The sequence below is a fragment of the Prionailurus bengalensis genome, chromosome A1 (genome assembly GCF_016509475.1).
Source record: "Prionailurus bengalensis isolate Pbe53 chromosome A1, Fcat_Pben_1.1_paternal_pri, whole genome shotgun sequence".
Classification (NCBI taxonomy): Eukaryota; Metazoa; Chordata; class Mammalia; order Carnivora; family Felidae; genus Prionailurus; species Prionailurus bengalensis.
Genome location: NC_057343.1, coordinates 173067289 through 173346396, shown reverse-complemented (window position 1 = coordinate 173346396; position 279108 = coordinate 173067289). Strand labels below are relative to the sequence as shown.

Sequence of the window (279108 nt, the reverse complement as noted above, 5' to 3'; positions counted from 1 at the left end):
GACTTCGGCTCAGGTCATGATCTCTGGGTTTGTAAGTTCAAGCCCTGTGTTGGGCTCTGTGCTGACAGCTCAGAGCCTGGAGCCTGCTTCAGATTCCTTGTCTCCCTCTCTCTCTGCCCCTCCCCATCGTGCTCTCTCAAAATAAATAAATAAATAATTTAAGAAAAGATGTAGGGGGGTTTAAGTGCTTACCATGGCGATGTGGGAAACAAGGGCAAATGAAAAATTAAATTCCCTTACTGCCTACAGCCCATTGACAAGTCCTTGAAACAGGCAGAGTGACCTTCCTCGAGGAGCTCAGCTGCCTCGATGATGACACTTTGCTAGGGCCGAAAGGGAATCTTGGCTTAACATTGTCCTAACCCCTTGAGGATCCTGTGAGTCTCCTTAAACACATAAAAACTCCTTTGGAAACTTCCTTTATCTCTACCCCCATTCCCCCAACCCCTCCACCCCCCGCAAGATATATGCTGGCAATCATGCTCCAGGCTTATGGCCCCCTGATATACATCTGAAGGGTCTCATGACTGATGTTTTACTAAACAGTAATAAATGATGTTTTTCTAACAAGAGCTAGCTCCTCAAAGTCCTGGAAACAAACCTTACTTCCAAAATTCCTTAGAAACTTATGCTGTCCCTAACCCCCTCCTAACCTGAAGAAATATTACCAGTCACTCTTCACAACCCAGGTGCAGCTCTTTCTGCCCATGGGTCCTGTCCCCATGCTTTAATGAAATCACCTTTTTGCACCAAGGACATCTTCAAGAATTCTTTCCTGACCATCAGCTCTGAACCACACCGTCACCCCAAAACCCCATCAGTTCTACCATTTAATCTCTTATCTTTTTCTTAATTTCTGTCCAAATGCCCACTCTTTATATCAGGTGCCCATTATTTCTCCTCACTAGTGCAAGAACTACCTAACCAGTACCTCTGCCTCCATTCTTGGCCTGCACAACTGCCCACGTTTAATTTTCTTTTGTTCCAACACTATTATCTTCTAATAGCTCTCCTACATCAGCTTCTGATGTATACTCAAGGTCAAACTTGACTTAAGAGCCCTGTTACCACCTATTTTACTCTGCTGTTTTCCATCTGTCTTTTTGCTCCTTATTGGAGAACTCAAATTTATCTTCCAGTGGCCTATACCATTTTCACTTTTCTATAGTTCTCTTTTGTTCTTCAACTGTCTCTTCATTATGGTGTCATAGCCTGATTTATCGATTTCTTATCCCTATGAGGATACTAACAATACATTTAAAACTTTTTTTTTAATGATTATTTTTGAGACAGAGTGCGAGTGGGGGAAGGGCAGAGAGAGAGGGAGACACAGAATCTAAATCAGGCCCCAGGCTCTGAGCTGGCAGAACAGAGGCAGACGCAGGGCTCAGACCCAGGAACCATGAGATCATGACCTGAGCCAAAATCAGACGCTTAACCAACTGAGCCACCCAAGTGCCCCTAACAGTACATTTTTAAAGTTTTCTTCTTCCTGAATAGCCTCTTATTCCTCTCAGCTGCTTTTTGCTATTAATTTGGTCTCCATCTATCATATTGGAAGTTTCCTGGTGGTCCTCAACTATTCACTCATACTTAAGCATACATAACTAAAAAACCAGAGTTAAGTGCTATAATGTAGATGGAACTTGTTTCCTGAGAGCTTCACCGTGGGGTGATCTGGCTGGGCTGTTAGCTGGGAGCACATGGCATCAGCATCTGTAGGTCATTCTTTCCAGCTGATCAAATTCTCTAAAGAGAAAATCCTTCCAGACCAAGCTGAAAGTGTTCTGGGAGTCAAATAGGGGAGCACAGACAGAACTATTCTATTTGCTTTATTCAATCCCCTTGGCACACTACATGTCTTAGTTTGGGTTTCCTAAGAAGCAGACCCTGGGACAAGGATTTGAGTGCAAGTAGTTTATGTGGGAGGTGATCCAGGAAAGAATGGTAGTAGAGTAGGAAAGTGAGTCAGGAAGCAAAGAAAGCCAAAAAAATGGATTATCAAGGAAGTTAGCCCTGTGTGTAACTGGAGCTGATCCCGCTGGAGAATTCTGGAGGCCAGGGTAAAACACATGCTGCGGAGTTATCCTACCCAAGGGATGAGGAAGATGGGATATTTATATACTAACTTTCGTCAGTCCTTGGTTAAGGCATGCTCCTGGAGCCTGTACGCCAGCCTGCCACATGCACAGCAAGGCAGCCTCTGGTGGCCAGAAAAAGCCCTCCGGCAAAAGAAATGCAGATGATAGCTGATGGAAGTCCAGGCAGCATGGTGTAATGGATTGCTAAGGGGAAGGGGGAGCTTTTTCAATAGTTCTATTTTGCTGGATATGCATTCTATATGTCCTAACTGAACTTCTTTTCTATGTAGGGGGTATCTTAGTGGCTGTTTTTCTTAGGTGTTATTTGAAGCTCAAGTCTGGTTTTTAGACTACACTAAATGATGGCAGTGAAGCAATAGTGGAAGACCAAGTGATGTTTTTTCCCCAGGGGTCAATGTTAAAGATCCAAAGAAGCAGGCTACTGGGCACTTGCTAAAGGACCTGGAGGAAGCCTTCCTGCTCCCTTATTTCTTTGAAGTCTCAGCTCAGGGGCAGATATGCAACTCTTTTTTTTTTTTTTAAGCTCTGAGGGGCTTGCAAGTCCCCAAACTTCCAAATAGTGCTAAGCCAATCTCCCCACTGAGAATTCCACAGATGTCTGGGGGCATCTTCCAAGCTACTTTCCTGTCCATTCACCATCCCACCACTGCTTCCTCACCCACACACACATCTAGGAGCCGGACAGGTGCACAGTAGAGCAGCCCTTATGGCAGTCCCCTGAGCTGTGACTCCCAAAGAATTCAAGGCCTCATTCAAACCCAACCATCCACAGGCCCAGCAGCCCGTCGCTTGAGAAAGGCAGATAAAGTGGAGTTTGGAATTAAGACAAAGGGAGATGCTGGGGTTCTTATGTTATAATACTGATACAATCTTAAAATAATTGAGCCAATCAAAACCTTTACTGTTTTAAAATATGCTATCTCATTTAGTCTTTCTAACTACATGGGATAGGCAAAGAGATTAATGAGGCTTATAGAGATTAAATGATTAAATGACAGTATGAAATGGAGCCAGGACTAGAATTCAGTTCTTCTGAACTCAGGAATTCTGCTTTAGGGAGAATGACACAATAATAATTACTATTAATGTCTCTGCAGCATGTTATAGTATAATATTTTTTTAAATGCAATAATCCTTACAACAAAACAAGTTGTCATCAAATTCTTTTAAAAAATATGTAAGGGGCGCCTGGGTGGCGCAGTCGGTTAAGCGTCCGACTTCAGCCAGGTCATGATCTCGCGGTCCGTGAGTTCGAGCCCCGCGTCGGGCTCTGGGCTGACAGCTCAGAGCCTGGAGCCTGTTTCCGATTCTGTGTCTCCCTCTCTCTCTGCCCCTCCCCCGTTCATGCTCTGTCTCTCTCTGTCCCAAAAATAAATAAACGTTGAAAAAAATTTAAAAAAAAAATAAAAAATATGTAATATGCTTACTGACCTTCTTTTAAATTAAATGAGATTAAGTTGGGAATGCACGCTGGTGCAGCCACTCTGGAAAACAGTATGGAGGTTCCTCAAAAAACTAAAAATAAAACTACCCTAATTACACTACTAGGCATTTATCCATGGGATACAAGTGTGCTGTTTTGAAGGGACATATGCACTCCCATGTTTATAGCAGCACTATCAACAATAGCCAAAGTATGGAAAGAGCCCCAATGTCCATCAATGGATGAATGGATAAAGAAGAATGGATAAACAATGGAGTACTACTCAGCAATCAAAAAGAATGAAATTTTGCCATTTGCAACTACGTGGATGGAACTGGAGGGTATTATGCTAAGTGAAATTAGTCAGTCAGAAAGACAAAAATCATATGACGTCACTCATATGAGGACTTTAAGAGACAAAACAGATGAACATAAGGGAAGGGAAACAAAAATAATATAAAAACAGGGAGGGGGACAAAACAGCAGAGACTCATGGAGAACAAACTGAGGGTTACTGGAGGGGTTGTGGAAGGGGAGATGGGCTAAATGGGTAAGGGGCACTAAGGAATCTACTCCTGAAATCATTGTTGCACTATATGCTAACTAATTTGGATGTAAATTTTAAAAATAAAAAATTAAATTAAAAATTAATTAATTAAATGAGATTAAATTAAGTCTGTCAAAGCCTTTTCACATCCCTTCAAAGTTTTTTTTTAATTTATTTTCCAGCTATATTGAGGTGTGATTGACAAATAAAAATTGTACATATTTAAGGTGTTGTCCTAGTCCATTCAGGCTACTATGACAAAAATGCCATCAATTGCGTGGCTGATAAACAACACACATTTATTTCTCATAATTCTGGAGGCTGGGAAGTTCGAGATCATGGCACTAGCAGATTTGGTGTCTGGTGAGAACCTATTTCCTAGTTTATAGACTGTGCTTTCTGGTTGTAACCTTGCATGGTGGGAAGGGGCAAGCTAGCCTTCTGGGCTCTCTTTAATAAGGGCACTAATTCCATTCACAAGGGCTCTACATTCATGACTTAAGCATTTCACAAAGCCCTCACCTCCTAATACTATCACACTGGGCACTAGGAGTTGAACTTATGGGTCAGGGGGAGGGGGACACAAACATTCAGACCATAGCAGATATAACATAATGTTTTGATATTATGTAATGATTACCACAATCAACCTAATGAACATCCATCCTCTCACATACTTACCTTTTCTGTGTGTGTGGTAAGAACACTTAGGATGTACTCTGAGCAAATTTCAAGTACACATTACAACATTATTAGCTCTAGTCAGCATGCTGTACAGTAGGTCTCTAGAATTTATGCATCTCATAACAAAGTGCGTACCCTTCGACCAACAAATATCTTATGATTCAAGTCAGCATTTACAGAATAACACATATTTGCCCTTTCTGTCAGCCCCACTAACGCTGGATCATTTCCCATAGCATATAAAATGCTTTAGTCACGTCTAATAAAAAAACAAAACCTTCATTGATCTCTATCGGAGTCTTACTAGATGCTGAGCAATCCCATTTCCTCTTCTGGGATTCACAGGCCCCCCTCGCATTTAGGTGGAAGCAGATAACTGAGTTCTAGCCAATGAAATGAAGATAAAAGTGATACATCCAACTTCTAAGCACAATTCCTGCAATGTCCCATGTAATTTTTACATTCTCTCTTTCCTTCTCTTCCCACCTGGAAGCACAAGACCCTTGAAACTGTGGGAGGAGTACAGGTTTCTAAATTTTTGACCTGGAGAGGAGCTACAGCAGAACATCTGCCCAAGCAAGAAATAAACGTTTGCTATGTATATAAAGGATCTTGATTTTTTACACACAAACTATTCTCCATAGTCAATCTTTCTCGTTTCAGTAAATGTGTCTTGTAGTGGACATTCTTGCTTGTTTGCCCAGCACTCATTCACCAAGGCCTGCTTCTTGGTGCGTGTGTGGCCTGTGCGTGTGTGACACACAAGGCCCTGTACTCAGAAAAGCCCCATGCTTGGTTTAATGCTCTCCCGTCACCATCTTTAATTTTTTTAATGTTTATTTATTTTTGAGAAAGAGAGTGAGTGGGGGGAGGGGCAGGGAGAAGGGGACAGAGGATCTGAAGTGGGCTCTGCACCGACAGCAGCAAGCTCCATGCAGGGCTGGATCTCTTGACCTGGGAGATCATGACCTGAGCCGAAGTCAGACACTCAACCGACTGAGCCTCCCAGGTGCCCACCATCTTAAAATTCTCACTGATCTCGTTTTTGAAGTTGTGTTCTGTGAATGAAATTGGTAAGACAAAGGAGTGTGCACTTAAGCAGAAGAGATACATGTAATAATGTGTGTGTACTCACTCTTTGCTGACCCAATTGCATATAGCATTTTAAATATCCCATGAGAACAGAATTTCCGTGAGGCCATGATTCATGGAAGTTCAACCAGATTGAAAGTGAGACAAGGTAACCATGTTAAACTGAGTAAGTGGGGTCACTGTGAGCCCTGACATCTTCCTATAAATCAGAACTTGCTTCAGATGCAAAAAGAAGACAGTGGCAGTCTCAGAAACACAAAGAACCAAGGAACCCTGTCATGTTACTTTCTTATTAATTCCCTATATTAACCAACCACTTATGCTAAAAATGGTGACACTGAAGGAAAGTGAAAGACACTTTTCTCTAGTTCCTTTCACCTCATTCATCATAAGCCAAATGTAGAGAGTATGGTAGAATGTGTGCACAGCAAGAAGTGACAGGAACACAGACGGGTTAATTTTGTGCAATGTTTCCACCGTTTTTGTAAGAATAAAATACATCATGCATGTACCAGCTATGAAATGTGAGTTGTATAATTTTGGTGATTCTATGTGAGTTAAATGTTCTTATATCTGCATTTAAAGTTGGCAATGCACAATATAAAGATGAATGGTGATATTGTAACAATTTACAATTTTAGTTGTCCTTTACTTAGGATGACAATGAATATCAAATAAAAACACCATGGCAAATTGAAAGACCATAGAGAAAAGGAAAAGGTTTTATAATTTAGTACTTTCAGTGACACTTTTTTTCCTGCCTTTTGAATAAGGAAGTCCATATTTTCATGAGGGGCACATGGCAAATTATGTATCAGTCTGTGTTTGAATTCACCTCTTAATCTTTCTGAACAGAATCATGATTCAGACATGCAGTCCTCAGTTTCACATGGAGCATGCGTGGCTGTGCAGAAAACCAGCGCACTCTTGGCTCCAGGATTTGGCTCTGGTTGGCCTCAGTGAATCATCAGATTACATCCCTGGTTAGCAACCATTCTGTGAATCTTAGGACTCCTGCTTGCATCCTTAAGATGTAAAAGTCTCTCTTTTTTAATGAAACGTCATCGAGTCAGGATATGATATGTGGAACTGTACCCAAACTCATGTGAGTTCACTTGTTGGTGAGTCATAGAAACTACACCAGGTGGAGTTGTCACACAGAGTAAACTATATTTGCGGCAAGTAAGGACATCATGGGAATAACTTCCAAAGCCATGACTTCTAGAGCAAGTCTGAATGGGCTCCTTTTATTTAAGGTTAGGATGAATAGTTAGGAAGGGGAGCCTTGTCACCATATGTAGAGGTGGGCGTCCTACACACACCCTAAGGAAACATGCCTATCTATACATACATTGCAGGTTATGACAATGAGGCTTGTGCTTCTCCTTGGGTGGAGATTTTAGTATAATAATGAGAGAAAGGTAACTGTCAGTGTCTCCAAGGTCCATCTGCGCACCTGTGAGTGGGGGGTTACATTCCAGTTGGTCTGGGTGGCCTGGGCCAGCGGCACTCTTCTTGCAGGCAGTCATTGTTTGAAGGGTGGCTTTAGTTTCTTTCAGGGATGCTATGCCCTCAGGTCTTTTGCCTGTGTTAAGAGATAAGCTGGAAAGAAGAACTTAAGGAAAAATGTGGAATGAAGGTTGGTGGGTACAAGCGGGTGAGCGTTACAGGTCAGGTCTTGGGTCTAGCTGGTGACCGTCATCCTGAGGATAAAGCTGACACAAGGAGGAGGGCCAAGCTGAAAGACCTGAAGAGAAAAGGAGGCAGAGCGGTCAAGAGCTCAGTTGACCTGGCCTGGGGGTAGGTGTGGGGGAGGAATGAGAGAGACAGAGAGAGAGAAAGAGAGAGAGAGAGAGTGAGAGAAAGAGAGAGAGAGAGCGCTTGTTCAAGCACCTGGCTCCAGGTGGGGGCCAGAGTTGTCAGGTGTCAGAGTAGCCAATTAAATCAACAAGCCAAAAATGAAAGAGTTAAGCCTTTAATCACTTACCTGGATGGCTAAAACCAGAGAAAGCAGTGACTCCTTCGGCTTCACTCTCCCATGGAACAGAGTCAAGGGTCAGGTGGAGGTCAAGGGTCAGGGGGGTGGTCTCACTGAACAAAAGGCTCTGGCAGTTTTGTGGACCCTGGGCAGAGAGGGAGGGGAAGGGCTAGGAGTGGGAAAGTACTCCTCCTTCCCCCAGAAGGTGGCGTCAGCAGAGGAGACCAAAGAAGACCTCTGCCAAGGCCTCAGCTAAAGAGATAGGAGTGGAGGCCCCAGAGCTAGGAATGCAGATGTTCATGGCACGGGAGTCAGAGGGGCCCGAGTCCCTGACTGCAGCGCCCCCTAGAGACTGCAGTGCACTGGCTGCCCACCAAGTCTGCGTGGGGAGGGCAGCCATTCCCTGGGAGACTTGTCAAGTAGAGCTTTTGTGTTTGCCTACAGTTAGGCCTGAAAAGTCACACCTACATCTCTAACCGGGAGCCAGACAATGAACCCTGAAGCCTGTCCTACCTCTGAACTTACATGAACCCTTATGAGTCTTTTTGTTTCAGCCAAAGCTTTCTTTTACTTTGGTCCAAATCATGTCTTTCCTTTTTTTAAAAAACAATTTTTATTTATTTATTTATTCATTCATTTATTTATTTATTTATTTTTAAGTGTTTATTTTTGAGAGAGAGAGAGAGAGGGAGGGGCAGACAGAGAGGGAGACAGAGGATCTGTGCTGTCAGCAGAGAGCCTGATGTAGGGCTCAAACTCATGAACCGAGAGATCATGACCTGAGCCAAAGTTGGACACTTAACAGACTGAGCCACCTAGGTGCCCTACTGTTTATTTATTTTGCGAGAGAGAATCCCAAGGAGGCTCCACACTGTCAGTGCAAAGCCTAATGCAGGGCTCCATCCCATGGTTCATGAAATTATGACCTGAGCTGAAATCAAGAGTAGACGCTTAACCGACTGAGCCACCCAGGTGCCCCTGGCCCAAATCATTTCAATTGACATGTTCCACTAGGCATCCAGCGGCTCCGACCAGAAACCTAAGAGTGAACTTTAATTCCTATCTTTCTCACACAGGCGCACATGCAAACCACTGATGAGTCCTGGCCAGTCTACCTCCAAGACCCATTCCCTCTTCTCCATCTCAGCTTTCCCCACCTTAATCCAAGCCATCTCAAGCTCAGCTGGACTACTTCCACAGGCTCCTAAATGTCTCCTGTCCCTGTGGCGATCCATCCTCCACCAAGCAGCAAGAGTGATCATCTCAAAACATTAACTTGAAAATCTTCATGACCCTCAGTGTAGAATCCAATTTGTGTGCCATGGCTTGAGAGACTTTACATGATGGGGCACCTGCCCGTCACTCACTCTACCTTCCTTTCACATCCCATCTTCATCTCTCACTACATTCGAGCCACAGTAGTCTCCCTGCAATCCATTACATACTCCAAGCTCTTTCTACAGACCATTCCTTCTGCCTGGAATGCTGCCCACCCCCTCTGTAATACCCTCCTTTTTGTGCTGTCTCTACAGCTTAAACATCACCTCTTCAGAAATTCTTCTCAGACCACTCATCTAAATAGCTTCCTCAATCTGAAATTTTCTCAATCCATTTTTTCTCTCTCCCTTACTATAGTGTAAGTTACAAGAAAGCAGGGATCTTTTCTCTAAGTTATGCATTGAATCCCCAGTGCCTAGAGTGTGTCCTTGTGTGATGGCCACTCTATAAAGATTTGCTAACTGATGTCTAGGCCAACGAGTAAGTTATCACCACATATATGCCAAGGTTACCGAGGAGGAGGAGGTGATGGGATGCAAAATCCTATTATGAGTGTGAATCTCTTTTTAAACAAAGTAAATCTGCTGTTGGAAAAGATGAACTCATTCTAGCTTAGATGGGTTTTTGTTACTCTCATTATAGAGTCCTGATTAATACAGAGCTTACTTGCTCTATTTGTCTATGTAAAATATAGTATATAACCATATATAATGTTTATAATACAATGTATAATAATGTAATAAATATAAATAATGTAAATACATGGCATATGTAACTATGTATGTTAAGTATAAACATATTGCGTGCAAATGTATATATAAAAGACTTCTACACTCTAGAACTTTAGAACCTCTTCCTTTTCTTTCGCCCTCCCCTTCCTGCTCCTCTGTCATGTCTAACCTCCATGCTTTGACAGGTTTGCCCAGAATGGAAGAAGGTAGCTGAAAGGGCAGGGACAGGGAATGAAGTTCTCAGACCCAAATGAGAAAACTTAATCCACTGGTAAATAACCTTCTTTTGCATGAGGAACAAATCAGGAAAAAGAAAATTGTTTCAGGATATTTCTTTTTTTCAAATAAATAATTTCTTAATGTTTAAAAATCAGAAATGTAATCTCTATAACAGTTCTTAAAAACTATTTTATATTAATTCCTTGTCATGGATGAAGGGATTATTTTTTACTATGATTTCAGAAACTAAGTAACTAACACACTAATTACTATGTTGAGTCTTTGAATAAATGTTATGGTTGAGAAAGCATGCTGGAGGCTGGGTTTTTTTTGTTGTTGTTGTTTAAATGACCTTGTAAGCATCTTAACTGGGAAAACATGTTTGTCTCATAGCATCTCTTATACTGAATTCTTTAAAAGAAGTTTCTGTTGAGGACCCCTGAGTGGCTCAGTTGGTTAAGCGTCCGACTCTGACTTAGGTCATGATCTCATAGTTCGTGGGTTCAAGTCCCACAACAAGCTCTGTGCTGATAGCCTGAAGCCTGCTTCGAATTCTGTGTCTCCCTCCCTCTCTCTCTCTCTGCCCCTCCTCTGCTGCTTGCTCGCTCGCTCTCTCTCTCTCTCCCCCTCAAAAATAAATAAACATTAAAAAAAAAAGTTTTAAAAAGTTTCTGTTGAAGCAACAAACAGATCCAGAGAAATAACTTCTCCAAACACTCACTCTGAAAATAATCAGCTCAGGTTGGCCCCATAGGGTGTTCTACAGTCTACATGGGGTTCATAGTGCAGTGAGTCCAGACAGGCCCCCCTCCCCAGATAGGCCTGGGTAGTCTTCACTCTTCCCAGAATATACAGGAAACCAAATCCAAAACATGAAAAGTCTGCTTTATATCCACCAGCAGAGGGTGTACATTCCTTTTTTGCATTTTAAAATTTTATAGCGCACTGCTGACTCATGTTTTTAGTCCAAGGGCAGGACTTAAAAAGTGAGGCTTTTGCTATACACAGGATCATATTTCTAAGGTATTGGCGTAATTACATTATTTACTGGTTAAATGACTCAGATCTCTGAAGAAACCCTTTCCCGCATAACAAAACCTCCCCCATTAAAGGTGGCATTCTCTAATTGAATAGTCATGGTAGCTCTGTCAAATGGTGACACCCTTTCACTCTGGACCTCACTTTGATATTGCAGCTCTAGCAAATTACCACAGATTTGGTGGCTTAAACAATACAAATGTACTATCTTAAAGTTCTCTAGGTGAAAAGCCCCACACAGATTGCACTGGACTAAAATCAAGACGTCGACAGGGTTGTCTTCTCTACTGGGGCCTTTAGGGCATTGCTTTTTCTAGATCCCAGAGGCCATCTACATTCTTTGGCTCCTGCTCTCTTTCCTTCATCTTCCAAGCCAGGAGTGGCAAGTCGATTCCTCTTACATCACACCACTCTGACCTTTCTTCATAGTCCCATCTCCCTGTGACTCACCTCTGCTTCCTCTTCCATTTTTGTTAAATGTTTATTTATTTTGAGAGGGAAAGAGAGAGAGAGAGAGTAGGGGAGGGGCAGAGAAAGAGAGCAAGAGAGAATCCCAAGCAGGTTTCGTGCTATCAGTGTGGAGCCCAACTCGGGGCTCAACCCCATGAGCCATGAGATCATGACCTGACCGGAAATCAAGAGTCCAATGCTTAACCAGCTGAGTTGCCCAAGCACCCCTCTTCTTTCATTTTTAAGGAACCCTGTGATTACTTTGGGCCCATCCAGATAACCCAGGACAATCTCCCTATCTTAAAGTCAGCCAATTAGGAACCTTAATTTCAACTGCAACTTTCTTTCTCCTTTTCCGTTAAGGTAACGTATTTATAGATTCCAGGGATTAGGATGGACATTTTGGGGGCATTATTTTGCTTGTCATGCTCTGTATCCCTGCTCTGTAGCTTTCTCTGTGTCTATCTACATTCTTACTTCCGTTTCCAGAAATCAGTAACTACACATTTTTTTTTCAGTGTGTGAAAATTGCTGGCTTTAGAAATGTGAAATTGTGGAGTTTTATTTCCTTTGTTCATCGTGCTTAGGATCACTGGATTTAAAAATAGACTTAGTTAAGGGTAAAATAATATAATGTCTGGGATTTGCTTTAAAATAATCGACCAGGGAAAAATTGCAAGGCAAATAGATAAAGTAAGACTAACAACAGGGTGGTAATTGTTGAATTGGATGATGAGTAGATGGAGTTTAATTATATTCTTTTGTATGTATTTTCAAATGTTCATAATAAAAAGTTTTAAAAAATTGAGACCTTCTTACTGAGAATTCAACTGACTTTTCCTCCTTGTTTCTTTAATATTTGAAAAAGAATTTGATAAGAATAGTCAAAACTGCATACTAAACATGTCATTTTAAATGTACCAGTTTGACGGGAACCCTCTTGCACTGTTGGTGGGAATGCAAACTGGTACAGCCACTCTGGAAAACAGTGTGAAGGTTCCTCAAAAAATTAAAAATAGACCTACCCTATGACCCAGCAATAGCACTGCTAGGAATTTACCCAAGGGATACAGGAGTACTGATGCATAGGGGCACTTGTACCCCAATGTTTACACCAGCACTCTCAACAATAGCCAAATTGTGGAAAGAGCCTAAATGTCCATCAACTGATGAATGGATAAAGAAATTGTGGTTTATATACACAATGGAGTACTACGTGGCAATGAGAAAGAATGAAATATGGCCCTTTGTAGCAATGTGGATGGAACTGGAGAGTGTGATGCTAAGTGAAATAAACCACACAGAGAAAGACAGATACCACATGTTTTTACTCTTATGTGGATCCTGAGAAACTTAACAAAAACCCATGGGGGAGGGGAAGAAAAAAAAAAAAAAAGAGGTTAGAGTGGGAGAGAGCCAAAGCATAAGAGACTCTTAAAAACTGAGAACAAACTGAGGGTTGATGGGGGGTGGGAGGGAGGGGAGGGTGGGTGATGGGTATTGAGGAGGGTACCTGTTGGGATGAGCACTGGGTGTTGTATGGAAACCAATATGACAATAAATTTCATATATTGAAAAAAAATAAATGTACCAGTTTGAAATGCAGTTGACTCTAAAAAAATTATTGAGATATAGTTTACAATGAAATGATGTTGATTTTTGTAAAATTAAACTTTTATTTTGAAGAAACTGTAGCGTCACATCTAATTGTAAGAAGAGAGATCTGATTTACCCTTTACCTAGTTTCCCACAATGGTAACATCTTAACAAAACTATAGCATTTTATCACAACCAGGATACTGACATGACACGGTCAGGACACACCACATTTTCATCACCACGAAGATCCTTCACGTTGCCCTTTTGTAACCAGCATGTTCTGCTTGGGTGTCAAATATTTACGATATCTTCCAAATGAAGACCTTTCTGTGACTTCTACACCCCTTCCTTTCAGCTTTGCTTAGAAACTTTACCGCAATATCTTAAAGTAACCCAAACCTATTTTTCAGAGCTGTCAAACATACCACGTGACATAATCCTAAAATTGTACTTGACTAAACGTTAGGTACCGTAGATGATCTAGCAGAATATAACCTCATAGAAGGGATTGTGAGCAATGCACAGGATAGCAAAGAGAGTTGCTTGGAATTACAGAGTCCAAGCCGCATGATGGGGAGGCAAGGCGGTCGGTGTCAGCCACTTTGATGGCCAGAAGATACTACCATTGACAGCTTCTCCTCCTTCCTGGAGGTTGAAGGGCTCATTGAAAAGCCTATATTTTCTAGCCCTCTCACAGCTACATGTGAGAGATGTGGCAACTATTCTTTTTTAAATTTTTTTAAATTTAATTTTAATTCCAGTATAGCTAACATACAGTGCTGTATGAGTTTCAGGTGTACAATATGGTGTCTCAACAATTCCATATATTAGTCAGTGCTCCTCATGACAAGTGCTCTCTTTAATCCTCTTCACTTATCTCACCCATCCCCCAAACTCCCCTCCCCTCTGGTAATTATCTGTTTGTTCTCTATGGTTAAGAGTCTGGTTTTTTGGCTTCTCTCTTTTTCTTCCCTTTGTTCGCTGTTTTGTTTCTTAAATTCCACATATGAGTGAGATCATATGGTATTTGTCTTTCTCTGACTGGCTTATTTCACTTAGCTTAATATTCTCTAGATCCTAAAATTATGTTCGCCTTTCTAGCTATTATGTCTCTCTTGCTATTTGAATGTAAACTTCTTAAAATGATGCCCACTCATTTCCGAGTCTTCATGAATGCACCCCTCAACCCCAATGCACTTCATTCTTTTCCTACTACTCAATGGAAACTGCTCTAACCAAAGCCATCATTAACTTTCCAATCACCAAATAATGCGCACCTTCTTCTCTGCCTATATTACATGATCACTCCATGATATCTGACCCTATGGACCATTTTCTCCTTTGAGTTTTCCCCTCTCCTGACTTCCTTACTTCTCTTATCCTCTAGTATCTCATTCTCAGTCTCCCTTTGTGACTTATCTTTTTCTTTTCTTTTTTTTAAATTTAAATCCAAGTTAGTTAACATATAGTATAATATTGCTTTCAAGAATAGAATTTAGTGACTCATTACTTACATATAACACCCAGGGCACATCCCAACAGGTGCCCTGCTTAATGCCCATCACCCATTTAGCCCATCCCCCCACCCAACACCCCTTCCAGCAACCCTCAGTTTGTTCTCTATATTTAAGAGTCTCTTATGGTTTGTGGCAACTATCTTTGGGCAAGGAGATGTAAGCACAGGGTAGCCTAGGACCTCTGGGAAGTTCTCAAAAAAAAAAAAAAGTGGCAGGCATTTCTTCATGCCTTCCTGTTTGTTCCTTCCTGTGGCCAGCAATTGATCATTTGGGCAGAGAAGCAAAATAGAAGATGCCCTGGTCTCTGAAGGCCTTGGAGCTGCCAAACCAACACTGGCGGGCCTATTTCTAGGCTTCTTTTACTGACAGAGTGATAAACCTCGATCTTGTTTAAGCCACAATATTGGGCTTTTTTTCTCTCTTATGCAGACAGGAGTCCAAACTGACATAGGCAGTCTTCTTATCTAGAGGCTGAGGAAGTCCTCAGTTAAGGCTTGAGACTGCTCTTTTGATCTGGAAAAAAAATGTTTTTCAATAGGCCTTTGATCATACAAAATCAAAGGCCTTCCCATTAGAGGATTAGAAGAATTAGAAACCACTGAAAGGTAAACAGCTCTGCAGAACGATGCAGAATTGTATCTTCCCTTGAGCAGAGTTGAGGCTCTGCAGAAAGAGGGCTATGATGGTAGAGAAAGGAAGAGGAGCAGGCAGGAAGGTTACCCTCTTTTTAGAAGGAAAAAAAAGGGGGGGTATAGTAGAAGGCCTGCACCCTGGGTAGAGTTTAAGGTCAGGGATTCCCACATGTATCATCTATTCTCTCTAAGAAGGGTGACAGCCAATGTAGCAGCCTTCTGCAGAGATGGACCTAGATGCATACTGATGCATTAATTTTAAAGTTGATTTTTTTTTCTTTTCTCTTCTGTAATGTCCTTGCTAATGTCCAAGCAAGTGAACATCTGTTTTGTTTTGTTTCGTTTTCACTTCTCAGCATCCATTTCCCTCTGGTGGCATGAAGGTATTTTCCTTCAGAAGCTACTCCTCCCCTACTCTCATCCCTGTGTTTGGGTGGGTTTGATTCCTCACCCCCACCCCCTTCATTCTGGCCCCTAGTCTCTGAGAGCATTTGTCACAGTGATTATTTAAGGGATACTCTAGGAACCCAAGCCAAGTCCCAAGACCCAATGCTGGGATGTTGGCTGGGCTTAATGGGGAAGAAATACCTTCTTTCTGCTCAACTTGCTCGAGTGCCGGCACATAAGCACGGACATTCTGTGTCCTACATAATGCATGGAGAGAAAAGCAGCTTGAAAAAAAATTATAAGAGACCAAGAGATGATTGGCAGGAATTGAGCAATTGTCCAAAGCAAGAGGGCTACCTTGAAGGTGGAAATGGGACTTTAGACCGTGCTACTTTGGCCCTGAACAAAACGATCTCCGAAATCTGATGAACTTGAGAATACTCCAGTTACAATAATTAAATCAATATACCATGAATGAAATATGATATCTTCAGAAAACTGCTGACAGGTCCAAGTGGGAAGAGCTGAATCAGACAGTTGGCTAATATTATTCACATCTCTAAAAAACAAAACAAAACAAAACAATGAGTCAACAAGGCATAGAGGGGAAAGCCTGAGAGAGATCTGAAATGCTGAATCTAGCACTGCCATTTCCAAATCCCAGAGACTACAGACACACCGAGTAACTAACTTGACTACCTGCTTGTTAGCACTTCCATACATCGGCTCTGATAGGACCTTTAACCTTTAAATATCACTCAACTTAAGCTTCGTGTCAACTCAACTCTTTAAGCAACATTAAGATGACAATTTAACATCTGATGTAGCTTCCCATCAGTATAATTAAGGCTGATGTAGGGCCCTGCAAAGGAGATGGGCAGAGTCCAGATCAAAACCATTTGAGAGAGGAGAAAGCCAAATTGTAGCTGGGAGGCCAAGTCCAAATATCAGGCCTGGACGGTCCTAAACAGAATCAGAATTTGGGGAAAGGGTGTGGAATTGGAAGGGAGATTTGGGTGAGGGGGTTTCTCTAACTTTCTGGGTTACAGACAGTAAGAAAAAATCAAGTTGGAAAAGAACAAAGAGATTTTGGTAATTGTTCTAATCAGCCTGGGAGGGTCTACATCTAGCTTTTGTTGGCTAGGGCTCTGAGGAGTGCAGCAGGTTTAAGGGCATGAGCCAGGTGGACAGGAACAGGGCCCTATTCTTGGTTCTAGTCCTCTGCATGATAGAAGGCTCCCTGCCCACTAGGGGCCAAACCTATATTTTCATTAATGTTAGAAATACTACTAGAGGACTATTAAAGGACTACTATTTTCTCACTAGGAGTTAGAAAAACTCCTTTGTTCTAAAGCTTTTCCTTTCTAAAATTGCAAATGTCCATGAAAAGAGTTAATACATCAAACTTCACCACTCATGTTGATATTCTTTTTTTTTTTTTTTTTTTAGCACTTATTTATTTTTGAGAGAAAGAGACAGAGTGTGAGTGGGAGAGGGGCAGAGAGAGAGGGAGACACAGAAGCAGGCTCCAGGCTCTGAGCTGTCAGCACAGAGCCTGATGCAGGGCTCAAACTCACAAGCAGTGAGATCATGACCCAAGCTGAAGTTGGATGCCCAACCTACTGATCCACCCAGGAGCCCCACTCATGTTGATATTCTTACTGAGAAATTTCTTTAAAAAAATTTTTTAAAACATTTATTTACTTTTGAGAGGCAGAGAGACAGACCATGAGTGAGGGAGGAGCAGAGAGAGAGGGAGACCCAGAATCTGAAGCAGGCTTCAGGCTCTGAACTGTTAGCACAAAGCTGATGCAGGGCTTGAACTCACGAACCATGAGATAATGACCTGGGCTGATGTTGGACATTTAACCGACTGAGCCACCCAGGCACCCAAAGAGAAATTTTTTTGTTTAAGCAAAAATTAAGTGCCCTCTGGGGCACCTGGGTGGCTCAGTCAGTTAAACACCCCACTCTTGATTTCAGCTCAGGTCATGACCTCATGGTTGGTGGGTTTGAGCCCGACATCACTGTCCCTCCCCTCTGCCTCTCTCTCTCTCTCTCTCTCTCTTTCTGTCTCTCTCTCTCTTTCTCTTAAATAAACTTGAAAAAAAAAATTAAGTGCCCTCTATTTTACTACTTAAAAAGCTTCATTGTTTTTACTAGTAAATGATTTTCTAAGAGTTAATTTTCCTAACTTTGAAAACGAAAAATTCATGCAGATCAATGAAGGACCCATGCTGGAAATACATAATGTATGTAATGTTTATGCTTAAAAAGCCTAAGCCATGATATTATTAATATGCAAAAATGGATTGTTAATTTCCATACATTTACCCATATACATATCATTGTTTTCATGACAACAGGGTATGTGAACCATGTATCTACAGTTCCCAAAATCATGTAAATCTTAAAGATTATCTACTGATCAAATAATGATCAACAGGCAGATTGCCAGGTTTCAAAAGCACTGCTGGTTTGGCTTTGATTCAGCACTTACATTAATGTCTGTTTATTTAATTTCCTACGGAAGAGAATTTGCATTGCTAAACTTGGAATATATAGTATGCATCCCTAATTTGGGTAAAACACCCATTCTGCCAGAGCTCCATAGTTAGAAGACAACCATAAAAGCTGTACAAAAACATATGTTAGTTTTCACAAATTGAAAGCTTTATTTGCAAAGCATCAGCCCACTCTACACAGGTGCTCTGCCTGTCATGAATTATTGCTTAAGCTTATGTCCTTGGTCCTGTTTACCTCCTCTCTCTTCCCTTCTTCCGGCTAACTCCATCGCCCTCCTCTGAGCAAGTTAACAACCTCTGCGTGCCCTTCCACACGTTCTACCTACTCTTTTAATTAGACAAACTCACATACGTGGGGATTTCCTCCTCACCATTTTACAAAATAAAAGGATTCTTATAAAAATTCTCTGGATTGCCTTTCTTAGTAAAATACATAGTGGAAATCTCTGCAAGTCATTTGATGGAGACCTCACTCATTCTTTTAGCTATATAATAGCGCTTAATATTCTATGCTGCAAATAGAATATTCTATGCTTAATATTCTATGATGTGAATATACCACCATTTAGCCAGTTATTTCCTTCGTGATGGTTATACACTTTGTTTCCAATTTTTTGTCCCTACAAAAAGTGCTGCAATAAAATAATATACTTAATATACATAATAATAATACTTACGTATTAGTGCTTTTATTTCTAAGGACCAGCAGGAAGGAGATTACTGAGGCAAAGGTATGCATATTTTTTATTTTAATAGGCACTGCCAGATTGTTTTGCCAATGGCCCGTATTGAATTCACAGTTCCAAATGTAGTGTATGAGGGAGCCCTCTCCTGCACTCACCGCTGTTGCTACTAGCCATAGGAATTATGTTCTTTTCAATTATTGCATCTTGGTAAAAAGCGACTGTTGTTTTTTAAATATTCATCGTTGTTAATTTTAGTTTGCATGCACACTCAAGAAGTTCTGGATCAGGGCCAGATTCCTAACACCTCACAGTAAATAGGTGTGCTGCCCCCTTGCCCCATTCTGGGTTCTAGCTGTCTCTCTCACTGATGGGAACTCCTGTGATGTCCTAGTCTCCCTAGATGCACACAGACCTTTCTTTCACTCTAACAAATGAACAGTATCTAAGCTGGGTAAAGATCCCTGGGTAGGGTTTTTTTGTTGTTTTGTTTGTTTGGTTTTCCCTTGGTAGTCTGTGGATTTCATTTCATTCTCTCGAGCTTCAGGTTTTTTGTTTTTTTTTTTAAGGTTTATTTATTTTTGAGAGAGAGAACGCAACCAGGGAGGGTCAGAAAGAAAGGGGACGTAGGATCTGAAGCAGGCTCCTCGCTGACAGCAGCAAGCCTAACGTGGGGCTTGAACTCCTGAACCATGAGTTCATGACCTGAACCAAAGTTGGATGCTTCAACTGCTAAACCCACTGAGCCACCCAGGTGCCCCTGACTTTGGTTTTTAATGCAAAATCTCATGCTAGGCTGATATTTTTCCTTTTTAAGTAAATTTTTCTTTCTATCCAACAGATTCTAAAATTAGTACTTTGAAAAAATACAATAAAATCAGTACTTTCACTTTTGGAGTTCAGGAATTTTCCCAGAACATACTTGTGTGTAAGTGGGTATATATGTTGTTGTTGTTGTTATTGTTGTTGTTAATCAGTCTGACTGGAATTCAGGAAAACCTTTCAATCTTTAAATTCAAATTGTTCTTTAGCGCTAAGAGATTTTCTTCCTTTTTTTTTTTAAATATGCAACGCTTCACGGATTTGCGTGTCATCCTTGCGCAGGGGCCATGCTAATCTTCTCTGTATCGTTCCAATTTTAGTATATGTGCTGCCGAAGTGAGCATGATTTTCTTCCTCTTTTAATTCAGTTATTGCCTCTCCTCCATTCATTCCTTTTTCTCCTTCTGGTAATCTTATTATTTACATGTTATATCTCCCATACCGGCCCTTCATGTCTTCATTTTTTCACCATTTCTATTGCTTTTTTTCCCCCCACTGTATTTTGAAATCTTTCTTCCATTTCCAGACCACTAACTCAGGTTTCATCATTACCATCTTTTCTTTTATTATTATTATTTTTTTTAATTATTATTATTACTTTAGATAGGCTTCACACCCAGCACAGAGCCCAATGTGGGCTTGAACTCATCACCCTGAGATCAAGACCTGAGCTGAGATCAAGAGTTAGACGTTTAACTGACCAAACCACCCAGGTCCCCTCTACCATCTCTTCCTTATTTTTTTTTTATGGGGTGCCTGGGTGGCTCAGTCGGTTAAATGTCCTACTTCAGCTCAGGTCATGATCTCACGGGTTCGTGAGTTTGAGCCCCGCATTGGGCTCTGTGCCAACAGCTCAGAGCCTGGAGCCTGCTTCAGATTCTGTGTCTCCCCCTCTTTGTGCCCCTCCCTGCTCATGCACTCTCTCGCTCTCGCTCTTTCTCTCTCTGAAAAATAAATTATTTAAATTTATCTATTAAACTGTAAAAGAAGAAAATTATGCTTAATGTTTTCAGACATTTTCTTTCACACTATAACTGAATGTTGTTAAAGTCTCTTTTCTGGTTGTGGCTCGGGCTGTCATCTTTCTCCTGCAGCAGTTTGCATTTTGCAAGAGGTCATCTGGTGCATTCGTTATCTACTGCTGAGAAACAAATCACCTCAAAACTTTGTGTCTGCAAATAATAACAAGCATGGATCATTTCTGGAGAATTCAAATGGAATGAAAGGGCACCCAAGAAAAGTAAAAGTCTCTTTTATGCCCAGAGATCCAGTTCCGTCTACCCATCCACCTGTGTGTGTATATATATATATATATATATATATACACACACACATGGACATACATATATAAAGAGAGATTTTTGCCTTTTTGTTTTGATAATTTCAGACTTACAGAAAAATTACAAAAATAGTACCAAAAACACATACCCTTCACCTGAATTTCTCAAGTATTAGCATTTTGCCACATTTGGTTTATTATTCCTTCTCTCTCATATATATATAATTTTCTCTCTATATACATATAGTCTCTCTCTCATACACACATACACACACGTATACACACACACATATATATACATATATACTCTTTTCCTGAACAATGTGAGATTGAATTGCAAATATGATTCCCCTTTACCACTAAATACATCAGTGTGTATTTCCTGAAAATAACATTTTCCTTTATAAATATAGTACAATTAGGGATGCCTGGGTGGTTCAGTCAGTTAAGTGTCCCACTTCAGCTCAGGTCATGATCTCTCAGCCCAGTCTGTGGGTTTGAGCCCCGCATCTGGCTCTGTGCTGACAACTCAGAGCCTGGAGTCTGCTTTGGATTCTGTGTCTCCCTCTCTCTCTGCCTCTCCCCTGCTCACGCTCTGTCTCTCTCTCTCTCTCAAAAATAAATAAACATTAATTTTTTAAAATATAAACATAGTATAATTATAAAAATCAAGAGATTAATATCAATTTAATATTATTACCTAATCTATAGACCTTATTTAAATTTTACTAATTACCCCACTAATGCCTTTTGTAGCAGAAGAAAAAGAATTTTTTTCTGTTCCAGAATCCAATCCAAGATCACACACTGCATTTAGTTGTCATGCCTCTTTAGTCTCCTGTAATTTGAAAGAGTTCCTCAGTCTTTCTTTTTCTATAGGTAACATTTTTATAAAATCATAAATAGAATTATTCTCTTTACATTCATGTCCCTTGTGTTTTCTCCTTAATAATCTAATTTTCCATTTCAGTACATACATAATAATCTCATTCATTTCACTGACTGCACAGTATACTGTATCAGTCAGGATGATCTAGATTATGTCATGATAACAAACAACATCAGAATCTCAAAGTGGCTTAATGCTGCAGACATTTATTTCTTGCATATGGCATCCGCTGTCCTCCCTGTGAAGGCTCCGTGCTCCGGCTGCTTCTGTCTCATGACAGAAGCCTCCCAGTGTGTGTCTCTGTAATTACTGCACCAGAAGAGCATGGAGAACCTCACATAGACTCTTAAAATCCTTTTCGAATTTCAGAGAACAAAGCAAAACACATCAGCATGCCCACCCTCGAAGGGCAGAAATGTATTCCTTCTATACTCACAAGGAAAAGGAATAGGGGCACCAGGGTGGCTCAGTCCATTAAGCGTCTTATTACAGCTCCCATATCACAGAGATAGTGATACTCTTGACACTTCAGTGCCTCCAAAATTACTTTCTGACTTTTGGGGAGGAAATTCAATTTTAAGATTTTAATGGGAAGGGCACCTTGGTGTCTCAGTTGGTTAAGCAACCAACTCTTGATTTTGACTCAGGTCATGATCTCACAGTTCATGAGTTCAAGCCCCACATAGGACTCCGTGCTGTCAGTGCACAGAGCCTGCTTTGGATTCTCTCTCTCCCTCTCTCTCTCTGCCCCTCCTTCACTCATACATGCTCTCATTCTCTCTCAAAATAAATAAAGAAAATAAAAAAAAATAGACATGTCTTAAAAAAAGGAGAAAGAATCAATGAATACTGGCATGAACTGGTTTACGAAAATGAAATTGTAGGTAATTAAGTGAGCTACAGTTACTATATTAACATGAGATAAATTACAAGTACATGTTGTGAAGAGGGAAAAATATATATATATATTTATATATACAATTTTTTTAAGGAAGCTCTCTGCCCAACATGGGGCTTGAAGTCACAATCTCAAGATCAAGAGTCACACACTGTACCAGTTGAGCCAGCCAGGCACCCCTAACAATGGTATTATTTATGGATACATAGTAGTATGATAAAAATATGAAAAGAGGCAGAGGAACGATACAAACCAACATTTATAGAATGATTGTCCAAGAAAGGGGGAATCAGTATGTATCAGTATCATTGAATGGACATACCATAATTTATTTAAGTAGTCCCTTATTTATGGACATGTAGATTGCTTCTGGGTTTTTTTTGTTTGTTTGTTTGTTTGTTTTCAAAAACCTTTATACATTTATTTTTGCACACTTGTATAAGTATATCCACAGTATACATTCTAAGAAATGGAATTGCAAAACCAAAGGGAATGTATATTTAAAGTTTAGGCTGCCATTTTGAGCTTTGTGCAAGATGAGTGAACAGAGGGAGCCAGGCAACAGAGACAGAGACAGAAAAACAAAAGAAAGAGAGGGGAGAGACAGAGAAAGTAGATTTCAAGACTGACTTTCAATTTACAAGCCCTTTGAATCCTGACTGTTCATGTCTATTAAACTTCAGTATGTGTTCAATAAGCTCTTGTTTTTACATTTGCTTTTGGGTTTCTGCTACTTGCCATATGTTGCACCACACTTGGAGGGGACAGAAAGAAGGATGGCATGATCATTCTTCTCATTTCAGTTTTCAACCCAGTAAAGAGTCAGAGCATGGAAAGAGCTGAGCACTCAGTTATCCAACCAAATGTTCCCCACTGGACCAATGTTTTCTAAGCTGAGCTGCTTCTAAATCTAGTGTCAATGGTTGATGGAAGTGAATCTTACTTAGATCTGGAAGAAGAGCACAGCTGAAGTATTGCCTTTAAATTCATATCAGGATAAGTTCTTCTCATTTTTGAGACCCCACTCCAAGTTCCACTTCATGAAGCATCACCAGTTACTACCAGAGCTCATCCTGATCCTCAGCTTTTCTAAATCCTTATAACACAAGACATACAATCAGCCCACCTTTGGTTTTATACTGTTCTCTATTTGTCTAATTGTTGGAATTAGTTTTTAAGTCCTTTGAGTGTGAGAAAATATTTTATATTTATTTTGAATTTCCCAAGAAACTTGCAGATAAAACACTCAATGAAGGTGCAACTTGGATTGCTTCTACCCAAGTTACACAAGACTGACTTAAGTTGGGTGTATTTATAAACCATAAAAAAATGAAGGACAACTCAGCTAAAACAAGCATGTGGTTCCTATCTGCCACACTTCCCAAGGAATTTAGATTATTGCCTTGGTGATACAACTGTAGCAATTCTGAAAATGGACAGCAGACACCTATGTGTACCATTCTAATGACAACAGACCTTTTTCTCAGACTTGTATAAACTTAAGTGAGCCTACCCATACTTTATATGCATATTTATAGACTATAATACTATCAGTAATCACTCTGTAGGTTTATTTATTTTAAAGTATTGCAAGCCTCTTTCCCCCTTTCTTGGACAATCATTCTATAAATGTTGGTGTGTATCGTTCCTCTGCCCCTTTTCATATTTTTATCATACTATGATGTATCCATAAATAATACCATTGTTAGGGGTGCCTGGCTGGCTCAGTTGGTACAGCATGTGACTCTTGATCTTGGGACTGTGACTTCAAGCCCCACGTTGGGCAGAGAGCTTACTTAAAAAAATTATATGTATATGTATATACATATATGTATATGTATATATATACACATATATATATTCCCTCTACACAACATGTACTTGTAATTTATCTCATGTTAATATAGTAACTGTAGCTCACTTAATTACCTACAATTTCATTTTCATAAACCATTTTCCTGTTGATGCACATTTAAGTTACTTCCAGTTTTTCCTAGTTTCAAAAAAAATACTGTAAGAAATGTTCTTGTACATATCTACTTAATCTACACACATTAGAGTTTCTCTGTGGTATACACCTAACAAGTAGAATTGCTGGATACGCAGATCATCAATTTTGATAATCCCTTCATTTGATAAATAGCTTATTTGATAAACAGCTCTCTAAAATGGTTGTTAACATTTCATCTCCCACCAGCAACACATGATAGTGCCATTTCCCCCACATCCTCCCTTGATTTGTATTATTTTGGTCTGTCACAATGCGCAGACTCCAATAAATCAAGCCCTGCCTTGACAACTGTATGGCTTTTGGGGATCAATACCTTATGATCCACCAGGGGGGAAGCTCTCATTCCTTTGTTCTATATCAATTCAAGCAAGCTTATGAATTTTATTTCTTTTGGCCAGCTTGACCTATTAGTTAAAGGGGTGTTAAGATCTTTCCTCTTGAATCTGTTTGGTTAAACATCCTTCCGTGGTTCTTGATTGCTCTATCTTCTGGCAAATTATTCTTTTTCATTAAAGAGTTTTACTTGTCACCCCAAATGATGCTTTTAATCTTAAATTTCATTTGTTTGCTATTAATTCCACTAAATACTATTATTCTTCTGCATGGTTTTCTTTTGCATTTTTATTTGATTGTTACATTTTTCCTTTATTTTCATATTTGTGGATGGTTTTAAGTGTGTTTCACATGTATGTATGTATGTATTTAGCAATCTCTACACCCAATGTGGGGCTCAAACTCACAGCCCCAAGATCAAGAGTCATATGTTACATGCTTTACCAGCTGAGCCAGTCAAGCACACTTTAAGTTTGTTTCTTGAACTAGATATAGTTTTGCTGTTTGTTTGCTTGCTTGCTTATTAATCACTTGGGATGATCTTTTAGTAAATGAGTTCTAGCCAATGAACTCATACAATGATCTTGGTGTATTTGGAATTATTCTACCATCTAATTTGGGTCTTCTCTTTACTGTCCTTTTTCTTTTTTTCTTTTTATTCCTTTTGTCTCTTCTTTGGGACTGGCAAAGTTTTCTATATTCTTTTTCCTCCTTTGTTGTCTTCAAAGTTATACATTGTATTTCTGTTTTTTAACATACGCGTTTAGCTCTACATTTTTCCTACAAAGTCTTAAGGTATTCAATGCTTTTTCTTTCTCCTACATAAGACACAAAGTTAAGTGTTTTAACAACCTGCTAAGCACTCCCATATTGCTTTTTAACCCTCAAATTATTTTTTTAGTAATCATATTTACCTACTTAAATTATCGATATCTGTGCTCACAATTTTTTCTTGCATTTAATTTCTTCCCTCTAAGTTAGCTATTCTTCCTATTGAAGTATATCTTTGAATAAGTCTATGGTTAGTAATGTCTTATTTTTGTATATTTATTTTGCATATTTTGTCTTTCTAAATGTGTATTTTCATCAAGCATTTATGCTACCTTTCCTATACAGTGTAAGCTAATAAGTTGAGGAGAAGTTTTCCCTTATGAAAGTATTTCACCAGCAAAATAAAAAAGTAAAAATTAGGGGAGCCTGGGTGGCTCAGTCGGCTAAGCGTCCAGCTTCGGCTTGCGTCATGATCTCACAGCTCACAAGCCTGAGCCCCGTTTTGGGCTCTGTGCTGACACCTCGGAGCCTGGAGCCTGCTTTGGATTCTGTGTCTCCCTCTCTCTCTGCCCCTCCCTGCTCACACTCTGTCTCTCTCTCACATATAAATACACATTTAAAAAAAAGTAGTCAATTTAAATTTGAATATCACCATTTTGCACTTTACAATGAATTAATGGATTACTGGCTGCCTGCATCACACAGAAAGATAATCACCTATTGCAGGTCTCCTACATGCCACCTACAAAGAGGTTGGACCCCAAATTATACCTGAATCTGATCAAGTCTATAATCCCATTACCAGTTTATAGAAAATACAGAAGAGCTGGGTAAATTACATGGGAATGTGATCGGCAAAATCCAGATGTGGGAAACTCTACAAGACAAATAAAACAACCCAGTTTCTTCCAGAATTAAGCTATAAAGGGAAAGGGGGGGCAGCAGGGGAATTGAGGGGCACTTGGAGTATTGGAAGAAACTTGAAAGATGTATACTTCTTAAAAAGCAAGTTAAACTATAGGACTTAGAGATGCACCTTGGGTGGACAGACTCTAAAGGAAAGAATAAAATGATGACCATAAGAGTGAAGATATGCTTACTTTTAGGTGAAAGGGAAAGGGTCGGGACTGGGACAGGGTAAATGAAGACCTCTGGGGCAGCTGGAGACCAACCCACTTGGGATATAGCACAGAACAAGACCAAGTCCCCAGCCCTTGGGGAGTTTGCATCATATTGGGAGAGATAAACAATAAACACATACTACAATGACAGTTAGTGATAAGTGCTACAAAATATATATGGTTGATCCTGAACCTTTAAATAAGTTACAATTGAGTTTTACTCCTAACATACAATATATAGAAAATGTATAGAAAATTTGATAAAGTCAACAAGTAACACATTTTTTTAAAATGTGGCCAATTAAGAGAACAAAATATAGAGAAAATGAAGGAAATGAGAGAATAAGGAAAGGAATCACAAAAAGCAAGGCCAAAGATGATACACAGGAAGATAGATACCCACAAAGGCGTAAAGGAACATGCATATCCCAGGGCCAGAATTTTATGGAGTAAAGCCCTTTATTACTGCTACAAATCCATGACTCTGTGTAGAGATAAGGGTATATTCTCTTGGGGGTTCCCTTTCAGGTGACAATAAGTCAAGATCTGGAGACCCCAGGTTTACCCTAAAGTTTGGTTCCTATTTGGACCCTGGGCTGAAGTGACTGTTTATGACATTTCTGAAAACAGATTTTGTAAGGAAAATAAAGGTGAAAAAAGAGTATCTGTCACACAAGAGTATCTACCATGGGAGAGCATCTGTCACAAAAGAGTATCTGCTGCAGAAGAGTGTCTGTGACAGAAGACTATCTGCTGCAGAGGTGCCTGAGCAAACCCCCAGGTCTGATACTACATGCCAGGCAGGCCCTCTTCCCTGCAACCAGGAAGGGTCACAAAACAGACACCAGAGAATGCAGAAGGCGTTCTCTTTTTGTTCACCTTGGAAGGTTCATTTATAGCTCACTTCTCTGGATGCAAAAAGGAAATCAATCTCACCACCTTTAACAGTAACAAAAATGGCAACAAAATGACTGTGGTTTTTAATTTCTTTCCCTTGTGGCAGCTTCAGTTTGTCCTCTTATTACTGGATTTATTAGAAATAACTATCCACGTCAATAAAACCACAAAAAGTTATAAGCCTCATCTTGTCTAGAGAGAATCCTAAATGCAGCCACAATTCACTTTAAATATATATACAGTTTATGTATATTACATTGTATAGTTTTATATTATATAATAATTGAATAATATTATAGCTATATTTTCACTTAGAAGGAGAATATTAACATTAATTCACAGACTAAGAGGACAAAAGCTCATCAGAGCAATAACCCACCAGTGAACAGTATGCCCTCAGCCAAATGCTGTCTCATAAGTTTTCCAGTAATACTGATTTTTTTTTCTTGTAACAAAACCAGATTTTATCCTGGTTATAAAAGTAATATTAAAAAGGAATACAATGAAGTAATGGGCCAATAAACATGTAAAATATGCTTTTAGAAAAAAAAAAGTAATACAAACTCCTTATTTTAAAAAGTTAAACAGTGGAGGGACACCTGGATGGCTCAGTCAGTTGAGTGTTGGACTCTTGATTTCAGCTCAGGTCATGATCCCTGGGGGTTGTTGGATCAAGCCCTGAGTCAGGTTCTGTGCTGAGTGTGGAGCCTGCTTGAGATTCTCTCCCTCTTTTTTTTTTTCTCTCCCTCTGCCCCTCTCCCCTTCTTACACTCTTTCTCTAAACAAACAAACAAACAAACAAACAAAAAACAACAACTTAAACAGTGGAAAAAGTCTGAAAGTCACCTGTACTCCCTCAACAAGAAATCCACATGCCCAGACTTTTCTCTTTGCCTATACATATGCATGCACACACAACCACTCACACACACACACACACACACACACACACACACACACTTTCCAAGTCAGGATCACTCTAAACATGTTGTTTTGTAACTTTATTTTTTTACTTAATATATCATAGATATTTATGATATGTCATAGAATGAAAAAGGAAGTTACTGAGTAATACATATATTCAAGTATGACTCATATTTTGTTTAAGAATTCTACATGTTTATATCTAGATATAAATATAAATCTAGATAGACTTATATATGATTTTATTTGCACAGGAAATGATCTGGCAGGGTACAAACCAAATTTTTAACAGCAGGAAATGGGATGGAAGGGAGTAAATTGAAGAAACATTAAATTTTATTTTATATATATCCGCATAATCTCTTCCAAAAATGCATGTACTACTTCAGAAATTAATAAAAGTACACATCACAAGCAGCTTTTCATATTAATTACAATTATTTATGTCACTGTTTTTAATTGTTCTACACTATTCTGTTGTATGATAATACTATATCATGTAACCAACTATCTACTTAGGGGCTTTTAGGCTGTTTCCCATCTTCTGGTATTAAAGCAATGTTGATATCCTTGTGTAGGTTTTCTGTAGTGTCTCATAAACCCTGAATGGTATCTATTTTAATGTTTTTTAACCCACCAGCCAAAAATAGTATCACATTGTTTTAATCAGTAGTTTTTGATTACAAATGGGATTGACGTTTCCCATGCTTGTTGTTTTACTTTTCTTTTCTTTTTTGTTAAAATTTTATTTTTAAATCATTTTCACACCGAACATAGGACTCAAACTCACAAACCTGAGGTCAAGAGTTGCACACTCCAGGGGCTCCTGGGTGGCTCAGTCAGTTAAGCCTTCTGACTTTGGCTCAGGTAAGGGTCTTGCAGTTTGTGAGTTCGGGCCCCGCGTCGGGCTCTGTGCTGACAGCTTGGAGCCTGGAGCCTGTTTCAGAATCTGTGTCTCCATCTCTCTCTTCCTCTCCCCCCATCACGCTCTCTCTCTCTCTCTCTCTCTCAAAAACAAACATTAAAAAAAAAAAAAGTTGCATGCTCCACCACATGAGCCAGTCAGGCACCCTTTGTTTTTCTTATTTTGTGAATTAGCCTATTCATTATTTTGTCCACTTTTCTCAAAATTTTTCTGTTTTTCTTAGATAACTGCTTATATATCGATTTATTAACCTTGTCTGTGATACACATATGAAATACTTTTCCAGAATTGTTTTTTGCCTTTTAGAGTTTTGTTTGTCTTGTTTTTTTTTTTTTTTGCCATTTTTCCTTGCTTTTTCTCACATGTTACTTTCATATATATATATATTTATATATATAAGTATGTATATAAATAATATATATAAAATATAAATTTATATATTTATTTTATACATATTATTTATATATAAATGTATATATTTATATATTATATGTAATATATAATGTATATATATTATTTATACATATACATATATATATAATATATATATATATATATATATATATATATAAGTGATCCTTGCACCAGGAGCCATGGTTTCAATTGATGTAGTTATATACCTGGTAAGGCAATCTCTCCTCATACCTTATTTTTTTTGAAAAAAAAATTTTTTTTAACGTTTATTTTTGAGACAGAGAGAGACAGAGCATGAACGGGGGAGGGTCAGAGAGAGAGGGAGACACAGAATCCGAAACAGGCTCCAGGCTCTGAGCTGTCAGCATGGAGCCTGATGCGGGGCTCGAACACACAGACTGTGAGATCATGACCTGAGCCGAAGTTGGAGGCTCAACCGACTGAGCCACCCAGGCGCCCCATACCTTCTTTTTTTTTCAATGTTACTGGTTATTTTTGCTTGTTATTCTTAGTTGCGAAATTTAGAATTCTTTTGTCAAAACATAAATGTTGGGATTGTGTTAAACTTATGGATACATTTGGGGGAGAACTAACTTATTCATAATATTGAATATGTCCCCAATCTTTTATGTTCTTCAGTCAAGTTATATAGTTTCCTTCTAATATGTCCATCACATATCTTACCAAATTCATGCTTATCTATTTTATGTTGTGTGTTATTAATGCCAATAGGAAGTTTTAGTTTTGCTTAACAGTATCACTGATATTTTATACCAGTCAATGCACATTTGTTGAACGAATAAGTGCATAGTAGAATAAACTTTTAAAAGCCACGGTAACTTGATAGACAAGGGAGAAATGTGCCTTAATATCTGAAATATTTGAGTTGAATTATACTAACACAAAATAAGTAGTCAACTTGATTTGCTAGGGCTCTTATCTAAAAGTGAACTAAGCATTAAGTCCTCAAAGTCAGGCCTGGCCTTGTCCACGCATGGTGGACCTTGGGAAGTTACATATGCTTGGGGAAAAAAGTCTTAGCTATTGCTTCATTAATGCCTAGAGTTCTACCATAATTTCACTACTTCAGATTAAGGGATTCTTTTCTCTGAAAATGCAAACAGCTCTGAGAAAGATAGTAGAACACTATGTACTAAGCCATTACAGTCTTTTATACCTTTGTATGAATTAACTATCAGTTTCTTCCCAACTTGTAGCTAATTAAGAAGAGTATTTGATGAGAGGAGAGAATCAAAAGAGCAAAGAACAAGGAGTAGTAGGATCCTGGACACATGGGGCATGTAGAGATAAAAAAAAAAAAAATCAGGAGAAGGAAGCTAAACTTTTTAAACTTTTTTGGGCAGGAAGTGCATCTTGTTCATCCTTAAGCATCATGCTTAGTGCATGACAGACACTATGTAGATATGTGTAAAATGGATGAGTCAGCAGGTAAACAGCTCTGCTCACCTCACAGTTTTGCCTATGAGTTCTTCTGCCCAGAGCTGCAGTCTCGGGGCTATTTTGGGGTGACCACTGCTCTGCTATTCTAACTTCCTTTCTTTAGAATTACTCATATGGGACACGATGCCAGAATCTCATTACTAACAGATGTCCACTGCTGTAACAAACAACTGCTAACTGTTAACACATTTTCCATTGAGGTAAAACAGTAAGATGTCTATTTATACAGTATAAGTGTCTCCCTATAGAATGAAGAAAGATTGTTATCATCAGATGTTTGGTCAGGTCAATGAGTAGTTCTCCTCACTCCTCATGGGTCAGATCATTTCAAAACCAACCCCACTGGGGAAGTATGGCGAGACTGGGAGACAAGGGATAAACAATGGATCTTTTCCCACTGTTTAGTTTTTTTCCACTGTTGGTGTTTATGAACTTATTATATAATGTAGCAAAACGATGACTCAACCATAGAGTCACCACTCCCCCAACTCCTGTTGGATCTGAGGAAAAGGGAGGAAAGCTAGTGGAGTAAGAGAGCATTTGCTGCTAGCAGAGAAAAGGGTGTCAGTGAAAAGAGAACAAGTGGTGACCTGTGATAACCAAATTGAGACTTTTTTTAATGTTTATTTATTTTGAGACACACACACACACACACACACAGAGGACGAGCACTCGAGCAGAAGGAGGGGCAGAGAGAGAGGGAAAAAGAGAATCCCAAGCAGGCTCCATGCTCAGGGTGGGGCTTGATCTCATGACCTTGAGATCATGACCTGAGCTGAATTCAAGAGTTGGATGCTTAATCGACTGAGCCACCCAGGTGCTCCAAATTAAAACTTACTAAATTGATAATAATTTTCTCTTTGGTGATGAAAAAAACATATTGTCTCAAGACGCTAAAGTTTATTTCACATTCTCAATGAGGGACACCAAATGTTGCTATGGTTATTATCTCCTGTGAGATCCATAAAGCTTGTGCCTCATCTATCTTGGTTCCAGGGGCACCTTCAGTGCCCAGAAGGTAGTGGGGGTTCAGTAAATAACTGTTGAATGGATAAATATTTAATACTGGTGATTCATTATCCTTCTGAAAATGAGTAGAAAACCTTTAACAAATTAGATCTAAATAATTGGGATCACACTTCAAGGGTAGAGGACTGTATTCTGGGATCTATTTTATGCCCAATAAAAACAGCACTGACCATTCCTTGGTCTCAAACTAAGTCACTCTGAAAAATATACCCATGTCCAATTGTTCTCTGTTGAAAGGTTAAGACCTGGGGCTGTCTACACCAAGTAATTATTCATACAATTTTTACTGGCAAAATCATAGGATAGGTGCTTAACTCTCCACTTTCTGTTGTCAGTGTAGATGTGATCTAAGGCAAATGAAAAGAAATCATGCTGTATAAACTGATGCAAATATTCAGTCTAAGCTGATATTTTTCCTTTATTCTCCTGTAAATTAATACAAATTAGAGAAAGTGACTTGAGGTAACTACAAAAAATAATTTTTATTTATTTATTTATTTATTTATTTATTTATTTATTTTTATTTTTTAGAGAGAGAGAGAGCACAAGCAGGGGAGATGGACAGAGCTTAACTGACTGAGCCACCCAGGCTCCCCCCAAATAATTTGTTTTTAAAAGATTACTCTGGGGGCGCCTGGATCAAGTGTTTGACTCTTGATCTCAGCTCAGGTCTTGATCTCAGGGTCATGAGTTCAAGCCCTGCAATGGGCTCCATGCTGGACATGAAGCCTACTTGTTAAAGACATAATTTCTAAGGAATCACACTCCCCCCCCCCCCCAGAGAATCCAGAAATGGAAATGCCTCTTTTAAGCCATTTCATATGCCACCGTGTGGAGCAATAAACACACCAAATATATACATAATACAGATTTTGGTATTGTGTTAAGCATAAATTCAGTTACTATGTACAAAATCAGAAGTTAAAGTTCTAATGATTTATGTTTCCAAGTTCAAACTGCATAAGAACGATCATTAAAAGTATCAACACTTCCAAAAAAAGAAAAGTATCAATAGTTTCAGAAAATTTGATTAAGCTGGTTATGATTATAGACACAACAGTTGGTGCTATTTGGAGATAGTACACATCATGATTTCTTAAACTAGTAAATCCTCACTTTGAGCAGTTTTTGTTATGGTGGTCGACAGATAAAGAGTCGTTGTAAACAAAGGTGTGAAAAAAAATCAAGCCTGTCCCCCTCAGCCATATTCCAAATCCCCCAATACTGCCCTGTTATTAATCTACATCCGCATTGATTTTAGACTGAGCATTCTGGATGATAAGCAAAAGCCTACACGGTGAAGTCATTCTCACCTATCTGCACTGCCATGCTTATAATAAAGCAAAAGTTATTTATGGATTCAAGGAAGAGGCACACACTTGAGTCAATCATTGTGGTCATAGCATGATCAATGTCCAAGAGCTGGAGGATCTTGAGCCAAAACTCATCCCCAAACAGCTGAAAGAGAGATATTAAGGAGAGGGAGGAAGCATTTGGAGACTACTAAGTGATGAAGGGCTGCATGAATCAGCTTGCTGCATGTCAGAGAACAGCTGGACTTGACCTGACACGCATGGTTAGGTCAGTTCCTGGCTGCCATCTGTGCAGGCCTGGAAGGTCCATTTCCATTGGCTGCTGATTAGCCAACGGGTCTTAGACAAAACTAGGAAATTAGCACTTTTGTTTTAATACTTTGTGTCTTAGGAAAGCCTGCTCCTTTAAGTCTCAAGCACTTGGTGCTTCCACCTCATTAAAATATGCTCTCAGGCCCCTTACGCACACAAATTGTTTAAGACAAAGTAGATGCTCAGTATAAAGTTTCGTTTGCCTCCTCTTTTGCCACAGTCAAATAACTGAGGAAAATGTGCTTTGTGTTCCTTCTAGAGTGTTTTTGTTTTCACAGATAACCAAATCCCGGAATCAATGGAATGAGACAAGAGAGAGGAATTTTAGGCATCAACTCTTGTGACTGTTTGCTTCATCTGTATATGAGTCTTCCGGATTAGCTAACACCTCAGCACACTCCATGAGGCTAGACTCTCTTCAGAGTGCTTTACATGTAGTATGTTATTTTCCAACCACCCTATGAGGTAATACATTAGCCCATTTGGGCTGTTATGACAAAAATAGACTAGGTGACTTAAACAGCATTTGTTTCTCACAGTTCTGGAGGCTGGGAAATCCAAGGTCAAAGTACCAGTAGATTCCACGCCTGGTGAGAGCTCACTTTATGGTTTATAGACACCCATCTTCTCTCTGTGTCTTCACAGGGTGGGAGGGGTGAGGGAGTTCTCTGAGTTCTCTTCTATAAGGGCACTAATTCCATCATGAAGGCTCCACCCTCATGACCTGGTAACCCCCTAAAGGCCCCACATCCCAATATGATCACATTTGGGGTTAGGTTCAACATAAGAATTTTGGGAGTATACAACCATTCACCCTATAGCAGGTGGACACTGACATTAACTTCATTTTATAGGCTGAGGAAAGTGGGACTTTGGGAGGTTGAGAACTTTCCTAAAATCACACAGCAAGTAAGAAATGGAGCCAGGGCATCTGCTCTAGGGGCCGGTGCCTTAAGCCTGTGCCATGTCCTGGGTGGGCTCTCAATGTGAGGGAAAGGACTACATGGGTCAATTAACCTCAACATGTTTACTTTTTTCATGACCTTGAGGCTAGTTATGGATCCCCCACCTCAGGCTGGTATAGTAGCCAAAGTAATGACCTCCCAAAGATGTCCATACCCTAGTTTCCAGAATTTGAAGTATGCCCCATTAGATGGCAAAAGGAACTTTGCAGATGGGATTAAGGTTGTGGACCTTAAAATTGGGAGATCATTTTGGATTATCTGGGTGGACTCATTCTAATCACGTGAGACCTTGAAAATGGAAGTGGAAAACAGATGGGACAGAGAGGCGAGACCAAAGAAAAAGGAAGAGAAATTTTAAGTCTGAGAGGGATTCAACCCACTGCTGCTGGCTTTGAAGATGAAGAAGGAAATGGGGACCTCAGTCCTGCAACCACAGAATTCAGATTCTGCCAACAACCCCAAATGAGAAGAAGAAGAAGAAGAAGAAGAAGAAGAAGAAGAAGAAGAAGAAGAAAAGAAGAAGAAGAAGAAAAAGAAGAAGAAGAAGAAGAAGAAGAAGAAGAAGAAAAGAAAGAGAAGAAGAAGAAGAAGAAGAAGAACAACAACAACAAAAAGCCTGATCTTCCCCTGAGCCTTGAAAAAGGAATGTAACCCTGCTGATGATAACTTGACTGAACCCAGTGAGACTGGTGTCAGATGTCTGATGTAGAGAGAACTATAATACATTTTTGCTGTTTTAAGCCACCAAGTTTGTAGTAATTTATTGCAGCCGCAATAGGTAATTAATAACTGGTTAGTTCCTTTATTCAATTAACTGAATTCCCCTAATGCCTAGTCATGAAGGGAAGTACACACAGTTGTCTGACTCTGGTCCTTCTCTTATGCGGAAAGAAAAGCAAAAATGCATACCACCCTGTAGGCCATGTGGCAAATCTGGATTGAACCATATCTCAGGGTCAGTGGACACAGTACTACCCCAGTATGTAGTCTAAAGGCCATGGTTTGTCCAGAACTGGATTGACTGGTCTTGAACCTCGAGAAACAATCCCTCAGTGACTTATTATCTATTTGTCTCCTGTGCAGGTGCCACCAGAGAAATGAAAGTGTGAATTAGAGGGCACTGTTATATCTGGTGAAAAGCTCCAGATTTATGTGCAATAGCAGTGACCTATGGAATTTTATTTCAGAAGAAAAATACTTTGCTGAGGGGCTCCTGGGTGGCTCAGTCAGTTGAGGACATGGTCTCGTGGCTTGTGAGTTCGGTCCCCACATTGTGCTCTGTGCTGACCGCTCGGAGCCTGGAGCCTGCTTCAGATTCTATGTCTCCCTCTCTCACACTCTCTCTCTCTCTCTCAAAAATAAACATTAAAAAAGTGTAAAAAAAATAATTTGCTGAATAAAAGGATACCCTCAGGTTGGTTGATTCCCAATTGTGAGCAGCAATTTTCTAAAATTCTACTTTCTGTTTGATCAGTGGAGACATATAATAAAATGCTTTGTCCATATTTTTAGTAGAAGAGGTTTAAGAATAAGACAAATGAGAAAAATAAAACATAACTCGAATGTATTCAGTGAAGCACCACAATGTTTGTATTTTATTTCTTTGAATACTATTTCTTAAGTTACATTCAGCCTATGCATTTTCCTCCTGTCTGTGTCTCAGGGTTTGTTAACTTTGTCTTTTCCCCTCCTTATTTCTGTGACATCACTGGCCATCAGCTTCCTCCGGCAGAGGGAGAGGTATGTGCCAACAGAGCTGTGTCTGCAGGGGCTGAAGGTCTCCTTACTGGGAAGGCTGGCTGCCTCATTGGTGCCAGGCTCCAATAAGAGCCAGGGTCCCCTCCAAAGGTGTCGGGATGGGGATTCCCCGGGGAGATTATGCACATCTTCTTCCTAACGTATATGATGGAACAAAAATGTGTTAATGACTTCAAGTAGTTAAGAAATTTTCTTAACCTGAAGAAACAGCTTATGGAGAGAACAAAGGGGCCTGATCATAGATCATAGATCTATGGCAGAGTTTTCTTCTGTAGCCTATGAGGGATATAGTAATGACATTTGCATCATCCCAAGTTGGTTTGACTTCCTTCTTAGCAATTGCCAAAGTCAGCCTGCTTCAGGCCAGCCTTTCCATGGCCTTCCAGATAGAGACCTGGTCTGTCTGGTTCCCAGGTCTGGCAGCATCTGGCACATAGGCTATGCTCCATAAATATGAGTGAGTGAATAGTCTGAGACCTAAGGCCAAGTTCTCACCTTCTGCACCTCTTTCTCATCTATGAAAGAGTCTAAGCTTTTTGTAGAGATGACTGGATGACCTAAGGGTCCCACAGTCCCCAAACTGACTGTACTTTCCTAAAGGTAAGAATTAGGTAATATTCTTCTACCTCAATTTTAACATCTAGCTGTATTCTTTTTCTTTCTTAAATTACTTAACACTTATTTTGCATGAGGCATCCTTCCAAAAACTTTGCAAATGATAGTTTATTTTATCATCATGACAACCCTGTGAAGTTGGCACTATTGTTATCCCTATTTTACAGATGAACCAACAGAGAGCTTATGTAACTTGTCCAAAGTCACAAAGCTAAATGGTGGGGCTGGGATGTCACCCATCCAAGCTGGATTCAGAGACAGTGTTCCACATACTATGCTTTACTGTGCTGCTTTGTCTTACTACTATTAGGTAGAATGATGGAGAAAGGAAAACATTTGGAACTTAAGTTAGGACCAAAGTGAGAAAGAAGTAATATTTATACAAAAAAAATCCAAATGAATAGTATGTTTCCAGGTACTTCATGCATAGTTGATATAGTACAAATGTTGACACTGTATGACACATACTGATAAAAATCTAGGCTGATTTGGGGGCCTGGGTGGCTCAATTGGTTGAGCGTCCAACTCTCGATCTTGGCTCAGGTCATGATCTTGTGGTTTGTGGAATCGAGCCCTCAGTCAGGTTCTGTGCTTTCAGCACAGAGCATGCTTGGGATTCTCTCTCTCTCTCTGTCTCTCTCTCTCTCTGCTCCTCCCCACACTCCCTCCCTTTCTCTTGCCCTCCCTCTCTTTCTCTCAACATAAATAAACTTAAAAAAAAAAAACTAGGCTGATTTGAATACATAACTTAAAAGGATTTTGCTCCTTGGCTAAAGAACCTTAACGATATCAAATTGTGAATCATTTGAAGTACTCAAAAACATGACCCCAACTTCCACTTAAGTAATAATTACTGCAATCATTTAGTAGGAAATTATACAAACTTGCAACTGGCTAAAAAGTTCCAAACTCGGTGCTTCTCGTAGGCAGTTATAATAGTTTGCTAGGGCTGCTATAACAAAGTACCACATAATGATTGGCTTAAATAGCATAAATTTATTGTCTCACAGTTCTGGATGCCAGAAGTTAAAGATCAAGATGTCTCTAAGGTTGCTTTCCTCTGAGGGCTGTGAGGGAAGGATCTGCTTTAGGCCTCTTTCCTTGGCATATAGACAGAGGGCTTCTCCCTGTGTGTCTCACATCTCTCCCTCTGTCTGTGTCTGTCTCTGTGTCCAAATTCTCCCTTTTTACGAGGACACTAGTCATATTCGATTAGAGCCCATCATAATCACCTCATTTTAACTTGATTGCCTTTGTAAACACCCTTTCTCCAAATAAGATCATATTCTGAGGTACGGAAGGTTATGATTCCAACATATCTTTTTTGGGGAGGATGCAATTCAACCCATATTGGAAGTATAATATAGGGGAAGAGTCTGGGTCTGAATTCTAGCTCTGACATTCATGAGACTTTGCTATACCTCATTTTCTTCCCTTAAATGAAGGTAAAACAGATAGTATCTGCCTCATGCTGTCATGAGGACTAAAGGAATTAGTACATGTAGCACTTAGACTATTGGGTAGTACAATGCATGTTAGATATCCATTCATTCAAAATATTGTTTCTGAACACCTATAAAGTGCCAGGCATTATTCCAGGTGTTTGAGATAAAGAAGTAAACAAAATAGGCAAAAACATCTATGTTGGTGGAGCCCATAATGTAATGGGAAAAGAAAAACCATTTATTTATTTATTTATTTATTTATTTATTTATTTGAGAGAGAGAGAGAGAGAGAGAGAGAGAGAGATTGAGAGAGCTTGCCCAAGCGGGGAAGAGGGGCAGAGGGAGACAGAAAAAGAATCTTAAGCAGGCTCCACATTTGGTGCAGAGTGTGACAGTGGGCTTGATCCCATGACCCTGGGATCACAATCTGAGCCAAAATCAACAGTTATACACTCAACAACTAAGCCACCCAGGCGTCCAAGAAAAACAGTTTAAAAAGTAGAACATACAAAGAACACAGGCCAATATCTCTAAAGCAAAAATCCTCAACATAAACTGAATCCAAACAATACATTAAAAATAATTATTCACCATGATCAAGTGGGATTTGTTCCCTGGATGTGAGTATAGTTCAATATTAGCTAATCAATCACCATGATATATCACATCAATAAGAAAAAATACAAAAACCATATTATCATTTTAATAGATGCAGAAAATTCTGTCAAATTCAGAAATTTGACAAAGTACAACATCTATTCTTGATAAAAACTCTCAACTATATAAGTTTAGAGGAAACATAACTCAACATAATAAATGCCACATATTAAAAACCAACAGCAAACTCAGTGATGAAAAACTGAGAGCTTCTTCCCTAGTATCAGGAACAAGGCAAGGATGTCCACTCTGATCACTTTTATTCAACATAGTACTGGAAGTCCTAGCCACAGCAGTCAGACAAGAAAATGGGATAAAAGGCATCCATATTGTTAAGGAAGAAGTATAACTTTTACTGTTTCAGATGACATGAGAACATATATAGAAAACCCTTAAGACTCCACCAAAAAACTACTAGAACTGATAAATGAGTTCAGTAATGTCACAGGATACAAAACAATGCATAGAGATTCATTACATTTCTTTTTTGAAATTCATTACATTTCTATATGCTAACATTGAAGCAGCAGAAAGTAAAATTAAGAAAACAATTCCATTTACAATTGTACCAAAAACAATACTATAACTAAGAATAAACTTAACCAAGGAGGTCAAAGAACTATACTCTGAAAACTATAAAACACTAATGAAAGAAATTGAAGATGGCACAAACAGAAAGACATTCCATGCTCATGGGTTGGAAGAACAAATATAGTTAAAATGTCCACACTACCCAAAGCAATCTACAGATTTAATGCAATCCCTACCAAAATACCAACAGCATTTTTCACAGAACTAGAACAAAGAATCCTAAAATTTGTATGGAACCACAAAAGACCCTGAGTAGCCAAAGCAATCTTGGAAAAGTGGTATCATAATTCCAGATTTCAAGTTATACTACAAAACTGCAGTAATTAAAACAACGTGATACTGGCACAAAAATAGACACATAGATCAACAGAACAGAATAGAAAGCCCAGAAATAAACACACGTTTAGATGGTCAAATAATCTTTAACAAAGGAGGCAAGAATATCTAATTGGGAAAAGACAGTCTCTCCAACAAATGGTGTTGGGAAAAGTCGACATCTACATGCAAAAAAATGAAACTGGACCACTTTCTTGCACCATACACAAAAATAAACTCAAAATGAATTAAATACCAAAATGTGAGACATGAAACCATAAAAATTCTAGAATAGAGCCAGGCAGTAATTTCTCTGACATTGGCTGTAACAACATTTTTCTAGATATGTATATATGTCTCTTGAATCAAGGGAAACAAAAGGAAAAATAAACTATTGAGGCTACATCAAAATAAAAAGTTTCTGCACAGCAAAGGAAACAATCAACAAAACTAAAAGACAACCTACAGAATGGGAGAAGATATTTGCAAATGACATACCCAATAAAGGGCTAATATCCAAAATATAAAAAAAGAATTTATACAACTCAACACCAAAAAACCAAGTAATCCAATGAAAAAATGGGCAGAACATAGGAAGAGACATTTCTCCAAAGAAGACATACAGAAATGCAAAAAGACACATGAAAAGATGGTCAACATCACTCATCAGGGAAATGCAAATCAAAACCACAATGAGATATCACCCACCTCACACCTGTCAGAATGGCAAAAATAACACAAGAAACAATAACCATTGGCAAGGATGAGGAGAAAAAGGAACTCTTGTGCCCTGTCAGTAGGAACGCAAACTGGTGCAGCCACTGTGGAAAACAGTATGGGGGTTCCTCAAAAAATTAAAAATAGAATTACCATATGATCCAATAATCATAATTCTGGGTATTTGCCCCCCAAATACAAAACACCACTTCAAAGGGATACATGCACTCCTGTATTTATTGCGACATTATTTACAATTGCCAAATTCTGGAAGTGGCCCAAGTGTCCGCTGATAAAGAAAATAAAGATATATAAAATACAAAGGAATATTAAATCAGCAATAAAAATGAAGGAAATCTTGCTGTGGGGCCTCCCCACTGGGTGGGGGCTGGTGGCTCAGGCAGTGAAAGAATTCACCCAAAGCACAATAAAGGTGATAGAAGTTGACTTAATATATTGCCAAAGAGCAGCGGGCAGGACAGCAAAGAAGAGGCTGTCTGTCATGAGAAGATGGTGAGGGGCTACAGTTATAGGATGGAGTAAGGGAGTGTGGCAATGTATGGAATTTCCCCTTTTTTGGTATCTTAGGAACTGTGCCTGGTTGTAAGCAGCCCATTGGTTGCTTAGGGCCTATGGCTTAATGGGCCTGTGTGGTTTGTCTCGTGATCACTGTGGGCCCTTTTGCCTTGCTTAATTAAGTTTCCACCGCTCAAGCCTGTTGCCTAAACGTGACCTCTACACTTGCCATTTGCAACAACGTGTATGGATCCACAGAGTAAAATGAAGTAAGCCAGACAAAGAAAGAAATACTGTATGATTTCACTCATATGTGGAATTTAAGAAACAAATGAACAAAAGGAAAAGAACAGACTCTTAATTATAGAGAACAAACTGATAGCAGAGGAGAGGGGGGCAGGGGGCTGGGTGAAATAGGTGAAAGGGATTAAGAGTACACTTATCCTGGGGCGCCTGGGTGGCTCAGTCGGTTAAGCAGCCGACTTCGGCTCAGGTCATGATCTCGAGGTCCGTGAGTTTGAGCCCCGCGTCGGGCTCTGTGCTGACAGCTCAGAGCCTGGAGCCTGTTTCACATTCTGTGTCTCCCTCTCTCTGACCCTCCCCTGTTCATGCTCTGTCTCTCTCTGTCTCAAAAATAAATAAACGTTAAAATAATAATAATAAAAAAAAAGAGTACACTTATCCTGATGAACACTGAGTAATGTATAGAATTGTTGAACCACTACATTGTACACCTGAAACAAATATAACACTGTCCATTAACTATATTGGAATTAAAAAAATAAAACTATATTGGAACTAAATAAATACAGTAACATTTAAAAATATGTTTTTTTAAAAAGTACAACATATGGAATGTCAGACAGTAATTGTTATGGAGAAAAGCAAGCCAGGGACTAGAGAGCATTGGGGGTTGCAATTTGGGATCAGAGAAGGCCCCACTGATGTGCCATTGGAGTAAAGACCCGAAAAGTGAGAAGAGACAGTTAAGTGGTTACCTGGAGCTTACCAGATAAGGGAGGGTTCCCCCATATCAGTACTACTGACATTGAGGCCTGGATAATCTTGTTGTGGGAAGGCTGTCCTGTACATGGTAGGATGTGTAAGCAGTATCCCTGGCTTCCCCAGCTGTGACCATCTGTTTGATAACCAAAGATGTCTTCAGACATTGCCACATGTCCTGTGTGGGGCAAAATCACCCCTAGTTCAGAACCATGGAGCTAGAAGAAGGGTGAAAGGCCTAAGGAAGGAATGCGTTCAGCCTGTTTGAGGCACAGCAAGGAGGCAGGCAGTAGATGAAATCAGAAGACAGCAGGATGAATTACATCACCTATGACAGATGGAAAGCTCCTGGAGGGTTCAGAGCAAAAAAGAACACACTTGACCCACATTTTATTTATTTTTTTAATTTTTTTTTCAACGTTTATTTATTTTTGGGACAGAGAGAGACAGAGCATGAACGGGCGAGGGGCAGAGAGAGAGGGAGACACAGAATCGGAAACAGGCTCCAGGCTCCGAGCCATCAGCCCAGAGCCCGATGCCGGGCTCGAACTCACGGACCGCGAGATCGTGACCTGGCTGAAGTCGGACGCTTAACCGACTGCGCCACCCAGGCGCCCCTTGACCCACATTTTAAAAAGATCCAATTGGCAGGGCATCTGGGTGGCTCAGTCGGTTAAGTGACTGACTCTTGGTTTCTGCTCAGGTAATGATCTCACAGTGGGATTGAGTCCTGGATCCAGCTCTGTGCTTGTGGCATGGAACCTGCTTGGGATTCTCTCTCCTCTCTCTCTCTCTCTCTCTGCCCCTGTCCCACTCATGCTTTCTCTCTCAAAATAATAAACTTAAAAAAAAAATTTTTTTTTAAAGGTCCAACTGGCTGACACATTGAGAATTGACTGCAGGTGGAAAGACAGAAATGGACAGTTCATTTGGGAGGCTATCACAATAATCCCATTAATTTTTTATTTGGTTTAATTTTGTTCACTGATGTGACTGGATGGTGGCGGGAGTACTGAGAGAATTGAGCTAAGAATTTCTAAGGAAGAAAAGAGTAAGTAGAATTAGAGTAAAAGCAAAGGAAAAACCCAGGAGTGGGCAAGATAGCTTTTTTTTTTTTCCCAGAAATGGAAGGCAGTGCTGTAGCTAAGTCAATCTGAAAGAGCAGAGGGGTTGTGTTGGACAAAGAGGAAACTCTGGGGGGCAGTTTGTGTGCAGAGTCAGTGAGTGCTAGGTACTCAGGAACCATAGGCTCTCGTCTGTAAGTAACTGGTAGTTTTGAAGCTTAATAAGCAATGATGAAAGCTCTACCCCAGTGTGCAGATCATAGGAGTCAGAAAGAATAACTTCAAAAGGAGTTTCCTGAAATAATATGGTGAGACATAACAAGAGCCAAAGTTCAGGTGGAGGAAGCGCAGGAGCTGGACATCCTGAAGGCCGCAAAGTGAGGCCCTGCCCTAAATCTTGGAACTACCTTCTCACAGTATTTTGCTTGTACGCAACTGCAGACTACTGTCTCCCCTGGGACAGGGGGTAGGGGAGTGGGGATGAAAACGTTTCCAGGATATCAGACATTAATCAAATTCAAGTCCACCACAAAAAGGTTTAAGTAGTGCAGTCCTTTCTTGGAAAGGGTGTCCCCCAGGGGAGGGTGTTTTAAGTCTCTTCAAGAGTCTTTCCAAAAAGGCTATTGAGAAAAACTATGCTGAGTTCTGGCATTGGGGGAAAAAGCATGTCTCCGACAGGAGTTCTTTCAGGGTGGTCGTACATTTCAATTTTTAGATTTCAAATGCCTTAGTAGGGTTAGCACAGTAGTACAGGCACATCAGACCAGTCCCACTACACTGAGGGTGGGGGCAACAAGGGCACCTGCCTCTCCCTTTCCACCTGCTTTTGCACTCATCGGATTTGCGAAGGGAGCTCGTAAGAGTCTCACCCGTCTCTACCCTCCGTGGATTAAGGCTGCTAGACGCGGGGTACGGTCGCCCCGCCGGGAGCCGCTGCAGCTCCGGCCCCTTGCCACTGCCAGGGAGGCGCAGGTCGGGCCGCTGGCCGGGTGTGGCTCTGGTGGCGGAGCGCGGGTGGGGCGGGCGGGGCGGGGCGAGGGGCCGCGCGGGGAGCGGGCCGCGTCAACTAGCGCCGGTCCCGCCCGCCTCCCGCCCCCGCCCCCGCCCCCGCCCCAGTCTTCGCGCTCAGCCCCGGCACTAGGAGCAGCCCGGGCGGCGGTGCGAAGGTCCTCGCCATGTCTGCGGCCGCGAGAGAGAGATTCGACCGGTTTCTGAAGGAGAAGAACTGCATGACCGACCTTTTGGCCAAGCTCGAGGCCAAGACCGGCGTGAACAGGAGATACATCGCGCTCGGTGGGTGCGGGGTCGCCGCCGCCTGCTGGGCCCCGGGAGCAGCTGCTGCACCAGCTGCAGGGGAAGCGAGCGGGAAGGGAGTTCGGAGGTCGGTGACAGACGGGGGCGAGAGGCATCCTAGGGGTCGTCTGGCCGCCCGGGAAGGCTTGGGGCCAGAGACCCCGCCGGGGCGCCCGAGCTGCGGCGGCGGGGGTGGGGTGGGGGGGCGCTGGCCTGTGTCCGCGGCCCGGTGGCGGAGCGCCCGGGGAGCGGGGAGGGCCGGCGCTGACGTGTCTGTCCCCGCGGCCGAGTGCCGTGTCCCAGTGGCCTTGCGCAGGCTAGGCTCGGGATGGCAGGGGCCTCCTGCGGGAGGGCGCGCGGGCACGCTCCTAACACTGTCCGTGGAGCTCAGTACAGAGAAGGGTGTCCCCAGGAGGGGAGGGGCCGCGGGCAGGCGAAGGAGTCGGGGCCTCTCCGGATCCTCTGTGGAGCCGGGTTCCCTGGGCTACTGCGCGGTACGGCGGGGGAGCCCTGCGGAGGGAGAGCACGAGGAACGGCTCGAAGGTAGGGGCTGCCTGGTTATCCCCAGACTCACTGCAAAGCCCGCAAAGGCGCGGGCCCCACCTTACGGCGGTTTGTTTTTCTAGATCGCCTATACCCGGCCAAGCCTTGCGGTGTGGGCGGGGGCTGTCCGGCTTAGCGCTTCTTGTCCCACAAGACCCACTTCTCTCATCCTCATGTCTCCAGGTGTCATTGGGCTGGTGGCTTTGTATCTGATGTTCGGTTATGGAGCTTCTCTCCTCTGCAACTTGATAGGATTTGGCTATCCGGCCTACGTCTCGTAAGTGGCTCCCCCCCCCCCCCCAACCCTCCTTTCCTCCTCTTCCCTCCCCATCCCCCATCCAGGGCTGCCCTAGTTACTAACACAACCGCATTTTCCTGGGAGAGCGGTCAGTGCACCAGAAGGTAGTAACTGCTTAAGGTTACACATTTTAGAGCCTTAACTTGATGCCTGATCTCTTGATGACTAGCCGAAATGCTTATTTCATCAGATTATGTTGGCAGGGTGGGTGCCTTCTAATGGATGCACAATTGGAAAGCGTTACAACAAAGTCGTCCTGCCTTAACTGGTGCGGAGATCTTAACTGGGTACAGAAAGCTGATTCCTTCTCCTTAACAATTATTTAAATGGATATTTCTCCTTATATGTATGTGCACAGACAGTAAAACCCCATCAAATGGGACTTCCCTAATTCAGAATTAATGTTAATGCAGAAACTGGGGAGACTTTTGCTTTCATGATTTTGAAAAGACTGGCTACTTCTTACAGGCAAATGGAAAACACCCTAGGATAAAAATAAAAACAAGCTTATAAAATGCATTCCTAATATAGATCCTTGGTTGTAGAAATGACTCATTTATATAATTAAGCTTTAAAATGTATCTGAATTTATTACTACTTGAGGTTTTCACCCTACAATGTTTATTTTGAAAATATTCTATCTACAATTTTATTTTTTCATTCATTCAAATAGGAATTCTTCCCCACAAATGAATTGTTTTACTCTACACCACTACCCGAGAAAGCTGGTGGGTTTTGCTTTCATTGAATTGGTCTCTGCAACTTTTCTCGCCTATAGAGATAAAGGAAAACATTTAGGCTGGGAGGCTAAGACACAGATAAACACATTTATTACATCTCGGGTCTATTACAGGGCAGGCTAGAATTTAATATATGACTAGAAAGAAGGAAACATGTTTTAGAAGTTAGTTCTGGTTTGAACAATTAAATTGAAGTGACATAAGTAGTTGCTGTATTAGTTGGGTGCATATCCTTAGTAGCACTCCGTGAAGTCTGGCCATATTAGGATACTGCTTGCTTATGAATTTGGAGGTCCTGTCGTCATGTTGAGAAAAGCGTTTACCCTTATCCGGTATTACCTGCTAAAGCACCATTGAGGTTGCATATGTATACCAAAAGATTGTGAAGGGCAGACCAGGAAAACTGGTTTGACTTTCAGATCAGTGAGAAAAAGTATAAGAATAAAAGTTTTCCAAAAATGTAATCTACTGAGAATATGGTGTAGGTGTATATAGAAAGTTTGTAGGCAACACTGATTATAAAAATGGCATGTGGGCACCTTGGTACCTCAGTCGGTTAAGCTTCTGTCTTGATTTTGGCTCAGGTCATGATCTCATGGCTTTATGAGATCCAGCCCAGCGTTGGGCTCTATACTGACCTTGCAAAGCCTGCTTAGGATTCCCTCTCTGCCCCTACCCTGCTTATGCACACTGTTTCTCTCTAAATAAATAGATAAACTTAAAAAAAAAAAGGCTTGCACCACATGTCTATGATAACAGACAAAATAACATAAATGCACGTTCCTTCTGATTGTGTATTCTACTTGCAAGAGTTTTTTAAAAATTTTTTTCAATATTTATTTTGAGAGAGAGAGAGAGAAACAAGTGGGGGAGGGGGAGAGAGAAGGAGAGACAGAATTCTAGGCAGGCTCCACACCATCAGTGCAGAACCTGATGTGGGGCTCGAACTCACAAACCCATGAGATTATGACCTAAGCCGAAATAAAGAGTCAGATGCTCAATGGACTAAGCCGCCCATGTGCCCCAAGAGTTTCTTTAATAAAAAAGAGTTTGAAGCATTTTTCAGGTTTGTAGTTCAGAGGTTATTGATTATATTTTGAACAAATCTTGGGTGGCATTTTAGTAACTGTCTAGCTACTTGAATTATTTTGAACTAGCAAGGAATACAGATTTTTGGAAATACTGAAGGATAAAAAACTTTTCCACATCAGTACCATTTGGTACATAATCCTGTGAGAAACATAACCTTCTCTGTTGATGTGATGAGATCACTGGTGTGGGCTTTAGTCAAGTAAAAATCTGTTTCTAGGTGGGCTATGTATATTCAGATATGTGCGGTACTCTACATGACTAAAGGTGCAGACAGAATTCAAGTATGTTTCTCCTTGACCTGAAGTGGATTAATTCCAGCAGTAACCTCATTTTCAGTCATATTTTAAAGCAAGTCAATTTCAGGTTTTTCTTTTTGTAATCATTTGTTTGTAGTCATTTATTCATTTTCTGCATAGTCAGCTGAACAGTATTGGCTCTTTTTACCTCCAAGAAGCCAAATGCTCTTGTCTATTGCTCATAATTCTGTGAAATGATAGAGACAGTCATATTTCTGAGTGGGCCAGGTGGGTGGGTTTTATATATTTTAGAATTAATTCTATTCACTGAGTATACTTTCCTTTCTATTTGAATATTCTGAGGTAAAGTGACATTTGTAGTATACCTTACTAGGGGTTGGAAAAGTGCTAAAAATCTAATAAAGGGAATTTCATGATTTAAGCAAAAATTTGGGAAATAATGAGCATCTCTAGAGTGGTATTTATTCATAGGTTGCTTCCTTTTTGTAGACGCAACTCTTTTGCCTGTAAAATAAAGATAAGATTCTCTGACCATAAGGAAATTAAGTGACGATTGCTCTCTGTGGGTATTTGGACTTTTCTCTAAAACAATGGTTCTCAGCCTTAGATGCCCATTGGAGTTATCTGAGGAGCCTTCAGAAGTGCTGAGGCCTAGTCCCAACCTCCAGAGATTCTGGTGTAATTGGCCTGGGATGCAGCCTGGGTTTGGGGGATTCAGGCTCGTTGGTCTTTTACAATTTGTAAAGGATTCTAATGTCAGCCAATGTTGAGAACGTGTGATGTACAGCAGCAGCAATCTGTGCTTGTTACACTTGAAAATGGGGTACAAGGGAGAGAAAAATGGCCTGCTGACCCTGGGCCCCACCTGGCCTCTGCTTTGTCAAGGTGATGTGGAACTGTGTGCATAGTACGAAGCACACAGACCCCCCTGTGAGTAAAATTCAGGCAGTCAATGTTAAACGTTAGTCTAATCAAGTTTGTTCATCGCTTAACCAGTGTAATTGTGTAATTGCCAGAAACCCCTTGAAAATGGTGTTATTGGTGGCACCCAAATCAGTGTTAGTTAAAATGTGGGGCACCTGGGTGGCTCAGTCGGTTAAGCTTCCTACTCTTGATTTTGGCTCAGGTCATGCTCTCATAGTTTCGTGAGTTCGAGCCCCATGTTGGGCTCTGTGCTGACCCTGAAGAGCCTGTTTGGGATTCTCTCTCTCTCCCTCTCTTTCTGCTCCTCCCCAGCTCATGCTCTGTCTCTCTCAAAATAAACTTAAAACAATTATTTAAAAAAAATGTGATCTGTGACCCCTTTCCCTTTAATAGTTCTCCTTGCCTCTTATAATTCTCCCTGTGCTCCCCAGCCAGAGTTATTCTAAACAATATGGGTTCATCTATTTAGCAAAAGTCAAATCCAGCCACATGCCAGGCACTGTGGCAACACTTGAGGTACACGATGGGCTGAGGTCAACATGCTCTCCATTCTCTTTGAATGAATGGTCTACCTACATGCACTACAATAAATAAAGTAGTGACACAGTGTGGTAAGTAAGCCCTGTGAAGAAAATTGACAGGGAGCTGGGGTAGGGGATTGCGGGAAGGACCCCCTTTCCGTATTTATGTGAGATACCATCTGGGTTAAGGCTTGAGGAATGAGAAAGTGCCAGGCCAGCCAAGAGCAGAGCCAGGCCAAGGGAGCAGCATGTGCCAGGAACGGCGCCTTGGAAGCTCTGAGCCGGAAGAAAGGTGAGATCGACCCAGAGAGGTGCAGGTGCCATCAGGCAAGGCTGGTGGCTGGTTAATAAGTGTAGTTTTTATTCCTGGTAGTTTGTAGGGAGTTGGCAGGTTTTCTGATTGCCTTGGATGGGTTTTAAATAGGGGGTGACATGAGGGACGCCTGGGTGGCTCAGTCAGTTAAGCTTCCAACTCTTGATCTCTGCTCAGGTAATGACCTCACAGTTTGTGAGTTTGAGCCCCGCATCCGGCTCTGTGCTAATGGTGTGGAGTCTGCTTGGGATTCTGTCACTCCTCTCTGCTTATCCCCTGCTTATGCTCGCTCTCAAAATAAAGAAAGAAACATAAAAAAATTTAGGGGGTGACATGATATGATTTACATTTTAAGGTCATTTTGGCTACTGTGATCTCTGGAAGGAATTAGCCATCCTGCAAAACTCTTGCCAGTCTCAGCCTTTCTCACCTTCAGCTTTTGCTTCCGCTATTTCCTCTCTTCTCCCTCCATCGTAGGGAGGCCCACAGATTGTATGTAATGGTCAGCACTGGGCTTAGAGGCTGCAGGGCACAGAAATAAAATTTGGAAAAGCTCATATGGCTTCATTGCTTATCCTGTGACTCACCACCTTGGGAAAGCTGTGGGTGGGACCCTGGCATTACCTGGCTTCAGGTGAGGTTGTGACATGTTGGAACACAGACAGCTGGAGGCCTGGCTCCTGGAGGGGCAGTTAGTGCCTTATGAGGTACCCCCTTCCTACTGGTTACTCTTTAAAAAAAAATTTTTTTTAACGTTTATTTTTGAGATACAGAGAGTGGCAGAGCATGAGCAGGGGAGGAGGAGAGAGAGAGAGAGAGATAAAGAATCCGAAGCAGGCCCCAGGCTCCGAGCTGTTTGTCAGCACAGAGCCTGACGTGGGGCTCAAACCCACGAACTGCGAGACCATGACCTGAGCCGAAGTTGGACACTCAACCGGCTGAGCCATCCAGGCGCCCCCCCACCTACTGGTTACTCTTATTTTCTGTGTACATCATTTCCGTATGTTTCCAGACTTTTTGGCCACACTGTACAGGCACTTTGAAATCTAATTCCAGCCTTCTCATTGGCAAGAGCTATTGACAGAATTGCTGTCATCTCTTTATTCACTCTATTCCTGAGAAGAGAAGGCAGACCACTGCATTGTAGGAACTCTGTTATTAAGGTAGACCCACCCCCATGCTGCCCATTTTTTTGCCAAGATATAATTCACATGCAACCTTTTTAAAGTGTACAATTCAGTGTTTAGTATACTCATAAAGTTGTGCAATCATCACTGCTATCTAATTCCAAGACATTTTCATCACCCTCAAAAAGAAACTGGATCCATTAGCATTCACACCCTATTTCTCCTATGCCCCAGTCTCCAGAAACCACTTACAATTTTCTGTCTCTATGGATCTGCTTGTTCTGGACTTTTCATATAAATGGAATCCTGTAATATATGGCCTTTTGTTTCTGGTGCAGCCTTGCTTTTGTTTGGCCAGAGGGCAGAGGGAGGGAGGGAGGGAGGGAGGGAGAAGGAGAGTAGGGGGGCAGGGGGAATCTTAAAGAAGCTCCATGCCTAGCACGGAGCCTGATGCAGAGCTTGATCTCATGACCAAGAGATCATGACCTGAGCCAAAATCAAGAGTTGGATGTTTAACAGACTGAGCCACCCGGGTGCCCCAGTACAGCCCTGCTTTTAGTGGCATTGCACAAATAAGAGTCTTTCTGAAAGATGCCCTGTGAGCGTGTGCTATGCTGCACCCTCACATGCAGAGTCTGTTGCCAGAGACCTAAGGTAGCCCTCACCAGGGGTCCTCGAGTGGGTGCTAGTCTTGTCCCTGCTTCTTTGTTCAAATGGAATTATGAGGGAAAGTCTAATGACTTTCTTTCCTCTTAAAAAAATTTTTTTTTTTAACGTTTATTTTTGAGATAGAGGGAGACAGAGCGTGAGTGGGGCAGGGGCAAAGAGAGAGGGAGACACAGAATCTGAAACAGGGTCCAGGCTCTGAGCTGTCAGCACAGAGCCCAATGTGGGGCTCGAACCCACAAACTGTGAGATCATGACCTGAGCCTAAGTCGGATGCTCAACCGACTGAGCAACCCAGGCGCCCCTAATGACTTTATTTTCTATTTTTGCTTTTGTCCTGCAGAGAAAGGAAAGGAGGAGAGTTTGCTTTCTATCCTACTCAGCAACTTAAAAAAAAATCCACAAAAATGTCTATTAACTTTTATTTTTATTTCATTTTTTCATAAAGATCAGGCTACCACCTTCCTGGGACTATCAGAGTTGGGCCTTAGAGATCAAGCATGTAATCTAATTCCTTTGGTTTTCTTTTCTTTCTTTCTTTCTTTTTTTTTTTTTAAACCCCAGCATAAGGCTTTGAACTCATGACTCTGAGATCAAGACCTGAGCTGAGATCAAGCGTCTGATGCCTAATGAACTGAGCTACCTAGGTGCCCCTAATTCCTTTAGTTTTCAAATGATCCAGGCACAGAGAGGTAGAGTATGTTTCTGAAGTTCACACAGGGGCCAGTCTTGGTCTGGAACCCTCAGCTACTACGCAGGAATGTGAAAGCACCTTCAGGCATATTTTAGTATCAGACTCGAAAAGATTAAATATGTTTAGAGTCCAGCATTTTGATGACTGTATACAGTCTAATGTTTGGCAACACTTTTGAAATCTCATGCCCACTTCAGTGATGTGTGATTCTATCTCCTGTGTCCTCACCAGCACATTAAAAAAATTTTTTTTAATGTTTATTTTTTGAGAGTGAGAGCGAGAGCACAGAGCAGGGGAGGGGGAGAGAGAGAGAGAGTGAGACACAGAATCCGAAGCAGGCTCAGGCTGTGAGCTGTCCGCACAGAGCCTGATGTGGGGCTCAAACCCACAAACTGTGAGATCATGACCTGACCTGAAGTCGGATGCTTAACTGACTGAGCCACCCAAGTACCCCATACCAGCCCATTTTAAACTGTGCCACCAATACAAACAATGTTACTGCTTTTAGCTCTTTGCATAGCTGAATACCTGTGTAGCACTTCATTTAATAGATACTTATATCCCTATTTAAGTGCCTTACAAATGTAGCTCATTTAATCCTTATGGCAACCCTCTGATTTAAATACTATGATTGTTCCCATTTTACAGATAAGGAAACAGAGAAAGAAGTAACTTGATCCGGGTCTCACAATTAGTAGATGGTAAAGTGTATTTAAACCCAGGGAACCTGGGTGGCTCAATCGGTAGAGCATAAGACTCTTAATCTTGTGGGTCATGAGTTTAAGCCCCAGATTGGGCATAGAGCTTGCTTACTTACTTACTAACTAACAACAAACCCAGAGCCCATGTTTTTAAGTTTTATGTTCCACTACTTTCCATGTGGCTGTTCGGCTGTCTCAGATACATGCCATGCCCTGTGCAGAGATGAAAATTGAACTGTTGATGTAAACTTTTTCTTTTCTCAGTTTGACATTGTCAATACACTGTCTTGATGCAGTGTATTTTTCCTCTCTCAAATAGGGGACTGCCCCCCCGCCCCCCCAACCAAGTCATGTATCTGCACACATAGGCATTTGCAGTGTTTTGGGAACATGAGTTAGAATGTATTAGAAATAACTAACAAGTTATTTCTCTTGTTATGTATCATTGATTTACAACAGCAGTGACATAACTAGTTATTTGCAGAGACTTGCTGTCTTTTACCAGGGCAAGCCCCTATGAGGATGGCACACTGAATTGCATTTCCTGAGAGAATGTGGCCTTGCTTTAGTTCTGTGTCAGGAGGCAGAGAATCTTTAGGAGGAGATGTTTGGGGGTGACTCCTATGCGGTAAGATTGAAAAGGGGATGGTGTGTGTGGGGGGGTGATATTTGGGAAAGACACTGTCAGAGTAACCACAAGAGTAGTAATACAGTTAACCAGAAGTAAAAGCTACTGCCTCTTCTTAGCTAATGATTCACAGCAGACAAAGTGCGGGAGCATAGTTTACAAAGGACTCAGATCAACTCATTCAAGATTTGCAGTGGCAGCCTCTTATAACAGAGGTGTTCTCCGAAGAGCGTTGGAGGAAGTTGTCTTGGTATGACTGGCAGTTGAGCACCACTTTCTGTTTCGGAAAACAAAGTCCACTGACGCAAAGTGAGGCTTCCCTAATGGTGCTGGAGGATGTGGACTTGTAGTTCTCTTCTGAGACTCATTAGTAAGGGGGGTGTTTGTTTTCTTGGGTGCTTCCCCCCCCCAAAAAAAACTTGTAATTATGGTTTGTTTCCTTTTTACTCTTGAGAACGTGGGGGCAGATACACTTTCTCCTAAGCTGCTTACGTTCCTATTACACTAGCTTTTCTCTCTACAACTGTAAGCTCTGTGCTGGAGTGCTGAAGAGCAGAGTGGCGAATGCCCACACTTTGACTCCTCTGGGTAAGTGTGAAGCTCAGGTGGTGTTCTGGCCGACGGTGCACTTGGCTCCATTACTGGCATTGTGTGAATTTTGCCTTCAGCGTCCTGAGATGTTAGATGTTTAAGTTTTATCAGCTTTTTATTGGTTGAGTTTTCACTTAGTATTACTGCTAATATTGCTGAGCTATTTTAAGATGGAATTGTAGAGAAACTAAAAAAAGTAATAAAATATCCTTATAATCGCATGTCACTATTTTTGTAGGCAATTACAGCCAGAATTTTAGATTAGGTTAGGTTAGGGTTCCCCCCATCTCCCTTGCCTGTACCATAGAGAAAGGAAGGTCTTAAGGAGCAAATAAGATGAATGATTTAAATTACTTACTCATGATCTACTTTCTGGGCTCTTAAGCAGTCTTGAGGAGAGATCTCATTCCTAATGTTCTGTTCTAGAATGCTCCCTGTGAATTAATGAAAATGTTTTCCTATTTTTGAGGGCCCTAGAGATGTGGTTTATTTGTCCTCTGCCTTCATCCAACTCATCTTGGAGTTCTCTTTTTCAAGACTGACTCTGAATGAGGAGTCCATTTCCAACTTCATTTCCTCTTATGGTATTTAAAACAACTAGAAATACATATGGGACATTCTAAGGTATTGGTGACTGTTGACAACATTACCAATTAGTTAATTTTGAGGAACAATGAATTAATTTAGAATTGGAAAGCAGTTTCAAAAATTGTTCATGAAATGGCTTTTTGTAGCAATTGAAATATAAGTGGGGCCTGTAGAAACCTCTTCTGACTTTGGTCTGTCGCTAGCACACTCTTCTGGTTCTTGGGAGTAGAGCTTATCAGTCCCTCTCAGTCACATGACCACTGTATTTATCCTGCAGCCTCCCAGAGTTATGCCAGGTGATCTGGTGAAGGGATCACTTACATGTCAGAGGTAACTTGAGGCTGCTATCTGCCTATCTTGATGTGGCCTTCTTTTGTCTAGGAAAGGTCAGTTTAGATCATTCTTGTCCAGGTTGTGAGGGTACTTGAGCCTAAGTTAAACTTGATGATACTATACTTGACATAGACATTACATTTATAGAACCATTCATTTTATTGACAAAGGGTTGTTCCAGTAGGATTTGCATCTGCTGTTTTATTGCTTTAGGCATACATTTTTTTTTTAACTATCAAATAGTTTAGCACATTAAGCTTTTTTTGTTTTTTGTTTTTTTTTTTTTCCTTCAAGCAGGGAAAGAATGATCTTTTATTATTATTTTTTTCAATATATGAAATTTATTGTCAAATTGGTTTCCATACAACACCCAGTAGCACATTAAGCTTTGAGTTATAAAATGTTAGCTAGTTTAGGTCCTCGAGATCAAGCTGCTGGGGCAAGAGCTACCTTTTACAGATTTGGAAACTAAGGCCACAAACAAGTTACTGGACTTGGGTCATGGGTTTGTTGGGGCAAAGCCAGGGGTAGTCGTAGGGATGCCTGAATTCTCTGGCCTGCACACTTTAACATTCCTCATGTTTTATATTTGACTGTAACTGAATATTTCATTTTGCATTAAAAAACAAAATGGTGGGAAGTTGGTAAATAAATAAGATCATTGTAATTAAACACCAAACTACTTGACGACTGAATGACTACTTTTGTTTTATTATTCAGTCTCCCCTGGAGATGTTTTATAGACTCATCTAAAATGTATTTGCCTGTGAATTTAGCCTATTTATGTATTTCATTAAGTTGGTCATTTTATATAGGAGAACAAACACCATATTAAAGAGTAAAGGAGTTTGATATATTTTCATTGTTCTTGTACAGTAACCTTAGAAGATAGTTTCTATATATTTAGGATGCATACCTAACTACCTATCATATCTTTTTTCTTTCTTTCTCTCTTTTTTTTTTTTTTCAAAGAGGGGAGGAGGGCTGGCTTGATATAAATCATAATAAGCAAATGGAGTTTTTCATATGTTCTGTTTTCTTCCATTAGTTTCTCTAGCTCTGTACAGGAGCCTCTTTCTTGCTTTGAGAGCACAACTACTCTGCAGTGGAAAACAAGTAACTCTGAGTGCCCATGGCTTCTTACCTTCTTTTCTTCCATGAAGAAGAAAAATGTTTTTATTTGCATGGAAACAAACTAGTGTTTATGTCTTAAAATACGTAATTTTTTCCTTCTAATTTGATGCACTGTATGTGTCAAATAAGATTTGCAGTGGCATTCTTCTCAACCAAGGTAATAAGAAATTAGTAAACCTTTTTGAGCTCTCAGGAGTTCCTAAATCACACTCTCTGATAAATTAACGCAGCAGAAGTAGTCTCATGCATAGTGGGTGCTGTGTATGGTCACATTATATGTTTGCCGTATCAAAAAGGATTATAAACATTATGGTCTGTATTCTTCATATTTAGGCTTCAAATAATCTACCTTGAACTCGGGAATATTTGCTATTAAATAAAATTTACCATGTTAGAGATAAAACAAACCAAGTTGGAATCGAGGCAGATTTCTTTCTGTTCTTTACCAACAGCATATCTCAAGGCTGTTTATTATTATAGGTTGTTTTAGTAACTGCTTTTTTTTTTTGATTCACTGTCAGTCTGGTGATATAATGGACTCATTAAAATTAAACTTCCATCGGGGCGCCTGGGTGGCTCAGTCGGTTGAGCGTCCGACTTCAGCCAGGTCACGATCTCGCGGTCTGTGAGTTCGAGTCCCGCGTCGGGCTCTGGGCTGATGGCTCAGAGCCTGGAGCCTGTTTCCGATTCTGTGTTTCCCTCTCTCTCTCTGCCCCTCCCCTGTTCATGCTCTGTCTCTCTCTGTCCCAAAAATAAATTTAAAACGTTGAAAAAAAAATTTAAAAAAAATTAAAAAAAAAAATTAAACTTCCATGGATGGATACAGTTGGTTTTAGTAGTAAAGCCAGTGCTTTGAAGAAATATATTATTTAATTTTATGTCATTTGGCTAATCTGAATTGTAGTGGCCAAGTTACATATGAACCATGTACCATTCAGGTGGTGTATACCTGAATTTCTTTGGTGTGAGTGATCAGAAGCATATGTATATAGACCTGATAATTACTAGCTGTATTAACTCTTGGGCAAATCAGATTAACTTTCATAAAGGTCAATTTTCTTGAGCAAAAGGGGTGGATATTATATGTCAAACACTTGGCACAGAATCTAGCATTCAGTAAGTGCTTAATTAAGGGTGGTTACTTTTACTAACCTACAAAGAGGAAAACTAATCATTGTTGTGATGAACTCTAGGTAATTGAGCTTTTAAATGATTAAGGAAAGACCTCCTTTCATTAATTTTCATTAATTTTTTCCACTTACTTTTTTGGGTCCTTAAGACATTATTATTCCAAGAGCAAAAAAGTACAATCAGAGTTTGTTCTTCCAGGTTTGTAAATATGTGGTATGGCTGATGGTTTTCTTCTGTTATGGTACAGTGGTGTGCATGTTGCTAAGCACTGGGTGTCATTTTAACAATTTTAAAATCTTAAATCCCATTTTTTACTTTTTGTTTCTGTTAAGATTTCCAGTTTCCCATAACTCTGCCTCCATAACCCTCCTTCATAAGACCCTTCCCCAATCACACATATGCTCCTTAATTAGCAGGGGAACTATTTTTTGACTGTTGGCTTTTGGTCCTTGAGTCTGTTTTGGTCCCATGGGCTTTAATTACAATGTCAGTTGCATTGTTCGTGCTCAGTATGTATACTTGCATCTGAATGAATCTGTCACTGATTTTCTGTGGCGGATTACCATATGGGGCAGGGAATATCTTAGGTTCTCTGAATAATGACTCAGATTTGGAGGGAGAGAATACTGGTAGCCCAAGATTACCTCTGTGCAAACTTTGTTTTCTTTACACATGTTTCTCTTTCTCTCTCTCCTTTTTTTTTTTTTTTTTTTTTTTGAGAGAGAGAAAGAGAGAGAGGGCACAAGTGAGCAAGAGGCAGAAAGAGAGAGACTCCCAGGAGGGGCAGAGAGAGAGAGGGAGAGAGAGAAGCAGGGCTCACCCAATGCGGGGCTTGTGCTCACCGTGATGTGAGACTCGAACTCATGAACCGTGAGATCATGACCTGAGCCGAAGTCAGATGCTTGACTGAGCCACCCAGGCACCCTCTTTACACATGTTTAATGCTATCCTTTCACTATCCTTCATTCCTGCCCTTGCTTTTAGAAAACAGCAATAAAGGGGTAAACAAACTGATGGGACGTGGAAGGGTGAAGGCAGCCGGTACCAGTCACTGGAGGAGCCCAGTGGTCTGGCCAGTGGGTTCTGTGCATATCAGTACCAATCCAATACCAATGTAAAGAATTTTGGCCCATGAACCTTCACACCATGGGCCTGAAAAATGTTTTCACCAGTGTCTGAGTTTGTTCCCATTGACCTGCCAATGGGATTTGGGGATTTCAGCTCTTTACTCTCTATAGCATTGGGATTTGGAGAGTGAAGTGTAATTAAAATCCATGGGTAATTCTCTAATCTCCTTTTAGCCTTATTAACAATGCTGTTAACCCTCTACCAGCTGTACTTAGCCAGAAGGACTAAGCTTTTTTTACTCTCTTGCCTCCCAATAATAATAATAATAATAATAATAATAATATTAAATTATTACCACATTATAAGTACTATCTATTAAGGTTATATTTAATGAGAGCTTACTTGGTTCAAGTCACTGATTCTAAGTGCTTTGCATGTAATCATTTAATCTTCATAACAGCATGATCAGGTTTATCATTCCTTCTTGACAAATGAGGAAACTAAGGCCCAGAATAACTTGCTCAAGGTCATGTGCCTAGTAAGTGCTGGAACAGGGATACAAGGTGCATGCCAAGGGTGGTGAAGTGATGCAAAGCCAGATGAGCATTGGGAAGGAATGGAGGGAAAAGCCAGTCTATTCCATCATCCAGAGTAATTAATAATTTTTCAAAATGTTGATATATTTTGAGAGACAGAAAGCACATGCACATGCGTGAGCAGAGGAGGAGCAGAGAAAGAGGGAGAGAGAATCCCAAACAGGCTCTGTGTTGTCAGTGGCAGAGCCTGACATGGGGCTCGAAATCATGACCTGAGCTGAAATCACAAGTCAGATGCTTAACCAACTGAGCCCCAGGCACCCTGTAATTAATAAATTTTTGATAGTTTGCTTTTTTGAAATAGAAAATTAGAATGAGTCGATTCCATGTGTTGGACTACAGGACTCTCTTCTCTCTGTGTCTTTATGTGTTTATATGTGTGTTATTGAAAACCTTTTAATGCTCTAAAACACGAGGGTGTGTCTGATCATTGTTAGAGAGGTTTGTAAGAAAACCATGAGCTGTTTCCTCAAGAGAGAAATTAAATGAATATGCCTGATGTTCACTTCAGTGTTTAACAAAGCCCTAAAGAGACAGTTAGTCGCATAGGAGGAAGTAGTTATAGAAAGCCTGGTGTTTATTTTTTTCTCCCACATAGAAATATTTTTCCTTTCTCTTGTTATAAAAATATTGTACAGGCTCATTACAAAGACCTTAAAAAAGTGAAATTCTGCAGTCCCAATGCCCAAGATTAACTTTACACAATTTGAAATATATGCTTCTGGATACCATTCTTGGTCTGTAAACACATAGAAATAGATGTCCACGTCTCTTTTTTTTTTTTTCAAAACACAAAGTTACCTACTTTTTACATTCAACATTGTAGCTTGGACATCTTTCTTTGTTAATATCCTTTTTAAAGACTTCAGAATATTTCATTGTATGGATATACCAAAATATATTTACACAGCCCATTGCTGCCCTTAAAAAACCTGTAGACACATACTTCATAATATTTTATTTTCATTGAAATTACTTTAATATCAGTCTTTTCTCTTTGAACTTCATATGTTGGTCTATACAATATAGAACATGAACAGTTTGTCTCTAAGACAGCTTCAAACTCAACATTCTACAATTTCTAATTCTGCTCTGTGAATTTTTAGAACTGCTAACCCCTCCCATGTATAGTATTTACAGCCATTTTCTGCACCTTAGCCATGTTTCTGCTGCTCACCCAGGCCTCATTTCTTTTTTGCCCCTTGCTTGAGGTAGACCAAGCTCTGCCCCTGGAACATGGTAGGTGGCTGAGGAGAGAGAGAACAAAGAAGCCATAGAACCAAGCCCAAGTGACCAGGCTTTGGATCAGTAGTGAGAATATGGCAGTGAGTCTGCAGAGAGCAATCTAAGACCATGGTGTCTGTCTTTTGTGAATGTGTAGTTCTAAACCCAGGTTTAGTGTCTGTGGTATGGCTAACAAAGCTCACTTAAGGGCAAGGGCACATTGAGAATAAATAAGACAATGGCCCAGGCCTGTGGGGAGAGTGGTTGGAATTGTTGCCAGCTGTCTTTGGGATAGTTCCAGAACTCCTCTGGGGTTTAGCTAGAGATCGAAAAGCCCCGGGGGAGGTTGATATTCGAGTCAACGTAATAGAGGACTTTTAGATTGGTTCTTAAAATTTTAGCAAAAGAGTTTTGTTTAGGAGATGTTTTTATCTTGAATTCTTTTACAAGTTTGAGAATGCTCAGGTGGGCGTTCTACATTATCTTAGAGTGACTCATCCTAATTGTAGCAGAGATATCATTCAGTTTGCCTTCTCTGTCTAACTTTTCTTCTCTCCTGGCCTCTTGTGTGTTGCGGGAAAGGGGTAACCTACCCTTTGGCTACAAATCCATCATTTGGGTTTTCTTTCCTGGAAAAGATATGCAGAGGTGGTGCTGAGACTGAAACTTTGACCAATAGTTCTGAAACTTGGCTCAGCCTTAGGATCACCTGCACAACTTTCTAAAGCTTAAAGCTCTACATGCCAGAGTCTGAATCACTAGGTCTGAAAAGAACCCAGGCGTGTATGTTTAACTAGTTCTGTAGGTGGTTATGGATCATCATCTAAGTTTGAGAAACAGTGGACTAGGGCACCAACTCAGAACATGTCCTGTTCACTTCTGATACCCTCCCTTCCCTCCCTACCTCTGCCTGTCCCCCCTCAGGTAAGCAGGTTGGAGGGTAGAAGGCTTCTCTAAGGATCTGGGCCTTGAGACTGACTTCTCTTATTTGTCCCTTTTTGGGTCTTGGTTTTCTTCAGCACAAGACTAGATCATTCTGGTCCCTTCCAAAAGAAATATTATGAACTCTTTTTGTATTTATAGTAATGCAGTAAATATTTATTAAATGCCTACTTGGTACCAGACATTTTGCTAAGTGTTATGCAGCCTGGTGGTGAGTTGTTCTAAATAGGGAAACAGCCTGGGATAGTGAAATAGGCACGAGCTTTGTTGGAGTTAATCTTGGGTGTAAATCCAACCTCTGCTACTTGTTCAAATTCTTTTTAAAGTAAGCTCTCCACCCAATATGGGGCTTGAACTCATGAACCCGAGATCAAGAGTCGCACACTCTACTGAGTGAGACAGCCAGGTGCCCCCAGTCTCTGCTGCTTGTAGCTAGGAGCCCTGCACATGTTGTTTTTCTTCCTTAAGCCCCAGTATTTCCTGAAAATAACAATCCTTACATCATAGGGCTATTATGAAATTAAAATAACTCTTAGGTAAAATTTAACCAAGGATGTGAAAGATGTATACTCTGAACACTATGAGGCATTGATGAAAGTAATTGAAGAGGACATGGATGGAAAGATATAACACACTTATGGAGTGAAAGCATTAATATTGTTAAAATGTCCATACTACTCAAGGCAATCTGCAGATTCCATGTAATCCCTATCAAAATAGCAGTAGCACTTTCCACAGAACTAGAACAAATAATCTTAACATTTGTACGGAATCGTAAAAGACCCTGAATGGCAAAAGCAATCTCGAGAAAGAACAAAGCTGCAGGTATCACAATGCCAGACTTCAAGATCGATTACAAAGCCACAGTAAAACAGTATGATACTGGCACATAAATAGACACACAGATCAATGGAACAGTATAGAGAGCCCAGAAATTAGCTCATGCTTTCATGGTCAATAATGCTTATATGGTTAATCTACAACAAAGGAGGCAAGAACATGAGGTGGGGAAAAGATATTCTTGTCAGTAAATGATGTTGGGGAGGAAAATTATTAGGTTCCTACCTCTTCCCATTCTTTAGCTGTGCCATTTTGGCTAGAATGGAAGGGTGTAGAGTGCTTAAGATTTTTGAATTCCTGTGTTGCCTGATAAGTTGCTACATCCTCATTCTGATATACTGTGTTGAAATATGATTCAGTAGAAGTACAAGGCTGTGGAGTGTATTGTTGAATAGTCACCTATGTCCATGCACTTGGACAAGGAAGTATATAAATAAATAGCACTCAGGAAATGCCAGTTTTGAGCTATTCTCTACTCTTCCCATAACTAGATTGGAGTGCTTCACCATTTTGATTCTAAGTTTCCACACCTATGGACTGTCACTTATGTTCTTTCTTACTGTGACTAGTTTATTATTTTACTTATTTTGAGAGAGAGAGAGAGAGAGGGAACACATGTGCCAGCAGGAAGGGGGAGCAGAGTGGGAGAGGGAGAGAGAGAAACCAAGCAGACTCCATGCTGTTAGCCCAGAGCCCGATGTAGGGCTCTATCCCACAAACCGTGAGAGCATGACCTGAGATGAAATCAAGAATTGGACACTTAACCGACTCAACCACCAAGGTGCCCTTATGGTATTTTAAATTAAAACAGTAATTAAATGCTTCAATTATCTGAGAAATTCTATTAAAAATCTCTTCAGCTTAATAAGAATCTGGTTTTGTCCTGACCTCTTTCATGTGCCTTGGTTTTCTACAAAGTTGTGATCAACCTGTGTGTTGTTTGGAGCTCTTTTCTTCCTGCTTTCGATGTTACTATGTAGTTTTCCAAGTGTATTAACATGGAAGCCTTTGAATGCCTAGTGTTTATAAGTTATGGAAATTAACTATTTAAAAATTTATTCCTTGAAGCACAGAACTTAACTGTTTGGAGTGGTTTTTTTTGTTTTTGAATCTGTGGATCTTGACTAACCTCTTAAAAACAATGACATAGAATGGAATTGAAAATACCAGAATGTTTCCATGAAATGTATATTTCAGTTTATATTTATGTGTGGATACATTTGTTTACTGGATGTTTGTTTACTACATAGTCATGAATTGCTTTGGTTTCCAAAATGAAGACCTTAAGTGAAATATAACTCCATATCCCCTCTGCCCAGGAGTGACATCTAAGAAACAAATCTTTATCAAACTAATAACTAATAACTTAAAAGATCCACTTAAATAGAAATGGATAGGAAAATGGCCTTATGTGTAAAGGGGATACCACTGTTAGTTCTTTGGTTAATGTGCTTGCCCACGCTTTTCCTTTGGCCTTTTACATTTGCCAGCTTCTATCTGAGGAAAGCTGGAACACAGACATAGTCCACAAGTTACAAGCCATTATTTTATAATCTGCTCTCATAAATTCATTTTATGATTCTTTTGTGTAAGTTGAAAAACTTTTGCGTTGTCTTGGCTTGCAGAGAGGTATTGATTTTATCTCTTCTTCCTCTTCTCTTCCTCATGTCATTAGCACTCATCTCAGTCAGCTAGAACTTTCCCATCTTTGGTTGTTTTCTTACAACACCCAGGCATACAAGCGGACCTCAAGCCCACAGCTGCTTCTCATCACTTCAGAGGCTTTCTTAGAGAATGACTCAGCATGATTCAGCAGTCTAACGGTCCCTTTGGGGAACCCATCTTACCAAGTATTTTCAGCAATTAGCCCATCTCATAAGCTAACAATATTATTCATAGACCTTCGAGTTTCCTGTGTTAGTCCAGCTCAGTTCTGATAAGTGTCCAGACATGTGTTAGGATAGGATTAAAAAATTAAGGAATTCAGCTTTAGAATGAAGAGATTCCCAGGCATAAAAGAAATTTCTGTGATTCAGAAGTGAAAGATTAATTAATTAAATGTTTATTTATTTTGAGAGAGAGAGTGAGAGCCTTAAGCAGGCTCCACTCATCCAGGTGCCCCAGAAGTAACAGATTATTTTAAACTTATTTCCATTCATTTGCAGAATGAAATTTGTTTAAGCAGTAGCTGGTACTGAGAAAGTCATGTTATTAACTGATGAGGGAAAGAGGCTACAGCCAAAAGATCACACAATGATAGAACCAAATGGACACCATGATACTTGTTTTCACCTGTTTGTTTTGAAGTTATGTTACAGACTTTGGGCAGTATCTGACCTATGTCCCAGAAGTTCCTTTGTGGAAGTTTCTACTTACTCATAATATAGCTCAGTTATTAAAAGTACACAAAAACTAAGTTACCATGAGAGAATTCTTTTTTTTTTTTTTAATGATTTTACTTTTAAATAATCTCTGTACCCAACATGGGACTCAGACTTACAACCTTGAGATCAAGAGTCACATACTCCACCGACCGACTGAGCCAGCCAGGCTCCCTGCCATAAGAGAATTCTTTTTCTTTTCTTTCTCTTTTTCTTTTTTTCTTTTTTTCTTTTTCTTTCTTTTTTTTTTTTTTTTTTTAAGAATCCTTGATAAAGCTCTGGAGGCAGGCCTGCACTTGGGAGTTCCCAGTCATTGGTGATATCTCCTGCTGCCTGGTTAAGACAGAGTGGAAATCCAGGGGACAGCTAGTGCTGGTTTCTCTGGTGACAAGAAGACTGGTAACAGGTAGTCACAATGGCTTGGTATTTCCAGATTGCTTCTTACGTTGTATTCTTTTTTTCAACGTTTATTTTTATTTTTGGGACAGAGAGACACAGAGCATGACGGGGGAGGGGCAGAGAGAGAGGGAGACACAGAATCGGAAACAGGCTCCAGGCTCTGAGCCATCAGCCCAGAGCCCGACGCGGGGCTCAAACTCACGGACCGCGAGATCGTGACCTGGCTGAAGTCGGATGCTTAACCGACTGCGCCACCCAGGCGCCCCTCTTACGTTGTATTCTTATCTCCATGACAAGGTGCATACATTTGCCTGAGTTTCCTACCTGGTATGGGAGGGCGGGCTGTCAAAGTCTGCTGTTCGAAAGTGTTTCATTGAGATCACACTACATGATGTACTTGCTTTTGTATTGCCTTTCAGGATTAAAGCCATAGAGAGTCCCAACAAAGAAGATGATACCCAGTGGCTGACCTATTGGGTAGTGTATGGTGTGTTCAGCATTGCTGAATTCTTCTCTGACCTCTTCCTGTCATGGGTCCCCTTCTACTACATGCTGAAGGTATGTTGAACTTCTCTGTTTCCTTCCATCTATGTATTTGCTTTGTGCCCTACCACTAAAATAAATTCCATCTTAGGACCTATGTAACAGGAACAGATGCTTGAGTGTTGGACATCTGTGGCTCTGCCTCAGATTATAAATAGGAAAACAGAATTCGACACACCTCCCTTATTTTGTATACTGCCTTGGAAACAGCCAAAGCAATTGTGTATTCAAGATGTGTTTGGTAATAAAAGATGGAAATACTGTGACCTAGCACAAGCATTGTTGTTAGTTTACCAAGATCCTTCCTTCAGGCAGTGTTACCTAGGTTTGATGCAGAAGCACTGCACATTTAGGCAGGCCATTGATTATTTACAGTGGTGTGTGGGAGTCATTCTTTCTTTCTTTCTTCCTTTCTTTCTTTCTTTCTTTCTTTCTTTCTTCCTTCCTTCCTTCCTTCCTTCCTTCCTTCCTTCCTTCCTTCCTTTCTTGCGTTTTTTAAGTTTATGTATCGATTTTGAGAGAGAGTGTGAGCAGGGGTGGGGCAGAGAGAGAGGGGGAGAGAGAATTCCAAGCAGGCTCTGTTCTGTCAGCAGACAACCCGACTCAGGGCTCGATCTCACTAACTGTGAGATCATGACCTGAGCTAAGATCAAGAGTCCGACGCTTAACTGACTGAGCCACCCAGGCACCCCAGGAGTCATTAGAAGAAAAAAAAACCCACCTTATTTCTTATATACGTTTGGAGAATGAAGATGTGAAGTGGGCTCTCTGAGGAAGTCATTTTGATAACTTTGACAGGTGCAATGGTCAGGGATCAGCCCTGCCACACCTCGTGTTTGGTAGAAATCTAGCCTTGGTCACCACCATGTGAGGACAAGGATTAGGAAGTTGAAACTCATTCCTAATGGGACCTGTATTGATTCTGACTGAGAATGAAGAAGTTAACATCTTTTAATAGATAGAGTGGTTCTTTCTTTCTAGATAGGACAAACTGTCTTCAGTTGGTTCCTTGAGTGTCTTCCGTGGAAGACACCTGCTTCCCATTAGTTGCATAGAATGTAGATGGTACCTCAGGCTCATGGGGCCAGACTTCCCAAGCTGTAGAGAGTGGGGATTCCAGCCCTTATGAATTCTGAGTTCTCTTCTTTCCCTTCATACTCTGAAGTATTCATTTTTTTAAAAGTCGTCCGTGAAATGAAGACTCAAATACTTCTGTAAGATTTTTAAAGAAAAACAGCAAACCCTGATGCCTATACTGCATTCCTTAAAAGCAACCATTATCCCTACATTTATGGCAGATTATTTTGTCATTTACCTCTGTGTTTCTAAATAACATTCTTGTTTAGCCACCTTTTAATTTTTCTATTTGACACATTAGCTCTTGATTCCTACTGGTAGGATTTGGTTCCCTTTCCTGGCTTTGTCCCTGACATACACATGCAGTCCTCCTGTGTCCCCATCTTCCTCAGGTGTTTGTATCATAATTTTGGTTAGATACACATTCACCACTTACATTATTGTGACTTTGTAAATACGATTTAGTTATACCATATAGTGTACATAGCATGTACATGTAGTGTTCTTGCTGTTTTTTATTTTCCCTGGAACTAATCATTGTTTTCTTATTTACATATTCAGACCTATTTTGAGGGTCCTTGTTAGTTCAATTTGTCTTACTGTTTCTACATTTCTATTTACTTTCTTTTAAATTTTTTGTCTAAAGAAATTTAGATAAAGGAAATTAGATGCAGGAAGCTCTCATTCTTTGGTCTCCCTCACCCCACCTACCAACATGTTGATGTTGTCTTCATTTTGAATTCTGGGCAGTTATGGATACATTTTTGCTTTATCTCTGGCCTTAGCTGTTTTTACAATCTATAGATGTTTTCTTGTGTAAATAATGTATTTATTCATTGATACATATTTTTCAATCTTCCCTTCCAGTTTTCAAGTTTACTCCATTCTGTTATATATGCCACACAGCGTATTCTTTATTTCAACTCTTTTTTGTATCTAATATTTTTGCTTGTCTCTTTCCTATATTTTCTCATTCTTGTTTCTTATTGCTCTGTTTCTTTTGACATAGTTAGCAATTTAGCTTAAGTCTGGGTTAGTTCTAATATTTCTATTGCTGATAGAATTTGGTAGTTGATCGTGTTGTCTTTCTTTTTGAAATGGTTGTGCTTTTCAAATCTCCTGTTATTTTGGCCTGTAAGCTCCTTTTCCTCTAACAGTATCAGCTGTTCTGTTAGGCACTGGGATGGAGGAAGACCACATGCCAGTCCATGCTGGTCCCAGGAAGCTGTGGGTAGGGGCGGATGAGTCCTAGGGTAGGGAGTCCCAGCCAGCAGAGGAACTGTGGTTCATAACCCTTCTCCTACTACATAGCCCCTCAGGCCAAAGGAGCACCCTTTGCTCCCCCAGCAGCATTAGGAGGAGATGCTCAGAAGCTGTTACACACAGCTCAAGGGGACAGAGCAGGAGGGGATGGGGAGGAGCTGCCCTGCTACTTAGTTCCACTCATTTTCCTCAGTGCCTCACAAGGACAGGACTTCTATGCCAAAACCTCTGTTTTAGGGGCGCCTGGGTGGCTTAGTTGGTTTAGCGTCAGACTTCAGCTCAGGTGATGATCTCACGGTTCTTGAGTTCATTCTTGAGTTCGAGCCCCATATCAGGCTCTGTGTGACAGCTCAGAGTCTGAAGCCTTCTTCGAATTCTGTGTCTCCCTCTCTCTCTGCCCCTGCCTTGCTCCCACTCTCTTTCTTCTCCCTCTAAATGTGGAAAAAAAAAATTTTTTTTAATGGGCAGGAAAGGGGCTCCCTGGGTGGCTCAGTTGGTTCAGCATCCAATTTCAGCCCCGGTCATTATCTTGCAGTTTAAAAGTTCTATCCCCCCATTGGGCTTGCTGCTGTCAGTGTGCAGCCCACTTCTGATCCTCTGTCCCTCTCTCTCTCTGCCCATCTCCACTCTCTCCCTCTCTTAAAAATAAATAAGTATATATACATATTAAAAAATGGGCAGGAGACCTGAATAGACATTTTTCCAAAGAAGACATACAGATGGCCAACAGACACATGAAAGCATGTGTCTTTTCAGCATTACTTATCATCAGGGAAATGCAAATCAAAACCACAGTGAGACGTCACCTCACACCAGTCAGAATGGCTAGTGTCAAAAAGGCAAGAAATAACAAGCATTGGCAAGGATATGGAGAAAAGGCAACCCTCATGTCCTGTTGGTGAGAATGTAAATTGGTGCAGCCACTGTGGAAAAGAGTATGGAAGTTCATCAAAAAATTAAAATTCTATACCATGTGATCCAGTAATTCTATTACTGGGTATTTACCCAAAGAAAATGAAAACACTAATTGAGAAAGCTATATACACCTCTGTGTTTTTTGCAGCATTATTTACAATAGCCAAGGTATGGAAACAATCTAAGTGTTGTCAATAAATGAACTAAGTGAAATAAAGATGTGATGTGTACACACACACAATGGAATATTACTCAGCCATAAAAAAGAATGAGATCTTGCCATTCACAGCAACATGGATGGACCTAGAGGGTCCATAGCTGTAACTATGCTAAGAATAGTAAGTAAGAGAAAGATACCATATGTGACTTTACTTATATGTAGAATTGAAAAAAATGAACAAACAAAAACCAGAAGCAGACTCATAAACACGGAGAACAAACTGGTGTTGCCAGGAAGGAGGAAGGTGAAGGGGCTTGACAGGTACAAACTTCCAGTTCTAAAATAAATAAGTCACGCGGATGAAAGATACAGCACAGGGAATATAGTCAATAATATTGTAATAACTCTGAATGGTGACGGATGTAACTCTACTTGTGACGAGCATTGCATAGTGTATATAACTGTCAGATCACTGTGTTGTACACCTGGAATTAATATAATATTATAGGTCAACTATACTTCTATAAAAAAAAAAAGACTTGGAAAAAACTAGTACACCCATACAGTTAAATGGAATGAAATGATTCACATCTATAGAAATGTTTGTATAATTCATTAATTATAAAAAATTGGTAAACATTACATATAGTGGGACACCATTTATGGTAAAAACAAAAAAAAAAAGAACTACATAGTTAAAAAATTTAAATGAAAACATGCTCATTATAATTTCTTAATTTTGAATAACGTTACCACAGAATGCCTTGTAAGATGACTGAAGAATTTTCAAGCAATTTTTTTTTAAAAAGCCTGTGGTAGCAATTAAGATTTCAAAGGTTGCTGGATTTTCTGTGTGTTTTTGTTATTCAAAGATGTTTAGCATTTATATTTTTATAATCTTATTTGGATGTCACATATTTTAAACTACAAACAACTTTGAAGTCCTTCATAAGATCCATTTAATAGTAGTGACATCACAGTGCAGTCTCTAAAGGAAAGAGACTTGGCTTTGCCTTGGGCCCACCTGCTTGCTGCAGAGAACAGTATCCTGACAGCAGAGCCACTCACACCAGTAGCTGACCTCACACTTCGAAAACATGAGCAAGCCTGACTCCAGCCCGCTCCTGATCTCTTCTGCTAATGGAGGTCACAGAAGGTAAAGAGAGGATCCGAAATACGAGATAATCACCAAATCATTTATAGTTGGTTTTGAAGTACATTACAAAAATTGCTTTGCAGCAAAATTTTCTTCCTTAATAGTAAAAGGAATGTGCATCCATTAGTAGTCTCAGGGCATCCATGAGAATTTACTGCATGTTCCAAATAGATAATATACTTGAGATCATTAAAAATGGATTATGCTGTCAATCAAAATACTTTCTTCTTGCTGTAGTGCATTTTCTGAGTGGCTTCAGAGAACACACTGAGAAGAAGCCTCTGAATTGCAGAGTGGGTAGGAGGATATCCTGTGTTAAGGACTAGCATAGACCATATGCCATGTTACAATCACATGGTGATTGTGTGGAGTATGACAAAGAGATCCAAGTAAGGACATGTTTAATATTTATCTTCTGCAAAAAAAAGATCTTTTGCAGAATTAGTATTATTGGCATTTCCCCCCATTTTTCTAAAGCAGCCTATGATTGGAGAAAATAAGAGGAACCAATGATTAGGCATCAAAGATTAGTAGAAAAGATAGTATGTAATCTGTCGCACTAGAAATAGTGGACCGTGCCTGCTCAGAGCTTTGCTCTGAGGTCTGCCTTTACCAGGAGGTTTTAAAAATAAATACAAAAGCCTTTTTTCTCCCTCTGATTATAAAAGTAGTGTATTTTCATTTCTTTATTCAGAAGACATTTATTTAGGACTTCTGTGTGCCAGAATCTGTTCTAGGTCAGAAGGATACTTTGGTGAATAAAACAAAGTCCCTGTTGTTGTATTGTTTATATTCATTTGTGTGTGTGTGTGTTGGGACATGTTTTATATAAGGAGGAAAATAGCATTTGTAATCGTATCCCCGGTCACATGTTAGTCTTCCTATTTTTTTAATGTGCAAGTATATTGGTCCAAGTACATAAAGACACACAGAACCATGTATATATTATTGTTTTAACTATATATATATATATATATATATATATATATATATATATATGGTTGAGACCACATTTTATACATAATTCTGTATCTAGCTTGTTTCAATTAACATAATACTAGGAGTATTTTCTCATGTTATTCAATATTCTTTGGTAAACTGTCTAATCCATTATCGATAGCAATGTACTAATTCCCCAAATGATAGACATTTAGGACATTTATCTCACTTTATCACATTTTAATGAGTGACACAATGAATAGCTTTGTATCTTCTCTTTACACTCATTTAGATCACTTTCTAGATTAGTTTTTTAAACAAAACTCTGGTGACTCTTAGTCCTGACTTAGACTGTCACCTGTACTACTGCACCTGTCTTGGAAAGCAGAACATTTCTTAACTTCATAAGAGGCAAAGACCACAGGGAAGACTTCCCCTTCACGTGTTCTTTTTTGAGCTCTTATTTGTGCATGCTGGGCAGTCTGTTTTAGCTTTCGCCTATCACTGTTCTTGTGGCTACATTGCAGAAGTTTCCCTATGGATTTTGTTTCTGATCAGGTGATTGTAGTGTATCAGCAGGTCGCTGATGTGTTGAAATGTGGGTGTTTTGTCTTTTTTGATATTAACTCAGTTCTGACCAGGCTGGTCCCAGAAACTGCATATAAAGTGTATCCCTACCTTGGAAATACCTCTTCTAGAAGAAAATTGGATGGTAACAGCCATTAGAACCACAGACAGAATTATCTGCCCTGCTGTAATCTGTAATTTAAGGATTTATCAAATGAGAGCTCATAGTGCCAGGAATTCAGCCAAAATAGCACAGACTCTGGACTGCAGGTAAGAGTGGGTTTGTGTTTGCTCGTGATTGTGCTGTCAGCGGGCACTGTGAGGATCTGTGTCGTTCAGGGTACTCCTGGGCTCTAGAATAGTTATGTAGGTTAAAGAAAGGGAGTTGTAAAAGCTGGTGACTGAATATAGCCATGAGAGTTGAACAGTAATTAACTTTATTTTTTAATACAAGAAAGCTATTTCATTTGAAAACTGGAAAACGCTAATGACATAGGTAGAGAGCAGTAATTATTTTACTGTCCCAAGGTGATAGCTACAGTGCCCTGGAAAGAAAGGAGCAGACCAGAGTGAAGCCTAATCACATTGGAGAGGTATAAAAATATAGACACTTGGCTCTGGTTCTGCCTGGTAGTCTTGCCTTAATTCATTCAGAAAAGATGAATGAGTCAGCTTTTCTGGATTGCTGAGGGGCTGAGGTATTACTTGGGCAGATAATATTCCAGAGATTTACAACAACAGTAAAAACTGTAGGATTTGTTAATACCACTACCGTCTTGTATACTTTCTTCAAGTACATTAATTTGTGACTTTCCTAAAATCTTACAGAAGAGAAAATGGACTCTCAGAGAGGTTGTTTATGACCTTCCCTAAAGTCATAAAATAAAGTAGATACCAACTCTTTGATTCCTAATCCAGTGAGTTCTTTCCATTTCACCTTGATGCCTATACTTATGCTGAGGGTTTCTAGGTCTGCATCAATAGTAATCCATTCCTGAAAATTAGATACTCTACCTGGAAATACCAGCCAGGAGACTATTTCCTACAATCTTCAATGGTAAAAATTAAGATATATACATCTAAAACTCCATACCAGTTTCCTAAATATTAGTAAAACACAGCAAAATACCTCTATATAAGTAACAAATGTGTTAGTGTGTTAGATGCTAACACCAACACTTCTTGTTTTCCAAATTGTTGACATAGTTAGTAAAAAATTATCACTTAGTATGTAGTAGTACATGGCACCTCTAGGATACTCCGCATACCGTTGTTGTTGTTTTAGCTATTTATTTTGAGAGAGAGCGCATGTGTGCGAGTAAGGGAGGAGCAGAAAGCGAGGGAGGGAGAGAATCCCAAGTAGGCTCCACACTCAGTGTGGAACTCGATGGGGGCCTCTGCATAGGGCATTCTAACTTACTGTCAAGAATGTAGTTTTTCCTTTTTCTCACACATCATTTTGTTTAAATTGTTGTGTTGTGTTTTGGGTATATATGTATTAACATTACCTATATAAGCAACCAGTGGAAAACACTGTATGATGTTTGGATGTTACAAACCAGAAGTCTTCCACAAGGAAATGTTAACTACAGAGATGGTCTATAGGGTCTGCCTGGCTCTAAGCAGAGGAAATGGAAGCTAAAGCCAGGGAAAAATGCAGTTACTTATTTCTGTATTTTGGGTTACTACAAATGGCAAATTATGAAATTTGCAATTAAGAAAATCAAGGTTTCTCTGGTAACATCTTCTTATAATTCATTAGGATAGCCAGCAAGCCCAGCAGGTGCTAGAGCAGAGTCTCTGAGAAAACTAGCAGGAAACATGAAACCACCCACACATACTGAGGTGCTGAGGGTATTTCAAGGATTGGCTTCATTGAGAGGCCTGGACCTGTAGCAGAAGGTCTTAACGATGCCATGTGTGTGTGAGGGCTTGGTGGAGTTTGGGTTGGTTGCACAGATGTGTGTGGTGAGACTAGGAGGTGGCTGGTCTGAATGTTTGCTCTTCCCCTTCCTTTTGCCATGCTTTTCCCCCACTGCTTCTCTCTTAACATTCCATCTTTCTGCTGTTATGTTCAGTAAATGAGCTGTGGAGTCTGTCACACATCAGGGGTAGGAGGTTTGAGGGAGGATTGGCTTAAAATCATAACTTGGAGATTATGACAGGGAATTGCATTTGGTTGAGTGCTTGGATATGGGAAGCAGCCTTTGTAGTCCCTCCAGTTCAGAAATTCTCAACCTTTTGGAAATATATGGAGGAAATTTTGTTTGTAGCTGTTAATAGTCACTGATTTTACTTAGTGTTTTATGGTGTTGTCTAGTATAGTTTGGCTTGAACATTTACATGTTCAAGCGTTTATTTTTTGAGAGAGAGAAAGCACAAGCGGGAGTTGGGGGCAGACAGAGAGGGAGACAGAATCTGAAGCAGGCTCTAGGCTTTGAAGCTGTTAGCACAGAGCCCGATTCGGGGCTTGAACCCACGAACCATGAGATCATGATCTGAGCCAATGTCAGACGCTAACTGACTGGGCCATCCAGGTGCCCTAAAATATATATATTGTTTATGATAAATTACTTTCACTTTATTTTTCCTTTATATTAAAGTTAGAGAACTTCTTGATTTTGTTTTTTTGGTAATTATATGCGTAGGTGTATCATTATTTTAAGTTTTATTTCAGGTACTAAAAGTGTTAGAAACGAATTGTTTAAAAAGGGTATCTATTGGTTCTGAGATTTGATTGTAATTACCCCATTTAAAGCTAATCAGTTAGCCTGTTACTGTTTCATGGCTGTTGGTGGAAGACAGAATTGTTGGAAGAAAGTCTCAGCACTCCTAGATGTTCCAGATATTTCTTATTTTCTCACAAAAATCTATGTGAGGTAGATTTTTTTTTTAATTTCAGCTAATATCTTTTTATATTAGAGAGTCTATACAGACTTAGGCAATTAAGTTACATACACAAGGTTTGCCTCACTAGTAAATGGCAGAACCAGGACTAGAGCTCAGTTTCTCTTGAGACCATTCTTTAACCTCTATCTACTATAATATATAACTCTTTTTTAAAATGTTTGTTTATTTTTGAGAGAAAGAGAGAGAGACAGAGCTCAAGCAGGGAAGAGCAGAGAGAGAGGGAGACACAGAATCAGAAAAGCAGGCTCCAGGCTCTGAGCTGTCAGCACAGAGCCCGACATGGGGCTCGAACTTACGAACCACAAGATCATGACCTGAGCCTAAGTCGGACACTCAACCCACTGAGCCACCCAGGTGCCCCTAACTTTCTTATTTTTTTTTTTAATTTATTTTTGAGAGACAGAGTGAGACAGAGCACAAGCAGGGGAAGGGCAGAGAGAGAAGGAGACATAGAATCTGAAGCAGGCTTCAGGCTCTGAGCAAGTGGGTAGCACAGAGCCCAATGCAGGAGTTCGAACCCACAAACCATGAGATCATGACCTGAGCCGAGGTCGATGACTTAACCAACTGAGCCACGCAGGTGCCCCAGCCCCTGACTCTCTTAAAATCAATTTGTTAGGTGGAGAGAGCTGCATATTTTTAGATCAAGATTTTTAATTTGGTATTCCTTGTTCTGTATTCTTACCAGCTTCTAGTTTGTTTGATATCTCAGTTTCTGGTGGAAGTGTTAAAAATCTATGAGCGTGGAATTTCTCCATTTATACAATTACGACTTTAATTTACATAATTCAAAGCTATATTTGGAAGCTATCTATAATTATATAATTATAAAATTATAAAAACAAATGGTATAATTATATAATTACATATATATATACATACAAAGTTATATATAATTACATCTTCAAAGATATGTAGGTTTTATGTGAATCTACTTGGCAAATTGTTTTCCTTCTTTATCATTGCCTTCAATAATGTTTGTGTATGGTTAATATTACTTTATAAGCTATTTTGAGAGTTGGTATTTGTCTGATACATCTCTTTCAATCTATTTTTTTTTTAAGTTTATTTATTTTGAGAGAGAGCAAGTGGGGGAGGGTCAGAGACAAATGATCCCAAACAAGCTCTGTGCTGTCAGCATGGAACCCAATACGGTGCTCAATCCCACAAACTGTGAGATCATGACCTGAACCAAAATCAAGAGTCTGGATGCTTAACCAGCTGAGCCACCCAGGCGCCCCTCTTTCAACTCCGTTATTTTCAGTGTTCCTAGTTGATTTTGCCTTAGGTGTGTTTTTTACAAGAAACATATAGCTTTACTGTATTTTTTTTTTAGTCTAGTCTGATAGCCTGTCTTTTGAAAGCTAGCCCCCTGCTCTCCTGTGTCCAACAAATTCTAGTTCATGAGTGTTACTTTTCCAGAGTTCTATAGTTCAGATAATCTAGAGAGGGTAATTTGTTGAGAACCTGTGTTTTGCTTTGTATTTTGAGTGTAATACAAATGCAATACAAATTTCTCAGAGCCAAAATGGTACTGATGGAGAGAGCTTTGGGGCACAAATATGTGCATTTTAAGCCCAAGGCTTTGTTACTGGTTTAGTCCTTTACCAAAAGCTTTTCATCTCTAGAGCAAACATAAACTTAGAAAAGCATTGTGGCTTCTCAGTTATTTGAATACATTGTTTGGTTTGGAATAATAAGGACTAAGGCTGTGGAGTTTAATGGACAGCAGAAGAGGTGCGAGGTTTTTTCTTTAAGGGGAAGTTGTAAAAGGTACAGATTTGGAATCTCAAGAAAGGACTTCATTTTTTATATCACCTGGCTATGTTAGAATCTTTCACCCTAAGAAAATCCAGTAGGCTGGTTATTGAACTTTCTAGAGAAATGAGCAGGTCGCTGTGCATATCCCCTTTTTTGCTCAGTGTCTTAGATGAGAATAAGAGGCTGGGACAACTAAAAGGGCTAAGCTGTTGGCATTTGAATAAACAGTAAGACTTTTGGGGGGGCATAAATATAAGGTGACAGTTCTTGTTAATAAAGTTTTTAGGGCATAATTCTGGTCTTTTTTATTTCAAAAAAAATTTTTAATGTTTATTTATTATTGAGAGACAGAAAGCATGAGCATGGGAGGGGCAGAGAGAGGGGGAGACACAGAATCCGAAACAGGCTCCAAGCTCTGAGCTGTCAGCACAGAGCCCGACGCGGGGCCCGAACTCACGGACTGTGAGATCATGACTTGAGCCGAAGTCGGACGCTCAACCGACTGAGCCACCCAGGTGCCCCTGGTCTCTTTTTTATTTCAATGGCAAAGTACAGCCATAAAAGAGTTGGGAAATGATATCTACATTTAAAGTGGAAGATGATGAACAGTTGATTGTAAAGATTCCTTGAAGGCAAAAACTGAGATTCTGCTGAGTTTGTCTATAACAGGATGGATACATGTGACAGACCTACTGGGGTAAGCCAACTAAGAACAAGCTTCACGGGTTTCTTTAGACAGTTTTTTTTTTTTTTAATCTATTTATTTTGAGAGAGAGAGAGAGAGAGAGAGAGAGAGAGAGCACAAGTGGGGGGATGGGCAAAGAGACAGAATCCCAAGTAGGCTCCACATATGGTCAGGATGCAGAGCATGATGTGGGGCTCAAACCCAAGAAACCATGAGATTGTGATCTGAGCTAAAAGGAGTCAGTCACTTAACTGAGCCACCTATGTGCCCCTAGACAGTTTTCTTTACACGTGCAGTTAAGTACTATGTTTCTTAAACTGATTTTTAAGAGTTTTGATTAATAGAAATTCTTGCAGCCATAAACTAAAAAGTGATCCAAATTAGGAAGGAAGTTAGGCCGTCAGATTTGGTGTGTTTTACCTTTCTGTTTTCAGTCTCAGCATTACTAGGTCATGATTTGTCAGGTGTTTTTTCCGTCCAAGAAAAGGGCACTTGTAGCCTGCAGAAAACACTGGAAATGCTATTGGAGAACATAGCCGAGGCAGCGGCATCCACAGAGCAGAGGCGGCAGTGTGTGTTGTCAGGTTGCCCACTGCTGTCCCGTAACCTGCTGACTCTCATTCTGTGCAGTGTGGCTTCCTGTTGTGGTGCATGGCCCCAAGCCCTTCTAACGGGGCGGAACTGCTGTATAAGCGCGTCATCCATCCTTTCTTCCTGAAGCATGAGTCCCAGGTGGACACTATGGTGAATGACTTGAAGGACAAAGCCAAAGAAACTGTAGATACCATCACTAAAGAAGGTAAGGCCCAGGAGCAGCTGGGTTCAGCAGGTGAGAGGACATGGGAAGTACTGGGCCTAAATAACAAGCTGCTTCTCCCCTTTCCTATCAGCTTTCCTCAGCCAAATGCTGAGGCCACCCTGGGATTTCTTTACTAATACTTTGCCTGTCGCCCTTTACTTTTTCCAAGATTCTCCCACCATGCCACATTTAATGCACTGTTTAGTCAGCACATTAGGAAAAATGACTTTCCTGTGGTGGGCAGAGATTTTAGAGAATCATCTGTGTTTATATACCAGTACAATCTCTTTAATTCATTTCAGGTTGAACTGTTTCAAATTGCTTTTGTTAGAGGTCAAGAGAATGCCCTTTCACGTATCCAGATTCATTCATTCATTCAACAAGTATTTATTTCTTGAGGTGCTTAATATGTGCCAAGCATGTTCATAGCACTGGGTATGAACCAAACAGGCCATACTACTTGAACTCATGAAGCTTATACTCTTGTTGAGAGATACACAGTAAAAATTTGAAATTACATGATATAGTTAGAGTATACAGAGAAAAATAAAGCAGATAGATAGGGAATACCAGGGCTGAAGGGAAAGGTACAATTTTAAATAGAGTGATTTAGGGTATCCTTACCAAGAAGACTGTTCTGAATCAGACTTGAAAGAAACCATGGGGAAGAATGCTCTTGATAGAACTGCATGTTTAAACTGGAGGCAGGAGCAGTATGGATGGAAGGGAATGATCTAGAGGAAGAGAAGAAGGAGATAAGGTCAGAGAGGTTGGGGAGTGGAGGCTGGAAGACCGATCAGGTAAGGCCTTATAGGCTTTTGTAGAGGCTTTGGCTTTAACTTTGTGAGGTGGGGTGCTGTTGGAGAGTTTTGAGCAGAGGAGCAACATATCCACCCTGTGTTTAACAGGCCACTGTATTAAGAATAGACTGAAGGGGGATGGGGAAGAAATCAGGAGACCAGTTATAAGGTGTTTGCAGTGATCCGGCTGGAGAGGACGATGGTGGCTTGGCTCATAGTAGTAGCAGTAGGGGGCGAGAAGTCATTGGATTCTTGATATGTATATTTTAAATGTTTATTTATTTATTTCTGAGAGTGTGGGGAAGGGGCAGAGAGAGAGGGAGAGAGAGAATCCCAGGCAGGCTCTGCACTGTCAGCATAGAGCCTGTTGTGGGGCACGACCCCACAAACCATGAAATCACAACCTGAGCCAAAATCAAGAGTCCGTTGCTTAACCGACTGAGTCACCAAGGAGCCCCAGGATCCTTGATATATTTTGAAGGTAGAACCAATAGGATTTGCTTATGGACCAGGCATGGAACATGAGAGAGGAGTCATGCATAAAGCCAAACTTTTCAGCCAGGACACATGGAAGGAAAGAATTGTTGTAGAGATGGGGAAGACTAGATAGAGCAGGTTTAGAGGGGAAAATAAGGAATTCAGTTCTGGACATAACTTTGAAGTGTCTATTAGGTACCTACATGGAGTAGTCAGGCAGCTAGTTGGATATATATGTTGAGAATTCAGAGACAGGTTTGGGCTAGAGATATACATTTGGGGGTCACCAGCAGGATAGTAATCATGGGACTAGGTGAGATTATTAAGTGAGTGAACGTAGTTAGAAAGATGAGGTCTGAGGCGGTGGCCCCCAATGTTTAGAGATTGGGGAGATGGGGAGCAACTGATAAAGTGGACTGATAAGGAGCAGTCAGTTGTGGTAGCAAGAAAACCATGTGACTGATGTCCTTGGGGCCAAGTAAAGAAAGTTTCAAAGTGGGGAGTAGTCCATTGTGTCACCTGCTGCAGACACAGGTCAAGTTAGGTAACGAGTGAAAACTGACCATTACACTTGGTGGTGAGGAAGGCACTAGTGATCTTGACAGAACAGTTTATGGAGTGGTGGGACCCAAATGCTGATTGGAATGGATTTGAGAGATGGGAAGCAAGGCTGAGAGAATGTAGGTCTTTTGGGAAATTTCCTGCAAAAAGGAGAAGACTGTGGCTGCACCTGGAAGAAGGAACTAGGGTCCTAAGGATGTGCTTTTTTTTCTTTTTCCTAAAGTAGAGGGAACAAAATATGTCTTAAAATTAGTGGGAATGATCCAGAAGAGAGCAAAAACGTGGGTATGAGTGAGGGAAGAGCTTCTGGAGCTCCATCCCCAATTAGACCAGAAGAGATGGGAACCAGAGTAGGAACAGGACTGGTCATGGGGCACAGAGGTTGAGAACACGAGTAGAGATGCTGGCAGGTGAGTGCCTGTGATGGTGGGTGCCTACAGAAGGGACTTTCCCACTGCTTCCCATTTCTCAGTGAAGTAGGAAGGTCAGCGGAGAGAGGATGGGGAAGATGGTGATAGAAAGAGATGGTATGAAATAGGTACCTAGGACTGGGGTCAGCAGACGTTTTCTGTGAAGGGTCAGATAATAAATGTTATTTTTTGTGGGCCATCAGCTCTTGCTTGGGACTCTCAGCTCTGCCACTCTAGTGTGAAAGCAGCCCAGATGAGTAACCAGTGAGTGTGACCGTCGGTTGCTGGCCACTCCAGGACCGTGGGAGAGTGGACGGACTGGGGCAGTGCCACGTGACTGTCAGGAGTATTACAGGCTCATTTGAAGTTGTGTCAGTGAACTTAAAGTGAGGCCAGTTGACACACTTAGCTCCGCAGCTGCAGAGCAGGTGGGGCTCTGTGCCAAGGCCAACTGAGTAAAGAACCATGAAGTGAGAGAGGGACCAGGGAGTGCTTAGTGTCTGATGGTGGAACTTCAACTGGCCGAGGAGGGAAGGGACGGTGGAAAAGGTGGTGGGGGAGGACTCTGAATCAGTAGAACAGAGGGCGTGTGCTGCACAGCTGGGCGTGGTGGGGGAGAGTGGGATGCTGGACACTGAGATTATAGAGGGACTGCGGTCACAGGTAGTGATGAGGATCGTGGAATGAGTGCCTGGGGTTGGGAGAGAGGTGGGGGTTGGTAGGATGGAGCGTAAAGGTTATTGGAGGGGACAGCCGAGAGGCCAGGATACTGGCAAAATACTGAAATCACCAATAACTAAAATAAGTTTGGAGTTAAAATCTTAAAGAAATGAGGCAGCATAACCCAAGAGTCTGAGATGACTGGAAAAAGAAAGGCTGGTAGCAGATATAATCTGATGCCATGAGATTCTGAACGTGGCGATGGAGAACAAAGACAGCTTACCAAACCCTCCAGACCCACTCGTACTAGGGTCAAGGAAGAAAGAAAAAATAGCCACTATCTGAGAAAGCAGTGTTCTCAAGAGACAGCCAGATTTCTGTAAAAGCAAGAAGGTGAAAGAAACTTTTGGAGAGATGGATGGGGATAGAAGAGGTTTTGCTGATGACTGGGTCTTGAGTTCCAGAGGGCACAGAAAGGGTTTTATAAATTGGACAAAAGTAGTGAGGGATGTAGACTTACCATTTTGTTTGGAGAGCTCTGTGGTAATTAGAAAGTGGGAGAGGAGAACTGACCTGACCACTGGGCCAGTAAGATCCCCAAGACAGCTCTCCAGCAGTGTGGATATGTTCTCCCTATTGCCCTTCACACACTCCTCTCTCCACTGGACTTCTCTCCCAGGCATACAGCTCCAGTCTACTTGGATTCCTTTTTCTACAGTTTTAAGTGTTTTCTGACTTGTAGCCTTCATGTCCTCCCACCTGGGGATTGCCAGTTTCCTTTTAAGAAGTTTCCTTCCTGTTCCTTGCCTCAGCCAAAGCAGCAACCTCTGGCGATGTCACTTCTGTCTAGTTCACTCACATTGCTTAGACCCTTGGTTCTTAGATGTCAGTACTCTAAAATCCAATTTTACTTTGATACATTGCTAAACAGGAGTGTAAGAATGAAAATAAATTAGGAGGAACTTGCATGCTGACTCATTTTAGACTTCAAAACTTCTGGATTCCTCAGGAAGTAAATTTTTACAATGGGCTAGTTAAGAGAGAGGCTGCAATTTCTGGTTAACTGTTCAGCGACTTTAAGTGAAGGGAGAACAGCACTCGGGCAGCTGGTGAACAAGGAAGGACTGGCAGTGCTTCACCCTGGGCCCCATCAAAAACAGGTGCACTTTGTGGATTCTCCCAGGAGGCCCTGGAGGCTTCCATAACACCCCCACCCCCCATCTCACACTCCACACTAGTTCTTACAGCATATTCCATGTCACTTGGTAATTAGGAAGAGGAAGGCTTAGTCTCCCACAGATACAAGAATATTTTCTTGATGAGTGTAGTATCTTGCCACCAACTCAAACACTTAGAGGGAAATGGTGGCACAATGAAGAGAATATAAAGGTGTATAAATATTCCATCATTTCTGAGGTGTAGGAAGGAGGAATTTCTGTGATTTTTTTTTTTTTTGTCACCATGGGATAGATGACCTAGTTGTCATCAGACTGAGACATAGTCAAATTAAACAGGTGAGCATCCAGACACAAACAAGAATTTCTTGCTTGTACAGAGGAACACTACATGCCCAGGGAATCCCTGCTTCTTGTGACACCTGAAGGAGGGTAGACGGCTTAGAGGAGATGGTTACTGTACAGGGTTAGGCTAGACGACCTTAAAGAAATATGCTAGGGTACTCAGGATCTGTGCTCTGAAGAGGTCTCTCTCTGGTCCACTTCCTGGAAACTCTCTCAGCCCTGCCACAAACCTCAGTGTGTTCTCATCTGGATATGAGTCATCCAAGTTGCTATCTAGTCACTACATTAGGAACAGAGCTGGCATTACAAATAGTCTTGACACAGTTTTCTTCCCTCCTAACAGCCAAGAAAGCAGCAGTGAATTTACTTGGTGAAGAAAAGAAGAGCACCTAACTGCTGACTGGATGAGACCTTTCTGCCCTCTCTGTACCTGCCTATTAGCGCTTGATGTTATATTAGGGACTGTGGTATAATCATTTTAATAATGTTGCCTTGGAAACATTTTTGATATATTAAAAAAAGGAATGTGTGTTTTTTTGGTTTCTTTTGCTTACTTTTACTGTCTATATACATAGGGGGCATTTAAATTTAATGCAATGGGCAGCGTCCAAATTTTTGGAAAATATATTTTGCCTCTGGGAAGGAAAAGACATGTGTTACCATCCTGTAGGAAATAGAAACTTGAAATTCTATATCCCACAGGCTTTGTACTTCAACAGGCTCTCTCTGCATGCATTTTCTCTGTACTTCTATTTTAGGATACTCTTTAAGGTTCTACTTCATGTAATGTACAATTTTGTATGAAATGTTTTTAATGTATTTGTGCATACATATGTGTAGGGAAATGTTACTGTCTGACTGTGACATGTATAATGCTCACAGGGAGCGCCTGCCAAAAAGCTGAAGGTTCCAGTGTGCTGGTGTGATCTGTTAAATAATATCTCAGAAAATTAAAAAAACAAATACTGAGGTTTCCAGTGAATAGTTAAGTGATAAATGAAGTTCGGTGGGGGTTGGCCTGGTTGTTTCGCTAACTTTGTAGCAGCTGAATACCAGAATAGATGTGTAAAGCAGTCACTTTGGTGATAGATGGGGAAATGTACACACACACACCAATAATATACGGCTCCCAACTTCCTGTAGAACTAGTAATGTCTTGTGGCCTTTAAAAAAAAGCTGATTATAAACTTTAGATTTGTCTGTTTTAAGATGCTATAACGGAAACCATTCCTGGTTTCTTCTTCAAAGCTTAGTAATATGTTGGTTTAGTCTTGTTTCTTTACTAGTCTTTTTTTTTTTTTTTGAAACTAGCCTAAGGAACCTCTAGACTTTCCCACCTCTGATTACAGGTATGTTCTTGTTTCTGTCATTAGCAGCTACATGCTAATGATGACACCAGGCTCTTAGACCAAGGCTGGGAGAATGAAAGGATGATCTAACCTATATAATCCAGTTGACAGTGAAGTCAAACTGCTTTCACCTTCTTTCTCTGGCCTTTAAAGTCAAACAAACAAGAGGCCTCCCTGGTTTAAATTTCAGTCATTTGTGGTCCATTTAAATGCCTTCATCTTTATACTCTGTTTTGATAAATTGCAGATAACCACATAGTTTAAGTACAGAACAAAAATTTAACATTAAGGTTTCTGGTTTGATCTGCCAACTTACAGGAACTTCAAAAACTGAGCATCCTTCTGAATTAGACTACACTGACCAAACAAAACCAATTATAACAAAACAAGTTTAATTATCCCGTCTGTAAAATACTTTTTAAGGCAAAAAGGAGATAATTAGCTCTCCTTTGGATAACAGGTAAGATCATAATGAAATCTCGTGATGTAAAAAATACCAAAGATATCAAAAATTAGGGACAATATCAGCTAAATATTATAATATGGATCACATTATTTATTTTTTTTCCTGTAAGACAGTGGTAATCACAAGGCATCTTATTAAACTTACCTTAAAGGAAAAAAAAAAACTTAGAAAATAAGCAATTAATTATCAGCAGAAAATCAAGCCTTAGATTAAAAAAAAAAAAAAGTTCCTCCAGGAGTACTTAAGTTCCTTTCCCCATAATAAAGTACACTTTTCTTGGTGGCAGAAGAATGAAAATTAGCAACTTCTAGCATACAGAATATATAATCAGGGTGTCAGCATGTAGAATGTATAACTTTCAGTATACAAAATACCAGGCAAGAGGGGGAAGCGTAAAAGTTACTATTGCTCATAACTACTTACAGGCTGATACCAGTTTAAAAACTGCTATAGTAAGAAAATATATTCTGAATGCGATTATTTTGTCCTTACAGCTTTTTCCTGCAGTGCATTCTGTAAGAAATTTAAGTTCCTGTTTTTGGCAAAGTGTACATACTAATGACAGAAGTTAATGAGTTGAGCAATTGTGTCTGTTTAAATTTCCCAGATAACATATTGCCATGGCTAGAGTATTTGAAAAACTAATTGAGCCTGTGTCTGGCTAGAAGACAAGCATTTATGTGTACATGAATGGTGTTTCAGGGGTAAAATCAAAGAATCTCCCCAACAGTTCTTCCCTTACTTGAAAGCTTTCAGATCAACAGTTACTGCTACTCTGGGGAAAGTTTTCTATCCATAGCCTGAAGAAAATGAGCATAGCCATTAAATAAGTTATCACCCATCCTGAAGATGTGATATATTAAATGGAAATGGATGTAAATAAACTTCTGTTATCTCACTGAACTGTTACGTTTCATTTTATTTTCTGGGGCTTAAGAGCATCTAGAATCATTTAAGCAATATCTGAAGTAAAATACAGGTAAATGAACCTTAAACACTGCTGTTCATTAACCCCATTGTTTACCTGGCCTGTAGTCATCCCCTGGTGGTTACTACCTGTCAGAGGAAAAACTCCCAAAGGAAAACAACCGTGAAAAGCTTTTAGCAATAATTAGCACTAGATTTAAAAGAAACCTAAGTTGCTTTCTACTGCATATTTCGTTACACCCAGTCTCCTAGAAGTTGGTTGCCTGTAAGTACATTTTGATGTAGCAAACACTTCCTGCATGTGCCTGCAAATTACTCTATACTTAAGAAGAGACCAAGGAAGGAGGAACTTGAGAATTTTATCAAAAATGTCTGCTTCTGGGGGGCGCCTGGGTGGCTCAGTCGGTTAAGCGTCCGACTTCAGCTCAAGTCACGATCTCACGGTCCGTGAGTTCGAGCCCCATGTAGGGCTCTGGGCTGATGGCTCAGAGCCTGGAGCCTGCTTCGGATTCTGTGTCTCCCTCTCTCTCTGCCCTTCCCCCGTTCATGCTCTCTCTCTGTCTTAAAAATAAATAAACGTTAACAAAAAAAAAAAATTAAAAAAAAAATGTCTGCTTCTGGAGGGCATGCTTTGGTCAGCTTTGTCTTCCACATCTGCTTTTACATGTCTGTATGTCTAGAATCATGGTGTCTAGAGTGAGAGTTCACATCCTGAGCCATCAGATGATATTAAGTTATATGTAGTACAGTAGGAAAGTAATTATGTTTGAGAATGACCTTCATTAAATCTTTTTCTGGCTCTTTATTACAATATTAGCTTATAAAATCTATAATATACATCTCATAGAGTATTAAGAACAATAAGAAGGTTCTTTGGTTAGATCAGTTGGTTTTCAAACTTCAGTGTGCAGTGGAATTTCTCTGCAGGGGAGGGGATTGTTCTAACAGATTGCTGGTCCCATCCAGAGTTTCTGATTCAGTAGGTCTGGGGTGGAACTGAAAAATTTGCATTTCCAATAAATCCCCAGGTAATGCCGATGGTCCAGAAACCACACTTTGAGATAAAACCATCGGGTTAGACAAACGCTACCTCTACACTTAGTATACAGTGGTTTTTAGATCTGGCTGCATATTACAATCACCTGAGCAGCTTTCCAAAAATGCTGGTATCTCCCTCCACTACCAGAAATTCTGGTATCTACTGTGATACCCAGGTGCCAGTATGCTTTTAAAACTCTAGGGTGATTCTAACATGTAGCCAGTGTTAAGAACTTGTAGAAACTACTACTGGGGTCAAGAATCCCAAGGTCTGCAGTTTACCTTCGCTCATATTGGTTCATATTGTGTTTCCTAATGTTGCTATAACACATTGCCACAAATTTAGTGGCTCAAAACAGTATAAATTTAGTAACTTACAGTTCTGGAGATCAGACATCCAAAAGGGTCTGCATTCCTTCTGGAGACTAGGGGAGAATCCATTTCCTTGCTTCTTTCAGTTAGAAGCTGCTTGCATTCATTGGCTTGGGACCCCTTAGCACTCTAGCTTCTACTTCCCTTTTATAAAGATCCTTCAGATTACAGTGGGCCCACCTGGATAACCACTACTTTCTTCAGCTGAAGATTCCTAATCACACCTGCAAGGCCTTTTGCCATATGAAGTAATATTCACAAGGGGTTTTTTTTGGTGGGAGAACAACACATTATTCTGCCTACCACACCTAATCTCTTTGGTATAGACATTTCATTATAGGGTGCCTGCATGGCTCAGCTGGTTGAGCATGATTCTTGATTTTGGCTCAGGTCATGATCTCACAGTTCGTGAGCTCAAGCCCTGCATCCTGCTCTGCTCTGGGAGCACGGAGCCTGCTTGGAATTCTCTCCCTGCCTCTCTCTCTGCCCCTCTCCCACTCGCACTTGGTCTCTCTCTCTCTCTCAAAATAAACAAACATTAAAAATTTTTTCATTATAGGGGCACCTGGGTGGCTCAGTTGGTTAAGCATCCGAATCTTGGGTTTCAGCTCAGGTCATGATCTTGCGGTTTGCAGGTCAGCCAGGCTCTGCGCTGACAGTGTAGATCCTGCTTGGGATTCTCTCTCTCCCTCCATCTCTCTCTGACCCTCCCTTGCTTTTACTCTCTCTCAAAATAAATAATAAACATTAAGAAAAAAATTTTTTCATTATAAAGTCACCTGCAAAATCAAAATAACCACAAAGAACAATCGTAATGTTGCGAGGGAACTAAAAATTTAAAAAAAGGAATAGTGAAAAAACACCTTATCTTCTTTCAGGTGAAAGAGATTGTCCTCCAGAGATAGTAAAAGGATTTCTGGAGTGGGGAGGACACAGGCAGAGTCAAGGGAGGGAAGTTGTAATAAAAACTGGATTGACTCAATGGTAAGACCCATTTCCCCCAGTCCAACTTCTCCCACTGGACACCCAGGTCTTTATCCTCCTGGGAGCTTGTTGGACTCTAGAGAACAGGTCAGTCTAAGAAAAACATTTCTGATCTTGGAAATTTCTCCTAAAAGAACATCTCACCCAGATATCCCTTGAGTAAAATTCAGTCTGCAAACCTTTCTTATGTGCTCAGAACTTCTAATCAGCTTTTTGGTTTGTCACTCAAAAAGCCATCAATCTACAACCAAAAAACCCTGGTCTAAGGAAAGCCACTTAATATGACAGGGATCAAAATAAAAACCACAACCACCACCAACGAAATGAAATCGAAAACAAAAGAATATAAAGCATACCCCCTGAGAACAAAATGCTAGAAAAAGGAAATATTCAGATAACAAGAAAGCTTGAAGAAGCTGAAAATATAAGAAAAATGAACAGTTCAATAGAGGGGTTGGAAGACAGAGCTGAGGAATTCTAGGAAATAGAATATAAAGACAAAGAAATGGAAATAAGAGGAAAAAAGATGAGAAAATTTGTGAGCTAGTCCAGCACATCTAATATCCAAATAAGGAGTTCCAAGATCAGAAAGAATTCCACTGATGAAATTTTCAAGAAAATTCCCAGAACTGAAAGACCCAAGTTTCCAGATTGAAAGGCCCATTAGGTAGGTACCCAGCACAAGAGACAAAAAAGTCCAAAGCCACACTATTGTGATATTTTAGAATATTGAGATGTTGTGAGTTTCTTTCTTTTTTAAAAAAAAATTTTTTTTTTTTTAACGTTTATTTTTGAGACAGAGAGAGACAGAGCATGAACGGGGGAGGGGCAGAGAGAGAGGGAGACACAGAATCGGAAGCAGGCTCCAGGCTCTGAGCCATCAGCCCAGAGCCCGACGCGGGGCTCGAACTCACGGACCGTGAGATCGTGACCTGAGCTGAAGTCGGACGCCCAACCGACTGAGCCACCCAGGTGCCCTGAGATGTTGTGAGTTTCAACAAGAAAAATGTGAGTCACAAAAGATCATTAACTAGAATGACTTGGACTTCCCTTCAGCTAAAACATCAGTCAGAAGACCACGATGCAATGTCCTTGAACTTCTGAAATAAAATGACTTTCGATTCTAATTCTATACTCAGCCAAACTGTGTGAGGGTACAATGACATGCAACGCCTAAGAACATTTACCTCCCTTGCATTTTTCCCAGAAGATCCTGAAGATGGGCTACAAAAAAGGACGTAACCCAAGACAGAATGCACAGGATTCCATAATACAGGATGCCCAAAACAGCAAAGCAGTGAAGCAGGTCACTCTGGATGCAGAGTGAAGCTGTGCACTAGGCCTAAAGGGTAACCAGTAGAGATTTAGAACCAGATAAAATGCTCCAGAAAAGACTTCTTTAAAAAGATGAATTAAACGGACATGTACACACTCTTTAAAAGGATATTTTTTGACAGCTGATACTGTGTGGTTGAGTTAGTGATAAATATTTAAAAAACTAATAAAATAATTAGATCTATGGAAAACACAAATCCAGAAAACAAAAATAACAATAGCATACTTCAGTGTTCCTCACTGTAATGTGCATAAGAATCCCTTGGGGACCTTTTAAATTCTGAGCTGGGGCCAAAGATTTTGCATTTTTCACAATTTCCCAGGAGAGACCAGTGCTGCTGGACCCCTGACCACACATTTGAGTAGCAAAGTATTGCATGGTTCAGCTATGAATGGAATACAGGATAGTAACGTGAACTCTGAATACTGATTAAAGTTATGAAATAGAGTGGTAGGAGGGAGGGATAGGAAGCATACATTGGGGGGTAAAACTAAATCGTTTTCTTCAACAGATAGAAGTTAATGCCTAAAAAACAAACAGGCGCCTGGGTGGCTCAGTCTGTTAAGCATCCGACTTTGGCTCAGGTCATGATCTCATGGCTCATAGGTTCGAGCCCCACATCAGGCTCCGTGCTGACAGCTCAGAGCCTGGAGCCTGTTTCAGATTCTGTCTCCCTCTCTCTCTGCTCCTCCCCTGCTCATGCTCTGTCTCTCTCAAAAAGAAACATTAAAAAAATAAAAATAAATAGAAAACACACAAAAACTAGCTGGCTCTTTACATTATCTATTATATTGATAACAATAAAGTCCTTAAAAAGTGGCCAAAGGATGTGAACATAACTCACTGAAATAAATACAAATGGCATTTCAACATAAAAATACCTGCTCAGTGTTGCTCATTAGAAAAGACTGTAGTTTTTACTTGATTGGTAAAGAAAAGTTCAATTATGCACTGACTGCAACAATGTGAAAAGTTCAATTATGCACTGATTGCCGCATTACAGAAAGAGTCCCGAAACCTTTCTGACAATCCCTATTGCCCCATAACCCAAATAATTTTAGACTCTGGTCATCTTTCTGTGACAAATCTTTTTTTTTTTTTTTTTTTTTAGTTTATTTTGAGAAAGACAGAGACAGTGTAAGCAGGGAGGGGCAGAGAGGGAGAGAGAGAGCATTGCCAGCTGCAGAACCCGACGTGGGGTTCAAACCCCAAACTGTGAGCTCATGACCTGCGCTGAAACCAAGAGTCAACACTTAAACCGACTGAGCCACCCAGGCACCCCTGTGACAAATCTTTTGACTGCCCCAATATCCAGTCTCCACTTTCTTCCTTGGCTGACTCCATTTTCATGACTCAAAAAGCTATATAGTCACTTTCCTAGCCTCTCTTGCAGTTCAAGATGGACATGAGCCACAGTTCTTGACAATGAGACTTAAATGAAAGTTGGCTGGGAGGGATTTTGAGAAATCTTTAGCTTTCCTAAAGCAGGAATAAAAGTGTCTGGCACAGCTAGGTTTTCATTCTGCCTTGAAATCTGATGTTCTATCAGCCCTTTTATAAACTTGAGACAACAAGCTGTTAGAAACATGCCATGGATAGTGGAATGGGAAGATATGAGGGCATCACTGAGCAGCTGAACCAACACCTGTAATACCTTTGGATTTTATGTTATTCCAAAAAAAGTAACTCCTGCTTACGTTTCTCATTGTTTTGTTACATAAACACATTCCTAAGTAATAGATCTTCCCAGAGGGCTACTCTGAATCTTGTTTTGCATAGACTGCCCCAATATTTATTTGTAAATCAAATATATAAACTGCTATACTATTATGTTCACTATAAAATGTATGAACAACAGAAATTATTAAAGAGAGAAAAGAGTAAAAATTTGAATACTTCTTCCTACACCCCCATGGATCACCTTCCTACAGCCTAGGTGTGTAAGTCCATTTAAAACTCTGAAACTCTGGATTCACTTATTTTGTCATCAAGTGGAATTTTTTATCTCAAGCAATAAAAACAATGAAAATGGGATTTACTGGAAGAATATAAAGTATAGTTTACAGAATTCACAGAAGAGCCAAAACAGGCCTCGAGAACAGGACTTAGGATAACTCAAATCTGTAGACCATCAAAATCTTAGCTTTCATCATCAACTATATGTCTGTGTTTCTACTCCAGATTTAAATTCCTGAAAAATAAACCATTGGTCTGGCTTGGGTCATACCCTGTGGTATGTCCTATAACTAATAGCCCTTCCAGAAGCATATGGAGTCAGAGAAGACAGCTCCCCAAATGATGCTCAGACAAAAACAAATGGCTGGATAGTGATTCTCTTAAATCTTTTTTTTTTTTTTTTTTTTTAAATTTTTTTTTTTTTCAACGTTTATTTATTTTTGGGACAGAGAGAGACAGAGCATGAACGGGGGAAGGGCAGAGAGAAAGGGAGACACAGAATCGGAAACAGGCTCCAGGCTCTGAGCCATCAGCCCAGAGCCCGACGCGGGGCTCGAACTCCCGGACCGCGAGATCGTGACCTGGCTGAAGTCGGACGCTTAACCGACTGCGCCACCCAGGCGCCCCTGATTCTCTTAAATCTTATACAAAATTACCACTTTCAGAAATAGTGCTTTGGAATAAAGTCAGAATCACTAATCCAATTTAGTGTTTTGAGAAAAAGTATATGTCAAGGTGTTAAAGCATAGGTAATAACATTAACTCCAATTAAAATAACGTTCTGGGGCACCTGGGTGGCTCAGTCGGTTAAGCGTCTGACTTCAGCTCAGGTCATAGTCTCGTGGTTCATGAGTTCAAGCCCCGCATTGGGCTCTGTGCTGACAGCTCAGAGCCTGGAGCCTGCTTCAGAGTCTGTGTCTCCCTCTCTCTCTATCCCTCCCCCACTCACACTGTTTCTGTCTCTCAAAAATGAATAAATGTTAAAAAAATATATTTTTAAATAAATAAATAATGTTCTGAAGCCTATAAAACAAGCAAATCTAAAGCTTAAACTCCAGGATTTTCCATGTCAAAAAACTAGTAACTGAACACTCGATGACAATTGATTAAAATGATCTGTAGACTAGCTGTTCATAAACGTCCAAGAGGATTTAGCCATTTTCTTCTAGTTTTAAGCTCACACTAAGACTCATTTTATTCTCTTTAATTACCTCTTCTACTAGCATTAGTTCAGAGGCAAAAGCTATTAAAAGTCAGTTTCAAATTTTATTTCACTAACTTAAAAGTTGAAGAAAATGTGTATTTCAAATCTTTAATTAAACTCATTATCTGAAACATGTTACACACAGGACAGATACAGAATTTCAAGTAACTGATGGTAGAATCCATTGTCCACTTAAAAATATGCTTCTTTCTTCCACAAAAACTCTCCATTGAAAGGCAAAGAAATTTTCTTTTATACTGTGTAAGAGCTAGATGCAAACTTCTGATGTAAATTTATTTCATTGTCAGCTCTGATGCTGAAGCTGGGAGGCACAAATGTCCATAGTTTGATTAAATGATGCAAACAAAAAGCTTCTGTTTCTCTTAGATATAAATTAGAAGCCTTCGTTCACGTCTCTCACAGTAGTACCACATACTTGATTCTCATCCCCGATCACTTCTTCTTCTTTCCTTTCCCTTTTTTACTTCCCTCTCCTTGCTGAAGACTTTGGTCACCACCTCCTGTTTTTTGTGTCCTTGTTTTTAGTTTAGGTATCATTTCCGCTGCATACAACATTACTGACTTACCTAGGAACCAGAAGTTAGGCTTAGTGTACAACTTAAGGAATAAGACATAAAAGCTCATTAACTTCAAATTAATCATAAAGGTCAACAAATTGTCACATCAGGAGAATGACAAGGATTAAAAAAAAAGAGTATGAAGACATGACTTGCTCAAGTGGGAGCCTTTCCTAGAGAAAAGGTTCTAAGAACTACAATGAAATATTTAAGTGAACAAAATAAAAATTTAAAACACAAATTTTGGTCTTGGCTCTAGTAACTGACTTCAAGATCAAAGGAGAATTAATTAAATACAAAAACTGGGAAACAGAATGAAGACATCATTGTTATCTTAAGCTACAGAAACACAGGGCTGCTTAATTTTGTCAATGTCATCAAGCTACAAAAGATGTCATTCATATGTCCAGATGATTTATGCCTATAGGTACCCTCTCTGTGCACCAAATAACTCTTCAGGCTCTAGTAGCTACTTTCAATACACTAAGCTCCTCATTTTTTCTCTCTTTTTACTTTCTAACTATTTTCTTGCTAGAAACAGGGAGAAAAATGTTTTCAATTTTTTACTTATATTTTACTTACTGGTGAAGTCAAAAGTTTTTTGTTTTTTTTTATCTTTTAAGAGACAGTAAAGGAAGATGTCAAACCGAAGAAGAAATACACTGGAATATACTACCTGTTACTCTGGAGTCACAATCTTGTTTCCAGAAATATCTACTAACCTGGACAGGTTTTAGCATAGAAAAACCAACCTATGTTAACTAAACTAAAAACAATTTAGTTGTCAGCTTGGGATTATTGTGACAAGAAGGGAATTAATAGCTCCATTTAAAAAATTATAGTTTTTAGAAATGAAGAATTCAGAAAAGAATCATGTGTAAAAAAAAAAAAATTCATCTTCCCCAAACTCAGAATTAATATTTTGGGATACTGATATCCAATTGTGTTTGATTACTGTTGTTGTCTAAGAAATAAAATAAGAGATAATGCTACAGTCTTCTCTGACCACCATCCCTGTGTCCCCACTCCCTGCTCACCATTAGGTTAATTACTATTTTAAGACTGGGGTTTTCTTACAGTCCACTTAAAATACATTTACATATATAATAATCAATAAGCAATAAGACATATATATGAATAAACAGTAATATTTTGTATTTAAATGTACCTAGGTGGTACCACACTATGCATTTCTCTTGCTTCTTTCACTTAGTATGGCTTTTTAGATTAGTTTTAGAAATTATTACCAGGCCCCAGAGCCTCTAGGATCTGAAATGGCATAAACATCTGACCATTCAATAATTCTACACTATTAACTTGGAAATAATGATGGACTTGCAGAGGTTCATAAGATGTTCACAAAACAAATTTTTTGGAGAAACAAACAGGCTTCATCACATTCTCAGAGGTCCTTAACTTAGGAGAAGTTAGAACCACTGTTTTCCTCTCTTTAGCAGTAGTCCTTTTCTAAATTAATCTGTAGAATGCCAATTATGATTTTTACCTTTCAAAAGGTCAGTTTTAGAACCTGTTTTGCAGAGTACAGGAATAAGCTGTCCCCAAACTTTGTTTATTCAGAAAAGCTTACGTGATGGAAACTGTACGAGACAGAGGCTGCCATCTTCCTGTTTGAGCTGGACCCGGACTCGGCCCCTGTACTGAACATCACGATTCCATTCTCTAGAGTACATTTTATTTTTCTAATGTGAAAAGGCAAAACAAAAACAAAAACAAAAACAAAACAAAAAACAAAAAAATAGGCTTTAAGAAAGTTATTACATCAATGAGATTGAGTAGGAAAAATAGTGAAGAAACACCTCTTACCTCAAGGAATACGTTAAGTCCAACTGCTGAGCACACATCTTGAATCTCAGTAGCTGTAGGATTTTCAACAGCCTGAACAGTTAAAACAAAAACACTAAACAGCTTACCGTAAGTGGCTACTGCTGTATTGTTGGGTGAATCATTTCAAATACTACGATCACAATACCTATCAAAACCTTAGGTTTCCTTTTCATTAGGTACAGTTTTTCGCACTGTAATTTTAAAAACTCCTGGGGATAACATTGATTCATACTTGTGTGTCCATCCCCTTCCAACAGAACATGAACTTCACAAAGGCAAGTACTGTTTTATCACTATATTCCCAAGTTATCTGGTATGAGGCTTGGAGCATAGTAAGTGCTAAATGAATACTGATTAAACAACTATTATAGGTAACAACCGTTTTAGAAAATGGTTTGGTACCGTCCACTAAAGCTAAACATATGCATTCTTCATGGATGGGCAATTCCACTTCTAGTATATATCCATGAAAAATGCAAAACATGTTCCCTAAAACACAAGCTAAAGAATGTTGACAGTAGTAGTATGTGTAATAGCCCCAAACTAGAAGCAACCCAATTATCCATCAACAGTAGAATAGACTGTGGTATATTTATACACTTCAACACTACAGAGCAGTGGTTTTCAGTAAGGTAATTTTTTCCCCTCTGATATTTACAATGCTAGGAGACATTTTTAATTGTCACAGGAGTCAGACAAGGCACTGGTATCTGGTGGGTAGAGGCCAAACATGCTGCTAAAAAACCTAAAGTGCACAGAACAGCCCCCACACAAGAATGATCTGGCTCAAAATGTCAGTGGTGCTGTTGTTGAGAAACCCTGCTACAGGGCAGTGAAAATTAACAAACTATAATAAAAAATGTGAATAAATTTCTTAAGCTTAAAGTTCAGTGAAAAAAGACAGACACAAAAGTACATAGTGTATGTAATGCCATTTAAATAAAATTTAAAGGGACGCCTGGATGGCTTGGTTGGAAGAGCATGCGACTCTTGATCTTGGGGTTGTGAGCTGAAGCCCCACGCTGGGTGCAGGGATTACTTTAAAATAAAATTTAAAGGGGCGCCTGGGTGGGTCAGTCGGTTAAGCTTCCGACTTCAGCTCAGGTCATGACCTTGCAGTTGTGGGTTCGAGCCCCACGTTGGGCTCTGTGCTGACAGCTCAGAGCCTGGAACCTGCTTCAGATTCTGTGTCTCCCTCTCTCTCTGCCCCTCCTCTGCTCATGCTCTGTCTCTGTCTCAAAAATAAATAAAAACATTTAAAAAATAATAATAAATAAAATAAAATTTAAAAAATAAAGTTTAAAAACAAAATTAATATATTGTGCTGGAAGTCAGGACAGTGGTTATCCTTGTGAGTATGAGGAGGGGGCAGTGACTGTGAGGAGACAAAAGAATCTTCCTAGGTGCTGAAAATGCTTTCTTTTTTTAATTTGGGTGCTTGGTTACCCATGTGTGTACTCAGTCTGTGAAAATTAATCAAGATATACACTTAAGACTTATCTATATTTCTGTATGTATCCTGTATGTCAATAAAGTTAAAAACCAGTTATTCTCCAAGTTATGTGAGACCCTGCTACCAGAGGCCTCTGTCACATTGGCTTGATGTCAGGCATTATCCTGAATCAGGGCTTTGGTATAGTCTCTTTTACTCTGGGGCAGCAAAGCAGACCTTCCTTTACACATATCTAAACAACAAAATGGGAAATATTAAATAACACAAAAATAATGCATCGCTTCAGGTCACTTCCTTGAATCTGTCATTAGATTACAAAACATAAACAGGGCTTTGGGGCGCCTGGCTCAGTTGATTAAGTGTCCCACACTTAATTTCGGCTCTGGTCATGATATCATGGTTTCATGAGATTGAGCCCATCCTCGGGCTCTGCACTGACAACATGGAGCCTGCTTGGGATTCTCCCTCTTCCTGCTTCTCCACCCCTACCCCGCTTACTCTGTCTCAAAAATAAACAAACATGAAAAAGTAAAACCTAAACAAGGGAAAAATCCTATTTTTAACAGCTGCAACACCCTACTTTTTAAAAGTATTACACTTTACCCCTAAAAAAAAAAAAAGATAATGGACATAAACTATAAAACTCAACACATCTAAATTCTCTACAAGTCTTTTTATTTATTTTTTTTTTAATTTAAAAATTTTTTTTAAATGTTTATTTATTTTTGAGACAGAGACAGAGCATGAACGGGGGAGGGTCAGAGAAACAGACACAGAATCTGAAACAGGCTCCAGGCTCTGAGCTATCAGCTCAGAGCCTGACGTGGAGCTCGATCTCACAGACCGCGAGATCATGACCTGAGCCGAAGTCAGATGCTTAACCGACTGAGCCACCCAGGCGCCCCTCTGCAAGTCTTTTTTAAGAACGCAGTTGCATTCTGGACATATTATACAATAATGTAAGCTTGGTTTCCTTTATTAAGGGCAAGGTTTTCACAATCTTGGTTTAAAAACCAGTAACAACATACAAACCCTACCCCCACCCATCCTCTTTCAAGCACAGGCTCATGAAGAACCATTTAAAAAATCCCCCCAGCTAGGAATTAGAGCCTTTCTGGTTTCACCACTGTTAAGCGCCTCAATTCTTGGCAGCTGTTCACTTCAGGTCCTACACAATACAGTCCAGTAAAAGAAGCCCTTGCAGCCCTAACAGTACAACCTCTCAGAGCCCCTCAAGTACCGAGGTGGCAGCCCATTTACCTTGCTTATGGGGATTCGCCTCCCCTCCGCGATGGTCTTCTTGTTATTTAAATAAGCGGGATAGATGCAAATGAATCTGTCACAGAAGGAAGCACAGCTAGTATCAGCAGAGCAGTATTTCCAAAAACTCATTCATTCTTTCATCACCAACAGGACTGCCAGCATACCTCTTATTTACTTAGTAGTTTTTCTTTAAATTGTCTCCCTTTTACTTAACTTACCTAAAAAGTAAACTTTCGTTTACTACTTAGAAAACACCACTTGCCAGAGAAGGTTTAAAACCAAACTAAACCAATGCCTTCACTGTTCAGTTAGCTACAGCTGCCTAGAGAACTTCCCGAGGGTGGGGCCTGCTGTCACACAGAAACCACGGCATCAGAGGTTTTAAAAGACTGTGAAGAACCTGAACGAACCTTCCTGAACGTAACAAGAGAACAGATTTGTCACTTGTGAGTCTGTTACTCAATGTCTGCCCACGTCGCACCCACGGTCCTTTGTCTCAGGTACAGGCAGACACTGAGCTACCCAGAGTCGGAATTTCGAGGACCTACGAAGAGCCTGGCGCTGCTGGCCTCCCAGAGGAACCGACACCCGGGGAGCGGCCCGGAGCCTGCGGCCGGAGCCCAGCTCCCAGCCGCTAGCCTTTCTCGGGGGTGGGGAGGGTGGCGCAGCACCCGCGGGCTCGCGGCAAGCCCGTCCCCTTCTCAGGACCCACCTGTCCTGGTCGGCCGGGGACCGTGCAGCAGCGCAAGCCATCTTCGCCCAGGCCCACACAGCACCCGCCTACGGCCTCCGGGCAGAAAGCCTGCCGGTATTCGGCTCTGAGATTTCCCAGGCGACTCCGTTTTCCGGCGGAAGTCCAGCCCACTTGTCCGCCTACGCTTCCGCGGTTGTTCAGCTATCATTTGTTCCGGCATCTGTCGCTCTGCACTAACGTATGTAGTTTCTGACGTGGCGTTAGCACCTCTCTTATCGCGAGAGGATCCACGAAAGCTTCGAATTCCTTCTCTTGTCTTGTCAAAACCCGAAGTTTTAGAACCTTACACTGTCACTAAAATGGGGTTAATATTTTACGCTCCTTCACATCCAGTTTCACACTGAGTTTGAATGGTGTTAGTTACCCTCACCCTTAGGTGAAGGCTGTATACCGCGAGTGATCTGTCTACACAGATCCGAGTAGGCGAGGAAATGCCTCTTATGTTTAATCTTGATCTGCTCCTGGACCCCACAGCTTGCTTGTTTCCAACTTGGCAAATACGTATGTTTATAGTGGTGAAACAAGATAAATTACTGTTTCAATAAGACGTCTAAATGTTAAGAATTTGACTATACACCTTTTTAAACTACTGAAAAACACCTTCTACCTTACAATTCATTATATTTTTTGCATACCTTAGGTTAATTGCAAAGCACTATTTCAGCATTTCCGTTCTTCAACTAAACACACCTTCATTCCTATTCTAGTAGCTGCTGTTTAGTCCACACCAACAAAGGCACTTTTCAAAGGTAAGTATTCTTTATTACAGATCAAACAAACAAACAAACAAAAATCCTCCCCAAAGCTTGAGTCTCACTGAAGTTAGTTAATGGCCATTCAGGCTAATGCTGGCTGAGCATAATGCCCATCTGGTCCTTCTGGAAGCCCCTGACTTTTCTCCACCCCCTCAATTCCTGCCTCTCAATCTTCCTTGTAGTTTCGCAGTACCGGATTAGTTTGATGCTGATGTAAATACATCAGTCTTACTTCTTTCTTGAAGTGTACATGATTCCTGTAAAAAGAGCTTCATGCAATGTGACCAACAAAACACAACAGGGATGAAATGAATCCAAGCTTTAAAATATCTACTTTGCCTGTTTTAAGATTTATTTTCATACTTTAGTTGCATCATGAAAACTCAAATACTTTTCAGAAAATCAATATTTTATATATCATATGGAAAAAATGGGACATGAATAAGGTAGCCTGAGGTTTAATACATACAGTAGCCTACTCACCATAGGGTTTTCTTAGACCTATGTAAATACTTGCAGACAAAAAGGCCCAATATTAAAATTGGTTATGTTTCCTGGTTCCTAAACACTAAGGGAGTTAATGATGGAGCTGATATTTTTGAGTGCCATTCTGTGCTAGATCCATAACTTCTATTTAACTCTACACTATAGTTGAAATATCTTACAAGCAGGTTGGTTTAAAGGAGGATGAAGTTGCATGTGGAAAATTGTGAAAATGACGAAAGGGCTTTAGAGATTGATGGCACTAGTTTTCAAATCTAATTTTTTAAATAAAGTTTATTTATTTCGAGAGGGAAAGGAAGCGTGAGTGGGAGAGGGAGAGAGAGAATCCCAAGCAGACTCTGCACTCCCAGTGGAGAGCCTGACATAGGGCTCAAACCTATGAACCCAGAGATCATGACCTGAGCCAAAGTCCAATGCTTAACCAACTGAACCATCCAGGCGCCTCTCAAATCTAATTCTTATCAAACGGTCTTCCTTTTCCTTATTTATATGTGCCACTAAATTCAACCTGTCAACCTTGGTTGAGGCTACTGGGTAAGGGATGGGGTTCACAAAGGTGGAAAGAGAAGACCAAGAGGGGCAAGAGAAATTTTCCTAAAATAGTTGGGAAGAATTGAAAGCAGGAGGAAGGGATTGAAGAAGAGATATGATATATATGTGTGCATGGGCAGGAGGGGACTGGTAGATATGTAAGATGATCTGTGAGCTTTGACAGAAATGTGATTAGGGGAAGAATTGGTGGATTACATGATATCTGTGCTACAAATCACTGGATGGCTTCTATTGCATTCAACAAGGACATTTTGAGAAGCTACTATGTGCCAGCTACTTTAAGAAGTGTTAGGGATACAGATAAAAATAATAAAATAGCTCTTGCTCGAATTTCTCACAGCTCTAAGGGGTGAGACTGTTATGCATACAGGTATACCAGGGCCATCCCAGCCTGCACTGAGTCAATGAGAAAACTCAGGCCAGCCTGGCTAACTAACAGATGGTCTGTTTCACTTGTCTATTACAATGTAACAAAACACTCCAAAAGTTAGTGCTTTAAGAGAACAGTGTATCCAGGGCACCTGGGTGGCTCAGTTGATTCAGCGGTCTGACCTGCTCAGGTCATGATCTTGCGGTTTGTGAGTTCGAGCCCCATGTTGGGCTCTGTGCTGACAGCTTGGAAACTGGAACCTGCTTCAGATTCTGTGTCTCCTTCTCTCTCTGCCCCTCCCCTGCTCACGCTCTGTCTCTCTCTGTCTCTCAATAATAAATAAATGTTAAAAAAAATTAAAAGAACAATGTATTTCCTCACAAAACTGTAGTTTGGGTAGAGCTTAGCTGGAACAGCTGATCTCTGTTCCACATGGCATCTGCTGGAGATAGAAAGTCCCAAATGACTTCTTTACTCCTATATCTCTGCCTCACTGGTATGGTTGAATCAGCTGAAGGGTTGCTGGTACCTTCCTTTTCCTGTGGTGTAGTATCTCCATATGGCTAGGCTGAAATTTGACAAAGCCTCTCTCCTTGACCAAACTTCTTTAGATAGGCTCCTCTGAGCTCTTGTCTTGACTGGCCTTGACCTTGGCCCGTGTTCCTTTTTTTTTTTTTTTTTTTTTTTTTGCCTGCCTATCCCAGTTTTAGCAAGAATGCTGCTAAGTTAAATGTATCAGTCAGGGTTCTCCCAAGAGACAGAACTGTAAGATATATAGAGATATATGAGATTATTATAGGAATTGGCCCACACCATGGAGGCTGAGATATGCCACAATATGCTATCTGCAAGCTTGGAGAACGAGGAAAGCTGATGGTATAAATCAGCCTGAATCCAAAAGCCTGAGAACCAGGATTGCTGATGGTGTAAGTCCCAGTTAGAATATCTGAGAAACGAGATCAGGTATGGGAGGACAGGAGATGGAAGTCCCAGTTCAAGAAAAGAGAGAGAAAATGTGCCATTTCTCCCCTTTTTTTGTTCTATTTGGACTCTCAACAGATTAGATGATGGCTGCCCATGTTGGTGGAGGCAGATATTTTTTACTCAGTCCTCTGATTTGAATGCTAATCTCTTCCGGAAACATATTCACAGACACACCCTGCAATGTTTTAACAGCTATGTGGGTATCCCTTAGCCCAGTTAATTTGTCACAGAAAATTAACCATCAAAGTAAGTATGTTGAGCACCCCCCTATTCTTGTTATCTGATCACCCTCAATATCTGATCAAATTCCTCATTCCCATCTCTGATAGTCCTTGGCCTGTCTTCAACAAGAATTTACCCTTAGAAATTTTCCATCTACTGAGGCCTTTACTCTGCCCTTTGGTTATAAATCTCCAACTGTCTTTGCTGCATTTGGAGTTGAACTGATCTCTCTCCTCTAGTCCAGTATCCCTATTGCAGTAGCCTTGAAGTCTTCCTTACCATTTTAACAAGTGTCAGAATAACTTTTTTCTTTAACAACTGCCTCATAGCATGGTAGTTTCAGGGCTTCTTACATAGTGGCTAGCTTCCTGCCGATGGCACAGTAGAAACTACCAGGCCTTTATAATGTCTGGTCTTGTAACTTCTTCCACATTTTATTGGTCAAAGCAGTCACAGGGCCAGCTCAGTAATAGATTCCCACATTGCAAAAAAGCATGTGGGATGGCAGATACTGTGCCATCTTTGAAAATATTATCTACCATAGTGTCAGAAGTTAATTTCTTTAAACAAATTTTTTTTTTAATATTTATTTTTGAGAGAGAGAAAGGGAGAGAGAGACACAGACAGAGTGCGAGCTGGGGAGGGGCAGCGAGAAAGAGGGAGACAGAATCTGAAGCAGGCTCCAGGTTGTGAGCTGTCAGCACAGAGCCCAATGCTGGGCTCAAACAGTGAGACCATGACTGAAGTCGGTTGCTTAACTGACTGAGCCACCCCAGAAATCAATTTCTAAAGAACACAGAATCTGCCCTAGGATAACTAAAAGTTAAGTTCACCAACCTGACCTAATGAAAGAGCTTTCAGTCAGGGGGAAAACACAGAGCACAACATGGTGTTTATGAGTAAGATTTGCTTACATGCCACATCCAGTCTCTGTTGGATTCATATCTATATCTTGAGATGGGAGGGTAGACTAGAGGCAAAATCTTTTTTATAATAAAACTGTTTCATTAAAAATCCTTTATGGCATTTGAACACAAGCACTCTTATGGGAAAATGTTGATACTGAGTGGTAGATAGGTGCTCTTTTCATTTCTAGAGGAACATAATGCAATGTCTGGGCACCAGGAACTCCTGACAGTACAGTCCCCATGTAGGCACCACTAAGAGTCTGACTGGTGTCTGATGGAGAGGGCCATTTTAGTAGATATGGTTGATCTGAAGTTGGTGTTCAAGCCATAGTATGGCTTCGTCTCTGCCCCTGCAAAGTGAGAGAAAGGAGATGACGGGAAAGCAGCATCTCATGACCGAGATGACATGAGAACATGTATTGAACTGAAGACTGGAGATCAGTAAGATTCAATATTAAAAGACAGAGTTGTGGGAAAAAGACATGAAACTGGACTTATGCCAGTATATTTCTTTATTTCAAGGATAAGAACAAAACCCTACAATCACTAAGTTAGGAAATAAGAGTTATGTATAATGTAAACAAAACTCAGACTGATATTTGAACTTCTTAGCCACAGTAAACATTAGAATTTTTTTTGTTTTGCTTTTAGTAAGTTTATTTATTTTGAGAGAAAGAGTGTGAGCAGGGGAGGGCCAGACAGAGAGGAGGAGAGAGAATCCCAAGCAGTCTCCACACTGTCAGCACAGAGCCTGACATGGGGCTTGAACTCATGAACTGTGAGATCATGACCTGAGCTGAAAAGAGTTGGACTCTTGACTGACTGAGCCACCCAGGCACCCCAAACATAAGTTTTTTGGGGAAAAAGAATTGTGACCCAAATTATCCTTTGTGTGACAGCAAAAGAAAACAACTTTAGATGAGCAAGGATTTAGAAAGTATATCCTTAACTTAGCTTTTCTGGAAAAAAGGAACTATTTAAGGACATAGTCCAGTTAAGGCAAATCATATTAACATGAAGAATTGAAGACAGTGAAAGGCATGTAATACAGAGGAAACAGTGGTGAAAACTTACATCTAATTTATACTTAAATTCAAATAAATATTGATAGTGTGATGGTGAAGCCAGTTGCAATTGTTATGAAAAGATTCTGAAAAATAAAAATCAATGAGTACATTAATACTGGAACAGAGATTTTGCAAAGAACTTAGGGTTCCAACTGAAATAACGTATCTCAGTTTCTAAAATCATTTTAACTGCTGCATCATCAAGGTTTTCATATGACCCTGACTTCTCATTTTGCTGCCTCCTCTTTCCTTTTGTCCTCTCCTATCTCTACTCCTCAGCCCCCCACCCCCCGCCATTGCCTGGGTACCCCGAGAATCCCAAGATCTTGCCTCTCATAAGCAAATCTGTTAAATTTTCTCTAACCCTCCCTCCAGGCTTGGCTTTATAGATCCCAAACCCATGAAGGTCCTCAGCTATAGAAAAGGACCGCTGAGAGCCTTCCTTTAACAAGGTCCACCCTGTCTGGAAGGAAGTTGTGGTTTTAAATAAAAACAGCTCCTTTTGTTTTGTATAGACCACGTCACCTGTCAAACACTGAGTCTCACTTGTTTTCATCGTTTTTTTATTTTCTATTTGTAATTTCATACATTTGATACTAAATCATTTGAAATTTAAAGAAAGTCATGAGTGATACTAATCTCCTTTTCATTATATTTGCTACCTTTTATCCAGAACTATACTGTCTGACATACATTTGCATTAACTACTTTCTTTACATTTGCCTGTGCAAGTGTGGTTGTACTTGTAGTTTTATCCATTCTGGATCATTTTAGTGTGTCTTTTATTAATGGCATATAGTTGGAGGACTTTTTTACTTGACTTCAATCTGAGAATAATTATTATATTTGTTTAATCCATTTATCATTTGGTACTGTTCTGTCATTTTATGCTTCTTTGTGGCTAATTCTCCCCTATGTCTCCCATTCTTTGATCTTGTTCAAGTGTTCTTAGTTGTTGTCTTTGGCTAGTGGTTTGGGCGGAAATTTTAATTTTTTAACATTGAGGTTACCATTAAACTAAAAAATTGACTTTGTATTTTTCTAAGTTAAAAGTAAAATAGGATCTATTGACACTGCCTACATAAAACTAGAAATTTAGCATGCTTTTATGTCTTCTCTACCTTGCAACTCGTTTCCCAATTTGGGTTAGAATAATCTGGAATTTAATGTTTAAATTATTAGACATTTCATCTTTTCAGTTTTATGTGGACATTAACACTGAGATTTATTATCACTGTGGATTAGCATTATCAGATTAACTACAATTATTAACACATTTATTCAGCTTGAAAAGTTTTATTGCTCAAATTTTGTTTCCTTAACACTTTTCCATTTGTTTTAATTGTTTGGGCAGCAGGAATACTATGGCAAAACATCTCATGGTTTCTAGTTGCCCAATGCTTTCAAAATGCCCCTCATGGATTTGGAGAGTTCATGTTTTATGAATCCAGCTTCCTCAATGGAGAAAACAAAACTTGAGCTCCCAGACTCTATACACATGTGACGTAGCCTCTGCCAATCATGTCCACTCCAGCAAGACTTCAGTCCGCAAATGAGCAGCGTGAGGAAGATGTACCACATGTAATCTTGTTTTACAGTGGGTATGGTGTCAGATGGTTCTGGCGTTTAGGGGAAGCAAGTGGATCTTTACTGAAGCAGTTTCACAGATGGTTGTGTATCTTTTCTGCTGTGGGGCTTCTGAGAATGATTTTCTGGCCCTCATACAGATCCCGTGAGCTACCTAGCATTCGTTAAATGAACGTCTTATCTTTTAGAGGTCTTGTTAACAGCTGTAAGGATCCTAAGTGATACAAGTATTTCAGATAAATTAAATGTTAATTCGGCTGGTTTCAAAATTCTTAGGTAATATTCCCATTCCCTTCCAAATACTGCACATATTATTCTATTGTTTTTTTCTTTTTTGGCATTTAGCATCGCAGAGAAATGTTACCAATCTAATTTTTTCTTTTTCTTTTTTGTAGGCAGCCTATTCCTCTCTCCTCACAAATGTTTTTTAGAGTTTTCTCTATCTTTGAAATTAAAAAAAACTAAGGTATGTCTAAATGTGGTTTTCTGTTATTTTCAAGTTAACTCAGCCTAATGCTACAAGATATTTCAGTTCTAGCACTCAATCACCAACCAGAAATTTCCTTTGTCTTATTTCAAATTGATTGGCTCAGTTCCCTGCCCCCCCCCCCCCCCCCCCCCGCCCCTTAAACCAGGCAAGTGTTTGGTCACTAGCTGGTTGATGATGAGTCTCTCCTGGGGCAAGTATCCACCTCTGGTACAAATAGCCATGGTCAGGGTACATGGGCTGTGTACATGATTCAGTGGTCAACAGTTGGGCTAAGTGCTTAGATTCCAAAAGGTGGTGTAGGTACCATTTAGCATCATTGTCAATAGTTACTTTTCACTAATGTTGCTTTATATTCAATGGTCACCTTCACTAGTATACACCATGATGAGTATTTTTAATTAAAAAAAGTAACAATCACATAACTTAAAATAAGTGAATAGTCACAAATGTAGAGAAAGAGTTATCCTGAATATCAGAGGAAAGAAAGTGTATTTAGCACCAAGAACAATACAATACATGTAGAACATACAGGTTGAAAGAAGCATCAATGGTCTAACAAAAACCAGAATATAATTTTATAGACCACAGGACAGAGTTAGGAGAATGGCAGGAAAATGATGTGGTCTGTACAGGAGTTAAAGTCCATACTTTTTTAACACTACAAAGTAGTATTTTAAAGTCAACATAGTATGAGGGAATTAGACGTTAAAAAATAATTTATATTCTCTATTTCAGATACTTTTGAAAAATTATTTGGTAAATTTTAATAATATGACTACTCAAATATTCTTCAGCTCTTGGCAACTTACCTTTTGCATTTCTGGCACTCTGTTCTTTTCGTATTTTAGATACAAAAACACTAAGTGATAACCTGAATTCAGATAATAGGGCAGCTGGCTCCCATCCTCAGCAAAAGCCTCATCCCTTGCCTTAACCTCGGGTAACACAACCCATATTTTATGGGAAAACTTTTTTTTACTTACATTGCTATTTGTTTCTTTTGGGCTTACCCTTCATTTCATTATTTCCCTCTCATTAACGCCCCATTTAGTACTCAGGTAATTTGGAAATTTTATTCTCCAATAGCAATTTGCCACAGTTAATTGGCTGTTAATCACTCCCACAGTATATTAGCAAGTCAGGCACATTATCTTTTCATCTAAAATAATTGTCCTTAACTTCAAAGTTCCCTTTTCATAGTCTGTCCCAATCTTACTGCAAATCCAAATTATGTACTTGCTGAAATTTGCCTTTTCAATAACTTTGTTCCAAAGGGAACATAAGCCAATTTCTCAGAAATAGTTATTGTGTTTAGAATTAATTCATGTCTGCTAAATTTGTCTATTATTGGGAGTGGAGATGGACGGGCTATATCAGATTTTATAGCTTAGCATTCATGCTTAAAGCAGGGGAAAGTTTATTTGTTGGAATACTTTGTCAGATTAAAAGGTCCGGTTGAGAGGAATAGCTAGAACTGAAGGCAATCACTCAAGGAGCTTTATCGTTACTTAGTCACTTGATCTCAAAGTATGGTTCCCAGACCAGCAGCATCAAGCAACACCTGACCCCTTCTTAGAATCGCAAATTCTTGGGCCCTGTTCAGAATGAGCCATTTCGGGGTGTGGCTCTGCTGAGTCTTAATAAGCACTTCTGGTGACTCAGATGCAGTCCAGTTTGAAACCCACCGCCTTGGGAGTTGTTTGCTGCAGTGGGAAGCTAGATGGGGCACTGCCCCCTGCTTCTCTCAACAGGTATCATAACTCTTATTCTCTACACTGCGCTGTTACCATTTTCAACAAGCATATACTGGGGCCATCTGGCCTGCTATCAGTTATGGCAGCACACTGCAAACTTCTAGAAGTAGAATTGAAGGTTGCCCCTTTCCTAATTCAGAGCTTTGGTTCAAACTGAAGAGCCTCATATAGCAACTTTTTCCTCCACAGGCAATGTCGATTGACAGGACCATCTGACAGTAGGTGTTCCTTACAGTACTTCCTGAGCTTTCTGGCAGGTGGAAGACATCTTTTTTTTTTTTTTTTTTTTTTTTTTTTTTGTTCCCAGCATTGATAGTTTTTTTTTTTAATTTTTCTTCCTTGAAAAAGGCAATTTTATTCTAATCGATCTACATCCCATCTCTTTCCATAAAAGTACTTGAAGTGCTCATAAAAACTGGCATGCAGTAGTTCAGAAAAATAGAAAATCAGGACTAAAAGAGCAAGGAAATATGACCTGTATGTGCGTATCCCTGTTGGAGAAGGCAGCCTTTGAAAAATACATCAACTATTATTATTATTCACAAACGATCGATTCATTTAGATAAAATGACAAAAATTTAAATGTAGATATATTCCAAAGATCAGTAAATTGAAGTGTTTGCAAAGTGGTACAGTGGAAAGAGTATGGGCTTTAGAGGATTTACTGGCATTGATAAACACATGTAAGGGGTACATAACCACATGTGATTTCAGGGGCATCAAGCAGATGTGCTTACTCCTTCTCAACCACTTTTCCCAGTATCCCCACTGTACCTAAATATCTTTTCTCTTCCCCCAAAGCAGAATGCATGAATTTTATCACTAAAAGTAAATTTTCATTTATTCAGTATGTGAGCATTTATCATTTTCACCCTCTGATCATTCAGGACAAATTCTGGGAAGATAAAATATGTTAATATGTGTATTAGTTATCTTCCTTCATGAAGGAGGCTCTCTCTGCTCTGTGGAGAAGGGGGCAATGGCACATGTACCCCATAACTCTACCCACCAGAAACAGTATTCCTTAACAGGCAGAGGTTTTTGAATTGTCTTTTGAATCTCATAGTGGTGTTAAACCTTTGAAGTTCCGTGTGATTTGCATTTTCTGAGCATGGCAAAATGCTGATTACAATCAGCTGCTGGAATTTTGCCCCAACATATAGGGTGATAAAAGGTGTTCATTCCAGACCCAGTAGCAACAGAGGGTAGATGAAGGGACAAGACAGTTACACTGCAAGACAGGCATGGAAGAGACTACTTATACCTAAGAATAATCAATAAAATTTTCAAGTAAAGAGACTATTAAAAAAGAAATACTCTATGTGGGCCTATTATGTTCAACGTCCAGTCCTGTGCTAGGTAGTGCACATTGCTATTCCATGAATCTGTTTTAAATCAACCCCAGTGGAGTAAGAAAAAATATTAAACACCAGGAGTGCTAAGCTAATCTCATATAAGAATAATAAGTTTCAGGAATGGTTAAGTGCCAATGCATGGAATGGTTAAATGTCAACAGTTAGCTTCAATTGTTTTTATTACAGTAAGAGGAATTTTACTCTTAATGCATAGAATTTGAAGAAAAAATTTATATAAGCTTTTAAAAGAGGCCTTTTTAACAATTATTAATACAAACATGAAATAAGACCCTTCAAACAAATACCAATTTCAGTAACAGTTTACATACAGCAATAATTTATTCTGAAATGTTCATTTAGTTTCTGTTGAGACACGATTCATGTCTCATTAATAAAAGAGCAGCCATCTCACCTCAAATACCAGAATATACAACAAGTTACAGCATAGCAAAATTCTACCTACTTTCAGATAAAATCTAGTTCAGGTAAAATAGTTTCATTCAATGTTTTACAGTTACACAGATTTTTTGATTTTTTTGTTTGTTTTGAGCACAAAATAGTGTAAATTGTTACACTGTAGCTATCTATATGCACATAATTTGACCACAGAACTGTTAATCATTACTTCTGAAATTGAACCATCAGTTTCACTCATGCAGTAAAGCAAAGCAGGCTGGGTAAACTTGTTCATCGGGAACCATATTACTGTGAATTTCACAGCCACATGATTAATTATAATGTTAGATGGATTCACAAGGACTAAAACAGAATGGTTTTTTGCATAAATACCAATTTCTCCCTGATGTAAGTTTAGTCAGTTTATAATCTAGAAATGATTGAGAACAGCAATATATCATATCCTCTATCTGTAGTGTTATTTTAAGACAAGCAATAATTAAAGTATGATGGGGTGGGATGCTACTTAAATACATGTAAAACATACTGTACAAATATACTTGGCTTTACCATTTTTTTCCTAACTATCAAGAGTGCCTCCCAAAATATGACCAGTGAAGACAAAGTATACTATCAAATATGGCTTCCAGAACAAAAACTCTCTAACAATCAAACCTATTTACAAAATTTTTCAGTCTTTTAAAGTTTCATCTGAAACAAGATTTCTACATAGCAGTTGTAATTAACACATAATTTTCTTAGTTTCATCATTCCAGCTCTTTTAAACAGATGTTACAAGGTAAGACCCAGAATGGCGCTTAGGACTTTGAGTTCCACTGGATTCTGTGCTGTCAGTTTTTGAATCTCGTTTCTTCGTGTTGTTGTTCACTGGTGTCGGGATCTGAGATGGCCGAGCTGAAGTGCTATCTGCGCTGCTTTTCCTAGGGCTTGGATTGTAGTTAAACGGAGTCACTCTGGCAGCAACAGTCCCGCTAGGTGAACTGTGCTTGCTTGAACTGCTAGAACTGAAAGGAGTACGCTCAGCTATGGAACTTTCATTAGTCTCTGACACAGGGACAGGGTTACTTTGTCCCGGTTTAGCCTCAGTTCCTTTCTGGTCTGGGACATCTACCTGAATAAAGGAGTTCAGGCGGTTTTCCAAACCCATGGTGCGTATGGGAGCACTGCCATTACCCACATTTTGTTTTCCCTGATTATCTTTTGAATCTTTAGCATTTGGATTTCCCTTTTCTGAAACAGTGTCAATCACGGGGGGAGTATTTCCTGTTGGGGATCTTCCGGATCTAGGGTTGTTGATGGGACAGTCCTCAATTCTCACCCAAACATCCTCTGTTTTAGAAACAGCAGGTGCCATTTGATAAATCAGAGTCTTTGATTCAGCACCATTTACAGCACCTGAGGAAGTGGTCTGAGAGGTACTATTTGTGGGAGAAATCTCATTTTCTTTTATTTTTCTCCATGTTCCTTTTGTGGATACTTGGTTTTCTTTAGTTTGTTTGGTTCCTGAAATAGAGTTCACATGTTTTTCATCTTCACTTTTTGCTTTTTCACTGGATTCTGATGAAGCAGAAAGAATTGAGGATGAACTTCCAGTTCTTCTCCAAGTGCTTACTCGTGGAAGGGATGATGAATGTTTGCTGTGCTCACGTTTCCAGGTTCCTGACCTATTAATTGGAAGTCTAGAAGGACTTTCAGAATGGGAGCGTGCTATATCATGGCGCTTTGCTGGTCTTCCATCATTATACTCTATGGTGGGACTGAGATTAGGTGGGAGTTTTCGCCATCCACCAGACTGAACAGATGAATGTGTGGACAGAGACATATCAGGAAGGGAAGGACTTAAAACTGGAGTCTGTGCCTGGGACCTAGTGGGAGAATCTGGTCTAGAAGATGGAGAAAGAGATTCAAATGAAGCAGATTCCTCCAATTTTCTCCTTAGGGTTGGGCTTGGAGCTTCTTTGATGAAAGTTGACTGGCGTACTAATACGGGTCTCTCTGACCTATCAGATTCACTTCCACTTGATTTAGTTGAGGACATTCTAGAAAGTTCTACCTTTTTATTGGATCCATTCCCATTATTCATCTGATTTAGTCCTTTGGAGGCAGACTCACTTCTTGGGATACTGCTGCCATTCTTGGATAAACCCGTTTGCTTGGTAAGGTTCTGCTGGCTCATCTGTCTGCCTGGAGATGTGTATGACATCTTCCCAGAACCTGAGGACTTAGTTGAAGCAGTACTAGGGGATGAAGTCCTTGGCAACTGGGATAATTTATTAGGAGGGCTTATTCCATTTCGACCAGGAGAAATTGAGTTCCGCCCCGGAGACTGCATAGGTCTACTTAATGGTTGTTGGGCAGGTCTTGAAGGAGTGGAATCTCTAGATCCTGATCTAGAAGACCCTTTATTTGCTCCAGCTGGTTGGGATGTCTGCCTGGTAACAGGGCTTAATTCTGACTTCACAGATGGCTTGGTTCCTCTAGGAGAAGTGGTGGCTGGCTGACCTTCACTAGGGCTTTTGGAGGCTGGAGTCTTAAGGGGTGGGCCTTTTTTAGAAACTGGACTTGTACTTGAAGAGCTATTTCGAACTCCTGGAATATGAATCATTGTCCTGCCCCGAGAGATTGAAGGCATGTTTGTTTGAAGAGGCTGTTTCATTTGGCTTGAAATTTCTGAATTAGAACGAACTTTTCCGGTAATTAAACTTCTATAAACTTTTTTTCCTCCTTTGATTCCTTTATTTTCAGATTCTATCTTTTTAGTTTCCAATGTACTCTTCTCCCCAGGTTTTAGAATTCGTGGGCCCTTATTACTTGTAAAGGGTTTTTCCTCTTGATCAGGTGTAAGATGAAATGGTGATCCTAGGGAGATCCCTGATTTCAGTGAAAGGATGGAGTCTGAGTCAGATGATGCCTGTCTAGATAAACATGCAGCAGCAGCAGCTTGATGTAAACTACTTACTATGGAATTTGCACCTTCCTGAATAGCTTTCCAATCAAAATTTTCTGAATCCGGGGATAAACCATGTTCTGAATCTGGTCTCTGTATATCTTTCAAATCAAGTGTCAAATCTTCTGCCAATATGCCACTCATATTTCTGGGACTATGCTTTTCATTATCACCCTTGAGTCTTGAAGGCTTTTTCTTTTTTGGCATTGCAGAACTTATACATTCCTGCAACAGGTCATCTTCAGAATCAATACTAAGAGAACTGAGAGAACTATTTCGTGAGAAACAAACAGGGGTATCTTCAACATGAAATGATTTAGGAGCATAACCTGATGCCTGAGGTTTACTGGGTTCTCCCTGTGAGTCAGGGGGCTCTGTCTCTTTGACAGGTTCACCTTCTTTGTTATTGTTGTTTTCTTGATCAATGTCACTAAGAGAACTTAAAGAGGAATTTCGAGAAAAGCACACCGGAGTATTTTCAATAGCAAAATTTTGTAATTTCTCATCAGTTGCTGCTCCCCTGTCTGGTATGTCTTTGGATGACTGTGGAAAAGTGGATTGCTTCTGCAGCATGGGTTTAGACTGACCTCGATTTATTGGATGTTTTGTAACAGCTTGTGTCTTATTAGCTGATTGTTGGCTAGAGGTTAGTTCTGTGTGGCTGGTAACTTTAGCTTCTGATTCTTTATTTTCTTTCCCCTTTCTTAATTCAGCCTTTTCTCTAGAAAGGTCAACATCATCATCATCAAAATCTAGAGAACTCAAAGAATCATTTCGTGAAAAACAGTATGGAGTTCCTTCAATGGGAGTGTAATGATGAGGTGAATCAAAAGTAAAACTTCCTCTGACTCGATCTTCATTATTTGGTAGCTTATCATTGAAGTCCTTGGAATTATTTTTCAAGTTCTGTTTCTTTGAATCTTTGTTGTCTGAGAAAGTTCTTTCAGCATTTAAATTATTTTTTGAGTCTGTGTTTTTTCTTACACGTGTCCTATATTCAGTATTTTGTGGTATAGGTTTTACTGGTGAAGTAGGTTTCTTTTTCTTACCATCTAACTGATTTTTGTTAGCTCCAGATGAAGACATAGATGCTTGTTGGACCTGGTCCATTATCTTCTTCACACGGAAAGGCTTGTGACTTTTTCCTTTGGGCATAGCAGAGTTAATGCATTCTGCAAGAATATCACCTTCTTCTGTTTTATTGTCATCCAGTTCAGATATAGTTGCAGATGAGGTTTTTACTCTTTGAGCCTCATCTGTACTTCTGCCTTCTGTAGGAATGGTATCTCGTTTTTCAAATTCACCGGACTGTGCTCCTGCTCTAACCCCTTCTCCAGCAGCTAACTCATTTGGAGGAGATTCTATTGTTAGATCACTTAAAGATGTAGCTGTGGAAAAGTTTATAGGTGTCCCTTCTACACAATACACCCGTGGCATATCATCTCCTGGTGTAAAACTAACATGTTTTTGTGCCTGTAACCTGTTTTGTGATGGAAGAAGTTTATACACAGGGAGTTGACTTGGTTTCCTTGCCACAGGTGGAGGTAATTTTGGAGCAGTCTGGGCTGGTTTTTTGGCTTTACGTGAAGATTTTGTTGGCATGGCAGAAATAATACATTCTTCTAATATTTCAATATCATCATCATCTGAGTCATCTAACAGATCTTTTTCAGAATCAGTAGGTTTTTCTGCTTCTTTTACCTGGCTTTCATTTGCTTCTTCAGGCTGCTCAGATTCGGTTTCATTCCCATTGTCATTTTCCTGAACTGGAGGCATTATTCTTAATTCCACATCTTTCTGTATAAATGGCTCATCGAGGCTCAGAGCACTCAGGCTAGATGAACAAGAAAATCCATCTGGAGTACTTTCTGTGGCAAAATGTAAGAGAGTATCAGCATCCGGAAGCACCTGGACTCTCTGTACTGCAGCATTTACAGCAGCTTGCTTCGGTCCACTCTCTCTCTTTTCCGCAGTAGGGGCTTTGTTTTTAGGTACCTCTCGCTTACTCTGAACTGTCTGAGGAGGAGGAGGAGGAGGGGTTTTACTTCTGCTTGGTGGCATGGTTTGTCCAGGGCTATCTGGAAGGTCACTGGGGCTTATAATGCCACTTACCATTCCACTGCAGGGTTCACTCTGAACGGAGCTGGCAATCGAACGACTCTCAAAACTATCAAGTGAACTGACAGAAGTGCATCTGCTAAACATGAGTGGAGTCTCCTGAACGTAGTGTTCTGGTGGACTTTTAGGTGTCTGAGCACCACTTTTTGATGGAGATTTAGCCCCTGAAGAAAATTCAACAGCTTTATGCCTGGTCGATTCTGCAGATAAACCAGAAGCCTGAAGTCTGCTGGATTTGGTTCTAATGTGCTGTGACACTGTTGGAACTTCACTCACAGACTCTTCTGTTGATCTAGTCCCACTGTTTTCTTTTATTTCTGCTATTTGTAGAGTATTAGCAGAATCTGTTTCCTGTGTTGTCTGATCACATCCTATTTCATCTTCGGCCGATGACAAAGATGATAGTGAACTGCAACGTGAGAAACATATTGGGGTATCCTCTACACAGTAAGTCTGTATTGTTTCTTGGTTGATAGAGGGAACTTTGCAGGAGGTGGCTTTTGGGGTCTGACCATTTCTGCTTTGTGTGGAACTTGGATGGTGCTGATTCTGCCTCTTGGCATTAGATGAAGGTGTGGATGTATTCTCACTGCTTGAAGAGATATGTTCAGTTTTAGTGCTTTGTCCAGATGAACTCTTTGAGAATGAAAATGGTGGTTTCTGTGAGGCAGGAATGTCTGTGGCATATTTTAAACTATAATCGATAGGTTGATCCACATGATGTTTCTCTTCATTATACTTTATGCTATAATTTGTTGGTCTCTCTTCTTCTTCATGCTGCTCTTCCTCGGAGTAACGTTCACTATAGTTGGTTGGCTTATCATCTTCATAGTCATCTTCCTGACACAAAGACTGGTTTACATTTTGATTAATTCCATGATTGGAACTTACTCGATTTGTTTCTGAACCATTGGCTCCTCTTGACCTATATGGGGAAACACATTCCTGCTGTCCAAAATGTGGCTGAAACTTGAGATGTTTATCATCAGTGCTCTCAGTATATACGGGGTAAGTTGTGCTTTGACTTCTTGATTGTCTTTGCTCACTCTGTTTTATTTCATCTTCTATTATATGTTTGGGTCTTGCCCATCTTTCATTCTGTGAAGGGCTTTGCCTTCCGGAGTTCAACTGCTCATCTGAATATTTAAGACTATAATTTATTGGTGTATCTAGTTCTCCATCATTATCATCCATATGATTTGCGCTGTGTATTTTATGGGCTAGGTCAGCTGGATACTGACCATAGCTGCAAAATTTACTTTCATCATCTTCAGAATAGGATTCAATGGAAGGCTTCATCTGACCTCTTTTACCATAACCATCACTACTACTGACACTATTTAAACTATCATTTGAAGATCTCTTATATTCCAATTTGGCATAAGGCATAGGACATGTCCTATTTGAATTTTCTGACTTAGTGAAGTTGTAAGTGTTTGCATGTGTGTGGGCAGTGGAGCTTCTTCTTAGTGCATTCCTCTCATCTGTCCCACAATGTAACTCGCCGGTAGACCCAGAACTTCTGTCTTCCTGGGAGGTGTGAATGGCTGATACTTCTTCCATGACTTTGGCAATCTGGGCTGCAGTGGTGGAAATCTGCAAACCTCGTTTTGAAGAAGTGCCTGGATTTTCTGTTGCTGGGTGGTAGTTGCCTAGGCTAATTCCTCGTTCTCTCTCCAAACTTCTATCTTTTTCAGAACGAGAACTGTCTAAACTTCCTCTTGATGAAGAGGAGCTGGGCAACACTGTAGTATTTAAATATGGTGAAAGGACAGTCATGTTTCCAGTATTAAAATTGTCTGATCTATTATCATCATGTCGATTGGTGTCAAAAACATAGTCACCATAAAGATTTGGCTTGTGTCGTTGCTTACTACGATGAGATGCCTTGGGACTTAAATTGTCAATATTGTCAAAAGTTTCTGATAAATGCTGAGCATCTAATTCTGCTTCTAGGGCTTTTTGTTTCCTGACATGAAGAGATGGCAAGCTTGAACCAGGAGACATTATATTGGCATCCTTATACTTTGCAGGTCTATTTGCCATGAGATTCCTTAAAGCTGCAGCGCTTCCCATAGCAATCATTTTGTGCTTTGAATGAATGAGGTTCTTGAGCATGCTGACTGCCCCCATGTCCCATAATGCTTCCTGGTCTTTAGGATTTCTTGCTGAGAGATTCCACAAGGTTCCACATGCATTACTGACTATTGTCAAACTGTGAGATTTCAAGTGTTGTAATAAGGTTTGCAGGCAGTTGTTCTCTCTTAGGATTTGCCTGAAATAAAAAGAAGAGATCCCAAAATTAAGGTAAAAATCTGCTTATTATAACAATAAATAAAAGGTTAGAAAACAAATTTAAATCTAAAGATAACTACTAAAACTGATTAATAGGCACAATAAAACTGCACCAAATTATACTACAAATTTCAAGCATTTCACATCTCCATTTGTTCCTAGTTCATTTAATGTTTATTGTTTAAAAATACTCATCTGTCAGACTAAAAGAAGTGTTAATTTTAACACATTCTGTATTTCCTATTCTTACCCAATAGCCTTTAAAATTTTTGCCTGAGCAGACACATCTGCCTTGTTTATATGGTCATAGAGTTCCACAATAAATGTATCATGAAATCTTATGCTAAACAGGGACTTTGTGGTAACTTAATCTATGGATGGGTGCCACAATGTCGACTAATAAGACGTGGTGGAAGACGTGGAAGAATCGATCGATGGATCTTTATATAGTCATAAAACTGTAAGCTTTATGTAAGCTCCTAGGCCGGCAAACTGACATTTTAGAATAACCTCTATGTTCCTGGATTGAGTCTGTGGTACTGCCATCCCCCTTACAAATGTGCTGTCAAACTGTGCACGTAGTTTGTTATTTCTAATGAAAGGTTTTGGAAATTTAAAGGTAACTTTAAAACAAAGGTTGAGAGTCCCAAAGGTTGAGAACTTTGGGACTTGAAAGAGCTATAGCTTGTTTAATGCACGGTAAACTGAAGTTTAATGACAGCATGTTCAACTTTAGAGGGCTTTAAAATTGATTGGCAAGGGTGTGCAGTGAGCCTTAACATGACAGTTCTCTCAGCAGTCCAGCAAACAGCTGAGTGCTTACTGAATTTAAGAGGTCTTCTTTGCATAGCAGAAAGGGCTATAAGGCTTGTTAGTCTGTGCATCAAAAACCTAAAGAGAAGATGTTCACATTCTTTACAAGTACTGTTACTAAAAGCACCTCCTGGACTTTCTGAAAATGGGAAGCAATACTGGATAATAAATAAATAAATATGCTGTGAAAGATACCCATATTTTTGTTGACAAAATACAGAGCCTAAGTTCTGAAAATGTGTGCCTTGTATCTCAGATACTTTCTTAGGTTTCACAGCCCTAGTTAGATAAGTGGTTGTTGGTTAAATGACATTATGATTATTAAGACACCGTTAGAAAGACATGAACTACTGTGTTCTCTGGATTATACACCTAAGTTTTGTTCTTTATAAACCTTATACTCCTTTATGCCATACTAACATATACAATGAGATTTTGTTCTTTGTAGTATTTGTAACTTTTTTTCCCCTACGTATGGGTTATACCTTTTAAGTGTCATTTATTTACTTGTACACATCTTTGTGATACTATAAACTTTTGTTAGAATAAATACAATTTGGCTTAGAACCTGCACAATTAAACAAAACACTACTTACAACTGGGTCTTTTTAAGGGTAAGAATTCTACACTAATTCATTTAAAAGTAATGTAAAACTTACCTGTGGTCCTCGTTTGTAGCTATCAAGCTGGACACGTTCCGTAATATTCCACCTCCACTTTCAATAATGGCTAAAGTATTTGTCTGGCTTCGGTAAGTGAGAGTGCCAACCAGAAATGCAAGCGCACCATCTACAGCACATATATCAGCTTTATTCTCAGTGCAATGTGCTGACAAATTCCATAAGGCACTCAATACGCTTTTGAGAGTTGATTCCTATTAAGAAATAGAACATGTGTCATCTAATTAGAGTTGGAATGTGCCTCTTCCAACTTCTGTGTTTACTTCTATTAAGTTGTTAATTTTTTAAATTTAATTTAAAAAAAAAATTTTTTTTTCAACGTTTATTTATTTTTGGGACAGAGAGAGACAGAGCATGAACGGGGGAGGGGCAGAGAGAGAGAGGGAGACATAGAATCGGAAGCAGGCTCCAGGCTCTGAGCCATCAGCCCAGAGCCCGACGCGGGGCTCGAACTCACGGACCGTGAGATCGTGACCTGGCTGAAGTCGGACGCTTAACCGACTGCGCCACCCAGGCGCCCCTAATTTAATTTTTTTAAAGAGAGAGAGAAAGTGTGAGCAGGGGACAGGGGCAGAGGAGAGAAAGAGAGAATCCCAAGCAGGCTCCACACTCACTGCAGAGCCTGACGTGGGGCTTGATCCCCTGACCCTGGGATCATGACCTGAGCAGAAATCAAGAGTTGGACACTCAACCGACTGGGCCACCCCAGCACACCTTGAGTAAGTTGTTATTATTATTGCACAACTCCCCTGCTCCTTGCCCCTCATGGGCAAAGTATTAGGAACTCTTCATTTAGGACAACTTTCATAAAATACCAAATGGAACTTAAGTGATGTCCCCATAGAACAAGCAGAACACAATACTAAACTAATGACCTTTGTGAACTTTATTCTATGTGTTTAGATGGTACACACATATCTTGCAAGAGCTCATGTTAAATTTTTTAACGCTTATTTACTTTTGAGAGAGAGAGACAGAGAAACAGAGTGTGAGCAGGTAAGAGGCAGAGAGAAGGGGACACAGAATCTGAAGCAGGCTCCAGGCTCTGAGTTGATAGCACAGAGCCTGACGCAGGGCTTGAACTCATGGACTGTGAGATCATGACCTGAGCTGAAGTCGGATGCTTTACCGACTAAGTCATCCAGGCAACCCTGATAAGAGCTCATATTAGACTATGAGACGGAATTGGTGTGCATTCTGAAAAGATGACATTTCATGATAACAAAACCCAGAAAAAACCCTCTATATACTGACATGGAAAGATGTTTAAGATTTAATATTAAATAAAAACAGCAAGTTGTATATAACAAACATATCAATGCTCTAAATTTCCTGGTATCTTATTGTAATCCACTGCCAGCCCCAAGCAACTACTGATCTGTTTCTGTCATTATAGATTATTGCATGTGTCAATGGTTTATTAAAAAACATTTTTTTAAATGTTTATTTTTGAGAGAGAGAGAGAGAGAGAGCACGAGCAGGGGAGGGACAGAGAGAGAAGGAGCCACAGAATCTGAAGCAGGCTCCAGGCTCTGAGCTGTCAGCACAGAGCCCAGCGCGGGGCCCGAGAGGTCATGACCTGAGCCAAAGTCGGATGCTTAACCAAATGAGCCACCCAGGCACCCTAGTAGTTCATTTTTTAAATAGCCAAATAGTATTCCATTGTGGACATTCCATAACTTCTTTACCCATTCACCTGTTGATATACTTTAGAGTTATGTCTAGTTTTTGGCTATCAAAATTGCTGACAACATCTGTGTTTAAGATTTTGTGTGAACAGAGGTTGTTTCTCTTTGGTAAACACTTAGAACTGGAATGGCTGGGTTGTATGGTTGGTATATGTTTAACTTTAAAACACTGCCAAATGTTCTTCAAAGTGGTATATACCATTTTACATTCCCACCAGCAGTGTATGAGAATTCCAGCTGCTTAACATCCTAGACAACACTTGGTTAATCTTTTACATTTTAACCAATATATGTAATGGTATCTCACTAGTTTTAATTTATATTTTCCTCAGGACTAATGATGTTGAGTATCTTTTTAAGTGCTTCTTGGCCATTTGTATATGTTCCTCCCTGTAAGAAATACAAGTGTTTTGCTATTTCAAGAGCGTTTTAATGGTATTTTTTATGCAGACCCTAAGTATATTTGAATATTATTGTTATAACCAGTTTTTTAATTGAATACTTTTCTTATTTCTAATTATATTTCAGTTGATTTTCTTGGGTTTTCCTGGTATAATTTCACAAAAATACATACACAAATAAATAAACAAAACCCCCAAATTCTTTATCTTCTCAGAAAAGGACATTTTGAAGAAAAATAATGTAGGCTGTGGGTCCAGGGGGAATGGTTGGGTGAAAGGAAGCCTGCTTAGTCCCAGATTTCAAGTTTAAGCTTTTCTTTTTAAATTAGCTTAGTTTATGAAGTAGATATGCCATCTGGTGATATTTCCTTTTGTAAACAAACTGTTATTTGAGGAATTCCTTGCCCTTGGGTCTTATCACCTCTTGATAGGGTGACTGTCAAAACTGAGGACTCTGGAGAGCACAGAGTAACACTAACACTACGTACACAGTGATTCTCCACTGGGGATGATTCTTTCCCTTTGACCCTCTGGGGCACATCTGGTAATATCTGGAGACATTTTTGACTGTCATGACTGAGGGGAAGTGTATTGGTATCTAATGGACAAAGGCCAAATATGCTGCAAAACACCATACAAGGCACAGGTCAGTCCCTTAAAACAAACAATTATCAGGTCCAAGATGCCAACAGTGTCAAATCTGAAAAACCCTGACTTACCCTAGGACACTTTGTACAATATTTTCCATCTTAATACTTTAGTAGGAGTTTAGAGCAGTCTAAGAATAAGAACTGATGAGATAAGCGGGTCACGAATTAAGGAATCTCAGGGATGGGAAAAAGTAACCAAAGATGAAAATCCGAATGAGAATATTAAATGTTTTCAAAGGTACCTTTTTAACTTCCAAAGCACATTCCATTAATGCTTTCACACTTCCAACTTCGCGCAATGTCTTTTTACTATTTACATCTGCTCGCCAAGACAAATTCCTCAAAACACTTGCAATAACCTGCAAATGAAATCAATTTTAGAATAATTTGAATATAAAATAATTTATAGTTTTGTTCTCTTTTAGAGTGAGAGAGCAGGAGTGCCAGTGGGGGAGAGGGGTGGGAAGGGGGAGGGGGGTTGAGAGAGAGAGAGAGAGAGAGAGAAAGAGAGAATCTTAAGCAGGCTCCATGCTCAGCTCAGAGCCCAACCTGGGGCTTGATCCATGACCCTCGAATCATGACCTGAGCTGAAATCAAGAGCCGGGATGTTCAACTAACTGAGCCACCCAGGTGCCTCTATAGTTGTTTTGTTTTTAATGCTTTTTTTTTGGTTTGTTTTTAAAGTATTTATTTATTTATTTATTTATTTATTTATTTATTATTTATTTATATTTTATTTATTTAATTTTTTTCAATATATGAAGTTTATTGTCAAATTGGTTTCCATACAACACCCAGTGCTCATCCCAGAAGGTGCCCTCAATACCCATCACCCACCCTCCCCTCCCTCCCACCCCCCATCAACCTTCAGTTTGTTCTCAGTTTTTAAGAGTCTCTTATGCTTTGGCTCTCTTCCACTCTAACCGCTTTTGTTTTTAAAGTTTTTAAAAATATTTATTTTTGAGAGAGAGACAGAATGCAAGTGGGAGAGGGGCAGAGAGAGAGGGAAGACACAGAATCTGAAGTAGGCTCCAGGCTCTGAGCTGTCAGCACAGGGTCCAATGCGGGGCTTGAACCCACAAATTACAAGATCATGACCTGAGCCGAAGTCGGGTGCTTAACCACCTGAGCCACCTAGGCGCCCCTTAATGCTACTGTTAAGAGTAGAAATCTACTAATAAAGAAATTCCTCCTAAATGCTAATATGGTGCCAAAAGGAATTCCTACAATATAATTATTTTCCTTTATTCTGGTATTAATGTAACCATAATTGAAACATGAGACACTGAATATTGAGCCAAAGCTTAAATTAATCTAAATCATGATATTAACCCACAAATATCCCCAAAAAACATTTGTGATTCTAACTAGTACCTGCTGTAAGTCTTCACTTTCAGATTTTAGTTGGGCCACAAGTGCTCTCATGCAGCCTTTCATAGAGCAGAGTGTAGCCTGTAAAATTAGAAATGGAACAGTAACAAGGCAAAATGAAGCTGTGCTTTATTTTTGTCTAATAAACTTCAAATCCAGTTTTAACGGTCTCATTTTAATCATCCTAATATTTTACCCATAAAAGATGTAAAACCAGATTACATAAGTCTTTTGCTATCAGTTCTTCTCTTAGTATATACTGGAGAAATAAAATGAATAAATGATAAGAAATAATAAGCAAAGGGTTTTAAAGTCAAGTCTCTTATTTGGACGGAACCAATATATGTGTACACTTGCATACGTCATCAGGATTTTCAGATTTTTGCTCTCATTCCTAGGAACAGTATTTTAAATGCAATTACATAAATCCACTACTGTGTTCCATGTTTTGCCTTTGTTTAGGTGTAAGACAACGTAATGAGTAAGAATATGCAGTGGTGTGTGAAGTTCAGGTTTTTTATTAGTGAATGTCTAATGAGGAAAGGAAAAAAAGAAAATTAGTGAAAGGTAGTTTGTATGAAACTAACTCATACCAGAGAGATCTTAAGAAACGATCTTCTAAAACATACCTTGTTGGCTACATCTCCAAAAGTCAAGTTTGTCAAAGCCATTCCAGCATATCGTCTTAATGTAATACTGTAGTGGTCATTAGTTAGCCCATACATTTCACAGTCCACCTGCAATAATTCTGCAATGGCCTGTAGTCCCCCTAATTTCAAAAGGGCAAGAGGAAAAAGACAATAATCTAAAATAAAACAAGTAATACCAAATTTAAAAACTAATTACTAGGAAAAAATCTCAAAGAATGAGAATATATGGTTTAAGTATGTCTTTAGAACTACAAGCTATAAAAACTGTTATAAAGAACTTTTGTGAAATACACTCATAAAGTACAAATGATAATTACTCCATTTTCTGCCAGTTTTCTCCACCCTTCAAACCCTTTCATTAGTGAAGTGAGCAATTATACTCTATTTACTACACACACACTGTATCTTCTCATTGATGAAGAAGGCTACTTTCTAACACTAGATCTTCCCGCATGAAGGCAGAAAAAGGTAACTTACTTTTATTATTAGAACTTTACAAACATTCTTCAATGTTATACACTATGGCCTAATTAATGTTTTTGGTTTGCCAAAGAATTATCCTTAGGAATCCTGAGATTTCTAAATAAAACGGCATGAAGCAAAGCTTTTTTTTTTTATGAAAAATAATTATCTGTTCAACTTAATAAGTTCTATAAAACTACATATATATTTATATATTTAAAAATTTTTCTTACTTTTCTTTGATACTTTCAAGTGTCAAATACCAACTACACTAGAATTGAGTATTTTTTTCTCTGTGATTCCCACCACTGGGTATGCTTGACCCACAATGGTCAACACTAGGAAGGCAAGGAGAAAAATGAAGGAAAAGGAAAGGGAAAGACATAAAGGAAGGGGTAGTAACAAAACAGAACAAAATAAAAAAGGTAAAGCAAAATGGTGAGCAGGTGAATAAAAATAAAAATGCATATGGAGGCTATTCAAAATATTATTCATCATCAATGTTAATCATCATGGGACTAGGGATGTTGTTTTGTCACAGAGAAGTGGCTTAGAAAAAAAGAGGATGAATATAAACAGGCAATTCTTGGAAATTCTAAGTCTTAACAGTCAGGTTATTAATCTGAAAGAGGACCTGTACATTTAGTATTTTTGTAAATGATTTAGAAGGGTCAGTATGTAGAGGAATCTGCAAGTTTGTAGAAGTTCTAACTGGAGTCAAGAATTCCAAGCCAGGGGAATTAACTGTAGGAAGGCTGGTGCAAATCTTTATGACTAGCAGTAATGACAGATGAGTTTGAACATAGATAAGTGAAAATTAATTTGGTTAAGGAAAATCCAAACCATATTTAGGAAGGTTTTCCTCCAACCACTCATGATGATGGAAAAATACATAGCCAGTGAACAAAATACCGTCACTATCTTTATGGAGCTTATAGATTAGAGGAAAGGCAGACACTGAACAATTAATTAAGGTAAAATGGACTGTGAAGAAGCACAGGTCAAGGTAATATGTGGATTTAACCTAGACTGGGAGGATCGAGAAAAAGGCTGAGGAAATAAAGTTTAAGACTTAAAGGATGAATGAGTATCTAAAATGGCTGGGACAGGAATAATACAAAAGCATTTTAGGCAGATGAAACAGTAAGTGCAAGAGCCCCTGAACCTTAAATTAGCAACAAGGAGACGGTCACAAGATGAGGCTATAAAAATGGGTGGAGACATCATGCAAGACTTTATATGTCACACCAAGGATTTCAGACAGGAGGAGTAATTAAATGTGTGCTCTAAACAGACTCCTATGGTTGCAAGGTGCATAATGGATTACAATTGGACGTGTGGAGACAAATAAGACAAAGAACTGCAGAACAGAAGAGACGACAGTGGCTTGAACTGGAGATGAAAAGGAGAGCAGTGATGAGACAGATTTAAGAAGCAGAATGAAAGTACTCAGTTACTAAATGTAGGGGATAAGGAGGAGACAGTCATGGATGTCTCCCGAGATTGTCTCCTGAGCAACTGGGTTGGCTGGCATGCCATTTTCTGGGAAAAAGAACCCTGGAAGAGACAGAGATTTGGGGATGAAGGAGATAACAAATTCAGTTGGGGCAGTTGAGTTAAAAATGTCTGAAAAACCATCTAAATGAAGATGTCAGATGAATGATTTGATAATGTGTCTCAAACTCAGATTAAGATGTAAATCTGAAAAACACTGTAAATGAAGCCATGGACTGGAAGATACTGCCTAGGGAGAGACGAAGAAAACCTACAACAGAACTCTGAGGAATTTCTACCATTTAATACTTGAGTAAAGTATTAAGGAGCTTACTATTAGAAGGAGCCAGTAGAAGAAGTGAGAGTTCTGACTCAGGAAATGGAAATGGGAGTGACTGATGAATTGAAGACTATGGCCCTATATACTGATAAGATCACCAAGATGTCCAGCATTACAGAGCAGGCTATCAATACCAAAACAAAACATACTATGCTTTGTGACTATATGAAATCCTGCCTGCTATATCAGTATCTGTGACACTTTCTTAAGAAAGTGAAATGATCTAATAAAGAAGGTCTCAAGAAGGCACTAAATGAACAAAGAATTTTTTTGAACGGAAGAATTAAAAAACTCAGGACTGGATTCTGAAAACAATGATTAAAGAAGGATATTGTCAATATCAGCAACACCATGAAGAAAAAGGAACATTCAATAAATTTTAGGATATCAGATAAAAGAGAGAATCTTTTACGATTTCAGGCAAATGAAAAAAAAATTTCTGTAAATTTTAAGGCAATGAATATATATATGAAAACTATAAATGGATTCACAAAAATATGATGTGAATTCATGACTGATAGAATAAAAAATAGATGCCCTAAGAAAACTTAGGCTTTTTCAAGGTAATGCAAAGATGATAAGCATAATTTTTTTCACATTCTGCTCAGTGTCTGTGTTTTAAAAAAGGGGTCCAGATGGACCAAATATAATCCAATGTGGTACCTCATAACCTTAAAGCTAATAGAGGACCAATGGTTTCAAAAGAAACCATTCAACAGAATCCTTAATTTAGACTTATATTAAAAAAAGATAATAGAAAGATGATTCTTAGTTTTAAAAGGTGTATTTTTTCCTTTTCCTTGGGTTTAGATATCAACACTAGCATGAAACGTCTCATTCTAAAGTAAACATTAGGGACTCAACATAAATATTCTATATATTGGTGTTTCACAAAATTTCCTTATCATGAGAATCACCTGGGTCACTTATTACATGATTCCTGGGTACCCCCTCTGGAGATACTGTTTTACTAAGCCTGCTACAGGGCCAGGGAATCTATATGGTTTGACAAATACCTCTGGTGATTATTATGATCTAGTTTTGGAAATACTAATACAAATAAGCCATGAGTTCCTTGAAAGTCAGAACCATATCTTCATCATTTTTACCTCCAGGGCCTGGCATGGTTTCTAGGACAGAGTGGGCATTTAATCAATGTATATATCACTGATACTATAGTCTAAAACCTGTGATACTAATTGATGCAAACCTAAATGACCTGGGTAAGTTGTAGAATCTTCTATGTACTAATGACAGTCCCAGCAGACTGGGCTTTAGAATGTCCCTTCATCTATTTGGGACTTCTTTCCTCCTTATCCCTCACTATCAGATTACCTTGTGCTTAATTACTCCATCTCCGCACAATCCACAAACCTTGATCTTTCTTTTGCTTCGTACAAATTTAGAGGCTAGGAATGAGAAGAAGGTAACCCCCTGTGGCTCTGTGCCAACAGTCACACCCCCAGAGGCCCCATCCTGCTCCTCACCTGCAAGCCCCTGCCCTAGCTCCTGTGATGAAATGCCCCGGGTAGCCTTCCTACCTGAAGAAGGAAGAGGAACAAATACTGAGTCTAGGTTTTACTTTGAAATTCAGATGATCAATGTGTCAGTCCTAATCTACAGTTCATTGGAACACAGGGACATTTACAGGAAAACCTTTGTAGTAGTTTAAAATTGGATTAGTTTTCTTGTTTATTCATGATTTTTATCCCCTTCCCATAATTACTAGCATTAAAAAAACACTCAAATGTAAAATTTTCACAAATGCTGAGATTGCAGTAAGGAGGGGCAAACTCATAAGACCACACTCAGTTCCATGGGAGGCTGGGGGTGGGGGAAGGAAAGAGAATCAGATGGGCCAACTGCAAGGGCCTGTGGGAAGAAAAGCATGGCTGGAGGACAGGCCTGAGCTCACAAAGTACACAGCCCCCCAAAGTGATGACTCTGAAGGAGACAACACTCATTTTTGGCCATTTAGGTTCTCTGTGTTTAAGAGTCTCATGACTTTGTGACTTTTAAGATAAATGATGAATGACAATGATGAGGGTGGTAGGAATACAAAGTGGGGGCTGGAGTGTAATGTAAAATAAACAGCATGAAAAGCAAGGGCACAGCTACACTAAGATGGGAACTCAGTGTACGGTTCTTGCTTGTGGCACGACTAGAGATCCAGTTCACATGAGATGGCTCAGCATGATGCAATTATAAATACCACATGTGCAAAATGAACCTAGAAATCAAAGAAAAACCGTTACATGAAAAATGGGGTGCACAAAAATGCAGGTTATAAAAGGTTTAGAGTGTGTGATAACACATACACAAAAGAGTAATCCTTCCAAAACTAGTGGAATATTTCTAACTTAAATTAGACCATAATGCTTTTCTTCATTAACCAGTTTCAGAGATATTATGCTGCTTATCATGAGAATCCAGCAAAGTGTTGGTAACCACGAAGATAAATGAGAATTTTAATAATAATTTCTTCTGGTGTCCATGAGAAGTGACTGAGTTCAAGAACAATCACCTAGCTCCACATTTCAAAATAATTTAAATTACCCTCCTCATCACATAGGGTCTACTATGGCAACAGGGGCAAGGAGTAGCCCAGTTAGTAGTTCTGCTAACTGCTGGCTAAGATTTTGAAAAGTCAAGTTAGTTTAAACAAGGTAGCAGTGCCTATCATTAAAAACCTTTTTTTTTCCCCCTCCGGAAACCAGAGTATAATCATTTCCTACAAGGAGGAAGCAGGTGGTAATAGAAACGTGTGGCATTATACTCCAACGATGATGAAAAATGTTGGTTTCTTCTACGGCATTAAGAAACATTTTTGTCTTACCAAGTTCATTCATTGCATGTCTATGTTCTTCATCAAATGAAAGTTTCATTAGAACACACACAGCAGGACAGATCTGATGTTCAACAGGAGCTGGCACTGAAAAATAAAATTGATACAAAACATAATGCTTTGTTTTCTCAAAAGCAATAATGTTTATTATACTTAATAAAAAAAAACAAGACTAATATCCCTAATGCATAGTAGTTTAGTAGATCAACAAATATTTGCTGAATAGATGAATAAATATGACAAACATGGAAAAGAAAATATGAGTAAAGGGTTTTTCTTGGTTCCAGAAAAATATTTACCACTTACCTGCCTTTAACCAAATCTGTTAGTATAAGTCTCTTGCAGGTGTATGCTATAACTCAAATAATAATTTAAAATTATGTTGAATATATAAAAGAATAAAAACACTTTGGTATAAAGTTGTTTTGTTATAATTTCTATTTAAACTATTGTCATGAGTGTGGGTTAAAAACACTTAGCTGTGTACAAATGTAATAAAGAAATCCAGTATAGGGCGCCTGGGTGGCTCAGTTGGTTAAGTGGCTGGCTCTTGGTTTTGGCCCAGGTCATGAACCCACAGTTCTTGAGTTTGAGCCCTCCATCAGGCTCTGCACTGACAGTGTGGAGCCTGCTTGGGATTCTTTCTCTCTCTCTCTTTCCCTCCTTCTTTTCTCTTTCAAAATAAGTAAGTAAAAACTTAAAAAAAAAAAAAAAAAAAAGAAGAAATACAGTATGAACCTAGTAGAGAAAGCTTACTATATAGAGTAAACAAAAATCTAAAGAGACGTCCAAGAAAATATGACTTCACATTTAATACCATGTACAAAGTTTCAAAACTCATTATGTGAAATCAAAATTTTAAAAGTCTATTTTTCAGAAGTAATAATATTTAATTTAACCATTTTGAGAACAATTCTTAAGATCACAAAATACAAGTTGTTACATGATTGTAGATGCCCAGAGAAAACAATTCCATAAAGACGATATTCTCTCAGTAAAGTATCTTACTAGTTTTCCTCATCCCTAGGACAAACAGATATAAAAGACCATTTCTGCTATTTTCTCATTCTTGAAAATTTGTAAATTTAAAATACATTCACCTTTATACGTAAGCTAAAAAAACCCTGCTAAATCTTCATTGATGGTGTTCTCATCATCACCCCTTATCCTTAAATCAACAGGTTACTACAACAGTCCCCACCCTGTGTGCCTCTGTGTGTGTGTGTGTGTGTGTGTGTGTGTGTGTGTGTTTTCTTACCAGGTGAAAAGAAGATCTTACCTTATATACTTACTGCTTTTGGTTCTTGCTACAGGAATGAAGTAACTTATGTCCCCAAGGGTCCCAACTCCCATGTTCCCTGCTGATGGAGAGGGGTTGGTTGCCCAGGGTTTCTCCCTCAGCAAAGAGCTGGGTGGCTGATCACTCCCAGTAAGTGGGGCCCATGGCCTGAAGTAGGATGGTACAGTGGGAAGAGCACTGGGTTGAGAGTCAGAAGATCTGGCCTCTGTTCCTGACTCTACCACTTAGTAGCTATGAGGCTTCAGGCAAGTCTTTTAGCCACTCCGAGCCTCAGTTTCTTTATCTGTAAAATGGAGATAATACTTTCCCTTCCTACCTCCTACAAGGTTGTTGTGAGGGCCAAATAACATAACAGATATAACATATCTCTGCATCCACTGAACAGAATGTTATGCAAATGTAAAGATTATGGTGTGGTCACTAACTGCTGAATAAACTTGTATAAAGTCACTTTCTTGAGCTTAATCTATAAAAGGAAAGGGATGGAAAAACATAATTGCTCAAGTTCTTTCTAAATATACGATGCTATGGCTATATATCTCTTGATTCCCTGTACTTTTTTGGTTGCCCTTTGCTCAATTTTTTCTAGAAAAATACAGACTTAAGCTTTAAACTATGTTAGCAGTGTAGATGGCTACTATGAACTTCCCATTCTTATATCCCACTCATATTCCACTCATAAAGACAACATACTAACTTAAAAAATTTTCATTTACAAAACTTTACATTTGCTTTGTAACATGCACTACAGGGAACATACTTGGATTTTTGTCCTGGTCCATGCCTTGTTCATGGGCTTCCTGCCACTCCCAACAGGTTTCACAGTAAGCTCGTATCTGTTCCAAAAGATGAAGGACTCGGATTTCACGCCTGCCTCTCTTGTCATCAGGCTGTGAGTGAATGATGTTGTGAAGTGCTGCACTGGCCCTGGCCCGAGCCTCTTTACTGCCCCGGGAATTTCCCAACAACACAGAGTCTTTGTCATTGCCATGTAAAAGCTGGATGAGGAGAGGAAGACATCCAGACTGTCGCATGGATATACAGCTGTCTTGGGAGCTAGACATAGCTAGCAAAGTTCGCGACATATCATCCTTATCATGAGTACCAAGCATTGATAACAATGAATACACCATTTCCACCTGTGGGCCAAATGAGTTTAGAAACAAAATTATGACTTTAATATCCAAATGCTAACACCAATGAAGTGATGAATGGGATATTTATTGTAACTCATTAAAAAGAAAAACAAAACTCAAAACCCCTTTCCAGGATGAAGTAATGAGCATTATTTCAAAATCCATATAATCATCACCGATTTGTTTATATGAATAAACAGAAGCAGTGGTGACATACAGTGTTGAAAGAGAGAGTAGCTTCTTACATACTTAAACTGCCCTTTTTCTGGAATAGCTGGTAATAATCCATTGACTATAATGAATGACAATCAAATGATTTCACACACACACACACACACACACACACACACAAATGAGGAATGTGGTTTATTTAAATGTACAATTTACAATTTTACTGTACTTCTTTTAATTTATAACTATAATCAATAAATAGAAAACTTTTCAACAATTATTATTTACTACATACTAGTTTTCAACAATCACTAACCTTTACCAGATTATAATATTGTTAAAAGTATATCATTTCTCCCTTATACATATAAAAATATTCTGCCATAAAAGGAAGAATGCCATGATCATATAGGGAGTAGAAGGCCAGGATTCTTTTTTTTTTTTTTTTAAGTTTATTTATTTTGAAAAAGAGAGTGAGGGTGTGTGAGAGTAGGGGGAGAGGCACATAGAGGGAGAGAGAAAGAGAGAGAGAGAGAGAAGGAGAAAGAGGGAGAGAGAGGGAGAATCTTAAGCAGGCTCCATGCTCAGGGGAGAGACTGACTCGGGGATTGATCTCACGAATCATGAGTTCATGACCTGAGCCGAAATCAAAAGCTGGACGCTCAACCAACTAAGCCACCTAGGTGCTCCAAGGCCAGGTTTCTTTCTTTTTTTTTTTTTTTTATGTTTGTTTATTTTTGAGAGAGAGGGAGAGACAGAGGCTGAGCGGGGGAGGGGCAGACAAAGAGGGAGACAGAATCCGAAGCAGGTTGCAGGCTCTGAGCTGTCAGCACAGAGCCGGATGCAGGGCTTGAACTCACGAACCGCGAGATCATGATCTGAGCCAAAGTTGGGACACTTAACCAACTGAGGCACCCAGGCGCCCCTTCCAAGGCCAGATTTCTTAACCAATTTTTTTCTTTTAAAGCAACCAGTAAACATCAATAACTCTCTGACAACAAATTTTAAGGGTTTGCTCAGAAGTAGATTAGACTAGAAACAGTACCCAGTTATCTTGCACCGTGGTTAGCCTCATTTCAATGTGAGAGCTATTACGTAAAAATCGAGGCTATTATATAAAGAATGTATCATCTCTACAAATCAGTGGTTCTTAATCAGGGGTGATTTTGGCCCTCTTAGGACATGCTTTGCTTTGGAAACATTTTTTGGTGTCACAACTGCAAAAGAAAGTGCTATGGGCATTTAAAAGATAAAAGACCAGAGATACTGCTTAACATCTTGTAATAAAGAATTATCCAGTCAACAATGCTGAGGCTAAGAAACTCTAAATACATGAACACACACTACTTTTAGATATTAAAGTTTTAGGAAGGGAGAACCGTGGAAAACTGGGCTTTCAAATTTTGGCCCCACTACTTAGGAATGAGCTGTGTGACACTACCAAGTTATTTGATTTCTGAGACCAGTTTTCTCAATTGCAAAATGGAGATATTAACCTAACGAGATTTCCTCTGTGAAGATTAAATCAAATAATACCTGTATAGGACAGTAGCTGGCATTAAAAAATGTAGTAAGGTCTTAATATGATCATTCACCAGTTACTTCAACAGGAAATGGTATTCTAGCTGCCGATTTTCATGCAGTAGTACTGCTGAATATTAGATTTTCTTTATAGTAAGAATTACATATTGATGTTGGACAGATCTGGGGATGAATTCCAATTTAAATATGCAACAGCTGCCTGAACTTTTTTTGCTTCAGTTTTCTTATTTAAAAAAGAGGGACAAGAATACCTCACAGTGTTTTTGAGATTAGAGAAAATGTACACATAACTTCTAGCACAGTTACTGGCACACCAGAGGTCTCAATTAGCAGCTCTGAGTTATTAAAAGTATTAAATCTCATATTAACAATTATCTCTGACTACTCTAAATTCATTTCTTAAATCAGCATTATTTCAGTAATGCTTTTCCTAAGAGCCATTATATTGTCAAAGTAAAGAAAGATTATACATAGAGTAGTCTGTGAAAACAGTTAATGAATTAGTGAGATTTAACTAAAAATATACTGTTTAGTTAAATTAGAATTTCATCTTTGTCAATATAATATTAAAGACTCTGGCCAACTTATAGAGATGACAACAATACAATAATTATTTTCTTTTTAAAACATACCATTCTAAAGTCCTAAAATACTTGCTAATATCTGAGAGACTCTAAAAAAACTAGCTTACCAACACTGGGTAACATTCCATTTTGATAATTTTTCTATTCACTGAATATTTATTAAACACCCTTATGTGCAGGTTCTGTGCTAGACGCTACAAAAGATTAAGGAAAAAAGTCCCTATTTCCAAGAGAACTTCATGCAGGGGGATGTAGGTGGCTCAGTCTGTGTCTGACTCTTGATTTTAGCTCAGATCATAATCTCATGGTTCATGAGATGGAGCCCCTTGTTGGGCTCTGTGGACGGCATGGAGCCAGCTTGGGATTCTCTCTCTCCCTTCCCCTGCTTGCACATGCTTTCTCTCTTTCTCTCTCAAAACAAACAAATAAACATTAAAAAAAAAAAGGAAAAAAAAAAAAAAAGGAAAAAAAAAAAAAGAAAGAGAGTACTTCATGCAAACTGCAGTGACCCCGAGGAGGTAGACAGACCACAAGGGGAGGTGAGAGGAACTTGGGAATCAGAAAATGTTCTGTAAAGAAGTAAAGCCCAAGAAGGGCTCTAAAGGCTGCCTCGGATTCTGACAGTCATTTTGTAGTGGTGTAGAAAGTGGATGTGTGTGCCATCATAGGCAAGTCATGGAGGCAGAAAAGTGACAGGTAGTGCGTGGGAAGCAGCAAGGAAGCCAGTGTGGCTGGAGCTTAGAGTACTTGCAGAGAAGTGCACGATACAGCTGAAAAAGAATAAAAAACTAGCTAATTTGGCAGTTTTTATAATCCTTTTTCCTTTGTGCTCTCTTGTATAAAAAGATGTTTCTTTAAGAAGAGATGGAACCAGAACTGTCCTCTAGCTGAATTTAAAAGATGAGTGAAGAATGTTTTAGAGCAAAGTACTCATAGTATTAGTGACCAGAGTTTGTAATCTTCTGTTACCTTGGTTCCCAGATGACTTGTCAGCCTTCGAGGAGCAGAGTGTGTGCTACTAGAACTCAAAACACTGGCTGTTTCATGATCCATTCGCGCAGCTGAACCCTAGAAATTAAGCAAATTATGAACAGAATGATCTAGATTATAAACAAACAGAGCTAACTTCATGTTAAGGTGCACCAAATGAACTGTCTTTAAGGTAAACAGTTAAATACACAATTAAAAGTGTGGACATTTTAACACTCAAGATGAGTATTTTTACCTGTGAACTTAAGTAGGTTTTAAGGCAAAAATGAAGAAAAGGAGATGTGCTGCAAAAGAAGTTAAACTACTGTGTGGAAGTAACCAAACACTGAAGAAATTCTAAGAGTGGTATTTTTTCACAGATCAAAACAGATGAAACCACATTTGGTCAAATAAACATTTATTGATAGAAAGCTTTATTGATTGATGAAATGCTCTAAATTACCACAAAACTAACTAGGAATTTGGTTCAGTCTAACTTCTCCAGGAGCTCATAGTATAGAGAGGACTGCTTAAAACCTCACTGGAGAAAGACATGAAAAAATAAATAACTGCACTGTGATATTATAAGCACCACAGCAGAAAAATGCATAAAATACTTAGGGAAAACAGGAAGAAACAACTACTTGCTAAGGAACTATTAAAGGCTGCATAAAGTAACATTTAAGGTAGGCCTAGAATCTTGGAGTAGGGAGACATATAGAACAGTCTGTGTAAAGGTAATAAATATGAGAGCATGGAGTATTTGTTTAATGTGGACAGAGCACAAGGTGTATGGTGGGAGATAAAGACTGGGTTAAATTATTAAGTGTTTCATGAGTCATTTTAAACATGTTGCTTTCAAACCGTGGACGTTGTGGAGCCACTAGACTTTAGGCAGGAGGATGGCACAACCAGAATTATACCTTTAAAAGAGTATGAGAAGACAGGATGCAGAGCTCAAAGATGGCAAATCAGGAAGAGGGTATTTTTAACAGCTGAGCAGTGAGCAGGACACAAAGTAAGGAAGTGAGAATACTCTATTAAAAAACCTTTTTTTTAAAATTTTTTTATTTTAATGTTTATTTATTTTTGAGACAGAGAGAGACAGAGCATGAGCAGGGGAGGGGCAGAGAGAGAGGGAGATACAGAATCTGAAACAGGTTCCAGGCTCTGAGCTGTCAGCACAGAGCCCGACGCGGGGCTCGAACTCATGGACCGCGAGATCATGACCTGAGCCGGAGTCAGATGCTTAACCGTCTGAGCCCCCCAGGCGCCCCTTAAAAAAAAAAATTTTTTTTTAAAAAATAATTAGAGCGTGCGTGAGAGAGACAGAGAGAGAGAATATCTTAAGCAGGCTCCATGCTCAGCATAGAACCTGATACAGGTTCTCAACTGACTGAGTGCCCTGGGGATATGCATGTGTAGCGGACAGAATCAATTGGTTTGCTAACTGACTGGATGTGAGTAAAGAGACACTGGGAGCCAAGGACAATGTGGAGGCACTGAGCTTGGATAAATGCATGGATAATGCTGGTATTAAAAAATACATAAAACTCAGAAGAGATAACAGGTTTCAGTGTGGGAAGTGAGATCACCATTCAATATACTGACACCCAGGAAAAATGGACATGTGAAAACCAGGATGCAACTCTGGACATATTTATCTGGGGCTGCAGATAAATATGTGGGACCTATTAAAATACAGGCCATAGCTAACACAATTCATTAATGATTAAAAATAATGATTATAAGAATAACATCCACCTAGATAGCAATATTGGCAAGTATTCTGTTGCAGTTCTTAATCTTTCAAAAGGAAAAGCTAGAATGTAAACTTTTTGAAGGCAGAAACAAATTGTATGTGGTAGTAATCAAAGAGTACATAAGAAGAAGTTTCTCTTTACAGAAGTATTCCAGCTAATTTTGCACCCCTAATGAATTAATGGAGCTGGGCATAAGGTACCAGTTACTGATAATATCACAAAGAGAGAGACAACCAGACATTATGTGCTTCCTGACTAAAGATGAGAAGACCATAATGCCACTCTGAAAAAGACTTGCAAAAACAAAACAAAACAAAACAAAACAACTGAAAATCCAAGGCGAATTCTATCTCTAGATCCAAATACCAATTTACTGGAAATACAGAAGATAAGAGAGAAATGTCAAACTACATACCATGGAGATGTTATCAGTAAAATCCAGACTGTGGAAAACTGTATAAAACAAATAGCTTTGGTTCTTTAACAAATAAACATCCAGAAAACAAGAGACAAAAAAGGAAACTATAGATTAAAAGACTTTGAAGACTATAACCAAACCCAATCACAAACCTTACCTGAAAAGAGTCAAATAAATTGTGAAAAATTATGACATTTATGAAACAACTGCAAATTTGAATACTGACTGGATAATCCGATATATTACTATTAGTTCCTTTGGGAATGTAATAATGGCAATATAGTTATATATATATTTTGCTTTTTTTTTTTTTTTTAAGTAAGCTCTATGCCCAATGTGAGAGCTTGAAGTTGAGACCCTGAGATCAAGAGTTACATGCTCTACTGGCTGAGCCAGCCAGGTGCCCAAATAGTTGTATATTTTTAAAAAGTGTTCTTATCTTTTGGAAATACAGAGTGAAATATTTATGGAAGAAACGATGATGCCAGATCGTCTTCAAAAATAAAATGGGAGGGCAAGGTAGACAGGGTACATGTGGGTTACTCTATTATTCTATCTGCCTCTGTATACGTTTGAAGTTTTGCATAGTAAAAAGTTTTAAAATGCTTATTAGCAGCAAAGTGTTCTCCTATCATTTCATTTCTTTCTCAGTCTTGGCTGATCTTCATCACTACTTACTGGCTCTCACTAGAGATCTGGTTCTAAACTTTAAATAGAAAAGCTAAGAACAAATTCATAAATGAATTACACATGCAGTTATATACTAAGCAAGCAGGGATCTGACCTGTATAATTTACTTCTAACTTCATCTTTCCATTTAACTTCCAGGGGAGATTAATCACAGATCAAGAAACACTATTTCTAGAAGGGATGCCAGATCTTCCTTCCAATTAACATATATTTACTGTTATCTACTATTTACCAGGGACTGTTAGGATAAGGATATGAAAAATGGACAAAACTAGATAAAATCTTTGCCCTTCTGGAGTTTAGTCTAGTGGGGGAAATCAATACTAATAAAATAATCACACAAATAAATGTAAACTGCAAATGTAGTCTTCTTCAAAGAAGAAGAACGTCCTAGGATGGCCTATAACAATGGGATTTGTATGTTCAAGCCTCTTGGGAAAGTTATGCTTAAACGCGAAGACACGTGGACTGATGTTAATGGAGTAAAATGGGATGAGAAGAGTACTATTTGGAAGGGGCATAGATTGTGCACAGGATGCCCAGGAAAAGGAAGCCCAATAAATATGAGCTACTAACAGGCCAGTGTGGCTGAAGTGGTAAGAGCAAAGTGTGACGTAAAGCTGACAAGTTTGGTAAGAGCTAGATTATACAGGTCCTAATAAAGGGTTATCTTATTCTAAGAACCAAGGAAGCCAATAAAGGGTTTTATAACGAGGTGATTAAATCTTTGTAAAGATCATTCTGGCAGAAAGGATGTGGGCCAGAAACCAGTGAGAGAGGGTGTACAATGTACTTCACACAGTGATAGGGATAAGTCCGCAAGGATAGGAGCTTTGCTGCATCATGCTACTTTGATCCTGAGAGAGTCAAAGATCTGATTTTCATATTCAATTATTGTCAATGGTTTTTATTTCTGGAGCAAAATAATAAAACAAAAAAAGAAATCCCAAGAGGTTGTCATGTATATAGATCCTATTAAGATAGTTAAAGGAATCTTGGTTAATTGAATCACAGTCACACAGATATAGATCACTCAGCTACATCAGGATTTGGAGTAGCTGTAGTATTGTTTTAAACAGTGACTAAAAGTAACCAAATAGATGACATTAGCAATATTAGTGCCACAGAAACACCGATTTGGTGGCAGAGTCTATGGCTAATATTGTCAAACAAATGTCTTATCATATTTACCACAGAATCTATGGCAATATCAAAATTCACCATTTGAAGAATGAATACTTGCCACCGATTCAATGTTTTTAACAGATCTCATGTTCATCACAAAAAATTCACACAATACATAAAAATGTAAATATGAAAGTAAAAACAACATAATCCCAACACTAGAGATATCATTGGTAACATTTTGAATATTCCTTCATTTTTCTATGCACGTACACACATATACATATGTACAGTATGGAAGATTACTTATTTTAAGAAAAAATATTAAAATTATTTTTCTAAATTAATAACATGTATTAATACTCGGTAAACATTAATTTTTTTAATGTTTATTTATTTTTGAGACACAGAGCACAAACAGGAGAGGGGCAGACAGAGAGACACACAGAATCTGAAGCAAGCTCCAAGCTGTCAGCACAGAGCCTGACGTGGGGCTCGAACCCATGAACCATGAGATCATGACCTGAGCCAAAGTTGGATGCTTAACCAACTGTGCCATCCAGGTGCCCCAAACTCAGTAAGCATTTAAACATTTACTGTCTATCAAGTACTATGTTAGTTTGTTCGGTTACAATGGTGAGCAATGGCAATATAGTTCAGCTTAAAGGATTTTAAAAAGGAAGACAATTAAACCTATAATAAATTGTGCTAAATTCAGTGAGAACAGAAATAGAGAGTACCTGATAGAGCACTTAATCAGTTCTAGGGAGGCAGGAGCAAGGAAAATGTCCTGGAAGAGTGCCTGCCATTTAAACTGAGGGGAAGGATGAGTAGAACACATATTGGTGAACTGAAACAGAGGAGAGTTCCAGGCAGAGAGTGGAAGGACTGGACATACTCAAGGACCCGAAGAAGCTGAAGTTGAGGGAGTGTAGAGAAATGGGGGCATATAGCGATAATGTTGAAAAAGCAGGCAACAAAGAATTTGGATTTTCTTCTTTGGGCAGTGGGTAGCCACTGAAAGGTTTAAATAAATAAGCAATATAAGCAGGTATTTTGGAAGGATCACTCTGATTATAATATGAAAAATATACTAGAAAAGGCAAGGCTGAAATAGAAAATCTCTATATAAGCAGAGATCTAATTTATCATTTCTAACATTTGTATGGATGTTTCATGTACCACATAGGTTCTATGAGGCCTGGGATTGTTTGTCCTCTTCAATTCGATCTCTCCACAGTCTACTATAACATCTGGCACATAATTTTACTTAAAAAATCATAATTATTAGTTATTAACAACAATAAGCTATTATGTTTAATGAGTGTCTATCCACCAAGAACTGTATTAAGTACATATCGCATTTAGTTCTCACAACGATATCATCTTATTTTGCTAGAGGAAACACTGAAGCTCAGAGTTTATACTTGTCCAAGATCAGTCTCTCAGCTAGTTAGCGGAGGAATGGGATTAATCCCGGGACTGCTGACTCCAGAGCCATTTAACCACTTATCTCAGTCAAATGATAATTTACTCAGTTACCTATTGATTAATATACATTTATTTCTAATTTTTGTTATTACAAATAATATGATGAATCTCTTCAAACATGTCTGAACACTCTTGAATGATTACCTCATAGCATAAAATGTTAGATATTGCAATGATGACCCACAAGGCAGGTACAGCTAGAAATTTAGATGCTTATTTACAAAACTGCTTTTCAGAAAGGTTGTTCCATTTCACACATGAGAATGCCTATAAACTTACCATTATCAATACTGAGTGTTAATGATCTTTGTCTACCCAATGGCATCCAAAAAAAAAAAAATCTTATTTTGGCTATAGTTGATATTTATATATCATTACTATGAAACTGATGACCTTTCCATATGTTTAAAAGTCATTTTATTTTTCTTTTTAGTTCCTGTTCATGTCATGTCATTTGTTCATGTTTTAATGATCTTTAATTAATTTATACTCTTTATGTATTTTGAAATGTAACTTTTTCTTGTTATAAATAATTGTAAATAATGAGATCTTAATTTTTGTCTTGTAACCTTGCCATAATTTTATGGTGTACTTGAGTTTTACATTTTTATGTGAAAGCTACTGATTTTTTCCGTTTTCCTACCTCATGATTTCCCTCATGATTATAATCATTCTACCCACATTTTTCTAATCTTTATATGTATTTTTTTCTAATCTTTTTATATTTTTAATTTTGATTTTTGACATGAAATCTAATCTACTTAGAATTAATTCTGATATAAAAAGTGTGGTAAGGATCCAATTATTATTATTATTTTTAAAGTTTATTTATGTTGAGAAAGAGCAAGAGAGTGCATGCTCATAAGCAGGGAAGGAGCAGAGAGGGAGAGAGAAAATCACAGGCAGGCTCCGAGCTGTCACCACAGAGCCCAAATCGGTTCTTGAACTCATGAACTGTGAGATCATGACCTGAGCTGAAATCAAGAGTCAGATGCTTAACCAACTGAGCCACCCAGGCACCCCTCAGTTATTAGATTTTAAATGGGACAGACAACTTATTGATAAATGAGACTTTAAAATACATAATAACTGGAACATGATCCAAAGCATTAATAGGTGGTCTAATCCGAGGCAAACAATTTTTTTCTGTCAAGAACATAAAAATTTTCTTCTTTCTAGATATGTGGAGGAAAATATAAACTTCCCGAATAATTCCCAAAATATAAAGAATATAAATATAATTTCTTTTGCCCCAGTTTACCATTTATAGCTGAAGTTTTCCCCCAGTATAATGGTAATTAGTAATACTAAAAATGAAGTATCTCTTTTTTAACTCAGTAAAATAAGTTTACATAATTATGAGACATTTTAAGCTTTAAATTTTAATACATTCCTTTTTTAAAAATATAGTATCCTCAAAAACAACCAGAGACACTAAAGGAGTATTTTACATCATGAGTAGGGAAATTATCTTTAAAAACTTAGTGAAATTCTATTTTAAAAAATCACTCATTTACAACAAAAAAAATATTCATTGAAAAAAATGTGGAGAATACGTAACACCCCAAGGAAAATTCTGTCTTATGAGGATGCATTCCAATAAAACTCTAATAGAAAACTAAAGGCAGGATAACAAGACAACCATTTGACATTAAACAAAAAAAATCAAGTTGACTTCCACAATTTTGCTAGCAATGATGTGATAATGGTTAAACATGACTAAGCTAGGTCTCTTTACTTTTTATGAGCATTAGTATCATTTTTTTCAATTATAAAATTTTGATTTCAGATTTATGTAATGTTAAGGTACAAAAGAAAAAAAGAATTATAACAAAGTCCTTATGATCATTTTTAAAAACATAAAAATGTCTTTGCAAATAATCCCTTTCAAAGAATGCCTTAGAGAAAGAGCAAATCTGTTCAATGCAAGCAATAACAACTAGGTCAAATCATATATATAAGCAAAATGCAGCTTAGCATTTATTTTTCAAAAAAACCCCTCTACTCATGCTAATCATTTCAGACTAAAACAGAAATACAGAATTTAGAGGTATAAAATATAGCTCTAAATTAGAAATTTTGAAACGTTATTGTTAGATGTAATAAAGAAAAATGATATAGCATTTTGGCACTGAATTCTTCTGGAGATATCCATTCAGGATTAAGGAAATCAATAAGATTTACAGATCATTCTGAGGACTATCTCACCCCATATTCCTTTAGAAATATTTAAATAGTTAATTAAAAAGAAAACCAATAAATTTCTTTACCTGACCACTACCAGGAGTTGCCATGTTGATTTCTGCCACTCCTTGACCTTCATTCTGCCGCTCAGCTTCATGTGAGCTGGCTTCATGCTTGCTCTGAGATGACCTCTGTTAATATGGAGTTAATATCATTACATGCAAAAATGGTGTTTGCTTTCTTAGCCCACAGCTTTTTTTCCTGTCCTGTATTAAAGCTCTGAATGTATCAATTATATAGGTTTACAAAAGCAAAGAACTGCACTTTATACTTCATAACCTCCAGCATGGTTGGCAGTCGACTATTTCAGCAGGAGGAAAGTGAAGTGTGTCCCTTGAGCATTAGAGCCGCACAAGACAAAGGATTTTCTGAGACTCACAGAAACACCATCCTCCACCAGCTGTGCTCACATCACTATCAGGGATATAACCCCACTAGAATAAATAAGTGTCTCTTCCACAAGGTCACATGGTTCTGGCATTCAATGTAGCTGTAAATATTAACAGTTAAACTATTACCTAAGCTTACAAATACCTTCCGTATAGGTATATTTATACACAGAATATATATACATCCTCTGCTAATAAAAGTCAGATGAAATCAATAAGCTCTTAAAATCTGATATGAATAAAACCAAAAACCTTTTTTAATGTAACCACCATCTGTTAGATGAAATGAAAATGACAGATTATATCCAGTAAAAGCAGTCATTTCAGGATAGATTATATCCAGTACACAGCAGTCACTCTGTAAAAATACCACTGCAGAATCAAATAAGTAAAATAATTTTTCCATTATTTTTCATAGCAACAATTACAAATGTGCTTGCTTGCTCTAGGAAAATGATACTCTAAAATAAAAATTACCCTTTAAGAAACTTGGCATATTTAATAGTGATAAATAAATTACAAAATGGCTTCCACTAAAATTTCTTTACATACCAAGCTTTCCTAAACCATTTAAAATGTGACTTAAAAGTTACTTTTCATGCAATATTTCCATCAATAAGCCAGCATGAGTTATATGTAGGCAAGAATGAGGAAGCCCCAATAATTCAGAAAAAGAATTGTATCATCTGAAAATCACACTAGAAAATTCAACAAATTCAACAAAAGTAGAGACATACACGAAGTCAATCGAGAGATAAAAATGAATCAAAAACCACTAAAAACACAAAGACTTTATATTAACATAATTAAAGATGTCAATGCAAAAGTAATTATTGAGCATCTGCTCTGTTACTTGTACTAGGTGCTGGAGACTACAGCGCTGGCAAAACCAGACATTGCTCTATGTGCTCAAGCTTATTGTCTCATCAGGGATACTATCAAATAATGAGAGAGCTAACAATAAAGTTAAAACTTTGACAAGCACACTGAAATAAAGAGTACAAAGTGCTGTGAGAATGTATAGCAGAGGGATATCACAAGGCCTGAGTTTGGGAAAGAGTCCTCTTAGGGAAGTACTGTCAGAACTGAGACCTAAAAAATAAACAGGAATTCTGGGAAAAGGGACAGGGTTAGAGGAAGGTTTTAGATAAAAAGATGACGGACCTAGAGTAGGAGGGGGCATGGTTTGTTCTAGTACATCAAAAAATCATGTGCAGAGAACAGAACAAAAAAAAGATAAAAACAATAAATCTTACTTTGTTGAATTTTAGTATAATTCTCATATGTCACTCCTGCCCTAACATAACCAATACTAGATTATTAATGGGAAAAGTTAATATAAACTGATCTTTTAAGGTAAAATTTTAATTTTAAATTTAAATGGCCTAAGTAGATAGGAAACATAGAGACCAGTTTGGAGGCTAATATATCAATGTGAGTGTGAGATGATGGTACCTGACACTAGGCAAGCAGTGTTAAAAAGAAGTAGAGACAGAGAGGTAAATCTGAAGAACTTGATATGATTGGATATGGACTAAAGGAAGAGATGTGGTGTCAAGAATAATTCCTTTGTTCCTTAGCTTACACAACTGAATAATAATGGTGTCATGTGCAGAGAAGGTAATAGTAAGGGCGTGAGGATTTTTTGGAGGAGGTAGAGGCATGGTAAGAAGGACTTAGGAGAAGATCATTAATTATGTTTTGGATATATTGGATTTTAGTATCTTTGAGACATCTTGGTGGAGATTCAGAGTAGGCAGACAGATTTAGGAGTCTGGAACTCAGGGCTAGAAAATGAATTTGAGAGCCAACAGTGTATAGAAGGTAAGTGAAGCTCTAAGCATTAATGAGATGGTCTAAGGGAGAGCTAATACAGACAAAAGAGAAGATTTAAGGAATGCCTATAATTAATGTCCAGATAAAAGAACATAGCCTATAAAAGCCAAAGAGGTGGGAAAACAGCAAAAAACAGTTGTCATAGATGCCAAGAGAAGAATATTTCAAGAAACAGGAAGTGTTAAATAATGTAGAAAATGTCAAGATTAAGATTGAAAATACCAATTTAATTAATAATACAGAATTCGCTGATGATCCATTTGGGAGTAGAGACTAGATTGGTGTATTTTAAGAGCGGATGGTGGGAAGAAAATACAGACTTGGAGTCTAGAAACACCTTTAGAGTGGGGAAGTGGGAAAAGACAATGAGGGAGAGAAGGGGACAGATGAAGGAAGACAGCTGCAGGGAGAGGCAGAATTGAGGAAGGTTCATTTTATATTATGAAGACCTGAGTCTTGACTTGAGGATGTTTAAATGTCAATGCAAAGGTACCACTGAAGAAGAAGATAAATGTGAGAAAAGAAGTAAGAGTAAGAAGTCCCTGAAAAGGCAGGGGTTGAAAATCCAAAGTACAAGAAGGAAGGTAGAATGCTTCCTGATAGGGAGGGCAGGCAGTTCTGATTTCTCTAGGAAGGAGGAGGTGGAATTATTAAAGGGAGGGAGATAAGTCATTTCCAAGAGAAGAATAGAGATGCACAGAAACACAGTAGTCCTGAAGGATTACCAGGCCCATTTGATGATGGTGAGGATGATGAATATGATAAAGTTAAAAAAAAGTCTAATGTTTACTATGCACTAATCACTTGGCATCTATTGATTCATTCATTTATTTTTTTTAAATTTTTTTTCAACGTTTATTTATTTTTGGGACAGAGAGAGACAGAGCATGAACGGGGGAGGGGTAGAGAGAGAGGGAGACACAGAATCGGAAACAGGCTCCAGGTTCTGAGCCATCAGCCCAGAGCCCGACGCGGGGCTCGAACTCACTGACCGTGAGATCGTGACCTGGCTGAAGTCGGACGCTTAACCGACTGCGCCACCCAGGCGCCCCTCTATTGATTCATTTAATCCTCATACCAGCTCTGTGACATAGGTATTATTATTATCCCCACTATACAGATAAAGAAACTGAGAAACAGATAATATAAGTATCTGGCTTTAGGTCACATACTCAGTAAATGGCAGAGCCAGAGTGGGGATCACAAGTCTGACTCCGGGGCCTAAACTAATATTTAACACTTACTATCTTTATTTTCTTTCCTTTTTCTTCTTTCCTTATTTGTTATTTACTTCCCTTTATTCTTTTACTGATCCTAGGCTACAGGCCTGCCTGCACTCTTTATCACTGTCCAAAGATACTGCTAACACTGAAGGTAAAGAAACTATTGCTGATTCTTATGAAAGAATAATCCTGGGGTGCCTGGATGGCTCGGGGGGTTAAGCATCCCCCTCTTAGTTTCGGCTTAGGTCATGGTCTCTCAGTTCGTGGGTTTGAGTCCCACATCAGGCACCATGATGACATTGTAGAGACTGCTTGGGATTCTCTCTCTCTCCCTCTTCCTCTGTCCTTGTCCCGCTTTTGCTCACTCTCTCTAAAAATAAACAAACTTAAAAAAAAAAAAAGAACAATCTAACTAGAGATCTCATTTCCAGCATTGCTGGACAACTTCCTCAAAGTTGTCTACCCTAGGGCTGAAAATATTAAAAAAAAAATTGTTGAGGTATTTATATACCACAACATACACCCATTTTAAACAATTTTTCTGTAAGCTTACCAAGCATCACCATAATCCAGTTTTAGAACACTCTCACCATTCTAATAAGATTCCTTGTGCTCACTTACAGTCAATCCTCATTCCCATTCATGTCTCTGGCTTATCCACTTTCTGTCTTTATAAATTTGCCTTTTCTAGACATTTTTTATAAATGAAATATATGGGCTTACATGTCTGGTTTCTTTTACTCAGCATGTTTTTTTTTTTTTTTAAAATTTTTTTTTTTCAACGTTTTTTATTTATTTTTGGGACAGAGCGAGACAGAGCATGAACGGGGGAGGGGCAGAGAGAGAGGGAGACACAGAATCGGAAACAGGCTCCAGGCTCTGAGCCATCAGCCCAGAGCCTGACGCGGGGCTCGAACTTCCGGACCGCGAGATCGTGACCTGGCTGAAGTCGGACGCTTAACCGACTGCGCCACCCAGGCGCCCCACTCAGCATGTTTTTGATGTTGATCCATGTTACAGTATGTATCACCAATTTACTCGTTTTTACAGCCAAACAGTACTCCATTGTAAGGATATACACATTGTGTTTATTTATTCACCAGTTGATAATACATTTGCACTGTTTCTACTCTGGGGCTATTATGAATAATACTGCTATATACATTCAAGTTAAAGTCTTTGTGTGGCCACATGTTTTCACTTTCTTGGACGGGTATACCTAGAAGTGGAATTGCTGGGTCACATGGTGACTTTATGTTTAATATTTTAAGTAACTGCCAAACTGTTTTCAAGTGGTTATACTATTTTACATTCTCAATAGCAATGTATGATGGCTTGTATTTATCCACATCCTTGCCAATGTTTATTACTGTCTTTATGATTATAGCCATACTAATGGGGTAAGGTGGGATATCACTCTAGTTTTGATCTGCACTTCCCTAATGACTAATGATGGTAAGCTTATTTTCATGTTTATCAGCCATTCCTGTATATTTTCTGGTGAAATGTCTATTCAAATCTTTTGCCCATTTTAAATTTGAGCTATCTCCCTATTAATGAGTTGTAAAAGTACTTTGCATAGGATTTTAATAAATATTTCTCACTGGCTATCTAGAGATTTTACAACCATGCTAAAATTCTCACAGCTCCTATCTTTTTGATCTCCCCAAACGTATTTGTTTGTCAGTAAATAACCCAACTGAAAAGATATACAAGAAAGTGGTAGCACTTGCTGTCTCACATATCTTTTTGTAACTTTTGAGATTTGAATCATGTGCAATAATTACATCACTTGAATTATGTACAGCATTTAAACCCTAAATCAGAGTTGTCAGCAGGTAGGACAAAGACAGTGCTGTAAGAAATATGCTTCATTGTAGAGAAATTATTTGACAGAAATCTTCTCTTTCCCTGTATACACTGAGTATGAACTAATTTATGAGTGTCCAAACCCTGGTTTTCTCCATTTTCCAGCTTCTCCCACTTATCTACATTAGCAAAACAACGACAATGGAATAAAAAAACTTCAAAAAGCAAAATTAAAAAAAAGATTTTGGTTCTTTCTTAAATGTGAGATGGCACCTTCCTTTAATGTACATTCACTGAACTAGTAGACTAAATGTAACCACTGTAGGCTATGACTGATATAATCATTTTCATAACAAAAGAAAGCAAGAGAGACTGGATCACAATGGTAGACAGTTGGACCCAAATCCAATGATATGAATAAAAAGTTTTGAACAAATCCAAACAACATGAACAAGTCCCCAACCTGTAATAAACTTATACTGATGCTGAAAAATAAGGATTGCAACTAACAAATGACAATTTTTTAGGGCTTTCCAGAAGCCAGAAAGTTGGAAATTTTGGAAATACAGGGAGGGAATATGTTATAGTGGGAAAATGATAACAAAAAGCTACTGTAGTAATATTAATAGCAAACAACGAAATTTAAGGTGAAGAGCATTAAATGTAATAAGGAGAGCTATTTCATACAAATAAAAAATTCAACCAACTAAAAAAACAAATGTGAATATTGATTTCAAAATATAAAAGAACTTGTTAGATGCAGACAAACAGTAATAATCAGAATATAAAAAGATGGAAGAAAAAAAATGTAACTAAAGAAGTGAGAAACTTGGCAGTGGAAACTCAAAGCAGAAAATGTCAGAAGAGAAAATATAAAATGCAGTGTTGCTCAATGAAAACAAAAGGCTGCCTCTTTAAAAATAATTTTAAAAATAGAGTGTAATAAGTTTAATCAAGGAAAAAAAAAAAAGATAAACTACACCATAAAGTCAAAGAGGTTATAACGACCAGAATACTACCATGTAACAATACTAGTGAAACTGAAAAAGGAGCAGAGACACCATTTTTTTTTCTAGTCTTTAAGAGCCAACACTGCAAAATGGACAACTTATTCCTTATACATATATTATTTGGTTTTCATTGGCTTAGGACAGCCAAGTTAAAACTGCTTTTAGGAGTAGGACTTAATTGTACTTGTACTTAAACTGCCTACTTAGCAAACACGTTTCTATATATTTCAAATTCGGATGTACTGAAGCCAAAGTTCCTATGATATTAAGAGTCAGGCATAAAGAAACAGGTCACTAGAAGATTGGAACTTTGGGTCAGACAAGTCTCCAGGGAGGAGGAAGAGGGGGACTGGAAATTGAGGTCAATCATATAGTCACCTATTTAATCAAGCATGTCTACATAATGAAACCCCAATAAAACTCTGGACACTGAAGCTCAGTGGAGCCTCCTGGCTGATGAACATACTGATGTGTGGGGGAATGATGTATCCAGACTCTATGGGAGCATGGAAGCTCTGCATTCTTTATCCCTCACTTGCCCCACATCTTGCCCTGTAAGTCTCCTCATTAGGCTGTTCCTGATCTGAATCCTCTAAAATAAAACTGTAATTGTATGTGTAGTATTTCCAATGAGTTCTGAGTCATTCCAGTGAATTACTGAACCTAGGCAGGTGTGGGAAGCCCCAATTTTGTAACCAGTTGGGCAGAAGTATGGGTAGCTTGGCATGTGAAGTGGGGTTATTTTTGTGAAGGACTCTACCATTAACCTGTATGTGTTATGTTAACTCTAGGTAGTAACTGTCAGAAGTGAATTGTACTGGAACATCCCCACTTAGGGTAGAATTTACAGGAAGGTGAGCAAAGTAAAGTGCAGTTTGCTTGGGGATGCCTGATACTTGCAGTTGGTGTCTGAAGTGATGGTAGTAGTCTTGGGAATGACTTTACCGTTAAATATGGGGTCTACACTCTGGGTAGTTTCAGAACTGAGTAGAATTATAGGACACCCAGTATGTCAGGGAACAGGTATTAGAACATAGCTGGAAATAATTTTCTTTCAGAAGTTTTAAGAAGTTGGTATTCTACGTCACAGCTTCTAGTGTTGCTGTTTATGTATCTAAAGACATTTATATTTTTGTTTGTATGTGTGAAGTTGTTTCCCTTTCTCCAGAATGTTTTAGGACTTTCTTTTTATTTCTAGTGAGATGAAATGGCACCATGATGTGCCTGCTGTGGGATTATTTTCATCTGTGGTGTTAGATATTGGAGAGACCATTTTATTTGGAAAACTATGCCCCCTAGTTCTGGGATATTTTAATTTACTTCTGTGATCATTTGCTCCCTCTAGCTCCTCCATTCTCTTTCTGGAACTCCTCTTTATTTGAATATTGAACCCTCCAGGAATGATTCTCTGATTTTCTCATCTTTTCTGTTTTTCATCTCATATCTTTCTGTTCTATTTTCCGGAAAATTTATCTTCTACTCTGAGTTTTCATTTCTGCTACCACAATTTTAATTCCTAAGAACTCTTTCCTGAATTCTTTGAATATTCCTTTTGTGTACCATGGTTTCTTTGCACTATGGATGCATTATCATTTATCTGAGAATATTAATGTTCGTTTTATGTTTTAAAGTGTTCTTCTTTCTGCATAGTCCATCCCTACTTCGGAATGGGCTACCTATGAAAAGGTTAAGTGAAGCTCTATACATGAGGGATAAAGACTGGCAACTACAGCTATTTTTTTGGGTGGTCCAACTGTGTCGTTTTATTGGGGAATCCTCCAATGTCAGTACATTTAGGTCTGTTTTCTTGGGTTAATCACATTTCTTAAAGAAGTTGCTTCTAGCACCTTGTCTGTATTATAAGCCTGGATTCAGTGAGGGTTTCAGCACTCAGTAGCTAAATTTTCACTCAATTCAGTTTTTAGCATGTAATTTCAGTTACACTGGGCTTACCCCTATCTGAAGATCTTTTCTTCTTTCTAGAATAAATCCTTCATCTTTTGCTGGGATTAGAAAGAACTCACCCGGCTACTGAGAGTTGAAGACAGGCTCTGGAGGTGCCACCTGCTTCTTAACCATTTTCAGTCATCCTCTCACTAAAATTTTAGTCACTTTTTTTAATCTTCACATCCAGAGGTAACTGTTTTGGAACTCCACAGTATAAAATGAGTTGCTTCATGACTTTCTATTGCTGACTTAGGGGTTAATTCACTGCCATATGCTAAAACAGTGCATTTATTTACCTGCTTTTCAGTTCCCCAAATTTTATGATGTTACCTCCCTTGTCTCTGCCTTTTTGATTTCATCCTTTTAGTGTCATTTTAATGAGGATTGTGGAGCAAGCATAAATAACTTTGTATGATGAATTTTAATCATGAGTTACATACAAGTTATAGCTTATTTACTAGTTGATAATAGCCAAATTAAGTCAGTTATCTGATTATATGTAATTTGATAACTGAAGTAAGGTATCTGTATTTATGGCTTGATAAATTTTAATTGCATAGGAGTTATTAAAAGATCAACATAGTCAAGGTTTTTGATAATTCATTTAATTTCATGAAAAAAACTTATGAAGTGTTCCATTCTCTAGAAGAACATCTATATTTCAATGTCACATTAATTATACATATTTTCTTTTCTTAGAATAATTACCTATTTTTATATCTGTAAATGAAAAAGAAACAATTTACCAACCTCTGCTTCTGTGGCTTGGGACTGTAAAAGCTGTCGTATACGAAGTATGTCCTTCTCTATTTGTTGAATTCTGGTTACTCTTCGCTAAAATAAAAAAGTGACCAAATTAGATCTAATTTTATTAAAAACATTAGTGTAAATAGTCATACCATGGCTATCATTTAGTAGCTCAGGGATATGCTACATCATTCTTCCATAAGCAGTTAGATAATGTGTACATAGTCACACACTGATGACATATGGGGCAGTTCAATTTTTTAATACATCTAACTTTACATGATAGATTTATTTAGGAAAATTGTACACATAAAGTCATGTATCAAATTACATGGCACATGTGGTATAAAAATTCATATTTAAGTTATTCTCAAAAAATAGTCCAAAGACAAAATTACACCTGAGTTTGATCTTTATATTTATCCAGATGCTAGTATAATGTAACAGATTTAAAGAAAGCATGGTATATGTGTTAAGGGAAAGAACATCTGATTTGTTTTTATAAATATTAGGGTTTAAACATTAGGACTAACCTTTCCCAGAGTTATTCCTATTATAAGTCAGATGTACCTTTCAGATATAGTTTTCCCAAATACCTTCTGCAGCTAAACATTATTTTTATTCCCAACACTAGGATCACAATGTTAGAAGCTTTGTGCTTTCCCACTATCCTAAGACCAGTAAATGAACACAAAGAATTTACTATAGATCAAACGACATGGAATTGAAACAATGTGGGAAAAGTGCTTTTTACAAAAAGCTAAATTTTGCTTTAATTTTTATGAACACAAGTGGAAGCGAGAAAAACCAAATCACTTGTATATGAAAACCTTGCAAAGTGAAATGATTTTTAATTACCTTCATGACAACAAACACATAGGTTTTAGAAAAAAGTACTGCCCAGCACCCGCTTGGCTGTGCTGAGCTGCAGCCTGACCCACTGAAGAAACTGCTGGCGTTGCCATCTCAAACCAGCCAGCCCCACCAAAGGCTGGCCAGCGAGCCCATCCCTTTTTTCCGACTTATAGCAAGTCTCCAGGATAGCTGCTTATGCCCACAGTGCACCTTCTCAGATCTGAGTGGACGCAAAAGAGTTGCCGATTGCACGGTCTGGGATCCCATGAAGAGAGGGATCCTTGGACAGCTCTTCGTCTCCTCTCTTCACCTGTCTCCACTCTGCCTCTCCTGGCCCCCAGCCTCACTGTGGCTCACACAGTATCCTAACCTGCTACTAATCACAGGGAAGAGTGTGGAGAAGAGTGAGGGTGGAAGTGAGGCTGGAGCAAGGGAGGGTAGAACCATTTGGGATTGGCATTCGAAACCCTGGCCAGGGCTGGGGTGAGGGTCAAAAGATTAGGGCCTAGTATGTCTTCACTGTCACTGGGAAGGTGGAGGTACCACTGTGAGGGTGATCCCTAGGGGCCTATAGGAGTCCCCTTCCCACCCTTTCTCTTGGCATCACTCCTGTCCCCCTCTCCCTGACTTGGTGCTCACATGTACCTCACTAGGGATTGCGACCAGGGTCTGGATGAGCTTGAGTTTGAATGAACTGAGTTTGTATTTCCAGCACCCTGGGTTTTTACATGTTCAGGCTTTTGTTTTGGTTTGTCACCCTTGATAAGGAAAGTGTATTAAAAAAAAAAAGAAAGAAACAAGTACTATCAATGTTGTATCATCTTCTGAAATAATTCTATAGTGACATCCTAATATTGAGGCATGAAAATTATGGGTAATTATTTTAATGGGCGAAAAACGTGTTAGAAGCTAGATGGAGTCATTTCTAAACTTTTTTTTTGTGTGTGTGCCCTATCAATAAACGATTCCTGAGCATGCATATCCCAACAGATAAATAATAAAAGTACTAAAATAGCTTTAGCTATCTATACTATAAAACTTACACTGATCTATTTAGTTTTATTTAAATACAGTATCCTTATGATTTTACTACACAGTAAAAACATTTATTGCCGCTATTATTTAATATTATGATAAATAACCACAGAAAAACTCAAAATTGTGCTCACCAAACAAAAAAACCCTCCCAAAACCAAATCCTTCCTTCCCTCCCTCTTCTCCTTTCCCTCATAACACTATAAGTATGCTGATACTCTATTGTAATTGTGAAAACAGTGAACTTAAGGTAAATAAATTTCTCTAACAAACCCTTCCTTATCTAAATATCATGAAAACATGGTGAAGGAAGGAAAAATGCCTATATTTTCAGTAGCTCTCTAAAGATACCACAGATATCAGTGGTTACCTCTACAACCATATGATAAACAATTTCTGGCTTTACATGAAACAACAAAACTATACACAATCAGCTTCAGAATACTGGTTTTCCTCTTTGTGCAACAAGCTCCCTGCCACCAATAAAATATTTTTTTAAATTTTTCATTAAGTTTTTAATTTTAGTCCCAGTAAACATACAGTGCTACATTAATTTCAGGTATAAAGTGATTCAACAATTCTACATACTGTTCAGTGCTCATCATGGTAAGTACAGTCCTTAATCCCAGTCATCTATTTCACCTGTCTCCCTGCCCACCTCCCCTCTGGTAACCATCAGTTTGTTCTCTATAGTTAAGAGTCTATTTCTTGGTTTGCTTCTCTATTTCTGCCCCCCACTTCATTAATTTGTTTTTCAAATTCCACATATGAGTGAAATCATATGGTATTTGTCTTTCCCTGATTTAGCATTATATTCTAGCTCCATCCATGTCATTACAAATGGCAAGATTTCATTCTTTTTTATGGCTAAATAATATTCCACTGCATATATACACCACTCTTCCTTACCCATTCATCAGTCAATGGACACTTGATCTGTCTCCATAATTTGACTATTATAAATAATGCTGCAACAAACACAGGGGTGCAGAGATCCTTTTGAATTAATGGTTTTGTATTCTTTGGGTAAATACTCAGTAGTGCAATTATTGGATTATATGGTAGTTCTATTTTTAACTTTTTGAGGAACCTTCATACTGTCTTTGACAGTGGCTGCACCAGTTTGCATTCCCAACAGCAGGGCATGAGTACTCCTTTTTCTCCACATCCTCACCAACAGTCCAGAGTCAGATGCTTAACTGATGGAGCCACTCAGGTGCCCCTTCTGCTCATTTTTTCATTGGATTTATTGTTTGGTTTTGGGTGTTGAGTTGTATAAGTTCTTTATATATTTGGATACTAACCCTTTATCATATGTCATTTGCAAATAATATTTTCCCATTTAGTCAGTTGTCTTCGTTTGTTGATTGTTTCCTTCACTATGAAGAAGCTTTTTATTTTGATGTGGTCCTAAGTTTACTTTTGCTTTTGGTTTCCTTGCCTCAGGGGACCTACCTAGAAAAAGTTGCTACGGTTGATGGCAGAGAAATTACTGCCTGCATTCCTTTCTAGGATTTTTATAGTTTCAGGTCTCACGTTTAGGTCTTTCATCCATTTTGATTTTAATTTTGTGGATGGTGTAAGAAAGTGGTCCGTTTCATTCTTCTGTATGTTGTCCAGTTTTCCCAACACTATTTGTTGAACAGACTGTCTTTTGTCTGTTGCATATTCTTTCCTGCTTTGTTGAAGATTAATTCACCATGTAACTGTGGATTCATTTCGGGCTTTTCTATTCTGTTCCACTGACCTATGTAGTTATTTTTGTGCCAGCACCATACTATTTTGATTACTACAGCTTTGTAATATAACTTGGAAGTCCAAATTGTGATGCCTCCAGCTTTGCTCTTTTTCAAGACTGTTTTGGCTATTTGTGTTCTTCTGTGGTTCCATACAAATTTTAGGATTATGTGTTCTAGTTCTGTAAACAATGCTATTGATATTTGGACAGGATTGCGTCAAATCTGTAGACTGCTTTGGTATGGATATTTTAACATTTGTTCTTCCAACCCATGAGCATGGAATGTCTTTCTATTTTTGTGACATCTTTCATTTCTTTCATCAGTGTTTTATAGTTTTCAGAGTATAGGTCTTTCACCTCCATGGTTAAGTTTATTCCTAGATATTTTATTATTTTTGGTGCAGTTATAAATGGGATTTTTTTCTTAATTTCTCTTTCTGTGGTTTATTATTAGTGTATAAAAATGCTATGGATTTCTATACAGTGATTTTGTATCCTGGGACATTACTGCATTCCTTTATCAATTCTAGTAGGTATTTTTGGTGGAGCCTTTAGGGTTTTCAATATAGTATCACGTCATATGCAAATAGTGAAAGTTTTACTTCTTTCTTACCAATACAGATGCCTTTTATTCCTTTTTCTTGTCTGAATGCTGTGGCTAGGACTTCCAGTATTATGTTGAATACAACTGAGAGTGGACATCCATGTCTTGTTCTTGACTTTAAGGGAAAATCTCTCAGTTTTTCTCCAATGAGGATGATGTTAGCTCTGGGTTTTTCATATATGGTCTTTGTTATGTTGAAGTATGTTCCCTCTAAATCTACTTTGTGGAGGGTTTTTATCATGAATGGATGTTTTATTATGTCAAATGCTTTTTCTGTGTCTACTGAAATGACCACATGTCTTTAATCCTCTTATTGATGCAATGTATCGTGTTGATTGACTTGTGAATATTGAGGAATCCTTGCATCCTGGAAATAAATCCCACTTGGTGGTGAATTTTTTTTTTTTAATGTATTGTTGGATCTGGTTTGCTAATATTATGTGAGGAATTCTGCATCTATGTTCATCAGAGATATTGGCCTGTAGTTTTTTTTCTAGTGTCTTTGTTTTTTTGGAGCAAGTAATGCATGTCTTGTAGAATGAATTTAGAAGTTTTCCTTCCTTTTCTATTTTTTGGAGTAGTTTGAGAAGAACAGGTATTAACTCTTCTTTAAATGCTTGGTAGAATTCTGCAGTGAAGCCATCTGGTCTGGGCTTTTGTTTGCTGGCAATCTTTTTGATTTTATTTCTGGTAATTGGTCTTTTCCAATTTTCCATTTTTTCCTATTCAATTTTGGAAAGTTACAGGTTTCTAGGAATTTATCCATTTCTTCTAAGTTGCCCAATTTGTTGGCATATGATTTTTCAAAATATTCCCATATAATCCTTTGTATTTTTGGTCAGTTATTTCTCCTCTTTCATTTCTGATTTTGAGACCTCTCTCTCTCTCTTTTTGATGAGTCTGGCTAACGGCTTATCAATTTTGTTGATCTTTTCAAAGAACCAGCTTCTGCTTTCGTTGACCTATTCTACTATTTTTTTTAAGCTTCTACTTCATTTATTTCTGCTCTAATCTTTATTATTTCTTTCTTCGGATTTTTTTTTTGTTGTTGTTGTTGTTCTTCTTTTTAGCTTCTTTAGGTGTAATGTTAGGTTGTTTACTTGAGATCTGTTGTCCTTCCTGAGGTAGGCGTGTATTGCTATAAAGTTTCCTTTTAGAATAGAATTCAAAAATTTTGGGGACCACCGTGTTTTCATTTTCATTTGTCTCCATGTATTTTCTGATTTCCTCTTTGACTTCTTGGTTGACTTCATTCATTACTTAGTAGCATGTTATTTAGCTTCCGGGTATTTGTTGTGTTTCCAGATTTTTTCTTGTGGTTCATTTCTAATTTCACAGTGTTGTGGTCACAAAAGATGCATGGATTGCCTTTGATCTTTCTGAATTTGTTGAGACTTGTTTTGTGGCCTAATATGTGATCTATTCTGGAAAATGTTCCATGTGCCCTCGAAAAGAATGTATATTTTGCTGTTTAAAAAAAATTTTTTTTCAACGTTTATTTATTTTTTTTGGGACAGAGAGAGACAGAGCATGAACGGGGGAGGGGCAGAGAGAGAGGGACACACAGAATCGGAAACAGGCTCCAGGCTCTGAGCCATCAGCCCAGAGCCTGACGCGGGGCTCGAACTCACGGACCACAAGATCGTGACCTGGCTGAAGTCGGACGCTTAACCGACTGCGCCACCCAGGCGCCCCTATTTTGCTGTTTTAAGATGCAATATTTTGCATGTATCTGTTAAATCCACCTGGTCCAAGTGTGTCATTCAAAGCCACTGTTTCATTTTGATTTTGTTTGGATGATCTGTGCATTGATGTTAAGTGGGGTGTTAAAGTCCTCTACCATTATTGTATTACTCTCTATTATTTCCTTATGTTTGTTACTAACTGCTTTAAATATTTGGGTGCTCTCATGTTGGATGCATAAATATTTACAACAGTTAGATCTCCTTGCATTGTCCCCTTAATGATCATATAGTATCCTTCTTTGGCTCTTGTTACAGTCTTTGTTTAAAAGTCTATTTGGTCAGATATAAATATTGCTACCTTGGCTTTCTTTTCACACCCATATGCATGATAAATGCTTTTCCATCCCTTCACTTTCAATCTGCATGTGCCTTCAGGTCTGAAATGAGTCTCTTGTAGGCAGCATATAGAGTCTTGTTTTATTTATTCATTCCATCACCTTATGTCTTTTGATTAGAGTGGTTAGTTCATTTACATTCAAAGTAATTATTGATAGTATATATTTATTGCCATTTTGTTACTTCTTTTATGGCTGTTTTTGTAGTTTTTCCCCATTTGTTTCTTCTCTTGCTCTTTTTTCTCAAGATTAGTTGGCTTTCTTTAGTGATATAGTTGGATTCCTCTATTTCTTGCATATTTATTACTTGTTTTTGATTTGTAGTTACCATTCAGCTTGTATGTAACATCTTCTGTATACAGCAGTCTATATTAGGATGATGGTCACTTAAGTTTGAACCCACTCCTTTCCTTTCTTCATTTTAGGTAGATGGTATCATACTTTACATGCTTTCATTTAGTGAGTCCCTTGACTGATTTTTATAGATATACTTATTTCTTTACTATTTCTGTGCTTCCTACTGTATTCCTTACTCTTGCTTATGGTCTTTCCTTTCCACTTGAAGAGTCTCCTTTAACTTTTCTTGTAGGGCTGGTTTAGTGGTCATGAATTCCTTTTTGTTTGGGAAACTCTTTACTTCTCCTATTCTGAATGATAGCCTTGCTGGATAGAGTATTCTTGGCTGCAGTTTGAATATATCATGCTTCTCCCTTCTGGCCAGCAAAGTTTGTGCTGAAAAATCAGCTAACAGCCTATAGAGTTTCCCTTATATGTAACTGCTTTCTTTTGCTGCTTTAAAAATTTTCTCTTTATCACTTTTTAAAACCATTTATATATTTGAGGTGGGGGGCAGAGAGAGAGAGGGAGAGAGAGAGAATCCCAAACAGGCTCCACACTCAATGCAAAGCCCAGTGTGGGGCTTGCTCTCAATACCGTGAGATCATGACCTGAGCTGAAATCCAGAGCTGGATGCTTAACCATGGAGCCACCCAGGCACCCCTCTTTATCACTACCTTTTGCCATCTTAATTACTATGTGTCTTGGTGTAGACCTTCTTGGACTGATTTTGTTGGGGGATCTCTATGCCTCCTGGATTTGGATTTCTGTTTCCTTCCCCAGATTCAGTAAGTTTTCAGTTATTATTTCTTCAAATAAATTTTTTTGCCTCCTTTTCTCCTTATGGGATCCCTATAATGAGAATATTATTATTCTTGATGATGTTGCTGAGTTCCCTAAGCTTATTCTCATTTTGCATAATATTTCTTTTCTCTCATGTGCTCAGCTTGGTCACTTCCCATTACTCTGTCCTCCAAGTTGCTTATTTGTTCTTGTGCTTCTACTACTTATTCCTCTAGTGTATTTTTAATTTCATTTATTGTGTTCATCTCTGATTGGGTCTTTCATATCTCATTAAGGGTCTCACTGATGTCCCCCACTCTTTTCTTAAGTCTAGTGAGTGTATTAATGATTGGTTCTTTGAATTCTCAGGCATATTGCATATCTCCGTTTTACTTAGGTCTCTTGTTGTGATTTTGTCCTTTTGTTTCATTTTGGACATAGTCCTCGGTCTCATTTTGTCTTACTCTCTATGTCTGTTTCTGTATGTTAGGAAAGACAGCTACATCTTCTGCATTTGAAAGTAATGGCCTTATGAAGAAGAGGTCCAGTAGTGCCCTGCTGTGCAGTGTCCCTAATTCACCAGAACCTGATGCTTCAGGAATGTCTCCTATGTGTGATGCATGTGCTCTGCTGCTGCAGCTGAGATGCTTTTTTCGTCTAGTGCACTAATCTGCAATGGCTGTCTTTGTCTTATTGTGGGCAGAATCTGGTTCCTGTGGTATTAGTGGACTAGTCCTCGTATGCCTTGGGCTTGGGTTGAGTCAGACCAGATGTGTGCTAGAGATACAGTAGCACCAAACTGCTGGGTGTTTTCCCTGTGTTGTCCTGAGAAGGTTCTGTTGGTGGGCAGGACCTGTAGTCAGAGCACTTGTCTGCCTCCGGTCCACTTCTGGGGCCTCCTTTGACTGGTATGTGTGGTTATCTTCCCCTTTTTCCAGGGTAGAAGTCACTTTGGAGTGGTGCTTGCCACCATAGGATCTGCCTGCACACTGCCAAGTCCATGGCACTGCCTTGCATGGGCTGTTGCCAAGACAGTATTGGAGAGGGCAGATCTCCTAAAGCACAGAGTTGGGGGGCAGTGCCCAGAGTGAAGCTGCCTGAGGAGCTCCATAGATGCAAAGCCCAGGGGTGGGGGATCCACCAGTAAAATCTTAAATTAAAAATTTTAATATTTAGAAGATGATAGGAGACTGTAACTAATATCTCTCTTGATTTCTGTATTGTCAATATGTCAGTAAATCTTGAAGTCAGTCTATGTCTTGATATCCACCGAGATAAAAGATTCCTTCCTTCCTTCCTTCCTTCCTTCCTTCCTTCCTTTCTTTCTTATTTTATTTATTTTGAGGGAGAAAGAGAGAGCAGGAACAGAGGACGGGCAGAATGAGAGAGGGAGAGCGAGATAATTCCAAGCAGGCTCTGTGTTATCAGTGCAGAGCCCAACAGGGGGTTCAAATTCACAAACTGTGAGATCATGACCTGAGCTGAGATCAAGCATCAGATGTTTAACTAAGCCACCCAGGTGCCCCAAGAAGTAGAGGATTTCTAGTAATACAACCCCTGTGTTTCTGTTTCTGAAAATGAAAATGGAAGAAGCCAGTAGTAGTTCTTTCTTTTTTTGTATGATATCCTCGAATATTTATGAAATTATGCTTACTAACAAGTACTTAACAATTCAAGGGTAGGTAGTTAGTATGACTTTCGAAAAACTGATTTTAAAAAATCATAACAGTAATAGAGTTCAAAACAGATTCAGGATAATTCTCAACAAATGAGTAATAGCAGGTAAATTCCTTAACTTGAGAAAGGGTAACTATCAAAAACTTTTGAGTACACAGTATCACTGCTTCTTATTCAAGGACGTATTAGAGTTCTTATGCAATATAAAGAGAAAAAAACTGAAAAGGACACACAAAATTATCATTATTTTGCAAACAATGTGACAGTTCATATGGAAAATGCAAGAAAAATGTAAGAAAGTCTTAAACTACTGAGACAATTTAATGAAAGAGTTCAAGAAGGTTGCTGGATAATTAAATTCCATTCATAACAGTAACAAAAACTACGTAATATCTAGGAATAAATTTTTAAAATGTATAAAATTTTTATAGAGAACACTACAAAACTTTATAACAAGAATAACACCTAAATGAATGGAGATATAAAATTAATAACACCTAATACATACTGCTCAGTGTTTAGCATGTTTAGCCAGACTTTAAGTGCTCTTACATGTATTAACTCAGTTAATTCTCACATTTCAGTTTTGCATTATACTTTATCAATGAGAAAACCGAGGCAGAGAATTTACCCAAAATCAGTGCAGGTAGGTAGCAGGTCTGGGATTAGAACCCAGGAGGTCTGGCTCCAGAGTCCATCCTTTTAACCAAGAACCAATCTTTGTATTGTAAAGATATGAATTCTCCTCAAATTAATTCATAAATTCAATGTGACTATAACAAAAAATGCACTAAGCATTTTTTCTTTGAATTAGACAGCAAGCTGATACGAAATTTCAGATGGAAGAGTAGTAAGATAGAATATAACTACATTTTTACAAAAATAGGACAACTCACTCTACCAGGTACCAAGATTTATAAAACAAATGTGGTATGAGTGCAGGCACAGAGAAATTAAAATAGATCAGTGGAACAGAATCTAGAAATATCCAGCAAATACAAACTTACCACATGCCAGAGATGGAATTCATTGGCAATCAATGGGGAACAGTGGAATATCAAATAAATAGGTAATTTTGTTAAAAACATAAATATGCATGTATGTATATGTATCTGCATATATGTTATATATAACTGACCATATAGTATTAATAAAAACCAACATATTATTTAATATGTAAGTTATATATTGAATAATTACACACATACATATAAAATCATATATACTTGTATTTATGTAAAATTAGATCCCTACCTCTAAAACACACATGATTATATTTTGGAGATGAATTAAAGACCTAATTGCAAAAATAAAACATTAGAACTATTAGAAATAATATGAAAGTAACTTTATGACTCCAGGATAGGAAAAGATGTACAAATAATTCACAGAAAGCACAAATATGGCAATATATAATTAATTAGCTCTATAACAAAAATTAAGTTTTGTTATCACAAATCTAAAACAGGTAATGGATTTTGCAGGGAGGAGATGTGGTGTATATTATCTGTAATAGATTGGTATCAAGAGGATATTAATACATCTCTCAAATATTTAAGAGTAAGACATTTAACATAATGGAAAATGGGAAAAAGATGAACAAGTAACAGAAAGAAAATCCACAGTCTAATAAATATATGAAAAGATATTCAACTTCAGTAGTATTCAAGAAAATATAAATTAAATAACAAGCTGATGTTTCATTGCCCACTTACTATTATAAAGCGTGACTCACAGAGACCTCTACTAGTAGAAATGTAAATCGATAAAATCATTTTGAGTGCAATTTGGCAAACACTAGTTCAAAACACTCATATGTTATGGCCGGCAATGCTGCTTTTAGGTATATATACTACAGAGCTGAAGTCAACAAATTAGGGCCTGTTAGCCATCTGTTTTTGGGAATTAAGTTTTACTGAAGCACAGCCATGCCTATTTGCTTACATACTAACATCTATGGTTGCTACAAAAGCAGAGTTGAGAAGCTGTGACAGAGATCATATGGCCCACAAAGAATGAGATATTTTTTAATTTTTTTTTTTCAATGTTTATTTATTTTTGGGACAGAGAGAGACAGAGCATGAACAAGGGAGGGGCAGAGATAGAGGGAGACACAGAATCGGAAACAGGCTCCAGGCTCCGAGCCATCAGCCCAGAGCCTGACCCGGGGCTCGAACTCACGGACCGCGAGATCATGACCTGGCTGAAGTCGGACGCTTAACCGACTGCGCCACCCAGGCGCCCCGAGATATTTTTTTTATGACCCTTTAAGAAAAAGTTTGCTGACTGTTAACTAAGAGAAACTCTTGCACAACTCTTACAAGATATGAATAAGTATGTTTATCAGAGCTGTTTAAACAGTGAAAAATTACAACCTAAATGGCCATCAACCAGGAAACATACAAACTATATTATCCACACAATTACAAAAAATTATGGTAAAATGGAAGTGTGAGGAACTTTCAGCCTACCAATCCCCAGTCCCTAGAAGTTAGCTCCATTAACAACTTGATGTACATTTCCCCAGCCTTTGTGTACATGTGTATAGGAGAGTAGGGACCACCACCAGTAGGTGGTAGGCACCATTAGCTGCCCAAATATGTAGTAAACAAATAAAAAGCAAAATAAATAACCAAACTGTTAACAGAGATAGTTGGACACTGACAGTCTCACAGTCATGAGCAAGAATGGATTTTATTTTGAATTTCCCTAAACTGCTCACCAGTCATTTGTATGTTTTTACTAATCACTTGCATTTTCTTTTCAATAAAATGATTATATCCTCTACCCATTAACAAAAAAAAAGATGTCTTTTTTTTTCTTAGTTTGTAGGAATTCTTGCATTATAGGGATAGTGACTTTTTTCCCCTTTATGTGTTAAAAATATTTTCCCTTAGTTTATCTTCTGCAGAATATTTTGAAATTTTATGAAAAATTACATTTGTTGTCCTGTATTTTCTTCCATTAGTTTTAGGTTTATTTTTCACACTAAGATATTCAATCCATTTGTAATTTTTCTTTTTCTTTTTTTTTAAATTTTATTTATTTTTGAGAGAGACAGAGAGAGAGAGAGAGAGCGAGCATAAGCAGGCAAGGGACAGAGAGAGAGGACAGAATCCAAAGCAGGCTCCAGACTCCCGAGCTGTCAGCACAGAGTCCGACATGGGGCTTAAACCCATGAGCCGTGAGGTCATGACCTCAGCCGAAGTCAGTTGCTTAACCGAATGAGCCACCCAGGCACTCCCATTTGTAATTTTTCGTATACAAGGTTTGAATTAGGGATCTAATTTAATTTCTCTTCTCCCAAATAAGTTGCTAGCTGTACCTATATATTTACTGAGCTATTTACCATTTCCCCCCAAATTTATGTATTTTTATATCTTATTTATTTTTTAATTTACATCCAAGTTAGTTAGCATACTGTGCAATGATGATTTTAGGAGTAGATTCCAGTGATTCATCCCCTATGTAGAATACCCAGTGCTCATCCCAACAAGTGTCTTCCTTAATGCCCCTTAGCAATTTAGCCCATCCCCCCACCCACAATCCTTCAAGCAACCCTCAGCTGTTCTCTGTATTTAAGAGTCTCTTATGTTTTGTCCCCCTCCTTGTTTTGTATTATTTTTGCTTCCCTTCCCCTATGTTCATCTGTTTTGTATCTTAAATTCCACATGAGTTAAGTGATATGATATTTGTCTTTCTCTGACTAATTTCATTTAGCATAATACCCTCTAGTTTCATCCATGTAACTGCAAACCCAAAATTTATGTATTTTTAAGGTACCCGATAAATTCTGAATTTTAATACAATGAAATGTATCAGTTTTTTCTTTCACAAATAGTATTCTATATCTTGCTTAAGAAATCCTTTTTTACTCCAATATTAGAAAGATATTCATATATATTTTCTACTGAAAGGCTTATTTTTAAAGTTTTACTTTTTATTTATTTATTTTTATTTATTTATTTTTTCAACGTTTATTTATTTTTGGGACAGAGAGAGACAGAGCATGAACGGGCGAGGGGCAGAGAGAGAGGGAGACACAGAATCGGAAACAGGCTCCAGGCTCTGAGCCATCAGCCCAGAGCCTGATGCGGGGCTCGAACTCACGGACCGCGAGATCGTGACCTGGCTGAAGTCGGACGCTTAACCGACTGCGCCACCCAGGTGCCCCAAAGTTTTACTTTAAAAAAAAAATTTTTTTTTTAAATGTTTATTTGTTTTTGAGAGAGAGAGAGAGAGGCAGAGCATGAACAGGGGAGGAATAGAGATAGGGAGACACAGAATCAGAAGCAAGCTCCAGGCTCTGGGCTGTCAGCACTGAGCCTGATGTAGGGCTCGAACTCACAAACCGTGAGATCATGACCTGAGTCGAAGTCGGACACTTAACTGACTGAGCCACCCAGGAGCCCCTTAAAGTTTACTTTTGGCATTTAAGATGTTAATTTGAACAGATGGGGGAGGTAGTGAGAGGAAATTAACAAAAGTTATTATATGCATGTATCATAACATAAGTAATATAGATATATTAGTTGAGCCTCTAGCCTCATTGTGAAAATAACAGGTATGGACTACAAAATATATCATGGTACTGGGGCTTAAGTATCTCCTTAGTCTACCACCATACTCTAGCATAAAGCAAATATACATTGTGTTTAGGAAACTACCATATAAAAGATAAAAACTACAGTTTGGGGATGTAAAATGTCTTGTATTAGTGATTTACTTCTTGGAATAAAAAATGTATTTATACCATACATACAAATGTAGGCCCTCCCTTTTATTGACTATTCCCTTAAATAAAATCTTTAAAATAATGTTTTCCTCCCAGTTTGTTATAAAAGTTTTCCTTTTTTTGTTTTTCTTTCTTAATGCCCATACTTGCTTTGAAACAGACAAGGCAAACGGTAAGGCCTTGTCAGGGCTTAAAACATTAGCGAGTAATACACTTGTGTAAATACAAAGTGCTAAATTCAATAATGTATGAAAATGCTTGACAAATAGCAAAGCTATTTAATATTCTTTTCTTGACATCAATTGAGGTAGAAATATGGGAATGTTCTCCATCCAACTCATTTCACCTCTCCCTGTGTCCTCTTTCTATATTTCCTTCCTACTTTCTTTAAGGGAGGTCTTCCCTTTTTTGTGTACAACTTAAAGAGCAGTGAAATATTCTGAATGTCATTACACATACTTAGATTACAAGAAGCAAAAATCTCAAAGGAGAAGTGAAGTTAACTATTAGCTACCAGATGACCAGCATCTAACACTTTTTCTCTCTTACTATTCCAAGGCACAGCAGAACAGAATCAGGGAAATGAAATACGGTAGAGGCAGAATCACGTGAACATTGGTTATGATGCGCAGCAGCCATAATAAATTATTATTCTGAAACAGTGCCTAAGTGAAGGTAGACTTATAAATATCTTTAATAATAAAATTTAATCAATGTTAACAGAGCTATAATTCATCACACTCTTAATAGCTCTCCTCTAGCCTGTGCTGTTTTACAATTTAATAATAAGTTACCTGTGCTCTTTTCTCCATATCCTGGCAAGTACCTAGTTGTTCTTCCATTGCAACTCTGATTTGCCTTGCTTCATATTCCAATTGTCTTCTGGTCATATCTGTTTGTAAGGAAAACTAAAACCACAAATTAAATTGAAATGCTAATATCTCATAAGTTTATCAGTAAAAACAAAAAGCATATTAATGCCTAAAAAGAAAATGAATACCAAATATGTAAGTTACTACATATAACAAGATTATTTTGTTCTTCCAGGAGTCCTAAAATTTGATTATAGGTGCTGGGCTCAGTCTGGGTCCCTGATGTGAAATACTGAGTTTAAAACTTTTACTGCCCTGTAGCCACAAATGGCTTTACTTAAATTGTACTGATTCATTTAAAATATATAACTGGTCCAGTTAGGGTAAACCTATCTTCAGTTCCCATATTATCCTCTGCACTGAGGGGGTACTACTTTAATTACTAAAAACTAGCATATTAATGTGGACAACATAGAAAAATCAAGAAACCATCCATCATCCTTAAGTTTGTATCTCAATTTAAGGATTGTTATAAACATGTAGATTAAACAAAGAAACTCTCCCCATTTGCAAAATGAAGAAAATGGGACAAGGAAAAGCTTTTACATAATATAGATAATCACATATTGCAAGACAACACAAACTTTTTGGTAATTCAAAAAAGCAAAGCTGAAATAAACAAAAAGAAGTTCTTCATACAGGAGGGTGTTAATTCATTAAAAAATCAATTAACCCTATAGTTAAAATCCCGGGCACTAAGATAACTGCTAGACATACAAAAGGATGAAAAGGACAAGGTAATGAAACTTATAAACACATGCCTGGGTGGCTCAGTCAGTTAAATGTCTGACTCCTGATTTCGGCTCACGTCTGATCTCATGGTTTGTGAGATCAAACGCCATGTCAGGCTATGCACTGACAGCTCAGAGCCTGCTTGAGATTCTCTCTCTGCCCCTCTCCTGCTCATGCTCTCTCTCTCTCTCAATCTCTAAGTAAATGAATGTAAAAAAAAAAACAAACACAACAAGTGGTAATAGCTAAAATATGATTAAATAAAATGATAATGGGCCATGAAGGAAATGAGGAAGAGCTATAGATTTTTTTATGCTCTATATGCCTAGCAAAGAGCTGTGTCAGACCTGTGTCTGACTCAGAACGACATTCTGTAGGTCCAAGGATTCCAAACTACTTTGTGAGTTAAGTTAGGGGAACTCTCACCCTTTTCCCTTTCAATAATGTGGATGACACTCTACGGAGAATGTATTTCTATAGGCATACCCAAGTTATGGGTTGCAACACAGATGAATTAGTCTGTATGTTATTTCTAATTCCCAATGAGCCAGTTCTAACTCCACTTACTTATCCTCCACTTTCCAAAGTTCCCGCAAAAAATAAAAAGGTAAACATGACAAAGTATGTTGCAATAATGTGGTTTAGATCTGATGTTTTAAAAGCAATGTCTAATATCTTGGTATTTGCAAATGAATGTGTTCTTAACTTGCTTCCCAATATAAATGCAAAAACTGTGAAATTAAAAAAAATATTTATGATATACATGCAGTTTACATTTGCTAATGTTGCCAAATGGTCTATAATGTCTTATATATGCCAATAAATAAATGGTTATTTAATAAATATGGGAATAATTTATTTGACAACTCATCTCTGTTTCAGATATTAACCAGTTATTCTCTTAAGTTGTCACATAGATCTAAGCACTTTCTTAAACCTGATTACATGTAGACAACTGGACTCTAAATTTTTTTGTTCTAATTACCAAAGTGAATGGAGAGCAATATGCTTAGGTATTTTTTATTTAAGAGTAAAAATCCCACCAAACCTTCCTGAGTTCCTAATCCCTGAATCCAAGAACTTTCCATTAACTGTTCTTTCACTATCTGAGTCTCCTTAACTCCCCAGAAGATGTCAAGGACACTATCAGGAAAAGAGATCCTTTCTCTTCCTCTCAAAATCTTGTATGATTGTTCTAGGAGACAGTGCATTTAAGCTTCTGGTTCCAGCTCCTGCCAGACAATGCCCATGAGGAAACCTGGCTAAGTACATGTTTTGAAAAAAGCATTCCTTCTTCCTTTTTAAAAAATGTTTATTTTTGACAAAGTGAGCGAGTGGGGGAGGGGCAAAAACAGAGGGGGACAGAGGATCCAAAGCAGGCTCTGTACTGACAGCAGAGAGCCTGATGTGGGGTTCAAACTCATGAACCATGAAATCAGGACCTAAGCTGGAGTCAGAGGCTTAACTGACTGAGACACCCAGGCACCCTGTGTTCCTTCTTTCTACTTTTGCTTTTTCATTTGTTATATTCTCTCAAAAATGTCATTAGAAAATGAAAAATCTAAGCTAAGAGAGAACAATATATTTTTTAAAAATATTTTCTAACGTTTATTTATTTTTGAGAGAGAGAGAGATAGTCAGAATGAGTGGGGAAGGAGCAGAGAGAGAGGGAGACACAGAATCCAAAGCAGGCTCCAGGCTCTGAGCTGTCAGCACAGAGCCTAACACGGGGCTTGAACTCACAAACTGTGAGATCATGACCTGAGCTGAAGTCCAAGGCTTAACCCTCTGAGCCATCCAGGTGCCCCAAGGACAATATAATTTTAATTAACCTATTTTTTTTTTAAACTGTAAAAAGTATTTATGGATAACAGTAAAATATAATTTTGTTTAAGATTAATGTATTCCAGAACATTCTGAAATACTCTTACATGTGTCATCCCATGAATAAATTAGTTGACATGGAGAGCTTGTGTGGGGAAAGAAAATCTGACAAGATTAAATTTTTTTCACATAGTTATATTTGCAAACCAAATTTTAGTACTTGTAAAAAGTCCTAAGATCCTTGCCAACAGCTTTTGTCATTTATAATAACTGGAATAGCAGTCAAATTCTTTTCAAAGACACTTTAATTGCAAAAACTATATGGCATGTACTATGGTTAAAAAAAATAGATGGTAATAAACAATTCTACAGAGTACGTTTGGTAATTAAACAGACAGAATAAAAAACCAGTTGCCTAGTTGAATCCTGAGTCCTTTAAAATTCAAACTTAATAGATTTTCTTAATTAGGGGCTGAAAACAAATTATTTGCTTGAGTATAATGAAGTTTTATCACCTTTACAAACAAAAATTCATTAACTATTATACATTTGAGTTTAAAGTTAGATAAAACATAGTACAGTTTACAGAAAACTAAAAACGCAGTTATCCTGAATTTTTAATGAGTAACAGGTATTTTAAAAGATCAAGTTACTAAAGTCTAAAATAAGCTAAGTTACTTACATTTTCAGTTAAAGGAAGACTATCTATTCTTTTAGTGAGATTCTGAAGTTGAGCATAATACCAGTCTTTTTCCTTTTCTTCTTTGTCAAGATCAGCAAGAAGTAATGATCTGTTTTTCAAAAAAAGGGGAAGTTTACAAAATGCTAACAGAATACATAACAGTAATTCTTATCAGCTGTAATTGTAATGTTCTCTATTTAAACTAAAGTACTATTAATGAGGAAGCAGAAAACTTAGTGATTTTAGATTTTTGAAGGTGGGACTTAAAATTTTATAATCATTAAAATTTGAGTATTAAAGTTTTTTACTTTTCCACCTAAATAAGATGTTAAACATCCTAACTAGAATGTTCACATTTCAACCAAAGGCTTTCTTCACATTTAGCATAGTCTAAGAATATGATAGTTTACAGAAAAAAGTACACATATAACAAAACTCAAAGTGAATATAAGAATAAAAAGCATAATAGAGGAGTGAAAAAAACCAATAATTATACAAAAAAACAAACCTAGAGTATAGGAAGCCACTGCACTGGACAGACATGGCTTTCAGCTTCTCAGCAGCCAAAATAACAAGAAATATTTTGTCACTGTGTATTTCTCCAAAGAAGACATACAGATGGCCAACAGACACATGAAACAATGCTCAACATCACTCATCATCAGAGAAATGCAAATCAAAACTACAATGAGATATCATCTCAAACCTATCAAAATGGCTAAAATAAAAAACAAGAAACAACAAGTGTTGGTGAGGAAAAGGAATGCTCATGCACTGTTGGTGGGAATGTAAACTGGTGCAGTCACCCTGGAAAACAGTATGGAGGTTCCTCAAAAAATTAAAAATAGAACTACCCTCCAATCCAGCAATTGCACTACTGGGTATTTACCCAAAGAATATGAAAACACTAATTTGAAAAGATACATGCACCCTGTGTTTAGTGTAGTATTATTTACAATAGCCAAATTATGGAAGCAACTCAAGTGTCCAACGATAAATGAACAGATTAAGAAGAATAGAGAGAAAAAAAAAAAACCAATGGAGTACTACGTGGCAATGAGAAAGAATGAAATATGGCCCTTTGTAGCAACATGGATGGAACTGGAGAGTGTGATGCTAAGTGAAATAAGCCATACAGAGAAAGACAGATACCATATGGTTTCACTCTTATGTGGATCTTGAGAAACTTAACAGAAACCCATGGGGGAGGGGAAGGAAAAAAAAAAAAGAGGTTAGAGGGGAAGAGAGCCAAAGCATAAGAGACTGTTAAAAACTGAGAACAAACTGAGGGTTGATGGGGGGTGGGAGGGAGGGGAGGGTGGGTGATGGGTATTGAGGAGGGCACCTTTTGGGATGAGCACTGGGTGTTGTATGGAAACCAATTTAATAATAAACTTTATATTGAAAAAAAAAGAAGAATGGAGATGTGTGTGTGTGTGTGTGTGTGTGTACACACATATATATACACACATACATACTATGGATTACTCAACCATAAAAAAGAATGAAATCTTGCCATTCACAATGACATGGATAGATCTAGAGAGTATAATGCTAAGTGAAATAAGTCAGTCAAAAAAGACAAACACATACCACATGATTTCACTCATGTGGAATTTATGGAACAAAAATGAACAAAGCAAAAAGAGGCAAACCAAAAAACAGACTCTTAATTAGAGAGAACAAACTGATGATTACCAGAGAGGAGGTGGGGGGGGGGGAATGGGTGAAATACATGAAGGGTGATTTAAGAGTACACCTATCATGATGAGCACTGAGTAATGTACAGAACTGTTGAATCACTATTGTACACCTGAAAATAACATAACACTATATGTTAACTGTATTAGAATTAAAAAAAATTAGTTGCAGAAACTTAATAACAAAAAAAGAAATATATTGTTACTGTACAACAATAACAACTTATTCTCAGAGAAACTTTTTCTTAGTTTGGAATTTGAAAATTTGTTAGGTAATTCCTGGGCAACCCAATCAATGTCTTCAATAACAATATCAAGATATTCTATATCTGATCATTATAAACATAAATGCAAAATAAGAGTGTTAATTTGGGATAAAACTCAGTAGGTACAAAAAGTCTGTGATTTCCTATCATGTGGCTCTTTCCCAAAGTGACCTCTATTATCATTTCCTGGTGTATACTTCCCAGAGATATTCTATAAAAATGTAAGAATCTATGTGTACACTTACATGTACATTTAAAATTTTTTTTAATGTTTTATTTTTATGTTTTGAGACAGAGAGAGACACAGCATGAACGGGGGAGGGTCAGAGAGAGGGAGACACAGAATCTGAAGCAGGTTCCAGGCTCTGAGCTGTCAGCACAGAGCCTGACGCGGGGCTTAATCGAGCTCACAGACCATGAGAAGCTGAGTCAAAGTCAGAAGCTCAACCAACTGAGCCACCCAGGCACCCCACATGTACATTTTTAAACATGAACAGTAGCATGTTATTCTATGTATTATCCTATTAACCTTTTTTTCACTTAAAAATCTATCTTGGGAGATCATTCTATGTCAGAACATAAAAAGGTCCTACATCTTTTTTGCTAGCTGCAGAGTACTGATGAATCTATAATGGGATACCCTGTAACTAGTTTTGTTTTAGAAGGAACACAGGGCCTTTCAAAATTTTTGCTGTTATAAACAATGCTGCACTGAATATCCTTATATATAACCCCATTTCACAAATGTGCAAGCATGTGTTTAAGATAAATTCCTAGGGTATGTAAAATTTTAACTTACCATTCTTATTACATTGTTATACCAACTTATACTCCTACCACTTTCACTTGATAATGTTTTATCAATCTTTATTTTTGCATATCCAGTTTTTTTAATGGTATATCAACTACAGTTTTAATTTGATTTCTCTTAGTAAGGTTAAGCACTTTTTCTTTATTTTTTTAATGTTTTTATTTTTATTTTTGAGAGAGAGAGACAGAGACAGAGACAGGGGCAGAGAGAAAGGGAGACACAAGTCCAAAGCAGGCTCTAGGCTCTGAGCAGTGAACTTGTGAATCGCCAAGATCATGACCTGAGGCAAAGTTGGATGCTTAGCTGACTGAGCCACGCAGTCACCCCAGGATAAGCAATTATTCAATTTGAAAACCATTTGTATTTCCTTGCCTGTAATTTTTTCTTACTTATTTATAGGACCTCATCCATATTAAGAATGATTGTACTTTGTCAGTTATATGGGTTGTAAATGTATTTTCTCTGTTTATCACTGGTCTTTAAACTTTGTTTATAATGCTTTTGCCATGTAGCAAATTTTGAATTTTTTTTGTAGTCAAATTTGTGGATATTTTCTATTATGGCTTCTGGGGTTTGCTCATTTACAGAGATGATCTCCACTTTAAAACTGTTACTTTAAAATTCCGTTTGATTATATTGTTTTGCAAAATATATATACATGTGAATGTGAAAGGTTCTATTCTTGCTAAAATCCCCTTTCCATTACTGAGAAACAATTTAAAAAATAAGAAATATGCCTTCATTTTTGATGTGGCAAGCTTAGTAGTGAGGGAATCCATGGAAAGACAGTAAGCCCCTGCTTACGATTGTAGCAATGTTGGGGGAGGTGCAGACTAATGAGAATCTACCTTATCCCTCCCATTTCTGACGACAGAAGCAGGAGAAAGCACAGGAGAAAACCTAAACTCCTTTCACAAGCTGGCATAAAGATGAGATCTGATTTTATTTTTCAGTGTTTCCTGGTGAGTACCCACAGGACCTACCAGGACTTAGAGGTCATGAAGAGAGAGAGATAGATGGTGATGCTGCTACTTCCTCTGATTACTCTCCAATAAATGGGCTCATCATTAAGTAACAGCTGGATGTTAAAAGTGCTTAAATTGATAGGCCAATGTTAGTGATGACGGTGGAGGGGAGGGACAAGCTGTTATTGTTAAGGTTAAGGTCAAACTGTGATAAAATGCTCTGAGGAAGCCAAGCTCACAATGTCTTGAGCCAAAATGTTAACAAGTGGTTAAATGATAGTGGTTGACAACACCGTTTAAGGCTCAGAACTAAAACTAGGTCTAGACCCAGAGACAGATAGCTCTTTAGGTTTGAGCTTAGTGATTATTAACAATTTTCTTTAAAAAGTAAATCTTGTGCCTTCTTAGTCTTCTAACTTAGGGTCATCTAAAAGAGCATGGCATGTATATATTAGGTATTTAATAAATATTTGTTAAATGAGTGAATAGCTAACATGATGATAGCCTACATTTATTGAATGTTCTAAGGACCAGACACAGTTCTAAATATTTTTTCTTTTTTTTAAGTTTATTTAGTGTGTGTGTGTGTGTGTGTGTGTGTGTGTGTGTGTGTGAGAGAGAGAGAGAGAGAGAGAGAGAGAGAGAGAGAGAGAGAGAGATGGGGTGGGGGAAGAGAATCCCAAGCAGGCTCCACACCGCCAACACAAAGCATGATATGGAGCTTGAACTCATGAACCACAAGATCATGACCTGAACTGAACGCAAGAGTCAGACGCTCAACTGAGCCACCCAGAAGCCCTATTTTTAATTTCTTTTTCTCAAAAGTTTATTTATTTTGAGAGAGAGAGAGCAATTATTTTTTAAATCTAGTTTAACCCTCACAATACCCTTTGAGGTAGTTATTCTTAGGCTCACTCCTCAGATTGGAAAACTGAGGTTCAAAAAGATTACAGAGCTGTGTAGCTGGGTTTGAGTCCTGGCTTGACTACTTTCTAGCACTTATCTTGGGCGATAAAGAAAACAAGAAAAAAAGAGACAAAGAGAGTGAATCTATGATTTAAGAGAGGGAAAGAAAGAATAAAAAAGAGAGAGGAGAAAGTCATCAAAGAAATCACGTAACAGAATTTTCAAAAGTTGAAGGAAATATATTTCTGGATCAAAAGGGCACAGTGATTATCCAGCATAATGAATGAAGAAAACATGTATACTGAGGCATTCTAAAAGCTTCAAAAGAGGGGAAAATGGCTACCTACAAAGGAATGAGAATCAGATTGGTATTAAATTTCTCATCAATGACATTGATAATGAAGAAGGAAAATGAGTTTGACCTTAGACCTATCTGAACTAGCAAATGAGTGTGACAGCAAAATAAAGATTCTGTCATACAATCAAGGACTCAATTTTTACCTCCCTCCAACACAGTGAGAACCAAGAGGGCACAAGATAAATCAGAACTACACACACACTCTCTTCTCTCTCTCTCTGCTAATAAACTCATGGCTTTATCTATGTGATGCAAAATTAGTTCCTAGGAAAGATGGTATGCTCACAAATCCTCTGTTTCTTAACAGAGTTCAAAGGGGACAGAGATGGAAGATGGTAGATGCTTGTTATTCACAACAGTGTTTCCTATAGGGTCAGACAGAAATATTCCTGGCTCGAGGTAAGAAGCAGAGACTCATGTAAACTCAAGATGAAAGAAAGCTTAACACTATTTCTGGTCCAGAAGATTAACCTATTTTTACAGATGGACACACCTAAAACCAGAGAGAGAGCAGCAAAAGGTCTTTTGCCTTTCAGTTAGATATGCTGGACATTTTTACACTAATAATCACTTTTTACAACTCTGCAAGGTAGAACCATGTTTCTCTTTTACAGGAGAAAGCAATACCAAATTTAATGACATGATCGAGATGGCAGAGCTAATATGTAATGTTTATACATTTTAATATTTCTTCAAGTTTAATAGAATTTTTAGGAATATAAAAATAAGATATTTATGCATTAAGGAATTCATAACCTTTTACAAAACATTTGAAAAAGTTCTTGGTGGGTGATAGATATTCTGGTATTTGGTGATAGATATTCTGGTATTTGTAGTGAGATGATTTTAACTTCAGTAAGAGAAGAAGTTAACACATTAGCTATGAGAAACCAGACTCATAATATATGTCAAGTAATGTTTTTTTATAAATTTTTTTTTCAACGTTTATTTATTTCTGGGACAGAGAGAGACAGAGCATGAACAGGGGAGGGGCAGAGAGAGAGGGAGACACAGAATCGGAAACAGGCTCCAGGCTCTGAGCCATCAGCCCAGAGCCCGACGCGGGGCTCGAACTCACAGACCGCGAGATCGTGACCTGGCTGAAGTCGGACGCTTAACCGACTGTGCCACCCAGACGCCCCAAGTAATCTTTTTTTAAGACACTGAAACCGATAAATTAAGAAGCGTTTCAGGGGCGCCTGGGTGGCTCAGGAGGTTAACGGTCTAACTCTTGATTTCGGCTCAGGTCATGATCTCGGAGTTCTTGCATTCGAGCTCTGTGTCCTGCTTGGAATTCTCTCTCTTTCTCCACCCCCACCCCCCAATCTCCTCCCCTCCTCTCTCTGTCCCTCCCCAACCTGTGTGCCCCCATGCAATCACTCTCTCCCTCAAAATAAATAAACAAACAAAAAAATAAAGGAATGTTTCATTTGTGGCCACTTGTAATAGGCCATCCCTAATGGAAAGTTACCTTATACTGGCTCTGGAGTTATTGAATTTATTTCAAAAGGTACCAAGAAATTCAATTAAAAATCAGTTACATATTTTAACTTGGTGTAACTATTATGATCATCTATACAGGGCACTTGAAGCTTTTAAGTAACAAAGTACAAAACTTAGAATCCCAGGAATTGCCTCTGTTACATTTTCAGATTTAATTTTGCCTCTTTACATTTTTAGATTTAATATAAGTATGATCAGTAACATACTATTTTTGAATTAATAAATGCAAATGCTCTCTTAAGTGTTAGTGATCATCTGCCATACATGCTTCGTAAATTCCTATCTTGTATTTACAAAATGACAAAATAATGGAAAAAACTGAACATTCAAGTTTACTATTTAATGAAGAAAAGTTACCTTTCTTTCTCAAGTTCTTCTAAATAACCAGTATTTTCTCTGCTTCCATTTACAAACCCTCTTTTTGGAAACGAACCCATAGGAACAGGACTGCACTCTCCTGAACGACTAGATACAGATCCTTCGCGGCTTCCATAAGAACGGAGGGACATTTTTGAGCGTAGTTTCACTCCAGGGAAATTACTGCTATCTAAATTAAGTTCTAAATAAAAGAGAGACAAGTTTTTATACAACAATTGCTTTAAAGTGGCTAAAATATTGCTAATGCAATTAAATAAAATATTAGGTTCATGTTTTAGTCCTCAAATTTTAACCCATAATATAATTGCATATACATTATATTACATAATGCCTGTAGGAGTAGCAAATTTATGCAGGGAACAGAGAAAATCCTTATCACAAATGCTGATGCTCCTAGATATTCGCTGACTGCTAGTTCCAGATATAAATGCAATATATACAAATATCAAGTCTTAAAAAAAAAAAAGTGTTCACTGCAACTCTAAATTTGTAACAGAGGAAGGCACAAACACACATGACTGAATAAACAATTATTAAGAAACTGAATGACTAAACTGTCCCTCCAAAGTCAGCTTGAATCAGGGGGAAAAGGAGTGTGTTAAAGGAAAATCAGACAAAGTATCTTTCCTCAGATTCCTGCTAAATAATAATATATTTTAGGACCCAAAGGTAATTTCTCAGCCAAGTTTCAATTATCATTAAGCACTTTACCTGTTTTGGTATTTGAATTTTTAAGCAACAAAATGAGAAAGATACTCTTTTAAAATTCTACTAAAAATGGCATATAATCAGCTTCTATATGTGACAAGACAAAGCATTTCTATCCTGGATGGAACAGAGAAGGGCATTTATTCCTTCAAGTAAAGAAATAAGCCCAGTCTGTCCCATACAGCTTACTAAAGGCCTATTTAGTGACTGGCATAATAGAAATGAGCTTTAAAAAGAGCTGAAAAATAATCAAATAAGAAATCTAAAATAATTTATTCAAAGCCAGTTAAATGTCTAACTGAAGGAATGACAAAGAGACATTTTATGTATTTATATTTTAACAACTAACCCTAATAGATAAGGCTGTTATACCAAGAAAACTGAAACCAACGCTCAAGGGAAGCTGTATTTGGATATATACACCTAAAGTTGACAACTGGAGCTTAAAAATTACTTTAAAATACTTAAAAAAATCTACCTTTGAGACGCTCTAATAAATCAATCTGTCCAGAAGAAGCCATAGCTTCATCTTCAATACTTCCTTGTAGCTGTTTAAGTACTTCCTGTAAAAAAGAACACAATATATTAACATGACAAAATTCTAAATAATTTCTTGAAGATATGCTTCTAAGTTTCCTGGCGTTTAGGTAGGCTAGGGAAAAAAGTTATTTCAGACCAATGTGAAAATGTATCTTAAGCTGTAAAGCACTCTACATATATTACCTATTATTAATTATGAATAATAAATTATATCTCAATAACAACAGTGATATTTGGAGTGATAACAGAGATTATGGGGAGTCTCTATGCAAGATACTATATGGAACAGTTAAGATACATTATCTCTAACTTTTAAAACAATACAAGGTGAATTATTTTCATTTTTCAGATGGGTCAAGCAAGACTCAAAAGTCCTGCCCAAGCTGCAAAAGCAAAAGCTGCAAAAGCAAAAAAAAAATATGTTTAGAATCCATGTCTCTGAAGCCTGCAACATGACCATGAAAAACACCAAATTAACAATTATAATATGCTGTCTTATTTAACACCCTAACAAATATTCAAGTTTCTATATACCATATTTAAATATATTCTAGCATACTAATTTACATTCACCCAATAATGAAATGACTATATTCTTGCTTACTGCCTCCTGACTTTTGAAGCAATTTCTTTCCCATCTAAGTTCTTCTCTTGATAAATTTTCCTCAAAGAATGCTGGAAATTGTCATTTTCTACCAATTTTTTCTGCATGTTCCTTAATTATAATTTATATTGTATTTTTCATATTCCGGGGCATTCCATTCAAGTTCCCAGCAAAGTCTTGTTGACCAATTAGGTTTCCAAACACAGGACAATGTTCTTGAACATGTATGACCTTGTAACTATGGGCAGTATTCCCCAAAATGAAAATGATCCATAAACAGATTGGAAAGGAAATCTGTCAAAAAGTGAATGCAGCAAAAACACTTTACTGGTTTACCTTGACAGTGACATTATCAACATTAAAAAAAGAGTCCCTATGTTAACAAGAAATAGCCTGGGGACTTACAATCTGACCTTCAAATAACCACATTGGTGGTTGAAAGGAACATGGAGGTGATAGATACTCACGTTCAAATTACTAAGGCCAAAATGTATCACATCTGTGGGACAGGAACAAATGTGTATAGTGATGTGATACTTGAATGAATACTCTAAAATGTCTGCTATAAACTTCAGGACACCATCCCTTCCATAAGGTTTGAGAACTATCATTCTAGGCTATCTGTGTTTCTCAGGATCCCGATTCTCCTTCCATCCAGGGCTACTACTTGTAGTGCTTCAAATGGCCCTTTAATGAGTATTTCTTATACTCCCCAGCCTCACAATTCAACAACTATCCTTCTGCAGGTAACTTCAAATCATATGTCTCTAATCAATTGCAAACTTCAGATTCACTTTCCCAATTTGACTGATAGACACCTTATATCTGGATGATATATGTGTCCAGAACTATCATTTTGTGCTACTACAACCTGTTCTCTACCTTGTATCCTCTTAATTAAATGTAAACGGCCTTTTCTTCCTTTTAGGCTTAGTCCTTAGCATCATCTCCTTCATATCACCAATCGGTTATCAAATTCTGTCTTCAACCTCTAGTATCTCTTAGAACCATCTCTTTTCTATTCTTACTGTCATTATCCTGGTTATTAACCCCCCCAAAGCTATTAAATAATCTCCTATGTAGTCCTACCATGCATAGAACTATCAGACTAAGCCTTTTAAAGCATAGTTCTGATCAGGCCTCCATACAAGATTCTTCTCCACAGTCTACAGGTGTGGGTCTGAAATTTCAGTATGGATCAGAATCACCTGATAAGCCTATTGCACCACAGACTGCTCATTCAGTAAGCCTGGGATACAGGCTGTAAATCCTCATTTTCAACAAGTTCCCAGGTGATGCTGATGCTGAAAACAATTATCAAGATGTTAACAGTGGTATTCTAAGAAGCTGGAATTACAAGCAATTTTTTCATTTTTTTGTTTTGTAATTTTTAAACAATGAGTATTAAAAAAATACTGTTTGGGGCGCCTGGGTGGCGCAGTCGGTTAAGCGTCCGACTTCAGCCAGGTCACGATCTCGCGGTCCGGGAGTTCGAGCCCCGCGTCAGGCTTTGGGCTGATGGCTCAGAGCCTGGAGCCTGTTTCCGATTCTGTGTCTCCCTCTCTCTCTGCCCCTCCCCTGTTCATGCTCTGTCTCTCTCTCCCAAAAAAAATAAATAAATGTTGAAAAAAAATTAAAAAAAAATACTGTTTTTAGAAAAGGTATAAAGATGAAAAAGTCCAAAAACAACAACTAAAAGAAATCCTTGGCATATCATAGGACATATGGCTAACTTTTCAAAATTAAATAAGCAAAAAACTTAAAATCAAAATCAAATTACAAGGCCATGTAAACTTGGATATCCAACAATAAAAATTAATTAAACTTATGGCAATTAGCCATGTAATGGAATACTATGCAACTACAGCAATATTAAAACTATTGATATGAAAAGACTACGATGATACACAAAATTAAAAACAATTTTTAAAAAATTCATTTTTGAGAGAGACAGAGTGTGAGCGGGGAAGGGGCAGAGAGAGGGAGAAACCGAATCCAAAGCAGGCTCTAAGCTCTGAGCTGTCAGCAAAGAACTCGACATGGGGCTTGAACCCAAAAACCGCAAGATCATGACCTGAGCCGAAGTCGGACACTTAACCAACTGAGCCACTCAGGTGCCCCAGTACATACAATTTTTAAGAAGCATGCTGCAAAATATAATCCCATCAAATGCATGCCTGCATATAATGTGCAGAGAGGAAAATCTATACACTGTCAAAGGTTATCTGATTTAAAAAAGAATTTTTAATGGGTGATTTTGATATCTTTTTACTGGTCTCTATTGCTTAATTTTTAAAAATATTGACATATGCACAATTTGTAACAAGAGCTTTTTCAAAAAGTTTCTGTACATATGGTTAGAAATCTATTGAGGGGCACCTGGGTGGCTTAGTTGGTTAAGCGTCTGACCAGCTCAGGTCATGATCTCATAGTTCGTGAGTTCAAGTCCACATCAGGCTCTGTACTGACAGCACAGAGCCTGCTTCCAAGCTTCTGTCTCCCTCTCTCTCTCTGCCCTTCCCTTACTTGCTCACTCTCTCTCAAAAATAAAGAAACATTAAAAAAAAAATCTATTGATAAAAACTGTAACCATAGAGGTAAATAAAATTGTTGAAATTTAAGGTTTAAAAAAGTTTTGAGACTTTCAATTAGTTTAGCATGTTTGTGCACTTCATATAAATGGACTCATACAACATATAATCTTTTGTGTCTCATGTTTTTTGCTCACCAAACATTTATGAGATTCATCCATGCTATTACATGTATTAATTCACAGTTTTTCAATGCTGTACAGTAGTCCATTGTATGAATAAACCCAAGTGGATTTATCCTTTATCCTCCTAGTGGGCATTTGGGTTGTTACTTGTTTGGAGGCTATTATGAAGAATGCTACTATGCACATTCTTGCATGTATCTTTTAGTGAACACATGCAGTCACTTCTCGAGTACATATCTGGGAGTTAAAATGCTAAGTCATAGGATTTAACTTTAAAAGAACTGTCTGTTTTCCAACCTGGCTGTACTATTTTATACTCCTACCACCAATGTATGAGCATCCTGATGTTCCACTGTATGCATGACCAGTCTTTTTAATTTTAGTGATTTGAGTGGAGTGAAATGATATCTGCATTTCCCTGATGATAAGGGATGTTGAACCCCCTTTCATGTGCTTACTGGCCATTTATCTCTCTTTTTGAATTGTCTTTTCAAACTTTTGGCCATATTCTTTAAATTGGATTTTTTTTTTTTTTTTTTGGTTACTGGTTTGCAAAAATTCTTTATCTATCCATACTGAGTTCTTCATTAGATATATGTATTGTAAATATTTTCTTGTAATCCATGGCTTGCCTTTTCATTTTAATGAAGTTTTTTGAAAAGATTTTAATTTTAGTTTTTAATTTGATGGAGTCTATTTTATACCTTTTTTTTTGTTTAGTCCTTTATGTGTCCTGACAAATCTTGCCTACCCAACGTCAAAGATACTGTCCTATATTTTCTTCTAAAAACATTAACAGAAGTTCTTGGTTTTAAGGGATTATGTTTTTCTTTTATGGTTAGTGCTTTGTCATTCTATTTAAGAAATCTTTGCCTACTTTATTATTTAAAAAAAAAATTTTTTTTTACATTTATTTTTGAGACACAGAGAGAGACAGAGCACAAGTGGGGGAGGGGCAGAGATGGAAGAAGACACAGAATTCGAAGCAGGCTCCAGGCTCCAAGCTGTCAGCACAGAGCCCGATGCGGGGATCAAACTCAGGAACCGTGAGATCATGACTGGAGCCAAAGGTAGATGCTTAACCGACTGAGCCACCCAGGCGCCCCAAAATCTTTGTCTACTTTAAAAACATGAAGCTGTTCCCTATGTTTCCTTCTGGAAGCCACTATTTTGTCTTTCACAAAGACAAAGGTCTATAATCCAACTTGAATTAATTTTTGCATATGATAAGAGGTAAGGCTCTGAACTCTTTACTTTTTTCTTTATACAAATATTTAATTGCCCCTGAACCACTTGTTGAAAAGACCACCCTTGCCCCAATGAAGTGCAGGGGTGCCTTGGTCATAAATCAAGTGACCAAATATGTATGGCTATTTTTCTCAACTCTATTTCTGCTAGTCTACTAGTCTAATCAATTATCACATGTCTTTGTAACTTTGCAACTTTACACTAATTCTCAGCAACTATCTCTTTAAATACTACTTTCACTCCATTCTCTTCCCCTGTCCCTTCTGGCTCCTCTTCAATTATATTTGCCTGTATCTATCTGTGTCCTTCATAACTCTTACATAAAGTTTTTTATTCACATTTTTTTATTTTTCTGTGCTTTAATTTGGGTATTTCCTATTGACCTTTTTACATGTTCACTAATTCTGTCTTCTCACTAGTTCATTAATTCTGTGTTTACATGCCCAATCCAGTAAGTTATTAGTAAAACTATTTCTCAGTTCTAGAATAACTTTTTAATTATAGATTACAATTCTTTGTCTAAATTTTCTGACTTTTCATCCACTTTACCCATCTTTTCTTTTTCTCAAGACATTTACAATAATTACATTAAAGTCTTTCCTAATTCCAACATCTGGATCACCTTTGGATTTGCTTCTATTAACTATCTGTTCTCTTCATTTATCATTTTCGTTTCCTGCATTTCTTGTAACTTTTAACTGTATGCCAATCGTTGTATACAAGAACAAGAGAGACTTAAGACATATTTTCTCTTAGCATTTGCGTTTTCCACTACTGGAGTCTGATCTCCAATCAGGAACTAAAAATGGGCCGCAGGTGCAGTTCAAGCAAAATTTACATCAATTTGATTTGCCAAGTTCTGTAAATGTGTCTCTCCCCTAAATTTAGACTGAAAATAATATAGGTTTCTGTCTCCTTAGCCCTTAGCCTCCTTCCCTATAGAGCTCCCAAATCTGACATTTATCTTAAAAGAAAAACTAGCCATATTTGATACAGGGCCTACCTACCTTAAGTCTGTGTCTCTCAAGCATTTCAAGATTAAAGAATATTCACTTTGCTTTTCTTTTTTTTTAATTTTTTTTTTCAACATTTATTTATTTTTGGGACAGAGAGAGACAGAGCATGAACGGGGGAGGGGCAGAGAGAGAGGGAGACACAGAATCAGAAACAGGCTCCAGGCTCTGAGCCATCAGCCCAGAGCCCGACGCGGGGCTCGAACTCACGGACCTCGAGATCGTGACCTGGCTGAAGTCGGACGCTTAACCGACTGCGCCACCCAGGCGCCCCTCACTTTGCTTTTCTAGCTCAGCCTTATTCTCAGGTGGTACCTGACTCCTTAGCCCTAAAAGTTCTGTCCCTTGGACGCAGTGAGCTTAGGTCTTTAGTCTGCTCCACAAAGTAAAAATCTGGCAAATGTCTTGTGAAGGAGACCTCCTGTGTGAAAATAATGTGTCCTTCTCACAGCAGGACTTTGCCTCCCAATATTCAGCTTTCCTAGTCCATCCCCAGCATCCTTCACAAGACTCAGCCAATGCCATTGGGGAAAATTAGCCATGCATTTGGAGCTCCTCTATATGTCAATACTTCACATCTGCCCACGTTTGTCAAGAGTTGTGACAGTTTCTTTCCTCCAATGGAGTCCTGCTTGTGCCAGTAATTAACAGCAGTCTGTATTCAGAATCAGTAAATATCCATGGGGAAGAAAATCACCAGTGATCTCTGCTCTAGAAAGAGATCTTTCCTCTTACGAATTTTAGTTAATATACCCCTTGATGACTCCACAGTTCTCCAAGGTCTTTTAAAGTATGATTTTTGTATTTTATCCAGTGTTTCTTAGTTGTTGGAGTAGGAATGACCGCCTGGAGCTGAGTACTGCATACAACCTTACGGAAGTAGTTCTCAATTTCAAAGACTTAAAAAACAAAACAAAAAAAAACAAAAATGTAACACAACTGCAGAGCAATTCTAAATATTTCAGAAAATGTTTTGAGAAATGGCAGTTTTTACAATTAATATGTATTTTGAAGGAGAGAATACTCATTTGCATTTATAAGTCTTGGAAATTTGGTTTTAAAAATTATTTATATTATATAACCACACATTATTTTTAAAAACATTTTAAGATTTTGGAAACATTAAAGGATTATTTATTAGAGGTGAAATGTTCTATGGTGATATAAGTGAAAAGAAAATATTTATCAATGAGCAACTATGCCATTTCAGGGAGGTTGTTACTTGACCTACTTCTGTTTCTGTCACTATCTCAGTTATATATTCTTTTCATTAACCAAATATATTTAATAATTAAATCTTCCAATTAAGTTATGAAATGTGTCAATCTGAGTTTTTATTTCTAATTCTTTCTTATACTCTGAAAATAAGATACTCTACATGTATGTGATTTTGAAGTTCTACAACAATTTATAAAATTTCATTCTGACAAAATACAACAAAGATATAAATGGTTCATTAATAATTTACCTACAGATAATTTTTCTATACCATGATATCTCTCAGTTTAAAGGCTTCACATCTCTACATGACCATGTTTATCTTGCTGCTATGCTCAGCATTTTATTTTTTAAATTACTATTATTTTTTTTTTTAGAGTGAGAGACATAAACTGAGCAGGGAAGAGACAGCAGGCTCCATGCTGTGTGGAGCCAGATGCAGGGCTCGATCCCACAACCCTGGGATCATGACCTGAGCCAAAATCAAGAGTCAGACGCTCAACGGACTGAGCCACCCAGCTACCCCTATGCTCAGCATTTTAAAGTAAATCAAGTTGACTGAGTTCTAACCCTGGAATAAAAAATACAGTACATAATTTCTTTTAAATTTAGCTACAATTTCTGTATTTATCTGTTTCCAGGTCATCTAAATCCCATGAAATATCTATTTTATTTTGCCATTTTATTTTATTTTTTTACAGAAAATGTCAAATATCTACACAAGTATGGAGAACATTATAGCAAACTCCCATGTATCCTCACATTCTGCCTTGATAATTATAAACTTATGATCTTGTTTCATCTATATCCATACCCACTTCCTCTATTCCCCTCCCTGACTCAAACTGATTTGGAAAACAAATCTCAGGCATCATATTATTTCTTCTATAAATAATTCAGTACATATATTTAAACAGGGATTCTTTCTAAACCATAATGCCATCATTACACCTAAAAAATAAGCTTTTCTTTAATGTTTTCAAATATATAGTCAGGGTTCACATTTCTCTAACTATTGTACACATATTTCCCTGTCACACACACACACACAAATATTTTTGTAGCTTATATGTATCAATGCCTTGTAATCAACAGCAAATAGTATTCTTTTTGCCACTAGATGGTACTACCGTGTAAATTTCAGAAATACTTAAATTATCTAGTTGAAGACCCACCTTGCCTTTCTTTGGGGTAACCAGGTTAATGAACAGGAAACATGATTCAAGATTATATATATAATCTATTCCAAAGAATAATTAATAAGTGATTTTGAGATAAATAACTACTGTTTTGGATTAACTTTAATCCAATGTAGGAAGTGCCAGTGTTTCCCAGAGTCTTTTCACAAATCAATACTCCAAGACAAAACAAATGGTCATAGTTCATGCTTTTGAACTTAAAGCGTTTCAAGGAGAGTTACATAAATAATTTCATTATAGGGTTGTAACTGCTTTGATACCATATGTCCAATCCTAAAGAAATATGTGGACGTCTTTGCAAAGATGTCTGCAGAAGCACTTGCTGAGTAATAATCAATTCATGGTTGAATTCAGACATACGTTAAGTGTTCATTATTCATGATGTATAATATTGTACCGCATGGATAAGTGGTCAACCTGAAATTCCACTGTAGAAATTTAAGGGTCTGACTTGTATTGTTACTCTGAGACATTCTACTTCAGCATGGAGATGGGTGTAAGGGTAGGTTAAAATGTCTCCCAAAAGTTAATTCTGAATTTGCTCAAATACTTAAGCAAAAAGTTAAAAGGGATGTCAAAATTATGTACTATAAAGGTCTAGACAGACCTGCCAAGAGGAGTTCTTTGCAAAATATACTTCCCAAAGTAGATGAAAGAGTAGTCCTGTAGGGAACTTTAATTCTGTATCTTCAAACTTTTAAAACCACATGCCATGTACAATAATTTTAGATATATTGTGTTGATCAGTGTTAAAATAGCAAACTATTCTTTTTTAACCCATTAGATAACTGATTTGGCTGTTTTTAAGGTCACAGTTCGTGGTGAGGAAACATGTTTATTTAAAGTTTACCTTATGTCCAAAAGGACTGGAAGTAGGTATCTTACAGATCTATCATTACTGAAGACAGTTTTAGCCACAGAAATAGGTAATTAGAATAAAAAAGATTTATGGATAGACAGAATTATACATATGAGTAAAAGGTTGAACTGTTATGATTTGACTATAAAGGGTAAGAGAGGAGCAAACTAGTTCAGCGATGTACAGAAGCTTGAAGAATAAGGGAGACCTCAAAATGCATAGAAAAAGAATTAGAAGAAAATAGGAAATGAATAAGAGTAGTGGACAGATAGGAAGAACAGGGTCAGGCACCCGGATGCTAAAATAGCCAAGAGGCAGAAACAACACAAAGCAGGAAGAGTTTTTAAAAGAGAAAGAGGTTAACAGTTTTGTTGATGATCTCCAAATTTATAAAGTTATTAAGTTCAGTGAGAAGATAATCTGCCTAAGTAACTGGAAATTAAAATAGCTAAAATTTTAACCTCAATTATTCTGAAATTAGAACATAACTTCCCCACTACAAACTGAGTATTTTATAACTTTTCTTGGAGGTTATCACAACTTTTCAATGCTATTTGGCAAACCAATTTCAGGACTTGAAAGAGTCATGGAAAGCATCTAGGCTAGTGTGATGCCTGTACTTTCCAAATAAGGCACCTTAAGTCCAGAAGCGTTTCTAAAGGTGATACAACTTGACTTGTGGCAAAAAAAAAGGAATAGGACCAGGTATTGACTCTCAGTTCTGGACTTTTCCCATTAGGGAATTCCATTTTTCTTGATCATTTATCACTATAGCACTTAAGTGGAGACAAGATCTGGACAGCTGGGGAGGAAGACTATCTTTAATAATTAAGGTACACTCTAAAGTTGTGAGACTAGTTTCTATGAATTACACAGAACACCCAGCCTCAGTATAGTGATGCTAAAGCTGGTCTCTTATTTTTAAGCTTAAAAACAACTAAGAACTAACTAGTAATTGGGGTTTTACGATTATTTTCTCTACATGATTCGCTGGATTAATTTAATACATTTTGGTCAAAACATACATGTTAACTTTTGCAGGAAGGAGTTTACATATTACTGCTGAACTTAAAATACACGTTTAAGTAAGCAAAGTATCTAACCCCAAGTTTACAGGAGGGAATACTGAATAAAAATGGATAAACTACAATTAAAAGTCACAGTCTTGATACCTTCATATTAGATGCCTCAGTTTCCAGTTTTGTAAGATGATTGGAATTATCTTCTAGCTCTTGTCGAAGATTTGAGTTCTCCATCTTCAGTGCCTCAACTTGCTTTAACAACTGATCATATGAAGCTGCAGCCATCCTTGGCTACCCTTGGACCTATAAGGTTAAAAAGGATTTTGAAATTCACTACTAAAAAAATCATGGCTGCTTGTTTATAAAGAAAGGGATTAAGAAACAAAACTCTGGAGACATTTAATAAGAACTGTGTTAATTAGCAGTAATGGTTTCAAACCAATATTGTTCAAGCAGCATCTTTCTAAGAGGATGAAACACTGGAGTCTTAGCTGAAGACAAGGAGGAATAAAATAGAAGAGAACCTCAGTAGTGTTTGATTACATTTGCCTTTTCACAGGTGGATGAGATTTCTGTCAGGTTAGGACTTTCTTCAAGTTTTCAAAGATACTTTAACTGGTCTTACAGGCAAAACTTATGTAATGAAGTATAAGCATTGATAAGAAATTTATATTGGTAACGTTATTTATGGATTTTGTCCAATAGCTACATAACTTTAAAGTCAGAGTGAATTAATGAGATTAGGTATTACATTTTGTCACTTTGATAGAAGGACAGTCTTAAGTATCATCCATGGGGAAGTAGTTAGTTCTGAACTTTCAAGAAGGCCTCATTAAAAAGGTAGCCACTTAACAGAATGAATACAAAGGACAGCCCTAGATTGAGAACTCAAATCTTTTTGATAGGAAGATGAAAAATAAGAATTACTAATACAAAGTTCTATTACATGTATTAAAAAAGATGAATATAATAGGCCATGCTATAGCATATGTGGTCTTTGGACCCACTGTGCTCAGAATGAGGCCAAAAGACATTTAAAGAAAATTGATGATTTTGGAAGTAGAAATTGTCAAAGAGAAGTGAGGTAGACTGGCAATTAATTACATCACTTTGAAAGAAGAAGGAAGAAAAGAAAGACATGGAAGATAGCTAGGTAGTAAGAGATCCTTAGTATGAAGAATTAGAGACTGCTAAGAGTTAGATTAAGACTAACCAAGTTCAGAAGACCCAGATTCTCTTTTTAGTTTAATCCCAAACACAATTTAGAATAAATAAAATTCTGCCTACCTTAATTCTTTTAGAACTAAAAAGTATTACAAAAGTTTGTCTGTAAACGATACTTAAAGATCTTGACATAAGAAGATGCTTCTGTAATAAAATCCACTACACAAATCAAGGCAGCCAGGTTATAACACTAACTAGTCAAGACAATATTGGAGTTCAGCAACTGGAAGGCCCTTAACAAGGAAAAACAAAGGACTCTGATATAGCCATTTCTTTGAGTTAATGATATATTTGGTGCAACCCATTGTCATCTGAGGAGGAAAGTGAGTCGTGGGAGGTGGCCAATCACTGACAAAAATCTTTACGATTGAAAACAATGAGAACTAGATTTGTATTTGGAGACCCAGGTCTTAATTTCAGGCTTGGTCATGGTTTAATCTTTGTCCCTGCATTTTAATTCCTTTCACCATTTGTAAAATGGCTATCTACTACTATCTGCACAAATACAGGGATACTGTTAGTGCTTTCTTCTGCAGCACGTATATTACAGGGATACTGTTAGAATTAAGTAAGAAAAGGCAGGTTGAAAATAAAAGTGCTATGTAAACATATGTTATAAAAAGACACATGTAACATATCTTCCTTAGAAAGACCCAATGTCAATCTGTTTTAAGCTTCTGTCCTGTGACCAAGGGACAAAAGGTAAAGAAGTAATTCAGCCACTTGAAAAGTACAGAGACATCTCTAAAATGAAAGAGAAACTCATGGGTATGATCATTAATCTGCTTTACATCATCCCATTAACAAGCGGGTCTGAAAATATATTAAAAACCATGTAGCAGAAGTGAGGAACTGACAGAATTTAATAATGCAAGCCCTGAAATTCTTTATTTCAAGTAACATTTTAACAGGCAACTTTGCACTAAAATAATAAAATATTAAAGGTAACTAACACTGGAAAGAGACAGGTATACACAGGTATGTGAAGACATGGAGACCTCACACAATCACAGAAAGAGCCAGTTGGGCAAAATGAGCATAGACGAAGCGTTCTTTACTGAAGGGAAAAAATTCAACCCATCATATGGATAATTAAAACATTTGAACACTTTTCCCCCCTTCCAGAATCACAATCATAATTTGATAGGAACAAGAAGATGTTTCATGGAGTAATACTCCCTTGTATTCTTTTAAATAGTTGCAACCATTCTTCCCTAAGTTAAAACTGCTTGATGCAAAATTTGAGAAATCATAAATTTACTTTAGAACACCTTTTATAGAATCATTAGAATTACATGCCAAATAGATCTTAATTGCAAGTTACTCAACAACATTAAAAAACTGAAAATTTAGCTCATGAAATTAATAAAACCTCTGAATCTTTCACTTTAATGAGAGTATGAAAAACAAACTTAGAAGTATCTGAAGAAATTAACGCAAGGAGGAAGAAAAGTTGCAGGCTGGTAAGATATTCAATTAGAATTAAATTTGGAGTTATCATTATTACTAATGTAAGAAGTCTGGAATCATTTTTTTTTTAAATCAGTGAAACTGTTTTTATTGTTTTGTTTTGATGGATTAAAAAATATGTATTTGCTAGCACTTTTAGGTGGTAATAAGAGGAAAATACTAACAGAAAGAGAACAAAGCAAAAGAATCCTAAAAGACTACTTTGCTCAACTGTATGCAAATAAACTTGAAAACTTAAATAGGTAATTTTCTAGAAAATGTAATCAATCAAAACTAACAGCAAAGAGAAAGAAAATCTAAAATTTATAATAAAAATCACTATCAGAAAATCGACATCATTGAACATACTAATAGATCTACACAGAAAACAAAATATGATCCTGGCAAAGGTGATGAAAAGATGTTCTACAAATACAATGCCCGTTCTTGGTTGAGCATACTGAATGTAAAAGGACTCTTCTTTAACATGACATCAGCCCCAAAGCCAGCACCATATTTAATGTGAAAACAGTGGATCTATTTCCAAAGTCAGGGAAGCCCATTTTTACCCCTATGTTACTCACTGCACTAGAGTAATGAAGTTAAAAGGAATAAAATTGGCAGATGAAATAATTATATACCTAGAATATCCCAAAGAATCAACTAAATATTACTATAAGGTAACTGAGGTATTTAGCATAGTCCAAAACATACAGAAATCTTTCCTTTTTATGTGCAAAGAGAAATCAGAGAGAAGATGAAATGGAAGGAAAAGTCCCTATTTCTAATTTTTAGGAGTATAAAATACTTAGGCATAAAGTAAACAAAGAGTCAAAACATATATGAGGAAATATAAACACACCTTGTTCATGTACATAAAGATTCAGTATCATGAAGATGTCATTTCCCCCAACTTAATTTATAAATCTTATACAGTCCCAGTAAAAATGCTACATAAGGTTTGTTTTCATTTGTTTTCTGTAGCTAGACATTTGGAAAAATAAGCAAAAAAGGGAAAATATGAAAAAAGAGAAGGACTAGAACTACCACATATTAAAATATTGTACAAAGCCTTTATAAATAAAAAAAAGTATATAGTTAACTACATTGTACCAATACGTTCATTTTTTAGTCCTGATACTTGTACTGTGAATATGTAAGATGTTAACATTATGGGAAGCTGGGAAGTTGAGTGAAGGGTATACAGGAAATTACTATACTATTTTTCCAACTCTTTTAAGTCCAAAGTCATTTTTGGGGGTGCCTGGGTGGCTCAGTTGGTTGGGCACCCGACTTTGGCTCAGGTCATGGTCTCACAGGTTGGGGTTCAAGCCCTGTGTCAGGCTCCATGCTGACAGCTCAGAGCCTGCCTGCTTCAGATTCTGTGTCTCTGTCTCTGTCTCTGTCTCTGTCTCTGTCTCTGTCTCTCTCTCTGCCTCTCCCCAGCTCGTGCTCTCTCTCAAAAATAAATAACCTTATTTTAAAAAGTTTTTAAAAAAGTTTTTAAAACTTAGGATATCATCATTTGAATAGGTCAACCATGGGAACACACACACACACACACACACACACACACACACACACACAAATCCATAAGTAAATACATGTAAATTTAGTCATAATGAAGGTAGCATTTCAAATACATGTGAAAAGTTGGGCTTTAAATATGGGCACTGGGCAAAAGGACAGCCATAAGAAAATAGATAAAATCGCATCTACTACTCATATTACACACTAATATGAATCGGAGAAGGAACAGAGATTTAAATGTTTAAGAACATTATATTGCACTTAAATTATGGAAACAGTTTGTTTTTTAATTAAAGATATTTAAATGGAATACACCCTCTTTTGGAGTTCTCTGATGATGTCTGTAGAGTAGGAGTAAAAGATCAGGTATGTTACTTCAAGCAAGTGGGAGTTTTTATTTGGTATGAAAGCATACCTACTTTTAAATAAATAGGATACAACTGTGCAGTGGAATACTACACTGGCATTAAAAAGAATGAAGTTGATGTTAAGAAAAAAAAGGCAACCCCCCCCCCCCAAAACCCCAAAAGAGTGCAGGTCATTGCATCTCATATGGTCCATCCTGTTATATTAAAAGGACTGTGTAAGCATAAAAAATGTCACCGAAAGGATATACAAAAATACAGTTATTGTCTCTAGAAAAAAAAAGGTCTGAGGTCTGCTGAGAAGCCTTCTTTGATACCTTTTAGTAGAGTTTGAAGATTAAAGCAAAAAGTTGGTTCTCTGAAAAGGCTAAATATGATTAGACAGAGAGAAGAGACCAAATACAGAATATGAATAAAATTTGGAAGGGCGTTGCTGATTTAAGAAGAAATAGAAAACCTTAATAGTTCTATAACTATTGAAAAATTGGAGCAGTAAATATTTTCTCCCTTCTTTTCCCAACACAAAAAAACACCAGATCCAAACAGTTTTACATACACTTTCTACCAAACATTTAAGAAACAAATCATTCCAACTTTATAAAACTTTCCCAGGAATAGAAATAATAGTTAACATGCATTCTATCAGGCCAATACAATTATGATATAAAAGTCAAAGGTAGTGGAAAAATAATTATGGCTAATATTATCATGAATATTAATACAAAAATCCTGAACAAAGTATCAGGAAGCAGGATATATTAGTATACAGTAAAGAAACTATAGCAGAATCAGGCTGGGTTATCCTATGAATCAAAGGATACTTTAACATTATATCATTTATGTGTCATTCACTACATTAAAATATTATATAAGAAAAATCATATGATCATCTCAATAGACAAAAATCATTTGATAAAAGTCATCAGCTATGCAAGAAAAAAAACTCTTAATAAACTGGAAACATAATGGAAGCTGGCAAAAGCTAAACATTTTTAACAGTGAAATGTTAGGGGCATTCTTTTTAAAATGAAGAATAAGATAAGGATGTCTATTATTACCACTTTCATTCAACACAATCCTTAAAGTCCTACTTACTAATTAGCACAGTAAATTTTTTTGAAAGAATAATGATTGGAGAGGCATTAACAAAGGATAAAAATTTTAAATTATGAAAATTTAAGAAGTTTGTCAGATACAAAAATCATTATATTAAAAAAGTTTTGTTTGTTTTAAATATGAAATTTATTGTCAAATTGGTTTCCATACAACACTCAGTGCTCATCCCAAAAGGTGCCCTCCTCAATACCCATCACCCACCCTCCCCTCCCTCCCACCTAAAAAAAAAAGTTTTAATTCCAAGCAGAGTCCTCACCTATTTTTAATTCTTCTTCTTTAAAAAATGTTCTTTTTAAATTTTAGAGAGACAGAGAGAGAGAACACATGAGCAGGGAAGAGGAGCAGAGGAAGAGAGAGAATCTTAAGTAGGCTCCATGCTCAGTGCAGAACCGAGCATGGGGCTCAATCCCACAACCCTGGGGTCATGACCTGAGCGGAAATAAAAAGTCGGACACTCAACTGGCTGAGTCACCCTGGCACCCAATTCTTTTATCTTTATTTAACAACCAATGCAGGTCCTTATCTTCCATTCTACTTCTCTTCCTATTCTCTACTAAGACCCAATAGGTGATGATATTCAGTTTCCTATCTGCTATATTCTTTGCTCAATCCTTCCTTTCCTTGCATTCTGTAAATGCCTACTTACTTTGGCTGGAGTCTATCCAAGCCTATTCCCAGTAAGGACAAGCTCCAAGATGGCCACCAAAATTACCTGAATTGGCAAACATTTTCTGAAAAGGCTTTGTGAGCCCTAAGATTTCTGTCACAATCACCTTTTTGTTTTAACACAAAAGCAGCCACAGATAATACCTAAATAAATGGGCATGACCATGTTCCAATAAAACTTATTTTACAAAGACAATGGCAGTTTGCTGACACCTGGCCCAGAACATGAATTTCCAATTCTGGTATTTAAACACCCCAAGGTAGCCCAGATAATTTCAGGTATTTAAACACCCCAAGGTAGCCCAGATAGTTTCAAAGGCTACTGAAAAATTCTCAAGATTAGTATTTCACTTTTATTTATTTATTTATTTAAAACATTTTTTTTTTCAACGTTTATTTATTTTTGGGACAGAGAGAGACAGAGCATGAATGGGGGAGGGGCAGAGAGAGAGGGAGACACAGAATCGGAAACAGGCTCCAGGCTCTGAGCCATCAGCCCAAAGCCCAACGCGGGGCTCAAACTCACGGACCGCGAGATCGTGACCTGGCTGAAGTCGGACGCTTAACCGACTGCGCCACCCAGGCGCCCCAGTATTTCACTTTTAAATAACAGGAAACAACCTGCTACGCTGGAAACAACAGAGAACTAAGAAGTCTTAAGGTCCTCGATTAATTTTTAGCAATCATTTTTAATTTCCATGATTTCTTCATCTTCCAGAAATTTGCTGCAATCTCTATTTGGTTCCCTCTCACTCTATGGCATTATAAGTACATACCTTAAAAAAAACTTTTTTTTACTATCACTTAAATGGGGTCTTAGGAGAAAGAGGTGATAAATGCCAGTGATTAATTTACTAGCTGGCATGAGAAACTCTATTTTTACTTTAAGGTTTTTAATTCATATAGAATTGCTGTTTTTATATATGGTATGAGTATAGTACTTTATTGTCTCCCATATGGAGAACCAATTATATCAGCACTATTTATTAAATAAAACATTTCCTTTCCACTGAACAGAAATGTTATTTCTTATCATTTGCTAAACTCTCATGTATACTTAGAAGTGTTATTGCATTACATTTCTATTAATTTGAGGCAGATTACATTTCTATGATACTAAATCTAACTTCTCTCTGTCATGAATAATTCAAGTCCTTCAATCAAATTTTCTAGTTTTTTTTCAAGAAACGTTCCTATGCCTTTTCTATCAAATTTATTTGTTTTTTTGTTGTTGTTTTATTTGCTGTGAATAAACACCATTCCATGCCAGATACTGCTAATACCGGTAAGAACTACTGATTTTATTTAATACATATTCCTTATGCACCCACCTTCTCAAATTATCCTATAAATTCTAATAGTTTTTCTTATGTATTTTCTGGGTATAATTATATAAGTTATAAGTAAAGATAATTTTTGTCTCTTCTTTCCCAGTATTTACACATTCCTTATCTTGTTAGCTTGAAACTTCAAAATAACGTTGCATAGTGATCTTATCCCTGATTTTAATAGGAATGGTTTAGTGTTTCACCATTTTATAGTCTTGCTCTTAAGATTTCAGTAAATAATTTTTAGGCATTTTCCTTTTAAGTTTTTATTATTTGATTCATTAATAGTTCACCAGTAAATTATTTCTTCTAGCTTTTCAAGTGGATTACCACAGAGTTGTACATGTTCTCTCATTTAAAAATTTGCCACTTTTCTTATTTGTGCTCTTTTGGTCCTTTGTTTTCTTAATCAGACTTGGTAGTGTTTCATCTGTTTTATTGATCTTTACCAAAAAAATAAACTTTTGGTGTTATATATCCTTTCTACAAGTTTATTACTTTACTCATTTCTGTATTTATCCTTAACTAATTACATTAATTCCAACTGATTTATTTTGTTCTTGTTATTTAAACTGAATATTAATTCATTTATTTCCTTACTCTATTTACATGTTCGTTTATCAATTTCTATCTTAATAATATAAGTACTTAAGGGTATTAATTTTCTTCTCAGTGTAAGCTTGGCTATGTCCCATAGGTTTTAGTATAAAGTGTTTTCCTTTTTATTTCTTGACAATTCATAACTTCAATAGATTTCCTCTTTGATCTAGGGGGAAACTAGATCTTTCTCAATTATTAAGTGTATAAAATGACTTGAGTCATTTTTTTATTGCCACTAACTGATTATTTATTAGACTGGAGACTGTTGCCCTCAAAACTGCTACTATTCAGAATTTTTTAAGGTTTGCCTTGTGGCGAAGAACATGACTAATTTTCAGAAATAACCCACTGAAATTTTAAAAAAGGAAAAAGTGTAAAAAGTTCTATCACTTAAAATCCTTTATATGTGCTTTTCTGTGTATTTGGTATGTGACATTTATAAAGTCTACCATTTATTGCATACTTAAAATACACTATGTAGTACAAGTACCCTACATATATATCTCATTTAATCTTCAAAACTGTAAGGTAGCTATCACTCACCATTTTAGAGTTAAGGGATGGGACTTCAAAATGCTAAATAATTTTCGTAAGAACACAAATCAAGTTGCTAAGCCAGATTTCAAACTCCTGTTTCTAATGCTCATGCTTTTAAAGACCATATAATACTATCTTTATGTGGTTTTCATGACCTGTTATATCGGTTAAGTCTACCAAACTTCCAAACTTATGTTCTACTAGGTCTCAATATAACCCTTCTCAAATCCCTCCTCATTATCCCGTGTAGACTATTTTGTACTTTTGTTCACAATTTGTCTCCTTTTTGAATGTCCCTTCCTTTTTTTCCTCTGCTTTGCAGTATCTCCATCGTTTAAGGCATAGTTCTGTTGCCTTAACATAAAATCTTCCTGTCCTCTCCAGCCAATGAGTCTTTCTGCTGCTGCTGAGTTTTTGATGAGTTTTGTTTTCTCCACCTTTAAGACAAAGTTTATTATTGAACACTTAGACAGATTTTGTTGTTTTTAGGAGAGAGAGAGAGAGAGAGAGCATGAACGGGGGAGAGGGGCAGAGGGAGAGTGACAGAGAATCGTAAGCAGGCTCCATGCTCAGTGCAGAGCTTGATGCGGGGTTCAATCTCAGGACCACAAGATCACGACCTGAGCCAAAATAAGAGTCAGACATTCAACTGACTGAGCCACCCAGCCACCTCTCGAATACTTAGCTTTTGTTAATTCCCAAATGCTTTATTCTGTGACAGCCACAAAAAGACAAATAACAAGCAGGAATAAACTGAAGCAGTGCTTTATCAGCCACAGAGAGCAAGGAAGAGAAAAAGAGGATACAAGTTCAAAGAATGTCTAAGATGACTTTTCCATTAAAATAGTAAGATGATGGGGGCGCCTGGGTGGCTCAGTTGGTTAGATGTCCAACTTTGGCTCGGGTCATGATCTCGCGGTTTGTGATGTCAAGCCCCCTGTCGGGCTCTGTGCGGACAGCTCAGAGCCTGGAGCCTGCTTTGGATTCTGTGTCTCCCTCTCTGTCTGCCCTTCCCCCACTCATGGGCACATGCGTTCTCTCTCTCTGTCTCTCTCTCTCAATAATATATAAACGTTAAAAAAATTTTTTTTAAATAGTAAGATGATGGATTTCTCTCTATGGCTATACAATTGAAATCAACAAACATTTGACAATTTACTATTCACAAGACACCATACAAATATTATATAGAGATTTTGTTAGGTTGAAATGTGTTCTCCAAAAAGATACATTGAATCACAGGTAGGTAGCCCCTAGTATCTCTGAAAAGTGACCTTATTTGGAAGCAGGTCTTTGCACATGTAATCAAGTTAAGATAAGGTCTTAACAGATTAAGGTGAGCCCTGAATCCAATGACTGGTATCCTTAAAACAAGACTAAGTGAAGAGATGGAATCACCAAGACAGAGGGAAAATGCCATGTAACAATGGAGGCAAAAACTGGAGTTTGCTCCAGTGGAGGCAATGGAGGCAAAAACTGGGAGCTGCAAGCAAAGGAATGCCAAAGATTGCCAGCAACCACCAGGAGCTAGGGAGAGAGACACGGAATAGATTCTCCCTTAGTATCTCCAGGAAGGAACCAATCTTGATGACACCTTGATTTCGGATTTCTAGTTTCCAGAACTGTAAAGAAATAGATTTCTACAGTTTTAAGCCGCTAGTCTGTGGTACTCTGTCACAAGAGCCTTATGAGACCAATGCAAGGAGAAAGATAAGTTGAAACATTCCTTATTCTCAAGTATCTTATTATCTAGCAAAGGAGTAATATTCTAGCAGCATGGGTAAATCAGGTGAGTATACAAATGTATCAGATGTTTGTGTACTACCTTACATTCTCTTGGTTGCCTTTAACTTCAGATGTAAACTGACTGTACATTAGCTATACCGGGTATCTTTTGCTTTCTGTCTTAGAGACACCCCAGCATGGGTCCCCGACATTCATGCATGTACAACCGATAAAAGAATGAATGTTTGATGGGGCAATCTTTGACTAAAGGGGAATGGAAGCTAGTATATATACTCTTTTTATGGTTGGATAATTAATTCTATGCGGTTCCTCAGAAAGTCCTAACAGATCAAGCCACCGTTTTCCAAAGTGACAACTGACTTGAGAATCTATACTTATTCTGGCTGTCCCTTTTCACTTAACTCTTTCTAGCCCTCTATTCCTAGAATCACTTCCTAAAAAAAGTACTTCATCCAAGGCCTTGTCTCAAGATTCTGACTTACAGGGGAACCAGGCTAAGATGCAAACTATTTACAATCCGAGGGCAAATACAGGGCTCCTGTGTGGCTCAGGTGGTTGAGTATCTAACTCTTGATTTTGGCTCAGGTCATAACATCATGATCATGATATTGAGAACCTGCATCCGACTCCGTGCTGAGCATGGAGCCTGCGTAAGATTCTCTCTCCCTCTCCCTTTGCCTCCCCCTTCCACGCCTTCTCTCTCTCTCTCTCAAAAAAAAAAAAAAAAATACAAATTTGTATTAAAAAACATTTGATAGAATGCTACGGAAGTAATACCTTGCTGAGAAAATTAGGAAAAACATTGAGAATGCAAAAGCCATTTAAGAAGGGACTTGAAAGATGGCATAAATAGTAACAAACATAAAGGTAAGAGGTTAGTATTTCAGAAAAAGGAACAGCATGATCAAAGTTCAGAGGTTAGAAAAATGATGTATATTTGGGAAAATAGATAGCAATTTAATTTAGCTGAAATCCAGTGTAGAGGAATCAGGGAAAAGAGGGAAGTAAGAGCATAAATATGGTCTGGAACCACATTGTGGTTGGGTGACTTCATACTGTGAGGAAGAAGAGGTTTGGACAGAGTAGCTACAGAAATGGTATGATAACGAGCCTAAAAGGTAGGAGGCCATGTTGCTTTAACGTTTCTATTATAAACCATATCAGAAGTAGGTGATACACTGACATAGATTAAGTGATAATAAAACCAAAAATCTAAAAGTAGTTGGTGGAATATTATTTCAATACTCTTCAATGTTATATTTACCATATGAGTGACATTATACCCTATACTTTAAACAAATCTGGTACTCGAAAATCTGAATTTACCTAAAAAAGTAACCTTCATCCCCAAAAGTATAACTAACTTAAAAACAAAAACTACAAAACTTCAGCTTAAAAAAAAATAAAGAACTGTGTGTATATATGCCTACAGTAGACAGAACAATGGCCCCAAGAAGATGTCCACATCCTAATCCCTGAAACCCATGAACGTGTTACTTTACATAGCTTAAGGGACTTTGATATGATTAAGTTAAGGATCTTGACATGGGGAGATTTTCCTGAATTATATAGCTGGACCTAAGGTAATCACAAGGGCTCTTCTAAGGGGACAGAAGGGTCAGAGTCAGAAAAGCATATGTGACAACAGAAACAAAGGGTCAGAGTCAGAGAGAGATTTAATATGCTGCTGACAATGAAGACAGAAGAAGGGGCTACAAGCCAATAGAGGTGGCCTCTAGAAGCTAGAAAAAAAGGAAATGGATTCTCCCCTGTAGCCTCTGGAAGAAATGCAGTACTGCTGCTATTTTAATTTTGAACCAGTGAAAACCATTTTAGACTTCTGTCCTCTAGGGCTGTAAGATAATAAATGTGTGGTCTCAAACCACCAGATTTGTGGTAATTTGTTACAACAGCAATAAGAAAAAATGCCCTATGATCCAGAGATCCCTCTCCTAGGAATAAATTCATTCCACTGAAATTTCTCATTGGCCATGTAGTTTAAAACATATCTACAATTTCTTTGACCCTATTCCTTCAAAAGGTAGAGCTTAATTTATCTTCCCTTGTGTGAGCTAGACTTAATGACTCACTTCTAATAAAGAAAATATGGTAGCGGTGTGACTTTTGAAACTATGTCTTAGATGGCTTACTTCTTGATCTTTCTTTCTGGGATCAAGGGAAAAAGCCAGCTGCCCTGTCAAGAAGATACTCAAGCTGCTCCATGGAGAGGCCTATGGCAAAGAACTGAGGCCTCTTGCCAAAAGTCAAGAGAAACAGGCTATGTGAGATCCATCTTGGAAGCGGATTCTCCAGTTGAGTCAAACCTTCAGATGACTGTAGCCCTGGCTGACATCTTGACCGAAACTTCATGAGATTGTAAGCCAGACTACACTTTGAATTTCTGCTCCACAGAAACTCTAAAATAATAAATATTTGCTGTTTAAGCCATTAAGATTTGCAGTAACTTTTTATGCAGTATGAAACTAACATAGTCTATAAAGAGTCATGTCGTAGGATGTACAATGTAGCAGTGTGTGTGGTAAAAAGAGATTTGGAAAAAACCTAGGACCCTCCCAGAGGACTAATGATAGATACTACATAACACTATACAGAAGAGTTAGCACAAAAAACTACACAGACATAAAATAAGATATGTAGATCTTAAAAACAGTATTGAATTAAAAATGTTCAAAAATTATGTAAATTAAAAAACAAATTTGGGTACATACCCCAAAGGAATGAAAGCAGGGACTCAGAGATTATTTGTACACCCACCTTCCCAGCAACATTATTCACAATACCTGAAGATGGAAGAAAACCGAGTCCACCCACAGATGAATGGATACACAAAATGTGGTATACATACAATATTATTCAGCCTTAAAAAGTTAGGGAGTTACGACACATGCTAACTATTTCACAAGAACTGATGCATGTTTAAGAACACATTTGAATGAGTGCGTAAAAAGGGAGTGGGTGTAGGGTGTGGGAATAAAGGGGATAAGGCTTGCCCTATATGGATTGATGATGTCACGATTTGATTTACAAAAAATAATTTTTGAGAACGTATCTTTTACATAATATGTGAGAAGCCACCTATACCAAAATAAGAGCTGGTGTACCTTTCCTTCTAGAAGCTGACCTGACAGAAATCAAGAACCACAGATTATTGACTATTAGAACTAGAAGATCTAGAAATCATTTCATCCAAACTTCTCACTTTATAGTCAAGACACTTAATATTTGAAAGTAATTTACTTTTCAGAATCATCTGTGATTCCAATCAGATTTTATAAAGCATGGTGTTTCAAATCGCAAACTACCAATTTCTCTAAATTAGACGATACTTTAGGTGATATAAACCCTTAAAGATCCTAGGAGTAGCCAAAGCAATCAGTCTTTAACTAGCAATGACATTTCACTTAGTTCTCTTTTTTGGAGGTAAGTTTCCATGTTTTATTTGATTCTCCAGTACATTTTACAGGTCTGGCATTTTAGTAGGTACTCAAATATGTAGTGAATGTACTCCCTTGAGTACTATTCATCTTCTCTATATTAAAGTGCTCTATCTCATCTTGTGGGCTAAGTAATATTCCACTCAGATTGGAAAGAAAGAAAAGAAAGGAAGGAAGGAAGGAAGGAAGGAAGGAAGGAAGGAAGGGGAGCAGGAAGGGGGAAGGTCAAAATGAAGAATAACATTTAATATAAAAAGACTGGTTAAATTATGTGTAATTAATGACACTAAAAAATAGAGAAAAATGATAGGACAAAAATCCACACAGCGTCAATAAATAGCTTTTGATTCAGTTCTCGGGCATATTTATGAATATTTAACTTTTGAATTCCTTAAAGTTCAATTTCAAAGACCACAAAAATCAACAGTTCAGTCTTATGTTAGGTATTTCACACCACAAGAGGAAAGAAATAAACTTTTCTTAATTTAGTTATTTATTTAATTCCAGAAAGTACTAAAATTTAATGTTATTCTATTTAAAAGTGTGCATATGATTGAGATGCTCTTTTTAAAAAAAAGGATGTTATGAATGTCATTATGAAAACTGCTGTCTCTCCATTTGCTTAGCTAGCAGATATTTTACAAAGCATTCTTCTATCATGGTTAGAAACTCAAAACCAAGTAAGATTTATTTTTCATTTAATGAATAATTTGTCAATGACATATTACTTTTCAAATAATTTCTATGACATACTATTCTGTATATTATGTAGTAAGAGATATTATGAAATATTTTATAGACCTATGCCCTTTATATCCTTTTACAATACATGACCTTGGATAAAGTCACAACATAGTTAAGAATACTCTTAACACTTTAAAATGAAAATAATGCTACACCGAGGTATTTAAATAGTAAAATAAGATAACCATAAACTCCCAAAGACTATGCTAACTGAGGTTCAAAGAAATGACTGGTATTAGCTAGTAAATTTCATTTGAAACTTTAATGTGACATCTTTAATTCTAGCTGCAGTTTCCATCAGATTTAAAAAAAGAGATCTTAAGGACTATTAACCCTGATATACACGATCAAATAATTCTTAAAGTAGAAATAATTGTTTAAATAAAGAACAAAATTGCTTTAATTTATCAGTGAAAACTTTACATAGTCTAATTTATTCAAGTCCAATTCCTTAATATGTTGAAAAAAATTACTAAAACAAAATTATAGGTTCTCAGAAGACTTTCTACCACATAAGCACTATTTAAGAGACACTGTCCCTGATCCTCGAGGGCTTTACAAAGCCAATGCCATCCAGTTCAGGGAGTAGGGAGGTGTGGCAGGCTGGCTGTCATAATATGCATAAAGATAAGGTATTTAAAATCATATTTAATCTGAAACCATGTTTTTAGCAAGAAAAAAATAAGTGCAATGAAAACACTCTGTATCAAGAGTATATCTTGTGAGTGTTTACTAAACAAATAAATCTAAAAGAAAAACCTTGGTGCTTTAATTTAAAATATCTGCCTTTGGAGTTTATTCAATAATATCTAAAAGTAACCAAAAGTAATATAAAATTACTTAATACAGATCTTAAATCTTAAGCCTATGAAAAATTTATCACTAATTTTTCATAAAGTAATTCACATTATAGTGATTTATTCTCGAACAACCTAGTTGATGGCATAAAGCTACACTAACAAAGGAAAAGAGCCACACTGCTTCATACATAATTTATTAACATTTCCTATAGGATTTACGTTAAAGGAAAGAATTTGAACATCTCTTCTATGATGTAGAATCAAGTGTCTGATACATCCCACTGCCAAAACATTCACAGCCTGGTATTTTTCCTACTTTAAAAAATTAAGTATTTTTTTTTCTCCTATTCAGTTTACAGTTATAAACTATGGCTTCTTGTAAAAGGAGTTCTACCACCAGCATTGCTGCAAGGTTTCTTATTCCTCTGCAGTTGTCTTTTCAGTCTAACAGAGGGAGAAGAGCACTGCTGCAGTCATCTACAAAATGCCACTACCGTTTCGACTTGTAACTAACAAAGACGCTGGTATCTTTTTGCCACCCTATTCAGAGACTACTGTTCATTTAGATGTGTTGCAAAAGCAGGCACTTTGGTGACCAAAATTTCTCCAATCAACCAAAACCATCACTCAAGCTCTGCAGTATCTGCCTCCTCCCCTTCCTCCTCTCTGAAGTAGCCCTGTCCACTAGATTCACATCAGCCATCAGCAGCAGCTTTGTATCCCCTCTTGGCTACCACTGCATATGTCCTTGTGGCCAGGGAGGAAAAAAAGCCTTTCAATGGGCTAGAGCATTTGCTCCTCGCCATGAATATGTTCCATTCTTTGTTGTCCTCTACCCGTTTCCTTAGATACTGTTATTGCACTCTGTCAACAGGCATTATAAAAACAAAACCTCCTCTAGCTTCAAAAACAGCTTTCTCACCAGACTCCCCTTAAGACTCCTACCCCTCCCCCCTTCTTCCTCTTCTGTCAAAAACCCAGGATCAGAAGCACAGGAAATCCATCTCCTGTGCTGCAGTGGGGGGAAGGGGGGAGACGCCCCTGCCTCCTGGCTTGGCATGTGGCAATAGACCCTGTGCCAAGGAGAGGCCACCGGTTTCAGACAGTGCGAGGGAAAACCGCGTCCCCCTCCCCCCGCAGCAAGCAAGGCTATCGTGGCTCCAGCACTTACCCCATTTCCGAGCCCAGCAGCACCTCCATTCCGTCTCCAGTGACACCCAGGCGGGCTGCGCCAATACAGCCACATGTCGGTCACGTGAGCCCACGCCCAGCCAATCAGCAGGTCCCCGACGGGAATGAGGAGCGCCCTGGTCCGCATCCAGAGGATTACACAGCTGCTTCACGCTCGGTTTCCAGACCCGCACTCCGCACTCCGCAGTAGGGCACCAAGCCCCGCCCCACTGCCCGGCAGCCGAGCCCTAGCCCGCACCCAGTGCTGGTGGGTGCGCCCATATCGCGCCTTTCCCCGGCAACCCACAGAAGCCAAGGAAGCTGACTAGCATAATAGGTTGGGGTGGGGGAGGTTCACAGGGCAGAAAGATGCTGGAGGTAGGTGGGTGAATAATAAATTACATCTCATTTGCTAAGATTTACATTACTTGCGGCACAGAGAAAAAAAATTCTATTAAATATATTACAATGAATCACTTCACATTACAAGTCACTTGTGATTTGTTAAAAATACAGTTACTACAAAAGCTATGATGGCAGCATAGAGTGGTTGAGATCAATCATGGAGTTATAGGGTCCGGAATGAATCTGCTCCTGCCACTCACTAGATGGGTGGACTATAGTCACTTAAAGGCTTAGTGTTTCAATTTCCCCTACAAAATGGGAGAAGTATATACATGATGCAGTATTTACAGCAGTCCCTGACACAGTTAAGTGCTGTTAGCTTCTACTAACCTGAGTGGAAATTCTATATTTCATTTAGAAAAAAAAAATTTTTTTTTACATTTTTATGTATTTTTGAGAGACAGAGCACAAGTGGGGGAGGGGCAGAGGGAGAATGAGACACAGAATCCAAAGCAGGCTCCAGGCTCTGAGCTGTCAGCACAGAGCCCAATGCAGGGCTGAACCCACAAACCTTGAGATCATGACCTGAGCCGAAGTCAGACGCTCAACCGACTGAGCCACCCAGGCGCCCCTTCTATATTTCATTTAAATCGAACCAAGTGAAGCTTAAATTACTTATTTTTAGAAGTTCAAAAGTTCGAAGGACAAATTCAAATTGCCAAGAATTTAAAGTAGATTTAAATTTTGGTTTAAATGGGGGGAGGAGACCAATTTCCATGATATATTTCAAAGGATATTTAACTTCAGATTTTTAAATGAAATGTTATTTACTATCATCTTTTCTTAGTTTTTCAAATCAACAGCATCAAAAGCAGCAAGCTATTAAACAGCATATTTGGAGCATTTCCATTTTATTAAAAATTGTATGAATTAGAAAAATAATAGATACAGCAAAATGCTCATAGACACACAACCACTGTTCACAGTGGTCATCCTTGGAAAGTGGGGTTATGGAGTTATTTCTTTTTCCTTTGTGCTTTTGAATATTTTTCTCTTTGTGTTTATCTTATAATGCCATACATGTATATACATACGTATATATACATACATATATAGCAAATATATATACACACCATATCTGTATATGCCATATATAATGCCATATATATATATGGCAAATAATACCCTCTAAATATTGTTGGATGAACACATGAACACTGACCACATATTACTAGTAATTACAAAATTATATATTAAAAGTTTAAATACATTTAGAAATAATTTCTCTTCATATTTGAAATAAAGGAAACATGTGAATCAATTTGATTCTATCTAAAATATCCCTTTCGTCAGGATGACTTAGTTTTACAAAAGGCTTTCAATCTCTTACCGAAAGTGCATGATTCACTGAACAAGACTTAATTATTTACACAGTCATTGAGTATTTGTGACAAATCCAGAATAGATAATTCCTCATAAGGCCTAAACTTCTGGAAAGAAAAAGTACCCTTCAAAACAAAGAATACATTTTAGAAGCTCCTAAAAATAACTTCTTAGTATCTTAAGAAACAATTCTATTACTCTTGACTCAGACTATGATTCAAGCTCTTATTGAGTAAATCAGTTTGTAGCCAAAACATTTGTCTAAATTTTTACTGTTATGTATTGCAGAAGTCAGAGATTCAAATCACAAAATTCTGAAGAAAGTTCTGACCATTACATGTTCAATACTCACGATAATTTAAATCTAAAAGCAAGCCAATGTAAAAACTTCACATTTTACAATGTCAGTGAAACATTAATTTGTGCTACCAGTTTGCATGTATCTCAGAATACAGCTCCTGCCATCCCTATTTAAATAAAAATGTTAGCATTTACACTACATATATATGTTTGCACTAAAAATATGTTCTGATTAAAGTGAAATACTAACAACAAATTGTATGTTAAGGCTATTAACGTGTTTGTACTCACAAAACATGCCCTTGGTTTCAAATATCTGTTCATTTATAATCAAATTTGACTGTTTTTAGTAAATGTTAGTAAATACTATAAATATGAACACATATTTCAGAAAACCTTCTGAACCTTCTGCAGCTTAAAAAAAACTAATGACTAAATACAATGAATAGGATTAAAAAAATTTTAATGTTTTTACTTATTTTTTAGACAGAGAGAGACAGAGCATGAGCAGGGGAGGGGCAGAGAGAGAGAGGGAGACACAGAATCTGAAGCAGGTTCCAGGCTCTGAGCTGTCAGCACAGAGCCTGATGTGGGGCTCAAACTCACGGACTGTGCAATCATGACCTGAGCTGAAGTTGGACGCTTAACTGACTAAGCCACCCAGGAGCCCCATGAATAGGATTTTTAATGTCTTAAATATTGCATTCCATTTTAACATAGACATGTTTGGGCTAATTTTAAGACTTGTGACTTCAGGGGCGCCTGGGTGGCGCAGTCGGTTAAGCGTCCGACTTCAGCCAGGTCACGATCTCGCGGTCCGTGAGTTCGAGCCCCGCGTCAGGCTCTGGGCTGATGGCTCGGAGCCTGGAGCCTGTTTCCGATTCTGTGTCTCCCTCTCTCTCTGCCCCTTCCCCGTTCATGCTCTGTCTCTCTCTGTCCCAAAAATAAAATAAAAACGTTGAAAAAAGAAAAAAAAAAAAAAGACTTGTGACTTCAAAAACTGATAAGAATATGGGCAACATTATTAACTAGTATAAAAGGAGTTAAAATTCGAGCTCCTTTCAGTTATCTTAATGGACTCTTATGCTTTGTTAATATTTAACTTTCTTTTTACTGGGAGACTTCTATACTTTATAGTGAAATAGATTTATGCCTATGAAGATAGCAAGTTTCTTTAAAAATAATAATTATGTATTGAAAAAGCACATGCTAGTGTAAATCTAAGTTCTCCAGATGATAAGCCATGAAATAAAGCTGATATTCATTTAGAAACCTCTGGTCTTTAGAATTATATTGGGTTATAGGAAGACAAAGTGAAAGAGAATAAAATGAGACCAATCTCATAGGCCATATTGGCTATGAAGATCACTTCTCCCATATTTTCTATATTTTTCACAGAATCTGGGAAGGAGCTGAACTGTTGCAATGGCAATGGGATTTTTAGTGATGTACAAACTAAATGGAAGATATAATCATAGTCTTCTACAAGCCAGACTTAATCTTCCTCAAGAGGCAAAAGTTTCCAAAAGAAACTGCCTAGCACCAACATTACAAGCTTAAGTAGTTTTTCTACCTCCAGTCTTTCTTCTCTTTAACTGGCAAACACCAAAACAGTTTTTTATACCCCTGCTCAAAAAATATTTCATGGCTTTCTACCGCTGACAGTGGAACTGAGTCAGTTTGGAGTTTAATCATGGAGTGCCCTGAATGGCATATCAATTCATTAGTTTTCCTACACTGATAGTCTTCTACTTGTATTAAATTTCCTATGGCTGCCATAACAAATTACCACAAAGGCCATGGCTTAAAACAACAAAATTTATTCTCTCACAGTTTTGCTGTTCAGAAGTCCGAAATGGGTCTCATTCTAAGCTAAAATCAAGGTATCTACAGGGCTGCATTCCTTTCTGGAGGCCCTAAGGGAGAATTTGTTTTCTTGTCCTTTCCAGCATCTAGAGACCAAATTCCTTGGTTCAAGGCCTCCTTCCTTCATCTTCAAAGCTAGCAACAGTGGAGTCTTCAATTTATAGCACTCTGATCTTGGTTCTGTTGTCATCATCTCTTTCTTTGGCTCTTGTTCTACTTCCCTCTTACACTTTTATTATTATTTAAAAAAAATTTTTTTTAATCTTTATTTTTGAGAGAGAAAGAGAGAGGGGGAGGGGGAGGGGGAGGGGGAGGGGGAGGGGAGGGGGAGGGGGAGAGGGAGAGGGAGGGGGAGAGGGAGAGGGAGAGGGAGAGGGAGAGGGAGAGGGAGAGGCAGAGAGAGGGAGGGAGGGAGGGAGGGGGAGAGAGAGAGAGAGAATGAACAAGCCGGGGACGAACAGAGAGAGAGGGAGACACAGAATCTGAAGCAGGCTCCAGGCTCTGAGTGGTCAGCACAGAGCCCAAACGGGGGCTCAAACTCATGAACTGCGAGACCATGACCTCAGCCAAAGATGGATGCTTCATTGACTGAGCCACCCAGGGGCCCATTCCCTCTTACACTTTTAAAGATTCATCTCAAGGACCCTTAAATAGGTCCACCTATTAAGCAATCCAGGATAATCTCCCTATTTTCAGGTTACCTCATTATCAACTATTCCATCTGCAACCTTAATTCCCCTTTGTCACATCATTATTCTGCCTATCACACTACAGCTTAACTTTATTTCAGAACCTGCATCCTAATAATAGTCCAATTAAACTATTTTATAGACCCATTTAAGGATTAAATGGGTAATTTTGGACACATTTTATAAACTACAAAATACTTTTTTAAAGTAAAGGATTACTAATTGCTCTATTGGTCCAAATCAAAGTTCATCTTCAACATACATTTCCATGAAGTAATCTACCATCCCATCTTGAATCAATTCACCTTCCTCTTCTCTCCATTGTTACTACCTCTTTTATGGCACAAACGCATTTTGTACCTTTGTGTGCACATTTCCTTTCCTATTCCTGACTATAATAATCTTAAAAAAATTTGTTTAATGTTTGTTTATTTTTGAGAGAGACAGAATGCAAGCAGGGGAGGGGCAGAGAAAGAGGGAGACACAAAATCTGAAGCAGGCTCCAGTCTCTGAACTGTCAGCACAGAGCCCGACATGAGGCCTGAACCCACGAGATGTGAGATCATGACCTGAGCCGAAGTTGGCCGCTTAACTGATTGAGCCACCCAGGCGCCCCATGACTATAATAATCTTGAGGGAAGAGCCATACTTGATTTTATCTAGCATGTTTCATGGTGTGTAGCACAATATTTTGTGCATTATAGGTACTTATTAAATATTAGTATAAGGAATGATTCAAAATTAATCTCCAGGGGTGCCTGGGTGGCTCAGTTGGTTAAGCGTCTGACTCTTGATGTTTACTCAGGTCATGATCTCATGGTTTCGTGAGTTCAAGTCCCACATCAGGCTCTGTGCTGACAGCGTGAAGCCTGCCTGGGATTCTCTCTCTTCTCTCTCCCTCTGCCCCTCCCCTACTGGTGCTGTCTCTCTCTCTCTCTCTCTCAAAATAAATAAACATTTAAAAATAAATAAATAAGATTGATCTCCAAAGGTATCCAATGCAGATGCTCTCATGGAATAAAAGTAGAACAAATACTGAATAATGAATATTATTGCAAAATAACTTTCTAAGAGGAAACAGAATGCTTTAAATAAAAACCCTGGGCCCTGTAGATGGGAAAAATGCGATGCAGCCTTGAGACCAAATTTTTAAGGTTAGGTGGCTGCACACTAAGAATCACTTTAGGAGCTTCAAGAAGTTTTCAAACACCATTAAATCAGAATCTCTAAGAATGAAGCCCAGGCATTAGTATGTGCTGCCAGGATTAAGTACGAAGCAGTTTCCTAGCTTCAGCTGCCAAAGTTCCCACTGCACTATGGGAGGGAGGCCATTTTGAAATGCCTTTTCATTTAGAGTGCTATACAGCTTGAGGCATCTGCTTAGAGAAGAAAAAACTTCTTCCTGTCAAAAAGCTCTCTAGGCCTATATTAGCAGTTAAGATGAGAAAAAATATGTAGAACCAATAAATATACAGAAAATGTTCTACTACATTAAGGAAGCAAAGAAATAAAAGCAAGAATATCATTTTCACCTATCTTATTCAATAGGTGAAACTTAAAATAATATTGTGGGTCAGTAAGGATACATGAAAATAAGCAGCAGTTTCAAAAGTCCTTAAATACTATGTTTAAAATGCTCATACTGAAGTAAGCCCAGTTAAAAGAAATTATCCTACATACAGATACATGCACAAAGAATTATATTCAAAGACACTCAGTATTGTTCACACTAGGGAAATGTTAACAAACAGCCTCAATGATTGAAACAAATGTTTGGTTCATTATACTTATGTTACAGTTAAAGAGAATTAAAATTATGTCGGACATACAAGTGCATAAAAAGGGATAAAATACTTAGGAATAAATTTAACCAAACAGATGAAAGATCTGTACACTGAAAACAATAAGATACTGATGAAAGGTATTAAAGACACAAGCAAATGCAGACACTCCATGTTTACAGAATGGAAGAATTAATATTGTTAAAATGTCCACACTACCCAAAGCAATCTACAGATTTAACACAATCCCCATCAAAATTCCAGTGGCATTTTTCAAACAAACAGAACAAATAATCCTAATATTTGAGTAAAACCACAAAAGACCCTGAGTAGTCAAAGCAATCCTGAGACAGAACAAAGCTGGAGGCACCACACTTCCTGATTTCAAACTATGTTGCAAAGCTATAATAATAACAGTTTGCTTTTGGCATAAAAAAAGACACAGGGATGCCTGGCTGGCTCAGTCAGTAGAGCATACAACTCTTGATCTCAGGGTTGTGAGTTCTAGCCCCATGTTGGATATAGAGATTACCTTAAAAAAACAAAAAACAAAACAAAACAAAGACAAAGAAAAGACACATAGATCAATGGAACAGAATAGGAAAAAATGTGTATATGGTCAGTTAATTTATAACAAAGGAGCCAAGAATATAAAATGGGAAAAGGACAGTACCTTTAACAAATGGTGCTGGCAAAACTGGACAGCCACATGCCAAAGAATGCCCTATTTTGCACCACACACAAAAATCAACTCAAAATGGATTAAAGACTTAAATTAAGACCTGAAAGCATAAAACTCCTAGAAGGAAACATATAGGAGGTAGGCTCCCTGACACCGGTCTTAGCAATGACTTTTTGGATTTGAAACCAAAAGCAAAAAGAAACAACTGGGACTACATCACACTAACAAGCTTCTGCACAGCAAAAGCAACTATCAACAAAATGAGGGGTGTCTGGGTGGCTTAGTCAGTTAAGTGTCTGACTCCGGTTCTGGTCATGATCTCACAGTTCATGAGTTTGATTCCCGCGTTGGGCTCTGTGCTGACAGTTCAGAGCCTGAAGCCTGCTTCGAATTCTGTGTCTCCCTTTCTCTGCCCCTCCCAGACTCGTGCTCTGTCTCTGTCTCTCTCAAAAATAAACATTAAGGGGAGCTTGGGTGGCTCAGTCGGTTAAGCATCCGACTTCGGCTCAGGTCATGATCTCGCGGTCCGTGAGCTCGAGCCCCACGTTGGGCTCTGTGCTGACAGCACAGAGCCTGGAGCCTGTTTCAGATTCTGTGTCTCCCTCTCTCTCTCTGACCCTCCCCCATCATGCTGTTTCTCCCTGTCTCAAAAATAAATAAATATTAAAAAAAAATTTTTTTTAATAAAAAAATAAAAATAAATAAACATTAAAAAATTTAAAAATATATATTATTCAACCATGAGAAAGAAGGAAATTTTGCCATTTGCAACAATATGGATGGACCTTGAGGGCATTATGCTAAGTGAAATAATCCAGACAGAGAAAGACAATTACTGCTTGGTATCACTTATAGGTGGAGTCTAAACAAAAAGCCAAACTCATAGAAAATAAAAAATAAAATGTCACAGAAGATAATTATGTAATATATAAACACATAATTTATACAATATTAGTGAAAGTGTAGAGTGTTGTATGTTTAAGATGATACCAACTAGCTTTTTTTTTTTTTTTAAAGAAGAATGATATATGTGCACAGATAAACCAAAATATGTCTCCTCCCTGGGTATAGGATTTTAGAAATTCTAATTTTTCTGAATTTTGTAAAATTTCCATCATGTAACACACATTTCAATATATTATCTGTAATTTCTTTTTAAAGTTAAATACTTCTAAGTTGAACACAATTTGAAATCACATTTGAAGGAGAAAGAAATTAAATTAACATTTATTACTCATCTAACCTGTGTCCAGAAGCAGATCAGATTTTGTGGGGACCAGAAGCAAATATAAATTGTGGGGGAACCCTCCTTAAGTACCAATTAATTCAAAATTGCTAGGGCTACAGCAAAAGGGCTTAGGAAGGGCCCATGCAATTAGGGCATTAACCTTCATTAGTTTCATGATAAATTTGCTTCCAAATCAATAGCAGACATTACATTAGGCAAATACATATAATGTCATCTAATCCTAATAAAACCTCTGAAGAAATTTTTTTTTAAATCACTATTCACAAACACACAGAATTGAGGCTTAAAGCAATTTAAAGACTCATCCAAGTACACACAACACTGAAGTGGCAGTCTGACTCCTAAGCCAATGTTGATCACACTGCTCACCTTTCAGGTCTCATGAACACTTCCCTACACTAAATTATATCTAAGTATGTTATCTCCCAGAGCAGCTGTACTTCTCGTTTAGAACCTCATGTTTCATAAAAAGTTACTTGTTCAATTATAATCCTGATGATTATTGCAGCACCTGGCTGTGCAGAAGGTGCTCAATAAATATTTATTATATGAATACATTTTTAATAATCAGAATAAGTGAAAATGAGAAGACTCAAAATAGTTTTGAAAATGTCTATTTGGAATCTACAATAAATCCCCTTTGCCCATATCAGTGAGTAACCACAGATTTCTCTATTAGATACCTAGGACAAAATTTCTTTAAATGCAGAAGACATTTCTGTGTTAATTTCATTAAATAAAGAGAAACATAGTTTGGAGTTGTTGTATGGGGGTATGGCAAATACAAGCAGTGCGTGGTAGTAGGCACATCAGTAAAGGCAAACAAACAAACAAACAAACAAACCAAGAGAGAAAAACTATGAAGAACTTAATCATGGTTACTCTGAGTTAATTCTGCTTCACTGTCCTTGTACCATTTAAAATATGTTAACTATGTATTAGGTTAAACATGCCCTGTTGTTACTGTAGTGAGTATGCTACATTGCATGGTAAAAAGGACTTCGCAGATATAACTGAGGTTATTAATTGGCTGATTTTAAAATTGGGAGATGTAACTGGAATTAAAATAAAAACTGAAAAAAAAAATAGGGAGATTATCCTGGGTGGGTGCAACGTAAACAAATGATCCCTCAAAAGCTTCAACGTGGTTAATGACTTCCCAAAGAAGTTAGAATAGAATTTCAAATTCCTTACCTTGGTTTATAAAACTGCATAATCTAGCTTTTGTCCTCATTCCCACTCTCCTCTTCTGCTTTGCCCTTTCGTCACTCTTTCTTATGCTTTTGTACTGCCTTTCCTTTAGCCTCAAGAACTCTGCTTCCAAATCTTCAAATGACTGCTCCATTGTTATCATTCAGATCTTGGCATAAATGTCACATCTTCAAAGAGACCTTCCATGGTTACCTTATCAACATTGGTACTGTCCTTAAACTTTCTACCACATAATCCTGTTTTGTCCTCAAATCATTTTAAGATCTGAAAGGCTCTATCTATGTACCTATTTATCTATTTATTTTTGTCTCCCACATTGTTTACTAAAGTAGAATATAAATTCCGTGAGGACAGGAACCTAGATTCTTGTGCACTGCTGTTTCCTTCACACCTGGAACAGTGCTTCGTGCACAGTATGCATCAATACATACTCCTGAAAGTATGAATGTAGATGATATAAAAATGAATTAGGCATTAATTTAGAATGAAGTAGGGGATCTAAAATATTTACAACAAAAGTTTTAATACAAGGCAACATCTGTATCAAAGGATGAGAGATTAGATGATTGCTGGCTAGATGATCAAGAAAAATTTCAGACAGAAAATAGCAACAGAACTAGCCTTGAAAGGTATTTAGGAATTTTTCAAGACAAAGATTTTGATTTTGTCTGTTAGGTTAAAGAATTTAGACTTCATCTTTTTTTTTTTTTTAAAACGTTTATTTATTTTTGGGACAGAGAGAGACAGAGCATGAATGGGGGAGGGGCAGAGAGAGAGGGAGACACAGAATCGGAAACAGGCTCCAGCCTCTGAGCCATCAGCCCAGAGCCTAACGCGGGGCTCGAACTCCCGGACCGCGAGATCGTGACCTGGCTGAAGTCGGACGCTTAACCGACTGCGCCACCCAGGCGCCCCTAGACTTCATCTTATAGGTAAATGAAAATAAAGATGTTTCAAATAAGTTAGGATACATGATTAGAGACAAGATTCACAGAAGTTAATAGGACTAGCTTCTAGTTCCTACTCAAGAGGGGAGATAATCAGAAATTATATGCATGTTACTATTAGTTTATAGTTAAATGTAATGACCAAAGACTTTTTCAATTGGAAAATATAATGGCAGGGAAAAATATTAAATTTTATATTCTGCAAGAAACCTAACTTTGCTTTATTTGGTGTTATTTTAGCAATTTTGACAACACAGTTATTTATTAATTTTATGTTGTTAATAAAACAACAACAAAAAACCCCACAAGGTCACCTTTGGCAACCATTTTATCCAACTAACAAAATATTCAAATATTTGCATGTAAGTAGGGGATATTTTGTTTTCTAAATTCTTAACATGTCCTAATCTGGTAAAGTGTCAGAATCAGGACATCCAATGTTTTAAACTATCTCCTTGGGGGAAAAAAATCCTGATCAATTTTTTAAAATGAAATGTTTAAAACAAGACTTTATGCTTGCCTTTTAAAAAAAAAAATTGTCTTGCTTAATGTTAACTTTGCTCTTCACTGAAAACCAGAAATAGCTATAAGATTGCTCCCTAAAATACAATTTACAATACAGACTTATAAACCCTATTCATTTTAACACTAACAGCTCAGGGACATAAGTCACCAAAACAGTACCAAGTGTTTATGGTATCACTGTGAACACAAGAAAAAGAAGCATGCAGAGTGAGTTTTTGAAAACAGTCTTTCTCTAAGAAAAACATAATTAAAAATTAAAATCACATTAACATTTAAATTATCATAGGGGTGCCTGGGTGGCTCAGTGGGTTAAACATCTGACTTTGGCTCAGGTCATGATCTCGTGGTTCATGAGTTCGAGCCCCATATTGGGCTCTGTGCTGACAGGTCATAGCCTGGGCCTGCTTTGGATTCTGTGTCTCCTTCTCTTTCTGTCCCTCCCCCACTCGCATTCGCTCTCTCTCTCTCTCTCTCTCTCAAAAAGAAACATTAAAAAAAATTTTTTTAATTAGCATAAACTACCTAGATTACCTGAGGAATCCTTTATCAACTTATATACATCGGCCTTTGAAATACATTAAGGATCAATAAGGAAAACCCCAATTTTAATTGAGGTTAAAAACAAAATTTGGTGTACATAAGAAAATAAATTATAGCCTCATAATGGCACTTACTTTATTTATTAGAACCTTAAACCAAATCTTTGAGTCAAGACTTTTATTCTCATTCCAATATCCCCAAATCCTTTACCTTAGATGAGGAAATAATCACTTTTTCAACACCCTATATACCAATTGCATTTGATATTGCCTAATGCTGTATCATTTGCTTCCTTTTTGAAAGTGTTCCCTTCTTCTTGCTTTATGCTAAATTTTAAACATAGAAGGCAAAGTATAAACTAAAATTATTTCACTTCTAGGTACTTAAGGATAAATGTTTGCTAAATAATCCAAACTTATTATTAAGTAAAATGAAAAAAGAAAATCTACCTAGCATTACTGGACTGTGTCAATCAAATCAGAAACCTCTGGTCACTTGGACTATCTCCAGTAGTACCATATAGAGTCACTTTAAGATTTAGGATAATGAGTCACCTAATAAAAGAATTCAAAATGAATACTTAATATTATACTCTAAGAGGAAGAGGGAAATGAAAATGAAGGCAAATGAATAAATGTAATTCCCTCCTTCAATATAGATTAGTGTTTTTAAAACTGAACTTCACATTTACTTTGTAATGTCTTTTTAAACTTTCTTTAAAAAAATTTTTTTTGACAATTATTCATTTTTGAGAGACAGAGAGAAACAGAGCGTGAGTGGGGGAGAGGCAGAGAGAGGGAGACACAGAATCCAAAACAGGTTCCAGGCTCTGAGCTATCAGCACAGAGCCCAAGGCAGGGCTCGAACCCACAAACTGTGAAATCAAGACCTGAGCCGAAGTTGGACACTTAACCGAATGAGCCACTCAGGCACTCCTTTTTAAACTTTCATTGTCAAGTCCTCCAAGAATGAGTAGAATTACTTGAAGTGTCACATTGCTGTTATAGAAGCACAAAGTAAGATTTCTTAAGAATTGGACAAAAATTCATTTCACATTCTAATACCTTTCTCAGTAGACACCAACAATTAATCAATAAGCATCATGGTCCCAAAGCAGTCTATAACTAATACAATATGGAAAAGGCATTTTCTTAATCTTTTCACAAAGAAGGTCCAAAATTTAATTCAAACAAATAGTTATATCTGCTCAATAAAACGCTTGAGACTTTCACAGAGAAGAGATCTTTGTGATATTTATTGTTTTACAAAAGAAAACACAAAGTTCTTTACAAAAAAGAAAAAAGTCTCTAATGAAGTGATAAGACAACTTGACTGGATTTATCAACCATTTATTTTACACAAAAAGTCTATATAAAATATTATCTGTCGAGAAGCTTGGAGGGTTGACTCCCACCCTCTTCCCATGGTCCCTGACCACTTGCTTTGAAATAGTTTGTCTAACACTCCTATAATATTAAGAATGCTATGCTGCTTGAAAGGTTTAAAAAATAAAACAAACTTAACAGTGGTTTCCTCTGGAGAGTAGAATTGAGTGGTGCTTTAATTTTTACTGCTTAAAAAAAATTTTTTTTTAAAGTAAGCTCTACACTCAATGTGGAGCTTGAACTCACAATCCTAAAATCAAGAGTTGTATGTTCTATCAACTGAGCCATCCTGACACCACCTTTACTTCTTAAATTTTTAACAGTGACCTGTATTACTTTTATATTAACAACAACAAAAATAGCACTAAGCTATACTTAACAAAAAAATAATCCTTAATTGCTGGCTTCTACAAACACCCTTCAAGATCAGTATTTTTTACCTTTCATAGAGTTCAATTGGTGACAAAATAAAAGTTCAAGCTCATTAGCAATACATGTAAGGTCCTTTATGATCTGAGCCCTTCATACCTCTAGGCTATGCAACTACTCCAGCTACATTCCAACTGTGATTCCTGTGCACTTAACCACCAAGTCATACTATTTTGTCTCTTGGAAGGTTCGCACCCCCTACTTTTTCACCTACCTAATGCTGACCCATTTTTAGGACTCAGTTTAGATGGCATCTCCCAAAAGCCTTCTCTAACTTCTCTCGCCAGAGTCAGATCCCCTCTCCCTCAGTATGCTTCCCCAAGTCCCTGAATTTACCAACTACTTCTTTAACCATTCACTTGGGATTATTTACTTACTGATCTTTCTGACTCAACTCTTTCAGAACAAGACTCTCATCTTGTATTTCAACATTGTATTCTCAAGAGCTAGCAGCCTAGTCAAAAGTAGTTGCTTGAATGCTTGGAATATGAATGAACTACCTCTTATACATCAAGATACAATTCTGTGAAGCTGTCTTTATTCCAAGTAGTCAGATTCTCTTACCTCTATGCTCCTGTAGTAAGTACTTAAATCATTTACCAACTGAAATTACACCTATTTCCCCCATTAGCTTCTTCTTTTTTTTAATGTTTGCTTTTTAAAAAAAAATTTTTTTTAACCTTTGTTTTTTTTTTAAACTTTTTTTTTTTCAAAGTTTTTATTTATTTTTGGGACAGAGAGAGACAGAGCATGAACGGGGGAGGGGCAGAGAGAGAGGGAGACACAGAATCGGAAACAGGCTCCAGGCTCTGAGCCATCGGCCCAGAGCCTGATGCGGGGCTCGAACTCACGGACCGTGAGATCGTGACCTGGCTGAAGTCGGACGCTTAACCGACTGCGCCACCCAAGCGCCCCAACCTTTATTTGTTTTTGAGACAGAGAGAGACAGAGCATGAACGGGGGAGGGTCATAGAGAGGGAGACACAGAATCTGAAGCCCGACGCAGGGCTCGAACTCACGGACCCCGAGATCATGACCTGAGTCGAAGTCGGACGCTTAACGGACTAAGCCACCCAGGTGCCCCAATGTTTGCTTATTTTTGAGAGAGATAAAGAGACAGAGTGAGAGCAGGGAAGGGGCACAGAGAGAGAGAGAGAGAGAGAGAGAGAGAGAGAGAGATACAGAATCTGAAGCAGGCTCCAGGCTCTGAGCTGTCAGCACAGAGCCCGACACAGGGCTCAAACTCACAAACTGGAGATCATGATCTGAGCTGAAGTCAGACACTGAACCAACTGAGCCACCCGGCCACCCACCCCCATTAGCTTCTGAACAAGGACCTCTGCCTTAATTTTCCTAACTATACAATCCCTGTCGCAGGTATCTAGTAGAAATTAAATTGTGTTGAGTAAATGAAACAAATATTCCTTAAAAAGTACAAGTGAAAAAGGAACAAGGATAGGATAGCCTGCTCATTTCTTATTTATTTCTCTATATTTACAATGTAATATATCATAAAGTTCAAAAAACATTTTGTGCTTGTTTAGGATTAGGCACAGGCAGCCATTAAAAGAATGAACTATCCCCCAGACAGCTCCTTATCCTCTGACTTTCTAAAACTCTGCTCTCTTTTTCATCTAAATTATATTCTCATTTTAAACAATTACTCCCTTGACCCAATCAAAAGTGTATTTAATAAAACAGCAGAGAAATGTATGTAACACATATAATCAAACAATATCTTTTTTTTTAATGTTATTTTTTGGGAGAGTGCAAGCAGGGGAAGGGCAGAGAGAGGGGGACAGAGGATCTGAAGCAGGCTCTGTGCTGACAGGTTGACAGCAGTGAGCCCAATGTGGGGCTCTAACTCACGAACAGCAAGATCATGCCTGGGCCAAAGTCAGACACTCAACCCACTGAGCCCCCAGGTGCCCCAATCAAACAGAATATTTTAATACTACGGTATTAAAAATATGAAACTAATAAAACAATAAGTTAATCAAATACCTCCCCACCTTCAAGCTTTTCAATGATCATCCTCACCTATTTATCTTAGTTTAAATCTGATGACACCACTTTCTTTGCTACTTTCTCAAGGGAAGTCTCCTTTCCTCTCACATCCCCTTAGGCAGGGGTCGGTGTGGAGGTGGTGATGGTCAGATAATGGAGCTGGCTGGTTTCACTTTAAATGTACAACTATAAACACACACATATTCAACACTGCCTGGCAGCACTACTGTGTTTCCTAGGAAGCCTGCATTCCCAGTCTCTGAGTTAACTTCTTGGTACCTTTTTTCTCTTCTAAAACCTACAACCCACCTATTTTCCTACCTATGCCACTTTCAGGTGAAGACCTACTTCACTCCATTGGAGAGAAATTCTCTCATATCTCCCTGTCATGCTCACACTGCTTCCCTATTAAAATGCATAAAGCACTCCTGTTCCTATCAAAGACCAATATCCCCTTTCTTGGACAATGGATTCCAACTACTCTTGGCTATCCAAGAAGTCATCTTTGAGCAGTCCCTCTCTCATGCATTGCCAATTTCTCCTTTGTACTTGATCATTCTCATGAACACACAAACAGGCTCTAGTATCACTCATCTTTACAAATCCCTTTCTTGACCTTAGTGTCCCCCACCATACATACACAAGATATGACTCCTTTTCTCTGTTCTACTCACACCAAAATTTCTTGATTTAGTGGCCATCATTTCCTGTCTCTATTTTCTCACCTCTGATTCACTCTTTTTAAAAAATTTATATCCAAGTTAGTTAGCATATAGTGCAACAACGATTTCAGGAGTAGATTCCTTAATGCTCCTTACCCATTTAGCACCCCCCCCCCCACAACCCCTCCAGTAACCCTCTGTTTGATCTCTATATTTAAGTCTCTTATATTTAGTCCCCCTCCCAGTTTTTACAGTATTTTTGCTTCCCTTCCTGTATGTTCATTTGTTTTCTATCTTAAAGTCCTCATATGAGTGAAGTCATATGATATTTGTCTTTCTCTAATTTCACTTAGAATATCCTCTAGTTCCATCCATGTAGTTGCAAATGGCAAGATTTCATTCTTTTTGATTGCTGAGTAATACTCCATCATCTTTATCAATTCATCCATCGATGGACATTTGGGATCTTTCCATACTTTGGCTATTGTTGATAGCACTGCTATAAACATTGGGGTGCATGTGCCCCTTCAAAACAGCATACCTGTATCCCTTGGATAAATACCTAGTAGTGCAATTGCTGGGTCGTAGGGTAGTTCTATTTTTAATTTTTTGAGGAACCTCTAAACTGTTTTTCCAGAGTGGCTGCATCAGCTTGCACTCCCACCAGCAATGCAAAAGAGATCCTCTTTCTCCACATCCTTGCCAACATCTGTTGTTGCCTGAGTTGTTAATGTTAGCCATTGTGACAGGTGTGAGGTGGTATCTCATGTGGTTTTGATTTGTATTTCCCTGATGATGAGTGAACTTGAGCATCTTTTCATGTGTCGGTTGGCCATCTGTATGTCTTCTTTGGAGAAGTTTGTATTCATGTCTTTTGCCCATTTCTTCACTGGATTATTTGTTTTTTGGGTGTTGAGTCTGAGCAGTTCTTTATAGATTGTGGATACTAACCCTTTATCTGTTATGTTGCTTGCAAATATCTTCTCCCATTGTGTCGGTTGACTTTTACTTTTGCTGATTGTTTCCTTCGCTGTGCAGAAGGTTTTTATTTTGATGAGGTCCCAACAGTTCATTTTTGCTTTGGTTTCCCTTGCCTCTGGAGACATGTTGAGTAAGAAGCTGCTGCGGCCAAGGTCAAAGAGGTTTTTGCCTGCTTTCTCCTCAAGCATTTTGATGGTTTCCTGTCTTACATTTAGGTCTTTCATCCACTTTGAGTTTATTTTTGTGTGTGGTATAAGAAAGTGGTCCAGGTTCATCTTTCTGCATATCACTCTCCAGTTTTCCCAGCACCACTTGCTGAAGAGATTGTCTTTATTCCATTGGATATTCTTTCCCGCTTTGCCAAAGATTAGTTGACCATAAGTTTGTGGCCATTTCTAGGTTCTCTATTCTGTTCCATTGATCTGAGTGCCTGTTCTTCTGCCAGTACTATACTGTCTTGACGATTGTAGCTTTGTAATACAGCTTGAAGTCTGGAATTGTGATGCCTATTTTGGTTTCTTTTTTCAAGATCTCTTTGGCTATTTGGGGTCTTTTCTGGTTCCATACAAAGTTTAGGACTGTTTGTTCTAGCTCTGTGAAGAAGGCTGGTGTTATTTTGATAGGGATTGCATTGAATATGTAGGTTGCTTTGGGTAGAATTGACATTTTAACAGTATTTGTTCTTCCTATCCAGGAGCATGGAATCTTTTTCCGTTTTTTTGTGTCCTCTTCAATTTATTTCATAATCTTTCTACAGTATTCAGTGTATACATTTTTCACCTCTTTGGTTAGATTTATTCCTAGGTATTTTATGGTTTTTGGTGCTATTGTAAATGGGATCAATTCCTTGATTTCTCTGTTGCTTCATTAATGGTATATAAGAATGCAACCGATCTGTGCATTGATTTTATATCCTCCAGCTTTGCTGAATTCATGTATCAGTCCCAGCAGTTTTTTTGTGGAATCTTTTGGGTTCTCCATATAGAGTATTATGTCATCTGCAAAGAGTGAAAGTTTGACCTCCTCCTGGACAATCTGGATGACTTTTATTTTTTGTGTTATCTGATTGCTGAGACTAAGACTTCCAATACTATGGTGAATAACAGTGGTGAGACTGGACATCCCTGTCTTGTCCCTGACCTGAGGAGGAAAGCTCTCATTTTTTTTCCCATTGAGGAAGATATTAACGTTGGGTCTTTCGTATATGGCTTTTATGATCTCGAGGTATGATCCTTCTACCCCTTTTTTCTTGAGGGTTTTTATCAAGAAAGGATGCTGTATTTTGTCAAATGCTTTCTCTGCATCTATTGAGAGGACCATGTGGTTCTTGTCCTTTCTTTTATTGATGTGATGAATCACATTGATTGTTTTTGCAAATATTGAACCAACCAAGCATCCCAGGCATAAATCCCCTTGGTTGTGGTGAATAATTTTTTTTAATGTATTGTTGGATCTGGTTGGCTAATATCTTGTTGAGAATTTTTGCATCCATATTCATCTGGGAAATTGGTTTACAGTTCTCCTTTTGAGTGGGGTCTTTGGTTTTGGAATCAAGGTGATGCTGGCTTCATAGAAAGAGTTTGGAAGTTTTCCTTTCATTTCTATTTTTTGGAACAGCTTCAAGAGAATAGGTGTTAACTCTTCCTTAAATGTTTGGTAGAATTCCCTTGGAAAGCCATCTGGCCCCAGACTCTTGTTTTTTGGGAGATTTTTGAATACTAATTTGATTTCTTTACTGGTTAGGGGTTTGTTCAAATTTTCTATCTCTTCCCATTTCAGTTTTGGTAGTTTCTATGTTTCTAGGAATTTGTCCATTTCTTCCAAATTGCCCACTTTATTGGCATATAATTGTACAAATTTTCTCTTATTTTGTTTTTATTTCTGCTGTGTTGGTTGTGATCTCTCCTCTTTCATTCTTGATTTTAATGATTTGGGTCTCTTCCTTTTTCATTTTGATCAAACTGGCTAGTGGTTTATCAATTTTGTTAATTCTTTCAAAGAACCAGCTTCTGGTTTCTTTGATCTGTTGGGTTTTTTTTTTTTTTTTTTTTTTTTTGGTTTCAATACCATTGATTTCTGCTCTAATATTTATTATTTCCTGTCTTTTGCTGGCTTTGGGTTTTATTTGCTGTTCTTTTTCCAGGTCTTTAAGGTGTAAGGCTAGGTTGTATATCTGAGACCTCTCTTCCTTCTTTAGGAAGGCTTGGATTGCTACATACTTCCCTCTTAAGACTGCTTTTGCTGCATCCCAGAGGTTTTGGGCTGTGGTGTTGTCATTTTCATTGGCTTCCATGTACTTTTTAATTTCCTCTTTAACTTCTTGGTTAGCCCACTTATTCTTTAATAGGGTGTTCTTTAGTCTCCAAGTATTTGTTATCTTTCCAAACTTTTTCTTGTGGTTGATTTCGAGTTTCACAGCGTTGTGGTCTGAAAATATGCACAGTAAGATCTTGATCTTTTTGTACTTGTTGAGGGCTGATTTCTGTCCCAGTATGTAATCTATTCTGGAGAACGTTCCATGTGCACTGGAGAAGAATGTATATTCTGCTGCTTTAGGATGAAATGTACTGAATATATCTGTTAAGTCCATCTGGTCCAGTGTGTCATTCAAAGCCATTGTTTCCTTGTTGATATTCTGTTTAGGTGATCCACCCATTGCTGTAAGTGGGGTGTTGAAGTCCCCTACTATTATGTTATTATTATCAATGAGTTTACATTCGTGATTGATTTATGTATGTGGGTGCTCCCACATTTGGAGCATAAATTTCTACAATTGTTAGGTCTTCTTGGTGGATAGACCCCTTAATTATGATATAATGCCCTTCTTCATCTTGTTAGTCTTTACTTTAAAGTCTAGATTGTCTGATATAAGTATGGTTACTCCAGCTTTCTTTTGCCAACTACTAGCATGATAGATGGTTCTCCATCCCCTTACTTCCAATCTGAAGGTGTCTTTAGGTCTAAAGTGGGTCTTTGTAAACAGCATATAGAAGGATCTTGTTTTCTTATCCATTCTATTCTCTATGTCTTTTGATTAGAGCATTTAGTCCATTGACATTGAGAGTGAGTACTGAAAGATATGAATTTATTGCCATTATGTTTCTTGTACAGTTGGAGTTTCTGGTGGTGTTCCTTGCTCCTTTCTAGTCTTTGTTGCTTTTGGTATTTTTTTCTCATCTTTTCTCCCCTGAGAGAGTCTCACTTAAAATTTCTTGCAGGGCTGGTTTAGTGGTCATGAACTCCTTTAATTTTTGTTTGCAAAACTTTTAATCTCTCTTCTATTTTGAATGACAACCTTGCTGGATAAATTTTTGGCTACGTATTTTTCTGATTCAGCACACTGAATATGTCCTGCCACTCCTTTCTGACCTTCCAAGTTTCTGTAGATGGGTCTGCTGCAAACCTGATTTGTCTTCCCTTGTAGGTTAAGGACTGTTTTACCCTTGCTGCTTTCATGATTCTTTCCTTGCCTGAGTATTTTGTGAATTTGACTATGATAGGCCTTGTTGATGGTCAGTTTTTGTTGAATCTAACTGGAGTCTTCTGTGCTTCCTGGATTTTGATGTCTGTGTCTTTCCCCAGGTTAGGAAAGTTTTCCACTATGATTTGCTCACATAACCCTGTTACCCCTTTTTCTCTCTCTTCATCTTCTGTGATCCCTATGATTCTGATGTTGTCCCTTTTTAATGAGTCACTGATTTCTCTTAATTCTTAAATCGTGCTCTTTTGCCTATTCTCACTCTTTTTTTCTGCTTCATTATTCTCCATTAGTTTGTCCTCTATATTGCTGATTCACTGCTCTGCCTCATTCATCCTTGCTGCCATGGCATCCATTTGAGATTGCAGCTCATTTATAGCATTTTTTATTTCATCCTGACTAGCTTATCTTTTATCTCCACAAAAAGGGATTCTAGTCTATTTTCGACACCAACTAATATTCTTGAGATTCTAAATTCTGATTCAGACATCTTTCTTGTATCTGTGTTGACTAAATGCCTGGCGGTCATTTCTTCCCGATCTTTCTTTTGGGGTGAATTTCGCTTTGTCATTTCGAAGGAAGAAAAGAATTAATAAGGTAAAAAAACCCTAAAATTAAAAAATTAAAAACAACACACACACACATACACAGATCAAATAAATGATGCTAGATCATAGGTGTGTTTTGGTCTGGTTGCTGAAAGGAGCTTGATAGATAAGAGAAAAAAGGGGGAGAAAAAGAAAAAAAAAGAAAAAAAAGAAAAAAAAGGAAAATGGAAATTTGAAAAATGAATACAATGAAATAGAATGAAATGAAATGATGGAAGTAAAAGAGAATTTGAAAAATTTACAAAAAAGTAAATAATATAGTAGAAAACAAAGAACAATATTTTTTTTTCAACGTTTATTTTTATTTTTGGGACAGAGAGAGACAGAGCATGAACAGGCGAGGGGCAGAGAGAGAGGGAGACACAGAATCGGAAACAGGCTCCAGGCTCTGAGCCATCAGCCCAGAGCCCGACGCGGGGCTCGAACTCATGGACTGCGAGATCATGACCTGGCTGAAGTCGGACGCTTAACCGACTGCACCACCCAGGCGCCCCAAGAACAATATTTTTAATAAAAATTGAAAATAAAATTAATTTTTTTTTCTGTATTCAAGAAAAAGAGAAAAAAAAAGAAAATTGAATAGATGGACCAGCAAACAAACTAACATACAATTGAAATTACATCGTTTTCCTCTAGAAGTCAAACTGTGAAGCAGTTTACAGTCTGTAAACTAAGCAGGTGGAGAGACTTGGTGTTCCTGAAGTGTGAGGCCAGCTCAGTTGGGCAGGGCTTAATGTAACAGCTCCGTTCTCCACTAGATGGTGTGGCACAGCTTACTGGGGTGGATTTTCATGGCACTTGTAGGTGTGTATGTGCATGCGCAGGAGTGAAAATGGCATCACCCAGCTATCCATTCTCTCCTATTGGAACTCTGTTCTCCCTGATCAGCAATTCTGCACCTGTCCTTTGTCTCCGGCTTCCATCCACTCCCTGCTTTTACACTGTCCGTGACCAAGCTGTCAGGTTGCCAGGCAACATCCCCCCCCCCCGAGTTTTATCTCAGATACAGCTGTATTTCCCAACCCCTCACTCCTGATGGACTGTGGCTTTGACCTGTTCTGCCCTTCTGCGGGAGGGTCTCACTGAGCAATGACCGGGTACCGGCCACACCCAGGTATGTCTGCAGGACCACGCTGCTGTCTATGCCCAGAGACTGCGGCTGGGTGCAAGCCCACCCCAGAAAAAGTTCATGTGATTATGTGGCAACAGTGTTTCAGGGATTATGAAAAATCACAACATGCATCTGGTACCCTTAATGACCCTATTCCAGCACAAGCGAATGTGGTTATTCTCCAGGGTCTGCTGGCACCTTTGACGGGGGGGGGGGCACGGCGCCTCTACCAAATGTCCTCCCAGCAGGGGAACTGCCTCTCCCCGTGTGGCCCAAGGAACCCCAGACCTCACTATGCTCCTGGGGATTCACCCTTCCCACCAGAGCACTGCCAGGTATTGAGCTGCAGAGTTTCAGACTCTGCGATCCCTGTTTATAGAGTCTTAATGGAATTTAAACCCTCTCCTTTCTCCCTTTTTAGTTCAGTCTATGCAGCTGTTTACACTTTTCCACTTTCTCTCCAGCTGATTTTGGGGGGGGTGTGCTTTTCCAGCACTCTCCCCCTTCCCCATCTCCATCTTCTCTCTGCAAGCAAAAACAGTTCCCTGCCCTCTGTGGCTTCTCCCTCCCCCAGTTCACCTCTTCACGCCACATATCTGCTGAGTTCTGTGGTTCAGGTTGTGCAGATTGCTGTGGTAATCCTCAAATCAGTTTTTTAGGTGTGCAGGATGGTTTAGTGTTGATGTGGCTATATTTCATGGATGTGAGACACACAAAAAACTTCCATGCTATTCCACCATCTTGGCTCTCCCCCCCCCCCCCCCCGCCATTCATTCTTTAACCCACCTCAATCTTAAACAATTTCCTGAAACTCAACTGCCAAGGTCACCAATGACCACCATGTAGCTAAATTCCCCTGACCTTATCTTAGTACAATAATTTCTCGGTAACATGAGACAAACCTGATCTCTTATACGTGAAATAGACATCTTCTCTTGGCCTGTATAACATATTCTCCTGTTTTTCCTCTTCCCTCTAATTTCCTTTAATTGTTCTGCCTTTTCACTAGTCTTCTCAAAGATGGGAGTGTCTCAGGGGCTCTTGGGTGGCTCAGTTGGTTAAGCATCTGACTTCAGCTCGAGTCATGATCTCATGGTTCGTGGGTTTGAACCCCATGTTTGGCTCTGTGCTGACAGCTCAGAGCATGGAATGTGCTTTGGATTCTGTGTCTCCCTCTCTCTCTGCCCCTCCCCTGCTCACTCTCTGTCTCTGTCTCTCTCTCAAAAATAAACAAACATTAAAAAATAAGTAAATAAAAGATGGGAGTGCCTCAGCAAGCGTTTTAGGACTACTTTTTCTCTTCGATGTTTTCTCACCCAGTCCCAAGGTGTTTTAACCAACATTCATATGATGTTACATCTCAAATTCATATCTCTATCCTAATCCTCTCCTCTGAATACCCAAGTACTTATCTCATATGTCATCTGGATGTCTCAAACATTTAACCTAAACAGACACATGATCCACAAATCTCCCTGCCTCTACCCTGCCACACTTAAATCTTCAAATTCTTACTCCTCTAAAGATTACTCTCAAACATTATACATGGGGGATTTTTTTTCTGTTTTATCTTACAGTGGCAGTCTTACTCTTCCACACTATTCCAGCAGCATAAATATGCCAGCACCTTTAATTTCTGCAGATTATAGTTAGAATTCATTATTTTTGTGAGTGAAAGATGCCCTATATCCATTCCAATTCCTGGATGACACCTGGATTCAAAGGCTAGATTATAATAGTAACTTCTACAGATGAGGTAGCAAAGACTTCAGCAATGTGTTAGGGCTAAAGGATATATCCTACAATTTCTAAGAGGAAGCTAGTGTTTGTTTCTTTAAACAGTTCCAGTTTACGTGAGTTTTCTTCTCATCAGACATCAAGCATAATAAAAAATAAATCACTGCAAAAAGCTTAGCAATCAAACATGCATTTTCTTGAGCAGCACATAAATAATAGAAAGGTGTACATCATCCAGAAAGCCTTAGGCTTTTCTGCATAAATTCCCCTTAAGATTACCACAATATCAAATGTAAGAATGCAGATCCAATCCTTATTTAAATGGGGGTGAGGTGCTAAGTTAGGAGGTACTTCAATCACACTCCAAGATTATCCCCAATAATCTTTAAAAAGTTGGTATTCAAGGGGTGCCTGAGTGGCTCAGATGGTTAAGCGTGCAACTTCGGCTCAGGTCACAATCTCATGGTTCGTGTGTTTTTGAGTTCAAGCCCCATATGGGGCTTGCTGCTGTCAGGGCAGAGCCCCCTAAAGATCCTCTGTCTCCCTCCCTCCCTCCCCCTCCCTCTCTCTCTCTCTCTCTGCCCCTATTCCACTCACATTCTCTCTCTCTCTCAAAAATAAACAAACATTAAAAAAAACTGGTATTCAAGTCTTTGGATGGTACTCTCCCATGCTTAATAGACTTGACCTATAGATCAGTAAGATAGTGCAGAAGTGACTTCTGAGGCTTGGTCACAAAAGACACTGTAGCTTCCATCTTGATCTCCTGGACTGCACACCTTCAAGTCAGCCACCATGTTATGAAGATACTCAGGTAACCCTATGGAAAGGCCAACATGGGGCCCAAACCAGCACCAACTTGTCAGCCAAATGAGTAAGTGACTGACCTTGGAAGCAGATTCTCTAGCCCCAGTCAAGTGAACAAATGTTGCTCATGTAAACAGGGAAAATGCAATACAGAGAGATTCTCTCACCTACTGTAAGCCACAATGGATTCTCTCACCTACTGTAAGCATATTTATGCTGCTGGAATGGAAATTCCTCAGAACCACCTTTCCATCTTTTTGTGTGGCTAGTGAATGAGCTACTCTAGTCAGATTTTCCCAAATTAACTTTTAATCATGGGACTACTTTTGTTAAATTCCAAACAAGTAGGATTTTCACAATGAGGTATCGAATAATCAGATTTAAACAGAAAGTTGTTTATCCTCTTACAGTATCTGTTTTATACTTTTTAAAGTAAAAAGCTCTTCTGGAGCTTGAATAAGAGTTCTCATTATGATTTAAAATTCTTAAGTACATCATCATGTTCCAGAATGCTAATTTTTGATGAAAACACAAATCACTTTACCATATTAGCATATGTATTTGCCTTCCTGAAGAATACCCACAGATATGTTTGTGAAATTTTGAGCTTCTGTGAACTATAGTCTGAAAGGCTAAAACATGAAAGTGGTAACAGAGTTTGCCTCTGTGGACAGGATGCAGGTGGCTGAAGGACAGTGCTACAAGATTTATTTTCGTTACATTCATACTCTCTTGGACTTTTGGAAATGTGTGCTACATGCATGTAATATCTGTTTATTAAAGATATCTTAAAGTCTCTTTTCTTGACAAAGCTGTATTTTTTAAAATGAGAGATACATAAAACAACCTTAGTACTTTTCAAAACCATGCTCATTACTTTTTTTTATGTTTACTAAGTGTGACAGTATCTCAGTATCTTATTAGTGCCTATATTTAAGTTTGAAGTCAAGAAGTAAGTTATGTGTTTACAACTCTGGAAACAACCAAGATATGACAAGAAATAATCTGGCTTTGATAATATAAAAACAGAACATGATTATTTTAAATTTCACATGTAGATAAGCTTATCAGCTTTAGAAAGTTACCTGAGATAGTGGTTCCTTATACCACTTCAGAAAATTATTTGAAAAAAAAGGAGTTAAAACACAGTATGCACTCACTTTGTAGACATAAAAGTTAAATCACAGGAATGTTAAGTGATTTGTCTTGATCTAGCTGAAGACAGCCAAATATTTGACTCCAGGTTTCACTCTCCACTGAACCAAAGTAATTATTTCTGATTTAGAAATCTAAATATATTTATTTTTAACAAAGAAAGATTTTTCTCTACCACTGGTTGGTCCTTAACTGAAATAAAAAATGGACAAATATAAGGTGGATATATGTACTAGGTAAAAAATCATGGGGTGCCTGGGTGGCTCAGTCAGCTAAGCATCTGACTTTGGCTCAGGTCATGATCTCACAGTTTATGAGTTCAAGCCCCGCATCTGGCTCTGTCCTGACAGCTTGGAGCCTGGAGCCTGCTTCAGATTCTGTGTCTCTTTCTCTCTCTGCCCCTCCCCAACTTGTGCTCTGTCTCTGTCTCTCCAAAAATAAATGTAAAAAAAAAAAATTTTTTTTAAATCAACAAAAACAGGTGAACACCAAGACATATCATAGTGAAGTTTGCAAAATACCAAGATAAAAAGAGAATTCTTCTTAAAGCAGCCAGGGACAAACCTTAACCTATAAGGGTAGACATAAAAGGTCAGCAGCAGACATGTCCACAGAAACTTGGCAGGCCATAAGGGAGTGGCATTATATATTTACTGTGCTAAGTGGGAAAAATATACAGTCGAGAATACTTTAACTAGCAAGGTTGTCTTTCAGAAAAGAGGGAGAGATAGTTTCCAAGACAAAAATTAAAGGAGTTCAAAAACACTAAACCAGCTATGCAAGAAATAGTAAAGGGGACCCTGTGAGCAGAAAGAGAGACCAAAAGCAACAAAGACTAGAAAGGAACAGAGATTATCTACAGGAACAGCAACTTTACAGGTAATACAATGGCAATAAATTCATATCTATCAATAATTAGTCTGAGTGTAAATGGACTAAATGCTCCAATCAAAATACATAGGGTATCAGAATGGATTTAAAAAACCACACCAATTGATATGCTACTTGCAAGAGACTCATTTTAGAATGAAAGATACCTCCAGATTGAAAGTAAGGGGTGGAGAACCATTTATCATACTAATAGACATCAAAAGAAAACTGGAATAGCCATAATTATATCAAACAGATTTTATTCATTTTTTTTTTTTTTTAATTTTTTTTTTTCAACGTTTATTTATTTTTGGGACAGAGAGAGACAGAGCATGAACGGGCGAGGGGCAGAGAGAGAGGGAAACACAGAATTGGAAACAGGCTCCAGGCTCTGAGCCATCAGCCCAGAGCCCGACGCGGGGCTCGAACCCACGGACCGCGAGATCGTGACCTGGCTGAAGTCGGACGCTTAACCGACTGCGCCACCCAGGTGCCCCCATTTTTTTTTTTTTTTTTTTTTAATTTTTGAGAGAGAGACACAGTGAGAGCAGGGAAGGGGCAGCGAGAGAGAGGGAGACACAGAATCTGAAGCAGGCTCCAGGCTCTGAGCCGTCAGCTCAGAGCCCGACATGGGGCTTGAACTCACAGACTGCAAGATCATGACCTCAGCCAAAGTCGGACGCCCAACTGACTGAGCCACCCAGGTGCCCCTCAAACAGATTTTAAACCAAAGACTGTAATAAGAGATGAAGAAGAGCACTGTATCATAATAAAGAAGTCTATCCAATAAGAAGATCTAACAAGTGTAAATATGCCCCCAACTTGGGAGGAAGCCAAATATATAAATCAATTAATAACAAATTTAAAGAAACTCATTGATAATAATACAAGAATAGTAGGGGACACCTCACTTGCAACAATGAACAAATCACCTAAGCAGAAGATCAACAAGGAAACAATGGCTTTGAAGGACATACCGGACCAGATGGACTTAACGTACATATTCAGAACATTTTATCCTAAAACAACAGAATACACATTCTTTTCAAGTACACATGCAACATTCTCCAGAACAGATCACATACCAGGTCACAAATCAGACCTTAACCAGTACAAAAAGACTGAGATCATACCATGCATATTTTCAGACCACAATGCTATCTATGAAACCTGAAGTCAACCACAAGAAAAAATTTGGAAAGGCCACACATACATGGGAGTTTAAAGAACATCCTACTAAAAAATGAATGGGTTAACAAAGAAATTGAAGAAGAAACTAAAAAATACATGGGAGCAAATGGAAAATGAAAACATGACAGTCCAAAATCTCTGGGATATAGCAAAAGCAGTCATGAGAGGGAAGTATATAGCAATACAGGCTAATCTCAAAAAGCAAGAAAAGTCTCAAATATACAACTTAACCATACGTTAGGGGAAAAGCGAAAAAAAAAAAAAAGCTAAAAAAAATCTTTAGGAAAAAGTCTAAACCAGCCAAAGGGAAGTAATAAAGATTAGAGCAGAAATAAATGATATAGGGGCACCTGGGTGATTCAGTCAGTTAAGCGTCCAATTTTTTTTGATCTCAGCTCAGTTCATGATGTCATGGTTGGTGAGATCGAACCCCACATTCAGCTCTGTGCTGACAGCGAGGGGGCCGCTTGGGATTCCCTCTCTCCCTCTCTTTCTGCCCCTCTCCTGCTCGTGTTTTTTTTTCTTTCTCTCTCTCAAAATAAATAAGCTTTACAAACAACAACAACAACAACAACAAATGATACAGAAATCAAAGAAACAGTAGAACAAATCAATGGAACTAGGGGCTGGTTCTTTGAAAGAATTAACATAAACCCCTAACCAGACTTACCAAAAAGAAAAGAGAAAGGGCTCAAATAAATAAAATCACGAATGAAAGACAAGAGATCACAGCCAACACTGCAGAAATACAAATGATTATTAGAGAATACTATGAAAAATTATGTCAACAAACTGGACAATCTGGAAGAAATGGACAAATTCTGGAGTGCCTGGGTGGCTCAGTCAGTTAAGCATCCAACTTTGGCTCAGGTCACGATCTCATGGTCCGTGGGTTCGAGACAGCTCAGGGCCTGGAGCCTGCTTCGATTCTGTCTCCCTCTCTCTTTGCCTCTCCCCAGCTCATATTCTGAATCTTTCAAAATAAAATAAGCATAAAAAAAAGAAGAAATGGACGAATTCCTAGACACTGACACTACCAACACTCAAATGGAAGAAGTAGAAAATCTGAACAAACCCATAACCAGCAAATAAATTGAATCAGTAATCAAAAATCTCCCAAGAAACAACAGACCAGGGCCAGGGGAATTCTACCAAACATTTAAAGAAAAGTTAATACCTATCCTTTTGAAATTGTTCCAAAAAATAGAAATGGAAGGAAAACTTCCAAACTCATGTTACAAGGCCAGCATTACCTTGATTCCAAAACCAAAGACCCCACTAAAAAGGAGAATTAAAGGCCAATATCCCTGATGAACATGGATGCAAAAATTCTCAACAAGATACTAGCAAGTCAAATCCAACAGTACATTAAAAGAATTATTCACCATGATCAAGTAGGATTTATTCCTGGCCTGCAGGAGTGGTTCAATATCTGCAAATCAATCAGCATGATTCACCACATGAATAAAAGAAAGGATAAGAAACATATGATCCTCTCAATAGATGCAGAAAAACCATTTGACAAAATACAGCATCCTTTCTTGATAAAAACTCGCAAGAGAGTAAGAATAGCAGGAACATACCTCAACATCATAAGAGTCTACGTGGCTCAGTTGGCTAAGTGTCCAATGTTGGCTCAGATCATGATCTCATGGTTCGTGGACCTATGGAAGACCCACAGCTATATTATCCTCAATGGGGAAAAACTGAGAGCTTTCGCCCTAACATCAGGAACACAAGGTGTCCACCCTCACCACTGTTATTCAACATATTACTGAAAGTCCTAGCCTCAGCAATCAGACAACACCAAAAAAAATAGCATCCAAACCAGCAAAGAAGAAGTCAAACTGTCACCCTTTCTTTGCAAAGAACATGTTATTCTATGTAGAAAACCTGAGAGACTCCATCAAAAAATTGCGAGAATGGATACATGAATTCACCTAAAGTCACAGGATATAAAATCAATGTACAGAAACCCGTTCCATTTCTATACACTAATAATGAAGCAGCAGAAAGAAATATCAAGGAATCAGTCTCATTTACAATTGCACCAAAAACCATAAGATACCTAGGAATAAACCTAACCAAAGAGGTAAAAGATCTGTACTTTGAAAACCATAGACCACTTATGAAAAAAAAGACACAATGAAATGGAAAAACATCTCATGCTCGTGGACTGGAAGAACAAATATTGTTAAACTGTCTATACTACCCAGAGCAATCTACATGTTCAATGCAATCACTATCAAAATACCAACAGCATTTTTTACAGAGTGAGAACAAACAAATCTAAAATTTGTATGGAACCAAAAAGACCCCAAATAGCCAAAGTAATATTGAAAAGCAGAGCAAAGCAGGAGGCTACACAATTCCAGACCTTAAGCTGTATTACAAAGCTGTAATTATCAAGGGAGTATGGTACTGGCACAAAAGCAGATACAAAGATGAATGGAACAGAATAGAAAATCCAGAAATGAACCCACAATTATATGGTGAATTAATCTTCAACAGAGCAGGAAAGAATATGTAGTGGTAAAAAGACAGTCTCATCAACAAATGGTGCTGGGAAAACTAGACAGAGACATGCAGAGAATGAAACTGGACCACTTTCTTACACCACACACAAAAATAAATTCAAAACGGATGAAAGATCTAAATGTGAGATAAGAAACCACCAAAATCCTAGAGGAGAAAACAGGCAGCAACCTCTTTGACCTCGGCCACAGCAACTTCTTACTAGGCATGTCTCTGAAGGCAAGGGAAATAAAAGCAAAACTGAACTACTGGAACTTCCTCAAGATAAAAAGCTTCTGCACAGCAAAGGAAACAGTCAACAAAACTAAAAGGCAATCTAGAGACTGGGAGAAGATATTTGCAAAGGACATATTGGAAAAAGGGCTAGTATCCAAAATCTATAAAGAACTTACAAAACTCAACACCCAAAAAATAAATGACGCAGTTAAGAAATGGGCAGAAGACATGAACAGACATTTCTCTAAAAAAAAAAACAAAAAAACCCAAAAACATACTAATGGCTAACAGACATATGAAAAAATGCTCAACATCACTCATCATTAGGGAAACACAAATCAAAACCACAATGAGCTACCACCTCACACCTGTCAGAATGGCTAAAATTAACAACTCAGGGAACAACAGATGTTGGTGAGGCTGTAGAGAAAGGGGAGCCCTCTTAAACTGTTAGAGGGAATTGAAACTGATGCAGTCACTCAGTAAAATAGTGTGGCGGTTGATCAGAAAGTTAAAAATAGATGGGGTGCTTGGGTGGCTCAGTTGGTTGAATGTCTGACTTCAGCTCAGGTCATGATCTCACGGTTCGTGAGTTTGAGCCCCATGTCAGGCTCTGTGCTGACAGCTCAGAGCCTAGAGCCTGCTTCAGATTCTGTGTCCCCCTCTTTCTCCGCCCCACTCCCTCTTGTGCTCTGTCTCTTTCAAAAATGAATAAACATTTAAAAAAATTAAAAAAAAAAGTTAAAGATAGAGCTACCCTATGACTCAGCAACTGCACCAATAGGTATTTATCCAAAGGATACAAAAATACCGATTCAAAGGGGCACATGCACCCCAATGTTTACAGCAGCACTATCAACAAGAGCCAAATTATGGAAAGAGCCCAAAGTCCATCAACTGATAAGTGGAAAAAGAAGATGCGGTGTATAAACACACACACACACACACACACACACACACACACACACACACACACAGGAATATTACTCAGCCATCAAAAAGAACGAAATCTTGTCATTTGCAATAATGTGGATGGAATTAGAGTGGACTGTGCTAAGTGAAATAAACCAGAGAAAGACAAATACCACATGATTTCACTCATACATGGAATTTCAGAAACAAAACAGGAGAACATAGGGGAAGGGAAGGAAAAATAAAGATAAAAACAGAGGGAGACAAACCATAAAAGACTCTTAACTATAGAGAACAAACAGGCTTGCTGTAGGGGAGGTAGGTGGGGTAATGGGCTAAATGGGTGAGGGGCATTAAGGAGGGCACTTTTTGGGATGCACACTGGGTATTACATGAAAGTGATGAACCACTAAATTCTACTCTCGAAACTAAGACTACGCTGTATGTTAACTAACTTGAATTTAAATAAAAACTTGGAAAACAAAAAAATGTATGTATCAACTGGGATTCTAACAAGATAGCTTTTGCTATAATTGATAACTTATATGAAAGATATAAAAAATAAGCTACGTTTGGAAAAAAGTAAAACCACAAGAAACTATCAACAGTAAGAGATGTGGACATTAGGTCATTATAACTTTAAGCAAATCAAGTCACCCAGGCTTCCTCAGGCCTCTGTCTTCACACTTTTAAAATGGGAGAAGGGAGGAACAGAGGGCACATGAAAGACCTGTTATCTGGAGTCTCTTCCAATTTTAAAATTCTGTCACTTCATTTCCTTCTTTGGTTCTCTGAAGGGAAGTGAGCAATCCTAAAACAAAGAAGCTATTTAAATCTGACAGAGTAAGGAAGTTAAGGAACTGTAATTAACAAGAAACTTACTAGTTTCTTTTAGCAGAGAGAAAAAAAGAATCAAGTAAACAAATACAAGAATTCTAGGTTTCCTGAAAATAGAACTGCTTTTGTATTTTGTTGTTTTATCAACATAATCACAAAATGCCAGGTGGTATTTCATGGTAACACCTACGATTAATACCAAGTTAAATGTTTTTAAAATAAAAATATATTGGTATGTTACACAAAACTTTCACCACCCCTCCAACCACAGAATGTTAATTTATACAGATTACTACATTTTGCCTGGTAAGATTTCTAACCTGTATGTTCAACCTATTTAATAGATTTAATTTTGAAATCAAATGCAAATTATACATATAATATTTTAAATAGATATGGGTAAAAACGTTCAAAAATCATGTTCTATCCCTGAGATATACCAAAAAATATTTTGGAAAATAAAAATAGACATCACAATATCCACATGGCAAACAGAAAACTGTTACAATTACTGGAAATGAATCCTACTTTCAACAAAAATACTAAAGGACAACTGTTTGCAGTCTTCCTTCAGCTCAGTGTATTCTCCTTCCCTCTTCACATATCTCTGCCTCAAAAGCATTCACATTATATCTCTTTGCTCACAGGAAGAATTCCTCTCCCAATGTAACTATCTGTATGTTACAAGTATTTCTGACTTCTGTCAAAGAAAATATGTCTGTCTCCTTCCCTTGAGGCTTTGCAAAGTAATGGAATAATATGGTAAAAAACATATGCTGAAGTATTAAAGGGCAAACATACCTTAAATGTTTACCTTTTCCAGATATCTCATTTATAACATAAAAGAGCCCTTAACACGAAGAAATAACTACTGTAGAAATGTCAATTCCTCCCTGAACAAGTTGGTGAAAGAAGGAACCAGAAGGTGGCCCAGAAATTGGATTAAGATGGTATCATACTCCAAGGCACTTGGCAATAGCAATTGAAAATCTCTAGAGAAAATTAACTTCATCTTATGCGTCCAATTTTTTCCACAACAGACAACAGAATCAGACCCCCAGAGTTGACATGTTGGAATTACAAGACACAGACTGAAAAATACTATGCACTCTAAGAGATAAAGTCAACCTTAACTACTTTTCCATGGAACTGAAAACTGTAAGAAGTGGCATGGTAGATATGAAAAAGAACCAAATAAAAATTCTAGTAACCAGTAAAAATAAAAAAAGGTAGTAACTTTGAAAAAATAAGGGGAAAAATCTGGAATGATAAAAGAGCCAGCTTATCTAAATGGCAAGAAAAGGGGCACCTGGGTGGCTCAGTCGGTTAAGCGTCTGACTTCGGCTCAGGTCCTGATCTCGCGATCCGTGAGTTTGAGCCCCGCGTTGGGCTCTGTGCTGACAGCGCAGAGCCTGGAGCCTGTTTCAGATTCTGTGTTTCCCTCTCTCTCTCTCTGACCCTCCCCCATTCATGCTCTGTCTCTCTCTGTCTCAAAAATAAACGTTAAAAAAAATTTTAAAAAGTAGAAAATAAATGTCAAGAAAGTAGAGAAAAAGGAATAGGGCAAACGTAAAGTATACAGCAAGACGGGAGAGTTAAATCCAACCATGTCACACAGCAGACACCAAAAACAGACAAAAAGGTTAGAGGTAAAAGAATAGAAAAAGGTATACCACACAAACAATAATGAAAAGAAAGCTAGTGTTGCTATAGCAATCTCTGACAAACTAAACTTTAATGCAAAAAAAACATTATCCAAATAAAAGATGAAAACTTCATAACAGTCAGTAAGAATATGTAACTACTGGAGGAGTCAACATGGCGGAGAAGTAGAGGGACCTGAAGTTCCCTCCTCCCTCAAACACAAGAGTACTGAGGCCAGAAGACTGGGAATTCCAGGAATCTGGGCTACAGAGTGACAGAAACATCTCCAGGGGCCAATGGGGACAACTGGGCGGGCCAGAGGTGAATGATTGCAAACTGGGAGAGAAGAAATGGGCAGTGTAGGCATGGAAGGGGAGGGATCCCCTTGTGTTTGGAGAAACAAAAGGAAGGGGAAGAGAGGCTGTGGAGGTGTAGGACTGTATTTGGACACGATAAAAACCACAGAGCGGGGCACAGAAAAACAGAGAAAGAACCAATTTCTACCTTATTCTAGGGTTGCAGGGCTTTCTCAAGACTGGGACAGCTCTGTGCACACACCTGGGGAGGAGGGGAGCCAGCCGTGGGCTTGGTAGCCACCTCAGAGGTGCAGTCAGAGAGAGCAATCCTCTCCCTTGAGTGCTGTGGGAAGAAGGCAAATAGCCTCCAAAGACAAAAGACTCTGCAGGCTCCCACCAGCCAGAGGCCTTGTACAGGCTGGCTGGGTGGAGTGGCACTTTGCTGGAACCAGGGAGTGTGGAGCAGGATCTGGACTGCTTGCGCCGGGCAACACTATGAGGGGCCAGAGGCCCTCTGTCGGCTCCCAGGGTGGAGTGGTACTTCCCTGGAACCGGGGCACGAGGAGCAGGATCCTTTAAGACATCAGGGTTTGAATCCCAGCCGAGCACCTGGGAGGCAAGGGAGACTGTGGAATGAAACAAACTGGTGCACTTGCATGGTACTGTGAGGATGGCCTGAACAGAGTGGTTTGGGACACTTGGTGAGGAGTGGGGAGAGACTGGGGTGTCACCATTATTCTCCCCATCACCAACAAGGTGAGGCTTCAGCGAACAGACAGTGGGCCCACAGCGGAGGCAGATCCGCCTACACCAAACCATGCCCCTTGTACCTGGTAATTGCATATGTACCTGAGCAAGACTGACACTGACCAGACCAGACAGCCCCTCTTCCAGACCAGCATAGTCATCAGTTCCAAGGCACCATCAAATATCAGTCCAGCAGTTTTGCATTTTCTGATTTGGTTCTTGGTCAATTCTTATTTAATATGTATATATTTTTCTTCTTCCTCTTCTGCTTATTCCTTCCCTTCTCTATTCTCGTTATTATGGTCGCTGGTTTGTTTAAGCAGACATTTTTAATCCCTTCTTTTTACGCCTCTTTTGTATCTCTTTCTTCATTTTTCTCTGTCTCTTTCTCTCTCTCTCCCCCTCTGGATCAAGCCGTACAGTTTCTCTGATTCTCTGCCTGGTCAAATTTTTTTTTTTTCCTTTTTCCCCACCCCTGTCATTTCTCTCTGCATGGGATAAAGCTTCTTCCATCACCACCCCCGCCTTGCTTTTTTTAAACTTTTTTCCAGAGTTACTTCAATGAACAAATCAAAGCACAACTGGTGGAAGGCCCAAACCACCAGTACCATCAGTATAAAGCAACCAGTCACAACAATAGAGGGCACACAACACACTCCAAAAACACCTCCTGAAGGACCAGGCCCTGGACAGTGTATGACCCGTTTTTAATATAATAGTGCTCACAGATAAAGGACACATAATAAGCTATTAAAACACAGAAGGGTCAGAAAACTAGTCAACCTGCCAAAATGGAAGAATTCTCCCCTAAAGAAATTCCAGGAAGAAATGAAAGCTAGAAAATTGCTCAAAACAGATATAAACAATATATGTGAGCAAGAATTTAGGGTTGATAGTCATAATAATTAATAGCTGGGCTTGAAAAAAGCATAGAAGACAGCAGACAATCTATTGCTACAGAAATCAAGGAACTAAGGAATAGTCATGACGAATTAAGAAATGTTGTAACTGACGTGCAAAATAAACTAGATGCAGTGATATCAAGGATGGAGGAAGCAGAGGAGAGAATAAGGGACAAAATACGATAAACTTATGGAAAACAATGAAGCTGAGAAAAAGAGCGATAAGAAAATACTAGACCACGAGGAGAGAATTAGAGAACTAAGTGATTCAAGAAAACATAATAATATCTGTATCATAGGAGTTCCAGAAAAAGGAGAGAGAGAGAGACAGAGGTAGAAGGTTTACTTGAACAAATTATAGCTAAGAACTTCCCTAATTTTGGGAAGGAGGTAGATATCCACATCCAGGAGGCACAGAGAACTCCCCTCAGATTTAACAAGAATAGGTCTTCTCCACGGCAAATCATACTGAAACTGGCAAAATACAAAGAGAATTTTGAACACAGCCAGGAACAAATAGGCCTTACCTACAAGGGTAGACACTTAAGGGTAGTAGCCAACCTGTCCACTGAAACTTGGCAGGCCAGAAGGGAGTGGCAGTAAATATTCAATGTGCTTAATAGGAAAAATATGCAGCCAAGAATCTTTTATTCACCAAAGCTGTCATTCAGAATAGATGTAGAGATAAATACTTTCCCAGACAAAAAATGAAGGAATTCATGACCACTAAACCAGCCCTGCAAGAGATCCTAAGGGGGATTCTGAATGGAATGCTGCAAAGACCACAAAGGACCAGAGACATCACCACAAGCATGAAACCTATAGATAACACAATGACACTAAATCTTTATCTTTCAATAACTCTGAATGTAAATGGACTAAATGCTCCAATCAAAAGACACAGAGTATCAGAACAGATTAAAAAAAAAAAATGACAACAAGATCCATATATATGCTGTCTACAAGAGACTCATTTTAGACCTGAGGACACCTTCAGATTGAAAATGAGGGGATGGAGAACAACATATCATGCTACTGAAAGTCAAAAGAAAGCTAGAATAGCCATACTTATATCAGACAAACTACATTTTAAAAGAAAGGCTATAACAAGCAATGAAAAAGGTCATTATATCATAATTATGGGGTTTACCCATCAAGAAGAGCTAACAATTGTAAATGTTTATGCCCCCAGCTTCCAGCAGCCAAATATATAAATCAATCACAAACATAAGCAATCTTATTAGTAAGAATATGGTAATTACAGGGGACTTTAATACTCCACTTACAACAATGAACAGATCGTCTAGGCAGAAAATCAGTAAAAACACAATGTCCTTGAATGATATACTGGACAGATATATTCAGGACTTTTCATCCAAAAGCAGAATACACATTCTTCTCGAGTGCACATGGAACATTCTCCAAGATAGATCCCATACTGGGTCACAAAACAGCTCTCAATAAATATAAAAGAACTGAGATCATACCACGTATATTTTCAGATCACAATGCTATGAAGCTTGAAATCAACCACAAGAAAGAATTTGGAAAGCTTCCAAATGCATGGAGGTTAAAGAACATCCTACTAAAGAATAAATGCATCAACCAGGCAATTAAAGAAGAAATTTAAAAATGTATGGAGGCAAACGAAATGAAAACACTACAGTCCAGACACTTTGGGATGCAGCAAAGGCAGTCCTAAGGGGAAAATACATTGCAATCCAGGCCTATCTCAAGAAACAAGAAAAACCTCAAACACAAAATCTAATTGCACACCTAAAGGAACTGGAAACAGAACAGCAAAGAAACCCCAAAGCCAGCAGAAGAAGAGAAATAATAAAGATTAGAGCAGAAATAAACGATATAGAATCAAAAAAAAAAAACACAAAACACAGAACAAATCAGTGAATCTAAGAGCTGTTTTTTTGAAAAAACAAACAAAACTGATCAACCAGACTTCTCAAAAAGAAAAGACAGAGAAGCCAAATAGATAAAATCACGAATGAAATTGGATTTATCTCAACCAACCCCTCAGAAATACAAACAATCATCAGAGAATACTATGAAAAATTATATGCCAACAAACTGGACAACCTGGAAGAAATGGACAGATTCCTAGACACCCACACACTTCTAAAACTCAAACAGGAAGAGAAAATTTGAACAGACCCATAACCAGTGAAGAAATTGAATCAGTTGTCAAAAATCTCTCAACAAATAAGAGCCCTGGGCCAGATGGCATCCCAGGGGAATTCTACCAGACATTTAAAGCAGAATTAATACCTCTCCTTCTCAAGCTGTTCCAAAAAAAATAGAAACAGAAGGAAAGCTTCTGGACTCATTCTATGAAGACATCATTACTTTGATTCCCAAACCAGACAGAGACCCCACTAAAAAGGAGAATTACAGGCCAATATCACTGATGAATGTGGATGCAAAAGCTCTCAACAAGATACTAGCAAATCAAATTCAACAGTATATTAAAAAAAATATTCACCATGATCAAGTGGGATTCATTCATGGACTGCAGGGCTGGTTCAATACTTGCAAATCAATGTGATACATCACATTAACAGAAGAAAGTATAAGAACCATATGACCTGACAATAGATGCAGAAACAGCATTTGACAAAATATAACATCTTCTCTTAATAAAAACCCTCAAGAAAGTTGGGATGGAAGAAACATACCTTAACATCATAAAAGCCATATATGAAAAGCCCACAGGTAATATCATCCTCAATGGGGAAAAAAATGAGAGCTTTCCTCCTGAGATCAGGAACACAACAGGAATGTCCACTCTCACTGCTGTTATTTAACACAGTTTTGGAAGTCCTAGCCTCAGCAATCAGACAACAAAATGAAATAGAGTATCCAAATTAGCAAAGAAGCCAAACTTTCACTTTTCACAGATGACATGATACTCTACACAGAAAACCAGAAAGATTCCACCAAAAAGCTGCTAGAAGTGATACATGAATTCAGCAAAGTTGCAGGATACAAAATTAACGTACAGAAATCGGTTGCATTTCTATACACCAATAATGAAGCAATGGAAAAAGAAATCAAGACATTGATCCCATTTACAATTGCACCAAGAACCATAAAATACCTAGGAATAAACCTAACCAAATATGTAAAAGATGTATATGCTGAAAACTATAGAAAATTTATGAAATACATTGAAGACGACAAAAAGAAATGGAAAAACATTCCATGCTCATGGACGTGAAGAACAAATATTGTTAAAATGTCAATACTACCCAAAATAATCTACACATTCGATGCAATCCCAATCAAAATTGCACCAGCATTCTTCTCAAAGCTAGAACAAACAATCCTAAAATTTATATGAAACCACATAAGACCCCGAAAGCCAAAGTAATGATGAAAAAGAAAACCAAAGCAGGAGGCATCACAATTGTGGACTTTAGCCTCTACTACAAAGCTGCAATCAAGACAGTGTGGTATTGGCACAAAAACAGACACACAGACCAATGGAATAGAGACTCTAGAATTGGACCCACAAATGGATGGCCAACTAATCTTTGACAAAGCAGGAAAGAACATCCAATGAAAAGAGACAGTCTCTTTAGCAAATGGTGCTAGGAAAACTGGACAACAAAATGCAGAAGAATGAAACTGAACCACTTTCTTACACCATACACAAAAATAAACTCAAAATGGATGTGAGACAGGAAACCATCAAAACCCTATAGGAGAAAACACACAACAACCTCTTTGACCTCAGCTGCAGCAACTTCTTACTCGACATGTCTCCGAAGACAAGGGAAATAAAAGCAAAAATGAACTACTGGGACCTCATCAAGATAAAAAGTTTCTGCACTGCAAAGGAAACAATCAAAACTAAAAGGCAATTGACAGAATGGGAGAAGATATTTGCAAATGACATATCGGATAAAGGGTTAGTATCCAAAATCTATAGAGAACTTATCAAACTCAGCACCCGAAAAACAAATAATCCAGTGAAGAAATGGGCAAAGGACATGAATAGACACTTTTCCAAAGAAGACATCCAGATGGCCAAACAGACACATGAAAAGATGGGTAACATCACTCACCATGAGGGAAATATAAATCAAAACCACACTGAGAGACCACCTCATGCCAGTCAAAGTGGCTAAAATGAACAAATCAGGAAACAACAGATGGTGGCAAGGTTGTGGAAAAATGGGAACCCTCTTACACTGTTGGTGGGAATGCAAACTGGTGCAGCCGCTCTGGAAAACAGTGTGGAGGTTCCTCAAAAAATTAAAAATAGAACTACCCAATGACCCAGCAATTGCACTACTAGGAATTTATCCAAAAGACACAGGAGTGCTGATTCACAGGGCACTTGTACCCCAATGTTTATAGCAGCACTTTCAACAATAGCCACATCACAGAAAGAGCCCAAATGTCCATTAACTGAAAATGGATAAAGATATGGTTTATATATACAATGGAATACTACTTGGCAATGAGAAAGAATGAAATCCTGCCATTTGCAACAACGTGGATGGAACTGGAGAGTATTATGCTAAGTGAAATAAGTCAGTCAGAGAAAGACAGATATCATGTTTTCACTCATATGTGGAACTTGAGAAACTTAACAGGATACCATGGGGGAGGGGAAGGGAAAGGAAAAAAACAGTTTCAAACAGAGAGGGAGGCAAACCGATAAGAGACTCTTAAATACAGAAAACAAACTGAGGTTTGATGGGGGGAGGGGCAGAGGGGAAAATGGGTGATGGGCACTGAGGAAGCCACTTGTTGAGATGAACACTGGGTGTTGTATGTAAGCGATGAATCATGGGAATCTACCCCTGAAACCAACAGCACACTGTATACAATGTATGTTAGCTAACTCAACAAGAAATTATATTAAAAAAAAAAGAACATGTAACTACTATACATTTCCATGCATATACTAGCACAGCTTCAAATACATAAAGCAAAAATTGGAAGAACTACAAAGGGAAACAAATCCATAATCATAACAGGATATTTTAACAGGATATTTTAACATATGCTTCTTCATAACTGATACAAGCAAAAAAAAATACTGAAGATATGAAATACAAGATTAACAAACATGACCTAATGAAAACATAAAGAACACTGCACTCAATAAATGTAGAGGGAAAAAAGGCAATATATTGAGCCATAATACAGATCTCAAATTTTAAAGGTCTGAAATTAGAAACTGTTGAAACAGAATATATTCTCTAATTATCTTGTACAGTTGTTAGAAATAAAATTTAAATTTAAAAATAACCAGAGTATCTCCATGTATTTAGAAATTAAAAAATATAATACTTCCAGCTAATCCAAAAGTGAAACCAATAAAACCAATAAAAATTAGAAATAATTTTAAGTGAATTATAAAAATACTGCATATCATAATTTGAGTAATATAGCTAGCTAAAACAGCGCTTATACGAAATGCTTAGCCTTAAATGCATGTAATTAAAAGGGAAAAATGGTTAAAAGTAGTGAATTATAAGAAGTGAATAAAAGAACAAAAAAGTAACCTCCAAAAAACATAAGGAAAGAAATAAAGCAGGGGCACCTGAGTGGCTCAGTCGGTTAAGTTTCTAACTTCAGCTCAGGTCATGGTCTCGCAGTTCATGGGTTTGAGCTCTGCGACAGGCTCTGTGCTGGCAGCTCAGAGCCTGGAGCCTGCTTCGGATTCTGTGTCTCCCTCTTTCTACCCCTCCCCTGCTCATTCTCTCTATCTCTCTATCTCTCCAAAACAAACAAACATGAAAAGACAAGAAAAAAGAAGAGAAGAAAAAAAGAAAAGAGAAAAGAAATCAGTTCAACAGAACACAAACATACAATAAAAAGGATCAGCAAGGGGTGCCTGGGTGGCTCAGTGGGTTAAGCTTGTGACTTCGGCTCAGGTCATGGTCTCAGGTCATGGTCTTGCGGTTCGCGGGTTTGAGCTCTGCAACAGACTGTGCTGGCAGCTCAGAGTCTGGAGGCTGCTTGGGATTCTGTGTCTCCCTCTCTCCACCCCTCCCCTGCTCGTTCTACCTCTCTCTCTCCCCAAAAGAAATAAACATGAAAAGAGAAGAAAAAAGATTAGAAAAGAAAAAAAAGAAAAAAAGAAAAGAAAAAAAGAAATCAGTTCAGCAGAACACAAACATGCAATAAAAAGGATCAGCAAGGGGCGCCTGGGTGGCTCAGTCGGGTAAGCATCCGACTCAGCATCCGGCTCAGGTCATGATCTTGCAGTCCGTCAGTTTGAGCCCCACGTCGGGCTCTGTGCTGACAGCTCAGAGCCTGGAGCCTGCTTCAATTCTGTGTCTCCCTCTCTCTCTGCCCCTACCCTGCTTGTGCTCTCTGTCTCTCATAAATGAATAAATATTAAAAAATAAAAATAAAAATAAATCTATCCACAAAGAAAATTCCCAGCCCAGATGGCTTCTCTGCCAGATTGTAGCAAAAATTTGAGGAAAGATAATTCCAATCAAACACAAACTTTTCTAGAATAGAAAATAAGGGTCAGTTCACTTTATGAGGCTAGCATAGCATAACATTGATTTCAAATCTTAACAAGAATATGGGCCATCTTGGGGCGCCTGGGTGGCGCAGTCGGTTAAGCGTCCGACTTCAGCCAGGTCACGATCTCGCGGTCCGGGAGTTCGAGCCCCGCGTCAGGCTCTGGGCTGATGGCTCAGAGCCTGGAGCCTGTTTCTGATTCTGTGTCTCCCTCTCTCTCTGCCCCTCCCCCGTTCATGCTCTGTCTCTCTCTGTCCCAAAAATAAATAAAAAACGTTGAAAAAAAATTAAAAAAAAAAAAAAAAAGAATATGGGCCATCTCATTTATGAACACTGATGTAAACTCCCAAACAAAATATTAATAAACTGAACCCAGCAGTAATTTAAAAAGATAATATAGTAAAACCAAATTAGGTTTATCCCAGGTATCAGATTAGGTTTAACAGTTAAATAAAATATAATTCAATATATTAAGTTCATATGGTAATGAAAAGTCACACACAAAAAAAAGAAAAGCATTAAATTCAAACAAACAGAACACAAAATTGTTAGTAAACAAGACACAACAGAGAACTTTAAGTTTTAATCACCCAGTGCTTATCTTGACAAATGCACTTCTTAATCCCTGTCACCTATTTCATCTCCCTCCCACTCACCTCCCCTCTGGTAACCATCAGTTGGCTCTCTATAGGTAAGAGTCTGTTTCTTGGTTTATCTCTCTTTTTTTTCCCCTTTGCCCATTTGTTTTGTTTCTTAAATTCCACATGAGTGAAATTATATGGTTATTTGTCTTTCTCTGACTTGTTTCACTTAGCATTATACTCTCTAGACCCACCCATGTCATTGCAAATGGCAAGATTTCATTCTTTATTTTATAATTTTTTTAAAGTTTATTTATTTTGAGAGAGACATAGAGCGAGCAGGGGAGGGGCATAGATAGAGGGAGTGAAAATCACAGCAGGCTCTACACTGTCAACACAGAGCCCAATGTGGGGCTCGAACTCACCAAATCACGAGATCATGATTTGAGTTGAAACTGAGAGTCGTATATGTAGGCACCCAGGTGCCCCATATTTCATTCTTTTTAAAGGCTGAATAACATTTCATTGTATATATACTACTTTCTTATCCATCAGCTGGCTGTTTCCATATCTTGGCTATTTTAAATAATGCTGCTATAAACATAGGGGTACATGTATCCCTTTGAATTAGTGTTTTTGTATTCTTTGGATAAATACCCAGCAGTGCAACTGCTGGATCGGAGGGTAGTTCTACTTTTAACTTTTTGAGAAACCTCCATACTGTCTTCCACAGTGGATGCACCAGTTTGCTTTTCCACCAACAGTGTGGGAGGGTTCCTTTTTCTCTACATTCTCACCAACAGCTATTGTTTCTTGTGATTTAACTATTGTGACAGGTGTGAGGTGATACCCCATTGTAGTTTTGATTTGCATTTCCCTGATGGTAAGTGATGATGGGCATCTTTTCATGTTGGTTACCTGGATGTCTTCTTGGAGAAATATCTGTTCATGTCTTCTGCCCATTTTTTCATTGGATTATTTGGATGTTGAGTTGTATAAGTTCTTTATTTATATTGGATACTAATCCTTATCACATAAGTCATTTGCAAATATATTTTCCCATTCAGTCGGTTGTCTTTTAGTTTTGTTGATTCTTTTCTTCACTGTGCAGACACTTTTTATTTTGATGTAGTCCCAATAGTTTATTTTTGCTTTTGTTTCCCTTGTGTCGGGAGACCTATCTAGAAAGAAGTTGCTATGGTTGATGGCAGAGAAATTAACTGCCTGTGCTCTTTTCTAGGATTTTATGGTTTCAGTTCTCATATTTAGGTCCTTCATCCATTTTGAATTTATTTTGTGGATGGTGTAAGAAAGTGGCTCCATTTCATTCTTTTGCATGTTGCTGTCCAGTTTTCCCAACACTATTTGTTGAAGAGACTGTCTTTTGTCTGTTGTATATTCTTTCCTGCTTTGTTGAAGAGTAATTTACCATATAATTGTGGGTTCATTTCTGGCTTTTCTATTCTGCTCCACTGATCTACATAGATATGCTTGTGCCATACTATTTTGATTACTACAGCTTTGTAATATAACTTGGAAGTCCAAATTATGATGCCTCCAGCTTTACTTTTCTTTTTCAAGATTGCTTTGGCTACTTGGGTTCTTTTGTAGTTCCATACAAATTTTAGGATTATGTGTTCTAGTTCTGTGAAAAATGCTATTGGTATTTGGATAGGGACTGCATTAAATCTGTAAATTGTTTTGGGTTGTATAGACATTTTAACAATATTTGTTCTTCCAATCTATGAGCATGGAATGCCTTTCCATTTCTTTCTTTTTTTTAATTTATACTATTTATTCACTATTTGAAAAAATAAAACATACAGGTATGTTATTTTGTTATATTTAAAAGCTCAATGAATATGATTGAACTGGAAAAATCATTATTTGTGGTTGTTATTGTTCCAGTCATTTATCCTTCTTTCCCCCTCCTTCTCTCTCCTCTTCCTCCTTTTTTTATGTATTTCTTTTTATTTTATTTTATTTTATTTTATTTTATTTTATTTTATTTTATTTTATTTTATTTTATTTTTATTTTATTATTTTTTTTCCTAAAATTTACATCCAAATTAGTTAGCATATAGTGCAACACTGATTTCAGGAATAGATTCCTTAGTGCCCCTTACCCATTTAGCCCAACCCCCCCTCTCACAACCCCTCCAATAACCTTCTGTTTGTTCTCCATATTTATGAGTCTCTTCTGTTTTGTCCCCCTCCCTGTTTTTATATTATTTTTGTTTCCCTTCCCTTATGTTCATCTGTTTTGTCTCTTAAATTCCTCAGATGAATGAAGTCATATGATATTTGTCTTTTTCTGACTGACTAATTTCACTTAGCATAATACTCTCCAGTTCCATCCACGTAGTTGCAAATGGCAAGATTTCATTCTTTTTGATTGCTGAGTAATACTCCACTGTATATATATGCCACATCTTTATCCATTCATCCATCGATGGACATTGGGGCTCTTTCCATACTTTGGCTATCATTGATAGTGCTGCTATAAACATTGGGGTGCATGTGTCCCTTTGAAACAGCACACCTGTATCCCTTGGATAAATGCCTAGTAGTGCAATTGCTGGGTCGTAGGATAGTTATATTTTTAGTTCTTTTGAGGAACCTCCATACTGTTTTCCAGAGTGGCTGCACCAGCTTGCATTCCCATGTCTTTCCATTTCTTTGTGTCGCCTTCAATTTCTTTCATCAGTGTTTTATAGTTTTCAGTACAGGTCTTTCACCTCTTTGGATAGGTTTATTCCTAGATGTCTTGTTATTTTTGATTCAATATAAATGGTATTGTTTTCTTAATTTCCCTTTCTGCTGCTTCATTATTGGTGTATAGAAATGCAACAGATTTCTGAAGATTGATTTTGAGCAGGGAACTTCATTAGTATGATAGAAGTTTAAATAAAAACAAAATAACAAAAAACAAAGTTTTGGCCAATGCACTTGGGAGTGAAATGTTAAATGCTTTCTCTCTGAGATGAGGAACAAGACAGGGAGAGCAGCCCTAGGATGATGCAGTGTTCTATTTTTTGACCTGGGTAATAACTTTGTGTGTTTACAATAACACATTAAGTTCTTCATTTTATGTTTTATATATAATCTAGAATATATGTTACAGGAAAAAAAACAAAGAAATACTTGGAGATGAACAAAAGGCTGACTTAAGACTGTCACTAAAGGTCAGGAACTCTGTAGGTCTTAATTTCCCTCCCATTATGATTAATTTCCAACCAATTAACATTTATTGGGCCTATAAGACATTGTACAAACTGGCAACATGCATTATTAACCTTAAAGATGTTTGTAGCCCATCATCTAGTAACTCCATTATCTATGAACTCATCTTAAGGGAAATGGCCAAGATAAAGAGAAAAAGAAATCCATAATGTGCTAAGATGTTCACTGCACACATGAAAATAAAATGGAAAATGACTAAATAACTACAGGGAACAGTTAAGAAAAAGGATTCTTACAATGGGATTATTATGCAGTCAATAAAAATACAATTTACAAAATAGTCTAAGAAATGCAAATAACCTAATTTTTTTAAAACTGGAAATATATACACACATACATTTGTACTATGACTAAACGGGGGGGTGGGGTGGGAATGTCACAGGCACAGAAAAAAAGACAAAATGAGAAGGAGGGAGAGAGGGGATGGGGGAGACAAAAACTATACTGGTTTTCTTTATATGATGAGCTTATGGATGTTATCTTTACTTTTTAGTTTACTTCCTGAATTTCCTTTAATGACTATATAAAGCTTTAATAATGTGGTACACAAGAACTGAAGAAAATAATCACAAACCTAATGTATCCTATTTTTTAATTACTTCAAAATGTAACTAAAATTTCAATTTTAATCTCAGTATGATATTAATCAGGTAAATTATTTTCTAACAGTTAAACTGTGTAAGCCTATAATTTGCTATTTATGGTAATTTCTAATTATAACTAGTGTTTTAAATCATTTAACCTTAAAAATTAGATAGTCACAGATATATCATGTCCAATTTTCTGGCCATAATTCTAAACCAGTTTGCTCCTTGACAGCTAAAAAAGAAAATGATCTATTAACAGGCTTCAATCAGTCATTTCCATAAGAACAAAATAACTGTTAATCTCTGAATAAAAGATGGTCACGGCTCCTCATTTTCAACTTCAGTTTTGCCAATCCACTGGTATTTTCTGACCAGTTGTGAGGTATGTCTCAAGTAATTTGTTATCAATCATAAAATATAAATGTTTAATGCTTATCAGTAGAAATAATAATAAATTGAAGCAAACGTAAGGTTAACCCTGTATCACTTAACATAGTTTGCATTCCAGCATACTTTAACGAGAAGAAAAGAACACAGTAGATATAAATCTTTCATTTGGGAATTCCATATTCACTTTTTCAATATTTACTGAGCATCTATTAGAGGCCAGACATTAAAGGCACTGCACAAACAACAGAAACAGACTTGAAATCTGTTAGGGTTAAATATAACTGTCATTTTACAATTTAAGCTTTGAACTACCCAATCTTACTTTTCACTCTTTCCCAGAACAAACTTTTCTTCTCTAGTTCTCTGAATTTCTTTTAAAACACTTTAGGCTTCCTTGCTACCAAACCTCTGCTCCAGCTGCTCCTGAGCCTAAGAGCTTTTTGTTCATTCACCAGCATCTATAGAATGCTCACTACATGCTACTACAGTACTACGAGTACTGTACTTGGCATGAGAGAAGGAAAAAGCCTTTTCTACCCTATCCATTCTTTGAAGTCCAGGTCAAGTCCTGCCTCTTTCTCAGAGAATTTCCTCATTATCCTTTCCAGACTCTGAATGTTGTAACTATTACTATTCAACACAGTGGCTCCCAATCTTTGATATAAGAAACATTTTTAGTATTAAAAGGTTTCATAAATCTCATTCTCACTCCTTAGGTGATACCTGGTGCCAGGGCCCTAAATACCACCTATACACTGATAATTTCTACCTCTTCCTTAAACTCCTCATATATATGCCTATTCAATGTATCCACTTGAATACTATCTGATAGGTATCTCAAACATAGCCACATTCAAAACAAAATTGATTTACATCTCCAAACCTACCCCAACCCCTGCCCCATAGCCCCCTTCTCAGTAAAATGTGCCACCTTTCCCCAGTTGGTCATGTTGAAAAACTTGGGAGTCATCCTTTACTTCTCTTTCCCTCATACTCCACATCTCATCCATCAGTAAATCCTAAGTACTCTACTTTTTAAAAAAATTTTATTTGAGAGAGAGTACGCACATGTGTAAGCAGGGGAGAGGGGCAGAGGGGGGTGAGAGAATTCCAAACAGGCTCCATGCTCAGCACAGAACCTGACATGGGGCTCGAAACCATGACACTAGGATCACGACTTGAGCTGAAATCTAGAGTCAGACACCAACTAAATGAACCACCCAGCTCCCCTAATTACTCCGCTTTCTAAGTGTATCACAAATCTGAACATTTCTTTGCTCCTCTACCATTAGAGGGGTTGCTTCTCCAAGCAGCGTATTTCCAACCTAAATTATTTTCCTAACTGGTTTTCCTGCTTCCATTTTTGCCTCATACAATCAATTTTCACCATGTAGTCAGAGTAATCCTCCAAAATAACAAGTCAAATCTGGATATTCCCATGCTTAAACCCTTCAATGATTACCATTTCACCCAGAGTAAAAATCCAGTCTTTCCATGACCTTCAATGCCCTACCTGATCTAGCCTCTGCCTGTCCTACCACTCTCCCCTTCACTGGCTCTATTCCAGCCACACTGCTGGAATGTTGTTCTTCCAATATGCCAAACACATTTCCATTCAGAAGGTGCTTGCTGCTCCCTCTAAACATTTTCCCTCAGCTCCAAGGCTTACTCCCTCACTTCCTTCAGGTCTCTTAGCTCAAAGGGCTTCTCAAAAAGCCCTTCTCTCACCAACCTATCTAAGGTAGCATCCTGTTACTCTTTAAAAAAATTTTTAATGTTTATTTATTTTTGAGAGAGAGAGAGAGCGAGCGTACACGTGAGAGCGAGCGGGGGGGGGGACGCTCAAAGAGAGAGGGAGACACAGAATCTGAAGCAGGCCCCCGGCTCTGAGCTGTCAGCACAGAGCCTGAGGCAGGGCTGGAACCCAAGAACCATGAGATCACAACCTAAGCTAAAGTCGGACACTTAACTGACTGAGATACCCAGGCGCCCCCTGTTACTCTATCATCCACTGAAACTTCTTTATTTATGTCAAAGCCTATTAACTACCTCATGTGTCTGTGTGTTCACGTGGATAATGTTTATTAACTGCATCCCTAACATTCACACTCAGAGAGAACACAGGTTAGGTTTTGTTCACCATTGTTACTACATTACATGCACATAGCAGACTTTCCAAAATATTTATGGATGAATGATAGTTACTGCTTTTAGTTTTGTTGAGAAAATAATGAAAAAACACTACTAGAATTTAGTAAGGCTTTCAAATGATTTTACACACTATTAATCGCAAGAGCATTATATACCTGCTTTGGTGGTAGGAGTACAATGCACGTAATTCCAGATTCAATAACAACTAAGGGATGGGGCCTTCTTATAATTCTGTCTCTTCCCACATCCTTCCTTCCTATGTCATTCACTGATTCTTTCCATAAACAGTTATTGTATACCTCTAAGTCAGAATATCCTAGACATTAAGAATACAAAAATAATTAACACAAGGTAATGCATGAGACATAGAAAAACAATACTTACAGAATATGACATACAATAGAGATACAAATATAGATTAAAAAATTATAGCACAACAGGGGAAATAATCAACTTTGGGGGGTTGTTTAGGGAACGTTTTAGTAGTGATGATACTCAACAAATACTTGCAAAAAGTATTCTCCAATTTACTTTATATGTGAAATGAGGGTTTTAAGTCTGACAGTGCTCCAGTAATGTGCTGCCATGTGCTAGCCTGAGAATGAAACCAAAACAAGAGGAATGACAGAGCAGAACAAATCACAGAGAAACTGAGCCAAGTCCTTGATGGTTTCAGGCAGGATAAAGCCTTAGATAAAGTTTAATTACAAGATCTAATCATTCCCTTTATTGTTTAAGCAGTTTGAATGTGATTTTCTGTCACTTGCAATATAAGAATACAGATGAATGTTTACCAGTTCTTTCAAAAAGCAAAGTATATTTCAAGGTATAAGGCCACTATTGGCATATATGAAGGGATGAATCCTGTTTTGTGGGCAACATCACAGGACTTCTAGTATATCTGATCTGTATCCACTAATTGTCAGTAGGAGTTCAAAATCATTGTGACAACCAAAAATGTCCCCATGTATTTCCAAATGCTTCCCACCCCCAAGGGGAAATACAAACCTATTTCCTAAGAGTTCTATATGTACCCATTTCTCACAGTGGTTCCACCATCTATGCATAAATGTACTTAACATCAACCTTAGAATAACTGGGATATACCACTCAAATACCTTAATTTTACATAATCAGATTTTAATCAGTTATTTATGACTATCCTACATATAGCTTATATCAACCCTTGCAGTGCTATAAGTTTGCTCCTACTATCGGAAAATTCTTATTTATTTAAACTTACTTCTCCATAAAATACTATCAAGATATGTCACTGATCTTGTTGGTTACCTTCCTAACTTCCTCTTAGACTGAAATGCCAGATAATGTATTTTCCAGCCCCCTTGCAAGTAGGGTCTAAACGTGCCAAGATGACATCTGACATAGGGTTTCTGTGAAAGGTTTACTTGCCTAATCAAGAGAGGACAAACTTCCTCCTATCTTTGGTGGCTGTGTGAGAATGTGATGTGTGGAGCAGCAAGAGCAATGTACAACAATGAGAGGACAAGGGCACAATGAGCACAAAGATGAGCACGCTAAGGATAAAAATGAAAACTACCTGGATCCTGGATATAACATCACTGTACAGCTACAGTGACTAACCAGGAATCCTCCCACTCTGGGCTTTTTATGTGAAATACTGTTTACTATTGGTCGGGTATTATGTAACCTGAGGCCAAACTAATACAAGATATATTTAAGATATGACAGATGCTGAAAGTGGGAGAAGAACCAAGGTTAGAGTAGGTTGCTGGGAGAAAGGTGTTTAGAAGAGAGAAATTAGAAGGAAGAGAAATACATATACACACATGCACACGTAAACACACTAGGTAAGGATAGGTACATGAAAATCAAATTCCATTTGATTCCAACTGGTTTGAGTTAAGCTTACAGTAGTACATTTAAGAGAAATATAGCAAGCAATGTAGGTGAGAAGTCAAGTTGCAGAACTGGGAAACATTCCACACAAAAATGATTTGTGTCATTAAAAATAGGATGGGGCACCTGGGTGGCTCAGTTGGTCGAGCGTCCGACTTCAGCTCAGGTCATGATCTCACTGCTCGAGAGTTCGAGCCCAGCATTGGGCTCTGTGCTAACAGCTCAGAGACTGGAGCCGGCTTCGGATTCTGCGTCTCTCTCTTTCTCTGCCCCTCCCCTGCTTACGCTCTGTCTCTCTCTCTCTCTCTCTCTCTCTCTCTCAAAAATAAATAAACATTAAAAAAAAAAGGTTTCAAAAACAGGATATAACCACCAAGAAAACACAGTGAAAAGCACAAAGACCCCTGAGTACACTGGTTATCTCTCCCTCATTTTAGGTAAGGTTCACCCATGAGTTAGGCCAATTAGAATAATTCCACCCCTCTTGACAAAGACATTGTGACAGACTTGGCAGCATGATCCTTCTAATTTGTTCAATCAGAACAGAGCTTAGGACTTTTGGGAAAAGGCTAGTCGAAAAGAGAATCCTTCTCTTTACCTTTGGAAATAAATAAAGAAGGCTATCACATGAACATTGCTGATAGCCATTTATTTATTTTTTAGGAGGGAAGCCAGTCTGAGCATAAAGCCCAAACAGTAGGACAAAACTGAGATAATAGCAGAAAAACGGAGTTTCAGCCCCAATGACATAAGCCCATGAACAAACTACTCTTGAAGCCAATTCTATCTATGCACTTGCCAATCACATGAGCCAATACACTCTTTTTTGCTTTTAAATCCAGTTTGCATCCTAATAAATGAATCACTATGTTTTGGGGGAAGAACAATGCAGGAATGTGAAAAAAAACTTTCAGATATCTAAAAGAATCAGGACATACAATGCAGAAGAACCAAGAAATCAGATAATCTTATTCCTATGGTGTATATGGTTTTAGGAAACCAAGGATGACTGAAGGAAAGCCAATAGATGCGGTGATTAGGAGGTCATAGGGGACTTTTAAAATAGCAATTTCAGTGCTGAAATGGTAAAGGAAGTGAGAGTGCAAAGGAGAATATTTTATATTTATTAGGAACTCCATAATGTACCAAACACTTGGATGGATATCTAACATGTGCTAAACTCCTTCAATTATGACTCTAAGTTTAACACTCTATTTTATAGATAAAGAATAGAGTCTGAGTAGTAACTTGCCCACAGCCACATAGCCACTAAGTGTTTTTAAGAGACTTCAAACCCAGATTCACCTTGGTCAAAAGTCAAATATTCTTGCTACTACACTAGGCTCCTGGGACTAAAGAATAAAAATACAGTGGCACAGCAGGCTCAAAATTCAGACTGGCTTTACTGAGTTACACAGCACTGTATTTGGCAGCCTTGAGAAAGATATAAGCATGTACATAGGCTAGAGAGGGAGAGACTGAAGAAGAAATGATAATGGACAGTTCTACAGAAAGAAGGATGGGGAGGGATGACTGTGGACACATCAGGAGGGGAGAATATTTCCTTTTGTGAGATAGGAGTAAATAAGGAAATAATACAGAGGATAGAAAAGAATATACCCCAGACAGTTGAGATTTTTCTCAAGAAAGGAAGGTATCAAGTGATTTGCTATAAAAACCTTCCGGAAATGAGACAGAAAGGTACACGACCAGCACTTAAAACCCAGGAGAGAACAGGGCACCAACTTGTATGGAAATAAACCTATATCCTCATACAACGGTCTCTTGCATCCTTTAGGATGTCAGGAATCAAACCGAAAGAGCTAGTGATAATGCTTACTCTGGACTGGGCACTAGAAAGGTAAACCTACAGAAAATAAGGCATTCTAGGGCATCAATGAGAGCTTAGTAAAAACTGATGACAGTGAGATCCTGGTTATGTAGGGAGGCAAATGAAATCAGCAGTAGGCTAATGGGCTGGATGAATAGAGAGACAAAGAGGGGTTCATAAAGACAGTGTGAGAGACAGAAAACAGGTACCATAAGAGTGGAAGAGTGAGAGATTTTAATGACAGTTTGTGATCAGAGATGTGTTTTGACACAACCCTTCGAATTATTTTGCCAGAGGCAGAGAGGCACTGACTGGAGTTAGTCCTACTGTATCTTCAGCCAGAAGCACAGAATTGAGACATAACCCCCTTTAAAAACATGCAGTCCTTAGTTGTAGAAAAATGAAGGCCTAAAACAAACAAATGAATGAACTAGCCCATACAGGAATCAAACATAAAAATATCTCCTCTTTTTTTGAACTAAACAATTCTATCTCCAAATTTAGGAAATTAAAAAAATAAAAATAAAAATAAAAATAAATTAATTTAAAAGGAAATTCATTAAGGTCAGAGTCTACAGCAAAGGGAAAAACAGACTATGTGTCATGAGGCAGAATGAAAAGTAAACAAATCTGTCAGGCCAATTATATAACCCACATATTAAAGACTGTTAGTATAGAATTCCAATAGGGCAAGGATAGTTTGTGCTTTCATAACCTGGGAGAGCACCTAGCACAGTTTCAACAAATGATATTATGCAATTTAATGTTAATAAAAAAGGTCCACCTATTTGTAATCTCAAAGGTGAAGCTATCATTTACATCTATAATCTCAGTTTTACAATTTGGGGGCTCTTGAGAAATTATCCAATTAGTTCTCCATATGGAAGTAAATTAAGAAGGCTATCACATGAATACTGCTGATAGCCATCTTGTTTTGCTAGGAGGGAAGCCACTTTGAGCAGGAAGCCCAAACAGGAGGACAGAGCTGAGATAACAGCAAAAAGATGGAAAATATGGGAGAAACAGCCATGGCAACTTCCTCCACTACTACTTCAATCCTGTGGTTTGCACTTATAAACTCTGGCAAGGTACCAGGTTATTCAGGACAGTTTCTTACACCATTAATTCTGAGTACCCTTGCCCCAGTAATAAAGAAAGAACTGAGAATGGCACAGCCTGAATTTTGCAAAAAATAATCAGGTCTTACAGGGACTGTTAAGTAGTAACAACAATTGAGAATCCAAGAAATTTGAGAAGTTTTTAGTTTAAAAAGCTTTTCTCCATTTTAGCCCTTTCTAAATAAAACAAAGGGCTTGTACAATACGGTATTCTAAAGCTTCACTGGGCAATTTAAGCGAACATTGGATAAAAGAATAAATCACTTAACCTTTCTTGTGCCATTACATATCTTACATTCACAAAGCCTTCCTTTTAAAAACGAACACTTCCCAATTCTTTCACTAGACCTAGAAAACTTAAGCCTCTGCCTCAAAAGTTAGGAGACCAAAGATTTAGAGATTAATTTCCATGAACAATCATTTGCATCACAGGCACCATTCTCTCCTTTGCAGTTCAATGGGCCAAGGAATCCAACTCTTCAAACCACCTCTCCTGGGGACTGGACTCCCTCATCAAGGTGAAGCTTTTTCTTTGTAACTCTCTCTATATGAGAGGCTACCGGGTAATCTTCCCAGACAGTTAAACTTTTAAAGGAAGCCAAGAGGGTCGAAACCAGGAAGATGGGGAGGCGACTAAAATAGGAGGGGCGACGACCCACCCACCTAACGCGAAAGAGAGACCGCTTGGACGCGAGAAGCTTCACCAGGAGTCGGGAAAGATGCGGAGGGCGGCAGGCGTCGCGACCCCCACCCACTGTGTGAGAATGGAGGGCTTGCAAAGCCAGGGGCCAACTGGAGGCCTGAAAGAGGGCGCGGGGCGGGGAGAGGGTGGGACGTGGAGACAAGAGAACGGCAGACTCGGGCCGAGCACCGCTAGGGTCTGGAGCAACGGTGGGGCAAAGACGCCAATGCTCACGCTTCACTCACCTGCCAGACGTCCGCCCCGCGGCCAGAAGTACGGACGCCGCCTGGGCGCTTCCTCTCCTGCGGGACACGGCCGCCGCCGCCGCCGCCGCCGCCGCCGGAGCTCCAGGACCCGAGAGTAGAGGGTGGTGCAGAAGCAGGCAAAACGGCGACCGGACCCGAGCCCAGACAGGCGTACATAGGGGGCGCCGGGGGGCCGGGAAGGCAACTGTGCTTCACCTTCCTCACCAGTAACCAACAACACTTCCCGGGAACAGCATCGTGCCAGCCTCGGCCCGCTGCTCCCCGGCCTTCTCCCGCAGCTCCCCCCAGCAGCGGCCGGGTTTCCGGCGGCCACACTCCGCCCCCTCGCTACTTGGCCTCCGCCATCTTGTTGGAGGCGGGAAGAATGTAGCGCGCTTGCGTGCGCCGAGATTGCCGGCGCTCTTCTACCCCGCAAGGAGGGGCTGAAATGCGCAGTCGCGTTGTTGCGGCGCTCAGACCCTCGCTTCTTCACGGTCCGGTACGATGTGCGTTTGCTACTTGGGAAGCCGAATCTCAGTTCACCGGACTTACTTGCCTTTTCCTGAACTGTGCTGCAGCCGATTTAGTAGAACCCGTCTGCACACCCATAGTCAAGTTATTCTGCAAACACCTAGGTAGTGCCTATAATGTGATAGGTTCTAGGCCAGGTGCTGAGGGTAGATTAATAAAACCTATCTGTAGCCCAAAAGGAGCTCATAATCTAGTGAAAAAGACAGATGAACGAGTAATTCCCCAAATTCTTGTTTTGTAGCTGCGCACCACCTCCTCTCCCTTGCTCCCACTATTTTAATTCAAAGCATACTTCTTGGGAAGTCCTCCTAGTTTGTCTTACACAAACTTTATCTTTCATTACCTCTCTAGCTTAATTTCATTCAACATTAATTCAACAACTAACATTTGAGTTTCTATTATATACTTAATATTGTCCTAGGCTCCAGATTTATAGCAGTAAGAAATACATTCATGGAATTTACATTCTGGTGGGAAAGAATGGGCAATAAAGACAAATCACAGAATTAATGTTTGATAGTGATAAGGGATGGGAATGATGGGATTTGGGGGTGATGATGGGGTTTGGAGCTGAAGGTCAAGAAAGAATTCTTGATGACATCTTTGGTGCAAAAAAGTGAATTTACTTAAGCATGGGGACAGGACCCTAGGGCAGAAAGAGCACACTGGGGTGGTGACAGGTAACTGATTAAATACCTTGAGGTTGGAGGGGGGTTGGGGATAGAGTAAGTCTCTAAGGTATTTTGGAAGCAAGGTTTCCAGGACCTTGAGGGCCAGCTGCTGTTAGGAGAAAAACCTCAGTCATGAGACCCTTCACATGTAGATCAGGGGACCATAAGCTTGGGGTATGATTGCCAGCATATACCTTGGGGGAATTGAGATACAGGAAGTTTCCAAAGCAATTTTTATATGTTAAAGTAGACTTAGAGGATCCTGAGGGGTCAGGATAACATTAAGCCAAGGTTCCCTTTTGCCCCTAGCAAAGTGTCATCATTGAGGCAGCTGAGGTCCTAGAAGGACGTCACTCTGCCCGTTTCAAGGACTTGTCAATGGGCAGTAGGCAATAAGGGAATTTAATTTTTCATTTGCCTTTGTTTCCCACATCACCACAGCAAGCACTTAAACCCCTCTCCTTTGCTCTTGGGTAGCCAGGGGTGTCCAAAGAATGTCACACATATCCCACCCGGCAGGGGGAGTGGGTGCTGTTAGCCTGTACTTTGCTCTCACCTTGCCCAACATTCCCTCATCAGGAGGAGAGCAAACCACCAAAAGATGATGGCGTGAAGGACCGTAATTAGCAATCTCTCTCCAGAGATGACATTTGATCTGAGGCCTGAATGACCACAGGGGCCAGGAGCCAAGAGAAGATCTGGGGTGGAGTCTTCCAGGCAGAGGAAACAGCTAAAGCAGAGGCCTGAGGTGGGAATGAGACCTGCAGGTAAGAGGGACAAAGAGAATAAGTGGCATGGACAGTGGGAGGAGATGAGGTCAGGGAGAGGCAGGGGTCAAGTTAGCAAGGGCATTGAGGGCATGGTAAGAGTTGGATTTTACTACAAGGGTCCTGTCTAGCTTGTTGACACTGCCCCAACTGGTTTTCAAATACTAATATTTCCTGACAGCCTCATTGCTTTGCACATGCTGATCCCACTGTCTTGAAGACCTTACTATTGTTTTTTATGTGTGTAGCTTGTCATCTTCCAGGTTTCAGTTGAAGTGTCACTTCAGAAAGGCCATCCTTCCTCAGCTATGTCTCCCTTCTGCTCTCTAATTAGTTTTCAGTATTGCACCTATCATTTATTCCATGGCACTCAACATTTTTGTTTTTCTATTTCACCTATCTCTCCACCCACCTCTCCTCTGTCACCCTAGTTTGTTCTCTGTATTTAAGAATCTGTTTGTTTGTATCTTTTTTTCTTTATTTGTTCATTTGTTTCTTAATTCCATAAGAGTGAAATCATATAGTATTTGTCTCTGTCTGACTTTGTCATTTAGCATTATACCTTCTAGGTCCATCCATGTTGTTGCAAATGGCAAGGTCTCATTCTTTTTTATGGCCAAGTAATATTCCATTATCTATATCTATATCTATCTATCTATCACATCTTTATCCATTCATCTATGGATGGACATTTGGGCTGCTTGCATATCTTGGCTATTGTAAATAATACTTCCATATACATAGGGGTGCATATATCTTTTCAAAATAGTGTTTTGCTTTCTTGAGGTAAGTAACCAGTAGTGGAATTACCGGGTCACGTGATAGTTCTATTTTTAATTTTGCGAGGAACCTCCATACTGTTTTCCAGAGTGGCTGCACCAGTTTGCATTCCCACCAACAGTGCAGGAGGGTTCCTATTTCTCCACATCCTTACCAACACGATTATCTCTTGTCCTTTTGATTTTAGCCATTCTGACAGTGTGAAGTGCTATCTCGTTGTAGTTTTGATTTATATTTCCCTGATGATTAGTGATGTTGAGCATCTTTTCATGTGTCTTTTGGGCATCTGTAGGGCTACTATGGAAAAATGTCTATTCAAGTCCTCTGCCCATTTTTAATTAGATTATTTGGGGTTTTTTGATATTGTGAAGTGTAGAAATTCTTTATATATTTTGGATATTAGCTCCTTATTGGATATATCATTTGCAAATATTTTCTCTCACTCAGTAGGTTGCTTTGTCATTTTGTTGATGGTTTCCTTCACTGTGAAAAGCAGTAGTCCCAATAGTTTAATTTTGTTTTTGTTTCCCTTGCCTGAGGAGACATATCTAGAAAAATGTTTTTATAACCCGTGTCAAAGAAAGCACTGCCTATGTTTCCTTCTAGGATTTTTATGGTTTTAGGTCTCACATTTAGGTCTTTAATACATTTTGAGTTTATTTGTGTGTATGGTATAAGAAAGTGGTCTAATTTCATTCTTGTGCATTTAGCTGTCCAGTTTTCCCAACACCATTCATTGAAGAGACTGTCTTTCTGCATTGTATATTCTTGCCTCCTTTGTTGTATATTAATTGACCATATATGGGTTTATTTCTGGGCTCTCGCTTTTGTTCCATTGTTCCATGTGTCTGTTTTTGTGCTAGTACCATACTGTTTTGATTATTGCAGCTTTGTAGTACATCTTGAAATTTGGAATTGTGATACCTCCAGTTTGTTGTTCTTTCCCAGCATTGTTTTGGCTATTCAGGCAGGGTCTTTTGTGGTCTTAGGATTCTTTGTTCCACTTCTGTGAAAAATGTTGTTGGTATTTTGATAAAGATTGCTTGAAATCTGTAAATTGCTTTGGATAGTATGGACATTTTAACAATACTGGTTCTTCCAATCAATGAGCATGGAATATCTTTCCATATGTTTGTGTCATTTTCAGTTTATTTTATCAGTGTCTTATGGTTTTGGGGGTACAGATCTTTCACCTCCTTGGTTAAGTTTATTCTCAGGTATTTTATTATTTTTGGTGCAATTGTAAAGGGATTGTTTTCTTAATTTTTCTTTTGCTACTTCATTATTAGTGTATAGAAGTGCAACAGATTTCTGTATATTAATTTTGCATCCCGTGACTTTACTGAATTCGTTTATCAATTTAAGTACTTTTTTGGTGGAGTCTTCAGAGTTTTCTGTATATACTATCATGTCATCTGCAATAGTGAAAGTTTACTTCTTGTTTACCAATGTGGATACCTTTTATTTTTTGTTGTTGCTGTCTGATTGCTGTGGCTAGGACTTCCTGTACTAGGTTGAATAGAAGTGGTGAAAGTAGACTTCTTGAAACATATAACCTTCTAAAACTGAATCAGGAAGAAATGAAAAATTTGAACAGATGAACTACCAGCAATGAAATTGAATCAATAATCAAAAATCTCCCAACAAACAGGACCAGATGGCTTCACAGGTAAATTCTACCAAACATAAAAGAAGAATTAATAGCTATTCTTGTCAAACTATTCCAAAAAATATAAGAGGAAGGAAAACTTCCAAAGTCATTCGACAAAGCTAGCATTACCCTGATATCAAAATCAGATAAAGACTCTGAAAAACAACAACAACAACATCAACAACAACAACAGCTAACAGGCCAATATCTCTGATGAACATAGATCCAGAAGTCCTCAACAAAATATTAGCAAACCAAATCCAACAGTACATTAAAAAAATCATTCATTACGATCAAGTGGGATTTAGTCTAGGGATGTAAAGGTGGTTCAATATTCACAAATCAATCAATATAATACATCACATTAACAAGAGAGAGAATAAAAGCCATGTGATCATCTCAATAGGTGCAGAAAAAGCATCTGACAGAATACAATATTCATTCATGATGAAAACCCTCAACAAAGTAGGTCTAGAGGGAACATACCTCAACATAAAAAAGGCCATATATGAAAAACCCATAGCTAACCTCTTCTCAATGGTGAAAAATAGAGAGCTTTTCCTCTAAGATCAGGAACAAGAAAATGATATCCATTTTCACCACTTCTATTTGACATATTTTTAAATTATATATTTATCGTTTCTTTTCTGTCCCATAAATTGTGAACTCCACAAGGAGTGAAGATGTTCTGTTTATCAATGAACACCCTGTGCCTAGTACCATGCCTGGCATGGGTGGTTACTTAATATTTGTTGAATTAATGAATGTGGAAGTGTGTCAGCACCTAAAGTAATCAGTGACATACACCATTGTTTTTCACTTGTTAGTTTTTAAAATTAAATGCAAGTCATTTCCTATTTATATGTCTCCTCAACTAGGTTACAAATAGGATCTTTAGAAAGAGAGAGGGGGAGAAAGAATAAGACAGAGAAGAGTAGGTAATGGTGGGGCAGTGGGCAGATTATATTGCATATGTTTGCAGGGCTGGGAGCAAGCTTCAATTTAATGGAGCACCTATTATATATGCTGTGCACTATGCTAAGTACTTAATCCTTACCATAACCCTGCTAGGTAGTTGTCCTCATTTTTACACATAGAAAAATTCAGAGAGATTAAGTCATTTGCCCAAGGTCACATATTAAGAGATAGTGCTGACCTGGGGCACCTGGGTGGCTCAGTCAGTTAAGCATCCAACTCTTGATTTTGGCTCAGGTCATGATATCAGGGTCATGAGATTGAGCCCTGTGTCAGGCTCCACCCTAGGCATGGATCCTGCTTAAGATTTTCTCTCTCTCTCTCTCTCTCCCCCACTACCTCCCCCTCCATGTATTCTCTCTCTCTCTCTCTCTCTAAAAAAAAAAAAAAAAAAAAAAAAGATAGTCCTGCCCCTAAAGACCATGCTCTTCCCATCTAGAGAAACTGGATTTGGAGGTGGGCCTATTTGGTGATTTGACTCTGTATCATTAGCATGCTTTTGTTGGAGACTTCAGCTACAGTCATTTACAAATCCCAGTCATATTGCTATTCTTGTATAGGCTTTCAACAAAGGGCCTGATTGGAAATTGCTGTCATTCTTTTCTTTTGGATTGGAGCAAGGGCTCATTTTACCATTTCCTTTTCATGTTTTTTAAAAATTTGTATTTCTTTTTATTAATAGGTTCTATATGTTTCATCAAAGGAAAAGAAGAGATGGTGGAAAAATGGGTGTGTATCTTAAATGCTAGCTGCACCCCTTGGTTAGGCTTGTTCCTGTACAGCTAGCTTTCTCATCTAGATCCCAAATAATGCTTTATACATCAAAGACAGTTCTCTGGCAAAGAGTGACAGGCTTACCATAACAATCACTTATCCCATTTCCTCATCAGAATTACACACCATCATTTCCCTCTAAACAGGAGAGCTGCCTCAGAATAGTTAGGGAGACCTATGAGAAAGGATGAACTTTCTCATAGGGAGAACTATGAGAAACTTATCTTATAGTAGCTACTATAAGATAGTAGCTACTATCTTATATCTGGGGCCATTCAGTCTTTATATGAGGGCAGGAATACACTATATCTCATGATAATATACACTTTCAACTTAACCCAGATAGTCCATGTGCAAGCCCAGTAGTAGGTGGGAATACATACCTGAGAAGTCTCACCTTCTACCCTGCTGTAGTGTAATTCTTCCTTGGAATAAATCCTGGATACAAGATGATGTCTTCAGTTTCTATGGTATCCTCTCCTCTTTCTTTTTAATTTTTTTTAATGTTTATTCATTTTTCAGAGACAGGGTGCGAGTGGGGGAGGGGCAGAGAGAGAGGGAGTCACAGAATCTGAAGCAGGCTCCAGGCTCTGAGCTATCAGCACAGAGCCTGACGTGGGACTCGAACTCACAAACTGTGAGATCATGAATGACCTGAGCCACCCAGGCGCCCTGGTATTCTCTCCTCTTATGGTGACCATCTGTTATAGGCTGAACATGCTCCCACGCCCCCCACCCCCCACCCCCCCGCCAAATAAAAGATATGTTGAAGTCCTAATCTCCAATACTAAAGAATATGAACTTATTTGGGAATAGGGTTATTGCATATATAATTAAGTTGAAACAAGGTCATACTGGAGTAGGATGGAGGCCTAATCCAATAGCTAGTGTCCTCATGAGACAGCCACATGAGAGAAGAGACACACAGAGTTGGAGTTATACAGTTACAAGCCAAGGAACACCAAAGATTACTGGCAAACCATGAGAACTCCCTACAGGTTTCAGAGGGAGCATGGCCCTGCCACCTTGATTTCAGACTAATAGCCTCCAGATCCGTGAGACAATACATTCCCATTGTTTTAAGCCATTGGTTTGTGGCACTTTGTTATACCAGCCCTAGAAATGAATACACCATCTTATGTGTATTGCAGGGCCTGAAATACAAGAAAGGGTTGGGGATGGGCAGTGAGGAGGTCTGGGCTACTGTCTCAATTTGTCAGCACACTGGCTATGAGACCTTAGGCTAGTCACTCTACCCCACTGAGCAAGCTTCCTCCTCTGTATGAAGGGATAATGACAGCTGCTCTGCCTACCTCAGAGATCTGCAGTGATAACTAACAAGTATTCCTCTAGAAATGCTGTGACCAAGATGGCCTGACAGCTACTGAGAAACAATTATGTAAAAGTCAGGATTCCTGCCATGGGGAATTTCATTTCAGAGTCTGACTGAAAGGCACCTTCCTATAACATAATTTGCACAGGCCAAGTGTGTTGTTTGGATCTGATAGACTATTGATGTTGAAAGGAGGAAGGATCACTGTGGACTAGGATGGAGAAGAGAACCTTCATGAAGGACCTGAGCTGAAAAGTGTTTATTAGAAGACTACTGGATACCTGCAGGATGTTCAGGGACAGTACTCAACATTAGGCCTAGAAGTGGTCTCAAGAAGCCTCCTCTGCTGGGTACAGACACCAAAACTAGGACCACCAATACCACTTGCCTTGACACTGGCTGATGCCACTTCTACCTGGAAACAAGATACAGTCTCTATTGCTGCCACTACTCTCACTAGAAAAGAGGGTCACCATGACTTCACTACACTTGCTTTCAGTCAGAAGCTTGGGGGCAAATGATTCACAGAGCCCAGTCATATGTTAGCCCTCTAGCTCAAGGCTGACCAATAGAAATATAATGCAAGCCACAAACATAATTCTAAATTTTCTAGTAGCTACATTAAGAAAATCAGAAAAAAGTGAAATTAATTTTAATACTATATTTTACTTAACCCAGTGTGTCCAAAATATTATCATTTCAACATGTGACGTTAGCTGCATTTCAAGTATTCAATAGCTATGTGGCCAATGGCTGTCAGATTTCCCAGCCCATCTCATTATGCAAATTAAGACAATGATTTCTGATAAATTTTACTTTTGTGCTCATAATTTTTCTTTAATCAATAAGAATTTTTTTAATACATTGCCTTATGGTCACAAACATAAAATCTAATAGATTAAATTCAATTTGTTTCTAGCAGAGATGTATGATAAGATTATTAATAAGAGACTTTCAGACACTCACTTCTGGTTAAGTTGGAGTAACAAGTACCACATACACACCATGCTTTAAACCACCCCCAAACTGGGCACAATATGTGAAGCAATGTTTTTTGAGGCCCTGGACACTGGGCAATAAAGAACAGTGAGTCCTAAGAGACAGGAAACAAATGTCTTAGATGCTTCTCTTGCTCATTTGTTCTGAGGAAGCCAGCTCCCATGTTGTGAGCTGCTCTATGGAGAAGCCCATGTGGCATGGAACTGAGAATGTCTCTGGCCAAAAGCCAGTGAGGTACTGAGGTTCTCATTCTAACAGTTCACAAGGAATGCAATACTGCCAACAATCATGTGAGCGAACCTGGAAGCGGATCCTCCTCCAGTCAAGCATTTAGAGGACACCACAGCCTCAGCTAACAGCTTCATGGGAAATCTTGAGCCACAGGCGGCCACATAAACCATGCTCAACTCCCTGACATATAGACTGTGAAATAATAGCTGTTTCTTGTTTTAAGCTAAGTCTTACAATGATTTGCTATATAGCAATAGATGAATATAGGAAGACAGACATGCAGTATGAATTCCATTTCTAACACTACTGGAATTGGTCAAAGAGCAGGCTTGAAATTCTCTCATTGCATGACCAGTTACACATTTTCATTCTTTTCCTTCTATTTCTTGTACCTGCTTTAACTTTTCATTCATAATAGAATAAAATGCCCTTCCTCTAAGCTCCACCTATTCCTTAAATCTTTCCAGCTAAAGTGACTGAATGTAATTAAGTAGCCAGAGATGCTGTGCTTTTCCATCTAATGACAGAAAAAAAGCAAACACTCCATCTGGGTGAAAACTGATAATTAACCATATCCAATTCCTGGACATCTGGCTTTTAAATGAAACAGAACATAGTAATGTCTGTTTCCCAGGGCATTCTTTTACCAAAAATGCTATTTATTCTTCTAGTCTTTGAAAGGACAGCACCAATGTAATTTTAAATATTAAGTTACCAAGGATTTGTCTCAATTTTTTTTCATACTACCTTAGTGCTATATATTTATTGCAGAAAATTTGTAAACTACAGAAAATCACAAGAAGAAGGAAAAAATTTTCACCATCTAAGATAATTGTTAACATTTTGATGACTATCTTTTCAGATTTGAGTACAACAATAAAAGGCATTTTGGAATAACAATTTTTCTCCCTCAACAAATCCTCTTGAAAAAAAAACCCAACAGATAATTTTAATGAGTGAAATTTGCCGAAGAACACCAAATCATTTTTTCCACTGAAATCCACCTGCATTTCCTCATGTGGTTTATGGTGTGGCTGATGACACTGATATTTCAGCCCTGATAACCAATCTGAATAGCTCAGGGAAGGATCCCATGCAGTCAAAGCAGTTCTGGCAGCATATTGAGAGTAGTGGGGTCCAGGGAAACAACATATGTTTGCACTCTCCCTTCGTGTTGCCACTGCTGCCCCAGAATTTGTGGTGGAGGAGGGATTCATAAATGTGCATCCGGATCCTTAATGGGCTAGAGCCAGCTCAAAGAAGTGCTAGAGACCTGACTGTTAAATTTTAGGAATTTCCTAAACTGATTATTAAACACAGTCATTAAAAATTAAATGATATAAACTTACAATTAAATTACATTCAAAACACAGGTAATAAATACTCAAAACTCATTGCTTTTTAATCATTTTACTACATTTGACTATTACCTATGTGCCTGGCATTGTTTCTATAAATTTATTCTGTGTGGTGGAGATACTATATAATGGTTTGACGGGGCACATCTCTTTGTTCTGTGTATCAGTAATTCATTTATTTTTATTGCAGTATTGGATTGCAGTATATAATGCTATAGTTTGTTACCATTCATGGGCCGAAGAACATTTGGGTTGCTTTTAGTTTGGAATGATTATGAACAATTACACTTGGTTTGTTTGTTTGTTTAAATACTTTCTTTAAGATTTTATTTTTGGGGCGCCTGGGTGGCTCAGTCGGTTGGGTGTCTGACTTCGGCTCAGGTCATGATCCTACAGTTGGTGGGTTTGAGCCCCATGTTGGGCTCTGTGCTGACAGCCTAGAGCCTGGAGCCTGCTTCAGATTCTGTATCTCTCTCTCTCTTTCTGCCCCTACCCCGCTTTCACTCTGTCTCTCAAAAATAAATAAACCTTAAAAAAAATTGTAAAGATTTTATTTTTAAGTATCTCTGCACCCAGTATGGGGCTTGAACCCGCAACCCTAAAGATCAAGAGTTACATGCTCCACCGACTGAGCCAGGCAGGCGCCACCTAAAGACTCTTTTTTAAGAGCAGTTTTAGGCTCACCACCAAATTGAGAGTGAAGTACAGAGATTTCCCATATACTCGCTGCCCCACCGTACATGATCATATTATTATTATCAACATCAATCGCCAGAGTGGTACATTTGTTATCAGGTATGAACCTACAGTGTCATGTCACAATCTCTCAAAGTCTATAGTTTACTTTAGGGTTCACTATTGGTGTTGTACATTCTATGGGTTTGGATAAATGCATAATAACATACATCCATATTATAATACCATACAGAGTATTTTCACTGCCCTAAAAATCTTGTATGTTCTGCCTATTCATCCCTATACCCCAAGCCACTGCCACCCCACCCCTGGCAATCACAGATGTTTTATTGTCTCCGTAGGTTTGCCTTTTCTAGAATGTCATATAACTGCGATCATATAGAATGTAACCTTTTCAGATTGACTACTTTCACTTAGTAATATACATTTAAGTTTTTTCCATGTCTTTTCATGGCTTGCTAACTCATTTCAAGTTCTAAATAATTATCTGTCTGTGTTATAGTTTATTCATCCATTTACCTACTGATGTATATTTGGTTGCTTCCAAGTTTTGGCAATTATGAATAAGCTGCTGTAAACATTTGCGTGCAGGTTTTTGTGTGGATGTAAGTTTTCAATTCCTTTGAGTAAATCCAAATTGTATGATGAGAGTATGTTTAGTTTTGTGAGAAATTGCCAAAATGTCTTCCAAAGTGGCAGTGTCATTTGCATTCACATCAGCAGGAATGAGAATTCCTGTTACTCCACATCCTTGTCAGTGTTTAATGTTGTTAGTGTTGGATGTTAGTCTTTCTAAGATCTAAGAAATCTTGCCTAACTCAAGGGCACAAAATTCTGCTCCTATGATACCTTCTAGAAGTTTTACAGTTACAAGTTTAATATTTGTCTCTATGGTCTATTTTTGCATATGATACAAAAGAAGTTCTCTCTCTCTTTTCCTTCCTTTCCCCTTCCTTCCTTCCTTCCTTCCTTCCTTCCTTCCTTCCTTCCTTCCTTCCTTCCTCTCTCTCTTCTTTCTTTCTTTTTCTCTTTGTTTTTCTTTTGCATCTGTATGTCCAGTTGCTCCAGCACCATTTATTGAAAAGATTATTGTTTCTTCATGGCATTGTCTTTGCATCTTTGTTGAAAAGTCAGTTGACCATATGTATGTATGTGGGTTATGTTAGAATTTTTAAATACGACCTTCTCTGTCAGAGACTATGAATGACTGTTTTCTGGGGGAGGAAAGGGGTAACTCAGAAGGCCATAGACACTATTCTCACCCTCCCAGGTTTTAGTAAATTCTTGAAGCAGGAAAGTTGGAGGAAGGCTCAGGCCTAGGCTTCCTTTACTGTGAACTGGAGAAGACAGGCAAGTTTTTGGTTGATTACTAAATGCCCTGCTTATTATATATCTTATATGCCTAAATACAAGGGCAATCCTAAATATAAGGAGACTCCTCATTTTTTTCAATAAGATACTTTAAATTTTTATTTATTTTTTAGAGAGAGAGAGAGAGAGAGAGAGAGAGAGAGAGCGCGAACATGAGTGGAACAGAGGGGCAGAGGGAGAGGGAGAGAGAATCTTAAGCAAGCTGCATGCTCAGTGCAGAGCCTGATGTGAGGCTCCCTCTCATGACTGTGAGATTATGACCTGAGCCAAAATAAAAAGTCTGAGGCTTAAATGACTGAGCCACCCCAATAAAATAATTTTTAAAGAAGTTCTTTAGGCCAACTTGAATGTAATATATACTTCTAGAGATACAGAAAAAAACAGTCAAATGTCTCTTTTTGAAAACTCTGTTATAATTAACAATTATTTAAAAAATCTATATTGTATAGTGTGATATATAAATTTAGGAATGTTGCTTTTTTTACTCTCAGTTATCAGGACATAGTTTCACTTAAGTTTTTTACATGTATATTTATCAGAATCTTTGCCAATACTATAACTAGTTGTTGTGTCATCTAACCTAGTTTTTTTCAGAGCATGTCAGCAGCTCTGTTATGTGAAACACCATACTATGTGAATCTCTGCATGAAGCTGTCTTCAGCAATTTTATCACAAGCCACAAGCACCTATTTGCATAACATTAGAGTAGTTGACATTTTTATTCATTCTATACTCATGCATTTGTGATTTCTACCTCATAATTATTTACAGTGGGTATCTTTTTAAAGAAAATATATCTAGGAATTTTATTGTGCCTCTTCCAGTCTCCCTATCAAGAAGGATGGCAATAGAAAGGGGGAGCAAACTAAGGCACTAAAAACCCTAAGACTCACAGTGCAGGGATTGTGCAAATGGGGAACTGAGGAACAGGGATTGATAAATGGGGTTGAATCAACTCCTAGGAATGCCTTCATGGGGCAGGAGAAAGGTGAAGCATTCTTGGCTTCAGGGTGATAAGGAGAGTTTGGAGTTCCTGGGGGCTTTGCTCCTTACCTGATGGGGCAAAGCTGGATTCAGAATTAAGAGTCTCACCAGTATTCCCCAGCAGTGGAACTTGTCAAAGGGCTTATGTTTTGATGGCTCATTTGTAAGTCCTGGGATTTATTTCTGAGCTCTGACTTGGAGACCTTCACATAGCCTTATGAAATGGAAAGCTGTGAGTATCTGGCTGTTTGCTTATGAATCCATGGATGGCAACTTAGTACCTCTGTTCACGTTCCTAGAGAGAACAAGAAAAGGTTTCTTGTGGACTAAAGTCACTTTGCCTTCTGAAGTTCTTCATATTTCCCTTTGGAAAATCACTTTTTTGTAAAGCTGAGCTCACATGGGTCCCCTCAGTGTCTTGTGTCCGGATTCTTGCCCTGTCCCATCTTCCCTGTGTCCTGTAGGAATGTGTCTCTGTGTGTGTCTATGTGTGTGAATGTGTTTTCCCCACTAAATCATGAGCCCCTAGATGACGAGGCCCTTCCACAGACAGACTAAACATCATGCTAGCTGGCAGAGGAGAAATATTTAGAGTCCATCTCCACTATCACAGAGTAGATGATGACTGTGAATTCAGAGCTGAGAGTGGATAAATTGGTAACTAGCACAGCATCTCATGCCTGAAAAGTTCAGGCTTCCTTCTCTACCTTCTCAACTGAAGTCAGTCTTCCTGGAGACAGGGAATTTTTTCAGTGTTCCCAGCCCTCACTGTATATACTGGGGTAGAGCCCTGTCCTAAGCCACGGGGTTGTATGTTGGGGACAACAAAGAAAGTCCTGTCACTAAAAAAGGGAGTAGCAGTAGCATCACTAGATGCTGTGTTCTTGGTGGAGGTTGGGTGCTGGTGTGGATTCTGTTGCTGTTTGCAGACAAAAGCTCTTATGTCTGCAAAGAGATAGGGGGCCACCTCCTAGTTCTACTTTGTATGTAATGAATTCAGTCAGGTGGATGTTGAAAATTTTGCTCTTGAGCTGCTCAGCTGAGAATCATTGAGGTCACATGTAGTGGCCTCTCTCTTAGGCATGTCCAGTGATGCCACAGACATGACGGTAAAGTCCTGAGATACTGTGCATATAAACAGACCGGTGGTAAGGCAGGTGTCATTGCTATCACCAGTCATCTGCATAACATTACCCAGTGCTGGGTGGGGGATAGGTGGGCAGTGGCGAAGGTGGGAGGAAGCCCCAAGTGTTCTGTGCCTCCAGCTATGGAGACCAAAGATACTTCGTGAGACTCCCACAGAACTGCCAGTAAGTAGGTGTAGGCTGTCCCAGGATACCACTCCAGGAAACATAGCTCCCGTGACACTTGAGGGTCTTCCAGACTATACCTCTATTCCTCTAGCCTAGCTAGCTTATTCATTTTTGAGCAAAGGGGATCCTCCAGGCCTCAGTGTCCCTCGCTATCCCCCATTCTCACATACCAAAAGCACCCAGGCCTAGTTCCCAGATCATAATTTTCTATTCCAAGAGCACCTTGGGGAGAAATTGCTTGGAAAGTGATGGGTCAGAGGTGCTGAAATTATTAATGATCAAAGACGTGTCTGTTGCTGCCCCTTTGCCCATAGAAAAGAAGCTGAGATCAGCGAGAACCAATTGCTGCATGAGTCATCAGGTACTGGCGAAAATGATAGAATTTGAAGCTTCAAAGATCTGCAAGCCCAATTAAAACACACACAAGATTTCACCAGGAATACTTTTAGAATTTAGATTTTAACTATTATTACTAAGAATAAGAATAGTATTTTAAAATATGGTACTTGAGTGCAATTAGATTTTTTGTTTTATTTGTAAGCCTGCTTACAAACCTATCTGCTGCTTGTGTTTGAAGGAGTAGTTCGAAAGTTACTCGATTTTGAAATAAAGAGCAGGCTGGGTTAAGATAATATACCTTTTTAATGTCTCCAAATAGTTGAAAAGAGTCAATGAAAGAATCTGGAAAGAAGAGAGCAAGAGAGGGGCACCTGGGTGGCTCAGTCGGTTAAGTGTCTGACTTCAGCTCAGGTCATGACTCACACTTAGTGGGTTGGAGCACTATGTCGTGCTCTGTTGACAGCACAGAGCCTGAAGCCTGCTTCAAGTTCTGTGTCTCCCTCTCTCTCTGCCCCTCTCCTGCTGTTCTGTCTCTGTCTCTGTCTCTCTAAAAAATAAAATAAAACATTAAAAAAAAAGGAAGAGAGCAAGAGAGTTTAGCTGAGACTGTTTGCTGCCCCCCACCCCCCAGGCTTTCTTCCCACCTTCCCCCACTCCCTTCTGTCGCAACTTCCTGCCGACACCTCTCCCTTTTCTCTGTAGGGGGTAGAGACCGGTAGATAAGCTTAGTAGCCATAAAGCAGAGGGTTTGACCCTCTTTGGAACCCAGAGTGGAAATGGGAGTATGGCAGGGGAAGCAGAGAGAAGGCTGGAAACAATGCTCGGAGCCTGAACATGGAGCTCTCCATGGAGTTTCCAGCAGAGGGCAGGGGTCCTCTTGCCTTGGGCAAGGTGACCCTATAGTGCAGGATCTTGGGAGGGTAGCCCAAAGGATCAAGATGAGGTCCAGTCTCCACGCTTCACTAGAGACAGGAGGCACTGAATGGTGGTGGGTGTGGTAGACTTCATTACATTAAGACAACAGACTACAAATTATTCAGCTTCAAAACTGTGAAGCAAAGACAGGGGCATCTGGGGCACAATCAGACCCTTCCTTGCTGTTCTCCCCCTGCACCCAGACACAGCTTGAGGGGTAAGAGGAGAATCCTTGTGAATGGAAAACACCTCTGATGTTGAATGTGAGCTCCAAATGGATTGAGTTCAAGTCTTTTATTTGACTGAATATTTACTCCAAGAGGCTAACTTTGAAACTGCAATGAGAGTGACAAGACTGAGTCTCTCCCCCTCATTGAAACTGGAGATTTTAGAGTTAAATCTAATTCATTTATAGAGCAATAAGCTAACTTGAGTTGAGTTGTTTGTTGACTGTGAATTTGAAATCCATTGCACTATCATAGTCTCCCTTTGAAGTCCTAAGCCACGCACCTGGTATGAACAGGTATATGACTCAGGTGTGAGCTCAGTAAAACAGTATGGGCAGTGTCTGTGGGTTCTGTAGTCCACACTTGGAGCCCTTGGGCACATTTCACCCATCTGAGCATCTGGCTCAGAGGCTCCAGAACTTTTCAACTTGCCCCAGATGACAATAGTCCAATGATGACCTAGCTTCTTCAGAGGCTAGGATACATTATACTTCCCACCAATTATCTTTATATGACAAAAAAAAAATAAATAACACTCATTATGCACTTATGGTATGCTAAGTGCCAGTCTGTAAATAATATGTTGGAAGACAGGAACTTCCTTCAGGAAGCTCACTGAGGGAAACAAGGAGATAAGACATCAGACTTGTAAACGCATCCTAATAAAAGCATTTGCTAAATAATCCAGGCCAAATCTCTCAAATAACAAACTGCTTTTCCCTCTCCTTTGGTGACTAAGAGGACAGTGACAAAGAGCAGCAAAGGGGCAGGGTGTAAAATCAGGGGCAGGAGTGGGGCAATGAGTAAAGTTGGAGGCGTCAAAGCAGGAATGTCATAACTGTAAGGATGAAGAAACAGCTGTATCAGCATTCGCCCTAGCAAGCTACTTGTCTGATTCCCCTTCTCCATCTGGTTTCCTCCTCTACCATCAGCCAAACTCACAGCATTGCCAATGAGAATTCTCCCCTGCTTCAAGTCTCATTTGACCTGTGGGAGAGTCCAATGGGGTGAAAGCTGTAAGGGAGAGGGGCCTGCAGGTGTAGGGCAGTGTCAATGTGGCTTAGGAGGGCAGCAGTAAGAGGTTGGAGGGGCTCGTTGAGTGGATGGGAAGGCAGGGAGGTGCTGAGAAAGAAAGGCATTATTTCCTTTCTAGTGGAAGGAACAATAGGCCTTAAGAACATTATTATTTAAGGTAGAAGTGTCTTCTATTACAGGGCTCTGTCTTTTCTCCTGCATTAGTTCCCCACTCCCTCTCCCCCCAACCTAGAGAGACTAATCTACTATTCTGAGGAGGAAGAGTTCAGTTATCTTCCTAAAAATACTTTATGCTGGGACATGCAATGGAGGTTATTGTAAAATACAATAGCCTCATCTCTTCATTTGTATGAAGTTTCCTTTCTCGAGTAATAGGTCTTTTCAAATAGAGTTTGCTTTGGTCTAATCCTTTAAAATGTCCCTGCCACTAAGCAATAATGTGAGTACAAAGGTGAGTACCCATTAATTCTAAAATTGATTCTATTTATTAAATGTTTTACTTTTTTTTTCAAATGCTTACTGTGGTAATACTTATGTTTCAAACCCCTGTACTGACTCAGGCTGTCTCAGTAAAACAGGAATAGCATAGCATTAAATTAATTTCCACAGCAACTAATATCATAAACACCAGATTATGGCTTTGTTACAAAATGTAGCAGATGGGAGAAAGAGCTGAGAAAAACAAAGCTCCCTTCAAAACATGATATTTTTAAAACAGTTTTTTAAAACTGATAGTGAAAGGAATACCAAATAGTAGCTTCAAAGTTGCATAACATTTACCTAAATTTCTTATTTACTTCCAAGAATTGTGGTTAGGACTCAAATCTTATTTCACAAATGAGCTCATAGAGGTTGTGCAAGATTGACATAGAACTTTTTGGTAAAATCTCCCCATAGGGAGTTATTCAGATGTATCGTTTCTAGGTGTATTACCCCCGGATCTGTTACAGATTGTCTTTTTAGGTGTCAAATAAAGATGCTGGACTTGCCTTTAGTAAGGGAACCAAATGGCCCATTTGGGTACCAGACTTTAATTTGTCTGAGGCTGAGTTTGGAGAGATGTGATGCCCACCATTTGCTGCTGGAGGAAGGCAGAAAGGAGCAGGAGGTTGGTGGGGGGGGGGGGGGGTTAGATGGGGCGAGGGCTATGTTACTTAGAACAACCAAATCCTGACACTAGGAATTTAAGAAAGGCCACCCTGGAGAGCACAGAACTCCTCTGTGCTTTCTGAAACAAAGGAGAGAAGCCAGCTCTCCAATGGCCTCTTGTCCTGGACTTAAAACTTGCAGAGAGAGGGCTGCATGGAGGACAGTGGGATGGGTGGGTTTAATCTCCCAGTTCTGCCACCAGCTCCTCAGCTGGAAGCTTTTTCTTTGGACTTAGGGTCCCCAGGGTGGGGTCATCCAGAGCAGCTCTTGGCTGAAACTACAGAGCATCAGCTGGATCAAAGTGATTCTGAAAATTGAGGCAAATGGTCTAAATAGTTCTATCAAAATTGTCCTTTTGCTCAAACATACAGCTGGCTGAAGCAAAAGTGGTCTTTTTGGCTTATCTTAGGTAACAATAAAAATTATTTGCATCATTGGTAGGTATAGATGAGAGTTAAGATAATTCTTTTGGAAAAGTATATTAATATAGATGAAGCTGCTAGAATACATTTAACCATAATGTTTACTAAGAGCAAAAGACAATGTCCAAGCTGTCCAAAAGACAGCTTCTGATGGTAAAATTATAGAAGTGTGAAATGTGCACATATCTCAACCTCAAGGGTAAGAGTCATAATAGTGACTTACTCCCCTGGGTTGACAGGAGGCATGTGATATGCTGGATAAAAGGGCAGGTCTTTGAGCCAATCAGTGCCTCCAACTTACTCAGAATCTCATAGCATCTTTTTTTTTTTCTTCAAGTTTTCTATCTTGGTTTATTTGGCTTAAAGCTAATGTCAAACAAGGTATATTCTAATCTGTAGCAAAAGAGTCAAACTCTGGGCCTATGGAGTCCATGCTAATGCAAATTACTCACATTCACATCTTGCCCTTCCATTAAGTACTAGAGTGACAAAGCCTGAAATAGTTGGCAAGACAATGAAGGGCCTGCACAAAAGAATGTCCTGCTTCAGGCTCCACCAAGGACAATTCTTCAGTGGAGCATACCAGCTGCCACAGGAGAGCAGAAGCAGAGTCTGTACCAGTGAGTCTAGAACCCACACTTTCCAATTTGAAAGTACGTTGGTCTTTGTTGAGAGGTCACCGTAAAACTGTTTATTGTTAAGTTCTCATGGTAAAAGAAAAATAGAATCTCTTTTCACCAGAAAAAAAAAATGTTCATAATAAATAGGATACACTTAGAAATGGTTTTCATTGTGGAAGATTGAGCAATTTAAGGTTAGCATTATCTTAATTTAAATATCTATAAAATGAGCTTCATCATTTGTACATTCAATGACTCTAGCTGATTTTCCCAAAATACATCACATAGGCCAACATTCCCACCATGCTAAGAATAGGAACAAGCTGTTAGTAACAGAGAGGGGTTGCTGAGAACCGGAGCTGCCAAGACTGAATGATTAAAAATGATCCTGAGTTGAAAAAAGCAGAGATCTCCCCCACTCAGTTATATGATAACATCTACAACAGTAGCACAAACGCTTCTATGATTTACAATAAAAATGGCAGAGTTTCTTAGGCCCGGGGACTTACAAAATAAATTCTCCTCCCATACTGGAGCCATAGTGGGACAGGTGCAGCTCTCTTGCCCTATGGCTTTTTCAAAAGCAGCTAATTGATTTTTTAAATATGCCAGGTATTTCTTGTTTCAAATAAAGTAAAATGAAACCTTATGATAAAGAGAATGTTGATTAGCTGTTCCTCATCTCTGGTGTAAATAGGAAGATGGGAATAGGGTTCAACTTCATTAGAAGGGGTTCAGAGTAGGAAGAATGTCTTGAATCCAGGAGCTGTGCAGCACAGAGCAGATGCTGATGAATATGCTTTTCCTGTCCCTGGAGTACTCACAGGGATGATAGGGGATACATCTGAGGATAGAACCCGCAGGCACAATATGGCATGCATTTGGGGGAAGGGAGGAGGGGGTGATAAGTGTAGTAATGGACTCAGGAATGCAAAATATTAGCTATGGAATAACAGGTTGTTCAGTTGCTAAGGAATCCTAAAAATAGGGATGAGTGACCAGCTGAGAGCAGTGGGAAGGAGTGAATACTTCTGTGGGTCTCACTGGGCAGCCCAGGCCTGAGCAAGGCAGTGCAGAAATGCAGCAATGAGCATGGCAGCCAAGTGTGAATCCCAGTCATCTTGTAGAGGTATTCCTGGCAGTCGCCCTGCTTCCTTGCAACTCCGGCCAGACCCAAGTACATACAGCTCTTGGACTCACAGTAAGGGTTAGATGCTCAGTTCCCAAGGGGAAGAATAGGGGTCTACATTTGCACAGCCCTACTCCCACCCTCATCTACCTTCCAAACTAGTTCTCCTGCTTGGGAAGAGGTTGGATAACAGACGCAACCTATCTTCCCACAGTGTGCAAATCTGACCATCAGGGAATGGATGAGAGGACGCTAAGTGGAGAGGAGCAGGATGGATGATGTTATTTGGGAGCAATGCAGTTTTTGTTTTCATTTGAATAGGTTGACCTTTCTGGTCTGATGATTGTTAGTCTGATGATACCCTCAAAATGTTTTAAATAAATTTCACTGCATAGCAAATAAATGGAGAAACTGTCTAGGGAATAACATGCCGGAAATTTGCCTGCACATTTTCTGCGTCCTCATGCTGATAGGCTATCAGTGCTGTGCTACTTGTTTTCTCTAAGAGAAGTGCCATTAGAGATTGTGGTTTTCATCTGTTGTTTCCTTGCTTGGTGAGGTTTAAAAAAATGTTCTTATGTTGTTATAACAAAGGCTTTGCTCACCAGTTTATTTTTCTTTTATTGATGATAAAACATGGTACAAATGATATTTGGTTGCTGTGTTGACACCAGGCAGATGGTGGGAAAATGGAGAGAAGGGAAGGGGAGGACATCAGCTGAGAAATGGAAACCTAGCTCTCTTCTTCTGAGTAGGTGTGGCTATAGGACACAGCAGGTTGGATTCATGTTCTCTCAATCCCTCTGATGCCTTTTTTTTTTTTTTAAACTGGCTCTCAGGAAGAGAGCTCAGGACTGTTTACACAGATTCCTACTTTATTATATTAGTTTGTGGGCCTGGACACTAAGTAAGTGACTTTCTGTTAATGGAGTTTAATCACAAAGGACATTCTAATGAAAAAATAATCTTTCTCTAAACTTTCATTAAGATTCAGTCTTTAGGGGGCACCTGGGTGGCTCAGTCGGTTAAGCCTCCGACTTCAGCTCAGGTCATGATCTCACGGTCCGTGAGTTCGAGCCCCGCGTCGGGCTCTGTGCTGACAGCT

At 38.5% G+C, this 279108-nt stretch overlaps 3 protein-coding genes and 1 non-coding gene across 16 annotated transcripts; 1 reads left to right on the top strand and 3 right to left on the bottom strand.

Moving 5' to 3' along the window:
- Positions 1–19944: 19944 nt before the first annotated feature.
- LOC122496293 lies at positions 19945–20051 on the bottom strand. Its single transcript, XR_006300754.1, has one exon. It is a non-coding gene; the product is annotated as a U6 spliceosomal RNA (small nuclear RNA).
- Positions 20052–44941: 24890 nt separating this feature from the next.
- On the top strand, positions 44942–84874 carry REEP5 (receptor accessory protein 5). Its single transcript, XM_043595509.1, has 5 exons — positions 44942–45222; positions 45949–46042; positions 65373–65511; positions 77560–77728; positions 82500–84874. Exons 1-5 carry the CDS (start codon positions 45105–45107, stop codon positions 82547–82549), a joined length of 570 nt encoding a protein of 189 aa, XP_043451444.1. The 5' UTR covers positions 44942–45104; the 3' UTR covers positions 82550–84874.
- A 6963-nt stretch (positions 84875–91837) lies between these two features.
- On the bottom strand, positions 91838–97787 carry SRP19 (signal recognition particle 19). The gene is made up of 5 exons (XM_043595498.1): positions 97640–97787; positions 96925–97000; positions 94191–94262; positions 93955–94066; positions 91838–92375 (listed from the first exon to the last, which is right to left on the bottom strand). Exons 1-5 carry the CDS (start codon positions 97678–97680, stop codon positions 92242–92244), a joined length of 435 nt encoding a protein of 144 aa, XP_043451433.1. The 5' UTR covers positions 97681–97787; the 3' UTR covers positions 91838–92241.
- A 10603-nt stretch (positions 97788–108390) lies between these two features.
- Positions 108391–257910, bottom strand: APC (APC regulator of WNT signaling pathway). Of its 13 annotated transcripts, none has more exons than XM_043595400.1 (17): positions 257734–257852; positions 185912–186064; positions 175821–175905; positions 174614–174815; positions 167748–167856; positions 164432–164545; positions 149798–149881; positions 140860–140964; positions 133103–133201; positions 129461–129839; positions 127392–127487; positions 126043–126096; positions 122239–122378; positions 121613–121690; positions 120481–120597; positions 117479–117693; positions 108391–115986 (listed from the first exon to the last, which is right to left on the bottom strand). In XM_043595400.1, the coding sequence occupies exons 2-17, from the start codon at positions 186044–186046 to the stop codon at positions 109407–109409; spliced, it is 8592 nt and encodes a 2863-aa protein (XP_043451335.1). In that variant the 5' UTR covers positions 186047–186064; positions 257734–257852; the 3' UTR covers positions 108391–109406. The 13 variants fall into 13 exon arrangements, with proteins under 13 accessions (XP_043451335.1, XP_043451396.1, XP_043451343.1 ...); XM_043595461.1 differs by having other exon boundaries at positions 129461–129536; XM_043595408.1 differs by lacking the exon at positions 257734–257852 and adding an exon at positions 202493–202603.
- Between the last annotated feature and the right edge of the window lie 21198 nt (positions 257911–279108).

Coding starts and splice junctions, on each gene's coding strand:
- APC (XM_043595387.1), bottom strand. CDS start 257,910: ATGTACGCCTGTCTGGGCTCGGGTCCGGTCGCCGTTTTGCCTGCTTCT. Junction 149,882..164,431: donor ATATGGAGAAAAGAGCACAG/GTAACTTATTAT, acceptor TTTTTATTTTAG/CGAAGAGTAACCAGAATTCA. Junction 127,488..129,460: donor GGACCAGGACAAAAATCCAA/GTATGTTCCCTG, acceptor TTTATTTTTCAG/TGCCAGCTCCTGTTGAACAT.
- SRP19 (XM_043595498.1), bottom strand. CDS start 97,680: ATGGCTTGCGCTGCTGCACGGTCCCCGGCCGACCAGGACAG. Junction 97,001..97,639: donor TCCCCGGCCGACCAGGACAG/GTGGGTCCTGAG, acceptor CTTCTGTGACAG/ATTCATTTGCATCTATCCCG. Junction 94,263..96,924: donor GGCGAATCCCCATAAGCAAG/GTAAATGGGCTG, acceptor TTAACTGTTCAG/GCTGTTGAAAATCCTACAGC.
- REEP5 (XM_043595509.1), top strand. CDS start 45,105: ATGTCTGCGGCCGCGAGAGAGAGATTCGACCGGTTTCTGAAGGAGAAG. Junction 46,043..65,372: donor GGCTATCCGGCCTACGTCTC/GTAAGTGGCTCC, acceptor ATTGCCTTTCAG/GATTAAAGCCATAGAGAGTC. Junction 77,729..82,499: donor AGATACCATCACTAAAGAAG/GTAAGGCCCAGG, acceptor CCCTCCTAACAG/CCAAGAAAGCAGCAGTGAAT.